Source organism: Amblyomma americanum, chromosome 8, assembly GCF_052857255.1.
Source record: "Amblyomma americanum isolate KBUSLIRL-KWMA chromosome 8, ASM5285725v1, whole genome shotgun sequence".
NCBI classification, from domain to species: domain Eukaryota; kingdom Metazoa; phylum Arthropoda; class Arachnida; order Ixodida; family Ixodidae; genus Amblyomma; species Amblyomma americanum.
In genome coordinates, this window is record NC_135504.1 from 12,557,696 (window position 1) to 12,846,053 (window position 288,358).

Sequence of the window (288,358 nt, forward strand, 5' to 3'; positions counted from 1 at the left end):
CCAAAATTTTCGTTTGTTAACTGGAAATATTAATTTGAGTAAATTTTCTCCGAGGAGAGAAAAAAAATGATGTTCAGAACCAGCCTCAGAGGTAGGTAATTGCGAACTGTGTCTTCGGCAAGTCCAGGATTCCTGAAGAAACTTTTGAATATCGAACTATTGTAAAGTACTGTTACGGAAATATCAAAAGCAACGGTCTGATCTTAACATGCTTAGAAAAAGCTTTCCTATAAAGTTCTTTTATCACTCGAATTGTGTAATTAAAACTGTCGCCATAATTTTTGACGAAATCAAAAACGTCAATAGCAAAAAAATCCATGCCTGCCAAGGGAAGATCTGCGGATATATTCATTGTTATAGTAAATCTCACACTATACGAAAATTGCGCCTATGAATTATTTCCCGTTCACAAGTGCTTTCCAGGATGAAACAGGAGCACCAAAATACGAACACGGATATAGAGAAGGAGACGAGCTTCCAAAAATCTTGAATGGAAAAAGAGCGTTTATAAAGCAGGTTCTATAGCCATACGCCAAGGCGCCGACCGAAATCATTGACGTGTTTATACACACGAATCAAAGAAATTTGATGGCGGTTTAGCATTGCTCAGCACGAAATATTGTGCGGAGCAGGTTTTTGCAGGCGACACTGTTCTTGCGGCTGAAGGAAGAATTGAAAGGAAATTTCACTTGACTGCCAACTAGCTCAAGCTGAGCCAGTCGCTTCCACGTGGAGACAGAAAAGAGTTGATAAAGACGTGAAAGATTAAAAGATGAGAGCCGCGTTGCAAAACCGCTTCCGCCGAAGTGACGGCGCCGGTTTTAAGAACAGATACCCCAGTCCCCATCCATTAAGGGGCAGGCCTACACCCCGTACCTGAAAGTGCGAATTAGTTGTCCACTGACCCTTTTCTTTCCTGAAAATCCATAGAGTACACAACGTTGTGAACGACAACGCCAATGAACACAGTGAACACCGCCGTCCTATTAGAATTAGAAAATTTCTTTCCGAGAAAAGCAGATGGCGCAGTAATTGTCTCAAATCTCGGTGCACACTCGAACCACGCCATAATGAATGGGAGGAAGGTAAGAGTTAAAGAAGAGAGATGGAGAGAGAAAGAGGTGCCGTAGTGGAGGGCTCCGGTATAAATTCAGCCACCTGTAGATCATTAACGTGCACTGACATCGCACAGCACACGGGGGCCTTTGCGTTTCGCCTTCATCGAAAAGCGGCCGCCGCGGTCGGGTTCAAACCCGGGAGCTCCGGATCAGTAGCCGAGCGCCCTAACCACTGAGCCACTGCGGCGCGGCCTATTGCTCCAACGCCGCGTTTCTTCCACAACGTTGTCAACGCAGACGCAACCCAACGCACTCCTCTCTGTCACTACCGGCACGTAGCGCAAAGCGCGATTGAAATGTCCACTGACCCAAAAAGCCAGTTAATCCAGTTTCTGTTCATTTCGTGACTTTTGCTCACAGGTGGAAGTTGAGTACTATGACGTTCAATGCACAGCGCGAGAGCATGACAGTTTAACACCAGGTGTGAACGGTGGCGGCCATAGCATAGCGCTCTCGTGGAGTGGCGATCGAAGTTGATCTGTTCGTGCAGCCGCAGGTTCGAATTCCCCTGGCGGCAATATTTATTCTACTTATGCAGGTATCTGAGAGGCTTCGTTCAAATCTCGCCACTTTCAGGATTGGTAGTGAAATACCTCTTTCGCACTGAAAGCCCTTTCACTCCGGCGAAGAACAACTGACGTATCACTAATGCAATCATTTTCTTATTTCTTGATATAAAAGGCTTCTGCATGTTCAAGCTCTGTTTGGTCACGGCTCTTCATTAACAGTTACTATCGGATACGCGAGGCTCGCAGGCGATACGATTCTTCACCGAGCACGCTTAGCAGAGATCTGGAAGATGGGAACCTTTTTTTTAAATGAGAATCCTTGAGCACACGCAGGTGCTGATTAAGACATCGTCTGGTTTGCCCAACGTGCAACTTGTGACAACGCAATCAGGAGCTCACATACGACTCCTTTTTACCTATCTACGGTTGGTGCTTTGCTACCGTAGAGCGTATACTCTTGCACTTTTTTTCCTCAAATGCGTGAACACAGGCCGGACAGCTGTCGTGGAGCAGAAAATATCATATCTACCCCGCACTTTTCGGCCACCTTCTTCTGGTTTGGGAGGTTTGGTGTACGTAACGTGCGACCTCCGGCGTTGAAAACTTTGAGCCTTGTGGAAAGCTGTTTTGTTTGCTGCCGTTGATCTTTTTCAGCAAGGACTGCGTCACAGCGAGAACGAGTGAAGTGAGGAAACATGCCTCCTGCAGCCAGGACACGTGTGACGTTAAGCTTTGCGTGCATTGTATGGTGACAGGACTTCGTCAGTGCCGACGGACTGAGAACTAGCGATTTGCTGCCAGAAAGACTGCCGGTGGCTTCGCATGCATTTTATAGGCCGCACAGTCGTCCCAGTTGTCTCGAAGTCAGGCTGCGCTTGGCTAATCGCCATCACCATTTCGACAAATTTTACTCAGTTGGGCACTTGAGGCCCTCGCGTCATAGCCAGTGTCCTTGAACAGCTCTTCAAGCTGCGGGGAAAAGTTCCCTCGGCACACGCCTTCACATTTTTGACACAACACTGAGTCTTGAGCATCACATTTCGAAAGAATTAGGAACACTGTTCAGACGAGTGACGCTGCCGACAAAACCTCCGCTCACAATCAAATTCTTTGCTGTTACCATTTTCTTTAAAACAGTAATTTGTTGAATTGTTTTCTTCCTGTCTGATGAAGGTGCGTTCGCGGTTCTAAGACACCAGAGATGTCGGCATTTATTAAGTAACTAGTAAGTTACAAAACGCTGCACGAATCGCTGAACCAAATGACACCATCCGAAACATTCTGCGGAAAACAGATGGCAGGACACGATTTTTTTAAGCAGCCCTCGATTATTTCCGACCCGTGGTGCCGAATACGCCGATGGCTTTTCGACCGAGCGAGCTGTATACGCTATGGCGTAAAGAGTACAGCAGGTTTTACTGTCTCCACCAGCGTGTGCACAATGAGTGAAGTGTGGGGCTGTAAACAACAACCAAAGGCACGTGGAAGCCTCCAAGCCATCCGAACGCTTTCTAACCTTGTCGCCTCCAGCGGCTGGTTAGTAGCAGTGTTGGTGGAAACGCGCTACAAGTAACGGCATTACAGGTAACGCGTTACTTTTTTCGGTATCTTAGTAACGGACTCGCTACCATTTCGGAACTGTAACGGGTAACGTACTCACGTAAACAGTTTTCGGTAGCGCGAGGTGTCACGTTACTAGTTACTTTTCATTGCGATTCCCCCCCCCCCCCCCCCCACCTCCGCCCCCTTTCTCCAGAAAAAAAAAGAGCAGAGCACCTATGATGACGTTGCAAATAAAGAAAATGTACACGTGCTCTCGACGACTCTTGTTGCATGCTAGAAAACAGCTGCCATAAAGAAAAAAGACAGAATACCCATAAAGCACGAATCACGTGCACGAACACGCATTCACACACTTGCTTTCACCTGCCTCCCCTTCCCAAACCACTCGCACACGCAACACTGTAAAGAGTGGAAGCATGCCGAGCATTTGGAACATCACATTTTTCAGAATTACTGTACATTTGTTGAGAGTTCAGCTATGTTTTCTTTGGTAAGTTAGAATTGATGATGAAGTGTCATTTTGTGTTTAATGTCACAGTCAGAAAGTGGCTTCACCATGTGTCAGAGATAGAAGCCATCACATGTAACACTACAGGCAACTTTAGGCCACTATGACGTTGCTAAGCACCTGCACATTTGGGCAAGGTATTCTCGTTAAATCGGGATTTCCGGTAAAATCGTTGTTTGGGCTTGAATGTTTATTCTAAATATGAGCTGTATCAAATTGTTGTCGTGAGCTCTTGCAGCGAAGACGCACTAATTAAAATTTATGGCCATGTAGTAACGGCAAAGTAACGTGTCGTACTTTTTTTTCGGTAACGGTAATGGTAACGCGTTACATTTTTTCGAGCTAACGTAGGGCGGTAACGCGTTCCTTTTTTTTAGCGTAACGAGGAGCGCATTTAGTTACTTTTTTTTCAGTAACGCCTACAACACTGGTAGGAATGAATTATAGCCTGCCACGTGCATCGAGTTTGCACTTTGGGGGCCTTCAGGATATGCTCTGAAGGGAGAGAGAAGTGCGTTGTATCCAGTCTGGAATGTAGTGAATATAGACTTGTAGCCCTGCTGTCCGCTTCGTGGAGTACGTGACGCATGGAATTCTACCCGTTGTCGCTTTACTGTCAATCAAAAAGCGGCTCTAGCTGTCCCAATTTCTTGCTCAACGGACATGTTCACAAGACCCTTCATGCGCACCTGTCCTTTAGTCACGCACGTAGTTGACCTACCTCGATTGAAGATACCGCAGCTGTCAAAACATCTGTCAAGATGGTTTACGTCCTCCACGTGTACGTATTATACAAGCAAAGCTTTTTTGTGAAAGAGCGCAGTTCTTCCATATTTGGCGCACCGGCTGCAGCTTTAGGTGAGTTTTAAGCTGCATTACTCTCAACGAAGCTATGATAAATTTTACGCTGTCGTACAAGCCATACGTAAAGCTGCATATCCTCTGGGACAGATCAGAACACGTCAGCATAAAGCTCACTTCACCAGTACGCATGGCAGCGTTTGGATTGATTGTGAGCAAGTGAAGGTGAAGGCATGAAATTAACTTGTGTTATACGCTGTACGATAAGTGGGTCTAGATGTATTTATTAAAATTACCATGAAATAATGACAGAGAGTAGATTGAGCCGAAGAAGGGCGACTCTCCCTCATTAGTAATGTACACTACTAAGCAGTGGAGTCTACCGCAGGGCTCATATTATGGATGCATTAGAAAGCTAAATCGTGTCAATATCTCGAGCATACAACACGCAGTGTCTGACTTTCAGTGTGGCCGTTTTTTTTTTTGCGCTATCTCCTCCTTACAATACTCCGCAATGATGGTCATTTACGTTGGGTGTGCCAGTCGCTCCCTTTCAGAATTCCTCCTATCCGATCAAATTGAGAAACAATTATCCTCCTATGTCACTAATAAAAGAATGCAGTTGGCTGATCTTGGCTCTTATGTCACTAATAACCGAATACAGTTTGCTGAGCTTGGCTAGCTGCAGCTGGCGCAGCACAAAAATAATACGAGAGAAATAGACGAAGCTTTTGTTGCGCAGGAAAAAAATTATCGTTACCAATTGGAATTTTTTGAAACGGGCGCCTGTGGACAAGAGATACTGTGGGGGAATTTTATTCGATGCAATTCTCCCAGAAGATTTCATCAAAAGACGATAAACTCAGTGATGGGCAGTTGGTAGGCTGTTGCAGCTTTACTAAGCATACGTCTGTTAGCTGCATGTAGCGGTGCCACAAAATGTATAGCGGAGCGCACATGTGGGAAAAAAGTGCCCTGCTTTGCCCAGAGAGGTGGTAACCCGAGGATCAAAAATAAACAACTGTAGAGCCAGATCTTAAACGTGATTTCCTTTCCTTTGTATCTATGCGCATCCGCTATTAGCCTGCACGGAGACGCATGTTTTTATACGCTCGTGTGCGACGTTTTAATTTTGGGACACCTGTACATATCGCGAATTTCGTACGCTACGGAGCACAATGCTATGCGACTTTATAAATAAAACCTGCTTTTATAATGCCATATATAGCTTAAATTTACAGCGCTCTGCAGTACAGTTAGTTCGACAGGAGAAGCCCAATCACTTGAGCGACGTGTGCTGTAAACAGACCTTCAAACATATTGAGCAACAAGTTAAATTTCAAAGCATCCGAAACTCCTAGTGGCTCGCACCTATTTTAGTTCGCGTGGAACAAGGATGATTGGCATTGCAATGACACAGTACACGCAGAGACCAGTAAATTAAAAGCGGCCGGGTATTGAACTGTTTGAGTGATGGCAACGTTGCGAGAGCAGAACATCTGCAGGTTCTCTACGGGGCGAATGCACGCCTAGGAACTTATACTTCTCTTCGCTAAGGCAGCGCTTTGCAACGTGAAAACAGTGCAGTCATCTCCAGGGTACGTCATTGAGGCACCTCTGACGTGCGCTGATTGAATACGACGGGTATTAAAAAGCCAGTGCGAAGCGCCGCACAAGTCACCTAAATGCGATGGTGAGCCATGGATTTCGTTTTCGAAGCGCTTTTTTCTTTTTGAGATGTGCCGCTTTTATATCTTTCTACGTGAATGATGTGTAAATCTTAATACTCTCATTTCAGAAGACGATTTCAGACGATTACAGAAGGCAGCAGATAGTAAGAACTGGAACCTTGAACGTCAGTCAACGATAAGATACGAATGAGGATAATGCGCGCTAGAGCGCATAGCTAAAAGTTTCGTCTTTAATAATGGTTTTTTTTATGGTTTATGTGATTTTAACGTCCCAAAGCGACTCACGCTATGAGAGACGCTCTTTGTTAACGGAGTATTAGCCATCTTGCCTGTTTCCTTCTCTTTTAGAGCGTTTTGCTTAGGAAATTATCACAATGACCGGGAACCTGAACACCGCAACCAGCCCAATCTGTGCCTATTCTTGTGAAGCGGTGCTCAGCATTGTGATCATACTGCTTTCAAATACATTTGGAAAATGCTACGAGGTTATCTTATATCATTCATAGAATGCTAAAAGCGCCTTGAGTTTGCTGAAACATGAATGGCGAAATAGTAATTGGTTATACATAGAATGTGTCGATGGTGTATTTTTAATATGCTAGACAATATCTACCAGCTCAATGATTTTTGTGGTTTACACCTAAGAAAATACCAGTAAAGCGAGGTTCCAGGCAGAAATACGCAACCTGGCCGCTATTATTAATTTAATGTGTCCTGGAAGCTAACAGATTAAAAGAAAGAGATGAAGAATAAAAAGAACATTGTTGAAGAACCTAGAAACGACGCTGTTCATTCAGAAAGTTTCTTTTTGAGCAACTTAGGAGATAAATCACCTCGAACGCACTGAGTTAAAGTGCAGCATAGCCCGAATAGTTCAGGATGAGAAAGCTATGGATCATAGAAGTGCTAAACCTTCCTTAGTGTAGCAATAATACTCCCAATGCTCTCCCTCCTGGGGGCGAGAAACCGACGCTGATCTGACGTAGAGAATTTCTTTTGTTTCTCGTAAGACTGTCTACAATGATAATGCCCGTCGCGTCTGCAGCCGAAAGTTGGAAGGCTAGCATAGAGGGCTAGGAGGAGGAGGAAAGGCAGGGAGGTTAACCAGACGAATAGCCGGTTTGCTACCCTGCACGGGGGGAAAGCGGTGAGGGGAGAAAAAGATGAAGGAGAAAAGACAGTTGCAGGAAATTAAAGTCACTATGCGAAGCCAGAGCGTTCAGTGAAGTCACAGCCTATCGTGCAGACCAGAAGTTCTCAAAAAGCGGAGCAGTGTCTTGGAGGCCTTAATCGCCGACGACCGCCGCGGCCAGTGGCCGAGAATCTTCATTTCTGTCAGTGGGCGTAGGTCGAGCTGCTCCAGTGCACGGCAGAGAGACTGTCTTTCGGCGCTGTAGGCAGGGCATTCACAAAGATTGCGGGCTATAGTCTCATCACATCCGCAGATGGCACAGTTGTGCTTGGTGAAAGCTACACTAGGCCACAGGCGACACAACAAAGTTGCTTTACGTCGTGGTAGGCCCGAGGGAAGCCGAAGCTTCAGATCTGGGTCCAAGGTTTTTAAACGCGAATGCGAGAATTGGCCTGAATTCCACGCGGCAAGCGTCGTGTCCCGCGCCAGTGAATTAAGCCTACCCGCTACACCGGCTCTCGAGATGGGGATGGACACACAGTCACTCTCATATCATTCTCATGAAGGGGTAATTTGGCGCCACCAACATGTAATAGAGCAGTGTAGAGAGGTGCTAGACGCCAAGTGACACCAGCGTACGTTGTAAAAGAAAAGCGATATAATGATACTGTTGCAAAATTCTAGAGCAAGAGGTGCAGGAGACCATAAGTTTACGTCTTCGGTATGACAATTAACTGACAGGAAACTTACGCTGAACTTCTCCGTGCCCTTCGCAGCCCCGTCACAGACAGTCTAGTGAGCGGAACAAGTAATTTTTGGTGCATCAGTAGACCTTTTTACGCGCCACCCGCCAACGTTTAGATTCATGAGTCTATGAGGTCTGTCGAAGTCACTCGTGGTGTGCTACAGATAACACGGCTACATCGAGAACACATTGGCAAATAATGTTAGCAGCCTCCACTAGGTCCCGCATTTCAGCACTATTTAGGCATGCAAATGAACAATTAGAGCACCGCCCGGGGCACTGCAGGCTGCTTGCACCGTTCAACGCTGAATCATCGTAGAAAATGTAATCGAATTCGGCAGAGCTTCACGAGACGTTATGGCGAGGTTGCGTTAGTTCCTCTTCCTCTCTTTAGTGTGGGCTCTTTTCGTTGAATATATCCAATTTGAAGAGTTTGCAAAAGCTGCAGTGGTAGACAGGAAACTACTTCTCTTGAAACTGATTATTGCAAATCGATCGAAAAGCCCTGTTACGTGGAGTAGACAATCCAATATGAAAGGACTCATTTCCTTTTTTTTTGCATGTATTCGTTCAAGCGATCTTCTCCAAGGTTACGCTGTAGTTTTTGTGCGACAGCCGAATTATATCTCAATATTATTACACCCATTATACAGCATAAGTGAACTGCCGAACGGCAGTGTTGCCTGGTGGCTTGCATTGCCAATGACGTGCGCTATCAAGCCGCTTTAACATCCATTTTATAAAATGAAAAACGAGTGCGGGTGGCGTGTGGTGATGGTCCGTTCTGCTACAGGAGGCCATGGCGAAGGAAAGAATAGCGATCACTGGCTTCTCGGCCCGCTTCGCACAGGTAGATGACTTAGAAGAATTCAAGGAGAAGCTCTACGCCGGTGTCGACTTTGTGACAGCCAACGAGACCCGCTGGCCTCGAGGTATGAGCTGCAGGTGGAATGCAGCAGGTACAAGGTTGCTCACTGACAATATTTATCCACCTCGTGCAGCATCTTGTAGATTGTCTCTCGGCTTAGTTCGTTTGCTTTTTTTCGGTTGGGGTGCATAGAGTTGACTAACATAGGCGCAGAATGCCGTTCTTTCTGAGCTCTCAGTATTCACTTCACAGGTGGCGGCTACAAATGGGATAGGAATCAAAGATCGAGCAATGAAAAGAGCTCTTACGAAACACTCTGCTGGAATTCTTTAACAACCAACGTAACACGTCAGCTGAATGCGAGACGCAGGATTACCGTGTTGGAGATCCACAAACTACTCTAGAAAAGCACCGCGGAGGCTCAGAATATTTCTATGCTTTAGCTGGCGCACAGCCATTCTTTCGAATTTAGACTGTGGAGGCCACCCACGGTGGGTACAGATGGCAAAAGTCACTTGTGCACTGATATTTTCTAAGCGCCTAATCAGTTAAGAAATGCAATTGATAATATCCGAGTGGCCGTAAGGGCAAAATATTTGATAACCCCTGATACTTGTAGCAGACAAATACCTGCACGGCACGCTCGAGCGTAGAACATAACTTGTGACTTGGGAACCGCTCGTGATTTTGGAGGGATCAGGTTGGTATTGGTGTTCATGGTGCTGGAAAGCTCACGGCTTTACAACGAATGGAGACAGAGAATATGACGTTGGCTTGCGTGGTGAGTTGAAGAAATACATGAAAAGTCTGTAGCCGTACTCCCTGCAGCTGTGCTGTCCAGAATCATACATTGCCTCCGTTTCACACCGCCGTTAAAATGTTCATTCATGCTATTACTCTGTGAACGGTTAGCAAAAGTGGCATGATGCACGATCTCGCATTCCTGAAGGATACATTCCAAGAGATCGAAGAGGAAGACTCGGTTTCGATCACCGAATAAAACTGCCGGTGTCTAATGGCGTAGAATGATGCTTTGTATAATGAAAGAGTAAATGATGTGGGCTGCTTCCACTGGTAACTGCTAGGTTTCAGCGTAGTGCGTAAGATAATGCATGACAGCGGTTGTCCATTAATTGATAGCAGGGGTGATGCGAAGAGGACCACAGTAGACAATTCTAGTGCTCTCATAAGTGTGGTCTCGGTAAGGTCGGGGTTTTAGGGGATGCCGGAGGGGGCTGGGGCGAGATAGTTTTTTGCATCGCTAGCATTCGCGCCTGAAGCGGACGTACCAACGAAGTCAGCGGTGTAACTGCAGAGGCCACTACCCTTAAACTCCGCGATCTCAAGGAAAATGGCATTAGCAGCTGTCGCTGCAAAGATGTCATTACGAAATACGGCTTCAGAGTTGGTAAGTCTCATGTGCTTATTCTGCTGCCTGCGACCGTTGCTCGCAGGCTACCTGGGTCTGCCTGAGCGCTTGGGAGTAATCCGTGACCTGTCCCTCTTCGACGCTCAGTTCTTCGGGGTGCACTCCAAGCAGGCGCACGTGATGGACCCCCAGATGCGGCTCCTGATGGAAACGTCGTACGAGGCTATGGTGGACGCTGGCTACGACCCGGAGACACTTAGGGGTCGGAAAATAGGCGTCTTCGTTGCGTGCGGCAACTCCGACTCAGACGAAGCGTTCTGCTCGAACACAGAAAAAATCGACGGCTTCAGCCTACTGGGCAGTTGCAGGGCAATGTTCTCCAACCGGCTATCTTACACATTTGACTTCCGTGGTAAGAAACCTGTATTTTGTGATCGCTAAAGCGCAAGCGCGGCCTCGCTTATTACAGTCGCACCAACCCAGAATGGTCGCAAATATAAAGAATGTTTGCTTACAATAATAATAATAATAATTTGTTTTTGGGGAAAGGAAATGGCGCAGTATCTGTCTCATGTATCGTTGGGCACCTGAACCGCGCCGTAAGGGAAGGGATTAAGGAGGGAGTGAAAGAAGAAAGGAAGAAAGGGGTGCCGTAGTGGAGGGCTCCGGAATAATTTCGACCACCTGGGGATCTTTAACGGGCACTGACATCGCACAGCACACGGGCGCCTTAGCGTTTTTCCTGCATAAAAACGCTTACACGAATAGACTTCAAGGGCACCGTCAAAGTGTGCATTCGGATACAATGTCTCAGATTGCGTGTAAGATACAACGAAGTAATGGAGGCGTGATGCTCGGTTATAGCGAACGAGGAGGCGCTGGAAACTCTCGGCCACAGTCGAAAACTCTCACTCCTGGAAAGCACGAAAACCGAACAGAGCGCCTCCAAGCCCACGTGACATCGCAGGGAAAGAACGAGGCGCCGGAAAAGAAATAACCGCCCGTAAATAACACCGATGACGTGAAAAATCAAAGACGGCTTCGCGATGTGTTTAAAAGGGAGAAGAAACGCGGGGAGCGCGAAACATAAATAGAATTTAAGTGAAGCTACTGAGCCCCGTTACGGATGTTGAAATGGCAGTGATTTAACAAGCTTAAATAGTGGTCACGTGGTGCGGCAGGTGGTACAGCTGGTCACGCACCATGCGGTGCCTGAATAGTCACCTGTCCGCCTTCGGCAGTGCAACCACGTGCAGTCAGCGCGTAGACTATGGTCAGAACCGCTGGTACAAGCGCCTTGATGCGGTGTAAGCGCAAGTGCGCTCCATGGGCCAAGAATGCCGCGACGCCATTATCAGACCACGTGCTTCGTGGCAACACGCAGCGGACGCAGATCTTTAATTGGTTTTTTGGTGAAAGGAAATGGCGCATTATCTGTCTCATATATCGTTGGACACCTGAACCGCGCCGTAAGGGAAGGGATAAAGGAGGGAGTGAAAGAAGAAAGCAAGAAAGAGGGGCCGTAGTGGAGGGCTCTGGAATAATTTCGACAACCTGGGGATCTTTAACGTGCACTGACATCGCACGTTAAAGATGCCCAGGTGGTCGAAATTATTCCGGAGCCCTCCACTACGGCACCTACTGGAATGAGTCCTGAGATGATTCCCCTTGCCCGGAAGATGGCGTTGACAACGCAGAGCCGTGCACCGCCAGAGTCATTGCACGCAAACAGACCCTGACTGCCAGGAATCTAATCAAGACAGTACCGTGAAAGCCGACCTATCGCAAGCTGTCGTGAACGCTTCATACGCGATTGGTTACTTAGTGGCCCTCAGAAAGATTGCTTTCAGGGCAACCTCTCTGCCTTTCAAATCTATAAACCCTCTCTCTCTCTCTCTCTCTCTCTCTCTCTCTCTCTCTCTCTCAGAGAGATTGTTTCACGACAAGGGTCTCGGTGAAGAGCACCAGACCACGTTGGAAACCTTGAACAGTGCCTCGATACGAAAGGCTTTGAAGACACATATGTGCGTACGATTAAAAAAAAAGCTGCGGCTTAACAACTGCTAAACATGGTTAGAGAGCGAAAGCTGTGGTGTATGGGGCAAGTAGACGCGGCTTGGCGTCCGTTAACGTTGAGTGCGTTCCGCACACCGGATAGGCTTCGCGCCCACCCTGCCTCCCTGGCAGGTGACAGTTAAATTAATGGTTCATTGTGAGAGGTTGGTCACCCAATGAACGCTGTGGCCTATTTTACCGCTGTGTACCGGCGAATCGAAATGTCAAAGCTCAAGGTCAAAGGTCAAGTGGTGCGACACCACCGTGGACCCTTTATGGCTAGAGCCTATAGCCGCGCTTGACCTCTGGCTCACTTGAAGGTCAACCGGCAATGCACGGCGAAATCGGCTTTACCTAGCGTAGTGAAGCTTTTCGCCTCACAATCGGTGGCGGTGTAGCATTGCTAAGCATGAAACTGTGCTAAAGCACGGTTCTTTGCAGGTTGGTTGCACCGCAATGTATCTCAAAGCAAGATTGAGGTGTCCACTGACCCTGGGAGGAAGTTATGCGCTTTACTTTGCTCAGAATCAGTGAAGTCTACACCTTCTGCTGGTTTTGAGAAGATTCGTTCGACGGAACGCTGGTTGTGTTCGATGCGACGCCCGGTCGCCCAGAGCCAAAGCTCCCAGCCGGGCAATGAGTGACGTGGTATGTCACGTGGCTGCCACACCACCACCGCTCCTCCACTCGAAGATCTATCCAATTGCGGCGCCAGTGACCTTGGATTGACTAGGCCAGTGAAGGTTTTGCTTTAAAATTAGCACTATATTTCAGAATTATTATTTGTTGGCGCGCTATTTCAAGTACACTCAGAGCGAACATCGGATACAACGAAAGCTGTCAGCTTGACCGTCAGGTTCGCTGTATGTGTGCTGGACTGTACACGGTTGATGATACAGCTTGAAAGAACATCTCGACAAAGCACGAAGACGCATACAATACACATGAGACGAAGTAACAAGCTCATGTTTGTTCTGTTTAACTACACTATCTCCTTGTGTCGTCTTTAGAGACATCTCGTCCTATTAGCTACTGCAAGCTCCTCTCAGGAACGAGCACCCAGCTAGAAAACATTAAACTAAAATAGACTAAAGAAGATCAAAGCAGAGTTCTTATGCTCAGCTTCATATTAAAGCCAGTGGCTGGACTTAGCTTGACGGAACAAAAGTCGAAAGGGCTTCATGTATTTCACTTTACAACACATTGTCGGGAACTTGAACTGAAGTAATTTTATCCTGAGAATAAATGATCGTCTATTACATTAAAAAGTTACCGTGACATAACGACAACACTCTTCTTTTTCTTTTTCTCTAGCAAATGTTCTCGTGGAAGGTCTTCTATAGTTTTTACAGTCCATTTTCGTTAACATACAGCCAGTTGTGTGCCAAACAGCAGTTGAGCGTACAACGCTACAAAAATTTTATCCTTACTTACTATTCTCCAGATATTTTTTGGCATTTGTAAACCTATCTTACCCCATAATTTTCGAAAGTATATCAGAGAACTCATGGCATCAAGGAATTACAAAGCGGTGCTACTATTACAGGTCCTAGCTTCACCCTGGACGCGGCTTGCTCATCTACGATAACGGCTCTCAGCCAGGCAGTGCTAGCCCTGCGCTCTGGAGAGTGCGAGGCGGCCATCGTGGCCGGTTGCACCATCTGCCTCCGGCCAGCCACGTCGATGGCCTTTATGCGCTTGGGAATGCTTTCACCTGACGGAAAGTGCAAGGCCTTCGATTCTCGATGTGAGTACGCAGCTTATGCCTGTTCATTTGTAGTTGCAACATTTGCTCAACCTATGAAACTCTAGTCGCTTAGTATCGCTTAAAGGGGTGCTGAAAAAAAAATTGATGTCCTTTTTTTGCATTGAAAGAGGACTGAGGCGACCAATCTTCCTAGAAGTGTTTTCCTCAATCTATGTAACTCGGAATCCCTTTACGCCATCAATGCCGCCTGCTTAAGATGGCTTAAAGGGGTTTAGGCAAAACATATTTGGATGTCCATTTTTTTAGCATTGAAAGAGGCCTACGGGCCTACAAATGATGGAAATGAGCTGAAAAAAAAACATTGCGCAGCGTTTATAATGAATTACAAACTATTGTGTACCGGCAATGGCGGTCTTGGTCGGTGTCTGCGCTGTCGTCACGGTCGACCGGCCAACCTACCCACCTCATTTCTGATGACGTTGCCTCGCCGGCATGCACTGGTTGTTGCTGTGAACAACCGATTAATTCGGTGAAATCAGAATAATTGGGGCAAGTGAACCTTGACGTCATTCGATGCAGATGGAAATGCCGAGCAGCTCAACCGGCAACGAAAAAAATCGTATTAATTTATGTTCCATTCAATATCTGCGAAATACTTGCTAAAGGGCATCTGCCTACGCCGATGAACCAGACCATATATTTTGTTTGCACTTGAACATTTTTTGTATGTGCCCATGCAGCTAATGAAGGCAGTGTACGACACTTACCCCGAGCTCCTAATATAGTCTCAGTCAATATGCATTCAGAAAATGATGATAGCAAAAGTTATAGCCCTGTTCATAAGCGGTTACAGAAACATTTTAGCTAACTATTGGCCTATATCTATTTTGCCGTTCTTTTCAAAGCCGTTGGAAAAACATCATTAACCCTAGGCTGTTCACTTTCCTCGACAGGAATTCCCTTATTACATCAGCTCAGTATGGCTTCAGCCCTGGTTTATCAACGGAGGTAGCTTTGTCACACCAAAAGGAATTAACAGTACGTAACATTGAGAATACACGGCTAACACTAGGTATTTTTATTGATTTCTCGAAAGCCTTCGACCGAATAGATAAACTGCTATGTTATAAAAACTGTTTTTATTTTTCTGGAATTCGAGGTATACCAGCTGATTTGTTAAGAAAATATTTATCAGCAAGGTATCAATCTGTTTGCGTTGATCGAAAATTATCAACTGCTTGCGATATCAAAGGTGTCGTTTCCAAAGGCAGTATCCTGGGGCCGCTCTTTTTCATTATACATGAAAATGACCTGGTAAACATTGAACACTTCGCTAATTATATTATGTATGCAGATGACACAAGTATCTTTTTGACAGGAACAGACGCTAGTGACCTAGTAAAACGTGGAAATCTTATTCTGAGTAAACTTAGTGCCTGGTCTCTCGGTAATTCATTACTAATAAATTGGTCTAAAAACAAAAACTGTCCTATTCTGTCCAAAATCTGTCCCATGAAACTTTGGTGAGATCCCCCACTTAAATGACTCTGTGATTGCAATCTCTGCTGCCGCTAAATCTCTGGGAGTAGTATTTAAGCAATCTGTGCTTTGAAATCATCACACTGACTACCTGCGCATTAAACTCTCGAAGGCTTTAGGTATGCTATGGAAGTGTTTGTTTTTTCTCCTGGTCCAGCGAAACCGTCTAATGTATATAGCCCTGTTTGAATCGCATTTGCGCCACTGCATTCTAATATGGATAAATAGCATCATGAAGGCAATTTATAACATAATAATAATGCAAAAAGAAGCTCTACGAGTGATTAATTAATGTGAATGACATTTGTGATTGCATTTCCTCTTGTGTACGAATATTCGAGAACGATTGTGTGATGTACAGGTAAATTACTAATCCAAATGGTTGCATCCAATTACAGAAAGACTTAAATAGGGCTGCTGCATGGTGCGATACATGGGACATGCAAATTAACCTAAACAAAGCAGTACCTATGTGCTTCACAAGAAAAAAAGACATTTCATGAATATGTTTACAATATTGATGACACAAATTTAAAATCATTCACTGAGCACAAATATCTAGGTGTTTACATAACAGCCAATCTCACATGGAATCGACATATTGATTTTATTGCAGCTAAAGCCTGCAGAGTTTTAGGGTTCATCCGCAGAAACACGCAACGGTTGCCTGCTGAAACAATATCACTATTATACAAGACGTCTGTCTGGTCTGTACTTGAATATGGGTGCACAGTGTGGAATCTATGGACAGTGAGTAACATTCGTAAATTAGAAAGAGTACAGAACATGGCAGCCCGCTTTGTCTTCAACAACTACTGAAAGAACTTCAGTGTAACAACGGCAAAAGACAGTCTTGGCTGGAACACGTTTGAAAAACGAAGTAAAATCGTTCGTCTGAAATTCTTTCACAATATCTTCCATTCCAAAACAGGTATAGAACCCAGCCGGTACATGCTGAGTCCCAATTACATTTCGTCGCGTACACAGCACAGGAACAAGGTGAAATAAATATACTGTAGAACAGAGTTCTTCAAAATGTCATTTTTTCCCCGAAGTACCAGGGAATAAAATCGACTTGATAGTGCTGTTGCAACTGTTGTATCAAATGACTCTTTTGTTTCTATGCTGAATTGATTCTATTGTTGCATATTTCTGATTGTTGGTGTAATTCCTGCATTTGCGCTCTTGCCTTGTATTTTCCTTCTCCCTCACTGTAATGCATACAGGCGCGGTGAGTACACTGATAAATTACTGAATAAAATAAAGTTTAAAGCAGCATCTCTACACTCCAAATCGTGAAATTACGAAACTTGTATGATTTAAGCTACTGTCAACACTTAAATCGTAAATATGCAAAGGCACATATACTTTGACTTTGATATGTGGCATTTTTTGCACCTTCCCAGCCACATCTCACGTATCAATTTGATTTGTCGTAATTAAATTTCAAACTACAAAGCGCGTACTACCAAATAATAGGTAGCAGCAGAGACAAAAAATCGAGCCAGAGCTGCATATTTGTAGGCTCCGCTCAAGGACTCGAAAACGCTGTTAACTTTGATACAAAAAAAAAGAATTGCAGCAGAGCCTTACACAGGCTCGAGTCTGCCATTGGGCCGGGCCGTAAAAACCCATTTTCTCCGGGTCTGGTCCGCAGCCAGGCCCGAAGTTGCGGGACGCGGCGGGGATCGCACCCGGAAGTAGACGGCAGTGTCAAGATTTTTTGTCCCTTAATGTCGTATTGCGTAGTCTTCAGGCGATCAATTTACAAAAGGAAACTACGAAGTGGGCAGACTAAACAAAATTATCGACGTCTATTTTGTTTAAAGGGGGGGCGGGGGGCGGCGTTGACTTCTGTTATAGCTGCGCTGTTCTCAAGCAAGGAAAGTTGCGGTTGTCGGCCGAACTGACTGAGTTGATAAAGTTGGCAACGCTATGCGCGCAGGTGATGGCTTTGTCAGAAGCGAAACCGTCGGTGCCTTTTTCCTTCAGCAAGTCTCACAAGCACGACGAATCTACACCAAGGTCATTCATGTCAAGGCCTCTGCGGATGGCTACAAGACTCAAGGTGACTGAATTACGCAAAATAACTTCCTAAAGCACCGTGTCACAGATTCAGTAACGGAAACAATCGTCGCCTGAATCAGGATTCCTACCAAGGTGACTGGCGGATCCGTATGGGTCGTACAGTTTTGAAGAAAACCGCTCACCTACTTATAATAATCGCCCGATTTGCATGATTTGTGCGTAATGTAAAACAATGAAGTGTGTCAGGTGTCTCGGAGAGGACATTCACATTTGCGGAAACCTTATGACAGCGACTGGGGACCTCACATTTTAAAGAAATTCTGCAATATATCAAGCTAAGTACATAAATTTTGCTGAATTTTATTTTTATATCACATCCAGTTGGTCAGTGTAAATAGCGAGTTCTTAGTCGCGGAGGAAACAATTCCTTATCAGTTTTCCGAACGAAGACAAATTTGTTCTCTAAAGCCGTGCAGATTTGCCTTGGTTTGTTCCATGCTAAACCTTGGCGCACTAGGAGCGCCAGAAGCTCGCTGTAAAACGGTAGAACCGCTTTTGATGCACGGCAATGACTACGGCAGATAGTTCCAACTACCCGTTCAAATGAACCACGGCGTGGACTTCCATTCAATTAGTCCCTTCACTTAAGATAAATATAATTTTCCTCGCTCGAAGTGGCGGGCCAAAATAATGCTACGATATGGCATCTAATATATAACTAATACATAACTCAATTTTCACTAGTCCTGTAACCTAGGCTCATTTAGTATGGGGAACCACAACAGATGCGAATATATATAAGGTACAAATGCAGTTTGTAATTCTGCATGTCACTTCACATCAATTTTTTCCCGTTAGGAAACGAGTGTTTAAAGGTGATTGTCTACATGGTTTGTATAGCTACATAAAATTTCTTGTTCATTTTGTATCGCTTTAAAAGTTTTTTTTTTTTCTCTCGAAGTGGTGAGTTTCTGTTTAGTCAAAAGAGCTACAACTGGGGCTAGTTGGAAATGCATCCTTGAAGGTATTGGTGAGCGCTACAAAAATACGGAAAGGGACGAACACACAAGACAAGCGCTTTCTAACAACTGTTTATTCTCTGAAGAAGCATGACTATTTACACATATTAACGCCAAATCATATGCTGAGGAGGGAAGAGCACACGACTCTGACAAGAGCGATATGAAGGAAAAATATATAATAATAAACTATCAACACGTGCCTTTACAGCAGCCGAAGATAACTATTCCTGAGGTAGTTTAATTCAGTTCTCCCTAGCATCACTGAAGGGGAGCTGACGCATTGGTTATCTGGAGCAACATGCATAGCGAAAGCTTCGATAAGCTTCATGCTTCTTCAGAGAATAAACAGTTGTTAGAAAGCGCTTGTCTTGTGTGTTCGTCCCTTTCCGTATTTTGGTAGCGCTCACCAATACCTTCAAGGGTTCTTTTTAGTGCAACAAATTGCGGTACCGCTGCCGCCGCCATTGTCAGTAACAGGGGTGCCGTTTTCGCCAAGCCGACGATTTTTGTTGGCTTTTTTGTCGCGTTCCTAGGACTACGATGTGGTGCTGAATAAATTTAATTGAATTTAAAAAGAATAGTGCAGGCGGTTCGAATTGGATGCAGTAGTCACTGCAACGCGTTACCGGGGTACGTACGCTACGGTTGTATCGAGCTTCCGTAGCGCCTCATGCGGTGAGTTTGGGTTTTCTGAAGAAAAAAGCACTGCTTTTGCACGTTCTGCAGGAGGCTTGGAGGAAATTACTTTTCTTCGTTTCCAAATGTGATTTTTCAATGCCATTTTCGGGGATTCTAAACAGCTAACTACGAGATTGCGCTATACTGAAAGGGAATGATTTTTACTTGCATGTTGCCACGTTTCTGAATTCCCTAATTCCGTGCATTCGAATCAGTTCCCTTTCTACATAGGTCTCTCATGTGAAACACAGCTCGCCCTTTTTTTTACGGTTTTTAATGGTATTCAGGTTGCAATGTTTGCTCTTAAGCTCTGTTTTTCAACTTCAGAATGGCATTACACAAGGTCCTTCATGGCAGCTTGCTGCTTTATGAGGCTCGGTATTTTTAATCTCCATGCATGTATCAGTAATTGGATCCGTGCTTGGTTAAGCAAGTGCGATTAGTTGGTCCTTGGCAATTGCAGTCATTGTTACTTTCGCGCATTCAGTCCTAGCTCCTCCAAAGTACTGTACTTAGTCACCTTATTTTCTTAATAATTAAAAACAATTTGCCAGTTTACATCTCTTCAGATGTCCCGCACTTAGCCAATGATTGTGTGATCTACTGCCGTTTAGCAGAATACACGGGAATATCAAACTTCAAAAAACTTTTTCACACGTGCACTGAATGTGTAACATTTCGCTTATATATCATACTCTCCACAAAATACTACTTCCATTAATAACCACTCAAACTATTTTGTGCCTTCATGCGTTATCAATAACTATAAAGTTTAGCTCTTCGGTTCTTACAAGCGCTTAGGCGTCCATATTTACGAGGACCTAAATTGGAGTGGCCAACTCGCCCGTATAACAAACTCTGCAAGCGATGTCCTTGGCTACCTGGTGCGCAACCAAACTTTATCTCCCAGGTTATTAAAGGGCAACTGAAAAGGTTTCAGAATTCGATGAGTTTAAATGGGCCGAATGTGTGAAACACGCAGGTGAAGCCTGAGAAATCGTTTTGCCTTAGCATTTGAAATGGCGATGTAATTGAGTAATCGCTGAATAAAGCGGCGTCAGTGTTGAGGCTACCCTGCAGTGCACAGCGACGAGCAGAGGACCCATTAATGACGTTACACACGAGAGCACTACGTTTCCAGTGTATAGACAGTTGTTTCATGAAGAAAACCAAAACCATTAAGGGTGGTTCTCACAAAGCATAGTTTCGCGGTATCAGACGACGCACAGCAGCATGCAGGCGAAGGCAGCGGACATCTGGAGTTTCGGCAGTAGTGACATCGCGAGTTTCCTCGCACTTCTCTAGCGCAGTGAGGAGAACCTTGAACATCGTCCCTATTTTAATCGACGAATACATCCCCATTTTAAATGTCAGTGCAAAAATAACTTGCACGCTATCCCTAGAAGATCCGCAGTGAATTAACTTCTCTTTACTTCTCTTAACTTGTCTTTCAAAATCTTTGGCCAGCCAATGAAGTTATTTACAGTACATCGCATTTTCCACATTCCATTTTCACAAAGTGCGCACGCCGCACGATGCAAGAAATGGCGCTTCTTGAACTTTTCTTCTACTGCAATGACGTACTGAACCAAGTGCCAAAAATAGTAAATTCTCATCCCTTCACTTCCGCCGCCTGGAAGCACATCCGGCAGTTTTAAGTATTGTTTGTAACTGCTTATTATGGATGACCTTTCTTACAGCCACTTTTATACCCAACCCTAACGTAATGGTCAGAGAACACGTAGGTGCTGTATTCATACATAATGTATTCATGTGTCATGTGTTCATGAATGTGAAAACTGTCACTTAGCCTTATTATCATTATCTTTATTATTATTATTAATGTTTCCAGTCGGGGTGTTAGAGGAAAGAAAAACAAGTATGAGTAGGTATAAAAACATACGCTGATTGTTGATTAAAATGTTTAACGTTGATAAAACAAAATATTGCGGGTGTATGGATAGAAGAATGGAAGATACAAATGTCCATTTGAAATTGGGTGGTGGATGTTTTTTTCACCATGCTCGCCTTTCTTACCATTGTTACCATTCAATAGAGCGCCATCTGTCTTTGAGAAGGCGCGATGATCAGAGTGGCACACATGCGTGTTAGAGTTAGCACAGAACTTTGCTTCTTTTTCGTTTTGATTTTTTTGACCCACTCTCATCTCGTATCTCCTGCTCCTAGTCGGCCATGCTGCTCGTGGGTGAGGGAACTACACTATATCTACTGTTCCAGGAGTCACCTATCCATCAGGGAGGGCACAGGAAGAGCTTCTTCGGGAAGTATACAGCGAAGCAAAGGTAGATCCTCTCGAAGTAGAGTATGTCGAGGCTCACGGAACAGGAACGAAGGCAGGAGACGTGCAGGAGATGGAAGCCATCACTAATGTCTTTTGTAAGGCCGGGCGTCAGGACCCTCTCAAGGTTGGAGCCGTCAAGAGCAACGTAGGGCACAACGAAGTTGCCTCTGGTAAGTTGGTGCGGCTGTAAGTTCTCGGGGTAGTTCAGTTCCGCAGCACACAACAGTGCTCAAAAAAGGAGCACCACAAACTAACAGAAGCAATGGACTTAATCATTACTTAAATATCGCAACTATAGAAGTCTGTCCTGCTGTTTGATAACTTCTGAAATTAATCCACTAAGGAAAGCCAGTGGTTACTAAACGTCACAGGACTGGTTTTGTAGTGACGTATATTTCGTAATTACTGCGAAAGCAATCAAACTCAGTCGGAAAAACGTGGTCAAGGGCACACCTGGGTGAAGGCCTTCAGGGTGAAAGCCTTTAGGTCAAAGGGCTTCAAGGTAAAGGCCTTTAGGATGAAGACCTTCATGATAAAAAAGTTTAACACGAAAGGACCTTAAGCGCGAACGGTAACTTTTGCTACTCCGTGATATTCCGCGCTCAACCATGCTGAACCGTCTGTAGTTTTTTTTACCTCATGATAGCTGCATTTTCATTTACAGCGTCCGCTTTTTTGTTAAAGTAATAAGGTTTGCTAGCGATAGTGCTACGCCTAATTTTGTCTTGAGCGTCGCCGTAAGCATAACTGCTGGCTGAAAGTCGTCGTCTGCCCACAGGGGTCAGCTCTATTGCAAAAGTGATCCTGGCCATGGAGACGGGCACCATCGCGGCCAATCTGCACTTCGAGAAACCAAATCCCGACATTCCAGCGCTACACGACGGTAGCGTCGAGATTGTGGCCAATCACACGCCTTTCAATGGTGGCCTGGTGGGCCTGAACAGCTTCGGTTTCGGTGGGTCCAGTGCCCATGTCATCCTGGAGTCGAACCCGGGACCTCACGTGGACAGCGCTCCGCGTGAAAAGCCTGAACTCCCGCGGCTCGTTTTTGTGTCCGGAAGAAGCGCGCAGTCGCTGGCGGTGAGCATATTAACTTGCAGAATCACCGGCACCCGATCCTTTCTGTTCACAGAGTGAATTGGGTAGAGGAGAGCCCTACTTACCTTACTTCATCACTTGCCTCTTTCCATTTTCGACTTCGCTCTTTGCTCCTTCTGTATGTCCCGTCCTCCCTTCCTCTTCTACAGGGCAAAAACCGGAACCTCCACGCCATTCTTCAACTTTGTTTCTCTGTGCTAAGGAAAAAGAACGCTTGATTTTCAGCAGGCTGCAAGTCATTGCGACGGCGAATTCTGGGCTTAGTCATGGAACGCCCGAACAGGTTTAAACAAGTTCAGTTTCTGTCGCAGGGAAATGTAGGCAAAATGCTGAAAATCAGCTTTTAAGGTTTTTTATAGCAAATTCATTAGTAGCACATCAAAAATATTTCAAGCGTAGGTTAGGCGAGCTATAAGACTCTTTGTTCGGGGACGAATGTCGTAGCCAGAATTGTAAGCATAAAGGATCAATAAGTATTTATGCGTTTAAGTTGGCAGGCATGATTACGCTGAAAAAAGAGCGACGATAGAATACATCTGCTTTCATTTGTCAGGTGTTTTGCAGCGCGGTTCTTTACATATCCGTCGCGGTGGCTCAGTGTTTACAGCATTCGGCTACAGAGCAGGAGTTCCTGGATTCAGACCCGGCCTCAGCGGCCGCGTTTCGATGGAGGCGAAAGGCAAAGGCGCCGTGTGTTGTGAGATGTCAGTGGCCGTTAAAGATTCCCAGATAGTTAAAATTATTCCGTAGCCGTCCACTATTACCCTTCTTTATCTCTTTCTTCTTTCACTCCCACCTTCCTTCCTTCTCTTACGGCATGGTTCGGGCGTCCACCGAGATGTTAGACAATTATTTCGAAGTTTTCTTTCTTCAAAAACTTTTTTTTGTTTCCAGAAATTGTTTCGAAAATTTTACAATCAGCACATATAATAAGAACTGCAATCTACTGTATTGTGCACCACAACTGATCCTGGTTATCATGAATTTATTACCTTTGACGTTTTGACGATTTCATTGGCAGAAAGTGGGAGGGTGCCACTTTCAGGCTTCATTCCTTGCTCTGCGTCGTGGAAAGGTCAAACACCACAAGCAACAGCAGCATCACTACGGGGTGTAGTTTTCTTCAGATCGTCGCCGTCCAGCTTACTATTTACAGAGTTGTTAATTGGGAGCCGGATACAACTGGATAGGGCAAAGCTACAAGAAGTGTATAATGCAAAATAGTCAGTTTTGCTGGCACCTCTTTTACAAAATAAAGACTAATTTTACTGAGTGAACTTTTTATTCCGAAACATTCCAATATGTCACCTAAAGTGGTCTTACCTAAGGTTTAGATGACAGGGCTTACCTAAGATACTCTGTTATCTCACCATGAGCAGTTCAAATTGTTAACAGTATCCGTTGGCTGAGGGCAGGTACTTAGCCGAAATGCACGCCACGGGAGTGAGAGACGTATGAAACTAATTTTAGGGTGGAAAGCATTTAGCATGTACTCTAATATCATGGATAGGTGCTGAACAGTATACCTCAAATAGAGATCGTGTATCAAGTTTTTCTTGTGAGTATTCGCCCAGAGGCAGATTATTTAACATTCAGTTGAGGAGAGTGCAGTTTGGTTTTTAAAGAGAAATTATAGTTGTGGTATGATTAAGGGAAAGGGAGAGAAGTGGGTGGGATTTGGAACGAGGTCAGTGGATTATGGAACTAATGTGAACAATTTATTGGTTGTATGAAATCATGAAGGAGAAATGGAAACAGAGAGGGCATGTAATGCAATGAAGAGATGATGGTTCATTAAGGAGAGAAGGTAAATTGTGAATTAGAGAAGGTAAATGTAGTAGTCGGCGGCAACCAAGTTGGCGGATGGGATTAATAAGATTGCAGGGCGTAAAGTATTATAACCGATGGCCGGATCTTGTCCATACAACGGTTAATTTGACGTCTATGCTAGATGGTAGGAAATACGGCTCCTTAGGGCAGATAGTGAGTGGAGAATCGGACCAGAAAGTAAAAAAGCTGGAAGATCAAGAATATTGTGGCGCGTATTTGGCAGGTACTCTGAGATCATGGATGGAAGTTTATCAATATCCCTCAAGAGAAAAGTGTCTACAGCTTTATCCTGCACCTGGTCACCTATGGGGAAGAAACGTGGAGAGTAAGGAAAAGGTTTAACTTAAATTGAGGACAAAGCAGCGAGCCGTGTAAAGAAAAATGATAGGTGTAACGTTAAGAGACCGGAAGCAGGCAGAGTTGGGGAGGGAACAAACGCGGGTTAACGACATCTTAGTCGAAATCAAGGGGAAGAAATAGGCTTGGGTAGGGCATGTAATACGAAGTCAAGGTAACTGATGGTCTTTATGGGTAAAGAACTGGATTCCAAGTGAAGACAAGCATAGCATAGGGCGGCAGAAAATTAGGTGGATGGATGCGATTGAATTTGCGGAGGTAAGGTGCCCGCGACTGGTGCAAGACAGGTTAATCAGAGATATATGGGAGATGCCTGTTTGCTACAGTGGGAGTAGTCGGGATGACGATGACGATTATCGTACGAGCCTTTCTCGTGAAGTGGATGCTGCTATCCTCATAATGGTGAACGCGGGGCGTATCACGTCCAGGGCATGTTCCTGCGTATTGTGATGTTTTTAGCCCTGCACAAGAATGACGCTGACCACTTAGGTATCCTTCCCGTGTTCTCTGCCGCTGCAGAGAACCCTGGATAGAATCGATGCCGAGGCGCCGTACCCAGACTCTGCGTACGCACTTCTCAACCGTGTCGGACAGCGCAGCGTCAAGCAGTTTCCGTACCGGGGATTCGCTGTGGTGCCGGTGGACAGCTCTGAAAGGAAGGTCATCAAGGTCGTAGAGCAGTCGCCCTCTGAGAAGCGCCCTGTGTGGTTCGTCTTCAGCGGCATGGGCTCTCAGTGGAAAGGAATGGCCTGCCAGATGATGCACTTCGAAGTGTTCGCTCGATCCATGGAGAAGTCTGCAGAATTGCTTAAGCAGTACGGCATAGACCTGATCGCATCGGTGTCCGGCCATAAAAGCGTCGATGAGAGCATCGGTTCCACGCTCGCTTCTGTAACAGCTATCCAGGTGAGTGGGGAATTATATTTTTAAATGGCTATGAAAAGATGTACGATACACCTAATGCTTCGTGCGAATATCTGCTGGTTTAAGACACGCGTCGATCCTGCTAGATTTAGAACAAGTTTGAATATTCTGGCGGAGCTGGTTCCGTGAAAAATAATTGCGAAAAAACTTGCTCTTTGGAACCATGCTCATTTTGTAGCATGTGTTTTGACCACCCAACGCTCCTTAGGAGAACATGAAGGCAATCATGAGGGCCAACCATCCTGGGCCTAGGAGAGCTGGTGATAGCGCCTAGTCCAGTTAAACACTTTTACTGGAGCTTGCAGCCAGTTTGGGATGGTGGCTGTGGTCTCTTGATGTGCACTGTATTGTCTGGGATTCTGCTAGGCAACCTGGCTCTTAAACACTGACGACAGACGAAGACCAGAGCAATAATATTACAGTTGTGTTCATTCCACAGGTATGATAGGTACGCGCCCGTTTGCCGGTCCCAGCAATAACGGTTTCGTGACTGCAGCTACGCCACCCGTAAAATGCAGAGATGAGTACCCCTGTGCAAGAGCCCAAGTGTCCAGATATAACTATACGCCTTTCCTATGCCAAGCAATGAAAAATGTGGGAGAATTCGTCTTTTTTCACATATGGGGTGCCCTCTGGATGATGAGAAAAGTTTGCCTTTTATACGAAAACTATTTGAAGGCAAAATCATGATGGCGCCTCAGGCGCAACAGGAATCCGCTAGGTGTGAACTGAAGATGGGAAGTGTGTTTGTGTGCTATAGTTCCTTTATATGCTCCCGAGGGAGCAGAGTTGCGCGATGAGGTTAGGTTAGGTTAGAACACACTCTCGAATCGAAGCCCACTGAATCGCCAAGCAACTAAAGCTCGCTTGAATTGGGAGTTGATCTTTTTTTTTTTGGTTGGCTTGGTTTGGATTCCCTTGGCGCGGCACACGAGGAGATAGCTGCAAAGCCGAGGCAAGCAAAACAAAAACCAAGTCAAATAAATCAAGAGATAGGAAGAGACAAGAAGAGGGAGCAGCTGAAAGAAAAACCGTTGAGGAAGGGCATGAGAGAAAGAAAACAAGAAAAGAAAGATACATCGGAGGAATGCCGTCAAGGAAAGAGAAAAATGGAAGAGGAGAATAAATACTGGCTAAAAGTAACGGCTTTGAGAAAATATGACGGCTATCGCCAAATATTTTAACTAAGTCGCAATCTAGTCAGGTAGTTTTCCTTCAAAAACAATGCTGGACTTTTCCATCAATTCCTGTGAATTAAAAAGGAAACAACATTTTTTTTTTCTCAACGAGCGTACATTGTGAGCTGACAAAATAAGCAAAGAAAATACCGAACTCCGTCGGCGCTGACCTGATCATGGCGTCTGACAAAAAACAAGCGGGGTTTCCCGCTGAAAATTGTATTTTTCCTTCAAAAGCTTGCGTGGAACTTTGCGCCACTCAGCTGTGTGGTGAAGTGTATACGAGAATTCTAGTGTAATTTAGCAGCTGTTGCCATCTATGGTTTGTAAATGCAGAAAACACAGATTGAATATTACCCGGCCCAAGTGAGCGTTTTTTTTTAACCAATCCAGTTTGAAATAAATCAGAGAGGCGCGTACTATCAAAACGGCCGTGCAGAAAAGACCGATTCTAAGTCTTGGACTCTCACTTAAGCGTCTCAGTTCGTTTCATGCATTCTGCCAAAAGGTGGCGCTGGTGGACATGCTTCGCGCCGTCGGTGTGCACCCAGACGGCATCATGGGACACTCGGCAGGGGAGACTGCCTGCGGCTACGCGGACGGCTGCTTCACCGCAGAACAGGCTGTGCTGTGTGCGTACTGGAGAGGCCAATGTGTCGATCTAGGCAGCCCGCCCAAAGGAGCCATGGCCGCTGTTGGTGAGTGCCGCACGGCCTGAGGCAGTTCAGTTTGACACGCTGTTCCAGATTTAAACTTTACTAGAATTATGCGGTGTGTTTAGAGCTGTGATTAAATAAATCGACAAGCTTTCTTTAATTACAGAGACGTAGTTAAGTCATAGAAAAGAAGCAAACAGACGTTAAAACCTGGAAAACCAGAAGGTGTTGTTCGGTTACCTTTTTTATTGACAAAGTGGTGTTTGCTAGACAGAAAAACTAGTTGTGGGGTGGTCCAGAAACAAAATCACCTCAAAGAAATTAGTAGAAAAAACCACTATGCCGCTGATTGATTTTCAACCCACATTCAGTAAGGCTTTGGGATTTATATTAAGGTGTAGATCGGAAATAAGGAAAACTGCGATTAATTTGATGGGTAACGAAAATCTTCCAGTGAACCTTTCTCGCAAAGTTTTTCTAATGAAATTTGTGGCTTGACGTGAAGAAACGCCGCAGTACTTATCAGAATTTTAGCATAATGAACGGGTATAACACAACGGTTCCTTTCGAATTTCATTCCCTCGTCTTTATTCCGTTTATTACGCTACGGATTCGTTCGCTACTCATCAGTGCACCAATCATAGCGATGGCTTCCGTAGTTGTCGGGCAGAGACGCACGCAAACGTTTGTGTGCGTCTCTGCCTTTTCGCCGTCTGCGTCTTGTTCGCGCATTTCTTTCTTCGAAGCGGTGGAGAACGTGTCCCGCCTCTTTAAGCGGGCCTTGATGATAAAGTAATCTTTGTAATGAATCAGGATTTGACCTCTAGCTGCTTTCAGCAAGGAATTATGGATGTGTACGCGCTGAAACTCCTGCCTCATGTGACACACCTCTTACGTGTGGAGCTTCGACTTACAAGACTGGGAAGTTACAGGCGACGGTTATAAATTGTCGTCCTTGCCCAGAAGTTTGGCATCGCTGCGCTTTTATCGCGCGTAAAGTCCAGATCGGCCCCACGCCTTATCACCCTCCCCAAAAGCAGTCGCTTAAAGAAGAAACAACGCTAGCCCTACGCCGCCGAAACGTTCTTTTCAAGCAAAGCACAATACGCAAGAGCTGCGTCACACCAGAGCCCCCTGCAGAGTGCCGCGGTATCGCATGCGAAATTACATGGTTAGGGCTGAAATTTCAGGCATGCATATCACAGTACACAGGTGCTTTACTAAAGTTCTCAAAAATCGAAAACTTTCTGAAACTACTAATTATGAGTATTAAAGAGCCACAGAAAGTGGTGTTTGAGCTTGGCTTTAAAATGCTTGCACTATGTAGAGTAGAGGCCACCGAGCGTCCGTGCCGCGTACGAGACCTCAAAAGCGAGCGGAAAATATACAATACATTTTTAAAAATTCCCGCTTTCGCACCTCGCGGCGACGCGCGGTGCCGGGTTTTCGCGCTTAAACCTGGCATACGACGTCACGTCGTGCAAATGACGTCAGCAGCCGGGAATTATCATTGGTTCACAGCGTCAAACTCTTTCAGACGTCACACGCTACCTTGGCCGCAGCCACTCCGCGCGCGCCGCAGCCGCTGGAGGTAGGGGAGGGGCCGAGTGAGTGGGGCTAATTGATGAGCGCCGCCGGTTTCGCATGCGAGAGGGGAAGGAAAGGCGCGAAGACGCGGAAGTTAAACATTTTGGCTGCCGGCTTTTCGGCCTCCCGAACTCTTTAATGACACCATCGATCCATTTTTTTGTGCGGACGCTAGCGCTTCCTGGGCACTTCTGTCCCCGATAGTTCGCCAAAAGTAACCGAGCAGCCGCGCAGGCGGTCGCAGCGGGCTCGCAGCCGACTGGCGGCGCTGCTGTCTCCAGCGCTGGCCGCCGCTCCCCGACTGCGACTGTGAACTGGGTAACGTATGCCTGGGCCCTCGCGCAGAATGATAGCGCTCTGAAGGATCCAAATCGCTCGCTGCACATCCTACTTCCGATCATTCAAGGAGAGAGGGCGAGGGTGGAGGCGCACTTCAGCGAGCTTAATCTTGCAACTGAGGAAAAGGGCCCAGTGCCGGAAGCAGCACCGCCGTCACGGCGCCTCGGTTGCTTTTCGCAAAAACGTTATATGAATAGGAGGGTCTGCATTCGAATGAGTGCGAACTTAAGAAATCCCCAAAACAAGAGTTATGCCGAACGTGCAAGCAATGTGTGCAAGGTGGCTCACACCAGACCCCCCCTCCCCAAAACAAGAGAACTAAATGGCAAAGAAATATAGCCTTCCTTCCGCAACAACCATCTGAATTGCACACGTTCATGTCGCGCGTTAATGCCCTCACGTTTAAAACATTGCTCGATAAAACAGGCGTATTGCTTCCGCTGTCGTTGAGTAGTAAGGTGCCCTGTTGCCCAGCCGAAAGGTGCGGGTTCGATCACGGCCGCGGCGGTTGCATTTCAATGGTGGCGAAATGCTTTAGACCCGTGTGCTGTGCGTTGTCAGTGCAATTTTAAAGAAACCCCAGGGGGTCGAAATTGTCCGTAGTCCTCCACTGCGCCGTCTCCCTTGCCCTGAATCGGTTTTGAACGTTAAACGCCGTCAACCACAGAACACAAACAATATATTCGCCCCCTCGTGAGGCAACCGCATTTTGTGCGGAAGCCCTTAATCGATAGAACATGCATTTACGGAAAGCTTGGAAACCATTTTCTATTGGGACGTCCTCTAACGCAGTACGAAAAAGATACGGCAAGAAATCGTCACCGCATTCGCAACGTTTCTGTCGAAAACGAAGGTGAAATTCGGTGCAAGATGATATGACCTGAGCCTGAACGGGCTGTGTAACGCAAGAACTGTAGCTACGCGTGGCATTGTGAATATTCTCTCTGTGCGTGAAAATTTTATTCATGGCGTCACACATGTGCGGTATTTTTACAGAACTCATCATTTTGCAACAGGCAACATTAGAAGACATGAAAACCTAATGCCCCATCTACGGCCACTGAAGGTACTGAAAAAGGCAATAAAATCAACGAACTCACTTAAAGGCGACTGGTCCCGCTTCGAAGTGCGTCCTAATTTTTGTTCACGTACGCAGTACCGCCGCACGCTTAACCCAACAAAGAGAGTACGGGACACGAGCGTACGTTAAGGCTCGTGCTTAAATAGCGTTTTGCGCATGTGCACTACGAAGCACGCTATATTTTAAATTATGATAATCACCTATGTCCGTGTAGGCTATAGCACAACTGGCTGGTAAACACTAGCTAGGTTGTCCTCAGTTTCCAGGGTGTCATCTAAGCCCGTTGGTGCGAGACAGCTGCCAACAAGATCAATTACGGCTGTACGAAGCAACGGATATAAAAAAGAGACTCCAGGTGCTCTTCGACTTTGTTATAATGAGCCTGAGCTGTAGTTATAAGCAGTAAATATAGACACTAATTTATCTTAGGGCTGACGTGGGAAGAAGCGGCTCAGCGCTGCCGCAAGGGCGTGGTGCCAGCCTGCCACAACGCCGTGGACTCGGTGACCGTGTCCGGCCCTGCCGACGTCGTAGCCGAGATTGTCGACGAGCTCAGGAAAGAAGGTGTCTTTGCCCGGATGGTGGACAGCAATAACGTGGCCTTCCACAGCGAGCACATTCAAAGCATCGGACCCGCGCTCCGAGAGGCCTTGGAGAAGGTGAGTAGGCTTTACGAAGACCGTGACTAAGTATAGGAGATATAGTTCTCCTCTTTATAGGTATAAATTGTATTGAGTTTCATCTGCTAACGTATCTTAGTTCACGAAACAGGAACCGACCTCGAAAACTTTAGGGCAACCCTTAGAGCTTCTACTTTGGGACCTATGCTGAGCAATATCCAAGGTATACTATCTGTTCACGCTAGACGGTACCAAACGCGTGTCAAAACCAATTAACAGTGACATAAACTAAGCGTTGCAATTTGGAAGGACCACTAATTGGTGCTGCAATTTATAAAACAAAACTAATCAATATGTTCATGATCGTAAATAAATGTGGTTCAGTTTTTCTTGGTTAAAAAAGTCATAAGATACGTTTCTAGTCGTAGTATTGTAGCTTGTTTCTCTCTGTCTTTGCATTTCCACTGATTTCCCTTTCTACTACAAACTGGCGGCCGACGACGCAAAATACCTCGCTTCTACTTCTCAGAGAGCAAGATAATGGTCGTTGTCCTGTGTGCCACGCCGCCCAAGGTTCCAGTCGAGAGCAGAATCAGTCTCGTGACCGACCTGCAAGCTCTGGGGCAAGAAAATTACGGCATAATTAATATCTCCAGAAAACGCGCTCGCACGGAGTTCCGAAACCTGAAATTATAGCTTCAATCATTGCTCTTAAGAATCCATGGATCACACGTGAAATCATTCATGCTAAACGGCGCATAAAATAGCTTGGTAGGGTTAACAATAATAGCCCAAAATTATCTACAACTTTGAAGTTAAAGTCTGCGGTAATGCAGTTCAAGCAAAAACTCAAGTATTCGAAACAATACTACTACACTGTCACTTTACCAGTCATCACCCCGCTTCTTTAATGCCTTATTTAAGCAAAGCAGTAGATAAGCGTACTTTTCCACTTGACGTTTTATAAAGAACTAGCATATTAAAATGAGCCCTGCTTCGCATTACCCATTGTTTCAATGCATTCTATTCGAGCAGGTGGTTCCGCAACCTAAGCGCCGAAGCAAGCGCTGGGTCAGCTCCTCGGTGCCTGCCAGCCGCTGGCACGAGCCCGCCTCCCAACTCTGCTCGGCCGAGTACTACGTCAACAACCTGGTGTCGCCCGTACTGTTCCGCGAGGCCCTTGAGCACGTGCCTAAGGATGCCGTAGTTATCGAGATAGCACCCCACTGTCTGTTTCAGGTAAGCCGTCACCTTTGACATTCAGGGAGCTGTTCACAAAGTGGGTTAGCAGAACTTGCTAAATTGCTCCTAATTTTTTCATACTCTTGACGGCAAAAAAAAAAAGGCCGCAATAGGTTTTGCACGCCCTCCCTTCCCTTACCCCATTCGAAGCTAAGTTCAAGAAAGGGAAGAATTTCTATTCACGGTATATATATATATATATATATATATATATATATATATATATATATATATATATATATATATATATATATATATATATATATATATATATATATATATATTTATATATATATATATATATATATATATATATACACCAAAAGTGATTTCTGGCAGCTGATTTGGTCAATATAGTATAAAATCACCAAAAATTGAAGAAACATAACAGGATTTAATTCACGACGTTTCGGCTGGAGGACCAGCCTTTTTCGAAAAAGGCTGGTCCTCCAGCCGAAACGTCGTGAATTAAATGCTGTTATGTTTCTTCGATTTTTGGTGATTTTATATATATATATATATATATATATATATATAGAAGAAGAAGACTTTATTTCCACCATGTGCAGTACACAGATGGAGGACGACGGAAAAAAAAGCCGTCAATAGGCGGCTTGACGAGTCCGTCGCCCCACTTAATGAGCAGCGTTTGGTCAACAGCAATCAATTCATACAGTCAAACAAAAGAAAATGAAAACACTTGATCAGTGCAGAACAGAAGCAAAACAGAGCAGTCCGAAAAATGAAATCCCAGGATAAGTAAAATCAGTTATTCATCCTCAGTAAACATAGAGCGAAGCTTAGCAGCGGAGCAAGTAAATAAATCAAAGTTAGTAGACAGATAATGGTTTAACAGTGATGGTAAAGAATAACATAGGCGTTCCATGCCAGAGTTCAAACGGGGTGCAACGATTTTCCAACATTCTCCATGTCTTGTAGCATAATATTGTTCATTCTTTTCTAAATATGCCAGAGTACCAAGGTTATGTATGTTATATCTTACTTCATATTTAAATCTAGTACTCAGACGGTAGAGATATAGTTTATGAGCCGTAATGACATGCGCTCTATGAAAAAAACCTGCAGTTGTTGCATTATAACCGGCGTTGTACACATGACGTAGGTATCGCTTCTGCATGACATAAATTTTTTGTAGGTTAGAGAATGTAGTCGTACCCCACACAAGTTGGCAATAGTTAACATGTGAATAAAAGAGTGAATTATAAACCAATAGTTTAAGTTTTGTAGAAAGAATGTATCTGAGACGACCAATTACTCCAGTTATCCGAGCTAAATTTGTCACTAGTAAGTTCACATGAGTTTCCCAGGACATGTGAGCAGTAAATGTCACACCAAGGCTTTTGAAATGGTCAACAATGTCAACAGGACGAGAGTTAAAAATAATATCGGCATGAGGAAGGAGTGGCTTATTCTTTGCCCGAAAGATAACGGCTTTTGTTTTGTGTTAATTGTCATAGAATTATAGGACGACCATTGTTGTAGTTGAACTATTGTGTCATTGCAACTAGAGATAAGTTGATCGATATTATTACCAGAGAAAAATATGCTAGTATCGTCTGCGTATATGATAAATTTGGCATCCTGGTTAATATTAACAATGTCATTTATATAAAGGTTAAAGAGCAAAGGCCCCAATATGCTACCTTGTGGGACACCACAAGCCAGTGGTAGGACTTGTGATCGAGAGTTATTAATTTGGACTACTTGTCGCCGGTGGGACAAATATGACCGTAGTAAATGTAACGCACATCCACGTACACCATAAATATCCAACTTATTCAATAAAACTTCATGATTGACCAAGTCAAAAGCCTTGGAGAAGTCAACAAATAAGCCAACCACGATTTTCTTGTTCTCAAATTGTGTTAAAATATATTCTTTTTGGTGAAGCAAGGCTAATTCAGTTGACATATTCTTCCGGAAACCAAATTGGTAAGGTGTTAATACATTGGAGGTTTCGATGAAATTCAAAACCCTGCAATGAATTATTTTCTCGAAAACCTTTGAAAAAATCGGCAATATAGATACAGGCCGATAATTGCCCAATTCGTTTCGATTCCCCTTTTTAAAGAGCACTACTACTTTGGCAACCTGCAACTTTACTGGGAATATAGACGTAGTTAAACACATATTAAAAATATTCATAAGAACTGGTGCAATTACATCTGCGACGTATTTGACGGGTTTTATTTGAATTTCATCGATATCCCTACTGCTGCTGTTGTTTAAACTTCTAATTGTTGAAATCACTTCCTGCACTGTGACTGGCTGTAAAAATAAAGTTCTATCATTCCTCCTGTTCATATATTGACATGCGTTGTGGGAACTACCTGGTGTACTCATATTTGTGAAAAAAGTGTTGAAAGCATCAGCCAGTTCCGCCCCTTGCAAGTTCTTGCCCTTAATAGTAAGTTTGGACAGGCAGCTCCTGCTATTACCACGGCGTAGTAACATATTTAGTTTGTCCCAAAGCAGTGCGCTCGGTGCATTTTTGACATCCACAAAAGATGAGAAGTAATCTTTGCGCGCAATGCACAATTTCTTGGTTAGTTTGTTTCGATATTGTTTGAAAATCGTCAAGTCATTAAGATTACGCGTGCGAAGAAATTTTCTGAACAGTCTGTGTTTTGTTCTCATTTGTTGGTAGAGTTCGTATGTTACCCATGGTTTCCGAATTTTCCTATTTCTTTGGCGCTTTTTTACTGGAAAGTGAACTTGGTAAAAACCTTTAAATATATCTAAAAATGCATCATAAGCATTGTCAGCATCGACCAAAGTCAGGACCTTTCGCCAGTCTACTTGAATCAATTCTTTTCTGAATGTATCGAGAGCCGCGTCAGTTACTGGCTGGTAAAGGTTTTCAGCAGGCGGATGTTTAAGAATGCTGGCAACATCTAGGCAAAAAAACACCGGAAGATGATCACTAATAGAACATGCTAATGCACCAGCTTTTACATCCGATAATACAAAATTTGTTATGAAGACATCCAATACTGACTGGCAATTAGTTGTTATTCTTGTTGGATTATTTATAACATTGTTAAACCCATTTGACAGCAAAATATTGGTAAAATTGGTACAAACAGGAGTATCAATACCCATATCAATGTTGTAATCACCTGCAGCTACCAACATGCACCTGCTTTCCACAACAAACGAAAGAAAGCTTTCATAAAATTCAAGAAATGTTGGAACATGCCCACTTGGCGGCCGATAACAAACCGAATACAGTACTTTATCCGCAAATAAAGATAAAACTTCGTAATCGGGAGTTACAATACTGAAAGCGTCTACTAGTTCGCAGTCCATTTGTTCTAAAGTTAGAACTGCAACACCACCACCGCGACCACAAGGTCGGTTGAGATAATGTGTATTATAGCCTTCCATTCTAAAAACATCACTCTCATTTTTGCTCCATGTTTCACTGAACATGACAACTGAAAAATTGAAAGAAAATTGGCTAAAGAATTCATCTAACAGAAGTGCTTTGTTTCGGACAGATCTGGCGTTTAAATGCACAGATTTTAACGCATGACGTCCCAAATGAGATACCACATTGTTCAAGTCATCTGGTGAATAGAAATCGTGTTCATCCATCTCTAGCTTCTCTGTTCAAGAATGATACTGGCTGGGCGCATCATTTGGGCAGAAGGCGGTCGAGGTCATCACGGCTTCTAATGTGAATTGCGTTTGCACCATCAGACATTCTCAAAAGAACCTTTCCATGCGTATGCCACACGTATTTAAAACCAGCTTCTTTGGCCCAGTTCTTTGTAGCTTGCAGCAGGTCTCTGTTGTGACGGGTCAAGTTTTCCTGGATGAAGATGCGTGGATGGCTATCATTTAGCTTGCTCTTTTTACTTAACCAAGATTCCGTTGTCGACTGCCTTGTGAAACGCACGATTATTCCGGGAATTTTGTCTTTCTGTGCGGGTAGCCTGTGTACCGAGGCAATGTCATGCTCGACCAAATGTGGCGTTTCCAGCTGGTCTGCAACTCCGTTTAGCACATTATGCAAGTTTTCACCTTGCACGAGAGGCACCCCATGGATTTCTAAATTAAGCTGCCTATTTCGGAATTCAAGTTCGTTCACTTCCCGCCGAAGCTGAGCCTGAGCAGATTGGTTCTCATCCTCCTTCATCTCCAGTTCCTGTACCTGCTTTCTAAGTACCTTAATTTCATTTTCCTGCACGAAAATAGTTTTTTTCAGTTCCTCAAAAATGGCAGACATGTGCGTAACAGACTCCTCCATAGTTTCTACTCGAGCGGCGAGGGAAGGTAGGCATTCTAGCTTTAGATTAATAGATCCAAGGATAGCTTTTATATCAATGTCAGTCTTGTTTTCATCAGTGTTGCTACCACCTTGTACCGAGCTCCGGCAATTTTGGCATCGCCATGTCTTCTTTGCAGCTTCGGATTTTCCTTTGAATGACTTTTCAGCTATTCCCGCGCATTTTCCAAAATGGTATTCGTGCACACACTCAGAACAAGCTACACGCCCCTCATATATATATATATATATATATATATATATATATATATATATATATATATATATATATATATATATATATATATATATATATATATATATATATATATATATATATATATATATATCTGCACTGTAAAAGTGTTGGAGAGAAAGAGGCGCTTATGTCGTGCATACTTCTTCGAGTGCCAGTTTTCTGCTCGTCGACTCTGCAAATACGAGGGCCAGTGAAAAAGCAACCCTGAAATTGCTAGCAAGGAGACAAAAGAGGCCAATAACTCTGGCTGCGTAATGCTATAAGCCAGGCTGGAGCGGTGTTTTCTCATCAAGCCGGCTGCATCGTGGCGTCGCCAGCAGTATACGCCGAGACATTCAATGTTCCCTACTTATGCGATTTCTAGCCGAGCATGCACTCTGCCTCGTTTTTTGGACCCTACTCCTTTGACCCCAAGTTGAGCACCAAGCGAAGGTAACAGTTCTATCGGCTCCCCTCGCACGCTTTCTTTAGGTTTAAGTTTTCCATCTCTCTCTTTTTTTTGTGCTCCATAAGGAGACAATCGGGACAAATAAATACATAATAGCGCTCCATAAAATGGATTGTCAGAGTTTTTTGCCCATTTCTATTTTTGTTAAAAGACGTGTTCATTATTGAGAAAAAAGGATTTTAACCGAAACATTGGAGAAATAGAACTCCTGATGTCTAGACGAACAAAAAATCCCGTGATCGGCGTTTTGGAGTGAATGGCTCTGTAGTCGTGCTAAAGAAATCCGCGCGCAGAAAGTGCCCGCAGTTCATTACAGTTTGCTTATGGAAGCGACATGTCACGGAAATGTCTCTACATTATATATTCTGCAGTTTCCAGCCTATAAATTGTCTGTTTTCAGGGCAAACAGCGTCTTTTTCAGTCGAACACGTAAGTTACCGCTTGAAACGAACTTCAGTTTGTCCTCAGAATTTCGATAGCATGTGTCAGCCTCCACCCTATTCATTCGACCTCACGCAGTCCATCCTGAGGCGTGCCCTGGGAACCGGCGCAACCTGTCTAGGCCTTATGAAGCGCGATGCTGACAACAAGAAATTCTTCCTCACCTCTCTTGGCCACCTGCACACTCTCGGTGTCCAGCTTGACCTGACCCCGCTGTACCCTGCGGTGCCATTCCCCGTGCCTCGCGGCACCCCCAGTATCGGTCACCTGGTCAGCTGGGACCACTCGCAGCGATGGACAGTGGCCAAATGGAACGACTTCGCTGCTTCGGGACATGTAAGACAGTGAACGTCCTCGGTAACGTTTCTGACAAGTGAGCATGCAGTTATAGCGCACGGTGCAACAATCAAGGAGGAATGCTCTTGAGGATCACCTGGATGACCACCTGATGTTTAGCCATTTTGTTGTCGCATGTACTGGGGAGTTGGTAGTGCTTCAGTTCTGCAGTAAATGATGCAAGCAAAGTCAGTAGTAGCGTAATAAGATGTATAAACTGAAAACTCGCATGTTCTGTGCCTATTGAGCGGCTTATTTTCCAGGCGTGAATCATAAGGGGCATGTGAGCAGGGGTGGAGAGGGAAAGCAGAAGTACTCTTGTCAGTGCGCCAGTGCGCCGTCTGTGGTACATGCGCTGCACTAAATAGCAGGAGGCCACGTGCGTGTAACTTCGGCATGTTGGCAATTATCCGGATGCAGACGTAGCTGCCAGCCTTATTTCTGCGCTTTTTTGCCAGCCCGTAATGCGTCATCACATGCTGTACATGCATAAATGAAACATTTTCGTCGTAGGCTAGCATTTTACAACGCAGGCGTTATACTGAACTGCAGTGAGATCGCGCTGGAACCTGAGTCTGTTCACGTTGCACTTCCATTCTAAGAGTTTGTGGTTAAACGGAGGTGAATTTAGAATGTGCTTCGACGAGAGCCGCTTATTAATACAGTTGGTCACCGATCCACTAGCGCCACCTTTCACTTTCGTTGTTTCCGAGAAGCTTGGAGCTCCTAAGTATAAGTCATAGTTTGCGGTAACTGACACTCGTCTACTAACTTAGGTTAACGCTCCAGCAATTTTCTTGTTACCTTCGCTTCCATTCGCGTCGAAAGGAAGGCTCGCGGACATTTAAGGAAATTCTTATCCAGCGAAACACCTTTGTGACCACACACACCATGGAAGAACCATGGTACTACTTTTGGCAGCATAGCTAGCAAGCGCCACTCTGAAATTAATATCTACCGCAACCTGCGACACAAGATGCAACAAGATGTTGTATGTGAACTTTGAAGCACCGAAGCCAAACGTGGTCTGTGACACTGTTTTTCTGGAGGGCTTAGGATTACCACCTGAGGTTCTATATCATGCACTGTCATAGCACAGCTCACACGTTAGTTCGCATTTCTCCTCTATCCAAATCCGGACAAGGACTTCGAGATTCAGTTACCAGACCTCAGCTTCTGCCGGCTAGCGCTAAAGACATTCAGTAAGGGCGGCGTGTTTCGAGCACACTAGATCAAGCGGCCCTAAGCATGACCGTGGACATCGCCAAATCTTTTCCACGGACTTGTATTTTCTATGAGCCAATAAAAGGCACAGTTACCCCTTCAAAGAGGCAGCAACGGTTCTGCTGCCTTGCATATGCGTATAAATATTGTGCAGTCGGCTGAGGACATCGTCACGGTGGACCTAGAGGCCAACGCTGGAGACGCCTACTTGGCCGGTCATTCTCACGGCGGACGAGTACTGTTCCCTGTGGCAGGCTACATGGTGATGGCCTGGAAGCACTTGGCCAAACGCTATGGCAGACCATTCTATCAGCTGCCAGTGTACTTCGAAGATGTCACCTTTCACAGGGCTACCATTTTGCCACAGAGGGGTAAGTCGGTTTACGACGTGTGCAGTAATGCTGCGCCTATGCAGAACTACCGCAGCGCATGCATAACAAGGTACGTGCGCCCTAGCAGAGATCACTGAAGGAGTGTTTAGGCACAGTTTTTCTCAATTTTTACCGAACATACTTATTCACGTTAAAAATTTCAAACTTGTGCAGTGTGGCCTGGCGTTCAGAGTGACGTTAGTGAAGCAAACAGAACAAGCTGAGGCGTCTACTAAGTAATGGTTAAATGTTGTTACGAAAGGACGTGCATTTCCTCGGGCGGCATGTATTACAGAAGCCGCCGCAGCGGAGTATGCCACATTCCTCAGCCATCACGATATCCGAATCCTTGTACGATAACCCTCTGTGCACGGCACCAAACTGCAACCGTGGCGTACTTCATCCAGAACTTGTCTGATGGTTAGGCCGACAACGTATGCCGAATATATGGACGCCAAACTTATGGAAAGGCCTATTAATATCTGTCATGTAAAAAATAACGCCCTAGACGATATTTTCCGGTGCTTCGCGCGAGACGGGGAAGATAAAATAGAGCATCTTATTTAGTCTAAATTTAATAATTGGTTTTGGGGGAAAGGAAATGGTGCAGTATCTGTCTCATATATCGTTGGACACCCGAACCGCGCCGTAAGGGAAGGGATAAAGGAGGGAGTGAAAGAAGAAAGGAAGAAAGAGGTACCGTAGTGGAGGGCTCCGGAATAATTTCGACCACCTGGAGATCTTTAACGTGCACTGACGTCGCACAGCACACGGGCGCCTTAGCGTTTTTCCACCATAAAAACGCAGCCGCCGCGGTCTCTGTAAACTTTTCAAGACGAGACCGCCACGGCCTTCATGGATGTGCTGACTTTTAAAGGCAACCATGCTGTTGTCAAAGCTCAGAAAGTGTAAGCCGGGATGAATTAGAGGATTGCAGTACTTGAAACTACGTTTGCCAGCATAGGAAGAAAATTGGAACATTCAATAGAAGAACTCATACGTTCATTCATATCTGCAGCGCTAAAGACGGGACAGAAGGAACACACACAAGTCACACAACAAAGCACTGTTGTGTGACTTGTGTGTGTGTAGATATGGAAGTTAATAACCAACTCGTCCAGCATGCTGTAATGAACTTATATATTCAATATCAAATGCGATGCTTTTGGTAGGCGACAATTAATGCCGCATCAATATGAAGGGGATTAACACGCAGGGGATTACAGCTTCTAATGCAGGTCAAGAAGTCTTGAACCTGTCAGCATCGAGTCGTCTGTAACTCATGGCTGGAACTGAAACGATAAGCAATTCGTTGCAAATATAACTGTGGCTAAAAATGGTTCGGTTGATCAACAATCCCGATTGAAAACACCTTGCTGTCCAGAAGTCGGTTTCGCATTGTATGTATGCAATCAATCTATGCAAAAAGCTTTCGATACAAATCTTTGCTAACGCCATATCCTCTCCTGTGCAGGCCCAGTGCGTTTCCTGGTAAATGTCATGCAAGCCTCGGGCGAGTTTGAGATCAGCGAAGGCGGAACGCTTGCGGTCAGCGGCCGCATCCGTACAGCCGGGGAAGGACAACAGGTTTTGGACAAAGATCCACAAGGCCCACCAGCCGAAACTGCAGTGAACAAACTGGACGCTGAGGACTTTTATGAGGAACTCAGACTCAGGGGATACGAGCGCCAGGGAAAGTTCCAAGCCGTCCTCGAAATTGATTTCGAAAGTAAGTGAATCCTTCGTGCCCTACGAATTGCTGTGTTTTTATCTTGCGTTGAAATTCGATGAACATGAAGTGATGAGAGCCAGGAAACAGACGGCATTCAAAGCCGGCTTTCTCGTACACTGGTCACCGCCCAGCCATTGGCACTTCATACTTCTCAAAGAGAGTTTCCCATATTAGTAATACAGTGCAGGGAACGGATTTTGTCATCAGATGCGTGCGTCCCTCGTTGTTTTCCCCTTTTTTGCTTTTCTCATAAGATCATCTCGCGCTCAACTTCAAACTACCGTCGAGACGTAGTAGAGGACAACGCTGCTCGCGCGTTCAGTGAGGGAAGCCGTTGCACACTGTGAGCAGTTAGAACCATTGTGAGTCCGATTCGCGACGTTGTTATGTAGAACACCAGTACCGCTGAATTCACTGAGCTCGGAAACTGCCCCAAACAGTTCTCGCGACCTGAGAGTTAGGGAAGGCAGTAGTAGATTTTGGAGAACCGACAGACTTCGTCGGCACTGTATGCAGCCTTAACCCCCTGGGTGACTTGAAAGTGGAAACCCTCTCTGGTATTTCGCCGCCGTGACAAGACCTCCTCCTGGCCCTTTCCCCGCAGGCGGGTCTGCCGCCCATAATATTTGGTTTTTGGTGGAAAGGAAATGGCGCAGTATCTGTCTCATATATAGTTGGACACCTGAACCGCGCCGTAAGGGAAGGGATAAAGGAGGGAGTGAAAGAAGAGAGGAACAAATAGGTCCGTAGTGGAGGGCTCCGGAATAATTTCGACCACCTGGGGATCTTTAACGTGCACTGACATCGCACAGCACACGGGCGCCTTAGCGTTTTTCCTCCATAAAAACGCAGCCGCCGCGGTCGGGTTCGAACCCGGGAACTCCGGATCAGTAGTCGAGCGCGCTAACCACTGAGCCACCGCGGCGGGACCTCTGCCGCCCATCCATTCCCGGTTTTCCGCGCCGTTCCCTGTGAAACAAATAGGAAAGGAAAGGGGAACGTAGTGAAGGGCCCCGGAAGAAAGCACTGTTTTCACTGCGTGGACGCGTAAATAGATTGCGGCTCTGTTTTGCTGTTTCCTCTCCATGTTTTCGTCAGTCTTTGACGCTCTCTGCTTTCATAGCGGCAGCCAAACGAATGACTGGTTCGACTGAATTTCTTCCTCAAAGCCGTGTCTTGTAACCAAGGGTGCTGGGTCAGTCAAGAACGTCTAATTCAAAGATTTTTTAAATATAACCATCGGTTCAGCTTGATACAAATTAGCGATAAGTTTTCATCATCCCCATAACTTCTTATTTTGATGTTCTGGCAGCGAATTTACATAAATTGTATTACCACCAGTGCTTAAGCCTTGGCTGTACCGTATTTTAAAAGTACGATGCAAAAAGAAGACATCAAATTTCCACACTTGCATTTGTTTATCATCTCACTAGCGCTCTCTATGTATATATGCAGAACATAAATAAAGGACAAACGCACAATGTGAAAATTTTAGGCTTGAAGGTATGACGTAAAAACATGTCTTGTTTTTTTTTTGGAAATATAGGAACAGTAGCTTTGTGTAAGGCGTTTCACGACGAGTTTAATTTTTCGGGGACGCTTAGAAACTCTGTTTAACCAACCTTCATTGAAGGCTAAATTATAAAACGTTTATCACACGCATTTCATGATAACAGCTTCATTTTGTGTCAACCATTTCTGGTCACTAAATGGGTTATATGATGCCAAGTTTTTCCCGTTACATTTCAGCTTATGCTAAGTTCCAACCAGATGCCAAGTAAAAGCTGGATTCTTCCTTGCTACTTCCCTATCAGGTTCTTGTGGCAGCATCAAGTGGGAGAACAACTGGGTGACGTTCATTGACAGTATGCTGCAGTTCTGTGTTCTACCCAGCCCTAGGAAAATATTCCTGATGCCAGTCAAGATCCAGTCATGTCGAATTGACCCTGAACTTCACGTTCGCTTAGCTCAAGATTACGGAGACGCAGGTGAGTGAGTGCCTTTGCGGAAACGGTAGAAGCAAGTTGGAGCAACGAAACGCACCGAAGCACTCCGCTCATGACTGAAACTAACGTAGTTGCTTTTGCAGTTACCTGTATATGAGCATACTGACAAACAGGCAGGCACATGCACACGCACATGTTTGTATGCGGCAAGAACATAGTGAGAATCTGAATTTCAAGGAAGAAAGTATTTACCTGGCTTACGGAACATCCAATATTGTACACATAAATTTTTCTTTGACAATTCACAGTTTATACATTGAGCGAAAAGACTAACACTTATTTTCTACGATGATATCAATGCAATACCACTGTAAGAACAACTAAAGGTAAATTTGTTGTGCACGGCTAATTTCTTGGACATATTTGTGATCATTGGTAGCCATTTTCAATTAAAAAAAACTTTCTAATGTCGAGGTACGAAGACCAACTGCATGACAAAAGGCTGTGTTTCCTTGTAGTGTTGCATTCTTTTGCAGCCGGCTGCTTATCTTGATTTTTCATGAAACCTTCCGAAACAAAAATAATTCGTTACAGCCGCAACGGATTCGATCATTTAGTCGAGTGAGATCCTGCAGAACCGGTGATTATTAAGATCACGATCAAGGGAAAAGACCACGCAAGGGCATTAGCTTCACCTACCACAAAAAAGGCAAGACATGGGATATTTCGCCAGTTTTAGAGGTTTGAAAGCCCAAGTGTCCTCTCAGAAATGAAGCATTGATTCAATGTTCTGTCAGTTATTTTTTTATTGATGTAAATTGTCTGACGGCCTGGCAATGTTCTCAATTTTTTATTTATCAGACGCTGTCTCACTGTGACTGCTAGGTATTTGTTCGCGTTTTCTCAACATCGTACCGTCTATAACCCATCGCTTTTTATACCCGCCGCAGCTTTGAACGTCAACAAGAGCTAATAGTGAGCTTCTTGTTTCTGCAGGTATACCAATGGCATGCGACAGATGCCTGAATACATGGCGCGCTGGAGGCATTGCCATCCACGGTGTCAAAACAAAAATGTCTCCGAAACGTATTCCGCAGCAAGCTCCTTGCCTCGAGGAATACAAGTTCGTTCCGTACATTGACGACGACACTGCCGAGAGCGAACGGGAAGCTACCGTGCAAGAGTACATTGATACGTGCAGCAGTGTTGTGGATCGCATTCTTACAGCCCATGGACAGAGCACGTCACAGATGTCAGAGCTTACGGAGAGTCAGTGCAAGGCTCAGGAAGGAGTGTATAGCCACTACCTAAAGCATCCTGCTGAGAATTATGTCATCCTGCAGGTTCTTGCCGACATCGAGAAGACTATGGAGAGCGATGCTTCGAATCTGACACTCGCTGTTCAATCGACGCTGGCCACCTACGGCAGTGACATAGACAATGACCTACTTTACACAGCCCTGTTCAAAGAAGATCCACTAAGAGCTCTCCTTGACGTGGTTGTGGAAAATACAAGTTCCAAGAGGATTTCGATACTGGAATTGGCAGCTGAAAGAAGTAACCTGCTTCTAGCGCCTTGGGTGTCTTCTCTGCTTCCTCTGTCCAATATCTTGCTCAAGATGGAGTACACTGTTGCACATCCACGTCATGAGAGAGTAGCGGCTGAGTTACTACCAGAAGGCATTAGTACCGTTGCGTGGGACTCGACCTCTTTCTCAAAGGCGCACCTACCTGAGGCTGACTTGATCGTCATTCGCGATGTTCCCAGCGAGAGAGACCGTCTTGAGGCTTTGGCTGAACTAGTATCAGCGCAGTGCAACGACCGCAGTTTTGCACTTATCCATCACAGAAGATCCCTGACTCCGGCCGAGATATTCTTGTCTACAGTAGGCGGAGTTACGCTGTCACACTACCCAAGTGAGACTATTCAGTCTGTATTCGAAGCTTTTGGCTTCTGCTTGATCGGACGCAAGTCTAACCGGTTGTCGACGCTGCTGCTATTGAGGAAGATAAACGTGGGAGTCCCAGCAGCGATGGGGGATGTGATTAGGGTACACAACTCGAACTTTGATTGGGTGGACACCATAAGGACTGCTGTTCTCAACTGCGAAAGCAGCCCTGATTGTCAGAACATTTGGCTGCTTGCTGATGACTCCTGTGCCAGCGGAATTTTGGGTTTGGTGAACTGCCTCCGAGAGGAAAGAGGTTCAAACTGTATTAGGCAAGTATTACACAGTGCTACTAGGACACTTCAGCTAATCGAAATTTAAGTCACAAGCATGGAAGCCGGGCACCACAGGATAAGTAAAGAGGATACAGGCGTTCCTTCATTAATTTATTTTTGATCACTGCGCGTTTGGCTGCACTGGAGGAAGCATGACGACTGAGTTCACTACATGACATGTCGGCCTGCATAAAAATATTACTAAGTGGGCGTTTATTATAGATTCTGAGGAGTACATGCAGGACATAACTGAAAAGGCTATGTTAAGGGTTCTTCAGGTACGCTTGGTTTCTCATTGAATTTGCTTCATTCAAAAGCTGCATAAGTCTTATGAGCCGGAAAGCGAGCTATGCGCGACATATGCAGGGATATACTGATCAATGTGGCTAAGACAAACGATGACACTAGGGGAACGTACTTTTACAAAGAGGGCACTATTTGAAGGCATTAGAAAAGCTTGCGTTGGGCTGCTCAAAGAATGGGTGCAATGAGCCGGCTGTTACAGCGCCGTAGTGGACAGTACGCCTCGACGAACAAAGACGGAAAGAAAAGGATACAAAGCTGCATTTGGAAACAACAGTTGTTTTTGGTAGGCAGGTTGTGTTATAAGTACAGGTTGTGTTAAGAGCACAATTATTGCAACATAACAATCTAGAGAAACAGGCTGGGCCAGTATCAAACTTTTAACCACAGACGAACCGAAAGAGAATGCAGTTACAAAAATAATAATAGCAACAACAACGAAGTGCACAAGAATGGTAAATTGGTATGAGAAGACTGATGATCCTGAACGTTCTGCTTGTTTTCTTGTTCTTTCCTGGTTTCTCGAGTTTTCGTGAGACATGGTTGGAGGTTTTAGTCTGGCCATAGCGAACATAATTCTAAAGCAGCGCAAACAACACAAGGACAAAGGAAGCGTAGAACACGAGCACTGCACTCTGTTTTCCTCTTCACTATTGTGCGGCATAGCGGACCAGTCTTTGCTCTGACTTTTTCATTCTTTTCTTTTGTTCGCGCAATTCGTGCGAAAAAATAGTAAGTATCCTTTCTGAGCATTTAGTCCAAGTCTTTGAACTATATTTCAGTGGACCACACTCATTGAATCAGGCTTTCTGCTCTTCCTTTACTTGCCTTGTGTCGTCGTCCTTCACAGATGCTTATATGATATGAGCCAGACTCATTCAAGCAGCCTGGCCGATTGCATGCTGGAAAGCGAAGAAGGCCGAAAGGTTTCGGAAAGGGACTTGGTCATGAACGTCTATCGGGATGGACAATGGGGATCATATAGGCACGTGACTACACAGACACGTGAGTGGATCGTTGGTATTTATGTATATTTGGCTTACGGCGTGATGGGTCCAAGAGATGTGTTCCGGATACCTAAAGCATACAAACGGAGTGAAGGTTTTCATGGTGCGAGTATGCGGGGGTAAAATTCACATATCTGGCGGGCCTTAAGTGTACCTTAAAGGTACACTTAAGTCAATATAATGTTGGCCCCTGTACGTGGGCAACCATGCTCTAACCGAAAACGAACTACCTTTTCTGAAAACACTGATATTGTTACCTAGAAAAAAAAATAAATACAGGTCCCAGCAATACCAGTTTATTTCGCCAAAAAGCTCCTGAGCGTCGACAAAGTTTTGGGAAGGGAGGAGCGAATATTCACAAAGGATCGCCACAATTTGTTTCGAAATGGCCATCGCGGATTACTTTTTGGCGTGTCAAGAGTTTGGCTCCTCTAACCTGCAATACTTAAATAAATTTTTATCAGTAATTCCGCCTTTCGTTCCCTCACATTACTGTGCCAGATAAATAATAATTGATTATTGCATACTTTAGTTTTAACGGTTCTCGATTGTTCGTTCTTGTTCTTTATCAGAACAGCGTGGATTATGCTGCGAAAAAAAAAACTTGGGACATTCAAGCTTAATTTACTAAATCCAAATTCGTGACGTATGATAACGGGGAAGAAAGTGCGAAGGGAAAGAGAAAAGAAGAGATAGCAGCTGCAGGTTGTTGTGAAGTAATAGTTTATTTAGACGATTGTGTTGAAATTTGTCTGGCAAACTTGGTCATGACACTGAAGAATTAAATTTATGTGGTGACAGGTAGATTAACCGAAATCAACGTGAGGTGTTTCATGCATCGCATTCACAACATAAAGAAAAAGCATGATGAAAAAGGGAAATGTACGGTCTATCGTTTAGTATATGCGTAGCCGTATGTGTCAATGTGATTTTGCTTCTAAGTAGGGCGTGCTTGTTCTGCTCAAGAGGAACAAAGTCATCTTAATGACTAGTGAACATGCGCTGGCATAATATTTTGTTAAAATAAATTGACTTTCGACCTGGAGACACGCAGCGTTCCTCATCTCTTGCTCATTGGGTGTCTATGCGTTCTGTTGTTCACACTGAATAGTTGTGTTTTCTTAAATTGATCGGCCTAACTGGCAGACGGTGTCATAAAAGCTGCTTTGAATTAAAAATAAATAAAACGTGCCGTTTCAACGACTGCTGCAGGTGGAGTTTCGAAGAGGATGACAGAATATGCCTTCCTTAACGTAGAGACTCGTGGGGACCTTCCCAGTCTACACTGGTACGAGTCTCCGCTCTGCTACGCGGCTTCAACTAGCGCGGTCGGCAGAGTCTTGTGCAGAGTGTACTATGCTCCGCTGAACTTCTGCGACGTCATGCTTGCCACAGGGAAGCTTCTTCCAGATGAGCTCCCAGGTGCGATTCCTCTATGAGATCGGCGTTCTGTGAATGATGTTCTACGACGAGGCGAAGCATTACATCTGCTTGAATAAGCCTGGTAAACTTCAAGATTGGCGCAAGCCTTGCCTTTTTCGGGGCAGTGTCCTCTTAGAGAGGCCGCTAGTGGTCAGACAGGCCTCTTATTCAGCTGACCGCCAAGTGTACACCAGGATGCAGGACCGGTCAAGCCTCCAGGAGGCTTTTTACCTGCCATCCTCGACATTATATCTGTATGGTGTAATGTTGGAATAAATATTTGAAAATAAAAAATATAAATGCATAATGGATTTGAGAAAATTTTAGGAGTACAGACAACAGCCTGCGAAAACTATTTGTTGCAAGCACCCTGAACTGACGGCCAATTTTTGAACGGCATTAAGCTATAATAACGAGACAAATGAGCCGAATACTATAAGCGCCAAGAACCCCGTTACCACCTGCACGTCTAGGTTAACAGTTATAAGGATTTTAAGAAAGGCTGCAGCTATGGGCAAAAAAGCGACCTTCCTGCGAAAATACTGATTTAGAAAAATTTATAATACCGCATCTAGGGAGCCTCTTTCCTTTTTTTTGAAGTTGAACAGACAGAACAGCATCCACCTCAGCAAAGGCAAAATTATACACTGCCTTAGCCTGCATGGCGCCTGGAGTGTGCAAAAGCCCGGTATCCCCAGAGTGCAGGAGGTATAGCGTTCAGCATGCGGCGTGTCGTAATCGCGCGTTATGCCTTAAAAATGATGTCCGCGTTTCATTCTCTTATTCCAGCGGCAGAGTTACGACAATAATCAAGACTATTATTAATGCTTTTGGGCCATAGTGGGAAAAAAGAACTGTAGGGAATACTTAGCTCCGCCTCAAGAATATGATGCGACAGCGTTAATGGGTTAATGCCTATATATATGCGGGATTAGTAATTCCCCATTTTATATTCGTAGATTTCCGGAAGTCCTGATACCACTCCTGGTGCTGTGGTGCAGCGGTTAAGTGACGCGACACTTCCCACCGATTGCAGGTGCTCTCACCGATGATGATTGAGAGACCCCGGTTGCTTTTCCCGGACAAACTCTGGCGACAGATAATTAATTTAACTGTCAGCTGTCACGGCAGGCAGTTTGCGCAGAATTCAGTAGCCAGGTGTTATGACATCACACAATCACCTGAACTAGGTGGTCCATCTGACAACTAAACGGCCCACCTAATTAATTGCTTCTCTGGGAAGCTACTGCCCAAGCCACCACCGACAATTACGACTACGCCGGGTTTTTCGCTGAACGAGATCCTTAACGCTGTCGCGTTAACAGTGTATAGCTTTGTCACTCTTAAACACACCGATAGCTTTTAAGGACGCGTTTTACGGTTATACGGCATCAGCGTCGTTGTAGGGGAAGCATTTCGCCGCGCTGATTGGTTATTATGTGGTGACGTCAGTCATGGCATCACTGCAACGCGCCACGTTGGTTGCTCAGCGTTCACTGATGTTACGCATGATGTTACGGCACGCGCCGCGGCAACGCAGCACGCGGAATGGTCCGGACATTCTGACACATGACTTACAGCATAGTCAAGTCCCATGGAGCTTCCCAGAGAATCAGGCAAATGACAAATGATAATGACAAAGAATAAACGATGCGGTAGTCACCGCCCCTTACGGCTGTCGCTGAATCTCTCGTTAGAGCGTGGTAATTGTCCTGTGTTTTCTCTCTTGTTTGATTACTCGAACAATATAGGGTTACACGACAGATGAGTGCTGAATGTGCTCAGCGCACCAGGGTTAAGCTGTAAGTTTTGAGCGGTGTGCAAAACGCGAAATCTTGCTCAAAACATTCGACATGCGCGATTCGCTGCAGGCGTAATGGCCACCCGAGACTGCGTCCTTGGCCGGGAGTTCTCAGGTCGTGACCCCGAGGGACGACGGGTCATGGGCTTGGTGCCTGGCGGGGCCATGGCGACAACAGTCGCTGTAGATCCAGATTTGCTGTGGGATGTTCCCGATGACTGGAGCCTAGAGGAGGCGTCAACGGTCCCCCTGGCCTACTCTACGGCCTACTATGCGCTTCTGTTACGGGGCAGCATGCGGCCAGGAGAGTCTCTTCTGGTTCACTGCGGATGCGGAGGCGTCGGACAGGCGGCCATCTCTGTCGCACTCTCAATGGGATGCACTGTCTTCGCTACCGCTGGTTAGTGTCCAGCAGAGAGCATTGCACATAATTTATGGATGTATTTCTTAGTGGACGTCAATGATTGTAAAGGGCAGCTTGTGTCTTAACTGAGGGCTTTCTCACCGCATGCGTTGTGAGCGGGAGGTGCTTGATAAGCTGTGACTAGCAGAAAAAAATGCAGTTTGTAGCTTCCACTGACAATTTCGGCCTTCGCACGGATAAAACATGTGACTGGGAAAACCAAACAGGCTTGATGGCTCAGAAGCTGGTCTGTTATCAACATGCGACATGGCGATTCGTGTTCCTGTTTATTACATTTAAAAAATTGTTCTTGTCCTTTAGTCGGTACGGCTGAACTGAAACTTCGTATTGCAACGACGATATTGGAAAGGGTACTACGCTTGCAAGCGTCTTTGACCCCACCATGAGCAAACGAAAAATACCTTGTGCTATGGCGCTCTTTGGCCGTGGATACTCTTGCACCATAAAAATGCACTATCATCATCACGCTTGCAAGCAAATGCCCATGCTGTCCTCGTCTTTGTTTCGTGTTATTTGAACGCAACGTTCTTCGTTCAAGAATATGACTGATCACCCGGCCCTCCAGTCCTTAGGGTTAAGGCCTGATGAAGCAAAAATAAGAATACTACATTAGGAAAAATGGATAGAAAGTGTTCTAGATAACTTAAGGCAAACGAAGAGCCTAACGGCTTAAAGGGGAAATAGGGCTGGAAAGTTAATGACGGAAAATACTACTAAAAAGCGGCACGAAATTATTAAAATGCAAATGTAGAAAGCGGATGACGCCAGGCGATAAATTTCAATCGTTAATCCTGAATGAAACGAGTTGCACTTGCATGCATAAATGTTGGTGAAGTACCTCCATGAATACATAATTAGGCATGAAATATGGTAGCAATTTACGCGAAACTGTCCCCCATTCCGATTCAGCTGCTACACGATGTTTCTAGGATTGGTTTGCCTATATTAGAAGGAGAACAGTCATCAGCTCTGCCGACAATTTTACTTCCTCGGAGTTAAGAACAAGAAAATTAATATTGGCTTTTATTTCGCTACCACTATCTACATGGTGGCCGGGTGCCAATGGTAAGAGCTGCCACTTGAAAAGCTTGATCCGGCCATGGACAAACAGAGCACCAAACAGAATAAGTGCGTAGTGCCAGGCGCAGTTTTTCGCCGACCATCAGAGCCACGTGTGGGCGATTACGCGAATTCAGTACTTACATTTGTAGATGAAGATTTTGGACGGCACGCGTACTAAGGAAATCCTACGAATGTAGTGATGTAGGGATGCGGCCATCTCGAAGGCTGCAGTTCAAACATGCACGCTAACCGCTACCATCAAAAGGTTAATTATTCTTCTCAGCTAATACGAAGATCGGTGTAAACAATTATACGCTCAATTCGCGTCCAAGGGGCCGCATCACCTAGATGCAAAAAATGCTTTCAGGGGCCGTGTTCTATAAGCTGGGAATTTTCCATTGTACAGTCTTTGTGAAAAGTATACAGCCCAAGGGGTCTACTTCTGAGCGATGCAGTTCGGCTCATCTTGCATACTCAGGCATCCTAATCTCACGAAGGTGGAAGGAGCTTAAGTTCTCAACTCTCCCATGCTTAGGGTTGTCAAAAGTGCTTAAGAGCTCTGCTACACGGCATGGGAGCAAACCCCTTGGGCTTTATATTTTTGTCAAAGAGGAGCGATTGCCGCGAAGAAAGACTACGGTCGTCCCGTATATGCACAAGGTGGCCCACAATAAAAAAAGTGGCTAATAGGCATGGCGTCCCTGTGGTGTTTTCGGCGCCACGCAAGCTAGCTGGGTTGTGCCCAAGGATCAGCGCGGAAGGCGCTCTACAAAGAGCATGCGTGATAAAGCATGCGGCACAATTTGTAAAATGCGCCACGGGCGTTGTGTATCTCAACCCGCTCAAGTGTGGTCGCGTGTATGTGGGCCAGACAGGACGCTGCGTGAATGAACGCGCAGGGGAGCGTCAGCGTTCAATTAGAAATAGAGAAGGAGCAAATTTGCCTGCTCATTGCATTGCATGCACGGGTTGTGAGCCACTGCTAAATAATATCAGAATTCTGGGCAGGAGTAATGACAAAGTTTCCCGTGAACTTCTAGAGGCATACCACATCAAGGCAAGAGGTGATAACTGTGTGAGTGACACCTCCGTTTTATTGTACAACGCGGAAAAGAATTTTCTGGAGCGGTTTTGATGGATTGTCGCGCAGGGTTGATTTGCCTTCTTTTCCTCTCCTTCCCCTCTTCGTAGGCACGTGTGCACACTGCCTATAAAAGCGGCACTGAATCTAATAAACACCAGTTGATAGTTTGCGCTCTTTCAGTCTCCCTCGTGCTTTTTTCCTGTGTGTGTCTTTTGTGCGCAATTCGTACCTACAACAGTATGCACCAACTCGCCCAACAAGAAGTTCTTCATAACTACTTTAGATTTCGCGTTGGTTTGATACTCTCTCGTTGGTCACTCAGATATACCCGCTGGTTTCAAGCGTCTGTGAGAAACAAACCAGCCATTGGGTGGTTGGTGAACAGACCTCACCACTGGCTGCATACATATCGCAACCAATGACAGCCTACGACAAGGTCGGGTCGCTAACCACCCAACGGTTTGGTCGCCTCCCACGGGCGCTCGAAAGCCGTGGTTATATGTCGGCGACCAATGACCGAGGACCAAATCAACGCGAAATAGACAATCTGAACTGATCACCTTATAGAATACGCCCCTGGTGCAGCCCATGGCGTTCATTTTTTTAATAGAGAGCCTAATGCTGTGCATCCTGTAAGATTGTTTTCTATATTTCAGTTCTGATATGTTTAGAGCAAGAGACAGTTTGAAAATTTAGCATTTTTTTAATTTCTCCATAATCTTGGAACTACTTCCCTGAATTTTTTTTATATCATAGTTGCAGCAATCATATTGCTACAGCAAGAAATTTCTGTTTGTTCTGTATTTTTCTTCCTCCATGACAGCAAGAAAAAGGAGTACGGTATTCACGGCTACTTTTTAAGGGCACTTCCTGGAACACGTGAATAGGTCCTGAAATTGTGGAAACACGCTTGTTAACCTTGGTACCGAAAAAAAACTCACTGCTTGCAAGCGAGGCTTGTTGCCTCCGCTTTCTTTCCCGGCGGTTTTCTATCGTCGATGTATATGAAGAATGAAAACATTGCTCTCAGATACTCAGAGAATATTTCAGAGGCCAAGCTTAAGAAGCCTGTGATACGGAATTTCTCGCCACTCTTTAGTTTGCACGCAAACAGTAAATGCATTTATTTCAAAATGAACTCAAAGGACAGCAAAAATTGAGAACAAAACACCCCAACACGAGAGTTCACTTTCTTCTATGATTTGCAAGAAATCACAACGCAGTAAAGCTACGATTAAGTAAAGGATTGCATGGGAATATTTTATGCTGATCATGAAAAACAAAAAAAATGTATCTGAGGCATTACATGCACACACTGCAAGTAAGAATGAAATGGCACACAGCTGCACAGCATTTCTTGGAAGAAAGTATTACTTTCACAGAGAATTATTTTGGAGCAACGTGTTGTATTTATTAAATCGTATGAGGCATCCCGCTTCAGTCATTGCAATTGAAGTCATGACATTGAATTGCCGCTATTGACTCATAAAGTACTTGGACTCTGAAGGGGAAAGAATGTTCGTTAAAATGAAGAAAAAGTTTGCAGTATAAAATGTTCCTAACACCCTGCTGTCATGCCCGCTAGGTTCCAAGGAACAGCGAGAGTTTCTGAAGAGTCGCTTCCCAGAGCTGCAGGAAAGAAACATCGCCAGCTCGCGAGACCTATCCTTCGAGGAACACGTGCGGAGAGAAACCGGAGGCAGAGGTAGGTCGGAATTCGACACCGTCATGACAGGTGACTCACGGAAAAAGACAATGATATTGATAGATACGTGCGCTGTGCAGCTGCATTCTTTTCCTTAAATCGTCTCTTTTAATACTGGCTCTTCAATGGGATCTGTTTCTTTCCATTCTAGGCAATCGTGAGTCTTAAAATTTGCAGCTTGCAATCCTTTCAGTTTGACGATCTGCTGCCGATAGTTGTCTCGATTGCCCCTTCCTGGCGCTCTGTCTCTCTGGGGAGATATTCTTGAGAAAAATGGCTGTTTGACCCCATCTAGTGCAGACAGTATGCGTTAAAGCTGCGCCTGTGTTCAAGAAGAGGGCTTAGCCGGGCTGGTTGGTGGATGTTTATGGAAACCGATTGAGCCGCCGCGGTGGCTCAGTGGTTATGGAGCTCGGCTGCTGACCCGAAAGACGCGGGTTCGATCCCGGCCGCGGCGGTCGAATTGCGATGGAGGCGAAATGCTAGAGGACCGTGTACCGTGCGATGTCAGTGCACGTTAACGAACCCTAGGTGGTCGAAATTTCCCAAGCACTTCACTACGGCGGCCCTCATAGCCCGAGTCTCTTTGGGACGTAAAACCTACATAAACCATAAACCATAAACGAAACCGATTGAATAGCGCCAACAGACACGAAGAAAGAGGACAGAGACACAAGCGCTGTCATCTGTGTCAACCTTCTGGCTACAGCTACCTGTCGGGCACTTCGTCACCCGTATCCTGCGCCAGGGCCTCTCACTTGAAATCATGATGAGGCTGATGTAAAGAGAAAACGCACAAACACCGGCAAAGTTCGCAGCTTTGCTGCTTTTTCCTTGTCAACAAGTATTTCCTTAGACTTATAAAACAAATTCTATCCCTCTCTGTTCCTTCATACCAGGAGTGGACATCGTGCTTAACTTCTTGTCTCAAGAGAAGTTCCAGGCTAGCCTGCGCTGTCTGGCGAAGCACGGCCGTTTCCTAGAGATCGGGAAGTTCGATTCGGCTAAGAACTTCCCGCAGGACACGTCCATTTTTCTCAAGAGCGCCATCCTTTGTGGTATCTCGCTGGACTCACTGCACGAAGATGTCCCTTTCGTTGCTGAAGACAAGCGTCGCTTGAGAGATCTCATCACTGAAGGCATCGCCTCCGGCGTGGTGCGACCGCTGGACGTAATCCACTTCAGACGGGACCAGGCGGAGGAGGCGTTCCGCTTTATGGCTTCTGGAAAGCACATCGGGAAAGTTGTCCTCCAGGTAGGTCATATTTTTGAGCAATAACGCCACAAATGCCTTCCAGTCTTATATTACGCGAAAGATGGAGTGAAAAATCCGGGCGAATAGAGGTAGGCAGCACAAACACTTCAAATCTTTTATTTGACACAATGCAATTTATCGCGTTCCAAACGTAGAAAGACTACGACGAAGACAATGAACATGAAACGACAATGCAACTGACAGGCCATAGTAAGTTTTTACCTGTGAAAGTGAGGTACCAAGTACATTGATAACAACCATTGTGATTGCTCAGCTTTGGAAATTTTATTATTTCCTCTGTATCGGACAATTCTCAAGAAACAGCATAAAGTTTGAAACGCGGTAAGTAATATTTTAATATTGCTTCTTGGGCTCTAATTGTTCTATAATCAACGATTAAAAAATGCAGGACGATTATGAGTGTGCAACGCGAATTCTTGAGCATTAGCTGTGACGTGACTCAAAAGAATATTTTACAGACATTCTCAGTGTTGTTCCTCACGAAGTCAGAGAATCGGAGGTGAATCCGAACTTACCCAAGACTGATACTCTGAAGTGAAGTTATTTGTGAAGGTTGCTTACAGCGTCATAGTTAATCTGTGCGTCTGTTTTGACACGCTGGTTAGATCGTAGTGACTTGAACACTACGACACCAGCGGGAAACAGAGGAATGAGCTAACAAGAGCTAAAGCTCTAGAACATATACACAATTTACACTTCACTTCTCAGGAGGATTTACAATTTTTGACACCACCTTTGTCAGAGAATACTGCTTACTGTCGTCTGCTGACGTAGCAATGACTATTTCTCACAGGTTCGACCGGAGGAAAGCAGTCGCTTGACATCCCCAAATATGGCGTTTGAAGTGGAGGCGGTAGCGAGGACCTACTTCTACGAGCATAAATCGTACGTCATCATCGGCGGCCTCGGCGGCTTCGGCCTCGAGCTCGCCGATTGGATGGTGAGCCGCGGCTGCCGTAAGCTGCTGCTCAGCTCTCGGTCGGGAGTGCGGACGGGCTACCAGAAGTTCTGCCTGCACCGGTGGCAGCAGACCGGAGCAAAAGTCCACGTGAGCACAGCCGACGCCTCTACGAAGGATGGAGCCCGTGAAATCATTAAGGATGCGTCGGCTATGGGGCCTGTCGGCGGAATCTTCAACGTTGCATTGGCAAGTGCAGGGAATGTTGATCACTATTAGGGATGTGATACAACGTACACTCTAACGCTGACAATATATCCCCCAATTAAACTCATTGTTAGACTAACGCTGAAACTGTAGATGTGGTGAAGACGGAATCAGAGTATGCTGGACACGTAATGAATAGGTTTGGTTTTTGGGAGTTTAACGTCCCAAAGCGACTCAGGCTATGAGAGACGCCATAGTGAAGGGATCCGGAAGTTTCGACCACCTGGGGTTCTTTAACGTGCAGCGACATCGCACAACACACGGGCCTCTAGAATTTCGCCTCCATCGAAATTCAACCGCCGCGGCCGGGATCGAACCCGCGTCTTTCGGGCCAGCAGCCGAGCGCCATAACCACTGAGTCACCGCGGCGGATAACGTAATGAATAGAGAACACATTTGATGGTCCATCAGTGTAAGCGAGTAGGTTCTAAGTGCAATCTGACGTTGCTGGGGTAGACTGGTGATTAGATGAGATGATGTTAGCGGGAGTAACGTGGCAGCGACTCTCAAGGATGGGGCTAATTGGGCGTCACTGCAGTAAAGCAGTTGTGCTGATAGTAGTGATTACATTCTAGAGTGCGGTTTCAAGGTTGCCCGTAGCGTTTCGGCCTGACAGGAGTAATATTTTTGACTTGATCTGATGGGCCCTCTCCGACAGAAGTGAAGGTGCGGAGAAAGGAATCAAGAAGCTACCTCAAGTCAGGTACTTTGTTCCACCTTCTTGCAAAATTCAGCGCGGCTGGGACATTCTAATATTGCGAGTAGGTTTAGCCTAAAGCGACCACCTTCAAGTCACCTCGGTCTGTATTTGAGCGTTCAAATTTTCTTGCTTCCGCTTACGATATAAATCTAGGAGTGCGAAGCCAGTCGCATTGCAAAAGGCAGCCCAGAAATCATTGACACAAGACTTTAAAAATCAAGCTACTACTAATGTTTGCGTGCATAAAGCTATTAGGGCTGACGTCGGTAGGTAAAAAAGTACTCTAATCTCGTCGCCTAAGCGAGAACAGTGCACATTTCACCAAGTACATTTTACTTAAATGATTCAGCACCTTAAATAGGTTTCAGAGGATAGTGATTTTCCGTAGGGTTGGTGTCAATCGTTGCAATATTCTCTTTGCTTGCCAACCTCAAGGTAGGTTAGTTGTAGGCCTCAGTATTCCGTTAAAAAAAACTAGAGAGGGAGGGTCGCACTTTTTTCTGGGTTTATAGTGGTGTCTGTACTTCACAAAGACAAGAATCACATTTGAAGAACCGAGACTCGAGAAGAATCGAGGGCAGAACCGAGAAGACTCGAGAAAGCGCCCCCTGTGAATGCGATTAAGAGGAATTACACCAGCTATCAAGAACCGTTTTGTGTGGTCGAATGCTAAAAAAGACACGTTTCTTTTTACGGCTTAGGGACACAATTTTTCGTATTTGGCTTTCACACCAAATTCAAGTCACCAGTTTTTTGCAATCAAAGGACCAGTTTTGATGAATAACATGTTGAACGCCAATCGGAAATACCAAAAGTGTTTTAGTGCCTATGTGACCAATGCTGCACCAGTAGCATATGTAATTAAAATTACTGTCTCTTATTCTAGGAAGCAGAGACATGTATTAAAAATAGCACCAATAAACCTACAAAGTTGATGTTTCTAGTATTATATCTTCCGAAGGAGGATGCTGGATTAAATAACCTTAATATAGGGTCATTGCGTTAAAAAATTCGATAGTTGTTTTGTGACAAATCGTTGCCTTCATGTTGTATACGTAACAAATTTCTTTGTATATTCCACGCGCGGTATTATGCACCCAACCTGCACATAATTTTGAGTGATTCACAGTACTCGCATTTAAATTACCAAACAGTAGAAACAGACACCTCTGGTTTCCTTGGTGAGCCAATTGCAATTCTATTGGCACATGACAAAGTGCAAGATTAAACCAAGTGGCATAAAAGTGATTTTACTAAAACGAGAATTACTGCCGCCGCGGTGGCTCTGTGGTTACGGCGCTCGGCTACTGACCCGAAAGACGCGGGTTCGATACCGGCTGCGTTGGTAGAATTTCTATGGAGGCGAAATACCAGATGCCTGTGTACTGTGCGATGTCAGTGCACGTTAAAGAACCCCAGGTGGTGTAAATTTCCAGACCCCTTCATTGCGGCGTCCCTCATAGCCTGAGTCGCTTTGGGACGTTAAGCCCCCATAAAGCATAAACTAAAACGAAAATCATTTCTGCCTTCAGGTGCTTCGTGACGCGCTGCTTGAGAACCAGACTGCGGAGTCGTTTGAAGCTGTATGTGGAATCAAAGTAGGCGGCACACGCCACCTGGACGAACTCTCACGAGAGGCCTGCCCTGAGCTAGACCACTTCGTTGCCTTCTCATCTTTCGTCTCAGGCCACGGGAACGTGGGACAGATCAACTACGGCTACGCAAACTCTGTCACGGAGCGGATATGTGAGCGCCGCTCAGCAGACGGACTCCCTGGTAAGTAAACATTATCACTTAGATATCTGGCCTGTATGCAAAAAGAAAAAAAATACAAGCCGCCTAAGCGCATCAGTAAATTATTTCATTTAAAAGAAAAAGGCGCTGCTTTTATTGAAAACGAAGCTTTCATAAGCTAAAAACACCAAAAAATGAAACGAAGGTGTCAGCCCCACCTTCATGTATTGCGACGAAACTTTGCTGCATCGACATATTTTAGGGGAACGAATACGAGTGGCTTGTCTCCACAGGCTTTCACTTAAAAACAGCAAACATCGAGTCCTCGAAGATGTAGACGTCACAGGAATAATTTTCTAAGCAATGTTTTCAGAATTTAATGAGCATATTGCTTCCAGAAAATATCAACACAATCAGAGACAGCCATACAATAAATTTTTTTCAAGACACCAAAGTTGGGAGCAGTAATCCTCGCAGGCACGTATCCAAGGAGGGAGGGGGGGGGGGGCCGAGGGGGCCCGGGCCCCACCCCAAATTCGCGCTCAACCACGCCCATCCCCCAGCAGTGTCCTTGATAGGCAACCCCCCCCCCCCCCCCCTCCCCGTGCTTTTCCCTATACAACTGCCATGGGCCCCTCCCTGAAAAAAATTCTGCCTACGTGCCTGCCTCAGAGTCCCTTTAGGAAGGTTAACGTTTAGAAAAATAGTCCTATTACGACATTCGCGGACAATAGCTTTTAAAGTATTTCAAATTTCTTTCCCATGCGGGATAAAAATAAAATAAAACTGGAAGCATTTGTCCCCTTTGTTATTGCTTCCTTATTCTTCGTTGAGTCATAATATGTGGTGCAAATATAGAGGGTGATATGCAGCACAAATACACTTTATGGCCCGAAAACTGCAATTGGTGGTAGTACTAAGTTATTTTTGTGATTGCGATTCATTGTTTCTTTTTTTTACTTTTTAAAATTTGTACGAAGTCGACTTCTCTTCTTTGTTTGCCGGTCACACTCAACTTCAGATACGAAGCTAAGCCTAAGAAGTCCGCGCGTAGCTTCTAATGCTCTTGCTAGGTTCGACCTCTGTGCTTTGCTGAGTGGCGAAAACGAGTGCGTGTTTACACTCAACTCACAGATTTTCGGCTGCTCTATGAGTGGTTATGAAACTGCCGGCCGCTTCATGACTATGACTATCACTGCTGTTTTTTCTGTTCAATGACTCTATGACGGGTGCTTTATTGCTACTTCATGAATGAACGAAAAGGTTGCTTTGCAATACACTGAGTGCTACGCGATGCGTTTAACCGTGTAACCCTGCGGAGACGTTCCCTGCGATGTGCTTTATCCAAATTATTAGTTGAGTTTGTACATGGAAGTCTGGTGACGTGAACGCCTGGAGAGCTAATTTCACCTTCAAGGAGAAGCAAGTTTGCGGTGCATACCTGGGTCTGACGATAAAATACCGTTTTTAAAGGCGCGCAAGGCTTGAGACAGAAGAATGGACACTGAGCAAACCCCGTTATGTAGCCATTCCTCTTACTTGTGTTGCGTATTGCTTGTAGTCCAAAAGATGGTTTGGTCGCCTCCCAAGTTGCCTAACTTGGATAGAGTGAAACTGAAGATCCATCCCCCAAACAAAATGAAATGGCACTTTAACTGCTTTAGTTTTATATGCTTGATTTTCTACTCATGCGCTTCAGATCGCTGCTGACGATGGCCATAATGAATCTTACCACATACTTCACTGGATAATTTGCCGCGTTCAAATCCATACGTTAGGCTAGATGAGGCTTTATTTGAAGGTAAGACGCTTTAGCACTGACGTTTAGGTTTAGATTTATAAGGGTTAAACGACCCAAAGTGACTCAGGCTATGGCGGACGCCGCAGTGAAGAACTCCGGAAATTTCGACCACCTGGGGTTCGTTAACGTGCACCGACATCGCACAGTACACGGGCCTCTATAATTTCGCCTCCATCGAAATTCCACTGCTGCGGCCGGGATCGAACCCGCATCTTTCGGGTCGGCAGCCGAGCGCCATAACCACTGAGCCAACGCGACGGCCTTTAGCACCGATGATTGCAATGAGTGAATTATGGTGTGTTGCAACCCGTACAGTCGGACAACATTATACTAAATTATTTCGGGCAGACTCTGGGCCTTCCTCTTTATGTTACATTGCAGTGCCCTGTTATAGAAATAGTTTTTTTTATTTCACTCAAAGCTCTGGCAGCTATTGTCTTCTATATATCCACGACAATCCGCTGCTAAGCCAAGGGCAGTTCCCAGCAATCTTTAAATGAACAGAAAACAATGCTGTGGAGTAGTAGCATTTCTCCCCCTTTGCTAAAAAGGTAGCCGGCCTAGTTATTAGCAACCTACCTGTCTTTTATTACCCGTGTTATAAAAAATGAACATAAAACCATCGCTCACTGTTTCTCCAGGCCTGGCCATTCAGTGGGGTGCTATTGGTGATGTTGGGGCATTCCACCGGGCGAAAGGTGCCGACGCAACTTTAGGCTGCTACGCTCCCCAGAGGATCACTAGCTGCCTCAGCGTGCTAGACCAATTCCTGAACAACGGGCAGCCCGTCGTCTCCAGCTTCGTGAGGACTGAGACGTCCTCAATAACACACGAGGCGAAAAGAAAGCCGGAAGAGGACATTGTCCAGACCGTTACGGACATCTTTGGTAAGTGGAGGTGACTTGCCAGTACAGCATGATCACTGCGTAGCAGACGCGCGTTTTGAGCAATCGTCCATGAAGCACGGATTAGCTTTATTTATCGGCTACTAGCATAGGTGAGGTTTTCATTGTTTGAGTTGATAAGCATGAAGAAAGTGTGCTCGGTGTACTAATCAGTGTTGGCTATGTCCGTCATTTGCCTCGTGCTTCGTCAATTCGCGTTGTTATTTTACACGGTGCCGTAGAACTATCTCAACTATACGTAACTTTAGAAGATTTTACCATACACTACATTCAAACGCCTGCAGAGAATCATTGCCGCCTGCCCCATGTTGTGTTCGACCAACTTCATCCAGTAAAAAGCCGTTAGTCCAGTTCACGACCGGCTTTATTACTTAATAAAGCCGGTCGTGGTCCAGTTCTTCCAGGACGTTACGACATGACACTCAAAAGTTCGTACAAATTCTTAAGTGTAAACTTCCGCGGTTCCCTGGTTTCTGGACAAATTGTTGCCTAGGTGCATTCGAATCATATGAGTAAGACCGACAGCAGGTGCTCTTCAGACGGTGGCATGTGGGGTCATGTGGACCGCGTGGTGGCAATAGAGTTAGGTACCGCAGAGTTATATTAGTAATTTACCTGCGAAAAATCTGTGCATTTATAATAGGAGTGCGTACCTGCAGGAGTGAAAGACCCGGCAAGCCTGGATCCGAACATGAGCCTCGGTGACCTCGGCATGGACTCCCTGATCGGCGTTCAAGTGCAGCAGACACTGCAGCGAGACTACGACGTCACCCTGTCCATGACAGAGATGCGTAAACTTACCCTCAACAAGCTTCGGAAGATAGGAGAAGGTGGTGCATGCAACAGAAAATGCTAAGTGTACGCGGTATGTTCTTAGAACACAGTGCTGCCCGCCCTATTTCGTCAACAATACATTAGAAGGGCAGAAATGGTGAAACACAACGAAATATTTTAGGAAGCCCACCGGCCACTCAGAAATAACACAGCATCCACCTCGTACTAGCCTTCGCAAACAACTTACCAAATATCAACAAAATTTTCAAGAAACACATTAACATCTTCAAATGGAGTGAACTACTCTCCGATATCGTCCGAGTGATCCCATTGATAACATTCATACAGCCAAAATATTTACAAAACTATGTAGCTTAATCTACAGTCAGTAGACCGACAGTTGCGTACCCTGAGGGAAAGTCGACCCCAGGGCAGTATGCACATGCTAACGACACTGGCTCAAAGCATACATTGAAAATTCAAACTCTTCATTCGAGAGAAAAATTGAATTGCGACTCTAAAAGCGTAGTATCCAGTGCGGCGAGTGCCAGAGCATGTACATAGGACAAATCGGCAATTCCATCCGAATTACATTTGTAATAACCACCTTGCGGACGCAAATTCACTTAATCTCCTCCCCACCTCTGAATATCATTGACAATGAGGTCATGAGTAGCCCTTCCGCACTTCAGAGGTCAAGAACCTACTCAAATACTTTCCTTTGAAGAACTATCTTCCGCATCGGCACTCGGAAAGCGAAAGCCATTTCCTAATAATCCCCTCATAACAACTTCTTACAGCCCCCTGATGGAGAATTCCAGGCTCAAGCCAATTTACGTGTTTGCTTTCCCCTGCCGTCTTGTTCTTTTAACTCCCCACTTCCGGTTTTTATATTTATTTACATATTTTCGCATGTTACCACCTTTCTTGGTCACGAACAAGGGTGACTGCATTGCATAAGCTTTTGTAAACCACCCGTTTTCATTTTAACTCCTTTTTACTTCACTACTGTGCAACCAAAACCTGCTCTCTTTCTTTTTCTCTTGTGTTTTCTTTCTTTTTCGTTTTTGACCATCTTTTTCTTTTCGTTACGATTTAAACCTGCGCCCACTGTCTACGCCTGAACTCCAGTCCCGATGAAGAGCACATTCTGGCCTCGTTTATGACTCAATAAATGTGTCTCTAAGAAACGTGGCCAACCTTTCTACATATATACTTTATATACGTATGCATAAGCACGCACACATATACATTTATGTGTGGGCGTGTGTGTTGTTCCAAGTGGTCAGCCCTCGTATGCAGCCTTCTAAGCTTGTGGGATATGATTTGTGAAAAAAATAAGTTATGAGAACACAGTTTCTCACAGGACCCAAAAGTGCACTAACGAAGAATAACTGAATCAAAAGTATTAAAGAAAGAATAATCGCTGGAATAAATCCCAACCATAAGGGAAAAAAAGGAATTTATAGCGAAAAATAAAAAGCAAAGAAATGTTTCAGTTAAAGTTGAAACAAGTGTAAATTGGCAAGCTACAGTAAGGACGAAAAAGGGCACGAGAGGTGGCAAAATGAAAGGTTTAAGAAAGCGAGAAGCAAAAAGCAAAGAATTATCAACATATAAAATATAGCACAGTACGAGTGTGTAAAAATAAAGAAATACGAGACGAAGTACAGTATTACAGCAAATAGCGTCTGCACAAATCTGGCCAAGGAATGTTAATTTCTTCGAATTGGATGACATGATGCAGATATCATCATTCAGAAACAGGATGGCTTGCGAAAGTGCCGTTGAAAGCGAAAGCTGCTGTTTTCGCTAAAGTATAGCTGCAGATGTCTCCTTCATTGCCTTTAACTTGGAACTTTAGCTGTCGCTGTAAACTTGGCTCGTAGGGCCAAACGTGGGTGTGTAGTCGAAAGGAGGTTGAGCTCTTTGAGCAATTTCTACGAGCCTGCAGACCAGTCATTGGTAGTTGCGACGTTTAGTGTTGAAGGCGGCGTCAGAGCTATACGGTGTTCGTGAAATGCGTGCTCGCGGAAATTTACAAGACAATTTTGATGTGTGCGGCGTGCCCTAACTTGCTCACAAAGAGAGACAAGTACTGGTTATATACTTTCGTTCAGTCAAAAAAGCAAAAGCTTAAGGTAGTTTGCAACAAATGTAGAGCTAAACAGCGTATTTAAGCTATTGGTTCCGTCAATTAATTCTGGTTCGGGTTTACTCCCAAGATGGCGAATGAAATATTGGTTCAGGTTTTGTTTTCCGTTCGGTTCAGATTCGGCCCGAAGGCCGCAACAAGCAGTCGAATGAGCGCTGCGCCACCTAAGCAGCTGCGTAACCTTAATGCGCACTGCTCATCAGTTGAGAAACCAGTCGAGGTACGTTCGCATATGGTGGATGCATAGTCTCTTATCACCATGTGACGCTGTGGCGCTGTCGCTCAAGACCAGACCCACGCCTTTGAATATACTCTATACAGAAATTTTGTGGCCACTTGAATAGCATAAAAAAATCGGGTTCTGCCACTCTATGCCGCTGCCACGGCCGCGCCATCTTGTGATGAGATGACGTGTTCCTCCTTTCCTCTCCTCAACGAAAATGCAGCTCACACAGCTTGATTTAACCGCTAATAGTCCGCGTGCAAACAAAATGCTGTTCGTTTTTAGCATCCGCGCTATGTTGCCGATGGCGCTAAATATAGTGACGTACCGCTTAAAATGGTGCCGCGTGCAACCAGAAACCGTGTGCAGCTCGGCTGCTCCGAAAGACCGGTGGCCCTTGCATCGCCAGCACTGGCTCACATGTTCCACTAATTGTGGAAAAACCGAGGAGCAAGCAGATCGCGGTGAACAGGAATTCACCGCTGAAAGTGACAGATATAGAGTTTTGTTGCATAGCCCAATATGCTTCCACTGGGCCCACTGATTGGACAAAACATCACCACCCATGATGGCGTCTCATGATTACCAGCGCTCCAGGCATTCGCTGCTTGTAAGCACGTGCGGTGCCGTCTACTTAGTGGTCAGCAGGGTAGTTAGCGACGCGCTGCATCATGTTTCTGGGCCTGACAGAAAAACGTGCCACCGGATGTTACAAAAATTTGCTTTCTCTTTTCGCGCCCTGCAGGTAACATAGGCAAGTTGTGCTGCGTGAACTGCACTTAAGTTCCAATGAATTATATTCCTCCGAAAACGAGGAAATGTCAAACCATGTGCATAGGATTTATGGACGGGGTCGCGCCACTTTGTGATTCAGACAGATCGCTAAGCCTTATCTTGGTCGAAGCGATCGCGGAATCCTGTAGGACGACTTGCTCAGTAGGCGCTAACCTTGTGATGCTATCGAGGACGAGAAGGGCTCTACCAACGTTGCCTCTGATGCACTTTCACGAGCACCGCTGGCTGTAGCAAGAAACGCAGGCATATCGAAGTAAACGACGTTTGGGGCCCCGAAGCATTCGTTTCTAGGGCACGATGGTAACGAAGCAGAACCTCCTCCCTGCCCAGTAGGATGGGAATCACTGCCGTAAGGTGTCACAGAAGCGCGAAGGAAGTGGCTTAGCCGATGCCGCAAGCGACCAGGAGGCCGACTGCTAAGAGCTCAGAGAGGGCGGCACGTTTGTGGTGGTTCGCCTAAAAGAGTCCGTCGCAACTTGGAACAAGTTGGCAGGAGAGTGTCCGTTCTACTGGGTCTCTCGGCTTCGCCTCGATCGGCTTCGCAATCGATCATCCTCTGCTGTCAAGCAGCTGGGTAGGTGTCCGAACCCTTTCAAGGGTTAACCCTTGTGGATCGGCACCCTGCAGGCCCCGCACCCGTGTACATCATTGACAGAAAAACGTGCTACCGGGTGTTACAAAAATTTGCTTTCTCTGATCGCACCCTGCAGGCTACATAGGCAACGTCGGCTTCGCGACAGTTGCGAGGTGCCCGTCGTAACCTCTCGGCACTCCCAGGAAAAAAGTGGAATGACGTCATCTTGGACATAGATGATGAGAATCCCGGAAGCCACAGTTTGATGGCGAGAACTGAAACCTAAATTTTTTTTAATGGTGGTGTTATTTCCCCCCACTGTGTTTTCCTTTATTTTTTTTTCTCGAGGGGGGGGCGGGGAGAGAAGATGTCGCAAACCGTGCACGTGTCGCGACTTTCCAGGACACGTCTGTATTTCTTCTCCCAACGGGGATGCGCGGTTAGTGCGTCAGTACTATCAACACCATGCATGTCATTTGCGCAGCTGCAGGTAGTGCTGGCAGGGTGACTGCGTGCAGCTGTGCCTGTGTATTTATTTTGCTGTTTGAATTTTGCACTAAAACGTCTCTTCTTTGTTTGTTCTACGCATGGAAAGCGGCGAGCCACCACAAAGGTTGAAAGCGGTCGTGCTTATTTAGAAAGAGGGATTCTCTCTCTTTCATACACGATCCACCAAAAAATGTGGGAATGATCCCGGAGCTGCCTGCAGCTGGTTGAGGAAAATCAAATGTGTGGTTGCTGAACAGCAGGAAGTACTTTCCATTTATGCTACGGCCCCGCTCATAACGTCGCGCTAGAATTGAAGCCAGCGAGCTTGGAATCCTTGCAGGCCAATACGATAACTAAGAGCCAGCATCTAGACCAAGGCCTAATCACGACGGTTAATTTTGAGGTGGCCGAACCAATCTTGGTGGATTTCAGGGCTGCCAATCGATGTGATTGGAGTGGCTAGCGGCAAGCACAGGCAACAACGACAAAAAGTGCTTTCACAAAGCTGGCAAAGTGAAGAATGTCACAACCTCGGACAATAACGAAGCTGGCGCTGATGCTTCCGACGTATCAAACGCGGAAGAAGCCTGGTCGTATCCTATCAAGTACAAATTTGTAGATGTGTGCGCAACGCTCATAGATTTCGTCCTCGAGAACGCTGGCCCAGGCGCGAAGCAGTTGCCACGAATGAAGAAACGAAAGAAATTGATGCGTCACCGCGGTGAGCTGCCGTCCGAAGATCACTGTGACGAAGAGAGTGCGACAGAAGGTGCGCACGAAGGCACGCGTCATTATTAAGGCGAAAGCCTTTAATGGCTTATCGCTGTCCCTACGTAGGTACGTCCGTCCGCAAAATCTCTCACACTGTGACGTCATCAATGGCATAATTGATATAACTCATATACTCTTAGCAACTACTAAGTGATTAGTGATTGGTAATTAGTCACTAATGTGTAATAAGTCATTAATGATCGATAAGATAAATAAATAAAGTAACGAAAAAAATAAATAAATAACACCGTAAAGAAATATAAATAAACATAAATAACTAAATAAAAATATAATTATATAAATTAAGAATAAAAATTAAAAATAAAAGCAAAGAAAAATAGGTCAAAGAAAAAATAAGTAAACAACTAAAATAAAAATCTAAAAATTTAAAAACGTCAAAAATGAAAGTTAAAAATAAATAAAAACTTGAAAGAACCAGCCAAAGTGGGCGCAGAAAAGCTTTCGCCTACCGCACTTTAGACCGCCAATATGCCCCCTAATTTTTTTTCACCAAACCATGGTTCAACTGCACCGAGCGAGCACGCGGTGTTAACGACGAAGTCCATTACCGGGAATTCGGGAGATCCCTTGGCGACCACAACATAGCGCTTGGCTCTGAACAGTAAAACATAGGGCATTGACATCATTCGTGACGTAAGAAAGAAAAGAAATCGCCAGTTGGCGGCAGAATAAGAGGGGATAGGCCGCTAGGCGAGGAGGTACTGCTGAGCGCTGTCCTGAATTCCGAATTCTTGGTAATGGTCAGGAATGCAGTCAAGTTGCATCGGAAGACGAAAATAACGCATTGATTGATTCTTTGCTACGCATTACCGGAAAACGTAAAACCAACGTCTTCGTAGCCTGTGTTAATTTGGTATTTTTGTCTGACGAATTATTAGAAGCCCTTGAGATGTGGGCCGACGATATCGAATGCGCAAGAGCATCAAAAAATGGAGTTTTGCTTGCAGTGCGGAACGGCTTACGACCTGGATTTTCCTTACTCTCATAGCTTAAATTATCAGCTGTGTCCGCTTCGATCACTGTAGTCTTAAACATGCGATTCCCCTCTCCCAAAATGGCATAGTATGATTTATAGCGTGCAGATGTAACTATGAGGAATGGTGTGAGAGGAATCTTTTTTATGAACAGCTTTGCCAACAGCCGTAGGGCTCTCCCACACAGGTTTTAAGGTTTGTACGTCTTAAGCAGCTGCAGCTCTAATTTGCTGCGCTTGAAAGCGTTAGTGTCCCCATGTCGGAAAAAATTGTCCGGCGGCAGCGCTAGCGCCAACGGCCGTTTGAAGCCTGGCAGCCGGAGCACGCAGATGGAATATGGCAGATTGATGAGGAGGAGGAGAGCCCCCCCCCTCTCGAAAATATCCAGAGACGCAACCTAGGTGGGCGACCTAGGTCGCCTGACCTTGCAGCGTCATCAGAACCTGCAACCGGGTAGTGAGTGAACTGACCACCGTGGCAGGTGTAGTTACAATAATGATCGGCCACAAGCCCCACGGGTGGCAGCACTTGCCATCGCAGGGTAGTGCCAAATCGCTTAACCGCTGCAACACTACGCGAGGAGTGGTATCAGATTTACCGCGAACCTATGAATATTGGTCCAGTGTCCTGTGCGTCCAGCCTTGTCCTGAGTAGGTTCTCCTCTTGTCCCTAGCCTTTTTTCGGCTCGTAAAAAATTTTTCCACATGTCTTACCAATTGGCCCACCATTCAGCCTTGCTATGAATATAAAGCTGAGAATTACTAATTCCGCTTATATGGGCATTAACCCATTAACACTATCGCGTCATAATGTCCCCCTTCGATTTTTTTTCTCCTTCCCGCCTAATCATCTCCCTCTTAAGCGCCTACTGTATGTGACCAAAAATGAAGCAGGCGTTATATTATTCAAAAGCATAAGTCATCTGAAAAAAATTCTAGCAGGCTTAGAATGATTATACGATATGGGGCCGTAACTTTAGAGGGCCAATTCAGAGCGTCGTCTGCCTGCCGCGGCGGGTGGATTCCAGTTGTTGTATTGAATCACTAAACTGACGTCAACAGCTGTCTTCGCATCAGATGCGATGCTTGGTGTACGTTTAGACGATGGCGTGGCCAAAACCCAGAGAAAATAAGTAGGGTGCGATGTCGATGAAGATGATAAATTCAGGCTTAACCTTGGCAGACTAAACTTCCCTAACGCAGTCTCTTTTCAGAAGAAGACTGCAAAAAATACTCGAGGTTATCTAGTAGAAGGGTTCCTCTGTGTTCAGCGCGGACACTTTTATTATAGGGGAGGCGATCGTGAAGACAAGAAATAGTTTTGGGTGCAATCCGACTGAAACAAACGCCACAGCCCTCAAATCGCGTGAGTCATTACGTGCGTGAAATTTTTCTTATGTTCTGCATTTAGAAATCGTGCACGTACTGCAATAGAGGGTATACATTTCGCGGTAGGAACTCAAGTCACATATGGTGCAGCTTTCGTACAACGCGTTCTGCAATGAATCAAACCTCTTTTTTTTTCTTACAACGCCAACAATGAGAATAGAGTTGGTATTGCTTTTGGTGCTAGAACACTTGTATTGCCTGAAATCACAACTCCCGAAGGGGAGCTTTAGTATCTAATTACAGAAGTTTCCTGGCTACGAAGCTCCAATTCTTTTTTTTTTCTCCCCCATCGAGCGAGTGTCCTCATGTTAAGCATTTGTAGGATTGGAGAGCAGCTACATTCCGAACGCATGACAAGCTACGCTGGTTTACAGTATTTTTTTTACTCTGAACCAACAAGGAAAATAGTTCTGATCACTTACCAACGGTCAAGATTCTCTCAATATTTCTTTTTATGGCTCTGGCAATACGGTGTGAAGATTTTGAGCTAATTAAAAGGCAGCGACCTCATCCTGATCACTGAGGCAAGCTGTGCTTCGTTGCGAGAGGTCGATATTACTGATATATTTCGTTGCACGTTGTTGATCCGGCGTATTAACGCGATAGCGTTCAGGCTCTCGCTCTGCAGAATATCCGGTGTAGGCGTCTTCGTCGTCGTTGGCGTTGTCAGCGAAAAATCCCCGAAGCAGCAACTTAGGTGGCCCGCCTAGGTCACGTGACCTTGTGGCGTTATCAGAACCGGCCCACTGTGGTAGGTGGCAGTAAATTAATGATTGCTCGCAAGAGGTTCCTCGGTAAGAGCGACCTGGGTCGCACAAACAACAACGGTGGCAGTACCTGCCATCGCAGGGCAGTGGGGCATCGGTTAAGCGCTGCCCCACTGCACCAGAAGTATTATTGGGACTCCGAGGGTTCTATGGGTGTAAAGTTGGGAATGACGAACTCCTAATTTATGGACATTATCCCATTAACACTTTCGCGTGTCGCCTCCAATTTCTTCCCCCAGGGTTCAATTTCGACACGATTTTTTCACTAGGCTGGCTGCGCCTGTTGACTGCGCCCATTGAAAAGTCCGCACTCGGTACATTAAATTGTTTTGGGGATTTAATAATACACTGGAGGAGAAGGGTGATTTTGAAAAATAAACTGCTTGATACTGAAACCGAATGAATACTTCGCCAAACCCCTATCATAAATTTCATCTCTATATCAGCGATCTATATGCTGGAAATTACAGGTATTAGTTCTCTGGCAATTTATTTCTCTTTAGTTTGAACTCTCTGTGTGCGCTTTGTGCGAAGTCTACGCATTGTTTCGGTCGACACTGCCACAGGAAGTGTACTGAAGCGTACGAGTCTTCGTCCGGTGCAACTACAGTGTCATTGCCCTGCGTCAACATGTTTCTCACCATCACTCGTCACTTTAAACCGGAAACAGAGGTCTTTTAGCGGAGCAGCAAAGTGTACGTGGGTGTCTGTAGTGTGATTGATGACCATGGAAGAATTTGGCAGCAGTATTTTTCTACTCCCTGGCAAGCGGAAGGTGCAGGGTTCGATCCCCAGTGCCGCCGGGTACCACCAGTGATGCGGTGGGCACAAGACTTCCCTTGGCCTGGTGTTTGCCTTATCTGGGATAAAATGCTCCAGAAGTGGGTCTTCGACCCCACCTTGAGTAAAAGTTGTGCAATGGCACTCCTTGGCCACAAATTCTATTGCGCCACAAGAATAAATTATCATCATTATTCTACTCGGCAAAAGCGAAACTGAGATTTAATGTTTGACCGGGGGCCATAATCCTTATGAGATACTTCGCAGAGCTGATGGCCAACTTATGTGTATCTTTGACCTGTAGTGTTTTTTAAATGCGTTAAAGCCCAAATCACCGCCATGTTGGCGCAAAATAAGTGAAAGGAAAAAAAAAGAACAGCGATCAAAGGTTATTTAATCATAACAATGATTACAGTTTCGGTTGGACCGACTGATCAACCTTGAGATATTCATTGCTCTCGATAAACACCCTTTAATGCCTGTGCTGAAGCTTTTGAACGTAACGAACTCCCATTATGCGAAAAAGAGTCAACTACTCAAATCTATCCTTCATTTGCAAATCAATGAATATCGAACAGCGTTGCAGACGGGATTGAATGAAAATAGAATTCATATCCAGCACTCCATTTAGCTCTGGGTTTTTATTTTGAAAAGGTACCAGTTGAAAACAAGGACTATTCATCGACAAACTATAACAAAACGCTTTTTCATCGTGTCGTAAAGACAGGTTTTTATTTAGTATTTCCTTATTTTTCTGTACTGCTGAAATATTTATTTATTAATATGCCGCTACGACAAGGGACAGCGCCATACTGCTGAAAAATTTCTCCAACTACAAATGTTTCTGTTTGTACTACAAGGTGACGTTCCAAAATACCATAAAAAAACAAGTTATGACGACAGAACATTTTCTGCTGTTTGTGTGTAGGTATGGCGAGTGCTTCAGAGATATTTGCTTGCATCGTGTTAATCTCTGGAGACCGGTTAGAAGTTAAGAGAAGAGACAGGAATTTGAAATATTGCAATTTGGTGAATTGACACGTGTGGGCGAGTTAAGATATATTTCTAGGGTTCAACTCGGCATGCTACATTTACGCAAAATTTCATTTGTAATTTACCTCTATAAAACAAGGCCTGCAACTTACCCAGTCACAAGAAATAGCCAAGAAGCGAACAGAGTTAGTAGTTCCGAGCACAGAACTATGCCTGGTTCTTAGGCCACAATCTATTAATGCCCAAGAGACATGCAGCAATTCGATTTCCTCCATTGCGGGCGCATGTAGTGTTTCTTTGGCACAAAATCGAATTCTTAATTTTTCCTCAAAATTAATTTCAAAACGTACACTGGTGTCTTTATTAAGTACACTGACTTCTTAACAAAAAAGTACAAGCACCTGATACATGCTCAAAGTTGGGGACAGGAAACATTGAGAAATATGCCGTATTTTCTCGATTCTAACGCGCCCTCAGTTGTAACGCGCACCCTTTCATCACGGCCAGAAAATAAATGCACTGTCTTTTATTGAAAACACGCGCCTTAATTTCATGCTTCTCGCAAAAAGAGCGGACGGCCCGTGACGACCGCGAAGACTGGGCGCACTGGAAGGACAATTCGGATGGGAGAGAGACAACCGCGCAAAGGTGCTAGTGAGCATCCGATACGTCGTGCAGCTACGTTCGGTTGGCTGGCTGATGCGTGGCCGATGGCAGCGAGGCGTTTGTGCCAGCCCAGGTTTTTTTTTCATAAAAAAAATCACCAATTAATCAGCCGCCGTTGCCGAACGCTGGCGCGAGGCTCACGAAAGCGAAACCGAAAACTAACTCGTCGGATTGCTCTGAAAAGAGCGGGCCGTCCGTTTTTATGTAACGCCTTCCGTTGCACGCACGTCATAGGTGCACGGAAAACTACGCAGCAGGCAATACAGGTTTGAATAGAGCTATTTTTACGATAGCTTGCAGCGCCGATCGTAGCCGGACGAGGCGTCCCTTCGTGAAGCTGTTCGAATTAACCGGCGCGAGGCGCGTTGCGCCCGAATTAGCGAGCGTCTAACGTTATAGACTAACTTGCGAGCCAGTCGTCACCACGCCGGCTGTTCTATATTATAATTGGTTTTGGGGGAAAGGAAATGGCGCAGTATCTGTCTCATATATCGTTGGACACCTGAACCGCGCCGTAAGGGAAGGGATAAAGGAGGGAGTGAAAGAAGAAAGGAAGAGAGAGGTGCCGTAGTGGAGGGCGCCGGCTGTTCTAATTATTCGGATTTCCGAAGTAACGAGCGTAGAATTAAAAACAATCCTGCTGTCGCAGCTACAAAACCATGTTCACTTTAATATGTCAGAATTTTAGGATTTCAGACTGCACCTGGTGCAAAAATCACCTGTGATCAATCCTGCCGTAAATTCGCCAAAAAGGGGTTATACTGCTTTAATCGCACTAAATAAAGGAAGGCCTAAAAAATTTTTAACGCCAATGTCAAAATTTTCTCCTTTGATTTTTACTTCTCTGTGGGAGGGGATGAATGGAGCGTTTGGTTTACTCGCTTTCGTGGGGTAGCAGCAGCAAACACATTTTAATGCGATAGGATTACTGGCGCCGTTTATGAAAAAATCTGGCGTCCGTCCGTCCGTTCTTGTCATGAAAAAGCAGGTGGCAATGAAATCAACTCGTATAAATCAATTAAATTGCCACGTGTACACCATGGCACAACGGATCGGCACAATGGTCGAGAGATAAACGCAGAATGAGCCTTACAGGAGCTCGGGCAAAAGCAACCTGTGTATGACAAGCCCCAACGTTGTCTGTGCTTGAAGCAGCCACCTGGCGGTGCAGTGACGGATCGCTTAACCACTGCGCCAGTAGAGGTGCGAGGACTCACCGCGACGTACGAATCTATCAAAGTGAAGCATTACTTGTGCAGGAAGGATATCTAACTCTATAGGATTGTACTGTGGCCAGCACATTAAGCTTCATAGAAGTTTTCTTGCACTAACGTGCAATTTGAAGTGTCAGAGATTGAGTGCCCATAATTACAGCAACAGCAAGCTTTTCATCTTCAGCATAGTGTTTAATAACAATTGTAACCTGCAAATCATGTGTTAGCAAAGAGCCCAATTAATTTTGTAAATAAATGTCACACATTTATAAAATCTCTGGTCTGAAATTCTGAGCGCCTTTTTTAAAACCCGAATGCGAAGTATACCATTGAAAATACACCAGAATAGACATTCTGGTAGCGCTACAAGCGTGAAAGCAGTAGTGTATTAGGAGCACACAGCATATATTTTCTTCAGTACCTGTAGCTGTATGCTGCGAAGTTGATTTATATATATTTTTATTGCGACCAAGAAAAACAACGGTGAACAATAGCTCCCTGAAAAAGTCAAGGAAATCACAGCTTTCTGTACTTTAACCAGGGTTGGATAACTATTAGTTTGAATCGAAGCTTTAGAAAAATTGACTGACGAAACCATCTCGAAATCAAGAGTTTAGAAAGTTTTTGTTTGAAACTATCTATATAAAAATGTAGCTTTACGCCTAAATGTACCCTGGTTAACATCCCGAAGCGACTCGAAACAGAAAGGCACAGAATGGTGGAATGCCCGAGATATCTGGGGCGCCAATCATTCTAGAGGAGAGTCAGGTATGCGAAGCAATAAAGTTGTTTGCGGCTGACGGAGTAAAACAGCACCTACGTCACTACGGACCTAAAAGCGATGCTCAGAACACTTCTGATTGCTTTGGAAAGCAATTTTGAAACCGGTGCCATCGGGATCCACAGCGCGCAAATAATGAAAAGAAACGCTTTCGGTAGAAAGCACGGGCAATCGCTCATAGCCGACATTTTGTGTCAGCCACGTGCCGGCGCGTATGAAGCATGAAAAGCAGCTTGACTGTACTGTTTCCAAAAAGTAGTAAATCATCGAATGTTATATGCCTTCGTTACTTGTGCTCACGCTACAAGATTGTGGCAACAGAGTGCAGTACGCAGCAGCATAGCTGCGTCTGAAAAATTCCATCTGTGCGTTTCGGTCATATTGCTCTCGGGTGATGGCACAATAACACCCTGCGCAAGACACATGCCATATTACCGTTGTAATGTACAGGTAGACGAGTCTATGTGGAAAGAAAAGCAGCTGTGTCAGGGAAAGGTGAGGATCGTGCAAAAGGTAAACAGCGCGCTGTCCAATGCGTGCAGAGGTACTTTTAAAGGACTCCAGTCGACAACTTCCGCTGGAGCAGTGAACGTTTGAAACCTAAAACTGCGACATAAAGTCGGTGATACTTATGCTCTACTAGCTTGGATTTCCAGTTGCCGATGGCTGCGGCTGAAGAGGACATAGTAATCAGCGGCCTCTCGGCCCGGTTCCCGCAAGCCGACAGTTTTGCTGAGTTTAAGGAAAAGCTGTACGCGGGAGCTGACTTCGTCACGGATGATGAGACCCGCTGGCCTCGAGGTATGTGCTCCATGGAAACAAGCCTAAATTCTACTGTTTTTATTTATTTAGATAAGTACAAATCTGTAAATTGGGCATTACTGCACGGCATTCGTCCACTTGCAACAAACTAAGAGTTGCAAAACCACTGTGAACAAATGCGAACACAAACGTACCAAGGTAACCATGTGGGCTAGTTGGTGTGTATCATACATAACTTCACCAGCGAAAGAACGGGAACACCAGGAGGAGAAGGACACAGGACAACGCTGGTCCAGCGTTGTCCTGTGTCCTTCTCCTCCTGGTGTTCCCGTTCTTTCGCTGGTGAAGTTATGTATGATACAAATGTACAGTCGCGAGTAAAAAAGATTAGCACTAGTGACGTGCCACAGGAGCGGAAGAGAGCAACGCTCGACGCTGCGGTTACGAACACGCCGATAACAAAAGTCCCAGGCGTGTTCGCAAATCCCGGCACCGCGCAAGCCTCGAGGGGCAATTTTCACCGCGCCGGTGACTTCATTGTGCTATTTTTTTTTTACTTGCGACTGTACCCATCAGCAATGGAGCTATACTTCCACTGCACTTCAGAAGTGGTGTACAACGACTGCAAATTATGCACTCCTAACTGTAGCATCTAACACTTTAACACGCATAAAAGGTAGATAAGAGAAACAGTCAATTGCTTATGGTACATGTTAAGATTATAGATAATTTAGTCCCTGTAAATGTGTTTTAAGAGATGCCGGAAAGATAACTTGTTTGTTTTAATGCGTACAAGTTGACCAATCGAGTATTTTTGTACGGATGAATTGTTCAATGTCGGCTTGGCCAATGCACGTACAAAGCAAGCAATATGCTTTTGTGGCTCGTGCAAGCAAACGTAGCCAGGTCTACAGGATGATCGTGCTTGCACCTGGGCCCGCTACCAACGTTACCTTCTGAGTAATCGGCTTCTGCCTTGCAAGGCTTTATTAAGTAGAAAAAACGCAGAAATCCCTCGCATTAGAACACATGAGCAAACGATTACAAGCAATTCAAAGAAAACTGTGCGATGTCAGTGCACGTTAAAGATCCCCAGGTGGTCGAAATTAATCCGGAGCCCTCCACTACGGCACCTATTTCTTCCTTTCTTCTTTCACTCCCTCCCTTATCCCTTCCCATACGGCGCGGTTCAGGTGTCCAACGATATATGAACCGCGCCGTATGGGAAGGGATAAGGGAGGGAGTGAAAGAAGAAAGGAAGAAATAGGTGCCGTAGTGGAGGGCTCCTACGCTTTCAGTTTCCGACTAGCAATATGTATACATTGTTTTCATCTTGGATCATGGATAGAGACATAAAAACCAGGAAAGAGGTCCAGCTGCTTAGCTATGCAAAGTGATAAGCTTTGTTTTCCAACTGTCCCCTACGTTTGTGCATTTTCCTGTGCATTGCAGTCGAAAACAGCGCTTTCTGTGGCACTGCTAGACAATTTCAGTGATCAATGCGCATTATTTTTGCTCCTTACAAAACTGTGCTATTGTTTTTTCAGCCTTATGTCTATGTGATACACAATGAAGCCCACGCTGCACTACAAACTGCTGTTTTAGGCTTAATTGACTGCACGATTATGCTGAGCTGGGCGACTTGAAGAGCATGCATCTTGGAAAATTCAGCGCGACAAAGGGACGAGCACAAGAGAAGAAAACACGCACCAGCGTTGTCTATAAACTGCTCCTTTATTAGGAAGGCAACAGAATGTATAGGAAGAATATATAGAATTCACTGGGCGTGCCTCTCGATCACGATGAGATGTTATGAAAGCGAAGCAAAAAGGTTAGAAGCAGAACGTATGGGAAATGCCGTAATCTTTTTTTTCAAATGATAAAAAACATATACCCACCGGCGGATGGAACTCTTGATATCCTCCTCACCGTGACATGCAAGGTAACCGACATATTTGGCTTTTGCCTTGTTGAACGAGAAGGCAAAAATGAAAATCTGGTCAGTCAAACTGTGGCTGCTGGAAAAACACTGAAATCTGCTAGAGTAATTGCTTTCCATACTTCGGTTTTTTTGGGGGTATAAAGAGAAAGGGTTTTTCTTTCTCACTTCTGTTTTTCTCTCGCGTAACATTTTGCCTTTGCTTGCAAATTGGTTCTTCCCGTTTATTCAAGTGAACTAGTTATTTATCAAAACGTGCTCACATTTTAACACTTTCCTTTTGCGTTAATATGGAAGGTTTCGCGTGCGGTTTTTCAGCCTTGGGACCTTCCCTTTAGTTTAAAACTCTCAAGAAAAAACATATAAACTTGAAATAAACGTCAAAAGAAGCCGCACCGAACGAGAGTTTATCGCAGGCAAAATAAATTGAAAATAAAAAAGAGGTAAACACTTAAACCAATTTAAAATATGCATTGGCATAAACGACGGGTGGGCAAAGGTGGTTTAGGGGGCTGAGAGGACTAATAGTTAGGAATAATAGTTAGAAAAGATACAAGGCGAGATCCAGCGTGCCCAGGAGTTTATAATTGGTTTTTGAGTAAAGGAAATGGCGCAGTATCTGTATCATATATCGTTGGACACCTGAACCGCGCCGTAGGGTAAGGGATAAAGGAGCGAGTGAAAGAAGAAAGTAAGAAAGAGGTGCCGTAGTGGAGGGCTCCGTAATAATTTCGACCACCTGGGGAACATCGCACAGCACACGGGCGCCCGTGTGCTTTGTCAGCTGGGAGAGGGACAAGTGACGGAGAATGGAGGGGACGAAAAGAGACAAGAAGGTGCTAGAGTGATCCGCGGTCCAGGTGGATTCCCACAGCCTGAGGACGGTTGTGTTCATGCGGGTGCTCCACGAAGGAATTAGGATAAGGCCGCGCGTCGACGCCAGAGAGGTGGCCTGGACTGCTAGCTCGTTGTGCCAGGCAACACACTGGGCCGGGACAGGAAAACGGGACGGGGAAGATGGTGGCCGGGATGCGCTTGACGCCTCAGATGTGGAAGTGCTTGGTGGAAAGAGAATGGACAGCAGGATGAGGGCAAAGACAATCACAGTAGACGTACAAGGGGAAAGGAGAGAGCACGCGCCAGGTGTAACAACAAGCCTGGTGAAAGGAACGCAGCAGCTTCTGCGCAGAAGGCGATAGAGGCTGTCTCAAAACGAAACCGGGCTAAGTTCCGCAGTGCGCCAGAAGACGAGAAAGCGACTTAGCCAGCGCCCGCAGGTTGGGAGGTATACGAATCGTCCGTGAAGATTTGAAGGCCGGGAAGGGAGGATTAAAGAGGAATTGAGATGGGAGAAGACAGGACCTCCCCTGTCGAAAAACCTCTTTTTATTTCGTTTGTGTTACATGTGATCTATATGTGACACTAATGTTTCTCGTGTGAGCTCACATGGGCAGCTTCTGTGTTGTTTGCGTGAAGAAATGTGCCTTTCATGAACACCCATGTGTTTCATACGAGCCCGTATGTGTCACAAATGCGTCTCGTATGAACTCATATGGGTAGCAAATCAGCTATATGTGTCAAGAAAGGTGCATTGAATGAATCCCTACTGTTCATACGAGTTATAACTGTCCCAAATATTATTGTGAACTCATGTGCGCTGCATACTTGTTCATGCGTGTCACGAATGTCTCGGAAGAACACACTTTTGCTGCCCACGACCTTTTGCTGCACTTTTGCTGCATACCTCAACTGACACGTAACACTTATGCGCACGCATGCGCTTCAATGTATCTAGTATGAATTTACAGTTAGCTCGTGCGAAAGAGGTAGGGGCTCATGAGTGCCTCGTAAGCAGTCACGCATTATTCGTGAAGCACCGAATGCAAGCGACGAACAAGTGATTTAGAAGTGCCAAACTAAAGCATAAAAGAAACATTAGACTTGTTTCACATAATGTTTTCTTGTTTCTCTGTCTGTGCCCTCTTTCGTGCTGTAAATACAAGCTACCCGAACTTTATGTCCTCCAGTTTTTATAATGTACTTCGATGCACGTTTATTTGGAAAGCAAACATGGCCTTCTCAGCGTTGCTGAGCAGTTGCAAAGCTACGTATTGAATAATTCGTGTCAGATCTTCGGATGAAAAAAAAAAAATACGTGCGCAATGAGGGCACGACCAAGAAAGGAGCTGGCGATGCGAAAATTATAATATCTACCAAGATGTATGAATGCTTATCACAGTGCTCATCAATACTGACAATATCAGTGAAAGTCCAGTCCTCTAGTCCGCTCCTTGAACCATGCAATTCACCACTTGACCTCAAATCGTGCTGGCTAGATACATCGGCAAGGTAATGGAAATGATGGCTTGAGTCTTTTCATACAAAAATAATGATTTCACTTCCACCTGCGGTCGTGGTTTAGAGGTTAGTGTACTCAGCTGTAGATCTGCAGGATGCTGTTTCGAATCGGCTTGGGGCGTCCCCCCCCCCCCTTCCAGTATATATACTTTTTTATGAGATAAGTTTATAGGTTTCGGAAATAAAAGGAAATTGAAATAAAATGAAAGCTGTTTTTGCAGATGGAAACATTTGGCTGAACTTCCACCCTGAATCCAAAATACGAATCAGCATGCTCGGTCTCTCACCCTTACCCGAACATAACATGGTCCGATTGAAGTAGTTCAGCGAAGGTCTTACAATTCGTCTTTAGCCGATGTTCAAACGTATCTCTTACTGTTCTTACATCTGAACGTAGTGTCTAAAAAATGTGAAAGGGTAATAAAACTTTCGCGGCAGACGCCTTAGCGTCGTGCTGCATTTAGTAAACGCCTTACAACACGAGTAATTAGATACGGTTACGCTAAAGCACTAACCCCGTATAGAACGAAAATAAATGTTTATAAACGTGGAATAATTACAGGAATCAAACGTCCCTGAGTTACGAAACGGCGCCGCACAAATTGGCTAGACTCTTTTCTGTACGCTATTGTTCACTTATTTTTTATATTTGTATCATATTATTAATTCCGTTGTTTGTTTTCTTTTGTTCGGCTGTGTTAGTGACACACCTGGTATGGACCGGCAAGTCCCGTAAAGTTTATTTGAAACGAACGTTTTCAAGAAGAAAATTCATTTACGAAAGGCACCCAGAGAGCCAGGCCCGCTGCATTCTCATGCACTTTTACACAGCGCATGACTGGATTTAAAATAACCATGATGACGAGTAAGCATCGAGCTAGATTTAACCCGAGTATGCAATGAGGTTCCATTTAACTGACAATGTTTTTCTTCCAGCTCAGACGGCAACACATTGCTCTTTTTTACATATTTTTTACCTGAACATGTTTCCTTTCTTAAGTTTGCCTTTAAGAACAAAACGCGACAGCGCTATGGGGCTGTCGCCGCTTATCGTCAGCCGCTATTGGCAGCCGCATGAAAGGGGGGGGGGGGGGGGGCGGAGGTTCCGTTCGTTGACGGAGCAGCTGGGTGTGACCTCAGCCGCTGGTGCTCCTGGGATTTTTCACCAGGAAAGATGCGACGGAGCCGTGGCTGCCTTAAACTATGGAGACGCCGGCAACGGTAACGACGCCGGCTTTTACGCCTAACGAGCTCCTTAACGCTTTCACGTCGCATATAGGATACAGAGCGCCAAAATGCGAACAATTTTAATCTCAGCCTGCATATCTACTTGAACTGCTAGCATACTTCGACTAACGCTCTACTACAACTTATTTATCAACGGAGGAGGCCCGCAAAAAAAAAAATTCGTGCAAAAGCTTGCCCTAACGCAAAACAGCCGAAAATTCATGTGTTCGTAATTCTGAATTCACAGATTAAAGCGTAGTTTTGAATTTTGAACTTGAATTCCTGCACGCGTCAGCGTGATAGCACATGGTTTTGTGGACCTTAAGCACCCTTATATATAAAGAAAATTAGCTGAAATCAACTAATATGCTAAGTATTTGTTAATGAATCTCAAAGTTTTTAAATTTTTCTGATCAAGAAGCCATTAATGATGAAGTCCTGGAAATTCTGAACTTTCATCTGACGTTTTTAATGGATGACAATTAAAGGTTAAAATACGCAGCGTTTATACGCGGGGTGCGTGCAGCGAGCGGAGGAAGGCATTCAAGCGTTCACTTCCTTCATTGGCTTTCGAAACCTGTAGTTCTGGACTAGCTAAGTTCGAGTCCCAGTGGCGCATGCTAGCTACCGGCTCTCCAACGCGCGCGTGTCCTCTCACCACTCCGCTTCGCTACTTCGAAATCACTGAAAAGCTTTGTCCGTTCAGCACTTGTCATAAAGCGGTGGCACTGTTTGGTCCAGGTGTCCTTCAGTCATAAAAATAATTCCGTCGTTATCACCTAAGGCTACACTCCGTAGACACCATGAACTTCAGCGTGTGTTCCTTAATATGAGTTAAAATGCCGCCGCGGTGGATTAGTTGTTATGACACTCGACTGCTGACCCGAAAGACGCCTGTTCGATCCTGCCCGCGCCGGTCGAATTTCGATGGAGGCGAAATTCTAGAGGCCCGTGTACTGTGCGATGTCAGTGCACGTTAAAGAACCCCAGGCGGTCGAAATTTCAGGAGCCCTTTACTACGGCGGCTCTCATAGCCTGAGTCGCTTTGGGGCGTTAAAGCCATATAAACCAAACCAAACCGATCCCGGCCGCGGCGGTCGAATTTCGATAGAGGCGAAATTCTGAAGGCCCGTGTATTGTGCGGTGTCAGTGCATGTTAGAGAACCCCAGGTGGTCGAAATTTTCGAAGCCCTTCACTACGGCATCTCTCATAGTCTGTGTCGCTTTGGGACGTTAAACCCCCTTAAACCAAACCAAACCGATCTCGGCCGTGGCGGTCGAATTTCGGTGGAATCAAAATTCTGAAGGCCCGTGTATTATGCGGTGTCAGTGCACGTTAAAGAACCCCGAGGTGGTCGAAATTTCCGGAGCCCTCCACTACGGCGTCTCTCATAGCCCGAGTCGCTTTGGGACGTTGAACCACCATAAATCATAAACATTAATATGCGTTAATATAAATTTCAGGTTACCTCGGCCTGCCGGAGCGCATGGGGAAGATACGCGACTTGTCTTTGTTCGACGCGGAGTTTTTCGGCGTTCCACCGAAGCAGGCGCACAGGATGGACCCCCAGATGCGCCTACTGCTGGAGACATCTTACGAGGCCATGGTGGACGCCGGCTACGACCCGAGTACGTGGCGGGGACGTGCAGTGGGCGTCTTCATCGGTTGTTACAGCTGCGAAGCGCAAGAGGCTTCCAGCTGCAACCCGGACAAGATTGACGGATATGACGTGATGAGCAGCTCGCAAGGCATGCTCGCCAACCGAATCTCTTACTCATTCGACTTGCACGGTACGTGCATTTTGAGTTCGATTTCCTGATCTTCGGCTTGGTTATTTAACTCCCTTGTTACACTAAAACAGTGAAAAACATGATTTCTAGGGTATAGTGCCTATTTCCAGACGACGTATAGTGTGCATGGCTCCGCCTATAAACCATGCATAACAGCGAACACTTCGACGCCGTTCCACAACGTGTACACAGGATTCAGAGCACTTCCTAACTTTTTGATTTAATGCCGATTCATTGATATGTGCGCGCTTTTACGGCGCTAGCCGTTGAGAAAACGCAGCGGACGCGCGTCTGTTCATACGGAGATATCCGGGACTTTGCAAGGCGACTTGTCATGAAGGGAAATCATTGAAGACTTTCCCAAGGAGACAGCGAGGAGGCGGAAAAGAGGATTGAAAATGCCCGAAAAAACAATAAACAAATGAAACTGTCATGAAGATGGCCACGAGGGTGGCTGAGCGGGGTGGCGACAATATTTTGGGTGAGCAGGCTGCAAAAAAAAGGAGTAAATGCTGCTACAGCTAAAAGGACAGGAACGACGAGGTGTGGAGAACACTGCGGGCAGTGTGCTTGGTTGCGCTGGTCTTTAGTATCCTTAAACTTTAAGATTAGAAGGCGGAGCCCCCCTCCCCTACTGTTCTCGTAGCATTCGCCTGCGTCTACAGTCAGGACAGAGTAGGAAGAGGCATTCGGAGTCGTGTTCTCGTGTCATCGAAACAACTCTTGAATGCCGAGGAAGAACTCACTCGCAAGCGCAAGCGCTCTGAAACAGGCAGTCTAAAGTGCTCGGCTGCTGGCCCGAAAAACGCGGGTTCGATCCCGGCTGCGGCGGTCGAATTTCGATGGAGGCGAAACTCTAGAGGCCTCTGTACTGTGCGATGCCAGTGCATGTTAAAGAACACCAGGTGGTCGACATTATCCGCGGTCCTTCACTACGGCGTCCCTCATAGCCTGAGTCGCTTTGGGACGTTAGACCCCCATAAACATAAACCTAAAACTATTTCTTAGAACGTTGCGCAGTGCACACGATTGCTTATCTGCAGATTCCCCTCGTTAGATTAGGGCCTTTCTTTCTATTCCGGTGCTCCTTTGGGGCAAGCCCTAGGGGATATGGCTTAAAACCAGTGTGTCATTATCTGCATAATTTTATCATTGCATCAGAAAGACTGCTTTTTAGTTATATATCACAATTTTTTTGCACAGAATTCAACTTTTAGTACCTAAAATGAGTCAATGTTCAATAATAGTTTCACTGTACAAGTCACCCTTGGCTAATTCACTTTATTTTTATAGGTTTATTTTTTATTTCCGGAAAAATTCTGGTGGGACACCTGAGCTAAAAGCTGCTTTTGTTAGCTTGACGAGTCCCAGGGCCCACCGTATTACAAGGCAGGGCAAGGCATACAAATATTGAAAAAAAATAAAGGAACATGAAAGTATAAATAATTAAACACAGAGCACAGATAGACGTGTAAAATATGGTTACAAGTAGAACGTGTATACAATTTTGTAGTAATGTAAAACTGAAAATGAAACATGCATATGGATGATTTTGAACACATTGAAAAACAATAAATAACATGAGTCCAACACGAGGTAGAGAAACAGTGCAAAAGAAAAGAACAAAGTCTATAGAACGTGGCTTCAATGATTGTGTGATGAAAAGAAATATAAAGAAAATTATTTGGAGCAATAGAAAAAAGTTATTCACCAGAACATCTATACGGATACAAAGTACTGTCGCAACTGGTTGAGGCTGCATTGGTAGTAAATTGCGAATGTATATTTAAAATTAACGGCAGGTTGTGCTTAATGAACTGTAGTTTGTAACTGGTGTGGAAACGAAGAATTTGCCATAAATCAGTGCTGCCTGTAAATATATCGTTGCTGCTAAGTTGAAGGAATGCGATAGTAGAAATAGATTGTATGAATCGGCCTGATGAAACATAGTATGAGTGCAACATGCAAACTTCATGCATATTTTGTATGGGGACGATATATTCCCAACTGTGGGTATGTGCCACTCATGCAGAGGACAACAGCCACGGCAGACAACTGAAACGCGACTGTTAACTATGAAACCAGACCTATGACGTGCAAACTAAACACAGGAAGCGACTGCAGGCGTTATTTCCAGAAGGGACAACGGCAAGCTGCCAATTAAGTCAGAACAGACCTGCAGCGTGACGTTTACGGCATTTTTAAGACATAAATATTTATCGCATAGGAAAGTACGCTTGCTACTTTCTGTAAACAACAGAGCTCACGCAGAAACATTTTTTATCGTAGAGTAGGACGTGCCGGCAACTCTGAGTGGTTGAGTGGTAGTAAATTCGCGGTTTATCAGCCGCATGCAGAGCATCACGCATGAAGAAATCTATCCACCAGCACAGCCTTTTGCAAAAGTCTTCAATGGGCTCGGTCAGCCAAAGGTGTGATTGAGCTCCAGACAGCGCTGGTACGCCCGTGCTATTTACTTTGTATTCTTCTTTTTGTCACACCTACAATAACAATAGTTTTCATACGAATACTGGTTTTTCAGGAAAGGAAATGGCGCAGTAACTGCCACGAATCTCTGCGGACCATGAGGCGCGCATTGTCCACACAGATATGTTAGACAGTTACTGCGCCATTTCGTTTCCTCAAAACCAAAAACCAGTTGAGGGAACAAGTAAAGATTCCCGGAAGGCATAGAACTAAAGGTGCATATGTCGTCGGTTCGAAGCCCTGTCACGAGCTGGCCTCCAACCTGCATAGCATATGTAAGCTATACGCAACGTGAAATGGAATGAGAACACGCAGAACAACCCGCCGCGGTGGCTCAGTGGTTAGGGCGCTCGACTACTGATCCGCAGTTCCCGGGTTCGAACCCGACCGCGGCGGCTGCGTTTTTATGGAGGAAAGACGCTAAGGCGCCCGTGTGCTGTGCGATGTCAGTGCACGTTAAAGATCCCCAGGTGGTCGAAATTATTCCGGAGCCCTCCACTACGGTACCTAATTCTTCCTTTCTTCTTTCACTCCCTCTCTTATCCCTTCCCTTACGGCGCGGTTCAGGTGTCCAACGATATATGAGACAGATACTGCGCCATTTCCTTTCCCAAAAAACCAATTATTATTATTATTATTATTACGCAGAACAATGTACTGCAAAAGATGTCATCACACGAATGTTGTCGGGAAAACTGCGCCACATTTAGGTGGGCTAGTGGGGAGTATATGCATTTATATATACTAACGAAATATATATGGCTGTCTGAAGTGGCGGTGCTCAGCTAGGTGTGTGCAACATACGGCAGGTTGTTGACGTCCCCAGAGTTTTCTTGTCATCGTTGGAATTTTCTGCACCCCCTGCGAGTGCACATACGCACACGCATGACACGCCGCCAAAATTTCTCGAAATGGGATTAGTAATGCTTTGGCCTTAATAACAACCCTAGGAATTGGAGGGCACACTTAATCTCTGCTAAGGGTGTGACGCGATAACGTTAATGGGTCCCTGCTCACATATGCGGAATTGGTCATTCTAGATTTCACATTCATAAGTCTCTGGGACTTCTCATACCACTTCAGGCGCTGTGGTTACGCGGTTAAGCGAAGTACCATTGCCCTGCGATGGAAGGCGCTGCCATCGGTGGGGCTTGTGCGACCCAGGTTGCTGTTTCTGTGCAACCTCTCGCGGCCAGTTTAACTGCCTCTGCGGGGAGTTTGCTCTCGGTTCGTTCGGTAGGTTGTCATGCGCCAGAAAGCCACGTGACCTAGGTGACGCACCTTGCACCTAGTTTGCTTCTCGGGGGATTTGTCGTGCACTGATCACTCCCGGTCAACGACGCTGTGACACGGGCTCCTTAGCGCTATCGCGTATACAAATTTTTATTTTTGTACGTTCGATATAATTTACGTACAGTGCCCGTGCCGATAATACGCAGCAATCGGTATACTTTTCACGTCTTTCCGTACGGTTTTTAAATACTTTGAGTTCGGTTTCTGTGCAACGTCCCTGTGATGCGCTTTACGTCAAACGCAGTCCTTAATTTGACCGATCTTTCCACGTATTTAGCGCGTTTAGTTTGTGGATATTCTTTACGTCGTGGGCAAAGTATTTTCTAAAACCCATGCGCATTTATATAGAGCGGAAGCCACTCGGAAAGATCTAATAATTTTGAAAATAGTTATTTGGAGATGTTAGAGAGCATGACTTAGCGAATGCAAAGCATGTACTCTTAAATGGACTCTCACAACGCGTAACATTTCGTCAGCATAGATGACATAGCCTCTACTTTAACTCCTTACGGCGCGTTTGTAATCTACAAGATGTGAAAAAATGAAACAGCTGTTGGTATAGGTAGCCGTTCAAGCAAACTGACGTGCCCGAGCATATAATTTTTTCCGCGAATACGTGCGGGCATGCTAAACCCCCATTCACTCGGGAAAAGTGATGATGGAGTCCTTTTCGGTCTTGACAACATGAGGTAGTATGGAGCGTAGGGAATGTTTTCAAAACCAATTTTACCGTCTATAAAGGCCACTTTTTCCTGCCCAGTAATCACCAACATAAATGGAAAGGTCATAGAGAAGGTATTTACTCACAAAATAACCTTAATGCTTTCCTTAATTCCGCGTTCAAGCAAGCAGTGTCCGTGTAATGTATTAACTGACTCTGAGCTCGCTCGGGCCATCTGTTTCACTTGCAGGGCCAAGCGTGGCAATAGACACGGCGTGTTCGTCCACGATGGCTGCCCTGAACCACGCCGTCGGCTCTATCCGCTCCGGAGAGTGCGAGGCGGCCATCGTGGGTGGAAGCACCATCTGCCTGAAGCCGACCACATCGCTCAATTTTCAACGCCTCGGAGTATTATCCCCCGATGGGAAGTGCATGTCCTTCGATGCTAGCAGTGAGTTGAGATTGGTTCCGTGTGTTGTGGTCATGTTGGTGTTTCTTTTCTTTTTTTTATTTTGGAGTACCAATCAATTGGACAGTAATACTTCGATTAATCTGTCGCTTAAGAAAATTACTTATAAAGCAGAAGAAAAAACAACCGTGCCGCTGGTGCGATCCGAACCCACGACCTCTGAATATCGCGTGCGGTGCTCTACCAACTCAGCAACGGCAACGGCTGTCCAATCTGCTGCTTTCGTGGGTATTTATGTTTTTGCGTGTAAACGAACCTTGAGAGTGTTCACCAGCGCCGCCCTTGTCTATTGCGGTGGACGTAGCACGCCGTGTAATACCGCGAGTGTGACGTTGAACGTCATCTAACGGCGAGGGCGGAAACTGTGCGAGAACCCTCTTATGCTACCTATGGCATCAAGACTGCCAGAACCGAGACCCTCGTTAAGCTATTAGCAGACAAGGTGAAATGAAATGAGGGACTCGTTTGACAAACATATAAAGGAAGCTAACAGTCACCGAAACCAAGGTGCATGGGGAATGTTTCTTTTTTTTAATATGTAGTGCCAATCAATTGTAGAATAATACTTAGATTAATCTATAGCTTAAAGAAAATTACTTATAAAGCAGCAGAAAAAAACAACCATGCCGCCGGTGGGATTCGAACTCACGACCTCCGAATATCGCGTCCGGTGCTCTACCAATATGCTTTCCTCCCGTCTGTCCTAGTGCTTCTCTGTGCCCCGCCAGGTGGTGGAGTTTGTTTTTCGAACACATTTAGAGGCATCGATGGATTTTTCGAACATAGTACGTCTGGTCTCTAAACCACGCTCAGAGCGTCACTAATGTCAGGCGATGACGAAGTAACTGTCCATGTCTACAACACTAACACATGCTCGTTCGTGGATATACTCCATTAAAAACAAGCCAACCACAACAGCAAGCTCGACAGACTGCCGGTGAGAGGTTTTACTCCGTCTCTAAAATCCGTAATCTAATCATGATTTCACTGGACCTTCTAAATCAACGATACTTAAGCAACTGACACTGGAAAAAACATAGCCACATGAGGTGAATGCAAAAACTGAAGATCCCTTTGCATCTCGTTTGACCGTATACTACGATGTATCTAGATGCACATGCATGAATCGCCGGCAGAGTTATCCTGTGCTCGATAGGAAATGAGAGAACCATGGACGAAGCAGTGCAGAGTAAAGGTGTCGCATTCAGAAAAGCAGACCGGCTGGAGCAGCGTATTTCAATCAGCATAGCTTGGGCCGTCTCTGACGCTCGGATGGAGGAAACACTGCGTTCGAATTTCGTACCACCATACATGAATGGAAATTTGTAATAACAGGCCAACCACTACTATGGAAGAGATCATCCTTTCTGTAGGTGAAGAGCTATAAAGAGGGGCTGGTCGACTTTAAGATCATTTGGCGGTATTTTGTGACGATTATTTACACGGTCGAAACTTTCTTCTACTCTGGCTTGCTACTGTCTGTGATGTCAGAATTGAGTGTGGGACGTCGTGATAAACAATTGGGGAAAAGGCTTAAAAATTTACCAAGAAAGGCGTTTTATAGAATACAGCCCGAGAAGGTGCACTGTTTTATTTTTATCTCCTGGTCAAGCTAAAAGCACAGCGGCTTATGATTGCGTTTTGACTTCTTGCAGGCAATGGATACGTTCGAAGCGAAACAGTGGGCGTGTTCTTTATTCAGCGAGCGTTGGAGGCCCGCCGAATATACGCTAAAATCACCCACGTCAAAGCTTTCTCCGACGGCTACAAGCATCAAGGTGAGTGTGCCGCTAAGAGAAGTTTTGCTGTTCGCGTTAGGTGAAACAGGGCATGCATGGTATGATGCACTGCAGATATGCGCTCCTGTTCCGGACACCCACTGGGTTCTTCACTACGTCTTCTTTTTTCCATGCTTTTATAAAGTGAAAAATAATGCTTTGGCGTATTTTCCTACTCAGGAGAGGTGTTTTTTCATTCGGAAATTCTTACTCTGGCAAAGAATGTTGTTTATACCTTGTGGCAGGCTTTTCAAGTTTTGCAAAAAAAAAAGAATGAGAGCTACGCTGTTCGATAAACGTCAAGCTCAGATTATATTGTTCATGACATACAGCGGCTATTTCAGCCTGGTTCAAGCAGCAAGCGGAAAGCAGATCATGTGAAGGTGGCTCAGTAGTTAGGGTGCTCGGCTACTGATCCGGAGTTCCCGGGTTCGAACCCGACCGCGGCGGCTGCGTTTTTATGGAGGAAAAACGCTAAGGCGCCCGTGTGCTGTGCGATGTCAGTGCACGTTAAAGATCCCCATGTGGTCGAAATTATTCCAGCGCCCTCCACTACGGCACCTATTCTTCCTTCCTTCTTTCACTCCCTCCTTTATCCCTTCCCTTACGGCGCGGTTCAGGTGTCCAACGGTATATGAGACAGATAATGCGCCATTTCCTTTCCCCAAAAAACCAATTTCAATTGTCAAAGAATGGCAAAGTAATTGCGAGGTCTTAGTTGGGAAGGGACAGTTCGAACATGCCTGGTTCACGCAGGAACTCCACTGAACCCCTCCACTGCGCCCCTTCAGGGTCCCTCTTCTCCGTCCTCCTCTCGGGCCTGCACGCCGCTCCGCTCGAAGCGCTGTTGTGTATCCACAATGGCGACTTCCTCGCGCAGTAGACATTTCTTAGAACCGCCCTTGGCTAGACCTGTTGTTATGTCCGCCTTCGCCCCTACGCCCGCCTTAAGCCCAACCGGTATCGCTCACTAGCTGGACAATTATTTTCTCGTACAAGGCAAATGCTATGTATGCTGGTATCAGGACACAGTGGGAAATTGCAGGCAAAGACAAAGTAATGAAAATAGTTGCATTCTGGAGGTATAAAAATATTAAGAAACACTTCCTCAAAGTCTTTACGCAGTGTTGATAATGCTGATTAGAAATTCTACTCCAGAATTTTGCTTGCGGAATACTATCATTTTAATGCTATATGTGGTTATGTTTTTTTTAAAGTGTGCGAGACAGCCATGATTGTGGTGATGACGGCTTGTTGCGGACCAGCAGCAAAATTGAAAAAGCATTCATTTCTGGCGCTTCGTTAAAATAGGACGCTTTGTATTCCCTCTTGCATACTATATAAATTTCAAAAGTTGAATACTGACAGTGAGACCTCTAAATATATATGAAAAAATATAGCTTAAGAAGATCTATATCATCAAAATAAACTAGTTCAAGTATAGCTCTACATATAGTGGTCGTCTGGAATAGTTTTTGGTCTTTGGGTGGATGAGTGAGAACACTCATAGTAAAGCAATCCAGGAGAACCATAAGATTTCCCCAAATTATAGAGATGTGCTCCCGCATGTGCGAATGTCTTAACAACCGCTTTTCCACAAAGGGAATATCCGAAAGTGGAAAGTGTTTGTTTTGGATTATGTGTGGCTAAAAATAGGTATTAGGATTCAGGAATATAGCTAAGACGCGATCCAGAAGTAAAATTTCATTGGTAAGGTCGGAAGCTTGCGAAAGTTGGTGTCGGTACCAGTGTGCGCTCATTAAATATCGCACAAAATATTGATCAAAATGCTGCAATGCGTCCCCAGAGATCGCGAGGCCTCTAAAACAGTCGTGAAGGTTTAAAATCTGACGGGAAATTCTTTTTTTTCCTGACTGCGAAAATTTTGTTTGAAGCTTAACACACACACACGCACGCACGCCCCCCCCCCCCACACACACACACACATATATATATATATATATATATATATATATATATATATATATATATATATATATATATATATATATATATATATATATATATATATATATATATATATATATATATATATATATATATATATATATATATGAAGCGAGCCAACAGTCACCGAAACCAAGGTGTATAGGGGAACGTTAATTTTTTTTTTAATGTGTTACTGTTATCAGTGGGATAATAATACTTAGGTTAATAAATCGCTTAAAGAAAATTTTCTTTAAGCGATTTATTAACCTAAGTATTATTATCCCACTGATAACAGTAACACATTAAAAAAAAAAATTAACGTTCCCCTATGCACCTTGGTTTCGGTGACTGTTGGCTCCCTTCATAAATTTGTCAAACGGGCCCCTCATTTCCTTTAACTTGTCTGCTAATAGCTTAACGAGGGTCTCGGTTCTGGCAGTCTTGATGCCATAGGTAGCGTAAGAGGGCTCTCGCACAGTTTCCGCCCTCGCCGTTAGATGACGTTCTACGTCACGCTCGCGGTTTTACAGGACGTGCTACGTCCGCCGCTATGGTCGAGGGTGGCGCTGGTGAACACTCTCAAGGCTCGCGTACACCCAGTAAACATAAACACCCACGAGAGCAGCAGATTGGACAGCCGTCGCCGTAGCTCAGTTGGTAAGAGCACCGGACGCGATATTCGGAGGTCGTGGGTTCGGATCCCACCGGCGGCATGGTTGTTTTTTCTGCTGCTTTATAAGTAATTTTCTTTAAGCGATTTATTAACCTAAGTATTATTATCCCACTAATAACAGTAACACATTAAAAAAAAAAATTAACGTTCCCCTATGCACCTTGGTTTCGGTGACTGTTGGCTCCCTTCATAAATTTGTCAAACGGGCCCCTCATTTCCTTTAACTTGTCTGCTATATATATATATATATATATATATATATATATATATATATATATATATATATATATATATATATATATATATATATATATATATATATATTGATACGGGAATAAAAGAAGAGGCGGAGAGCGAGCGCGAGCGGCGAGCGCGCGGCTCTAGCACGAGCGGGATAGAACGAGAAAGCTTGGCCGCAGCCGGTCGTGCTTCGCCGGCTCTCCTCCGTACTACTGCTATATTTCTCTGGGCGGGCCCGTGGCCACCCCGTGGCATCCCACACCGTAACATTTTGGTGGCAGCGGTGGGATCATGCCGCTCACCCGCTCCCAGAGTCAAGCACCCGACGTGCCAGACGACAGGAGTCCACCACCAGCCGATAGCGCCGACGACGCGGCGGCCGGCGCCGCTAGACCTAGGCGCTCGGAGAGGCTCGGCTCTTCGCAGCAGCCAGACGCCGGTGTTGAGCGCCTCCTGGATACAGTCACACAACGGATGGACGCATGGGAGGCCCGTCTGACTGCCCAGGCTGGGGAGATGGAAGCTCTCCGGCGCGAACTCCGTCGCCTGGTGCCAGCCGAGCCGAGCACAGGTCAGGTGCCTTTGGGCGTCCCCGCCGCCGCTGTTTACGGCTCTGCCGTCGCTGGGCCTGCGGTCGTGGCCGCCAATGGCGTGCTCGGCGCGGGTGCGTCCTCGCCGCAGTGTTCGTTGGACGTTGTGGAATTGCCCACATTTGACGGCACCATCTCGTGGGATGCTTACCGCATCCAGCTGGACGGTATTGCGGCGGCGAGAGGCTGGGACGACCAAATGAAGGCATGGATGCTCGTTGCAAAACTGAGGGGCCGCGCCACCGAGCTGCTGCAGAACGTGCCGCCCGACCAGCTGGGCTCTTACACTGTTCTGGCGGGCCTCCTCGCTGACCACTATGGTGCCTCAGGTCAACCCCGTGTGCAGTACCACCGCCTGCGAGCCCGCCGTCAAGAGCCCGGGGAGACGTACCGTCATCCGTCAATCATCCGCAGTGCAATGGCCTCGTGGAGCGTGTTAACCGTACCCTCACGGATATACTCGCATCCTACGTCGCTCCGTCCCACACAAACTGGGATCGTTTTGTTTCTGCTGTAGCTTTTGCAGTCAACACTGCAGCGCAAGAAACAACGCATGTGACGCCGTTCTCAGTCGTCTATGGCAGAACGCCCTCCATCCCTCTCGACGCGCAGTTGGGCCTTCCCCATCCTACTGCGTCACCAACTGAATCTGCTCAACGACTTCATTCCGCCCGCCTCGACGCCCAGCGCAACCTCCTCACGGCTCACGCGCGTGTGCAAGCGGCCAACGCGGCAGCACCACCACATCCCCCCTTCCGGCCCGGTGACTTGGTCCTCGTTCGCCGCACCATCCGTGCGACTGGCCGTGCCGCAAAGCTCTTGCCCCGATACCGCGGCCCTTACCGTGTCGTTGCCCGACTCAGCCCCGTGACATACCGCCTCGAAGACCTGCCAGAGCATCGACCATGCGGTGTGCACCACATTTTCCCAGAGCATGTTTCAAACATGAAGCGATATGTCTACGGCGCCTGCGGTGACTCCGACTTAGCTACCGGGTCCTCATCAGTGCCGTCGTCGCCTGCTGGCTCCATGCCTTCCCCACGCAATGCAGTCCCATAAACGCATCGCCGCTCAATATGCATAAAACTCCCTGAAGTTAGCCTAACCGGTGTGGGACCTTCTTCGGCGACTGCAGACACCTTCGCCCAGCTCACACACTTCGAATTCAACGAAGAGTGTGACGGTTTCCTATCTGCGAGCCCACATTGCATCGCCCCAGGAAACCCTGCATCAAAGCACGGCCTGACTCCCCCCCCCCCCCCCCCCCCCCCCCCCCGGTGGAAAGGTGATACGGGAATAAAAGAAGAGGCGGAGAGCGAGCGCGATCGGCGAGCGCGCGGCTCTAGCACGAGGGAGATAGAACGAGAAAGCTTCGTGGCATCCCACACCGTAACAATATATATATATTAAATTAAAGGAAACGCTGCTCGCTAGCGACGCTTACAACGAATATAGCATTGTTGTCTATTTAAGTAGAAATGGCAGTGTCACATTTCACATTTCTCGGCATTTACGAGGATGACATACGATTGCAGTGTAAGTTTTCCCTCAGAGGATCGACATCAAGCCCTATGCAGAAAATGCCCATGCTTGCTGCTTGTGCGTGCTGCGTAAAGGAAGCGGCGTCGGGAACTCTGACGTGCCATAATATTTCACGTGATCTACGTCCTAGACGCATCACGTGGTCTGGTAACGAATAGCCCCGTTTTTCTGTACACAACGCTGCGACATCTGTGCTTGGTTTGCGCATGGCAAAAAACTATAAGTCGAAACTTTTGTCTTCCAGTAGAAATTGTGGAGATGTATTTGGCGAAATCAGCTAAAAATCTTGCTCGCTCAGAGTGGTAGTCTAGCTTTGTCTCAGGACCTTAGTAGGGAAACCAACAGAAATCGTAAGGTTCTTTTGTTTTTGTTTTCTGTCTCCAGGATTCATTCACCCTTCTAGCGAGGCGCAAGAACAGCTTCTCAGGTGCGTCTACGCCGAGGCAAAGGTGGACCCACGCGATGTCGGCTACATCGAGGCCCACGGCACTGGAACCCCGGCTGGCGATGTCCCCGAGTTGTGCGCCATCAGCAAAGTGTTTCGTCGGTCGGGGCGGTACAAGCCGCTCAAGGTTGGAGCCGTCAAGAGCAACGTAGGACACGCCGAAGCTGCCTCCGGTAAAGGGAACTACTCACTGTACTCGTTGGTTGTTATTCACAAGATTTGGTGTATTGCCTCTGTACGAGGAACATTGTCATAGTCTTCATTCTATTGCGTATTTTACTTCCTTCAAATTGACTCATTGGATGAATGAATGAATGAATGAATGAATGAATGAATGAATGAATGAATGAATGAATGAATGAATGAATGAGGTAACCAATCGGTCAGCTCAGAACTCAGCATTTGACACGGCGGGATCCAGCCACGAATTTAGCGCGAACCGCAACGTGTTCTGAAAAATAGGCACACCAAGCTGCAATGCGGTACTTCTTCTGGTTAGCAGACCGCCGCGGTGGCTGAATGGTTATGGCGCTCGTCTGCCGGCCCGAATGACGCGGGTTCGATCCCGGGCGCGGTGGTCGAATTTCGATGGAGGCGAAACTCTAGAGGCCCGTGTGCTGCGCGATGTCAGTGAACGTTCAAGAACCCCAGGGGGTCGAAATTTCCGGAGCCCTTCACTACGGCGTCTCTCGTAACCTGAGTTGATTTGGGACGTTAAACCCCCCCTAAACAAACAAACATCTTCGGGTTAGCAGTGCAGGGAAGGTGGGTTAGACTGAGCTGCAAGTGAGGGTTCGCGAGATGCGTCATTTGTGTAGTCCACCAGGACAGTGTAATAAATTTAGCGAATTGCTAGTGTATGCGGAATTCCACACCATCAGTAATGCGTGCGCAGGCGAGCTGAGGAGAAAGTATCGCCATGAACCACCTGCCAAAAAAAAAAAGACGCAAATAGTTTTGAAAAGCATTTTCACAGCACTTTCATCACTGGGCCTGCAACTGCTCTCAGCTTGACGAAGGGCTGAGTCTTTAATATTTCTGCATTGTATTATTAACTCTTCTTGCAGGCCCTCTGAAACTTATTATCTAATCCCAACTATACCACCTAAAACAAGAAGTCACCCCAGCCTAAGCATCACCCCGTATTTTGCCCGCACGGACACTTTTAAGTACAGTTTCTTTCCGCGTGTGATCGAATGCTGGAATTGTTTACCTGGTTGTACGCGCTCTCTTCCCTTAAAACTGTTTTTAGAGGCTATTGAATAGTTTTACCTTTACTTGCATTTTTTTTCTACTCATATTGTCTCTGCTGTTTGCCGTTGTTGTGCTCTTTGCTTCTCTACATTGTTTTAACTACACCCACCCCTGCAATAGCCCTCTTGGGCTAGTACAAATAAATATGCAGTATGTACAAATAAATAAATAAATAAATAAATAAATAAATAAATAAATAAATAAATAAATAAATAAATAAATATATAAATAAAAGGGTGCCAAAAGAACAGCACGCGTCACTTACCATAAAAAAAAATTGCATTTTAGAAGTGCTGCTACTGCTCGTTCACAGAGAAGCATCTAATTCACAATAAAGTAAGGTAAAGAGATTTTTTTTTACCATAGCATCGACTACATCAATGTACGCCATCAGTGTGGAGAAGTGATCATCGTCAGAATTCGCCGACTCTATGCAGCTTAGCAATATTCGCTGCTTATCGCATGCTCCAAAAAAGGCATCGCTTCATTTTGAACAAGGTCGCCGCAGCAATTGCGAATCACCAATTTTTTCTTAAGGCCATGGTCAGTGGCCTGTGAACTTCTTCAGCTGTGCCCCTTGACCAGAAAGAATTCTGTCAACCTAAGAACTGCTTAATTAAAAGGTGCATTCCAGGCTACTCACAGTACGCCTTTTAGCTGGGAATTAGGATGTGCAGAGCTGCTTTGGGCTTAACCTAGGGAGCAGAATCTTATGCCAAATCCGACCCAAGTAAAATTTCATGATCCACGCGGCTCGGGAAAGCCCAGTAATGAGTATGAAAAGCGGAAGTGGAATCTTTGTCGCTATAATGTGGTGACCTAACAATGCAGGCCCAACCCATTTCGTCGTTAGTGTCCCTTTCAAGCTAGTGTAACAGTCTGTATGGACACACGGTGTGTGTCTTGAATAGAGAGGCTCAGCCGAATTCAATGCGATGCTTGTTCTGGCTTAAATAATTATATATTTACGACCTTCCGAAGCTTGCGATCAATTTGCGAAGAAGGAATGGCAAGCTCATTGTAAGGGTAGCTTAGTTCAGAGAAACATGGCGTATAAAAGCTTGGGTCACGCAATATATTCATTTGATTCGCTTTCTATCCCGAAAGGAACGATCAGTAATATTTGTTCCCCTAACGCGTAGGACTGCACGTCAGATACGTGTTGCGCAGGATGGCTGAAGTGTATAAGCATTTTGACAGAGCATTAAAGACATTGAATAAAACCGTATGGAATAAACAATGATTGGCCTCTCTACTTTATTCTAAGTCATCTGGAGTATATCGGCTAGTTTTCAGCCTCTGAATCCGGCCTAGTCGTATTATAAGCTCGTAGATATTCAATGCTGTTCTCTCTCTTCCCGCAGGCATCAGCTCTATTGCCAAGGTGATTTTGGCCATGGAGACAGGCACCATTGCCGGAAATCTGCACTTCAAAGAAGCGAACCCCAACATTCCACCTTTGCTCGAGAGAAGCATCGAAGTTGTGGACAAAAATACTCCTTTCCCTGGGGGTCCGGTTGGCATAAATTCATTCGGGTTGGGGGGCTGCAATGTCCACGTCATTCTTGAGCCAGGTCAAGAACCTCACGTGAACAATATTCCGCGTGATAAATGCGACGTTCCGAGGCTTGTTCTTGCAGCTGGACGGAGCGAAGAGTTACTAATGGTAAGTTTCTTCTTCCGAGTATCCAAGATCTGGTATGAAATGTTAACTTAAGTGCTCGTCACAAAATGATCATTTATTTCCTATTCGTAGAGAACATACGAGTTCTATTATATATGTAGAAATAAGTATCTATACATTTTTTCAAAATTCCGCGAGCCTCAAGGAGGTGACTGAATCAAATAGACATGGAATAAAAATATCCGTTACAAATAATACAAGAAAATTGTAAAACATGAAAAAAAAAGATATGCGCAGTTTCCGACCACTATTATTACTCAGGAGGTGAAATGACCAATATAAGCAATAAATGTGTATAGCAAACACCTATTAAATTAGAATGTTTACCATAAAATAAAAACAAGTACCCCCTAATTATTAACAACTAATTTTCGGGACGATTCCTAACTGAAAATGTTTTCGCACAATCTCAAGAATAAATAAGAAAATCGAATTCAGAGCATGACAGATCGAAAGTGTTCTGCACCGGGTGACAGGAACCAAGCAGAAATATTGGTTCTGACGCTTTGAACGAATTGAACTCCAGGATGCTACATGAGGTAGTGCACGAGGCAACGAATTTTCAGTGGGCTAACTGAACTCCCTCTTGTAGTGTTTCTGGCTTACAGTGTAGCCTCATTGCGCGAGATAAATGTCTGCCGCAACTTTTCATTGATTGAAGATTTATCACGATTTTCTTCCGTCGAGGAGACTGCACATAGGGTTGTTGAAAGTTTTCAAATAGCTAAGCCAATGCAGCAGTTGCCGTCTATATGTAAGCGTTTTGCATTTCTATGAAGCATTAAAGAGTTTTAAATATGTGTTAGTACAAAAAACTTGTGAAAAGTTGTATATTTGATTATTGCTTTATAGCGTGGATACTTCAGAAAGTACTGTGTGTTCCACCTGCGAGTGCCTAGTAACGGTGGGAGAGACCTAGTTTAACAACGTATTAGCTTGTTGCCAGTGTCCTTTAGCGCACATGATGGGGAAATTGAGATGTGCCGTGTGATTCCAGCGTACGCTCCTCCGGCTGGAAGAGGAGGGACCACTCCCAGACTCTGCCTACGCGCTTCTCAACCGGGTGGGCCAGCCTAGCGCCAAACACTTTCCCTACCGAGGCTTCGCTGTTATTCCTGTGGACGGCTCCAGCAAGGAAGTTGTCAAGGTCGTCGAACAGGCCTCATGTGAGAAGCGTCCTTTGTGGTTTGCTTTCACCGGCATGGGCTGCCACTGGAAGGCCATGGCACGGCAGATGATGCAATTCGACGTGTTCGCCCGCTCCCTGCGCAAGTCACATGACTGTCTTTCGCAGTACGGCGTTAACCTCATCGACAGTGTCACCAACGACAAGACAGAAAATCACAGCATGGCATCTGTGCAGGCCTCAATAGCAGCTGTTCAGGTATGTCCAGCATAGTTGGTAACCATCGAATAATGATAAGAAAAAGGTAAAATAAAGTAGGCTCCTTAACGAGACTAACTGCGTGTTGGGTTTCTTGAGATTATAGAGTCGCCCCTACGTACGCGAAAATTTTCAAAAGAGCTTTTTGCGTCACAGTAACAGCGCGATTAGCAGTGTGATTATGGCTTGTCAAGTGTTCAACTGAAAGCAAGAATTCGAGTTCCTAAACTAGGTGCCCACGAATCAGGCACTTAATTACGGTAAAATTGTTTGACACGATGAATGCTCGCATATCTCCGGGCGCAAAACCCCTAAACTATTCGGACAGGCAGTTGAGTTTTAAAGAAGAAGAATGGCTTGCTCTTAATCTGTGCGATTCTGAATTCTTTGAAACCGCAGTTTTTTTTGTTATTTCAGGCGAGCCTATTGCGCGCGCTACTACGAAGTTGCTTAAATATTCTCATCCAAATGAGCCCATTATCTGAGTTATTAGCCTTCATGAGAACGTTTGTTATTTTGAGGAAGAAGCAGGAAGTAAATTGTATCTGCATTCTTAATTCGAGTGCTGTAGAAATAAAACCAAAAATATTGTCGTTCCAAAACCTATAATTATGCTGGCGAGGAGCATATGGTAGTCACTACACCAAGTTCGAAGTTCATGCTTCCTGGCATGTCTGTGGTGAATAAACTACGGGAGTGCTAATTTTCCTCACGACAGCTATGAACCTCTTCGTAACTACGTATTTTTCGCAGCCAGGGCGACTTGCTATCTAGAGTTATAATATTATAGCTAGAAAACAAGTGTCACATGCAGTGGGATACTCTTTTAAAGGGATAGTAAAAAGAGAATTGAGGCACAGTCAACGTCGTCATAACAAAACGGTTTATAACGAAATATTGAATATTACAAAGTAGTGACAATTGCCCTTGGAAGCGCTGTCAGCACTGGCTATAAGGAAGCTACGGCTGCAGCGAAGTAATCGGTGGGCCCCTTAAACTTCGTTATAACGAGGTTAAACTGTAGCTGGTATATTCTGATCGTAACAAACAGCGTTTAGAAATAAGAACACCCAGGACAACTACATTTAGTAATTGTTCTTACAAAAAAATTCTCTCGTACTATCTGGGTGCGTTTGTATTTGTCCGACGCCAAGAAAAAACGCAGCTATGGCTGAGAAAATAGAATTTATATATAGCCCCGCCACTCGATTAAAATATAATTGGTTGGTTTTTTGGGGGGGAAAGGAAATCGCGCAGTATATGTCTCATATATCGTTGGACACCTGAACCGCGCCTTAAGTAAAGGGATAAAGGAGGAAGTGAAAGAAGAAAGGAAGAGGAGGTGCCGTAGTGGAGGGATCCGGAATAATTTCGACCACCTGGGCATCTTTAACGTGCACTGACATCGCACTCGATTAAAACCAGTGGCGTTTTCTCAAGTAAGGACTGGTGGCGCCCGTTTTGTTGATAATGGCGCTTTAGCACAGCCTCTAGAATTCCTGGCTAAAGGCTCTTTACGCGCGCAGTTTACTTTCGAAATCGGCCGGTGATGGTGACACCTGTAATTTTTAATCGTTTCTAGCTTATGAAAAGGCTCATTTATATTGAGAGTGGTGTTTTTGTTGTTAGAATAGTCAACAGAAACAGTACAAAATTACTTTTCCTCGGTGTCCCTAGAAGGTCCACAGGGAAGCCTATGTATTAATTAGTAGCGTCTAAGTGAACTGAGCAGGTTAAGCGAGAGTAAACTTTGATACTCTAAGTCTTCAGGCTTTGTTTTTGTTGGAGCCTTGAGTCTCATGCTAAATCTTCTAGTGACGGAACAATCTCTCTGCTGGCTGTCCAATTTTGTATTGATACCGCAACCTGCTAGCACAAACAAACATAAATGCGAGAAATCCCCGCTTTCTCCTTTCTGACTGGCAACAGGTGGCGCTAGTAGACACTCTTGGCGCGGTCGGCATACAGCCGGACGGATTGGTGGGCCATTCTGTAGGGGAAATTGGATGCGCCTATGCCGACGGCTGCTTGACGGCCGAACAGGCCGTTGTGTGTGCTTACTGGCGAGGACACTGCATTGACATGGGAAAGTTGCCTAAGGGAGCCATGGCCGCTACAGGTAAGTGTCCTGGTAAACGACGGTTTTTGAGAGCCATCACAAGATTTGCCTTTGTTGTAACTTATAACAAGAAAATTAGGGAGGGTACTTAAGATTAGTTTAGGGAAATTAATTTTTTTCGGCACAGCCGCCTTTTATTTACTTTTGACGGTGTATGTACGTACATAACCTCGTGTAGTAAATACCATGTTAAAAAAAAGCAGCGGGGTTGTTTGGCCGATGGGTTGCGTGCTCTCCTCGCAATCTGAAATTCCTTGTTTCGTTTCCCCGCACCTTTCGCATAACTTTTTTTCTCTGATACCATGGCGACATCATTTGATATTTTGGGACCACAGCTGCTGGTCAGCGCCAGCTAGCAACATAATGCCTCCTCAAGAATAGAAAAGCACAGTGGAAAGAATTTTGGTGCAAATTAAATGTGCAGTAAATAGTTACGTGCATATATTGGCTCACGTTGAATTGCACAGTCGTGAAAGGACACGCAACCGGTAGTAAGATGGGCACGAAAGATGTGGTGGCAGTGACAGGAGGCACATAGAATAGTTTATGTAGAAAGTGAAGCAAAACACTGGACATGCCACAGTGATCGCGCGGCCTATTGTGCAAACAGAAAAAGAAATGAACAGAATAGAATAAAAATGAAAATGTATAAAATAAAAATAACCTTCGCTTGCATTAAGTAGCTGGTCCTCCCCATTCCCCCGATTGAAAGAGGGATGCCAGTAGTATCGATCTATGTCTTCGCTCATGGGGCGTAACGTCCCAAAGTCCCAATGCGACGGAGGCTATGGGGACGTCATCGTAGAGCGCTCCGGATAATTTCAACCATCTGGCGTTCTGTTACGTGCATTGAGTCGCAGAGTACCCGTGTGGTGTGGTTGTGGAAACAGTATTACAGAAAAGAGACCGTATGAGCCCACTAAGGGGCCCTACAGACAAGCTGACATCCTCAGTCTCCTCAGTCCGGGACGTCATAGGACTATACCGCTGCTTGGCTGCTCCAATGAGGGGCCTGTGTAGAGGCCTCACTGCGCGGAATGAGAATCTAAGCAAGGTCACCTCCCAGTCCTCTCGGGTAGGGTTGGGTAGGGGGTGGGGAATGGCTGCGCTCTTCAGGCAGGCCCACAACATGTTGTAGATATCGGCTGTCTCCCCACAGTGCTTGCGCGTGTTTGTTTGGGGTGGGCGTAGAATTCGTCCTCCCGCCTTATCAAGGCCCTTGGCGGGGGGGGGGGGGGGTATCGGCGATAGTATTCCACGATTTCTCTGCACCGCAGGAGCGGCGGCTGTGAGGTCCAGTCCATAGGGCTCAAATAGGGCACCCGGGGAATGAGCGCTCGGCGGCTGCGTTTGAGGCCTCGTTCCCCAGCAGCACAGCTAATCGGCTCAATATTGAAATGTAATGGCAAAGGCCGGCCCTACAGGGCACCAGAGTCAAACCATCCATCTCCCATACTGGGCAGATTGCCTGTACTGCTTAGGTTCCCAAGTCCCTGGTGTCCATACCAAGCGTTTTGTGGTGGAGCCGGTGACAGTCATGCTCGTATGCCCAATTTTCCCTGGCGAGGGCTGATATCTCCCCTGCCATGTAGCGCACACAGGCTTTGCGGGTGTTAGTAACGATTACTTTCAAATTTTGAAGCGAGAGAGCTAATCCGATAGCGATCCACTTACCAGCCGGCCACCTACCTACCTACGTATTTTTGTATGTGTCTGTCTTTATATTCTCCGTAAATTGAGAGTTCGTCAGTCCGAAAGAATTAGCTCATAATGAAAATCAATAAAAGTTGTTTGTGCATGTCGTCAATCGTCCTTCATTTTCGGCTCGATTATCCAACGACTCCACGCGCTGATTGGCATTTGCGCCACAATCGGTGCATAGGTCTGCATGGTTCAATAGGTATCAAGCCTCTACAGCACCTGAAAGGCAACGCTGGCTGGATCGCCATCAACAGCACTATGCAGCCGCACGCGGGGGTGAGAGGGTGGCCTGACGGGTCTCTAGAGCCGATAAAAGGAGGACGAAAGATTTCCTAAAGAAGCCGAGACCGTTTTGAAGATAACAGTAGCATCTATGACTTGTCAGACATTTTTTTCTTTTGGCAGCCCTGCAAAAGATTTTATGGCTGGCACCTGTGACTTGGCGCAAAGATAGGCAGGGTATTTTCGTTATTTCTGTGAAAGTCACACCGATATAAAGTTATTTTTTTCACATAATGCATACCATTCCGAAAATTAGAAGTGCACAAGCCGCCTTCAAGCGCACGTCGTGTTGTATTGAGCGGGCGGTGAATCCTACGTCCAGGGCTAACATGGGAGGAGGCTGAAAGGCGCTGCCGGGATGGCGTAGTTCCGGCCTGCCACAACGCCCAATGCTCGGTGACGGTGTCCGGCCCTGCTCAATGCGTGGCCGATCTGGTGGAGGAGCTCAAGGCTGAAGGCGTGTTTGCCCGAGAGGTTGACACAATGAATGTGGCCTTCCACAGCGATCATATGCAGAGCGTTGCTCCTGCGTTTAAGGAAGCCTTGCAGAAGGTAAACAACTTTAAGGCAAACAACAATAAGGCAAACAACAATAATAATCTTTATTTGCCATCATACATTTAGATGGGAGGGCGGCTGTAAAAAGGCTGCTCCCAGGCAGCTTGACCAGCCCATAGCCCCTGCTTTTATTTTTTTATTTTGTGCAGAGCTTGTTCAGGCTGTACTATGCTATCCGCAGCGCTTTACCACAGGCACTGTGCTTGAGTAAAAGGATTTAAAATAAACGTGTCAGACCTTTAGGAATACGTGCTCAAAACGAAAACCTCCATCCCCCTTTCCTCATTGTTTAAAACGTTTGGCCTTGAATCATCATTTTCTGCAATCTAAACTTGCCCGCACAACGATATTGGCTTAGTATGCCTCTATCAGACGCTGGAGAGACGCATGTCCGTTGGCATAAGGGATGCACGATGTGGAGGCGACTTCTTGAATTTGATCGTTACCAGGAATTCGCTACACTCTCGAACCAGAGCCCAGCAGCCTATAGCGCTTCGATGATAGCCACCCTGTTATTCTTTTTTACTGCACGGATGACCTCAAAGCCCCATTTTTTAAAGTTCTAAGATATACACCACGTGGTGGCAACCAAAGAAACTTGAATCGCTTGGCCAGAATTTTCGGCAATATTTTAGAGCCGTGCTTGGCAGGCGAGAAATCGGTCAGTGCCGGTGTTCCGTGTTGTCAGCTGATTCTTCGTGTTTTTTTGTTTGTTTTTTGAATAGGTAGTATCGGAAGTAAAGCCGCGAAGCGAACGCTGGCTCAGCACATCAGTGCCGATTGACCACTGGCAAGAATCTCTAGCCAAAAACTGCTCGGTTGATTACCTCGTCAACAACCTTGTTGCTCCTGTGCTCTTCCACGAAGCTCTTCTGCAAGCACCAACGAACGCGATTTTAGTGGAGATCGGCCCCCACTGCCTTCTGCAGGTGAGTGTACAGTTTAGCTTTTCAGGTGCTCTGTTTATTCAGTTAATTACGCGAAAAAACGTTTGGACGAAGGAAGGAACGAACAAGACAAGACGGGCGCAGGTCCTTCGTTCCTACCCCAGTCCGTGCCTTTCGCGCCGCGTGCGTTAAGTTTAACAATGAAAAGACTGGCTTTCGAAGGAATACGTGTGAATAAATTGACACCCATGGATGTATGTCTTTATTGTTCGAATTGTTTTCGCCAGTGCTTCGAAGAAAAATACTTCGCTTTTAGTCGATGTTCTGCCGTGAGGAGTTGCACTTGTAGCCAGTTAAACTAGTGAAGATTTCTATAACTTGTTTCGTGACTTCTTAGCTGCTTCACTGCGAGGGATACAAGTGCCAAACAGCGCACTGACATGCTCTCCTTTAGTGATTCGAACGCGTGGTAAAACAAAATAATTTACTCTTTCATGCGTGTACGCAAGGATATGGCGTGCTGGAGAGGGCGTACTTGGGTTCATGAAGCCGGCTGCAATAAGATGAACTAACCATAATTTAAGTTGCTTTGCCGGTTTGGTAGTGTGATGGTCATACCCGCAAACGTTAATGTCACTCTTCACAGGTGGCTGTTCTAATTCAATAAGCACTTATCTCGAGGGCTGAGGGCTGCGCTGCCATAGCGCTGGCGTGAAAACTCGATTTATTTGCATAGTCCGGCAATGTATACGTGCAAACGTTAAACTTTAGTAAAAGTGGCTGGGTGTTTGCGGCTTCTTCTTGGTGACCTCGCCCTTAACACACGCATGTGCTATTGGCGGAAGACAATAAACTCTTCCTATATTATTAATGACGTTCGCCAGAGTGTGTGACCTTAAGCAGGAAAGTTCATATGAAGTGTTTTCGTCATGATATAGCAAAAAGAAACGCTGGTATCGATGGTATGACACGGACGGCTTGAAGCGTTTTAAGCTCAGTTGCTATTTCCGCTTTTAAATAGAACGAAATCGAGGCTATGCTCCTTTTCTGCTACTTCGGTAGGTTAATTACCGTTCAGATAGGCTTAAAACAGTCATTTGTTCTTCTCTTGCAAAAAAAAAAATGCTAACACATAACACTTACGAGAACCCAGGGATGCGTCATACCTTTAGGTCAGCTGACGAAGTGCCCAGGAGTCGAACATTTGCAAACCATTAGAAATGCCAGTCGGAGCGCTTTGGTGGATATGTTCAGGTTATATTCCAGGAATACCGACCAACTGGTGCCGTCTCTACTCATGTGCGTGAAGCCGGCAATCGCGCATAACTATATGCCTTCTCATTTTTTCCACACCTAACACACGGTTTCCATTCAGTAAAACACTTTTCTTTCGACCGCTTGCAGCCTATCCTACGGCACGCCCTCGGTCCTGACGCCAGCTCCCTGGGCCTGATGAAGCGCGGCGAGGATAATCTGACCTTCTTCCTCAATGCTTTGGGCAAGCTGCATACATTTGGAGTACGGGTGGACCTGTCCCCACTGTACCCCCCGGTACAATTCCCCGTGCCTCGGGGCACACCCACCATCGGGCACCTCGTCAGCTGGGACCATTCGCAGCGGTGGACCGTCGCAAAGTGGAGTGACTTCGCTGGCACGGGACAGGTACTAATGTGGCCCCCTTGAAAGCTTTCACCACTGACATGCAGCTTTCCACTGGAGACCCAAGTGCTTTAAGAGTTAAGCGCATCATCTACACAGTTGTGGTCAATGATTATCCAACAAAAAAAATCACATCAATACAAACAACGAATTGTTTTCCGCTTAAGCCTGTGCTTTCACTTGCGTTTAGTTTTTTTTTTAAGCAGGCGATGACGTTGTGTCCCGCCAAAGTTTCAGTTCAAATTTTCCTAAGACCTGTACTATCATTATCAGCACTTTTCTCTCTTGTCTGGAACACACTCCCTGTGCTGGAACTCAACAGAATACACTGAGCTGCCGTCTGCACCTGTTCGTTCTCTCCGTCAGGATACCGGACATTACAGATGAATTGGTCCCTCACGTGTCTTTCCCCAGATGATTATGTCGTCAGTGTAACGGGGTACACCTTTGCAGTTTTTCAATAAGAGCTGCATCATTCTTCGGAAAGCCGCAGGAGCAGGCCAGTTTTGTGGTGTCCGGTATCCGGACGGAGGGAACTACAGGCGTAGAAGGCTGCTAAGAGTAGACTTTATTAAGGCGAAAGCCTTTAAGCGCTCATACTAGCGGTGACGGTGTCCGTCCGGCTCATCTTGGCGCAGTTTCAGCTGCTACCCTCCCCCTCACCGGCGCGCATCCTCCTGGCACCCCCAGCTGCCGGCGGCGCATGCCAACGCCGAGAAGCCGTTGCGCATGCACATGTGTGCATAGCAACAGTGACGTCTGTCGCGCCGCTCGCCCCAGTGGCAGCTGTGGTGCACGGCGCACGCGCATTTGTGTCTACCAGCAGTATAGCAACAGGCAGCCGAGGTGACACAGTAATCAGGAGAGCTTTCGCCATGCACACTTTAGGCCCACAAAGTGTCCCCGTAGTTTATTCCAGAAGACGTTGCTGGTTCCAGAGAAGATAGAGAAGTACTGATGATGATAGTACATGCCGTAAGAAAAAACGAAACTGAAAGTTAGGCTTGATATAATAGCTCTCAATTTTCGCTCTCAGCGCAACACGAACGGGACACAAGACGAAGGACTAGTCTTGTGTCCCGTTCGTGTTGTGCTGAGAGCGAAAATGAACACTTAGCAACTCGCCCAAACTCTCGCCTTGCTCAATAGCTCTCAAGGCAGTTCATTCTGAGGCATGCCTGTTCTTCAGCAACATTTGGTATACCTTAGAACAAGCAAGGTGGCTCCCACTGGGAAGGGTCACACAAAAATTTTTTCATCATCAGCGCCTGAAAACATAACATTCACATCGAAGAGCATTTTTTTTTACTTGCGTTAATGATCGTGAATTGCTCTCATTTATCGTTTACAAAAACGTCTTTGATGCATCGTCGTCATTCTGACCACTCCCACTGCAGGCCAAACGCCTCCTACATATCACTCCAAATAGCCTGGGCCTGTGCCACCTGCGGCCACCGTATGCTAGCAAACTTCCTAATCTCATCCGCCTACCGGGCTTTTTCCCGCTCCTGCTGCGCTTCCATTCTTCTGTTATCTAGCCCGTTACCCTTTACGACCATTGACTATGTTGCTTTTGCATTACATGCTCTGCCCGCGCCCATCTCCTGTTCTTGATTTTAACTTGGATTGCATTAGTGTCGGGAACCAGAGATGGCACAGAGGTTGAGAACCCGTCTCGCATTTTAGCGGACAACGGTTCGAATCGCAGTGCCGCTCCATTCTCCATCGGACGAAACAAACATCGGCGCGTCGATGGAAGTGAATAACCAGGCATTGGGTGTGGCCTGATTCCGATGGCCAGAGCCGACAACGCACTACATCAGCAGAACTAGATTCTGCCACCATGGTCTAGTACTCGACCCCCACCGGCTAAATGAACACACCAGTTACCGCCACTGATGAAAGCTACTCCAAATGGCACTAACGTTCGCACTGCCTATATCGCTCTTTTATCCATCAGTTGCCTTCAGTTTGAAGTGGCGGCAAAAAGCTAGGCGAAATTGTGACAGAATGTTTTGATGAAAGTTGATCGTTTAAGCCTGTGATTCGAAACCCAAATTTAATTTGAACTCTGGTGCCCCACTTTCACGTTGCTCGGAGAACTACAAATAAGGCATCATTCATCCCAACTGCAGAAAAACTTTATTTTTAAAGATTGCGTAAAGTGGGACATGTGGTTGTTTCTTGCGCGCAACAGCCGCGGGACGGAAGTTTGCTTGACTGCGGTGATGTCATCCGCTCTAACACAGGACGCCTTTACTGACAGTTTTCAGAGGAAGTCGTCGAGGTAAACCTTGACACGAACGAGAGAGACGCCTACCTGGCTGGCCACCAGCTCGACGGCCGCGTGATCTACCCTGCGTCCGGTTACATGGTGCTGGTTTGGAAGTCCTTCGCTAAACGATGCGGAAAGCCTTTCGACCAGATGCCTGTGGTGTTCGAGAACTTGACTTTGCACCGGGCCACCATCTTGCCAAAGAGTGGTGAGCCTCCTTCCATGCAGACTCTTTCTTTCGCACCCGCTATTCCCGAAACAGCTGGGCCGCTTTGCTTACTGCACAGCTCCCAACACTACGGCCCTCAATGCCGTCCACACCAGTCGCGTGTTGCGTAACCAGCCACTGCGCTGCTTTCCATCACCAATTTATGAGTTTTGTACCTGTGAAATGAACTGAATCAAAGGTATTTTTTCTTCCCACTTTCTCCTGCTCAGTAACAAACGAATGTTTTTTTTCTTCACATCGTACTTGGAAGTTCACAATTGACCAATGCGTCCCCGCTATATTAAACCTAGTAGAGTTGGTCTACAAGGTTTTTAGCCTGAGCCTGAGGAAGCCACGTGATAGCGACTAAATAGCAGTACCCTACGCACAGTAGGGCAGCTCCTAGTAGTCACACTTGCAGAAGTCGCGAAAAGTAGAAACAGAAATATGCACACTTGGAGGAACCAAGGCAAGAGCGACACTTCTTACATAGTAGCGACGGTCATGGTCTTTGATACGCCTCGTCTAAAATCGAGCACCCGGAAGTCATCGTTCCGATTCATGTCAGCAATATACGAAGCTGCCGAGTCAGTTACGAAAGGTGTTAAAGGTATCGTCCTAAACGGCCCCCTGAGGCATCGAAGGGTCAACAAGCCGCTCACTACTCCCAAGGCGCCTATTTCATTCACCCGTACTTCGTGCTCCTCTTAGAGTTTGCAGTGACTCATCTGGGTGTTATAAAAGGCCATCTATAGAATCATAGTCTGCATAATACTTAGCCTGCTTTTAAATTCTCTATGCTTTGGAAGAAACCGATCTAATTCCCTGACATGCCAGTGTGAAGTAAATCTGTGTCACCACGTTTCTTTGTTGGCATGAACCAGCGGGATCCTCTTGACACCGCTGCTGCCAGATGGTGTAAAACTTTTCATTCTGTATTGTGTAAGCCGGTAGTGTGAGTATTTAGTGTTGTTTACTGAGTAGCTTAATAGTGTCGTGAATCCGCGTACAAGTATGTTCCCGAAGTTAGAAAACTGCTTGAGAGAGCTACGCGCGAGCATTAGTAGTTAACAACAAAATATCTTGGACTCAGGTACCGTGCGCTTTCTGGTGCTCATCATGCCGGCTTCTGGAGAGTTCGAGGTCAGCGAAGGCGGCTCGGTGGCGGCGAGCGGTCGCATCCGAATGGCCAAGGAAGGGGAGGAGGTACTCGACAATCGCCTACCATGTCCATCCAACGAAGCAGCAGTCTTGGAACTGAACAGTGAAGAAGTCTACAAGGAACAGGCACTGTCTGGCTGCGACTACCACGGAGTATTCCAAAGCATCCTTAGCGTCGACTTGGATAGTCAGTTGGCCGGCGCACTCTTTACCTCTAGTTTTTCGTCACTGTCCTTGCAATTTCACAAAGTAGCCAGATCGTCCAAAGTGCAAAGTGGCCTGTTAATGTACTCGTGTTGCCACCAAATCACACCTTTGGTTCAAAGTATTATCCACTGAACAATTCGGTTTTCGCGAGGACGATAGGTATTCAGACCGGGTAATGCATCTTACCAGGTCCTTAACTAACGTACTGCAAGAAAACTCGTGCTTGAAGGACGGGAATTTTTATAGCTCCTTGCTTGCAGCCATAGCAGGGTATATTTTCTGTGAGATAAATTGCTCGCAAAAGAGAGTTCCTTCTGTTTCCCTAAGCTAAATTATTAAACACAATGATAAATGCTATCGCAAGAGAAGTTAAGAATTATAGTAGGGGCACAGTTGTTTACATGGATACATATGAGACAGCCTAGTGAAGTGATCTATAAGATAAGACTCTTTTTCACCATTTGAGCGCCGGATACCATGAAAATAATAATAATAGAGAGGGATGACATTTCACAACCAATGGAAAATATTACCTTTGCAGGGTTTGGTATATTTTACATTTTTGTTATAGTGAGCAAAAAACTAAGGCTCAGAATTTACTACATCAGGACAAGGATACCAGGACAGGGTTTACTGTGCCCCAATAAAATCATGCAAAAAAGTTTATCGTTTTTTAGGTCTTAGTAGACGAATTTACGCACATTTCTTACGCACTGTATGGTAGCTTAACCCAACTATTTCCTTTCTGCATCATACAGGACCGCAATGCAAGCTTAAGTGGGAGGACAACTGGGTGGCCTTCATCGACGGTATGTTTCAGTTCTACAGTTTTCTTCAGCCACTGCGAACACTCAAGCTGCTTGCAAAGATCCAGTCGTGCCACATAGATCCAAGGCTCCATGCTCAGGTTGTTGAAGAGGCCGCAGAAAGAGGTTTGTACAGAAAAATTAATGTATCCTCACAAATTATCCACGCTACAATGGCAGAAGCTCGGCATAAGAAAAATGCAAAAAGCCATAAAGTCACAAATGCAAAGTATTAAAATGGTCAAGCGTTTCCGTCATAAGGTTTCAGTGAAGCTTATAAAGTACGCACTGAGAAAAATTTCAGTTTTGTGCGGACGTGAATAATGCATTGTAAGGCGATGACTCTGCACACAATTTGCAGTGGTGCATAAATTTTTAACTCAACATCAGTCATAAAATAAAATTGAAACATAAATCAAATGTTCTTAGATGATGCACTAATGAGGAAGTCACCGAATTCATCTATGAGTAAATCACACAAATCGAAGAAAACTGAAAATTACCGCATCTTCAGTCTTGTTTGTTGCAAGCTTCTTTTGCTGCAGTAAGCTAAATGCCAATTTAATGAGTAACTATGTACTCGAAAGATCAAAGAGCGCATATCTTGCGCCAATCGAATTTCGCATTATGTCCGATACTGACATTCAAAATGGCAAGATAAGTGACCTCTGTACACCTGCACATTGCTACGTCTTCTGATGTGCAGGAATACCCTCTATCTACGACGGCTGCCTGAATGCGGGCAGTGCTGGGGGAGTCGTTATTCGAGGCTACAAATCCTCCGTCGCCCCGCGTCGCAGTTCCCGCCAAACACCGTGCCTTGAAGAATACTGTTTCGTCCCGTACGTCGACAACGAGGCCGCAATTTTAAAACGTGAGGCCAGGTTACGAGAGTACGTCGACGTATGCAGTGCCATTGTCCGGTGCATCCTGCAGACAACTGGAGAGGAAATGAATGAGGTGTCGCGACTCCTAAAAGAATCTTGCGATGTACCCCAGGAAGTGTTCGACCAACACCTTAAAAGCAACGGAGAGAACAACGGACTCGTACGAGTTCTCACAGGCATCCAGACAAGAATCAACGTTTCTGGTTCACCTCTCGTGTCCGCCGTCGAGTGGGCGCTGACAACCCACAAGAATGACCTTGACAAAGACATCATTTACACAGCCCTTTTAGAAGAGGATCCCCTAAGACACCTGCTCGACGTAGCCGTGGAAAATACGAGCGGAAGAAAAATCCGTGTTCTCGAACTTGCACCGGAAGGAAGCAACTTCCTCTTAACACTTTCAGTGTCAGGAATGCTTCCGCTGTACGACATATCGCTTAAGACAGAGTACGCCGTTGCCTACCAGCGTCCACATGACCTTGCAACACAGCATTTACCTGAAGGTGTTGTGACGCTCTTGTGGGATCCGGCCTCAACCTCTGGGAACAAACTTCCTGAGGCCGATTTAGTGATTGCGCGAATGGTCCCCAGCGTCTCAAACTCTCTCGAAACCTTGGCTGAAGAACTGTCAGCACACTGCAAAGAGACTGGATTTGCACTGGTCTTTCTGCGCTCAGCCCTTACTCCTGCCGAAGTATTTTTGTCGAAAGTGGCCAATCTTTTGAGCAAAACTCATACAAAAGATGCCGTTATGTCAGTGCTTGGCTACCATGGCTTCCGCCTCGTGGCACTCAAGTCTAACAAGTGGTCTACGCTGCTTTTACTGAGGAAAATGACCACCGAGCCGAGAGTATCACAACAAGAAATGATGTTAACAGAAAACGCAAACTTCGATTGGGTTGAGACGCTGAAGGAGAAAGTTATAGAGTGCGTAGGGAAGCCTGCGGGGCATAACTTGTGGTTGGTAGCAAAGGACATTGGCGTCAGTGGTATCGTTGGTTTGATGAACTGCATCCGTCTGGAAATTGGTGCCAGCCGTATAAGGTAAGACCAATGAAGCTCGTTAGAATACTTGTTTTTAGCGCTTATGTTATAGCAGTCTAGGTGATTTTAAAGTGCCTACTGCACTAGACACCACTACTGGCATTAAATATAAACCGACAACAGTAGACCCCCTGCTTCTTTGGCACTTTTGTGCGCTGCTGGGCAACTTTTGGTGCTTCTGAAGGTTGACTGCATAAATATTAATTAGCCATCATAATTATTACTTATTAATGAATAAATGCCGATTAATTTTAAGTAAGCATACCTAAGAACTTATTAAGTAAAGGCAGCCACGTATTAGAAGCAACTACGTGAAGTTGTGCTCAAATGGTCCAAATGGCTTCTGCTTGGGGATTGAAATGAAATATCTAAAGCTGAATCCTATCCACGCTTTTGTGAAGAAAGTTGGCATGTTAATGCTTTTTCGAAAAGTAATTATGTCTTCTGTTCATCACTGTCAGATGCGTCTTCGACGCGAGCTTGAAGGAGTCGGACAAGGACACCGATTTCGCACTGAATGACGTCACATACAAATACTTGCTGGAGCGCGACCTTGTTATGAACGTTCAGCGTGATGGACAGTGGGGTTCTTTCAGGCATCTCACAATGCCTTCACGTAAGCTTTGCATCCTTTTCATTTTCAGCCCCACCAAGTGTTAAGCGTTCCTTGCCATGTGCTGTAACTATCGCCGTCACATCATGTGGACAAAATGATGCTTAAGCGAAAAACACGTTTTTTGGAGATATTGTTCACTATTATGAAAGAGAAACCATACATCAGGAACGAAATATATCCAACATCCACAAGAAAGCAATCAGTGCTGAAATGATAATTATCAACATTCAGCGATACAATCAAAAGTGAGTTTTCATACCTTTCCACGCAAAGGTGGAGCAGTTCTATTAGATGACCTATCCAGAAGGGCTGAGAAGACATTACGTAGCCACTGAAGAACCACCTTACCTCGATATTTCGGGCAACTTGACGGGAACACAAATAAGACAACGTGGGCATTGAGATGGTGATGTTTAGTACACCGGCGTGACTGCACTTGTATTTCTTTACTATATATTCACTGAGAACTCCACGGCTTTCACAGAAGATTACGCGCAGCATAAACTATCATATCTGCATGCTTGGAAATCAGGCACACGCTGTACAAAGTGCGTTACAGGCCCACTGTTTAGCGAGCCCTCGAGTGATAGCCCGAGCAGAGACAGACTATAATTAGTACGAGACAGGTTTCCTAGAACAAGAGGCACGCAAGCTGAGGGGTTAGGAGTTGAAGTATGACGCTGGATAAGCGCTCTGAAAGCAGTAACACATTCCAGGTATAAATTCGCACTCAAGGGGGTATAAGATGCACAGATCCAGCTGTTCTGCATGATAAATATCAGATATACTAGGAATTGAGAAAAAGTGATGTATGGGATGTAGCCGTGATAAAAAACAGCCAACTTTAGCAATTTAGGAAAACCGATTACGGCATGTAACGGTGTGCTTTGATGCCCTTAAAGGCATTTCATGTTGCCTTCGTGCCCCATCTAGCTTGGCACAAAACCTTTCTTGAGATGTGCTTCACTAATCATACGCGCACCGCAGGTACGGTCCGCAAAAGTGCCACCAGCCGCGCCTTCCTTAACGTCCAGACTCGCGGAGATCTCTCCAGCCTGCATTGGTACGAATCTCCGTTGCGCTACACAACCCCATCCAGCACTACGCGCAAACTACTATGCAATGTGTACTACGCCCCGCTGAACTTCCGTGACGTCATGCTCGCCACTGGCAAGCTTTCACCGGATGCCTTGCCCGGTAAGTGCGTTTAGTAATCGCCAGAAGGCTTACTATATTTTTGTGTAGCGGACTGAAGCTCCAAGAGCTTGGATTAGAATTGGCATCAGATACGGTGGAGTTCTTTTTGCCTAATGTCGGCAGCGTCCTAGATATCAAATAAAGTCATTTTTGTATGTCGCTTGGACATTTGAAGTGTCTAGCATGTCTTTTGAGTTTGGAAGCATTGATATAAGAAATAGTGTTGCCTAAATGTTTCCTACTAATTTAGCACACACGTGAGACTTCGCACCCACTGACTGCTTGTGCACGCCGTCCTAGGTTTTCTGTTTACTGTGAGTACCGTCCCATACCCGTTCTTGCTCATTTCTCAAAGATACCTGAGAAGACATTGTTTTGTTGATTACCTAATTTTTCTCTCGACATTATTTATACACAAAAAGGAATATGTACACCACTCCTGGCGTAGTTGTGCAGTTGTTAAGTGATGCGTCACTGCCCTACGATGGCAGGGGCTGGCACCGATGGTGTTTGTGAGATCCAGGTCGCTGTTACCGAGCAACCTCTCGCGACAAATGTTTAATTTCCCCGACACCTGCCACGGTGGGCACATTGCTCACAATCCAGTGAGCAGGTTGGGATGAGGTCACGATGTCACGATGTCACGTAACCTAGGTGCCACATCTAGGCTGCATCTCTGATTTTTGTGCAATATTCGCTCATCGTCAATGGTGCGGCGCCAACGATTATCGCTGTGTTGTTAAAACGAGATTTATTCGTGCGCGGCATCTAATACGCCTGACCAATCGGGCTTAAGAGCGTCATGGTTGCTTCTATAAAAAGAAAACGTGGTCTAGCTTCTTCTTCAAAGCTGTTGGAAGGCGTTCACTAAATATGATATGATATAGTGAAGCCACATGTAAGGCAATAAACTCCGCAGATACTAGCAATAACAGCATACCGCGTAAGGAAGCAGTGAATAGAGAATTGCTAATCACTAGTAAAATCACTAGTGAATTGATAACGACTAGTAAAAGGAAAAATTTTATTTGGAATATGGCAAAAAAAAGGCATGCTGGCATAATCACATGTCTGAAAGCGAACGATGTCCCAAAGGCTCCACAATTGCTCTTTCAAGTTCTTTCTACTGTGTTTTGACAATTTTGGTGTTGCTGTACTTTGGGTAAAATCCTTCGAACTTTCTTCAAAGGATGCGCTCTACTCTGGTGGCTTCGAGAAACTGAATCTACAAGACCCTTTGAAAGTTGCGGGCTCCGAGTATTAGTCTGTTATTTTGAGAGATCGTATCCCACATGTGAACTTTGCGTCGTCTGTCTACTTGGAATAACTTTTTTGTTCAGTGCCGCAAGAAAATATCTTCAATGGTGAAAGAGAGATGATTGATGATACAGAAAAGGTGCCCCTTTCAGAAGAATCGACTAAGCAACGATAATATTAAGCTATTCGTTACCTCCATACGGTATCACACATTCCTCAAACATTTCAGCCAAATACGGTCTTGAATCTTTTCTGCACCTTGCGAACTTTCCAAACTGCGCCATTTAATCAAAAAAGGGGCCATAAAGCTATTCACTTGTGCAAAAAATGCTCCAACATGAATGTTTTATTCCCGACAGAAACATTTTTAAGGCTTAGTTTAATTGTGCTTGATTTCATGTTGTACAAACAGGTAGGTGCATAACTGATCGTATACGAGAGCGGGCACCTTTCTTAGATATGGCTAGTGGGAAAAAAAAATGCGACCTCACAGCAAGAACTGCAAAAGAAGGTAAAATTATCTGAAGACTGAATTTACAGTGAGCCCTAAGACAGAGGACCTCTGCCGTATCAAAATTGTATTGTCACGAGGTGGTGACAATACAATGAATAAGCAGAGGAGTGTAAACTTCAAACGCTTTATTAGGCGGCCGTACTCCCACAAAGAAACGAACAGCTCAGCGGTGGCGATAGCGAGAAGCGTGCTCGGTGGTCGAGCAATAAAACCATCGGCGCTCTCGTCAGCGCTCAGTTTAAATCCGGCAAGGAACCCTCGAGATAAGGTACCAAAATAGACTAGAACAACCTGGAACAATGCGGACTCAGTTGCGAGTGCTTGTGCTCATTCCAGATGAATCTTATCGCATCTCGCGTCACAAACAAAATGATAAAGGCGTCTGCTAGTAGTTTTAGCATGAAAAAACAAAAAGTACGCAGTTGGTTCTCATATGAAGGGACTCTTCACCACATAAGTATAATGGGATATGTAAATTGGAGTGGCCACTCAAAAAAACCAATAAAATTTATTTTGTTCAATCCGCACAGCCAAAGACACAACAGCCTTAACGCAATATAATGTAAAATATTCGATAGTAAATAAGCATATAGCATGCAAAAGAAAAAAAACAGGCGTGCGTCGATCATCACCGCAATGCCGGCCTTGCGGCGGACCTAATTCAACGGCATTTATTGCAAATGTAAAATGAAAGCATTAGATGTTAATAACATTATTTCTTGACTATTCTTTTATCCACAGCCTCAGCGATGTTCGACAGAACTTATTTCTCACAAAATTTTATGAAAAGAAATAAGCTATTGTGTCGTAGTCCTTCAAAAGGAATCTTTTGAAAGAGCAATTGTCGACGCTCTCGCCATCTTACGCTCGCCGCCGCGTCAATATGTCAGTGCGCCTTTTGTCGTCATACTCCAGAAAAGTACTGTTGCTTTCCACGTGATTGCGTGCTTTTCCATTCACTTCATATAGGAGTGATGTTGGCATTCATAGGTTTTTATATGTTTCTTTCGATTTCATTCGCGTTTGCGTCCTAGTCATGTTTTCACACGTGCACACGTTTTTTTCATGTATAAAATACCCTAGATTGTTTCAACAAATATTCAGTGTTCAGTTACCGCCTTGTGTTGTGCTATGCCTCAGTCCAGTGTCTCTCATGGTTAACTGCCGCTACACTGGACGAGCATCCACGTTGGCGATGGAAACTGAGGCATTGCTTAGGCCGACCGTTGTTTTTGCTGATTGATAAATAACGGTTGCATTTTGTGAAGAGCTGCGATAGAAAACATCACTTGACATTAAGGACGCCAGGAGTCGTAAGCAAAATTGCGTGCTCTGCAAAAGTACGTGCCATTAAACTCATACTGGGGAATGTACTGGTTTAGTAACGTATTGCCCAATTTGTTTTCTTGCACAAACCCACAGGCGACGTCGCAGCGTGTGAGTGCCTGCTTGGCCTAGAGTTCTCGGGCCGCGACGCAAAGGGACGCCGGGTAATGGGCTTGGTACCCTCCGAGGGCATGGCTACAGCTGTGGCTGTGGATTCAGACTGGCTCTGGGAGGTTCCTGACATGTGGAGTCTGGAAGAGGCTTCCACGGTGCCGGTGGCTTACTCTACGGCCTACTACGCGCTCCTGGTACGAGGTAACATGCGACCTGGAGAGTCTCTCCTTGTCCACTCCGGCAGCGGTGGTGTCGGACAAGCGGCCATCTCCATCGCCCTCTCCATGGGGTGCACCGTATTCACCACCGTTGGTTGGTACCGATTCCTGAGCACAGTTCGCTGTTTATTACAGCGGTATGTATATGAGGATTCCTTTCTACTAGACGCTCTTACCATCGCTGTCGTAGGTGCTCGTTACTGAAACCTACTGCCCCCAGTAGACTAATAACGTGATTTCAGCCGTAAAGGCTGGGTAGTAAATATGCTCTCGGTGGAAGTAATTCATGCAGGACGGAATGTGCCATATTAACGGACCGGGGGGGGGGGGGGGGTGGAACAATAATATGTCCTGGGTTTATCTTACCGGGCAGGTTGGCTTTCCCTACCCGAACGAAGGAGTGAGCACCATCAGGGGTACGCCCAGGGTTCACACTGTCCGTGCAAGAGGTTGCCCTTGATTAACTGTGGGGCAGGCTCTGTCCGGAATTTCCCTTTGGTTCACATGGTCCAGGCTTTCCGGCAGGTGAACCTGCCGCATGAGTCGTGGACTAGGTGTTATCTAGAACTTGCCATAAATTTACATGATCCATGCTCGAGGGTCTTCCCCATTTTAACTCAGTCTTCAGGTTTGTATCATCAGGAGAAAAGCGGCATATTGTATTTTGTGCTTTCGGCTCGTAATGTACACAACTAAAACGAGGAACTGTTGAGGGAGCCCTGCCAAAAATGTGCTCTTGGTTTACGTGATGCAGGCAGAGGGGACTGGCCCATACTCATTCTAGAGTTGCCGCTATGGTAAGCTGGATGGTACAACTCTCGGTATGACTCGTTCGTCTAAGCTGGAAGGCAAATGTAGGCCGTTTTCTGGAGGTACTTTTTTTTTGGAGTACTTCCTTGTAGCCGGCTCGTGGTAACTTTTTATGTTCCACGAGAAGCGTAGGACGATTTTAGTATATACTGCCCGCCCAGCATTAGACCACTTGTTAAGAGTGGCCATTTCGCATAGAGACATGGGAGAGCGGCTGCTACGGTCGTTAAACTTGCCCATCGTCCGAAGTTGCGCGCTAACTTTCTTAATTACATACGGTGTTATTTCAATTTGTTTATCGCAATTTTGTGTGCCCATTATCAACTCGTTTCACAAGCCTTTCTGTACATTTACTGTTACGAAAAATTTCCTGTCTTCTTTCAATAGTATTATATAAACTAATGCGGCGCTGTTTACCCCCAGTTATACTCATTCAGCGATGCCAGCATATGGAAAATGAGCTTGCAACCGAGGTCACATTACATGCTTGCTGAACAAAGTTGGCCTCGTTTGAGTTTTGTACATTACGAGTCGAAAGCACAAAATACAACATGCCGCTTTTCTCCTGAGGCTACAAATCTTAAGACTGAGCCTCCAATATTTAAACCTTTTTTGGGGTATACTTGAAATGTGAACTAAGGAAACCTCAAGCCTGCACGCCTGTTCTCTTCACGAAATGTTTCTTGACATTTTATTTTGTGCACGCTTATTCATATGTAGCAGGAAAGATGAATCTCTTCGTGTCTTAGAACCTGTCAGATTAAAGGAATTGGAATACTTTTAAAGAGGAGAGCTGTACCAGTGTCACAATGCGAAAATACCCTCATCTGTCTTTAACCTCGGAGTCTGAAGCCTTCATCTCCCAGAAGCAGCATCCGTCACCCCAATCCCCCACCCAATCTAGGGAGCTGCCTACACACCTACCTCCCCCCGCGCTCACCTTCAACCTTGAGAAGAAGACCAAGCACCTACCTATACACACCGCAATGCCTCCACCCATTATAAGCCCACGCAGCAACGAACGCAAAAAGCGAACGCGAAATCGAGCTCTGAGACGCAGTGGGAAAGGCAGGTGCCCTCAAGAAACACAATTAATCAGGTACCTCCACACCCCATCCCCTTAGCTAGAGGGCTTCCCGACAAGTCATTGGTACCCTCTAACCAGCTCCGCACTCCTTCGTCCTCCAGAAAAATTCTGTCGCGTTTCTGAAGCCTCGGCTTCAGATAAGGAGAAAATATATTGTGGTTTGTTTTATGTGGTGTAACGTTCGAAAGTAACTGAGGCTATGACGGACGCCGTACTACAGGGCTCCGGATAATTTCGCCTACGCGGAACTCTTTAAAGTGCACTAGAATCCCACGGTACACGGGCCTCTAGGATTTCACTTGCATCGAAATGTGGACGTCGCGACCGGGAAAGAACCAATATCTTTCGGGTCAGCAGCCGAGCACCATAACAAGAGAGCCGCCGTGGTGGCTGGCCATTCAATAAAAAAAATTTAATAAAAGTAATCTTCAAGGGTTAATCCAACTGCTATCGCAGAATCGCGGAATTGCCTATCTGTGAGAGTTCACAAATTTCGCATCTGGAGAGAGTAAAAATCAGTTCCCTTTAAATGGTACCTTTCCAGCTGTAGGCCTTGTGCGATTATATTGAATTATTGTCTTATTTACGATGCTGAATAATGTATCCTTTGTACCGACGCCAAATGTGGTGTCCTGAAGACATCCCAGAATGCTCTGCCTCACAGGCAATTCTTCTTATTACTATTTTATGGTTTCAGTAATTCGTAGGTTGGAACGATTTTAGGTTGAATTACCGGTTGGAATTTTTTTCTTCCAGGAGACATTTTGATTTCAGGTTATGCCACTGATGTCAAAAAATTAGCGGGAAAGATGGCTTTTAAATGAACACATGGTGAAGGCAGTGTGCATTAAAAGAACTTCCCACTTACAGGTTTCACAACTAAAAGCTCAGATCTCATGGTAACAGACGAAGTGATATTTCGCAAAATGAAAAATTCGAAGCTCAGAGATTAATGGCTGTGCATCTTAATCAGCGAGAACTGATTAAGAATACCACCAGAAGGTTCTATAGTAGGACACAACTTAAATAAACAGAAGTCGCCAGCGCTGGAAAATGGTCCGCGGCGTACTGAATTACTCCGCTAGTCAGTCACCAAATTAAACAAAATGAGCTTTTTAATCTTTAACTTCATTTAACAGGCGAGGTATCAAAATTCAAGAGGTTATAACTTTTCTCTTCTCATTACCTTCTTGTTTAGGTGACAAGAGAAGTATTAAGAGCGGACTACTTTTATGTCTTGGAGTAATTCTGTGCTGCGGTCCAGAATGTGGGCGGAGCTTCATTGCAGACTTAAGTTGCATCCGAGTTTAGAATGGTAGAAGACCCCGGTAGAAGACCCCGGCTTAGGCCTATTTCCTGCACGCAGACTTCGGAGACAAGTGCTCACAGAGACAACACGGCGTGCTCCCCAAACCCCCGAAATCATAAGCATCAGTAGCGCGCGGTAAAGCTGCCCCAGCAGCTCCGGTTACGGACTCGTTTGGAGCATTCCGTGCCCGTGATGGGATCGCCTGCCCCCGTTCTGACTCACGAAGGCCCACGCAATAAGCGACAACCGAAAGATGTCACCACAGTGCTCCGACTTATTTTTATCGCGGCAAGCGTGCGCCTACAACGCCTGTGAATTTCTGCGAGCGACTTGCGGCGAACGCAATTACCAGGTGCGCTGTCAGGCACCCATATAGGAAAACGGCGGTCAATAGACGGCACTATGCGCGGCGCAACGCACTCGCAGCTGCAGCGTTCCGCTAAATCTTTCCCATGGCCCTGTCTCACTCTCCCCTTCCGAGGTCTCACGCCTGCTGCAGCCAAAAACTTGGCGCATGCGTGGTTTGAGCTTAGCATGGACCTGAAACCAGGCGCCCAGTGAGCCCGCCAGTAGCGCTCGGTGTAACAAATGTATAATAGCTTTCGTTGAAGAAAAAAAGCACCGCTCAAGGGTACGCGCTCTGTGTTCTCAAAAAGCGTCCGCAATTGGCGACATGAGCCATCTTCATTTTTGAATGACACCAAGCATCGATTAGTGCACCATTCGAGGACGTTGAATGTCGCTCCTAATGGTTGTCTTGGTTTTCAACCAGAATATTTTGAAAACTTGATTTTAATGGGTGTACCTAAAATTTACATCTGAGCAGAACACTCTTTAAAAATACTCTCGTATTGGGTCTTTTCCCGATGCCGTAGGCACTGAAGAGAAGCGGGAATATCTCAAGCGTCGATTTCCTCAGCTTGGAGATCGGAACATCGCAAGGTCGAGGGACCTGTCCTTCGAAGATCATGTGCTCCGAGAAACCAACGGCTGGGGTGAGATCGCAATCACAGCTAGATTTTTATACCACAAGCAATGTGCAGGTTAACGGCACACTCGCCTTTTGCGCGTCATTCAGTAAGAGTAAACAAGTTGCATTCCTTTCTTCTTAAAAACACAGCCACCATTTTCTTGGTTCGGTTTCGGATGGCACCCTTTAATATCAGTATGCTTTCTTTCTCGGCTCCTTATTGGAGGAATGTCACCCTTATCAAAATGAAGAAAGTGCCACCAAGCGCCGAAGAGTAGGAATTGGTTAAATTAAACAAATATTGTGGACCCGTTAAAGTGATACGACGTTGAAGGTGGCCACTTTTTAACGTCATTTTGAGGCCACTTGTTAACGTTATTCCGACTTTTAAATTAACAAAAGTCTCCAATAGCTAAACGTGCAAGGCAAGTTCTGGACTCCATTAGTCCAGTGCTTCAAAGTCTTGTGTACAAAAGAGTTTGCATGAAACTATTATGATGAGCGCAGAAGCACGGCTACTTTTCAAAATCCACCGAAATGGGCGGTGGCTGCTTCAATGGAAACTGTGGAAGTTGTTTCCGTGGTTTAATTAATATGACCGCCCAGTGTCGTTGGTCACGCCGTATAGACAGGTCAGACCAAACGTTTTCTTTCTATCTGTCACCCCTGTTTCAATTCCCTCGTATCCCTTCCTTGTGCCGAGTAGAAAATATGGAAGTATGGCTGGATAAACTTTTTCCCTCTCTTGTGTTCTCTCTCTTCAGGCGTGAATCTCGTGCTCAACTCTCTATCCGAAGAGAAGCTCCAAGCCAGCGTGCGCTGCCTTGCGAAGCACGGCCGCTTTCTGGAGATCGGCAAGTTCGACCTCTATGAGGACTCCTCCTTGGGAATGTCCGTGTTCCTCAAGGGCATCTCCTTCCACGGCATCCTCCTTGAAACTCTGCACGGCAACGATTCCTTCACTGCTGAAGACAAATTGCGCGTCCGAGAACTTGTGCGAGACGGCATTGCCTCTGGTGTAGTGCGGCCGCTAGCCATAAAGCGCTACGCAAGGGACCAGGCCGAAGAAGCCTTCCGCTACATGGCCTCTGGAAAGCACATAGGGAAAATTGTGCTCCAGGTAAGTCGTGCTATATGCCGTTTTCGTCACTGAAAATCCGCGTTGCTATTCGGTCTTTTTCACTATTTGCAAAGAAACTTTATATTAGTGCCTTTATAATAGTGCATGGTGTAAAAATCACGGCCAGCGTCCGCAATAACTATGCTGCACTGGAACAGTTCAGTAGAACAGAGTGTTTTCGACGATTTTTGATCTTGGCTTTCACCAAGTGAGCGCCCACGGTAAACTTGGGAATAACCGCTGTCGTTATGCTTTGAGTAATGCTTCGAGATTATTTTGTCTTGATTTCCTTGCAATAAACTCTATCAACAAAGCAGCGGCCAGTGCGCAACAATGCCTAATTTTTAGTGGCGGAAACAAAAAAAAAACAAGATTTAAATATGGGGCATATCGAATGGTGGTTTTGAGATTATTGGCTGAAAGTTGGCTGAAAGTGCGAATTGTTTGCGATCAGTTTCAGAATAGGAATGCGTGTACATGTTTGGGTCAAGGAATTACACAATAACATAATTAATGTGCAGTGAAATGCACCTGGATGCGGCGACAGCGCTGCGATGCACATTCGGGCGATACACATACGATACACATTCGGGCGACCCTTCTTTCCAGTCTGGAACGTGTCCCTCGCCGTTTTCTCAACGCCGGCGGCATTCCCCCCCCCCCCCCCCCCTTCCCTCGCATTTTCCCACTGGCTTAGGCCTTTTCCCTCCTGGCCGGCGCCGCTGTCCCTCTTGCGGGGTGTGCTTAGCCAGTTGAATGCTTGTTCGCGTGAGAACAAAGATGACGGCCCGACTGTTACCTTTCAGAGCCTAATGACCCTTGGTCCCGGACACTCGATGATTCCTAGCTCCATACAGTCTCTTGTTCGAGCACCTCCGGAGTCTCACAAAGGGAAGATGTCGCCGGAGAGAGCGGCCCTCCGTACACGCGCAGCGCACTCTCACATTATATTGTGAACTGTGCTTACTCGGTCACATTATCCTCGAAAATAGTGACGTTCATTTCGCCCAGGTTCGGCCAGAAGAGAGCCGGCGAAAGACATGCCCGACCCCACCAGTAACTGTGGAGGCCGTAGTGCGCACCTGCTTCTACGAAGACAAGTCGTACATCATCGCTGGAGGACTGGGAGGCTTCGGTCTGGAGCTCGCCGACTGGATGTTGAGCCGTGGCTGCCGAAAGCTCCTTCTCAGCTCCCGATCGGGAGTACGGACGGCATACCAACACCTGTGTCTTCGTCGGTGGCAACACGCTGGGGCCAACGTGGTGGCGACCAGTGCGGACGTCTCCACAGAAGAAGGTGCTCGTCAGATCATCGAAGAAGCGGCCGTTATGGGACCCATTGGCGGAATCTTCAACCTCGCTATGGCAAGTCAACAAATTCCCTTCACATTGTGCTTTTTGCTATGTAGACGACGCGTAGGGACAGGAGTCAACACTCTTACTTTGCAATGGGAGACTTGCATGGAGCTCGTCACCTCTATCTGCTGTTTTTATTTATTGCAAGTACTGCTCACTTCAAAACGTTTAGGGCTACCATGAAATCTCACCTCGAAGGAAGCTATGTATTTGATGAGTTTGCATCTACTTATCCGTGTTTGTGTCATAAATCGTCCCAGAAACTTAATAATTTTTGGAATTCTTCGGTTTTATGGGGTTTATCATCCCAAAGCGACTCAGGCTATGAGGAACGCCGTAGTGAAGAGCTCCGGAAATTTCGACCACCTGGGGTTCTTGAACGTGCACTGACATCGCAGAGTACACGAGTCTTTAGAATTGAGCCTCCATCGAAATTGGACCACCCCGACCGGGATCGGACCCGCGTCTTTTGGGTCAGCAGCCGGATGCCATAATTGAGCCACATTTTCATTTTTCACTTTGCGATGCTTAGGGGCTCGATAGGTGTTCAAGTCGAACATGCTGTCGGGCTAGTCAATAAATTACTGCTGTCGCGGTAAAGTTGCGCGAAAAAAAAAAAAGCACCTTCACTCACGAGACAGGGTACCGGACGAGAGCAAATTTCTGTAGCGCGTCTCGTGTGTGTTTTGTAGCGATAGCTACATTACGGTAGAATTTCGAGTCTTCAGCGTGGCGGCGCCGCCACGCTGTCACGTGGTTGGTCACGTGGTGTAGAGCAGCTGCCGGCGGCGTGGCGCCGTGGCTAATCACGTGGTTCGTCACGTGGTTGGTCACGTGACCAAGTTCCACTCTCCCAGCTGTAGCTATCGCGTCACTCCAGGTTTAACCAGAGCTAAATGACCACCAATTTTTTTTCCTTACCTCGAATGCTCCTTGCAAGATTTAAATTGAGCGCAGCCAAGAACTGCAACCCTACTGTTCGGTGACCGCCTAGCCCGCTTGTTGCTACGCCTTCACCGAATCATTCAGCTCAGTGGGCACAGGTCTGCCCCTATAAACAGCTTCGTTTGAAAGCCTTTTTGCTGTCCTCCTGCTCTCCGGACTGCCGTCGCCACTACGCGACAATATGAACCTGTCTAATTGCATTGCGGATCACTTGCTCGTAACGCGTGTGAGTTCTTGTTTGTCTTAACGGTAATTTTAACTACTCAGGAAACACGGACACTTACAGACAAGGGTATTCTGCTCGTTAAATATCTCATAATTTATCACTTCATGTCATATTGCTCTTCGTGATCACATGACAAAACAGCGCACACGCCTGATTTCCATATTTCTGGAGGCCATAGAAAAAAGAATGGTTTGTACCGATTAACCACACTTCCTGCGTTATTTTATAATGTTCGGTGCCTCGTAGCACGCGATGTCAGCCGCAGAAGCTACAACCCTTTGTCTAAATTTTATTTGATTGTGTTTGTTTAGGGATCATCTCTGAAGCGAACACTGAGGCGTTCAGCGTGGAGCTGTTCTTGGCTCTTTCCCATTGCGCTGATCGTTTACTTGCGATTTACTTGCAATTAATGACAGAACTGATAGAAATCTGCTCACTGTGTGAGCAAATTTTGCTTCGCTTGCCCTCATTGCGCATCTAAGAGGTTTCTTTACATGTTCATGCTTGTTTTACATTTTCATTGTTATTTGCACTGCTCCCTCCCCCAGTCCCCTCGTACACACACACATGTGATTCACAATGAACTAATCACGCGCGCATCCTGTCCATATTTATTATTGTGTAAACAGTTTTTGTGTACATTACCCCTCTCCCCTATCCTCTCTTCCGGTCTCCTCACCTCTTTCATTTCATTTCTCAATTCCGCGTGCTGTCCTTTATTTCCGCTGCCCCAGCTCAGGCGCTCCATAATCGATGGCAGATGCCGGGTCTAGCAAAAATCTTTTCCTTCCTTTTGATTATTATTTTAATAAACCACTTCTATTACTACTACTACTATACACACATAAAAATGGAAACTAAAATGCGTAGAATATGATTTCGCCATAAATGTCCAGCCCCGCCGCGGTGGCTCAGTGGTTAGGGCGCTCGACTACTGATCCGAAGTTCCCGGGTTCGAACCCGACCGTGGCGGCTGCGTTTTTATGGAGGAAAAACGCTAAGGCGCCCGTGTGCTGTGCGATGTCAGTGCACGTTAAAGATCCCCAGGTGGTCGAAATTATTCCGGAGCCCTCCACTAGGGCACCTCTCTCTTCCTTTCTTCTTTCACTCCCTCCTTTACCCTTCCCTTACGGCGCGGTTCAGGTGTCCAACGATATATGAGACAGATACTGCGCCATTTCCTTTCCCCCCAAAACCAATTATTATTATTATTATTATAAATGTCCACACTGCATCTCTTTACAGGTTGAGTTGAGTTGAGGTGTTGAATGCTACAGGTGGGGTTAGCCTTGCTTTATCTGCCGGCAATTGCTCCACCGTAGCGTCCCTTCTTTGTTAATAAAGTCCTAAAGCCTGTCGCATCAACCCCGCTATGCGCACAGTCTCTTATAATAGCACACATTCTTTCCCGCAGTCACCATCTATTCCACACAATCACTCCACACAGTCCACATCACAGTCCACTCCAGAAGTCACCATCTATGCACATATTCAGTCACATTAGAACATAGGCCATTGCAGTGCCACAATCCATACACACATTCACTCACAGTATAATGTAGTCCACTCCGGAAGACGCCATCTACGCACACATTCAATCACAGTAGGCCATAGTCCGTTCCTGTTGCCTTTACAGGTTCTCAGTGACGCCCTTTTAGAAAACCAGACGGCCGAGTCCTTCGAACATGTGTGCAAACCGAAGGCTGCCGGCAGCCAGCTATTGGACGAGCTTTCGCGCAGTCTCTGCCCCGACCTCGACCACTTCGTCGTCTTCTCTTCCGTGGCCTGCGGTCGGGGCAACGTCGGACAGAGCAACTACGCCTACGCCAACTCAGCCATGGAGCGAATCTGCGAACGGCGTGCCGCCGATGGCCTCCCCGGTGAGCTGCCCCTCTCGAGAGGGTCTCGCCAAAACGGGGCGATTGCTTTGGCCCCAAACACGAGCAGTGGACGTGCATTGGTTACGCAACAGGTTGGCGTAGCGTTCAGGCCTGCTACCTTGAAAGGGTAGAGTAATTATCTCGACCTGCACACTGTCCACAAATATCTATTCGGCATCACTTAAGTCAGAACGGCGAAAACATTTAGTTGAAATGATTGACTTCCTTTGATAAGAACTTCCATTATCCTTCGCTGACTCCTCATGCGCTTCGTTTGGAGTAATAAAGCCGAGCACTGCGGTTAACAAACAGTGGTTCAGTGGCACTGGTATTCACAGATTATCTTGCCTCTCACTTCGCACCACAGCGTTCTTCATGAAAAATATATTTGGGGGCTACAGGTGCAAGCACGGAAATAAGTTCGTCACTTCGTTCATCAATGTGCTGGTGCAATTCTGCTCCTTATGCACTTTCAACGAGACCGTGCAGAACCTAAATCTTGTCAGCTTCTATTACTTTAGAGAAAGATAATCAAGCTATAAAAATTCTTGAGCTTTAAGAGGACAGGCAATTCAAATAGAAAAGAACGGAGGAATTTATTAGGCGAGATTTAATTGGATATTCCAAGATTTTTAGAGACTTCTTAAGCCTCTCTTATTTTCATAGTGCTATTCTGACGCCAGCAACACACTTCAAAAAGAGCACTTCAAAAAGAGAAACTTAGTTCCACGGCGTGAGAAAGAGAACAATTGAGGATGCATTTGAAAGCAAAACATAATAAAAAAAAACAAGAAGAGAGTTGCGTCTATATTTCAAACGACAGAAAATCTTAAAAATTGTCAGTCATACGAAAGTCCTGTTTCTGCTCGTTTAGAGTGCCTAAAATTAAAGAGAAATGTGGCAAAACTCATGAAAAAAACGCAAAAGAACGGCTGCTCTCCCGTGCGGTGATGTAGGGGCATTCTCATATTGAGCTACAATTTTGCTCGGACAGAAACACATTTCTGAGCCAAGCATTTACCTAGAGCATGTTTTGTCCTTCAAGGGTTGGCGATTCAGTGGGGTCCGATCGCCGAAGTAGGCGTGCTGCATCGGAGAAAGGGCGCCGACTCTGAAGTCGCCGGCTGTGCGCCACAGGTGATCAGCTCCTGCATGAACGTGCTGGACCAATTCCTGAGCCTGAAGCAGCCCGTCCTGTCATGCCTTGTGAAGGCCGACCATTCAACTAAGTCTGAAGAGGAAACGACAAACACAAGAGATCTTGCGAAGACAGTCGCGAGGATCTTTGGTAAGCGGCTACGTGCACATTTTAAAACTGACAACTTTCGTGCTTCTTGAGTAAGAAGGCGTACCAGGTAGGCTTCAGTTAAGCCGTGAAACCGTGTGTGCTGCTTAGACTTTTGGACGTAAACACGCCAAAGCTTTTTTGCAACTTCCACACAAATCAATTCCCACACATCGCCAGCGAAATGCACTGGTTCTAACAAGGCTGTCTTTTTCGTCCCATTTTCATTCCTCTATTCATCTTCTTATTTTCTCAAGCTCATCAGAGTAGCATGAACAACCAATTCTCTAATCAGGGAGACAATACAATCGATGTTCGTTCAGCAATGACCGTTCTTAGATACTAATCTTGCGCTAAGCTCTGCACTTAGGTCACATAAACTTGTCCTGAATTTCTGACAATGGACAGAAAAAACGTGGTCATTGAAGTCGATGGAAAAAAATTGACACTCGGTCATAAAATGCCACACGACAAATCTGCGATAGGAGGGTGGCGACAACCAGTCAACGATTTCATTGGAAGTGATGCAAAAAAACCAAATCGCGTTCTGTCGCCTACGGGCCCCTTCCTCGCACTCCTCCTGCGTAACTCTGGGAGCAACCGCTAGTTAAGGTCCGCCCCGCCAGGTGCACTGATGTAGTGGGTGCACAGACGCTTTAAGTCAGTGATTTTGGCGAAATGGGGCGGCATGCTGACACAATAATACTGTAAAAAACCTGCCTTGTATTGCCACAATGACCAAATGCTATCTTACGGCCAGCGCGCACACATTCCGACTTCACATTCGGCTCACCCTATAAATAAAGCGTGGGATGTTCATCGACGCTGATCACTTGTCATTCAACACCTATCGCAATCAGTTAGCATTCTACGAAAGCAGAAAAATGAGGTTAATTGCCAGTCGGCGCATTTTAGACATCTACAAAGCCAACTTATATAATACCCATTCCTTTACCAGCTGAAGCGATCATTACAGGGAGGAGTCCCCATTCGTGATAAAGTATAGAGGTATTTCTGTGGTCTCTGAAAATTGCCACTTGGAGGCCACGAATAGGTTGTGGTATATTATACTGAAAGTCATCATCAGAATCATAATCACCTTGACTACACCCACTGCAGGGCAAAGGCCTCTCCCATGCCTCTCCAATTAAACCCGTCCTTTGCGAAATAGTGAACATACTCCTCCATTTCTCGTTCATTAGATTCGGAAAGAGTCCGAAAAAGAGCCGTAAAACTACCTTGACTTGTTCCCTCCTTCCCGTACAAATAAAGATCGACACTGCCGAGGCATACTGGACAGCCCAAAGAGCAGGCACCACAAAAGAAGAGGAGAAAAAATTACACCTGTAGCCTAAACAAGTTCCAATTTTACAGGCACGTCAGCACTCGTGCAAGACACAGTGTAACGCTTCTGTAATGTGCAGAGAGGGAACAACCCGTTACTGCAGCGTGCACTGATTTGACTCTAAGTGACAATGAATCAGACAAAAATAGAACAAATCATTACACAATGTCACAGATTCTGGTATTCAGATCTCCGGAAGTGAAAATATCTAGCGGCCGCCTAGACAATTCTCAGCTTGGATTAGTGACAGCAATGGGATCTCGCCGGGCTCCCGAAGCACGATCTATCACGGCTAGACATGCTGTACACAAAGAATCAAAATTCATTAGTCGCGAGGTTTCACGTTTTGCGGTTCTCTATGAGTGGTCAATTGGGGTCATGTGGCCTCGATGAAGTCATCAGAAAACTGACCAAGCAGGAGATTTCGTTAAGCAGAAGCTGGAAATTTTCTGTGAGACGACAGAATAATTGCAATTGCATTAAACCGAGCCTAGAATGATTCCTTCCCGCAAGCCTGACCCCTGACAGAACAAGGTTATGTCACACGAGCGACTGTTGGTGCAAAAAAAGTATTGTTGCCAACTGAAATAAACTTTTTCCATCTGATGCCACATGCTCCATCGCAAAGGGTTTTTTGAATGAACTGCCACTTCTAGCTAGTTTCGTGCTGGCTTTGATATGTGGGGGCGCGTGGACTTGAGGAATACAAAAAGTTCTATTTACTGAGCCGTTGGGCATGGTGGTATATATTTTTGCTGTGAAGTAGAACACGATTGACTCAGCGTTTTTCCACAGTGGATTAACAAAACGAAACATGATACCTTTGAGGACCTGTTAACACCATTTTATGCTCTGGAAGGTAATCCTCTGGCCCCTTTGCATTTCCTTCTGCGATCTTCATACATTTTCTGGAAAAATTGTTTGATAACAAAGCAAAGCGAAACCATGCAGCTTCTTTTGGATTTGGAATGGTAGGAAATTTCTAAAAATAATCTAAAAGAACGCATCCCGGCCGGTTGAACTTTTGCAAAACGGGCTTAAAGCAAAAAAAAAAAGAAAAGGTAGCCCGAAAAAGCAATTTTGCAAAAGAGAAAATAAAAATTGAAAATATATATAAAAAAATGCTAAGCTTGCGTACAGAGATTTCTTGCCAAACTGATCAATTGCACTCATTTTGTTATTTAATAAGATAATGCAGACCGCGGGCTTAGGATTTTTTGTTGGGTTATCTTATCGAGGTTTTTAAAATATTCATAAGGTGTGCTGAAGCTGAATACGTTCTCCCCTACTCAACCCCCCCCCCTCCTTCGTGCCCTGGTTACGTTTGTAGGTGTTGGTATTGACTGGTGTGTATTCTAGAATGAATATGAGAGCTCAGGTATTTTTTCCTGGGTTTATGGATTGCGATATTTATACCTCAGGTTAATGTTGGTCACCGTTCGTTTATGGTAATATTTACGTGTGTTTATTTATCTTATTTTGTTGTTTTATTTATTTGAAGTATCCTCAGGGTATAAAAACATTATAGAGGGGAGGGGTGAGAAAAAGTCAAAGGCACAGAGTAATAACACCACACAAACAACGTAATACCACAATACCAGAAAGTGCGATTGACAATAACAGCAAAGAACAAAAAAAGAAAAAAAGAAAAAGACAACATGCAGTATGAACCTCAAGAGGAATCATTTTGCGTGGTGGTTAGTATAGTCTAAGGATGTTGCACCTTGGGCTGTGGTAGCGTCGCGAATTACAGCATCTTGAATTGTGACCCTCGACAGGCGGAAAGGAGCCGTCTGCCTTCAAGCCGAACGTGAGCCTTGGAGAACTGGGCATGGACTCACTGATGGCCATCGAAGTGAAGCAGACCTTGGAACGAGACTACGACATCGCCCTGTCTGTGTCGGAGATCCGGCAGCTTACCTTCGACCAGCTGCGAGAGATTGGTGGCGGCAGCGGCGAGAGTGTAGCACCCACTGACGTCAAACCCGCTTAGAAGGAGAAAGTCTCACGACTGACACGCTTAGAGAGCCACATCTAAAGGACGCGAAGACAGGTTTGAACTTTGAAATATATAGACTTTTTTTTTCAACACAGAGCAGAAAAGTTTATTTTTTTTTATTTCCAAGCAGGTCTACAAGAACTGCAGGAGAGACACTAGAAGTAGGACACTTGGCGATTTCTCTGTGCCTTTCTTGTCCAGCGTGGTGCAGGGATACACCATTACTATCACAGGGACTTAAAAGTGCCGTCAAGGAAATATTTCAATGCGCTAAAGAACATTAAACTGTTTATAATTTGAAAATTTTTTTATGCAATATACATACCAGCCCCCCCCCCCCCCCCCCCCCCCTGCGCAAGGAAATAATTTCCTGCACAAAGCCGGCAGGATCTGCATGTGCAATCGGAGCATAAAATCAATGTGCATGTACTGCGTAAGTATCACAAGCATTGTAATAAAGTAGGCGACGCGAACTTTAAGCCACGTCCTGAGATACTTAAAAAAAAGAAATTTACAGACTGTCTTTTCGGTCTTTTCGTTGAGAGTGGATGCAAGCATGAAATGTTATGAAGAAAAGGTATAACGCGTTTTAAGAGAGCTCACAGATGCTGATAGCCACGCTCAAGCCTTGGAGAGCGGCCCACATCAACCGCTTTTCATTCCTACGCTCTCGTTGGCGAGCAACAGCGCGTTCAGCTTTCTTTGCTGCTTTTTGTTGCAAAAGCATTACTAGCCTGATTACGAGAAAAGCCGGCGGTGTGCGTGTGCACTCGCAGGCGGTAGAAAAAAATCCCAGCGATGGCAAGAAAAATAGGGTGATGTCATCAAGCGGCCGTATGACGCACACAGCAAACACAGCACCGCCATTTCAGGCACTCCTATACAGAAAAAAGGTTGGTACCCTGCGAATGAGACACGAAACGAGAAAAGGAACAAAAACGACAACACAGGTGCAGACTTCCAACTGTTTATTGGAGACCGAAATGCATACGCTATATAAGGCATGAACCTAGACGCACAACCATCGCTGTCATTCACAAAAGACCTGATTAAAATCTAGGCAACATTAATCACATTTTACGTTGCACAAGGACCGATAAATCACACAGCACTCGGTTTATCGGTCCTTCTGCAACGTAAAATGTGATCAATGTTGTCTAGATCTTAATCAGGTCTTTCATTGTCCATATCGCTCATTGTATTTGTAATATTTTGAGAGAAAGAAATCATGTGAGCACTTTGTTCTCCTTTCCTTTTCTTATTTTTGTGTTTTTTCGCAGCTATTTTTCACAGACCGGAACATCAGCCCAAAAAATGACGAATCTAACCGTTTCCAGTAGATTGCGCCGGGTCCCAGATTATTGAGATAGTGCCACCAGTTATTGCAGCCTCAGTGACGTTTCTTGAGGCTTCTAACGCAACACGCCATATCGCTAATGTACGGTGAAAAAGGTGCCCCGATTACTGCCTTTGGAGAAGAGATAATTACACAGGAACTGAAAATACAGAAGGTGTTTCTGAAGCGATTCCTGCAAGAGCGCTTGCTTAGCACTACTGTTCTCTTGGAGTTCTGCTATCATTTGCATGCCTCAATTCTTGCTCAGGTACCCTCGGGTTGGTGACGACCCACTCGCTTACAAAACAAAATATAGCCAGCGGCTGACACATTCAGTACGAATGAAAAAGACTGAAACTTTACCTCTTAATTTTATCCGACGACACGCGCCGGTCTTCAACACAGCGGAAACCGCGTGCTTTCGCCCCTTTTGCAGTTACGCGCGCACTGTTCTCTCTCTGACGTATGTAGAGCTCTCACCCTCTATTCCTCTTTGCTTCTCGCCACCTGTCCGCACTTTGATCGCATTTAGGGAGTGCTGTACCGCGGGTCACATGAGCAGCGTTTAAATGCACAAACCTTCCATCCGACGCAGCTGTAGTGTTTCCGTGCCTTGCGCACATCCTACCCGTATCCTGTTAGGTTGTTTCGGTGGCATAAAACTGAATTGTTGTTTTCACTCCACGCGCTGAAAAGGTTGGTAGTGGCGGCGCTAATAACAAGAAAAAAAAACGAGAATGTACAAGCATTGATACGTCATCTCAGGACGATAAACACTCTTCATGTTGTATGCGACTCTTTTGGATAAATAACCGAATCAGCAATAAACGTTTGTGAGCATAAATTTCTTCGTTCCTTAAAATGAAAACTTAGAAGGCTTAAAGTTTCCAGTTGTTAAGGTGCAGGGAGATCAGCCTCAGCTAGGGTTACTGCCGGCTGTTTATCTTGTTTGGCAATCAGGACTGTGTACCCATGTGTCTACTTTTTTCAGAATGTTCCCTATTGTCAGTATGGTTAAACAAGGTACTTAGTTCTTTCAGAAACAAATCAGGGAGATTTTTGTCTAGACGGCATTTCATTCCACCTCCTCTTGGTACAGTGCTGGCTGTTATGTTCTGCAGTGCTGCGTGGCAGTCTTCTACCGTAATGTCATCACTGAGATGTGCGTTTTCCTATTAGGGTATACTTTGTAGCTTAGTCTTGATGCGGTGTTTATATATATATAAGCTGTTCAGAGTTGCAAATACTGCCAGGAAAATGACAGGGGAAGAAGGTGGAACAGTTATGCGGGGCTTACCACGGGTTGAAGAAATGCTAGTGTGCTGGAGAACAACAACGCGAACAATAACAAGGACAGAAAAGTTTAAAACATCGGTGGCCTTCAGCTTTCTCCTGTTTCAAGCACTGGTTATGAGAAAACTGATAGGATTGTGCTGGTGCCTCAAAAACCACTTCTCTGATAACCTAGTACCCACCGCGGTGGCTCAGTGGTTACAGCGTTCGGCTACTGATCCGGAGTACACGGATTCGAACCCGAGCGCGGCGGCCGCATTTCGATGGAGGCGAAACGCAAAGGCGCCCGTGTGCTGTGCAATGTCAGTGCACGTCAAAGATCCCCAGGTGGTCGAAATTAATCCGCAACCCTCCACTATGGCACCTCTTTCTTCCTTTCTTCTTTCACTCTCTCCTTCCTCCTTTCCCTTACGGCGCGGTTCAAGTGTCCGCCGATACGTGAGACAGACAATGCGCCATTTCATTTCCCCTGAAAGCAACTTTCAATTTTTTTCAATTTTCTAATAACCTGCCGCATTGTAAAACATCAGAGAAAGCAGTCTATGTGGACCTAAGGACGGCGGGACAGCTGGCGCGAAGCGCGCTGTCGATAAAATTCCATAAAGAGGAGTAATAACAAGAAAAATGATGTAGCAGTGGTTGTTGGGTTAACGCCCCGAAGCTGCATGTGTGCCGTGCAAAACGCCGTAATGAGGGCCCTGGTAAAGTTCGACCAGCCGAGATTCTTTACGGTAAATGACGCCTGAAAGAGCGCAGTCATTCCTGCATCTCGCCCTCGTCAAAATGCTACGGCATGGTCAGGATTGTACACCGTGACCCAAAGCTCACAAGCGCAGCTTGCACCACAGTCACTGAGCCATACTGCGTAGTATTAGGATGAACGTTCCGATGCGCATCGGCAGCTGCGAACTAATTACACAGCCTAACTGATGCGCTGAGAAATTTGCAGGTGTGCTGAGGAGTTTGCGTTGCTTTGGCGATCTTTATATGGGTCTAGCAAGGAGATAGGCCTCTTTTCACAGGTTGGTTCATCGCTTTTAGTGCAGCATCTGAAAAACTGAGCTATGCACCTGTGGAATTCATCAACACTTGTGGCTCATCTACGGGAATAAAATGCGCTTTCAACGACCTCAGCGTGGTGTGCGTCAGTGAAACATCAGGGACACTTGTTGATAGACGACCTCCGTCTCTGCAGATATACTGCGCAGTGCTTTATTTGCTCCACCAGCGACGGAAAGCTGTTTATTGTGCAGCTGAACCGTCACCTACTCATGGATGGGTTCCCGCATCCGGTCTAGCATGTACCGCACGCAGATTCGCAAGTCTAGCATGTACCGCACGCCAAGCTATCAGCGCTCGCGTTCGCATCTGCAGCACAGAAGGCACGATAAACGAGCTGAGTGGGCAGTTCGGCAGCTGTGCATCCAAAGCCCAAGTCTAACTAACCAGCATAGTCAGTTTTCCGACTGAGTCACCTAATGTACACAGCCTCGGCGACGGAACTCTGTTCATCCTACTCTTGGACAATCACCACTTGATTGTCTAGTGCACCACTTCTGACCGGTATTCAAGGTATTTGTGAAATATTACCATAACTTTCATCAAAAAATATCAATGCAAAATTATAGCGGTACTTTAGACAATAAAAACTTGGGGGACGTATTGAAAGCTGTGCATGTCCTTTTAGTTAGTACTTCATTCGCAGTAGCAGCGTTTAATAAGAAATTAATGTGCAGTAGATTCAGTCGCAAAACGTCGTAAGGAAATGTCACGTCAGCAATATGCCTTCCGCGCCCGTAGAATCTAATGATCTTTTGGGAATTCGCGATTATTTCCTCTTCCAGACGCCCCTATGGGGATTTTAGCCTTTCCTGTGGGCGTTGAGCTTCCAGTACACATATGCTTTCCGCACTCTAAGTTAAAGTAACCTCTATCGACTTGTTATGGAGCGGTGTTGGCGGGCACTTTTGCAAGCAAAGGCATCGTGGAGTAAGCGGTGAGCACAAGAGAACTGCAACAAGGATAAAAATCTTTCCTGTATTTGCGTCAGTATCACACGCACAAGAAAAAATCGCGATAGGATCAGAATGTTATTTAAAACCTCAAAATACGTTCCGACATTCCGGATTTCCCCGAGGAATGAATCGCAGACCTCGATGGGGCCACCACGGTGTTCAAGCTGGCTCTCAAAAATATAGAAGAATGAAAAAAAGAGAATTTTTTTTTCTTGAAAGGCAGCTACTTCCATACGATTACATCTATCGTTTATGCAATGAGATATTAAGTGGCTAGGAATAGTTTTTGAAGAGTATTTTATAGCAAGCCACCCTGCATGCACAAGGGGGGTGGTTACCAAAATATTCACACCTCAATACCAAAATACTTTTTTTCTACTCAAATTTTTGATAAAAGCATAAAATTCTGTTTGAGAAAAACTGCAAAAAGTTCTTTTCTGCTAGATATCTGTGTGAGAAATTGAGTGCCGCCAGAATTTTATATTTCTGCGCTCTTCTCTGATTGGTGACCATGTTTCACTCTTTCTGTCCAAAGTTAAATAGAAAAATGACTTTAACGAATCTATAGGCACTCGAATTAAATTCCAGTGAAATATCGCTGCACGTCGTCTTCCAGTAGGAACAGGTAACTCCTTGGATAGCAGTGATATCAAAACAGGTGTCGCCGCAGCAATGGAAGTGTTTATTTCTGAACTTAGTTTTTTTTACACGGTCATCAGAATGCGTAACAATTATGGGAAACACCTGCGGCCAAATCTGTTAAGAACTTTTTATCTTGTTGCATGGTTGATTCAAAGCAGCGTTTCCATTTTAAGAGTTTATTTCCAGTTGGCTAAGAAAATTGCAAAGCGCCTGAGTGAACACACACCTTTCCAATTGTATAAAAGAAGAATTCTCAAGAAAAGAATGAATTTCTCGACAGAAAAAAAATCTGATTTAGTATTGAAAAATACAATGCACCATATTGCCGTTAGAGGAATGCAATGAAACGTACTGAATATTTTCTCTGCATTCTCTTAGCAGCATCCTGAACAATATACAAAGCGCATGGATGGCAACTGTTATGCTCATAATGGGAAGAAAAATTGTTTCGCCAGAAGATTTTATGTGCCTTTGATAGGAATCAATGCAGGGGAGATTTCACAAACGTGGTGAACGCATGAACAACCTTTTTTTAGAAGGTTTGCGTGCATTGCTCAATGAGGCATACTTTCAGTAAGCTATACCAAATAATAACCCGTCTCGCGAAAAAAAAAATATAGAGATCTTGCAGTATCACTGCTTAACTTGTTCACAAATATTCTTAGGCGTCGAATAAATTAGAGGCGTGCATTGAGAAAAAAAAACCACTCATGAGCAATGACCTCATGAGGTCTGGCTTATATGCCAGACAATGCGCTGGCCATTGGAACATTTTCGGTGGCGTGTTAATATCCTGTATCTGCACTTTCAAAGGTGTCACTTTTTTTGCAAAGGCGCCACTTTTAAACAGCTGGTGTTCGTTTTATGATAAACGCATTAATATACAGAAGGTCAATACTAATTCCGAAAGGTAAACTTACAAGATTTCAGATTATTTCAAAAATTTTGAATTTAAGAAAAGAGAAGAGAAAGCAAAAAATAGGGTTCTTTATATATACAGAAAAACATATGCAGCTCAGTATTAATGCCTATCTACATTATTCACTATGCAGTGTGTCTCCGGCATTGCCCATGAACTTATTTACTCCTATCAAAATGACCCTCACCAGATTTTGAATTAGTTTTTCTAACTCGATAGCGATTAAAACAGACAGTGTTCTTTACTAAATTAGTGTTTTTAAATATATATTTACGTAGTGGTGGCGGCAGTTCGGCGCCCAAAAGTCAGCGAAAAGGGCTTCTGAGAGAAACTCGCAAGGCGAAAGCTTCATGCGGCAAATTAGCAATGAAACGCGTTGTCGTTGTCGGCGACCAGGAAAAATAGTCCAGAAAACGCCGTAATGACGTCATCAAGAAGCAGAAAGATTCTTCCGAATGTGCGGGGAACTGAACCAAAGGCCTTCAGATTGCAAAGTGAGCACGCAACAGTATGCCACAAAACTGCGGTGCTCCTTGGAGTATAAAGGTTCTCGTTGTTCTGCACAGTTGCGCAAGTTACGTTTAATAATTGAAAAAATTGCCTCACACTTGGGGTTTATTCGCTCAAGCATTAGATCCGCAGTCGAAGAAGGAAGCCTGTTTATTGCCCACACTGTAATGAACGTTGCAGTGACGCTGCAAAAGCAGTTTAATCAATTGTGGAAAAAATTCTCAATGACTCCAACCGGCTCTCTTGCTTACATTGCCCGAAGCATGCCCAGAGATGTGCTACATTACGCGAACGGAGCAGGTCTTTACATGTTATTGGTAAAGATGGCTCAAAGGAGGAAACTTAGGCAATAATTTTATAATATTTACAGATAGCTATGTTATACTGGGCAGACGTGGTTGCTCAAAAAAGCGTTCAGAAAAGCGGGGCTGAGAGGATTCCGCTTATGCAAATAAGAAAAGTAGTGCCTTGAAAAAAAAGAGAACTAACTTAGTCGGCAATGGTCATCTGTGTACATTCAACGGCATCAAAAGCACACAGAAAAAACTGCCCTCCTGCAGTGGTATGTTAAACACTTTCAACCAACCAATGAATGCAGTGGCTTTGACAGTACGTGCATCATGGGGCTTCGGACGTGCCGTTTAATGGATATTAAAATTATTTCCGGTGACATACGTATGCGCAAACAACGGTTCTGTGGCTGTCTGATCCTCTCAACTTTCTCAACGATGAAACGGCGCTTAGCACCGACCGGTCTTCATTTTACGGCTGCAAATTCAATGCCGAGCTAGTAAACAGCTGGAGTTGTTTTCAAAGCATAGATAGCAACGTAAAGTTTTCATTGTATTAACTGTACAATTGCCTCCTCACCTACAGATGGCTGTGAAAGAAGAAGACGTCGTCATAACCGGTTTCTCAGCTCGATTTCCCCAAGCTGACAGCTTGGCAGAGTTCAAGGAAAAGCTCTACGCTGGTATTGACTTCGTCACAGACGATGAAATGCGCTGGCCTCGGGGTATGTGTGCCACCGCAACTGGACTGCGTTCTATAACTCAAGCGCAGCTCTAGAACTGCATAAAAAAAGAAGGCAGGTCAACGTTGAATACCAACAAGCGACTCATTTCCTAAACGAGGGCGGCTTTATAGAATACAGTTACTAAAGTTTCAATGGCAACCTTAGCTCCCTGACTAACCACTGATAATATGAATAACAAATCTCACCTCAGAGTTTAGAAGACAGTGCACAGTTTGTATTAGCGTAGAGGTAAAAAATGCGCCCTTAAATGTTCGCCGCAAGCAGTCAGTTGGCACACAACAAGAAAACTGATTCAAATAATTCTTAAAGGAAACAATTTCATTAGGTTTGAAATAATCACGTTAGTGAATATTGCAAGACCGTTGTAGTTTACGCTTCGATGGCTGTAATTGTCAAGTCTGTGTTCCTTGCGCTACTGAACTGGTTCCTATAACGGAACAGATTTGTACAACTTCAATACCCTCTTGACAATATATCCACCATATCTGTGCCGGATTTAACGCCTATTCACACGGTGCACGGACTGCACAGAGTGCTCGTCCAGTTGCTTTGCTCACTGGAGGCCGCGAGCCTTTGCTTTCTCTGCGGGGCACAGAAAATATTAGAATAAATAAGCCTATGTAGAGTTTAAATAGGTTTGAAGGTGATAACAAGGCTCCATCTGCGTACATACGTATATTTCAGGCCATTTGGGCCTGCCAGAGCGCATGGGCAAGATTCGTGACCTGTCCCTGTTCGACGCGGAGTTCTTCGGCGTGCCCCCAAGACAGGCGCACTCGATGGACCCCCAAATGCGCCTTCTGATGGAGACATCCTACGAGGCCATTGTGGACTCCGGCTACGACCCAGCGACGCTGCGCGGCCGTAGGGTCGGCGTTTTCATAGGTTGCAACAACTGCGAATCACACGAGGCTTTCAGCTTCGACGCAGACAACAATGATGGATACGGCTTGGTTGGCAGCTCGCTATCCATGCTCGCCAGTCGAATAACTCACTCATTCGACTTCCAAGGTGCGTTTCTGCTCAGTGCTAATTTCTTATCTTCGGTGCAACAATTCACTTCTCTTGTCACCTTAACTGGGTCGAAAGCTATGTTCTGCTAGTGAATGGCAGTCAGTGGCCTCGAGACAACGCGAACTGCGCATGTGACAACAAATCATCTGATGCCATGAATACTTCATTAGGAAAGTAAACGCGAAAAAAAGACCACCACAAAAGAAAGATAACTGATACGCTTGTGTTGCGCGTTTCTCATTGTCATCTTTTTTCGCGGTTCTTTCCAAGGCCTAACCAAATTCAACTATCTGAACTCGTAATCTTGATGTTTATTAAATACATGCCACTCGTGTAAAAAGGGGTGGACGAAAATGAAGACATTAGTTACAAACGCGAACACTTCAAAAACAGTAACTCCTACGTGCGCGCTATATTCTCGCACTTACAATGTGGCTTTAGATCATTTGCTGTGCGAGTAAATATTGCGCGGGTTACTTTGTCGTTAGTATGATCGTCGTCATATACGTCGGACATTGGAACTTAAAGGATCAGCATTTTCGGTGTGCCTAATTATACTGATACCCAGGTGCATCTCGCTCACAAGCCTAACAGCTCAGTGAACAGCTTCCGGAGCTAGGTTGCAACGGAAGTGACAGTTCGGTCTTCACCTAGGTAGCCAACTCGGGAACTGTACTCGGTGACAGCTTTGTTTTGGCAATGAGGAGAAAGCTAAAGGGGCGAAGCGTCTGTAACAGATGATTCCGATAGTAGTTCGGCAGCAGGCTGGCTACCTAGCTTATCGCTTGTTGCACGGCTGTTTTGCACAATCGCCGATTTAGCTGGCGCTATGTATGTAAGCTTCTTGCAACAAGACGTCCCCCCGTAAAATATTGTTGCCATTAAAGTAAATGTTTTTCCGTGACCTTTAACTTTGAGCATGACTGGTTATGGTAAAAATAAGCCAATAATAAGCAGTATTATAAATATATCCTGCTGTAAGAGGAACACATTATTCTACTTCTGGAGACTACAAACGGTTGGCAGCATAAAAAGAGAGGGTGTGTTTCGGGTCTGCAGCATAGCTGTATTTCTGAAAAGGAAAAAAACGTAAAAAAGGAAAGAAAGAACGGCAACGAAATGAGTTTGTCACGTGTCCATCGACTGTAGTCACAAGGGGACAGAGGGTGTACACTTAAAGCTTAAAGTTTATAGTCGGGAACTCAACCGCGATTTCTTTAAGAACTTCAAGAGTGCTTTCAGGGGGTCCATATACACTCCAACCTTTCCGAATCAGACCCTCAAGTAGTCTGCATGGATTCCGTATATTCCGTATTAATCACGTTTGGTCTATGCCGACCCTAAATGAATTTCTATATCATCAATGTCGACGTCATATGAGAACATAGAAATTTTCATTCGCAAAGTTTCAAGCGAAGTGTCGTTCATTGTGTCCTGGTACCCCACCTTCAGGGTTGAGTATGGCTGTAGACTCGGGATGCTCATCCACCATGGCTGCCCTGAACCAGGCTGTGCTTTCCATTCGTTACGGACTGTGCGAAGCGGCGGTCGTGGGCGGAAGCGCGCTCTGCCTGAAACCGGCTTCATCATTAGGCTTCCTGCGTCTGGGAATGTTGTCTCCGGAAGGGAAGTGCATGACCTTCGACTCCCGCGGTGAGTTCAGATCCTAGGTGCGGTTTTGTAACTGTATGGGTAATCATCGTAGTTTTTAATTGCAAATATAGCATGAACTTATTGATTGCGGCCGCACCATTCTAGACGCTTGATAAACGACACTAAGTACTGAAGGAGATATAGCTCGTGCTCGTTCATTCAATGAGCTCGTTTATTCAACTATTCATCTAGATCGTCGAACACGTTTATCGTTTAAGATACAAAAAATATATTGCAGAATTCAGACGCTGCGTAAGGAATCAGATACTCAAAAAATATTCACAAATCACTCAGTATGAATAAGCAAGAAAACACTAGGTGCAAAAGAAACGTATGTGTTGGACCTAGCTGCTGCTCAATAATCACACTTTTTATCCAGTTACAAAAACTTCTTGTCCAAATAAACAAAAGGCTAATTCTAAACACTGCTGCTGACCAAAGAATGTGAAAAAAGAAATAACCTTAGTTAGATCAATTCGCCTTCAAAAATTCGCGTCAGTGGAGATGTGTGGTTCGGAACTGAACAGCATAATACAAAATTTTGTTAATGGCATCACTGCAGGCTCTCCTGACTTCCGTTACTTAGTGCTCGAATATTAAAAAGTGCAAAACTGATCGTGCCTGAGCTAGCTGGTACATAGCTTGAGTGGCTTCAGCACGGGAATAGACACAAACACATGAAAAACAAAGCCCAACGCGGACACTATCAACAACTCTATTGACGGTAAAGGCAACCGTATATAGGGGCGACATAACATTTTCTTCTTTGTGTTCTTCCTTAGATATGATGAAGCACAACTTCTGCGTGTATGCACTGTACAAGAATTTATTTTTCTTTGCTTGTCAGATTGACTGAAGGTGTACTGTTCGCAGGCCATGGTCTATCGCCAGTGCCTTAATAATCTCGCTCGACAGCTTGTCTGTGCACCTTCCAAAAACGTGATCTGCCTGAATTTGATTCCGCATTTATGGTTACGTTGACGATGGGCAAGGTTGCTAGATAGGGCCCTTTGAAAAAAAATAGCCCCAAAAATCGGCATAAAAGTCCTGTGTTTTACCCCGAACAAGGGCTACTCGATGTGCCGCCAAGTCAACGGAAGCAACGTTCGCCACGCTTGATCGAAAAAACACGAGAAGTGATTCTGAGCCTGCCAAGAGACACCAGCCGCGGGGGCTCAGTGGTTAGGGTGCTAGGCTACTGATCCGGAGTTCCCGGGTTCGAACACGACCGCGGCGGCTGCGTTTTTATGGAGTAAAAACGATAAGGCGTCCGTGTGCTGTACGATGTCAGTGCAAGTTGAAGATCCCCAGGTGGTCGAAATTATTCCGGAGCCCTTCACTACGGCACCTCTTTCTTCCTTTCTTCTTTCACTCCCTCCTTTCACTCCCTCCTTTATCCCTTCCCTTACGGCGCGGTTCAGGTGTCCAACGATATGTGCCATTTCCTTTCCCCAAAAACCAATTATTATTATTATTAGCCTGCCAAGATGGCGCTATCTACAAGATACCGTTCTCTTGTGAACAATACTACATTAGCTAAACTGGCCGATGTATTAATGATAGAATCCGAGAAGACGTGGCATCACTCAAAGGAGCTTTCCGATGCAAAGCACTACTTCAGGAGGTGAAACCGGCTCACCGGTTTGTGTGAAGCTTGACCTAGAGGGTGATCGTGACCAAACTGTAAATAAATAACCAAACAAAATAAATATTGCCGCAACTCGCGCTAACAGATGACCGTCACTGGCCACTGCACGAGAGCACTATGCTCACGATAAACCCTGTAAAGCCTCATGCTGAACTGCAACACACTCTCGCACTTTACATTGCATATCGGCTTCTTCATCAATTAATAATACTATAAAACTAATATTCGCGCTTTGAGATATGTGGAGACCGTGACAGTGAGATATGCGCTGCGTGGTTTCGCGTGGACAACGTTGTGGCAGAAACACTGCACTAGAGCAATACGCTTTGTTTCAGAAGCGAGGCACTGGAGCATTCAACGCCGGCGTACATTGGGTAAATTGGCATTGATGATGAAAAAGTTGAAGGCGCGCATAACTGGCTCCCTGGATCAGTGGACATCTCCATCGCGTTTTCAGGTATACGTGGCGGTGGTGTACACCCGCAAAAAAAAGAGAGCTTTCGCACAATGTTCATGCTTAGCAATGCTAGACCACCGGAAAATTTTTCTTCAAGATGGGACTCTACTGCTAACGAATTAAAACATAAACGCGAGAAATATCGCAGTAGATAGGAGGGCCCTTAAAGAAACGGCAACATCTCAACCGCCGAAGGTAGTCGGTTCGAAATCGTCGCAGCAATAAGTATACACTGGTTTCTTTTTTTTTTTAAGCTCATGTGATTGGCCTTTAAAGCGTCGAAATCCCCAAAAGAGGAGACAGTCAGTTTGCGAAACTGGCGTGGTATTTCAAAACAATTTGTTTATAAATGCATTCACTTCCTATGGTAGTATTAGAGGTAACGAGCATGACGTCAGCGCTGAGCAGGTGACTCCACCGGCGACCAATGGCAAAGAGGCTAAAGTACAAACTCCCGAAATGCTCTTGACAATTCGAGACCCCAGACAGTGCAATGTACTATTTTATTCTAGTCTGCACTTAACGCGAGATGTAACGTAGAATATGATCGTTTGTCATCGTGTTACAGCAAATGGCTATGTCCGAAGCGAAACGGTCGGCGTGTTCTTTGTTCAACGAACATCGGAAGCTCGTCGAATCTACGCCAAGATCACCCACATCAAGTCACTTTCCGACGGATACACAAGTGAAGGTGGGTTAACCAAAGTAGTGACGCTTAGTTGACTGCGTTTGCGGAAAATGACAAGTATCAACAGGTGCCTTTGGTTTGATGAATACTGTAGCGTTTGTACTATAAGGATAGAACGAGTAAAACAGCACATGTCACATGTACTTGTGTTACGCGCGCTACATTATTGGTGATGACTAAGTTGTGCAAACTTCTACCCTTGTAAATGATATTGTGTTGCATGCTTTCGCTGTCTACGCCTCGAGGTTTTGTAAGAGAAGCTCTTTTTACGTTCCTGTAGTGTAAATCAGTGTTAAACATGTCATGCTTTCAGGTCCCGATCTCAGCACAGTCAGGCCAACATGAGAAAGCACAGCCGCGCCGAGTCGGACACCGAACGTGGCGTCCAGGCATGATGCGGAATTTTCCGAATATTTCCGCCTGAATATCATGAAGTTCGAAGCGCACTAAGACTCATAGTGACGCGTACGGAAGCACGCTGTGCGGACTTTCGAACGTTGTGAAATCATGGCGAGGACTGCCATAACTGTGCCGAGGAATTACGTAGCGCTGTGTGCGTTAGAGTGTTCTCATCGCTTGCAAGCCGTGGAGCTGATCATTGTGAAAGCAACTTAGGTGTCCAAGTTCTGTTTGTGTTCTCCCCCCTTTAGGGCTAATTATCTCCTTCCAAATCTCAGTGCTGTCATGCTCATAGCCGATGACAGACTGACGTAGCGATAAATGTTTCTGTGGTTCCAGGAAACAGCATATAGTGAGAAGCGAGCGCTGGAGTTAGTTCAAGAAACAAAAATGTACTCTTTGATAGAAATATGGTCACGTTTCTTCATTGAAGTGTGACCTATAGAGCGCAGAAAGGTGGCGGCGGGAAGTGAGGAGAAATGAAGTGGAAAGCGCCGCGCGGAAGAGAGTTGCACTACTTTGAAACATCAGGAGGCTTTAGCGGCCACTGACATTGGTGCTATGCGCGGTTGTCCGTATCGTGCGCGCCTTTAATGTGAGTATGCATTATGCATCTCCATTTCAGCTATAGCCGTCAGTTTGCGAAGTCGTCATCATCAGCGTCTTAACTAGCCGACTGTGCGCCAAAGAGATCTCCCGCATCCCTCCATTTTACATCGCTCTGTGCCATTTGCATCTACTTTATTTCCGCAAATTTATCAATTTCATCCGCGCTTGATTTTCTCTTTGAATAAAATGTAGCGCGAAAGAGACGAGCACGGGAGGAAGACACCACAAACACGAATGCTACTAACAACTGTTTGTGGTGTCTCCCTCCCGTGCTGGTCTCTTTTGCGCTACATTTTATTCAGGTATGTGTCCCTAACTAGCCCAGCAACAAGTTTTATTGAACTGACTTTCTGACGCCCCTTGCAACGCTTGCCCTTCTCTTCGAGTCCAGTTCGCTGCCCTAAGGAAGCGATGGACCTGTTGGTTAACGGAGTATTTGCATGTGTTCATGGGCGAAAACAGAGGTACGGGATCATTTGATAAGCAGCTGCAGAGCGGCCCTTGAGTGGGTATGAAAATTTCAACAGGGCGTAAGCAGCCAGGGGTATGTCAAAAAGGATGAGTATGTGCAGACGTTTAGTCGATATGTAGGTCTGGTTAAGTTGCAACTTTTCATTATGTTTAAAAGTTTCATGTTCAGTGGTGCGCTATCGAGCGAGATACGTGCTCCGTGACTCGTGATGCTTCCCTGGCTTGAAAGCGCGTTACAAACATGCTTCTTTCATGTTCCAGGGATCACGTTTCCTTCTAAGGAGGCACAGGAACGCCTGCTGAGGGACGTCTACGAAGAGGCCCATGTGGATCCGCGGAAGGTTGACTACGTCGAAGCACACGGCACCGGAACCCAAGTGGGCGACAGCCAGGAGCTGTGCTCGATCAGCAACGTTTTCTGCCAGCCAGGGCGAGAAAAGCCGCTCAAGGTTGGAGCCGTCAAGAGCAACGTTGGACACGGGGAGCCGGCTTGTGGTGAAAAATTTACAACGCTATATATCGTTTACGTGCGCAGGATTACCCATGGAGTGCTTCACGGGACCATGGAGCCCAATCTACGGCACATTGTAAATGCTTCACGCCGCACTTTCCACATCGGTCTCGGCAAAGTCTCGCACATTTTGTAATAAGGGAGTAATTACTCATTGGCATCCACCTAAGCGCAGCCATGCGGCTACATAGGTAAAGCTCCGGTGAAGCGATGGTCCCGGGTTCGAACCCAAGACCAGGGTGAATTTTGTAGCGATAGCTACATTACGGTAGCATTTCGAGCATTCAGCGCGGCGGCGCCGCCACGCTGTCACGTGGTTGGTCGTGTGGTGCGGAGCAGTTTCCGGTGGCGTGGCTGATCACGTGGTTCGTCACGTGGTTGGTCATGTGACCAAGTTCCACTCGGCCAGCTGTAGCTATCGCGTCCGTCCAGGTTTAACCAGAGCAAAACCAGCGCCAATTTTTCTTTGTAGCCGTATGGTTGCGCTTGGGTGAATGACAATGAGTAATAACTCCCCTATTACAAACCTACTCCACCTTGGGGGATTCCCCTAAACATTTTACCAACACTCTGGCACATTTTGTGTGCTATTAATCTGGTTTGTTTACTGGCCTTGTCGACGCGTTTATTTTCCATGCCCACTTTTTCACAATTCTGTGCAAAACGAGCTGCCTCCCATACAGTATAGAGCTTACTAGCTCGGCTCTGGCACTAAACTAGCGTGATATTCCATATCCCTGCCATTAGACCACGTGTGAGGAGGTAATTGACGCAGGACTGGGCCAGTTTCATTGATTAGCCATTCAAATGCTAGAACTCGGGAGGAACGTTTTGCTGCTTCGGAAGGCACACAATTGCTCGCGTTTTATTAAACGGGCTGTGAAACACCTTCCGAGAAGAGAACATCAACTCGCTCTATCACTACACTGTGTTGTCATGAACACCTGAGCACAATATTGCACTTGTACATGCAGCAAATAACTCATAATCAAGAGCGAAAGTTCGTGAGCCTTTTCGCGACTTTTTCATGCTTGCACACTCCTCGGTCAGATTGGTTAGATTGGTGGGCCAAGAAAACGGCGTAGCTCCTGCGACTCAGGAAGCTCCTCCCCGGTAGTGCGGATGGCTGAAGCACGCAGACCTTTCAGCGTAGAAAAATTGACGAGAGGAGCAGAAAAGATGTGAAGATGCTCAAATAAAATTTTCAATTCAAATTTTGACTGCAGATAACTCGTCTAAGTGATGGAATCCGCAGGGGAAAAAAATTAGCTATGCACCAACTCATCCAGAGAAAAGTCTTTAGAAAACCGAGCTTAGGCAGAGTGCGTCAAAAAAATTCTTTGCAGAGGATATTCCTTAAGGGGCGTCCTCATAGGTATACCGCAACTTTATTAGGCCGCTTTTCAGATCCCCTTTGAGTGCGGTAAGACACAGCGTGCGCGGTATATTTTACGTTAATCTGGTCCTGCTTCGGTATGGCCTTCTAAGCTGTGAGAAATCCCAGGTGACGCGGGTCCGCGCTGCTTCTGCCGCGCTGCCTGCTCAACGCACTCGGTCCTGTTCAAACAGACCACTGTGCTTACGCAGACGCTTCTCAAAGCCGGAGCCGGCTCAGCAAGCTTACTGTAGACTATCGTCTTCTGCTTAGTCGCATACATATGACGCGTCAGAATCCAAGACACTCGAAGCTGTTGTTTAAATTGGGTGATGTATTCAGTCAAAGGAACAGCAGTTACACATATAATGCAGTATTGCCCTCAATATTTTATATCAAAGCTGTGTACGTTGACTAAAACATGCGATCTTCTTCAAACTCATTTATACATGTCGAATTAAAATGCTTTCCTGCGCCAGACTATGCAAAACTCCGAACACGTCAGCCAGGCTTTCGCCATATTGGTGCAAACTATCAATGGTGTCGGCACTGTTATTGTTCACTCTTTTTGCCTTCACGTCGCAGGCATCAGCTCACTCGCCAAGGTAATCCTCGCCATGGAGACCGGCGTCATTGCAGCAAACCTCCACTTCAGAGAACCAAATCCGAACATTGCATGTTTGCGGGACGGCAGCGTTAAAGTAGTGGCCGAACTTACTCCTTTCCTAGGCGGTCCGGTAGGCATAAATTCGTTCGGCCTGGGTGGCAGCTCTGTCCACGTCATTCTTGAGCCGAGGGAAGGACCACACGTGGAAGGTATCGCGCGGAATCAGGCTCACCTACCAAGGTTGGTTCTAGTGGCTGGACGGAGCCAAGGTTCTCTGATGGTGAGTCTACTTTTGTGCCTGTTAGATATTTTTGCAATATCCTACCCTTCTAGTGCTGCTTTGAAAATCTGTTTGTTGCGTGCATTGTTGCACTCCCTGTCTTAAGACGCGGATTATTCCGGGCAGCAATGTTCTCGCCCACAGTCGTGAAACAGAGTCATTACCTTCTTTAACGACGTTAACTCTACTCGTAAATATCCGGTAATTTGCCCGGAAGATTTTGTGAACCGACGTCTACGCGCTGCAGATTTTTTTCAGGCAAGAGCACAGTATTATGGGAACAGGAGACACTGCTCGCTCAAGAAATCCATCGAGAGTAACGAGCTGGTGGTTATAAATATCAAGTTAGTAAACCTACATCCCTTTTGTGCGAAATAACTTCTTAACGCAGTACCAACCAAGAATCTTGTGTGAAGCCAGGGAATAATTCAGATAAGGTTGGGTTAGTTCGAAGGAGCGCCGCGTATGCTTCTGCCAATGGCAGGAAGCCAGGGTAAGTTCAGGCAGCTTCGCATCAGCTGTAGCCAATGGGTAGGTGACATTGAGAGTGACCTTAGCAAAAACCTAGCGTAGCAACAACCCATGCAGAAGTAACAAATTTTGCCGTAACTGGGTTTCGAACCCGCGGCTTCGCGAACAGATCAACTTCGCTGGCCACCGCGCGAAGGCACTGTGCTATCGTCCCATCTTGACAGGTAAGCTTAATGTGGACACCAAGAGGCCTTGAAAAGCGCGATGTTATATAACGGGAACCAGTCAGCTTTGTTGTTCATAGAAAACTTGTAGTATTAGATGTGAACAGGAATGATAGCGTGTACAAGTTCCTTTTTTCGGGTAACCAGTTTGTCGACAGGCAGCAAATATGCCACGATGTTTGACCATTCTACGTTAAGAATCAAGTAGACCGATAAGTTCCCTGTACCTTTTCGTGGTATAACCTGATATGAAAATGCATCTGTTCGTAAAGGCCACGCGGTTGTTCTGTGGGGTGTTTCTAAGCAGATGATGACTGTTCCGCAAAGGTGCTTGACAGGATACTGCAGGAAAAATCTGTTGCGCTTTTGAGCAGCATGTGGACTGCACGACGTAATAATAAATAGCGAGCGTGGTCCACAGATGGAACAGCCTAGTAGGTGAATGTGCGGTCAAACTGACTGGCTCTTCTGTCGGGCGCTGTTACATGGTTGCTCTCATCAGATGGGTGGTTAAGAACACATCATTTCTAGAGGACGCCTTATATATTACAAATGCTCATCAACCTGTAAATACAGTTGTCAAAAGGGCTTCTATCACCTACATGCTAGATATTTTTCTTTAGTAGCAATTATATTGTATAAACAGTAGTTACGCTAATGGGCTTATCATAAATTGCAATCTTAAAACCCTTATGCTGAAAAATTTAAAATTGGTTTTTGGAGAAATGAAATGGAGCAATGTCTTTCTCACACATCGGCGGACACCTGAACCGCGTCGTAAGGGAAGGGATAAAGAAGACAGTGAAAGAAGAATGGAATGAAGAGATGCCGTAGTGGAGGGCTCCGGAATAATTTCGACCACCTGGGACCATCTTTAACGTACACTGCCATCGCACAGCACACGGGCGCCTTAGCGTTTTGCCTCCATAAAAACGCAGCCGCCGCGGTCGGGTTCGAACCCGGGAACTCCGGATCAGTAGCCGAGCGCCCTAACCACTGAGCCACCGCGGCGGGTCCTTATGTTTATGATGTGTCGGTTTTATGTCAATATAAAGAGATGATCAGTTGCTTTTTCACTGCGTTCATAGGCGAATACATGAGCAAGTGCAGATGTGTGCGGCCTACCTCTCCCACATGCAATGGGCCCATTCGCTTTTATGCCAAAGCAGTTTCTTTTTTCTCTTTTGTTGCATCATTTGAAAACTCAGATTAAGGTGACGACGTTAATTCTAGCGCACGCTGGATCGCCTAGAAGAGGAGGGACCTCACGCAGACTCCGCCTATGCACTCCTAAACCGAGTCGGACAGCCAAGCGTGAAACATTTCCCGTACCGGGGTTTCGCGCTGGTTTCTGTGGACGGGTCCAGCAATGAAGTTGTCAAGGTCGCTGAGCGTGTCACATCCGAAAAGCGCCCCCTATGGTTCGTCTTCACCGGCATGGGCTGCCAGTGGACAGCGATGGCTCGGCAGATGATGCAGTTGGAAGTCTTTGCCCGATCTATACGCAAGTCCCACGAAGTTCTGAGGGCGTTCGGAATCGATCTCATCGACATCATGACCAAGGACAATGGTTCGGGGCACTGCATGGCGTCGGTGCAGGCCTCCATTATAGCTGCTCAGGTTCGTTCAGCCAAAATCCTCAGAATGCTGTTCTAGAACCTGCGACTGTGGCGATAGGTATCATTGCTGCCTTTCCCACTTGGTCCGTGTACGTATGCCCTAGTAGCATGAGAAAACCAGTGCAAACTACAAAGCGGAGTGCCCGATTGGCCCCGAAAGTTTCATGCAGCTCAAAAAATAATCCCTACTGAATGACGAGTTGAAATGAGAGTTAATTTAGGAAGTAGGGAAACAAAATGTTAAGTTGTTTCTCTCGCTTCTGTCTTTTTGTTTTATCTTGCTATTCGTCTACTGCTCATCGTGATGACAAAAAAAAAACGATATGCAGTCAGAAAATCTGCTGCGGATAGCTAGGGTTTGTACATATCTCCTGGACAGTCCTATATTACTGAATGATGAGGAGGACCTAAACCCAACAAGATGAAGGTGAAAGGCCTCAGTTCGCTAGCCAGCTTTTCGAGGAAAGGTCTTTTAGTCTTCTGGGCCTTGTTTTCTATCTACTACGCAATGATGGACACGAGTGCCTTGTCGAAACGCTGGAAAGGGATGAGACTGCCGTCTCGCCTATTGTTAATTCTGTGCTGTGAAGAACTTTGTCCACCCACCTCTCTGAGTGTCATCAATAATTTGCTCTGGACCACTGTTAGATGATAGCGCCTTTGTTTTTTAGGTCTTTTTTTTCAATACTTCGGCACATGGACGAACGAATCCAAAGCACAGTTTTAGTTTTAATGTACAGGTAGGAATGAGAATACGAATACGAGTGAGAACACCTTGACAGCAGGCAATCAAAGACTTCAAACAGGGCGTGAATGCGAATTGCTCCGCTAAATACATCCTTACTCTTCGCAATCTCTGAAATTAATGTCGCATAAGAAAATACGTTTTTTATCATACTCTAAGGTTATGGTGCTCATTCGTGCAACTTGCGCCTGTACATTGCAATTGGGCTTTTAATTCGGGAAACAGGTGGCGCTTGTCGACACGCTCGCCGCTGTCGGCATTCATCCGGACGGCATGGTGGGCCACTCAGTTGGGGAAATCGGGTGCGCCTATGCCGATGGCTGCTTGACTCATGAACAGGCCGTGCTGTGCGCATACTGGCGAGGACGCAGCATTGACACGGGACAATTGCCCAGTGGAGCCATGGCTGCCCTCGGTGAGCGCAGCGGCTTCTGACCATATTTAATTGTGAAATGAATCAAGACCCTTTTCAGCGCCGAGTGACAGGAGAAATTAGTGTGAATGAATAGTCCATGATAATACCAAACGAATATTCGAATGCGACTGAAATCTACGTAATTCTAGGGAAGCGATTCCACGCAACTGAAGAGCAGTTATTTTTGCTCATTAAGAAGACACAAATGCTGAATGAAATTTAAAAATTAATTCTATAATAGAGCCGCTTGCTGTCAACGGCAAGACAAAAATGCTGATGAAAGAATGGATTCAACGCACATTTCTGCTAAGGATATGTTGTTTTGGTTGAACTTGGAGAGTCGGAAACTGTGGAGTACTGATGAAAGCAGAAGTCCAAAGGACGCGGTAGTAAAAGCCAAGAGAATTGATCGAAACCACCTCCCCCTATAACGAGAAAAAAAATACGGGCTAGTACTGAGCTCTCTATGGTGTTAAATAAATGTTACTTCACTTTTGCTGCTTTTACAACCACTTCCCCTCCCCAATAGATGGTTATAGAGCGGGGTATGGGTGTCGGTAGCATGTGTGAAAGAATTTTTACACATTGCAGCCATCTTGACATTAGAGGTTCCCTCTGTTTCGCCAATTGGCTGGACGCATTTGTGTACCTAAAAAGCACTCCGTGCTGTAAGGTTCGACGGCGTTATATTTACAAGAGCAAGGAACTTCACACCTCAGCGCTGCAGAGCAGACCCTAACTGTGTCTACAGCAGAATCATTCCTCAGTAGTCATCTGACGTTGGGGATATTTTAGAGCGACCAAAGAGGAAGAAATATAGCAAGATAGTGAATATAAAACAACTGCTACGTTAGAAGCGTATCTTTAAATGATATTCAGCTGGATTTGATCAACAAAGAGGGATCTGATTTTTGCGCACAGTTTTCAATCCTAGGACTCGGCGATCCACGCATCGCATTCTCATGATGGATATTGATCGATAAGAATGCTAGGACTAGGCATAGGACAAGCAGTTTTGTTAATGTAAACCCATTCAATGGGAAGTTAAGCCGACATGGCATATCGTTTTATCGTATCTGAACATATAAGCTATACATCCCAGGTCTCCTGTTCTCATAGCCGCGATTCTTGTTTTACCATCTACAAGCCCGCCTCCGAAAGCTCCCTATAATTGCACAGCACTTCCGGAGCAACAGGGGAAGACGAACTCTTCGAATCGCTCTACGCGCTTATGGTTTGTCGCTTTCGTCAAATGTGAGGAACACGAGTATAAATAAAGTAATGACCTTTCTTCTGAGCGGGCTTAACATTTGCTGTATTTCTGTGGAGGCCTATGAACTTTGCGAAATCTAAACAAACCCTCAGTGACCTCGCCATGCTACTGACGGTTTATTTGTTCGGGTCGCTTCAGGAGCCCGTTTGAACGCGTGCACTAAAATTAAAGGCAATCTACTCTTCCTATTCTGTTTTGTGCAAGTCATGCTGCAAGGCGCGCTCATTGGTGCACATCTCGCCCTCACAACTGTGGTGCTTGCTATGTCCAGGGCTGTCGTGGGAAGAGGCTGCAAAGCGGTGCCCAGATGGCGTGGTCCCAGCGTGCCACAACGCGGCGGACTCGGTGACCGTGTCCGGCCCTAAGCATGCCGTAGCCGCGCTGGTCGAAGAGCTTTGTGCCGAAGGCGCTTTTGTCCGCGAGGTCGACAGCGCGAACGTGGCCTTCCACAGCCAGCACATGAAGCTTGTCGCACCCGCATTCCTGGACGCCGTGCAGAAGGTGAAGCACGCTGATATATAGGAAATTAGATGAAGGTTTTTTCTTTTTACAGCCTCTGCAATTAATCGTTTATTATTTACAGATAGCTTCTTCTTCGAGAGATAATGACACGATACCTCGCAATAATCAGACATTTGAATCGTTGTCATGCGTTGCATGTTTTTCGATCTGTTGTTGTGGCTGTGTGTGTGTAATCTGTGTGTCGCCGTCTGCAAGCGCTGTGATTCCATGATGTCCGACAAAAAGCAACTAGCCGAACAACATACCCTACCTTTCACTCCTTAAATACGACCATTTTCCGATTGTATACCTGAATTTTATGACCGCTTTACACAATGTGACCGTCTTCACAGCTGCTGCTTAAACTGATATTAGTTTACCTTTAACACCAGTTTAAATGTTCTCTTTTCAAATTCCAACAAAACGGAACGCATGGCTTCATCTCAGATATTTTTACTGGCAGGTTATGACCGGAAATGATGTGTTTTGCTACGTACCAGAGAATTGCAACCTTTCGCTTCCCCTCTCATCACTGAGGAGCTGGAACTGACAACCAAATTTTTTTCAACGGAGTACATCCAAGCACAAACAGGAATTTAAGAACCGTAGCAGTTAATGGGCAGTGAGGTGCACCAAACCACAGCCGCCCATATAGTGACGCCAGCGGCCGAAGCAACCATTTTCGCGTGGCTCGACGCTGCTTAAGACGACGTCACTTATTTACTATATGCTGTGGCACAGAAGGCGGGTTATTGGAGCCACTACCTCGATAGATAAATTATCGAACGCAGCCGCCAATGCCAGGGCAAGCAGCGACTACGAAAATACCAAAACTTGCACGCTAAAACAGGTTTCAAAGGGCTGAAAATATACATGTGAGAGTTTGCTACGGCGATAAGTATAGACAACTCTGATTGGAAAAGAAAAGACGGAGTGCGGGCTAGCACAGGCGGAACCGCCAGTTGCAGGAGGGCCGTGGTGGTGCCACTCAATCGTTAGATTGTTGAACCGTTCGTCCTTGCATGCTCGGTCAGAGGCTCGAGTGTCAAAGACGCAGCGAGTTCCAGCACTGTCTCTTTGTTAGCCCCCTCACTGATTAGTGACATGATTGTCAAGGGGCATGCCTAAATGACCACATAGTGCGGAAATTTGCAAAATCTTAGAGCATCGCCTGGTAATTTGTGCGCTGAAAAATCATTGAATTCGATGCTTACATGCCCTTAAAAGAACGGTACGGAGCAAGGATTCGCTCGTCTCCATCTCTGTCAGAGAGAAATAGTAAACATGAGCTTCTAAAAAGCGCAATATGAACAAAGTGGCAGAAAAGCCTTAGTCCCTTGGACGTCTTCAAAGATTGAACAAAACACGTTTGAACATCTTTTGTTGAAAGTGAGCACAAGAAAGATGCTAGGCGCTACAAGAAAAAAACAATTTAAGGAACAAATAATTACACCACGGTTTCAGAATGCGATAGCATGAAAACCGGAGGTCCGCTCGGCCTGCTCTCCTGGTCCCTCATGGCTGCTCAAAGCATATGCTTAACATTTGCATATGCTGAGTCTGAGCCATGCTAACCTGATACCTGCTATGTTTAGGCACGTCTGCACGCAACCAAACGCAAGTGCCAACTGAAGCCTAGACTTCCACCGGGCTCGGCCATGTCACTTCACAAATGCCCCTGCACCAGCACACCAGCAATCTCGTCGATATAACATGAACTCCTAACGTCACTCACCTCGTCGACTAACAGCGGATTTATTGACAGGCGTCGTAATAGCCGCCAAGATTTTTCTCCGATGAGGCTTTTGTGCTACTGCATTAAAAGGAACCAAAGAGGGGCACTAATGCTACATTCTTCCGCTAGGAGAGCACCGCAAATCTCTCTTCTCTTTTCAGTTATGTTGCTGTACAGTCACATATCCACATGCAGCAGGAATAGTGGGTTCTTTATGGTACTAACAAGCCCTTTCGCTCCCTTCGTCGTCTGCAGCCACTTGCATCTTTCCACTTCTGGAATTATCAGAAGGTGTGGCAGTAAGTTTGTGGAGGCACGCATAGTTTTGCACAAAGTCCTTTCGTAGAGAAACGGCTACTGTTTACGTCCAAAGGAAACTTCACCAATTTCTTCCCTCTTACTGTCATTGTCCGGGTTTAGCGTTGCTTGCTTCATTCAATTCTGAGGTCACCTGAGACCCTAAGCCATGACACCTAGCAAAATCCTCTGACTAGAATCGAGTCCAATCATTACACGTTTTTTTTTTTTTGCAGATAGTACCGGTGCCGAAGCCACGTAGCAAACGCTGGGTCACTTCTTCGGTGCCGGAGAGCCTTTGGCATGAACCCGCAGCCCAGCACTGCTCGGCGGACTTCCTCGTTGAGAACCTTGTGGCTCCTGTCCTCTTCTACGAGGCCCTCTCGCATGTGCCCAAGAACGCCATTCTCGTAGAGATTGGACCACACTGCATATTACAGGTCGGTACGTTTATGAGCCCTGAAAGTGCGGAAGCTGTTATACAGGGGGTCTTGATACGGAGAACCGCTGGAACACAGGACATGGCTGGGAGTCTAATTCGATATGGTGCTGGCAAGGAACTCTTTTTCTGGAACGCGCTGCAGCTTATACAGACTCAACGTATATGTGCAGCGGAAATGACACAAAAGAGAGAAATCTTTAAACAATTATGAGAATCGAATGGATACTGAAGGGAGTGCTGAAGCATACCTAAAACCTCCACGCAGGAAAGCGTCCACAAATTCAGCAACTCAGCAGACACCACTGGGAAAAGAAGGCACCGCTACATACCGTGTATAGAATGCAAAGTTTCTCAGATCATTGGGGGAATCCCCCAAGGTGGTGTAGATTTGTAATAAGTTAGTAACTACTCATTGGTATCCACCCAAACAAAGCCAAACGGCTACAATGGAAAGCTATGAAGTTTTCTGAGAAACTTCGCAGTTAAAGACAAATTCTTCCTGGTCCGTGGCTGAAACCCGGGACCATCGCTTCACCGGAGCAGTCGCTCTACAAACTTAGCTAACCTTAACGGCAAGCATATGGTTGGAGAAAGCGAATTGGTCAATAACTCGAATTGGGTCAATGAGAGTTAGTAATTGCTCCCTTTTTAGAATGCAAAGTGTGCCCAAATACAATAATCTGTCCGCTTTACTATTGCGGCTCTTCAAAAAATGTGTCGTTGGGTAATATTTCCGTGCGCTTAGAGTTCGGGGCTCCCTGTGGTTGTAGATCGGAAGCAATGGAAAAAAATGTAGGGCGGGAATTTTCGAGGAAATTTGCGATTAGTATCTGCATGCAGGCGGTGTCTTCGTGACAGGTGACGTTTCATTCGACAGAAAAAAAAGACTGTCAGCTTTTGTTTAAAACGGCACATAAATGGGACTGCAGAAAGGCTGATTTTAGCGAGCTTAGAAGAAATATAAGGAGAATCATTAGCCACGCCGTCAGCTTCGTGTGCGTGAACACGAGACACTCGATCGAGACATCGGCACAATCCACGAACCCTTGGAGCCTATATGTCGCAGCCGTGCCTTGTAGACGCCTTTCACGGGTGCTAATTCAAGAGTACCTGTCTGTAGACCTGAACTTTTTCTTTTGCACCTCTCAAGAAAAGTTCAGGTTTATGCAGTATTAGTGACGCAAAAATTTTCTTGATACCCCACACATGACAGTTGTTTCACCTAAGACGTTCTGCAATTTTTAAATATTGGCTTTTGGGTTTAGGAGAGGGCTTTATTTGGCACAGTAATGTCAGCAATGCAGTGCATCAGAATACAGCTAAGACATGCTAACAGTAGGCTGGCTAACTAATACTGCGTAGTCAAGTTTTAACAACTATTACTGTTGGACTGCTTATACATTGAGACGCGTGTAGCCTACCGTAAGTAATATGCATCTCAGTTGGCGGAATTTCGAAAACACGGTTACCCTTGGCGCGGCGGCCCAACCAATGTTTGCTACTTCGCGCCAAAATACATGCCCGTTCGAGGAGCTTGCACAGAAAGCAACCCCTCCAGTGCACATAACTCATCGAGTCTCGAAACAGCCAAAATTTGTTGGGCCATAGTGCCGAGGCTACTGGGTTTTCAGAGTTTAAAAAAATGGTGTGGATATTACTGATGGCGGGCTGCACGCCTCTCAACATATAATGAGACTAACAGTAATAGTTAAAAATGTACTACCGCATCTTAATCAAGCGGCCTGCTAGATAGGACGTTTTAGCTGTATTATGCGCTACAGCGCTGACAGTGGTATGCCTAAAAGTCGCTCTTTTATCTCAGAAAGGACATTTTAAAAATTGCTAAAACGTCTGAGGTGAAACACCCGGCATACGCATGCATGTAACCATTAGCAACAACTTCGGTTTCCGCTTTGCCGTTCAGTGCACGGTTAAGTCCCGTACAACCGTTGTTACTGGTCTCGACCACGCCACCTTAAGTTCAACAGCTTAACACCACAGCCTTACTCGGAAATGGGTGTGCACCTGTTTGCATAAAAAGCTTGCGCAAACGAACCGGTTTTGACATAACGATGCGTCGATGGATGACGTTTGTTGTGCGCAATCGGGCTCGCCCTGCACATCCCTTTTGTATTTTTTTCGCTATCTGCCACTAAGAAGAGACTTTCATTTAGAATTTACTAGATTTATATTTGAAATTCTGGAGTCCACATTATTAAGAAGACATGTTGATTTAAAGCTGACGCCTTTGAGCGTCATTGTACAATTTGTTTGAATGCGCAATTCTTTTTATTTCTGCGACACTGGGGGCCTCTAATTTCTGATGTCTATACGCTATCATTAGGAGGTTTCAAATTGAGCTAGTGGGTAGTTAACATGGGCATACATAATTGCGCTTTTGAAATTACTTGGAGCAACACAGGAAAGACACAAACACTGGTGCGCATGCTATCACTAGATATCATCTTATTAATGCTTCTTTATGTATGCCATCATTTAACAAGTTTCGCCACTATTTTTTCGACCATTCGCAGCCTATTTTGCGTCGCGCCCTCGGCACCGACGCCAGCCCCTTGGGACTGATGAATCGTGACGACGACAACCTCTCGTTCTTCCTCAAATCACTGGGCAAGCTTCACACTCTTGGTATACAGCTGCACCTATCACCCCTATATCCACCGGTACCGTTCCCGGTACCACGCGGCACGCCCAGCATCGGCCACCTCGTCAGCTGGGACCATTCGCAGCGATGGACCGTAGCTAAATGGAACGAGTTCGCTGGATCGAAACAGGTACGCCTAATTAGAACCTAATGAGAACAACGTCATCTGCCACTTCTCAGCTGAATATCGCCAGAGATGAACGCGCCATGAAATTTGAAATGCGGAGTTAATTGCATGCTAAGGATCGTAGATCCAGAAAGCTACCGGTACCCATTCTTGGGACCTGTCTGATCTGTATATGTATCTAGTACATCAGAATGTAATAAGTTGCATTCTGATTGGACATGGCGGTTAATATCAGCTTCTTTCATTCGTCCCAGCGAAACTTGAGAGAGGTGAGGCAAGTTTTCGTTTCTCGCAATTAGTTGCAACGTGCCGTCATTAGGGGACACTGCCTTCATAATAGATGTCGTGAGGAAAAAAAAACTTTTATCAGCTGTCTTCTTAACAATATTACCTAGTAGCTTTATTTTTTGGCTCTTGAGTGGCCGCTGGTTAGGTGTGGTGTAAAGAGGAACAAGCTTCCGTTGACTATAAAGAAGAATATTACTTTCGGAGACGCATTATGTTTTACTTCGAGGCCTCTTTTTTGAAGCCCTCAAATTGGCCATAATAACAAATAGATAAAAACGTTAAGAATTAAAGCATGGCGTAGGCTTCGACGCTAGCATGATTCGAGCCCTTCAAGAAATGTATGCCCGAATAATTACTTTTTCTATCATTCGAAGCAGCTTTTGCAACAAAACCTCACCAACAGTTTCCATTAATTAAACATTCCACCGCTTAAAGGAACAAAACGTTAAAGCACCAGGCAGAACCTGTGCACTGTAAAATCTTTTGTTGTTTTTGATAAGTATTTTTTTTCGAGCCACGAAATCGCCTTTCCGACGGATTTCAGATATGGTCCTTATTACTAACTTTGCGCAGATAGCTTTAGACGCTTCCAAAAACCTGGACGCGGCGTCGCAATGCAATATAGGCAATGCATTATAGGCGGACGTAGTTAGCGATGCATGCATTTCCTGCGTTTCGTTTGTGGAGGCGCTCAGACCTTGCTGTGTCTCGGTATTGTGCGTGAACCGGCCAACCACCTGAAAATTAAACGTTTCAAAATGTGCTGTTTTCCATTAAACATGTGCGACATTGAGCTTTAAATTGCATTTTCTGGTCACTCTATAGAGCGTAAGTGCAATGAAAGTTCAGAACAATCTGACAGGCGGCTATTTCTTTCTTTTCCCCGTATTCAAGTGGACCCGCCATTGAGTGATGTTATTATCTCCAGCTTTCAGAGGATGTAGTCGACATAAATGTGGACTCGAACGACGGAGATGCCTACCTTGCCGGTCACCAGCTCGATGGCCGTGTGATATTTCCCGCAGCCGGTTACATGGTGTTGGCGTGGAAGTCCCTGACTAAACGAAGCGGCAAACCATTCCACAAAGTGCCAGTGGTTTTTGAAGACATCAATTTCCATAGGACTACCATCTTGCCAAAATCTGGTGCGTCTCTAATAATACAGTATGCTGGGCGAGTTGATTTTTAACTTCCATATCTACAGCGCTAAAGACGGGGCAGAAGGAACACACTCTGTTGTGTGACTCGTGTGTTCCTTCTGTCCCGTCTTTAGCGCTGTAGATATAGAAGTCTCTAATAAGTGCTGTTTGCAACGCTTCAGAATATGTCATTTGAACATGTGTTTGGACGGTTTCATAGAGTGATTGCTCGTTCCATCAGCGTGTTTGCCGACTGCGATGCACAAAATCAAAGGGCTTAGTCACAATATACAAGGGGTCATGGTATCTGTCATTGGTTTTAGATGTGATAACTATCCTTTGATATGAGCGGCAAGAAAGAAACAATACAGAGAGGTGCTGTTTAGACATCCCTCGTAGAAGTGTTCAGGTTCGGCCAGCAAAAGTCCTTTCAGAAAGGTCTGACATTTTAAATAAACCAGCGCATTCAACTGCTAAGGCGGTTACGTTCGCATTTATAAATCATTAGAGCCATATGCGCCGCGAAAGAAAACAAAATTGAAGCCATAGTACTGTCTCTCTCTCTCTCACTCTCAAGTAAGGGGACTTTTTCGTTCATGTTGGTGTTATCTTGTGCGGTAGGACCTGCTCATTTGATCACATCATTTCCAAAGCATTTCAGGCAGATCATGGCGTAATCGTTTCGTTGCAGGTACTGTGCGATTCAAGGTGCAGGTCATGTCAGCATCTGGTGATTTCGAGGTCAGCGAGGGGTGCACCCTTGTGGCGAGCGGTCGCATCCGAGTCGCCGAAGAGGGAGAGGAAATCCTCGGCAAGAGCACACCAGGCCCTCTTGTCGAGGCGGTGCCGTGCGAGCTTGACACCGAGGAGATTTACAAAGACCTCAGACTCCGTGGCTACGGGTACAGCGGCAGCTTCAAGAGCATTCTGAAGGCCGACTTGCACAGTTAGTTTTTCATGGTAGTCTGCCCTCGTTCCTGCTTCCAAATTCTTTCAAGGACTAGGTTCTGTGCACACAGTGTGAGGAGGCTCAAGGTACACAACGTGCACTTGGGGCTAGGTTCTGCCTACTTGAGAACATGATCGGAAGACAACGGGTTGAAATATGACGGAGCAGGCGCACGACATAGAGAGCCATGATCTCGATTTATTTTTTCTCATCGTGTTATTATCTCACCGCATACGTCCTGCCACCGGATCACTGCGTGCATGCGCACGCACATCGATGTATTTTGAAATATTTGGTGTGTTTAAAATGCAGCTGTGTTTTGTTCAGCAGGGCAGGTGTATTTTATCTTGGCCAGCTCCTTACCCAGAAGGTTTCATCTACCGGCTTTTCAGCAGGCTAAGCTCTCAAGTTATGGTATCTTACTTCTTCAAGCAATTAAATAATTAGGCCTATTTTGGGTGCTAACAGTTCTTGATGAATGAGCCGCCATTCTGCTATAATATATGCTCGGCGTGGGAGGTTATCTAGCCGAACAATGAAACCGGATCACACGATAGCTAGTGAGCGCCTTCTTGATGGGTACCTCTAAATGAGCTCTACGCGAGAAGAAAACAGCCTGCTATGCAGAAAATTAAAGATTTATTGCACTTTTAACGGAGGTTACATAATCGCACGTGAAGTCAAGCGTCTCATGTGGTCTTATGAGGCTTGGCATGACTTGCTCGAGGCCCATTCATAAATTTCAGTTATTCACATTCACATAAGTCATCCTCGAAGCTATCAAAGGTCAGTTCACATCTATTCCAGACAACTAAAGATATTGCAGTTTTGTATCATGCATGTTATCATTTGCAAAGCTTAAGCGGCAATTGCTTCCTATTCAGAGAAATATAAGTGTGATTTTGTGTTGGATAAGTCAAGTGAGCTAAAATGCAGTTTATTACGTTTGCTGCTTTGGATAACCAAATACGCGCCGAACTCATGCACTGCATTTTGCCTAAGAAGAAGCAAGGTGCGTGTAGAATGTGATTGCTGTAAAATCTCTTGAAATGTTTATCGGTGAGTTTCTCACTTCTGCAGTTATCATTAGAACATGGTTTACTGTCAGCATTTACCAGAGTACTGTAAACAGGTTTCTTGAAATCCGTAGAAGCGTATATACGAACATTTTAATATTGACATATGTAAGAAGGTTAGTGATGTTAGTAAGCGAAAATTTTGATAAAGGTTTATTTAAGTATTGTATATATACAAGCCTGCTCGAACTTCAAGGCAGCGTCAGTTTCCCTCAGGGCGTAATAACGGATTACCAGGAATATTTCCTTCAAGTAACAAGAGAAGCGACAGGAGATGCCTTGCATTCTTTAAACATTGATGTTTGGTTTCTGGATTCATAGCGTGCTTTACTCTAAGCGACAGAGTGTGAAACTGCTGTCTGCACCGTCCGTTATTCAGAACCCCATGGCAAGCTTATGTGGACGGACAACTGGGTGACCTTCATTGACAGCATGCTTCAATTCTGCGCCTTTAATGACCCACTGCGAGCTTTCAGGCAATTCGCAAGACTGGAATCTTGCCGCATCGATCCTCAGTTCCACGCTCAGGTCGAACAGGACGTCGGATTAAAAGGTTAGTAGTGGGAAACCATTGTTTCTTCATTGTCTCCACCTCCATTGTATCCACCTCCAGAAAAGAAAATTAATCTATTATGGCATCATACATTCACTTTTTAACGCGTGCTTCTCATCATAGTTGCTCCCAACGCGTAAAAACAAGGAACTCGAACGGCTTACCTATCAGCCTTTGCTGGAATAGAAAGAAGACAGTAACGATGTATATCTGGATAGCATTTTAAGGATAGCTTTCTTAGATCATAGAATGTCTTTAAGGACGTAAGATCAGAAGTAACACCAGGTGCTAATTTGGCACTCAGTATTTACTGATCATCACTTGTGGTGCAATGCTTGTTTACTCTAGTTTTCTATCTCCTACTTTTGTGCTGAATGATAAATGTTTTAAAAATAGACCAGTCCAAAAATGGCTCTCTCAAGTTAAACTGTTAAGCCCACAAGTGAAGGGAACAAGAGATGTTCTGTATGACCTACATGACGGAAGCCAACAGCCACCGAAACCAAGAAGCGTAAGGGATGTCTTTTTTTAATTGGTAGTTTTTAATCAACGGGAGATTAATGAAAGCAGAACAACCACATGCCACCGGTAGGATCCTAATTCACAATTCTCTTGCTTTTATTAATCTCCCGTTGATTAAAAACTACAATAAAAAAAGACATGCCCTAAGCTCTGGTTCCGGTGTCTGCTGGCTTCCGCCATGTCTCGCAAGTTAAGTGCGTTCTGACAACAAATTCTATATCATGATTGCAATACAACAATCTATATCTATGTATATTTGTACAATCCGTCTTTATGTATACCTATACAATCCGCCTTTTTCTGTTGTGCAGGGATACCCGTTCTGTACGACAGATGCTTGAATACCTGCAGCGCCGGCGGGGTTGCTTTTCGAGGTATCCATGCTGACATCGTAGCACGAGGTGGAGTAAAACAAACGCCCTGCCTAGAAGAGTACCGCTTCATTCCTTACGTAGACGACGAAACAATCATACAAGAACGGGAGGCTCGCCTGAAAGAATATGTGTGTGTTTGCAGCACTATCGCTCGGCGTATCTTAGTGGCAAGCGCTGACGAAATGCATCACATCCCTGGGCTACTCAATGATTCTTATGAGTCAACTGAGGAAATGCTCAACCAATACCGTAAGAGCACTCGTGGGAACAACGGTCTTCTGCGTGTTCTCTTAGCCATTCAGACGAAGGTCAACGATTCCTCTTCATCTCTTGCCTCTGCCGTGCAGTGGGCACTGACCACCCATAAGAATGACCTTGATCAAGACATCCTCCACACAGCCCTTCTAGAAGAGGATCCTTTAAGGCCGCTTCTCGACGTTGCTGTAGAAAACACGGCAGGAAAGAAGATCCGTGTTCTTGAAATGGCGTTCACAGGAAGCAAATTTCTCTTAACTCCGTGGGTATCTAAACTTCTACCGCTGTCGAACATGTTGCTGAAGATTGAGTACGCCGTGGCACATCCGTGTCCAAATGAACTGAAGCCACAACGGCTGCCAGAAGACATCGTGAGGCATTTGTGGGATCCAACATCAAACTCTGTGAAGGAACTGCCAGATGCCCAGCTGGTCGTGGTCCGTGTTCCTCTCACTTCCCCAGTGCGTCTTGAAGTTGTGGCTGAGAAGCTGTCTAGGCACTGTAAAGAACACGCATTTGCGCTTCTTTTGCTTCCTACAGCCTTGCCTCCGGCAGGAGTGTTCTTGTCGAAGGTGGGAAATATTGAAACCACAATTCACACAAAGGAGAAAGCCATGTCAGTTCTTCGAACCTGTGGGTTTCGGTCAGTCGGAGTGAAGTCGAACAAATGGTCCACTCTGCTGTTACTGAGAAAAATGAGCGCGCTGGCGGATACCACAAAGCAAGAAATGATTGCAGTGGAGAACACGACATTCGGCTGGGTCGAGACGCTAAAAGCCAAATTGATCGAGGGAAAAAGCAAGCCCGAAGGCCTGAACTTGTCTTTGATTGGAAAGGATAGCGGAATCAGTGGTGTCGTTGGTTTGGTGAATTGCCTACGACAGGAGGCAACTACAGGCCATGTCAGGTAAGGCTCATAACACTTCTGATATGCTTAAGTTTTCCTACCTTTATATCAGCAACCAAAATAAGTATTATAAAGAATTCAACTTCGACCTTGGTATTGTTTTGAGAAGATAAAAAAAACTTGATACCAGTGTCTGATGAAATTCCATTTTTCAATTCACACTAATTTTTAACACCTGCACATGAGTATTACATAATATTGTTAAAATGTTTTTCCTCGTTATGACGAATAACGTGTATCCTGCTGTTCAGAAATAAGTCTCGTTTTCGAAGCTACTGAATAGCTGCGTTGAGTGCAGTGTACAAATTGCTGTCGCCTCGATGGTGAGCAGTGCAATAACCTATGACTGCTTATTATTCGCATCTTGCTTAAGGTACCGGGAAATGTACAAGAGCCGTATTATAAGTAGGACTGGAAATTCTTCTCTTTAGAGCCAGGTGCATCTTCGACGCGAGCCTGAGCAAGTCGGAAGAGGCTACTGACGCAGCGCTGAGCGACCAGGAGTACAGACGTGTCCTGGAGCGAAACCTCTTGGTGAACGTGCAACGCAACGGGCACTGGGGTTCTTTTCGGCACCTGACGATTGGTTCACGTGAGTGGGGTGTGGTTTCCGTCTTTTGATAGCACCAAGCTATTTATAGCTACGTTTTGAACATATCTTAGTAGAAAGAAGTACCGCATAGCAACAGGTGGAGCCGCGCAGTGCTTAGGCAAAAAAAAAGGCTGTTCTGATACACTTAGGTCCAGGAAGCAATAGAAACTTAGGAACAAAACACCAGCTACGTCCGACAGCAGGAAAAGAAGCGATCATGGGCTTGCAGATAGAAGTGTCCACGCACGCACACAATAGTTACTGTAACTAAGTCTCATGCAAGGTTGCCCGTCTTTAATAAAACGGCATTACGGCCGTCTTACAGGTGTTAAAGCAAACTACAATACCTGAATAGAAGGGCGGTGCTTAAGGTAGATTTTCCGAAGCTCCGCGTGAATAGTGAAGGTGCATATGATATAGCAAAGAGAATTTTAGCGTCTTCGTCGGTACAGTTGACACGTATGTTCAGCCTGTAAGCTATGTTTACTAACGGAAACTCTTGGGTGTTTCAGTAATCTTGTAATTCTATGGAGCCCTACCCATGGAGTCCAAGTCATCTGTAGCAATATCTTGTGCACGCGCGCATCTGCTGTAAAAAAAAACGAACTGAAATCCCCGCGCATGGATGTCGCTGTGCAAAAACACACAAGCCAGCTGCTTTGTTCAGTAAGTGCAGATTACTGAAAGAAGGAAACATGTAAGAGGTGCTGCGCCAAGGAAAATTTTATGCAGGGGCAATAGATAAATGTATAAAAGGAATAACACAATGCAGGAAAGGTGTGCTTGTCAGAAAGCCTACCAGACTGCTGCAGGTGACCGTGATAAATTTTTATGCGGAACACACTGGCTTGCAGAGAACCCGCGCACGCTGCCCAAATAAACGCAATTGCCAGAAAGGTCCCAGAAAAACAATGAGGTCGATTTCTCTGGGAAAACCAAAATGTTATAGAAAATAAACTAGAACCGGCACATGCTTCATGATATGATGACGACATTCATTGCAATTCAATAGCACAAGGATAGCTTGGCCGAACAGTGTCGTGAATAATGTGTGCGGCCTGGACGAGCTAGGTACAGAGACCCATTTCCTTCTGCATTTCGATAAAATGGACTCAGAGCTTTACTAAGCAATAAAGAAGGAACGACAGACACAAACCATTGTTATTCTGAGATAGCATGACATGTCGAACTCCGCTCGATTCCTTCGTTATTGTGTGACTGTGCCGAGATAGGCACTAGGTTCAAAACACATGGATGCGTCTCGCCCGCAGCGACACCCTGATACGGGAACGGAGTGAAATCCTAAATACAATGTAATAAGAATGTTGCCGTTCCTTTTCTTCCTACTGTACGCCGGCCAGAGAGATTTCATGGGATTTTTTTTTAAGATTATGCTTTTACTAAGGGGAAAGTTGGCTGTTACCTGACGGAACTGTGGACCAAACCCCGTACCTCTATCGTAGGAGACGGATGCAGAGACGGCCGCAGCTTTTTTCTTCTTAGGTATCTAGGCCACTGCGACTGTGAGAAGTTAACAGCAGAACTATAGAACTCGAACGGATGTTCCGAGGAACCAGTGGTTTATGCTACCGTGGTTCTCATTCATATACTTTTCGCCCCAATCAGCTGGGCACAAAAGTGGCCCTCAGCTGAGAAGCATTTCGGACTGGCTCAACGCAGGTGGCGCACCAAAGAGGCTCACGGGGTACGCCTTTCTCAACGTGCCGATTCAAGGCGATCTCACACGCCTTCAGTGGTACGAATCTCCGCTGCGTTACGGCTTGCCTTCCAGTAGTTCCGGGAAAGTGCTGTGCAGCGTGTATTACGCCGCGGTGAACTTTCGTGACGTCATGATTGCCACCGGGAAGCTTCCTTCCGGTGCTCTGCCCGGTGAGTATGTTCTGTGCGACGCGAAGGCTTAATATTTTAGTATGCGGTATGTTGTGAAGGAGGACAGCTGACTAGACTGCTCGTACCTTAATTATAATTAGGCTTCGATTCTGCATGGTTTTCAATGAAACTGCGTGATCACCGCCTTATAGACAGCTAGGTAAAAACTACGTCGGTGCATTGAACGGTGTCTTGAATACCGATATGGGCTTTTATGGCCAAAGTCACCGCTATAAGCGATCCACTAGTACGACATGGGAGCCGCGTGGAATAATGCTTCCTCGATCAGCGTTGCACGATCTGTGCTGCAAAATAAAGGACATAAATTTAGATGCCTCTCTCGATCTGGTATGATAAAGCGGTTAGGAATAGGCAGCGGAAGTAATTTGTACAAGAAGAGGGAGCACAAGTTTTACTCTAATGACAAGAAAATATTTGCTGCAGCAAAATAAATGGCCTAAGCGCGTGAAATATACGTGTCCAAATTTCAAGACTAGCACTCTTTGTGAGCTCCAAGTCTAAACAAGTGTGAAAAATAATTAAATTCCTCAGAAACAGAACCAAATTTTAAAGCAACTTATTCCACCGAGACGACTCAAGGGTAACGTAAGCATCAGCTTTCGCGAAACCGATTTCAACATTAACTCCTCGGTGTATAACATAAGCCTTATACTTCATTCGTCGAAAAATTACTCACATTTGTCTTCCTTTCTTCCGAAAAAGAGTTACGTCAACATAGGTTTATTGCACAAATAGCTTTGCAGAAAATGGCATTAACAAAGTAAGAAGGGTAATTGAAATTGTAATAAAAGCTTATGGTTCTGTTGCCTTTAGTGGCTGTTAGCTCTTTCTGCCTTTTAGATACCCCAGTTCGTTGTTAGGGAGCAAGAAACTCCATGTTGGAGCATCATATGCAGTGAGAACGTTGTGAAAAACGGTTGTTTCAGAAAGTGCGCCAATCTAGTGATAAGATTGTTATGCAAGACGGATAAATATGACACAGTATAATTCTTTTCTAAATCTCTATTTTCAGATTCATTATTCGAAACAATTAATTATTAAAGAATGTAATCAAAGGACCGCAGTTTGCACCAGCCCGCAGCTGCGTCTGATCGTGATGCTCTTTAACTAACAAGAAGTAATTGGAAACTGCTTTAGCTTAAGTGGGCAATAAATGGCTTCTAAATTATATTATGGAGACTACAGCAAGTTCTTCCAAAGAAATTTGCAATAATATATTGCCCAGTTACCGCTCGGCAGTCATGAATAGTTTTCGTGTGAGAAGCTGGACAAAACAAGGAAAATCAATTTGTCTTTAATTTCAGCGCGCTTTCAAATGTATTTGATAGTGACAGATCCGTAACATTGTACAGTTCAAGGTACAAGCTATGAATATGTCTTAAAATTGGAAGTAGTGGTCGAGGAATGTGACTTTAACAAAGTGAAAGGTGGGCAAAATGCAGTCGCTTTAGCGTCGTGGTAATATTTTTACCCAAGGAATGACTATTGGACAACTCTCTGCCCGCAACGCGTAGACGCTGTGGCAACTTCAGAGTGCCTGCTTGGCCTAGAGTTCTCGGGCCGCGAACCTCAAGGACGCCGTGTCATGGGATTGGTGCCGTCTCAGGGCATGGCTACATCCGTTGTTGTGGATCCAGAGCTGCTGTGGGAGGTTCCCGATGCCTGGTCATTAGAGGAAGCGTCAACGGTCCCCCTGGCATACTCCACTGCCTACTACACGCTCCTGGTACGAGGGAACATGCAACCTGGAGAATCACTCCTTATCCAGAGCGGCAGTGGAGACGTCGGCCAGGCGGCCATCTCTATCGCTCTCTCTATGGGATGCACCGTGTTTACAACCGTTGGTAAGTACGAACAGTGAGCAGTGTTGTTTATGTCAACGATAGCCATATAAAGATCCCGTCTTTTCGCGGTTTCACCGTTGTTGGCTAGATGGACGTCTTCCACACCAGCTCGTATGTCAAGAACGGAGGAGGAGCTCATTATATGATCACTTTGTTCTTTGCCGAAATTTGGTCTTCAATTAGAGAATCGTAAACGTGCAGAAATAAGCGTTTTTCCACCAGGTGGAAATGTAGAATCCTTCCGTTGTGCTTAAGTCCGCGCTCGAATTAGCTGCGCTCTCCATACACAATGGATTGTTATTTATTTTGTGTTTTCTACTTGTTTGTGACTGGGTCGTGGAGAATGTCATGGTCTGTTCAGGCTTGCGCTTTATTACCGCTTCATTTCGGTAACCACCTCGGAGCCCTAGTGGACGGTACCTACAGGAGTCCTTCTGACAAAGATGATGGTGGGTGGAGAGTAAGGGTAGCCAGGCTTGGTCATGGGCTTGTTGGCATAGGATCTTATTGACGAGCGTAGATATTTAGGAATAATACAAAGGTAGCCGTAGGTAAAGGTGCCCTGAAGAATGCTCGGTCGATTTTCTGGTTTGGTTTGGTCTATGGGGTTTAACGTTATAAAGCGACTCAGGCTATGGGGACGCCTTAGTGAAGGGCTCCGAAAATTTTGTCCACCTGGGGTTCTTCAGCGTGCACTGACATCGCACAGTACGCGGGCCTCTAGAATTTCGACTCCATCAAAATTCGACCGCCACGGCCGGGATAGAACCCGCGTCTTTCGGGTCACCTGCCGAGCGCCATAGCTACTGAGCCACTGTGACGCCTGTGTCGATTTTCTGTTCTCAAGAAAAATCAGTGTAAGCGTTTATATTTGCTTTTGTTATATTTGTTCCGCAGAAAAAGAAAGGTTTTTTTTTCTAGAATATCCGACTCTGAAGTTGAAGCATTTTTTTCATGCTACTGTAAAGATTCGGAATGTTGCGGCTGAACAAAAAAATCAGGAATTTGTATATAGGAGCGAACAGCTGTGGAGCCCATGCTCAGGGGGTCGCTCTCCAAATAATATCTAGATATCCTCGCAGGCTGCTTTCGAAAATGGTTCACGTTGTGGAGTGCTGAGGAAGCAAACAATTGACATGTTTAATTTGATGTAAAATTTTTGAATTTCATCGCCTAATGCAAGAGTTACAACTGAGGAACTACACAATGCTAACCGTTTTTACAATCCTCTACAGGCTCTCAAGAGGAAAGAGAATTTCTCAGGCAACGCTTTCAACAGCTCAAGGTTGAGAACATATCAAGCTCCCGGGACTTGTCTTTTGAGGAACTTGTGCTCCGCGAAACCAACGGTAGAGGTAAGGCTGTTGTTGTGACACCACTTAGACGCAAGCAATTTAAAACATTGAAAACTGCGTTGGCATTCAGCCTAAATACAGCAAGAGGATCTAAATCGAGCAAGCCTTAATAGAAAATTAATCGTTTTCTGACCACCAGCGCGAAATTCGACAAGGGACTGCACGAAAATACAAAACGTGCTCTGACTAAAACTGAAAATTTATTGGAACGGAACGCGAATATAAGCGGGAAAATATATTCGCGTTGCTTTTCAATAAACTTTCAGTTGTTAGCGCACGTATGGTCTATCCTTCTGTTCCTTGTCGAATTTCGCGCTGGTCGTCAGAATGAACACCAATCAGCTCTCCCAGTTTAGCACGTTTCTATAACAATCGCCACTGAAAGCGCATTTACCTCAAGATAAAACGTCTATAGGTGATGAGATTCAAGAACAAAGGTTAGTCGGATGTTCACCACACTTTCAAATGATTTTGCTAGGCAGCTGGTGAGTGCAATTGGCCGGTAACTACCAGGACTTGATGATGGTTTGCCAGGCTTCAAGAAAGGCACTATAATGGCTTTCTTCCATGCGTCAGGTATTTTCCCTGAAATCCAGATTTTGTTGAAGAATTCTAGAAGTGCCTCAACGGCGGCCTCAGGGAGATGTGCATGCATGGTGTAGTGTATACTATCTGGGCCTGCTGCTGTCTGTTGGCCTGCTGCGGTGCGTACCATGGATGGGGAGTTGATCGCGGGTGTGCGCAAGGCTGATCCAAAAACTATGAAAATGGGGTGTGACATGCATATGGAATACTCATATTTTAGGGACAGACTTTCGCTTTAATTTTGGTGCTCGTCGCAGATACAGCTCGCGCGGTAAAACTAGGTGGGATGCTCCAAAGTGCCCATCAACAACTTGGAATTGAGCATGTGATCAATGAGCGGTGAATTCTCATTTCATTTTTTTTTCTTTGAAGCCACGGGGTCACGTAAAACTGTAGCTGTTTTTTGTGCGATGTATAGGTGCTACTGAACTTAAATTGTAAAAAACTGCATCACGACCTGCTGTGGTAGCTGGTAGAGCGCACGTGACACGTCCAGCTGACAACTGCTATTGCTTTGATGTTGGTCATGAGAGGGCCGGGGAAAACGGCGTAACTTTTCCCTTACTTGAATCGATTATACTTTAAGATCTCATCACCTCTTTCTACTTTGCACTCGCAACAGGAGTAGACCTCGTGCTCAACTCTATGTGCGAAGAAAAGGTGCAGGTCAGCGTGCGGTGCCTGGCACTTCATGGCCGCTTCCTGGAGATCGGCAAGTTCCACCTGTCCAAGGATCCCTCGTTGGGAAAGTCCGCGCTCGTCAGAGGCATCTCATTCCACAGCATCGTTCCTGAAAGGCTACACAGCAGCTGTCTGTCCACTGAGAAGGACAAGCGTCGTGTCCGAGCACTCGTCCGAGAGGGGATCACCGCTGGTGCTGTGCGGCCACTTGTCGCAAAACGATTCGCCCGAGACCAAGCCGAAGAAGCCTTCCGCTTCGTGGCTTCCGGCAAGCATGTGGGAAAAGTTTTGCTTGAAGTAAGCTGCATTTATGTTTTATTTAGACGAAATACATGGCGGTATTTGCCCTTTTTGTTTTTCAGATCTTAAATGAAATTTCACCTTGTGTGTTTATTCTGATATAGAAATCAAAACCGTACAGACTAAGAATACTTCTCATGCCTCCAATCCTTCAATCTGAAATGGGAATTTTCGCTTAGACCTAGTTGCAGCCGATGGAAGAGAGGTGTCTCTGAACTGCTGAATTAATGATTTGCCGCCGCGCATCTGATTTATAATTATGAACTTGTTATAAACACTGCAAGCAGTAGAATGAGTTTGAGATGTTGGAAACAGGCAGAGGAAATGGTAGGTCAGCAAAAATCACGGAAATCAGATTACATGTTATTTTGGACTGCAATCTTTAAGTTCTTGGTGCGAGGATGCGCACCGCCCAGATGTCACCTAAAGAACGACAGCTTTTCTACGCATAAGGAACCTTCCCTACATTCTCGCTGTTGGGCTGTGGTGCAAGTTATAATTTTTGGATATTCGTGCGTCACCAATGACGATTTAATTGCAGAGAGTTTAGAAGCACATTGCGTTATTACACATAAGACTAGCTAAAATAGGGATGAAAATAAAGCTTAGACAAACAAAAATTATATACCTAATAATGAAAGAAACTCCAAGAAAGCATGCCTCCAGCAAGATTGAAGAGAACATGATGAATGGAGAATTTGTTATTTAATATTGAAAAAAACTCTAAGAAAATATGCCTCCAGCAATGCTGAAGAGAGCATGGTGGATGAAGAATTGAATATTTTTTCGTCTGTATGATTCGGCTTATTTAGTATTAACGGGAAGAAGGAAGAAGCAAACGCAGCTGTACGGCAAATAATCACAGCTCGAACATATCAGCGTGCTTCGTTCTGGAAGAAAAATAGGGCAGGGGTTTGAAGTAAATGCTTTTGTCTGTACCACTGTCGCCATTCATTACAGTTATCTTTGAAAACCTTTCAAAGAAAATATTTTGACGCGAAGCTCCCTACAATGCATCCATAAACTTTCCTACAGCTGGCACAAAAATTGACGGTAGTATTATCGAAACCTTGCAGGAAACGCATCTTGTGGCGTAGCACGAGCCGGAGGTAATTAAGGGAAGTCGCTGTCGAAGCATACACTATCACACACCGGTTTACTGTAATCTAATTGGTTTTAGAGGAATGATTTTTGGAACGCTTTCTTTGCTACCTTTCACACATGTCCAAGACAATTACATCTTGTGCCACCTGTCGGTCGACTGGACCAACCACCGCCTTACACAAGTGACTCAGTTGTACTTGTCTGAAATAATAATAATAATAATAATAATAATAATATTAATAATAATAATAATAATAATAATAATAATAATAATAATAATAATAATAATAATAATAATAATAATAATAATAATAATAATTGGTTTTGGGGGAAAGGAAATGGTGCAGTATTTGTCTCATGTATCATTGGACACCTGAACCGCGACGTAAGAGAAGGAATAAAGGAGGCAGTGAACGAAGAAAGGAAGAAATATGCGCCGTATTGGAAGGCACCGGAAAAATTTCGACCACCTGGGTATCTTTAACGTGCACTGACATCGCACAGCACACGGGCGCCTTAGCGTTTTGCCTCCATAAAAACGCAGCCGCCGCGGTTGGTTTCGAACCCGGGAACTCCGGACCAGTAGCCGAGCGCCCTAACCACTGAGCCACCGCGGCGGGTCTTGTCTGAAGGCGGCAAAGTCAAATTCAAGTATAGTCGCTGACAGGGTACTCGATGCTAGCGACTCCTGTTGTACGCAGATTCGGCCGGAAGAGAGCACACGCATGACGTGTCTCGCTTCTCCTCTCACTGTGGAGGCTGTGGCACGCACCTACTTCTACAAGCACAAGTCGTACGTCATCGTTGGAGGGCTGGGAGGCGTCGGCTTGGAGCTCGCCGGCTGGATGGTGAGACGCGGATGCCGAAGGCTCCTCCTCACCTCCAGATCTGGAGTGCAGAACGGATACCAGAAGCTGTGCCTTCGTCGGTGGGAGAGGACTGGGGCTGTGGTCCTTGTGGTCAAAGCGGATGTCACGGCTGACGATGCAGCTCGTCAGATAATCAGAACGGCCTCGGTCATGGGGCCCGTTGGTGGTATCTTCAACCTCGCTATGGTGAGCTAAAAAATACGTTTTACTAATTGCAATGTCCAAGACAACACGAGTAAATAGTAGAGGAGGCTAACAATTCGTGACCGATGTTACCCTCCAGGTAAAACCTCATTCAGCGATATATTTAATTCTGCCCTACGTGACTTTAACACCAAGATAGTAAATTTTCTATCTTATAACGATAGATGTACAACCCACGATCTTCGAGTTTTTCCCGTAGGGTGTCCTGGTGCGAAATTCCACTGCTGCCTAGAGCGCCTGCCGAGAACTCCAGATCGAAAAGGAACGGAGGCCGGTCGAATGACACGAACTCGGCACTATGACTGCCGCGTGCAAAGTCGGCGAGCAGAAAAAAACACCTCTTTTAAAACTGAAAATTCATCTCGCCGGCACCATGCCCACCGAAGCGACCAGGATCTGGATGTAAACTTAAGTTCCCCAACACCCCTTATATTGCGGGAGTGTTTCAGTGCTCCATGTGCTCATGTAGAACCAGCAGTATGGCGAATGTTGCGGTTTAGTCTACCTACAAATATCTAGTGTTCGCTTTCTCCTGAACGTATTGCGCGATATCGTCAGTGATTACAAGCTGCGTTAGGCAATAATAGTAAGAATCTGTCTGGACAGTTACCTACAGCTACCCCTACAGAGCATCCTACTTATCAGTTTCGAGGTCCCAAGCTGTAGTCTTTTCTATTGATTTCATCCATGGAAATGGATAAATTCTACCCATTAGGCCGCTCTTCCTATCGGTTGCTGCAAATGCTGAGGACTAGTGGAATACGATTTCCCGCCATCCCTCAAGCGGTTACTACGTGCCAAACATCTGCGCCTGCTCTCGCGTTTGGCTCGAAATAAAATTTCGCCTCTGTATAAATACCGCCCGCGCCTGTTACGTTCCAAAGCGTCAAGGACTAAATGCTGCAGTTTGCCTCGTATAAGATGCTTCAAACGAGAACGATGCTCACCAGACTGCACCTAGCCCTTAGGCGGCGCAGTCTGGCGAGTGGAGGGTTGATTTCAAGCAGATATGCTATAACGCGTGCTTGTTTGCGAAATGAAAACGCCCCTCAAGAACCCATGATAACGTTCATGTTCTACAATATATAGATAAAAAATTATTGATACGTTAATTCGCATACACGATATGAATTCATAAAATATAGAACAAAATCCATTTGAATTATCGTCCTCATATGCGAGTACAATAGTCAAGCTTATTTCGTCTGAGAAAGTGTCATAGCCCTGTTTTTCGCTGAACTCTACGAAACGCCTTACTGTAGGGTGTTGACTGCTTCACCTTATGTCTGACGTCACTGTCAAATTTAAGGTTCTGGAGCAGAATTCCTACGTTTCTACGCTATCAAGAAGACGTACACGAAAATTTGAGCTAGTTAATTGGTTCATGTTCGCAACATTTAGCAGCGCTGCTACAAGGGACAGGGAACAAGAAAAGAGCTTGTACTTCCGTGTCTTCTTGTTACCTGTTACCTGTTGCAGCGCTGCTAAAAGTTTCGAAGAAGAAAGCTGAGCTCGTTTTAAACCTATAGGTTCTCGAAACCACTTTTATCATATATTTTTATTACTGCTTTTGAAGGTAAATTTTTGGCCTAATATATTGCTTATTAGATATTTTGTGCACTATTCGAATTGCCACTTTTATTATTTTAGTTTATTACCACAATATATGGCCTACCTCTAGTTTACTGTGTTTTAGAGGAATCGCCAAGGTACAGTAGATATGTAATAAGCGAGCAATTACACATTAGCACCCACCCAAGCGCAGCCACATGGTTACAAAGCAAAGATACACAGCTTTCGCAGGGCCCTGGCGTTGAAGCAAAATTTGTTCCATTCCTGGGTTCGATACCTGGATCACCCCTTATACGGGAAAGTCGCTTTACCGTCCTAGGTAACCACAAACGCTGCCAGGTAGCAGGGCGAGGCCTAATTGACCATGAACTCGAAACAGGAGCTGTGTGAGTTTTATATATTTTATGGGAATCCGCCAAGGTCGACTAAATTTGTAATAAGACAGCAATTGCTCCTCAATATCCACCCAAGCGCTGGAATACGGCTACAAAGCACATTATTCTGACATCGCTTGTGCTTCGAGTTGACCAATTCGCCCTCGCCCTGCCGCCTGTGTTACCCTTCCTCGTAAGCTAAGTTTGCAAAGCGAGTGCCCCAAGTAGTCTCTGGTTAGTACTCCGGACAAGGACGAAATGGGCGGCTACTCAAAGGCTTCTGTATATGTTGCACAGCTTTTTTTGTAGACGTATGGCAGGACCTGGGTTGATGTCAGTGATGAATTGCAGCCTTATTGTTTATTCCTGATGCCCATATACCTGGTTGACACTATATGAAAATTGTCAAGTCCAGTTTACACTTTGCGCTTTACTGTGTCGTCATTGCGTATTTACCTCTATTAGCGGAATTCACTTTACAATGGGATAAGGAAGTATTTAGGTAAGTTTTTGGCCTGATAACAAACATATTTTCCTTTTTAATGCCTTTGCTTTAACCTAATGCGTTTCTTCCACGTCATCCAGAAATTATCCATCCATGAAAAGGAAAGAAGACCTTTCAGTCAAAGCTCTCAATCTTCACTCTGCATCCAGGTTCTGAGCATAGCGTTCTTTGAACACCAGACTGCTGAGTCGTTCGAGCGTGTGTGCAAGCCCAAAGCGGACGGCACCCGGATGCTGGATGAGCTGTCACGCAAGCTCTGTCCTGAGCTAGACCATTTCGTCGTCTTCTCCTCTTTGTCGTGCGGCCGTGGCGTCGTCGGACAGACCAACTACGGCTACGCCAATTCTGTGATGGAGCGCATCTGTGAACAACGAGTCGCCGACGGCTTACCTGGTGAGGATGCCCTCTCAGAAACGTCATGTGCTATTGAAGCCGTAGTTTTTGGTCAGCTAAAAAGGCCGGTTGTGCATAGATCAAAACATGCCGCCATTGACGTCACCATCGTTCATATAACTGACCTCTCACGTTACCCAGTGGGTTGGGCTCGGTGTCAGCGACACTGAGTTTCTCGAAATAGGTGTCACGATCAAAGACCTCGGACATAATTCTTGTTCTGGGGATCTTTGACCAAAGCGCGTTCATCAAAAGTTCTCTCTCAAAGATTTTCGATCGTCACCCAAGCTCGAGACCACTCTACCTGAGGCTTGATTGCCCGAATATTTTGGCATCCAGCATCCGCGGCCATCCCAAAGTGGACAAGCAAGGCGTGCTGCTGGAGCCGGTCGTGGGCTGTTCATCATCTCCTCTCAGAGACTTGTCCAACTACCTACACTGTTGTTTTGCCGACGCTGGTTGGAATAATCCACACTTAAGCACGAAATTTTGAAGCTTTTTTTTAACTTTTTTCGCGAGAAACAGTGAAACCAGGTGAGGTTTTCATCTCATTCGATTTTGTCGACCAGTTCACCGGCGTTCCTGAGCCCCTGGCAGTGGGTGCACTCGAAGCGGAATCAACTTGGCGAAAGGAGGTACATTAGCACAGACGAGGTTTGCTAATACCTAGAGTTAGCCTAGAGGGCACGCACTTCTATATTAAAGGATTATTGTTGAAAGTTTTTCTAGCACAGCAAATGGAGCGGTAGTCTCTGTGACAGCTACGAACTTGACGATGGAGGCGAGTGAGCTGAGACCGCTTTAGTTGTTCATGAATGGATCCGATGTACTCCCCTGGTACGATACGTGGATGCTTACTTTGTCATCCCGAAAAAATCCTTCGTGGAATATTTCTCACATAATTGAGGTTTATTGAGTCGTCCATCAATTTCACCTTGTAATGGGAAACAAGCAAATGCTTCCTTTTTATCTTCGTGAAGTATAACAGTCACTGACCAAGCCAAAGAACAAAAATATTGACGTTTCGAGACCGGCACAGGCTCCTTGTTCACATGGGTGTCAAAGGACAAGGAGTCCAAACATAAATGCTCAGGATATGACGTAACGATTGCATTCACATCGTGGCATCGTCCTTTCCTTCCGGTTCATGGTATCAGGCGTCGTTTGGATGAATGATGACTCAAGCAAAAGGCGTGTCGTCGAATTCCACTCTGTGGATATGGTTGCAGCGTTCTTCCAGTCAATATCATAGGTTTTTTGTGTGCGTTCTCTGGAATCGCATTGGAAGTTGATTTGTAGTTTTCGACACCACGCTGATGCTCTCAATCTTATGGAGAATTTTCCTGTTTCGCCTATGTAGACTTCGTTACAATAACCGCACGGGAATCGGTAGACAACGCCGGGAAAGCGGTTATCTGGCAGGGGGTACTTGACTTTCAGCAGAATGTTTGGAAGTTTGCTGGACAGCACGTGTCCAAGCGTGGGTCATACTCGCGAAAATACGGGACACGTCTTCGCTTTCACCGCGTATATACGAAATGTCAGCACGGTCGCTGAAAACCTTATGATTGGTAGAGCTCGATTGCAGGATTTGCTTTTGTATCTTTTCCACAAATTGGTTGGGATAGCCATTAGAACAAATTTCTCGCCATACCATTTGAAGTTCTGCTTGCAAATCGTCCTTCTCTATGCAGATTCGCGACGCGTGAGTCACCAACGACGACACAAGCAATCTTTTGTGGGCAACCGGTGATTCGAATTAATGTCTAAGTACTCTCCTGTGTGCGTTGGTTTCCGGCTCACATGGAAGTAGAGTCCACTGCCCTTGCGTTGTACCAAGACGTCGAAGAACGGGAGGCTACCGTGTTCTTCATATTCGACCGTTAACTGTAGTATTGGCTCGAATGCATTTAGTGGTTGCAGCAACCGGAAGACGTCTCGAATTTCAAAACATTGAATTTCAGGCATAGAATACCAGTACGCCAGTATCATTGGCACTGAGGCCAACTCTATGGAAGCGACATCTTTTAGAGTCCTGGCGCATACAAAACACCCCCGGAAATGTAAACTGATCATAAGACTGCTTTTTATAAGCTTACTATCGCGATGGAAATAAGCGCGAACAGCGCGTAGCCTACGCGCTCGGCTGTTCGAATTTCTATTGATGGCACTTTTTATCTGGGTGGTAAAAAAAGGCGTTAGAGTCGTCCTAGAAAGCGTCACGGACTACTCTAGCCTCTTTTTTTTTCTATCACAGAAGTAAAAGCGTGATGAAAAGAAATGCGAACAGCAGCGCGCCCAGCCGCCGCTGTCTTCGCTTTTCTTTCCATCACCCCTTTACATACATGGCCTTCGATGATGCCATGAAGCCCGCCCCTAGCAGTCTCGTAGTCTCGTGAACACGCATTCTTCACGCCCTCACTGCCGAGACTCACCCCGCCCCGACACCTTCTCCCGAACTGTAGCAGCGGACAAAAAGTTTAAAAGTGCCAAGGTTTCTTGTCCAGAACAGTCAACCTTGAGGAAGGCACAGAGACTTCGGTCCACGATCATTTCTCTCTAATTCACCTCCCCACAAGGCCAATCTCTGCTTAGATGTCCGAGTTCTCAAAATTAAGAGCCTCATTCCACAGATGAATAATTTCACACGAACAAATTTTTTCGCTATGTCTTGTTTTCTTCTTCCAGGCCTCGCTATTCAATGGGGCCCCATTGGCGATGTAGGCGTCCTGCACGAGCTGCTGGGCGGTGATGTGGAATTTGATGGCTGCGCGCCGCAAAGAATCAGCTCTTGCTTGGAAGTGCTAGATCATCTACTCAACCAGAGCCAGCCAGTTGTGTCAAGCCTGGTCAAGGCGGAACACTCCGCGAAGCATGGACAGAAGGGGTCCAAAACAAGGGATCTTGCGCAGACCGTCGCACACATCTTTGGTAAGCGACCACCTGCATTTTCACAACGGCGAATTCGTGTGCTTTCGCAATCCGCAGCAGTCCGAGTTCAAGTGCGTCTGAACTATTTTGGACGGAATCATTGTACCGGGTGTTTCAGCGAACACTTTCAAAAATTTTCAGAAGTAGGCTTTTTGGGGTAAATAATATGGCTTTTGCGGCATAGTATTACCAGTGTTGGCGAACACCAGAAAACCAATGAAACATATTAAGCAGTAAGTTGGTTAACTAATTTCAAATAATTAACTTTTCAACTAAGAGTTATGCGCCTGGTTGCAATCAGATATTTGTAGCCGGTCCTCAGTAATAGCCATATCAGTTTTTATAATTCCGAAAACTTAATTATCTTTGCCGCTGTGGCTCGACAAAATTTGGCTTATTCGACTAGTTACGTGCTCTGGAGGGGTTGCCTTGCCTGCATGCTTTAGAAAGCGCATGTAGTTTCGCACGACGCAGCCAAATTTTGGCAAGCCACAGCGGCGAAGGTAATCGCGTTTTTGAAATTCTGAAAACTGATGCGGCTATTGCTAACGGTCGGCTATAAATTTCCAATTGCCACAAGGCACCTAACTCTACTAGTTAAAAAGTTAATTGTTAAAAATTAGTTAACTAGCTTACTACTTAAGTCAATTCACTGGCATTGTGGTGTCCGCCAACACTTGTAATATTATACCGCAAAAGTCATATTTTTACCCCGCAATCCTATTTTTAGAAATTTTCGAAAGTGTTCACTGAACCACAAAGTATAAAGCAGTATCTGTCCAACCCAACGCAATTTTAAACGGTGTATGGTCATCAGTGTTTAGTAGTAGCAGTTTTTATATACCATCCAGCGTTTCAAAACCTCAGCACTTGAAGCAAAACGTGAACGAGAGATTATCCTTGGCTGGACGAATGATTCTTCAATTAAATTTATTCATTTGGAGAGTGTTTCCAATGCCCGTTCTTCTAATGCCCCCGTCATTTTAGCACGCGAAAATGCACAATGCCGTTGCACATCTGCTCTGCTGTAGGCGTCAAGGAGCCGTCGAACATTAACCCAAATCTGAGCCTCAGCGAACTCGGCATGGACTCCCTAATGGGCGTCGCGGTGCGGCGCGCATTGGAGCAAGAACATGGCTTCACCTTGTCCGTGCTGGAAATCCGGCGGCTTACCTTCGCTCGACTACGGGAGATGAGCAGAGTCGAAAGCGTGGCAGGAAGCGACAGCACGGCTGCATGACCAGTGTTTCGCGGTGAGTGCCACATTATAAATTTTCAACTGAGAGCATTTGCGGGATAAGCGGTATACTCTCACCTAACGTCGCGAAACTTGTACGGGATCTGTCGGAAAACGGAATTCGCCCTAGGTGTGCCTTTTATCCTCCAAAAGGCCCATTTAGGGAGAATAAAGGATTCGGTTGGCGTTTTTCACCGCCGGTGAGTGGCAACAGTGGGTGGACAAAACATTAATAAAAGTGCCCGAAAAGCTTTCAACGTTCACGCAATCAAACGTAATGTGACATGTTATACTAAAGGCGTGAACCTTTTTGAACACCACGTTTTTCACACGTGCCGCTTAATACACTTTTTTCGTACGACCTCCCGGCAAATCCTCCATACCCTCTGAGTGACATTTCCACCCTTTTATCCCTGTACGTAGAGCATAGCGCCACTATATTCGTGGTGGCACTCAGAGCCCAGTCAAAAAATTTATTAATTTCTTAATAAAAGAGCAACCTAGCCCACCAAAAACTATATAGAAAATGTTGAAATTCAGATTGACTTTCGTGGGAGTTCCACAACTGCTGCAGTATATACAAGCACGATAGGGTATGTCTTTTGCAGCAAAGCCGCTATGCCATCAACAAAAAAATTCAAATATGGAGTGAGAATGCTCTCTCTTTCAACACACTGCAATAAATTCTGACACTTATGGTTATGCGAGCATTATTTTTTGCACTATTTCACAGGTAACTGGCGAAGACCGAGCAGGGCCAGCACCGTTTATGACTTCATCCTGTTTTGCTGAAGCGTGACAGCGAGCATCCATCATCAAATAATCTCCTCCAGCGCTAAAGCATACTCGTCAAGGAGCAGTCGTGGTAGTAAATAAAAACATGGAAGCAAAAGAGCATCGCCTGCGATTGTAAACGCCAAAGTGCTATACAACTATGGAATTTTCAACTGACTTCAATTTACGCTGTTTCCTCTGATGTACAAAAATGCAGGGCAAATTTACCTGACCAAAAAGCTGTTTCTCTACACCCTCACTAGTTCATCGCACTCAATTTAGAAAAGAATTTTTCTCGTTATAAAAGGTTTTCACTTAAAAAGATGTTACCCCTGCGAAACAGTAGCCAGGGTATGCACAAAACAAATGAACGAAAAAAATACAGATATAGCACCCCTATAAAACAGCACGCAATATATGCAGAACAAAAAACAATCCTTCAATAATGAAAAACATACTTTGAACAACAAACTGCGAAGAAGATGATGACCCAGACAAACCAGATGACTCGTGAAAACGAAGAAGATGGCTCTGCTCGTCAGCCGTATTGCTATCGCCACTTGTGTCTGTGCCCGACCTGGTTGCCCTCGGATTGTTCTCGCCGCTGCTCCCTTCCTCCCAGCTCTTTTAAATAAACCCCCGACTTACAAAACATACGGAATAAATGCAGAAATAGGAGCGTACAAAAAAAAATGGCGGCACGGTTACCACTGAGTAACGCGAGAATCAGCGACAGCTCTTAACGTATATACACTTTACGATACATCGGGGTAGAGAATTGAGAGCAACTAGATACCTGTCTAGTTCTAGAATCCTCATTTTAGTTTTACTACTCGCATGTCGGCGAGCTCTCATCTGCAGACTGCCGCTGTGGGCACACGGCACTATCGAAGATCCTCTACTTACGCGACCCGTTTTGCAGCAGCTGGCGCAAAGGCACTTTGCTATATTGTTCCGTTTTCCACGATACTCTCCCTACGTGTTCCACAGTAACCACCCTTAAGCGTCGTTCCCTTCGTAACTACCTTCTTACACCTCCTTCCAGAATAACAACCCATCGGGCTGTTGCCGTGGCAACCACCCTCCGCCTTCCTACGCTCTCGCCTTGCTCTTCCCCTTCAACGGTAATCTTCTTCGTCCTCCTCCTTCCAGGCTCACTTCCCTCCGGGTGGTTAAGAGCCAGGCACCCTCCGCTTGGGGGTGACGCTCGAGCCATACCTTACGCCTTCCACGGAAACCGTCCTCCGGTTGGGGATTCCTTCGTGTCTCGCCGCACCCTCTCCTTCTGCGTTAACCACGTTTCGGACTTTTCACGTGCTAAAAATCCTCCAGTTACACCTTCCTACGCTCTCGCCACACCTTCCTCTTTCCACGGTAACCCTATTCCTTCTTCCAAGGCAACTTCCCTCTGGCTTGTTTCAGCGGCAACAGCCAACCGGTTACATCTTTTTACGCACTCTCCATAACCTTTTTCCTTATACCCTTTCTGTTCGCGATTCCTCCGCTTCACGACACCCTCCTTCTTCCACGACAGCCACCTTCTGTATGGTTTAATCGGTAACCACTCGCCATTGCGCATTCCACCACTCAGGTCATACCCCGCTATTTCTATGGTAACCACCCTCTGAGTGGTTGTCATGGCCCCGAACCCACAGGTTGCGCCAAAGTTCATGACATACTGCTACTGTTACTATTGGTACTACGACGCGAAACGCAGGACCAGGCGCTTACCAGCTGTCGCTGAAGAAATTACGGGCCTTCCTAATCACATTCTTCAGGAACATGCGACACTATTCAGGTTGCCGGCCGTGGTTTCTACAATGAGTATCTCATGTTCTTCTTGGGATCTTCCCGCCAAAGCCCAAATGGTAGTAGGGTAAACTTCCCTTGTATTTTATGCAGTCATCACCTAGAATCTTAACCTGACCTCCATTGGACTATCACAAGGATTGTGTGATTAAACTCAGCAGTCATGCAGGCATTGCGGATTGACGGTGTAGAAGAACCTTATGTAAATATACTGAAAGTTGTCTATAAAGGCTGCACAACTACCGTAGTTCTCCATGAGCACAACAATAAAAAAGGATGGTAGGTTGCCAGGCAGGGAGGAACTATCGCCAATACTATTAACCCCCTGTTTACACGAGATATTCACAGGCGTGGATTGGCAACAGTTAGGGATGACAGTGTATGTAGAACATCTTGGTAAGCTGCGATTCGCTGATGACATTGCCCTGTTGAGTCACTCAGGAGGTGAACTTCAATGATCAGTGAGTTCGATAGGGAGGGCAGAACGGTGGGTCTAAACAATATTTTAGAGAAAAGCAAAGTAAGGTTCAACAGCCTCTAAAGAAAAGAGCAGTATACAAGTGGTAGAGAGGTGCTAGAAGTGGTACGAGAATACGTCTTTTCAGGGCAGATAGCGAGCGCAGATCCGGAACCCGATGCCGTCGAGCCAAAGTTCAGTGCTCCGGAAGAACTGTCTTATATACGATGTGTTTCGTGATATGCTGGAAGTGGTGCGGAAGAAAAATCTATTTCGAAAGGCGTCGACGCACTGAAACGTGGCGGAAGTGTAATGTCACGCATATCCTAAGCTGCGTGGCTTCAGCGTTGCCAAAACAATCTATCTCTTCTCCCTTCTTAAAAGGAAGGCAGGTTTCTGTTTTTGACAGGGAATCAGTTTGAAAAAAAAAAGCTTTAGAAGCACTCTCGTCTGTCCTGCATGTGGCCCAAAAGTTATCAGTGAAGACTACGGTGTGCAGGCAAAGCTCTTTGCAAGAGACTAAACCTTGATAAATTGGAGGAAAATTGCAAACAAACTAACGCCACCTTCTTGTAAGTCATGTTCACCGCAAAAACAAACTGGAGTACGCCTATGGATGATTGTACGAGAAATCGGCATATGGCAAATATCACTTGCCCTCTTCCTGAAAAGAAATCTAAATCATTTAACTTTTGATGACCCTTTTTAGATCTCAAATTTTGAAAAAGTGTTCGATATCTTAGAAGATAATTTTAAGAAATGTTTTTTTGGGTTCGTCATTTGACGTCAAAAAATTATACTACCCTTGGCCTAAAAATATAATTCCTGCTATGCGTGCAAATGGATGAGGAGGAGGAAAGGCAGCGAAGTTAACCGGAAGAATAACCAGTTTGCTACCCTGCATGAGGGAAAGAGATGAGAGGATAAAAAATGAAGGAGAAAAGTCATTAGCAGGAAATTGAAGTCCCTACGCGAAGTCACAGCGTCCGGTACACTCACAGCCTATCGCACAGGCCAGAAGTTCTCAAGAAGCGTAGCAGTGCCTTGGAGGCCTTCACCGCCGACACTTGCCGCGGCCAGTGGCCGAGAATTTTCACTTCCGTCAGTGGGCGCGGATCTAGACGCTCCAGTGCTCCAGTACACGGCAGAGAGACTGCCTTTCGGAGCTCTAGGTAGGGCATTCACAAAGAATGCGGGCTATAGAGCGGAATAGTGAATTAATAGCTGCGGCTGAATTACATCTCAAAATGCAGCACGGTTGTCCATGGACGGTTTCCTTGAATTGCTTTAATTTTATTTGAATTCAACTTGCACTGAATTTAATGTCAAGGTTTTCACTCAAAAGCACGGGGCTCGTATTGCCTCATGCAGAACTCCTGTGCATATGTATTTCTAGCCCACTGTGACAGAGTCGGTTTTGGCCGCCTCTGTCAGAGACACAAGTCAAGAAAAATGGCATCGGCTAAGCCTAACATGAACAATTCAATGAAACGCTGTCCCCACGGTGGCTGTCACGCTGCTATTTGACGCCTGCATAACGGCCACTGCTTTCAAGATCCGGCCAAGATCCGCTGCCAGCCACCTTCGCACCGAAGGTATTCGAAGAGAGGAGCGACGAATGATGCCGACCCGTAATAAATTTAGTGTGTGAGGCTTAAACGGAGATCAAGAGTCTTAACTACACCGACGGAAAGTGGCTGCAACACCACAGGACAAGCACAGCCATACGGCTACAAAGGAAAGCTATATAGCTTTCTGAGAAACTTTGCAGTTGATGAAAAATTCGTCCTGGTCCGTGGTTCGAGCCCCGGACCAGCGCTCCACCTGAGCAGTCGCTCTACCAACTGAGCTAACCGGGACGGCAAGCTTATGGTAGGGTGAGAGCGAATTGATCAATAACTCGAAGTGGGAACTCCGTAAGTTACCCGTATGGCTGCGCTCGGGTGGATGTCAATGAGTAATTACTTCCTTAATATAAGAGTCTTGTTTAGTCTGCTCAGGATTCTATGGCAATTACGACCTGTTCAATGACCTTTGTAAAGGTGCTTTTTTGCTCAAGATTCCCCTCAACAGTTGATATTATGGCCACTTGTAGATTTTTTGCGAGTTTGATCCGTCTTGACAGGAAACGTTTAGCCAGACAAACAAACGTGAACCGTGGAGGTTACGAGAGAGAAATATGCGCGGCACAGGCATGCATGCGCAAAGAGTGCCGTTATATTCGTATGATAGGTGATCTACTGCAAAACTGCGCAGCGAGCTTGTTAAAAGCCCATTTTTGGTGTAAATGCCCTTGGAAGCACTGATGATCGTTCCACGTGTAGGTCTTCCTCCTACAGTTGCTGTACAGGAAACGATGAAGCGGTCACTGACAGAATAACTGTGCTGAAGGGCGAAAAACATGTTTTCCCTCGCGCGAAAAATTGCACGTGATTTCAACGAGTAAAAGAAGATGGTTACCAGTCTGTAACGTAAATAATCCGGCTTTAGCTCGCTGGTGGTCGTGAAAAAATCAAGACAAGATAAAGTTGATAAATTAGAGCGCTTGCCGTCCCTAACCATCAGTAACCTGCTGCGCTCCAGTATCAGAAAGTTGGCCAAAGGTTCCGGAGGTGCTGAACACGTATATGGTAGGTGCATAACTCCAGGTGCGTTCCCGGTTGCGCATATTTATCAGTGATCGCTCGGCTGTGGGCTTACGGACGCCGATAACGGCACAGAGCCGAAGATAGGGCTAAGAACAGGGAAGCTGGTAAAATAGAATAACAGGAAAAACAATTCTGCGCCAGGTGGCGTCCGCCAACACAGCGTTTCAGATTGGACGTTCTGACAGTCCCTCTATAAAACCCTTCGTTGCAAGGCCATTACGTGCTGACGGCCTCAGATTAGGGAAGACCGGGGTCAATAATTACGCAAGCAGTTTGATTCTACGCATGTGAAGTGCGTCTTCATCTTGGCTTTGGCCTTGCTATTTGCGTGTGTTTGAGTCCAAGAACGGTAGCCTCATAGAAACTTGACGCTTGGTTCAAGCTTGTTTCCTGAACAAGGTTACTAGAAATATTGAGCCAAGAAATTGAGAAATTGAGCACAACATTTTTATTCAGTGCGCGATGTTTTAGCAGTGCTCCTACTATGTAATACAAACATGTGCCTTCGATGCACCGTGGTGCTTTTTTGCAGAGAAGGCGCGCGACAAACTGGCTATGGACAATGTTTCAGTAATCACTGTCTCTTCAAAGTATAGTTGTTGATGGCTGCTCTCAGAGATATCTACGGCCACAGCACGGTGGATCAGCTCACAGCTTGGTACTTAGAATCACACGGTATTGGAACACAATTAAGTGACAGCGAAGCATTTCGCATGATCATCAGCGTGTTCCGTCAGGCAGGGTGTGAGTAGCTTCTGAAGGATGGCGTCGTCAAGATCAAAGTTAAAAAAGGGAAACTGCTTCTTATAAAAAAACTAAAAATCCTGCGACAATTAGTTGTAATACGTGTTCGTAGTGCGACTGCCTTGGAATCTTTTCATGTCCTTGCAAAAAAGGGGCGTCACCTCCGGTCTCCTAATGTAACTTCCTTCCAGCCACTGGTAATGCTCTGGGCTTGTGACATCTCTTCCGTCTAGCCAATGGGCGAATTTTATGACCTACTACCCGCTTTGGTCCCACAGGGTATCTAATGATATCGCATTTATAATTGCTGTGTCTGTGGTCACCGTGAATAGTTGTCAGCGTGAAATGCTTTGCAGGATCGGCGTAGTGCACTCCACAGAAAGCCCAGATGTTCCTTGTCGCACTCTTAAAATCTGAATCAGACAGCTTCCACAAGTGTCTTGGGTGGTGTCCATCGTCTTTTTTTTCGCGGCCCTTTCGGCATGTTCGCCCAAATCTTCCGTATTCTACATTGCGCGGGCGCGTTGCGCCCTTTTGATCGAATTTTGATCGAATTTTGATCGAATCGTTGGTTAACTGCGCGTCAACCTAGCCTGCGGAACGAAGATGCGTGAAAGCAGTGCCGGTGACAATATTCAGCAATGGCTTAAATTGACTTTAAAATAGACAAAAATTATATCCGCAGATGCGCTGTTTATTGTCGTTCCTTCAACGGACTCTAGTACATCTTCGGACCGGAAGAGGAAGTCGAACAGAATCGCCGATGTGATGGCTTGACATATAAAAAAAAAATCAGCGGTGGTTTAGCTCCCGTTAAACCTGAAGTGACGCGATAGGTACAGCTTGCCAAGTGGAACTTGCTTAGTTGAATTGCAAAGTCAGTCTTTCGCCGCTCCGTTTCGCTGGGAGCAGCAACAGCTGCTCCGCACCACATGGCTGGTCACGTGACCAACCACGTGACGAACCACGCGATCAGCCACGGCGCCGCGCCGCCGGCAGCTGCCCCGCACCACGTGACCAACCACGTGACAGCGTGGCAGCGAATCCACAGGGTGGCGGCGCCGCCTCTCTGAAGGCTCGAAATGCTACCGTAATGTAGCTATCGGTACAAAACCGACCAACAAAGAATGATCTACGTGTTTCACAAATACTCGTTACGTTAAAAATAGACAAAGAGCGTGGTGACTTTACACGATGATAGCTGTGGTTAGGATCACTAAAAGAAGCTCCGAGCCAGTTGCGCAGGCTTTTGTCGGTTTTCTGTGTGGTGGCAGTAGAGCACAATCTACAAGTTAAAATTATTCGCAGAGTTCACGTGCTTTTAGCCTCTCCGGAAGACAAGCTTTGGCCTGCTGAGGCCCCTTTACTATTCTCTGACACCCACGGAACATAACGTTACAACAAGAAGGAAATGGAATTTTACCGGTTTAGAGGCTGTCTCCTAGATGGCGGCTTATGATCGACGGTCTTTCCACAAAAACACGTGTTTAGGACGGTTCAGGTGAAACTGCGCCCGCGGATCCTTGCGAATGCGCACGCGTTAGCATGTATGCTCAGAAAGGTTTAAGCATCGAAATGCGCAGTAACTATCTCCCCTCCTAGTGGACAGCGGAGCGGCACCGTCTAGGAGAGATGAAAGACAAAGTGGGAGGAAAAAGTTGAAGGAGGAACGCAGAAAAAGAGGCCCTGTTGTGGAGGCCTGCGGAATAATGTCGACCGGTTGTTGTTTACCGCACACTGCACTCTATGGGTGCCTTGTGTTTTGCTTGCTAGCGACCCATTAGACTTGTTCGCATTATGAAGCACAGAAAGGTGGAGGAATGGCGGTAAGCGAAGGCTATTTGTGCGAAGGCGAGCGGTGCAGGCGGGGCCAGCTTGTGATTCGAGCATGTGTGACGATGTATCTCATCTTCGCAGTGCACCAGAAATCACACAGATTCCTTCCTTTGAATGCAGAGTAGTGTCATGTCGATAGATTGCTAATGCTTATCCTACGAGCTCAGAAAGATTGTTTTAAGACTGAGCACAATCAGCATGACAACATGAACGACATTTCCTGAGGAATATTGGAATTGTTTTGCCAAGTCTGGCTAAGCTGCGGTTTAACTCCTAGCTACACGGAGAACTCTTGCTTTGGCAATGCCTGGTCACCGCACTTCAACTTAAAAAGGAGTGCTATACTGAGGCGAATTTCTTGACATTTGCCACGAAGAGTGGGTGAGCCGACTGCCGAATAGTGTCTTCGGTGTCTTGATATGAAATAGACTCAACGGAAATAAAAGTAAGCGAAAAAGTCGCTTAGGTTGTACGGTTGCCTTGCATGCTAAGAAAGCGGAGTGAAATTTCGGTAAAAGACTGCCTAACCACCCCTAAACGTGCTATTCAAGATCAATAAAATGTGAAAACGTATTCAAGGTGCTATAATAGTAATGTGAAGTGTAAACATGACCACTAGCCAGAAAACACTAATGCGGCCTTTTCAACATCTCGTTGTATTCAGGCTATCCAAGCTCCTAGTATGCCCTGCGTTTGATGTTGGTTGACTACTACACATCTCACTTCCCGAGATGATCCTGGCGACATCCGCATCAGACAACCTTATCCGAACGTTCCATGCTTGCACGATGGCAGCATAGAACTAATGGATAAGCAGACTCATTTCACAGTGCTCCAGTCGCGGTAAATTTGATTGATTTGGGAGGTGAAAGCGTCCACATTATTCTGGAACGCAGGCGAGGACTAAACGTGTGCTATATTTTGCGTGGTAAGGGCTGCCATGCGACGCCGCTTGAGGCGGCCGTATGAAGCATTCATTCATAGTGAGTCTATTTCATCATTCATTACTACAATTGTTTGTACATTTATAAGCTTCTAGGCCTGAGACGACGTTATTTATTTCATAAAAATTTCACCCGTTCGCTGTTTCTAAGCCCCTGCTATGAGAATAGCAGTGCTGTTCTCACTATCGTCCTGCGTACAGTCGTTAAACGTTTCCGCTCTGCGTTAAAATGACGATAGCTTCGACTAACAGAATACGTTTTTAGGTTTGTTTTCGATATATCACGCGTTAAATGAAAATATTTCTCAGGGAACCGCATGTTGTGCGAACTTATAAGACACTGCTCGCTCAAGGAAATCATTTCGCGTATTGGAATCACTTGCTATAAAATTCGAGGCCATGCATAAGCCCACCGTTTCTTTGTAATTTTTACTGCTGCTGCATGTGGACCATTGTTACATGGTGCAGCGTGGACTAAATGTAGAAATCGATGTGTAGGAAAGCATAACTGATGCGCACAGAGAAGGGTTCTAGAGACTGATACTTGTAGACTAGGCTCGCAGGCGAATCTGAAATTGCAAAGAGTACTCATGCCACTGAAAAAAAAAATTGTATAATTTGGATCAGGACGTCAATGTAGAATTCAGCTAAATCCAGTACATTTCGTTCACACTGTGCAGAAAGGATATGACCACATAAAATGAGCACAAATTATGGACCACAACATACATTTTATCCTGACATGCATACCATTTCATCAGGCTCGTTTGCAAATAACCTATAATTCAATTCTTATCACAGATATATTTGCCTAATTTGCTGTTCTCATTATTCATTTTATGACGCCTGCCTGCCTGCCTGCCTGCCTGCCTGCCTGCCTGCCTGCCTGCCTGCCTGCCTGCCTGCCTGCCTGCCTGCATGCCTGCCTCCCCGCCCGCCCGCCCGCCCGTCCGTCCGTCCGTCCGTCGGTCGGTCGGTCGGTCGGTCGGTCGGTCGGTCGGTCGGTCGGTCGGTCGGTCGGTCGGTCGGTCGGTCGGTCGGTCGGTCGGTCGGTCGGCCCGTCCGTCCGTCCGTCCGTCCGTCCGTCTGTCTGTGTCTGTCTGCCCATCCGTCCGTCCGTCTGCCTGTGTTTGTCTGTCTGTGTGTCTATACTGCACATCAAACACTAAGCTTTTTATACGTCTCGTAGAAACGCCCCATCCCCCCTCCCCGAAAAACAGACACATAGCTTTCTGTTGAAAGAATACGGCCAAGAAATCGTCTAACATTTTAAGAGACGCATAATGTTCTACTATAAAAATGCGACATCCTCTTTGTGTATTTGAAAACCACCTATTAAACAAAGAGAACACAAACGGCTTGAAGTTTTAAGAGTCTATGCTCACCACATGTTCCACGCTCGCGGAAAGACAGTTTTATTATTGTATAAAGTTTTTAAGACCGAATCATTATTGTCCTTGTCATTCTAGCCATTTCAGCACGAAATCTCAGCTTTATGTCGTTTCATGAATCATTCGCTTGACATTGAGAAGGAAGAACTGATAGCACTGGAGAGACTACCTGGCCAATCCTCCACCGTTGGTATATGCCATTAAGCCTGAGGACATCATCATCTTCATCCTGGCTACTTGGCGGTGCCGCTGTACTTTTGTACGTCCAAACTTATTTGTTGTTTCCGAAAATCGATAGTTTATTAGGATCGTAATGGCAATTTGTCGAGGAGGGCATTTGAAATGTAGCCGGTACCACTAATCTCAGGAAAATAGATCCAGACGTTTAAAAAAAAATTCAACACCCGTGTGCACAATTGTAAAGGAGGTGACCCCAAGGGTTTAGCTTCTCATATTGATGTCCTTTATTGTATGCGTTTTTTAACTATATTCTCGTTCTCCTTCATGAGATAGCAATGATATTAAGATGTTAGTAAAGTTTCAACCATGATATTCAGACTGATAGTAGGCATTGCCAGTTTTTATTTTACTAAACATAAGTGATAAAGCGTTCGTTTGTATTGTTGTTCTCCGGCAACCCTTCTCCATCCAGCAGAAAGAAACAAAATAAACCACATGGATTTTTGTGCATAAGCAACGCATAAGAATCTTTTAAGTTTTGAACAGACGTGAACCGAAGCGCGTCATGTCCGTCGCCATGCTAAAAACTTCATGGAAAAGTTTTGTATACTCCACAAACAAATCACTTACGTCAATAAAAAACTGAGAGGAGGTTCGTAAATTAAAAAGCAGCTGCCCCCCTTTTACACCTTCTTTTCTGACAACCACTAATTTCAAATCAAGCATGCAGCAGCAAGAAAGTATCTCCGTATTTTGAAACTTTTTCAAAATCCCTCGTTCTTTGCAACACATAAAATAATTCAACAGTACAAAGTATCGGGGCTAGTAGGCTTTTGCTGTTTTGTTGCACTAAATCAACAAGACACGAAATAATTTGTTGAATACAGAAATAAATCAGCAGAAGAGAGATTTGCAACAAGCGGTCGCGCAAGTGAACCGTTTGTTAGCCGAATCACACCTCCAGAAAAGTAAGAGAGTTCAGTCTGCCGGAAAAAAGGCAACACTTGGTCCTAGTGAAATTCATAACGAAATTCGGGTGCATATTTTTGAGCCCGCTGTATATGAAAGTATGAAATTGTTAATAAAATATGGCTTTTAGTAAATGCACCTGGGGCTTCGAAAGAAGCCATTATTTTACCGTTCCTGATAACTGGAGGTATGCTAATCCCTCCTGGTAATTATAGACCCATAGATCTAACGAGCTGCCTCGGGAAAGCTTTCGGAAGTGTCCTCAATATCAGATTAGTCTTTATCCTTGAGCCGTGTGAACTTCGTTACGTTCAGCAACGTGGTTTTAAAATAGCATGCTAAACAGCAGACAATCCCTTGCGCCTTTAAAATACTTTCCGAGGAGTGTTCTTAAACATACAGCACTGCCTTGTTGTCGTACAGCAGGAATCGGACATATACGAAATAAACTAGAGGTTCGCGATTCTCGGCGACCAAGCTGATGTAGGAATCCGTTGCAGGATGATGAACCGCCTTCCTGTCGAGCCTTTCTTTTTATGTAAGCCAAGGCAAGCAACTTTCTTGAGTAGAATGGGGTACCTCAGGCGTGCATTTAGGCACATTTTTGTCGTCAATATTAATTGCATAGTCAAAATAATTCAAAATCGATTATGTATTCCGTACACGTTGATAATCCACAGTAGGTGGGTATACTCAATTTGTACACTCAGTCTAACGCTACTCGAGACAACAAGCGTAAAATAGAAGTCATAAGTTGGAAAGAACCGGTACATAATCAGAGCAGAGTAATAAATAAGGAACAATCAGACCATGGTGAGAGGGGTAAATGTGTGCTCAATGCAACGACGCAATGCACGCAAGAATTGTAAGAATAATCATTTAGTGTGTATTTTGGTCTGTGCCGTGTGGTCGAGTCTGAGAAAGATATATACACTTAGACACACTGATGTAATAGCTTGTATGAAACAGTTGATGCAAAAATATCAACCTTGCGTTCTAAGCTCTACTGTAGAGGGTCGGTAGGCCTGAGATAACTCGATAAAAATGTCTTATCAACAGATAAAACCTATCGTTGCATGCTATGTAGCGTTATTTGCTTAACAGCTGCAACACACAGCCCAAAACCTATAACAGAATATCTCACGTTCGCGAATGTCTAGCGCAAATCATGTCTTTGGCTATTTTTAAGATTAATATGTACAACATATACAAGTACCTCTATAAAATTAAAGGTCCAGAAATTTTCAACTTTTAACAGCCAATGTTTTTTACAAACAGTTTGGACTGCCCTCAGGCATAAACCTTACGGCGATTTTTCTCTTCTTTCCTGTTAGGCGCTACGGCACCTGAAAAATTTTGTCGACCACTCAATCGGCGTAACCTGTTTTTCTTTCTTTCATACTGCTATGAGGTTGGTGCCATAAAGTGAGCAGCTGGCTAACAGAGCAAGAGACGAAGTGCTCTTCCGCCGTTTTTACAGACGTTCAAACTGCATTCTGTCCAGCATATTGCTACGTCTAGCCCCCCATAACTCTCTGCTTCCAACCACATGTCTCTACTCCGAACAGCTCTGTAGTGACTCGCCAAAGTGGCGTTTCAATGTACGGGTTTCTATGAAAAGCCTCTACGGCGTCTACATCCTGTCACTACTATTTGGCATCCGACTGGCGTAGGCGGCGGATCTGGAAAATGCATTTATTATTTTTTTTCGTACTCGTAACGCTGAAAAGAGGTCAAATATTTCTTTATGAACAACTGTAAAATATACTTGAGTAGATGCTCAACCCACTACGGGAAATAATAACGACCGGATGTGTGATTCATGCTGCATGGAAAAACAACTGATATTTTAAAGGTAAAGCAATAGAATGATAAGAGCCTGTTTAACGCACGCAGCAAAAACGAGCCATTCCGAACAAATATTTTTTGTGTTTTCGAATGCCAGAAGTCTGTGACCAACTAGAGAAAGTTTAGTAGAAATGCAGCTAGAACGCTCGACTTGGGGTGGAAAATAAACGTATTTCTCTTGCAGTTTCTTCCATGTACAATTCGTAGGTTCAGTGCTGAGAATAAAGTTACCCGTTAACTTGCGCCAGTACTTAAGATTGCAAAAAATCACGGTAAGTGAAAATGCAAGGCAATTATAATTCAAATCACATCGTTTCTGTTTCCTGTTTCACGCAAGAGGCAAAGCAGCTTAAAGGACAACAGCAGAAGAATTCGATGATATTAAAGGGCTCAAATTTGTGAAACTTGGTTGCAACCTAGGCTAAGTCCTTTTCGGCTAGTATTTGAAATGGTGACGCAATCGCTGAATAAATCACGACGGACTTCAAGCTCCTCCACAACGCACTCCGCCAAGAGGGGGGGGGGGGGGATGAACTCGTCTACGATACCGGTCTGTTAAAGAAAAACTCGTCCCAGTTTGAGGTTCGAACCCGGGACCACCGTTTCACCGAAGCAGTCACTCTGCCAAGTGAGTTAACCGGGACGGCAAGCTTATGTTACGGCGAGATCGAATTAATCAATAACTCAAAGTTGGAACAGTGCTGGTAATATTTTTAGGAGAATCCCGCAAGGTAGAGTAGATTTGTAATAAAGGAGTAATTACTCATTTGCATTCACCCAAGCGCAGTCATAATTAAGGCTACAAATGAAAGCTATACAGCAAACACAGAAACTTCGTAGTTAAAGAAAATATGTGTCCAAGGCATGAACGCTTGCTTTGTAGGAGTAAAACCACTGCTATCGAAGGCAAAGCCCAAAGAGCGTTGTTTGGCAGCATCAAACATTGCACGGTAGGGTTTGGATGTTTAACGGCCGCGAAAATTTGAGATATCACCGCCCGTGACATCAGCACGAACTTCTCCACAATCTCTGGTACTGACATGAGAAGCCTGATATTTACAGATCGATTACGGCATCATTTTAAATGTTACCGCAAAATAACTTGGAACGCCTTCCCTACAGCATATCGATATTTGAATACCGCGGAATTCTCAAAAAGTGGGGCAGTTGCACTTTAATTGGACTACTACTATTTTATCGTCTACAGGACGTTTGCGTATACTGAGTTCCACGTTTGTAAAATATCTCCTGTACAGATTATTCAGGTATACGAAATCCCGCTTACAGGACCTCGAATCTGCAGGCGTGCAGCTAAATTATTGATGTTTATAGGCAGTCTGAAAATACATCGACACGATGATGTGTGTATTTCAACAGAAAAGAGGCAACGCTGACCAAACAAGCTAACTACCCGACCAGAAGAGATTTCGCCAAACCTCATATTTCTTGAAGATATATTCACTAAGAAATTAGGGAAAGCTTGAACACTGCTGAAAACAGCACTAAACAGAAATAACCAAGAGATGAAATCTCAATTACACGCAAGTAAGCGTATGCAATCGAGAAAATTAGCTTGCGAGCTTTTTTGTAGCATTTTTTTTTTGGCATTGAATCCTTGTACTTTCTTGTTCATAAAATTTACGGGATCTAAAGCTCCTTTTTATTCATTTAAAACAGCGCGCGCTATTTTCCAGTAATATAGATGCATGCGGGTGCCGCACAACAGCGCATGACCGAACCATTTCTTGCGAAAGGCGGCACGTGGTCGCAGCGATGGCGACTTGATATGGGTCGCGAAAGCAGCGTGCCGGAGAACTCCGGCGGGAGCGCAGCTGGGACACCATCACGTGTTCGGCGGCCCCCACGAGCCATAGAAATGTACAATCGGGGACAAAAGTCCCTGGACCAAGTATTTCGTTAACGAAACCCTTCACTGCTGGGTGGCGGCTGGAGACCCCACTTGTGGAAGTGAAAGTCAAAATTTTGTTCTTTCAGCTCCACGACCCGCCGCGGTGGCTCAGTGGTTAGGGCGCTCGACTACTGATCCGGAGTTCCCGGGTTCGAACCCGACCGCGGCGGATGCGTTTTTATGGAGGAAAAACGCTAAGGCGCCCGTGTGCTGTGCGATGTCAGTGCACGTTAAAGATCCCCAGGTGGTCGAAATTATTCCGGAGCCCTCCACTACGGCACCTCTTCTTCCTTTCTTCTTTTACTCCCTCCTTTATCCCTTCCCTTACGGCGCGGTTCAGGTGTCCAACGATATATGAGACAGATACTGCGCCATTTCCTTTCCTCAAAAGCCAATAATTATTATTATTACTCAACGAGTATGTTATCCAGCCGGCGGCTTAATAACAGATGAGTGATTTTTGTTTACGGGATTCGCTATACAGAGACTTTTAACAGAGAAATTAACCGGTATCTTTTATGCTGACTCTGGATGTGTCATTCGCCGGGCGAGACCATGGCTCACTGACATCGTTCTCTGAAAGGCGAGGCCTTGACAGTCAAGGTCTTCATTTTTGTCCAAAAGAACACACCTACCGCCTTAAGGAAATTCAAAAAGTACATTCCTTTCACAAGAATGCTGTACTTCATTTTTCAGTGAGTCCACTAAAACACTACAATGCGTTAGAAGAAAATAGTTACAGCACCCGAAAGCAGTTCCTTGGAGCACTGTAAAACTTTGTAATGTGCATCTTTATTGTATATGAACAGCGATCCTTTTTTTCTGGGCACAAAACTCTCTACCACTTTATCCTACAGGAATTTCATATAAAGCCGGAATGAATACTTTCGTAAAAACACCTCGATACGCTTCCAAAAAGAGTTTCAAAAGAAGCGTTCAAAGCGGTACACACCGTGCCGAAAAGGAATAAAAAGTGACGTGCAGTTCACTGCTGTGGTAAATCTCCAAGCCTCTAATTCGCATGTTGGAACATGTAAGTAATAGCTGTAGTAGTATTCAGACCAGCAGTTACAGTAGGATTAGTAACGGCAGTAGTGATACTGGAGATGGTGGCAGGAGCCATAGTGGCAGTTGTAATAAAGGTGCCTCCTTGGTGACGAATACGCAGAGAATTGTTAGTGGCTTTTGTAACTTGTTCACTGTACAGTGCGCCGCTGTGTAAACATGAAAAAGATTGCGGGCTAAAAGCTAGGGAGGACGATGCAATGGATTATGAAAATGATAGATTACGTCAGTAATCTATCATTTCCTCACAAATTCGGGCAGCCGAAAAGCCGGACTAGCCCATTACCGTAGTGATACTCTGAATCGCTTCTGACGAAGGAACATAGTGTTTGAACCTGACGCTGGTTAGAGCGTACGAGTCTTGAGTCGAACTCTTCACTGGGGAGTGAAACACGAACCACCTTTGCAGGCTGAGTTGTTCCAAACTGGGTTTGCCCCCGAAGAGGCGCAGCGGGGTTTGCGGAGCCTCCTCCAAGCACACACCTTTGAAGAAGCCGGGCGCCGGGTCGGGGGTGGCTTGTACCCATTTTTACCGGTGGGTGTCCGGCGGTGGGTTACTGATAGATTACTGACGTAATCTGACGTAATCTATCAGAAAGAACACAATAATCAATACCTAGTTCGAGAACTTTAACTAGTGCCTCATAGCGATCACTCAGAGCATCATTAACGGATCATGTTGCCGTATGGCTTGAGTTGACATCTTAGCCTGCAGATCAAATTCTGCGGATAGTGGCTCTTCTGCCCATAAAAAATGCAACAAATATTCTATAACACGATAATATTTGAAGATAACTAACAGAGGCAATGAAACATAAGCGGCTGCACTGGCGTAAGGATCGGTCGTCCCGAAGGCGATACAAAACAGCGGCTTTTAGTAGATCAACCCCATAGAATGCGAGGAATGTATAGTAGAATTGACGATGGAAGGTGTTTTGCGCTCCGAGGCTACGAGGGACGCCGTAGTGGAGAGCCCCAGCTTAATATCGTCTACCTATGGGCCTTTAACTTGCGTTGATGTCCCATAACACGCGGACGTTTCTGCCTTGATTCTACTCCGAAAACCGAACCCGCCGTAGACCCAGCGGAATGCCGCAACCATAGTGGCACTCAGGGAACTAATACGACGAATACGCGAAGGCTAAAATGATTACTGGAGCCTACACGAGGTGCTCTGTAAGAATATTTCCATGCACTTCGGTAGTTGTGTACGAAATGCAACAGTATAGGTTAAGCTCGGTGCTTTTCAACCATTTGCGCTGCGCCGTATTGATTGTCTCGGCAGAAGAAAACTATTTGTTGTCCTCCCCGAGAGTCAGCGGCGATCCAGTCGACGGTTTATTGCTTCCGGCGCAGTATTTTCAGCACGCAGAGCTCAGCCTAACAGTGCTGTTGGAGCGTACGGGAAAATCAAGGCATAAAAGGCGCCTTCGGCCAGTTCATAGAACAGTTCGGCAGCTGTTCAGCGAGCACACCGTTCTAAGCGACGATCTCTTTTTCCATATTTTTCTTTCCTCGAGTTTTGATTGCCTCGGAGACAGAAATACAGTCGTCAGGCGCCCGGACAGCCGCCACTTCTGGGGCTGGTTCATCACTTCTGGCCACTCTGCAAGGTACATGTAAATGTATAGGGAAAGTTACATAGAAGTGGCAACGTGAAAACATTGTGGCACATGGCGGGAATCAGCATTCACAGGTTATGTGTGTGGATAGGGGCGGTAAATTTTTTTCGAAATTTAGAAAAAACTGCCCCCCCCCCCCCCCCCTTTATAACCATGCTTATGGCTCCGAATATGAAGCCACCGTTTTTTTTCGACCTCACCATGTCCCCGTCAATATGTCACCTTTCTCATTGTTTGCCTTCCCGAGATAGTAATTAAAACTCATCATTACTGATACTTACCACAACATGTACACATTACAATCATGTTCATGAGCAACTACTGATTTGACGCAGTCAGCCAATTACTCTACCTTTAAGATTTATTGACTTGGATTGCCACTGATCATACAGAATATCGCTTCGGATTTTTTTAATTTCGTTTCGAATTCGTGCTTATGGTTTCTTTTCTTAGGAAGTGTTTTTCGTGATATTGTGTGTTGTTATTGTTTTGATTTAAATATTCTATCATTTTTGACGATGGCGCCTCATTTCATGTTCCAAACTAAACATTTGGACAGATTTCCGTGTGCTTAGGAACGACTTAGAGCAAATTGTGGGGTATTTTCTCCAATCCCCAGTTTTTAATTTAAACGGGTTAAATTCAAATTCATAAACAATATAAATTTAAACAGGCTTCTTCTTTACCCCTGAAGCCGCCTCCGAAACGCCGCGACCTTTTCAAGTAAAAAGTTTACTGCTCGAGGTAATGTACGAACAGCTTACTATTTCATGCTTTCGGCTCACCACATATGCGATGCGAATCCTCTAGGTCTAAAATAAATAAAGCCCATAACGAGGTTTTTATCTTGGTGATGCGTAAAGGGTATCAGTGCACTAAGGAAAATCTGAGCACAGACAATTCGAATGCGGCTTCGAGAAGGAACATCGCTATGCTGGTTGGGAGAATGGTCATCTCGCTAGCAAATTGAGTAAATATAACTATTTGAGAACCAGTCTTCAAGTGCGCGGGTTGCTTCCAAGCTATTCCGGGTGAGAACGAATTTATCTCGTTCGGCACTATTTGTGAAAAAAGCAAATGGGTACAGTGATCAGAAAAAGAAATATGCAACATTTAGAAAACATTTAATCTACTTCATGCGAATCGCAGAAACATAAAAAAAAGCTAAGGGCATCGCCATGTTTCTAGATTTATTTGAAATTGTCTATGACATCCGGGCTTTTACCATGGCCTAGACTGCCGATCGCGATGCCGTACATCGTTCCTCCGGTTATCTCTTTAAACGTACAGGTGCCTGAAAAAAATTCTGACCAGCGAAATCAAAATGTTTTTCTTTTCTCTTTTCAACAAAAAAATGTGACTGTCTACTGCCCCACTCTGCTGCTGTATACACTGTAACGGGGCGGAGTATTTTTCAAGCCGCAAATGTACGGCTTTTCTCTCCACCTCCTTCCACTTCTTTGTGGAGAATAAAACTTGTATGTAAGTATGTAAAAATATGCATTGATACCTCCATGGCTTTCGCACCCACCCACAAACTGAAAATGTAGTCAGCACTTCGATCAGCTACCTCGACAGTGCAACCTTTAATAGAAAAACGGTGGTTTGAGCTAGTTGGCATTCTTTCATAATTATGCAATAGCGTTCCCCGGTCAGCACCGAGTCTAAGAGCAATTCTTGTAGTCGGGATGCGTCAGCACTAATTGAAAAGAACAGCTGAGGCCGTCACTTTCCCACAGTAAGTTGAAGTGGGTCCTTATGAGATGTAAACGGATGAGCATTGAGGGCGCAGGCTAGAACACAGAACAGAGTGCATGTGACATGTTCTTCAGCATGAAATTCGCGTATATTCCTGCACATACAAAAACGCTTGAAAACCGGAGATAAGCGCACGCGTTCTTCGAAGGTAATAGGAAGAGTCATTCCGTTCTGCGCGTCGCCTAAGACGCGGAGAAAGGTGTAGCCGAGAATTTATGGATGAAGGAGGGTTATGAAGATCAATGCTGTCCTTACACGAAGTCAAGAGAACTCGAGTCAGGTTACCCTTTGACTCGACTTCTCGGTTCGTCGTTCGCAACGCCCTACAGAAAGACCCAAAACCGCACGAGTGAACACCGTTGTGCACAGACGAGGTATGTGGCCTTCTTGATTTGTGTTTCTGCAGCGCCTATTTCACTTTTGATTTTCATTATTTGAGCCTGCGGTAGAGCAAACGAGGCATTAGAAAGGCAAGCTGCAACTCACTCGCAGTGCCACATCATGAAGGAAACGAGTAGGTTAAAAATGTAGTGTCTTTCGATTTTTTTGTGGCTTTCGCCCTTTCTGATTAAATTTAAATGAGGAATGTTCGAAACGATCTAGTTCTCGCCAACACCCCTTGTATGAACGGCTCCATCAGCCGAACTGCTTGATGCCTTTATGAGCAACTAAGACTACATTATAACAAGTTACGTCAAGACCTTGAAGGACGCGTAGCGTTCCATTGCCAATAAGAGTAAAACCTGATGCCATTTCTGATCGAACGTATTTATACACTTTATACACATCCTACAGTGCAGAACGCACCATAACAGTTTATTTAGCGGCTCTTTGCTCAGCGCAGATTAGCACAAGTACCAGTGTTTTGCGTCAATCGCACAGACATACAGGGAGGCTAAAAATACTTAGTAGGCATCGCTCCGAGAACACCCAGCATGATTATTATACTAGGACATGCATTGTAAGAGCGAACCTGAGGTGTGGGGTGTCTGCGATTGAGTCAAGAAGTTTTATTTTTCTGTCTTAATGCTATTTAAAGCACGAAATCGGCTCGGCTTTAAAAGCTAAATTTTGTCGACATTTTTGCTGCGCTTTTTCTTAGGCAGCTTTTAGTGCCGGTTTTTGGCAGCGCTGGCGCCATGCCTCTGCGCGGGCGACGCGGTTTGCTGTAAAGACAACCATGAGTCTATATGGCACAGCCGGTATCACGGGACTGCCTAAGTGTTAGCCGATGTTTGTCTCGTATCAAGCTTTTTTCGCCAAATTCTTATATACCCTATCCCGACACGCAGAGAGCGCCACATAGTCGTTTCAGATTGTTTGGCGGCGTCTTGTGTACGCGTGCTGCACCCAATAACAATAAAGGTTGCCCGGCGTGAGGGCCCTCCTTGATTGATTTGCCACCCGATCGCTTTAAAGCCTTACGCTTTGTGATGCGATCAAGCATGAGCTCCCATTCCAGCCAAAGCCGACAAAAGCACCGTGAAATACATGCAGTGGATGGTGGGTGTACAGTTCCAGACTTCCAGATTGTCCATCCTCTTCCGCGATTAAGTGGCAGAGATAGTTCTTTATCCCGTTTCTTCTGCTCGATATGGGAATCACTTTCAAGCCCTCCTGTACTATATAGCGACCGGTATCATTTAGCATCTGTGAATTCCCGGCGCACATATTCCTCGTGGCTCAAGGAAACCTGAATGGCACTGTCTTCAAGCGTCAGGGGAACGGGTGTTGGTTTCGATCATTACTCATAACTGCTCTTATGCTGTGAGCACCACAGAAAATCGCTCAAAGGATCATCGCTGTAAGATAAACAACTGTAAAGTGGTGTGATCAGTATCATCCCACACCCCTAAACGTTCGCGACTACTCGAAGCTGGTTTGTGGCTTTCATGCCACAAGGCCGAGTTATGTGCAATAGCATCGAAAAAAAGTTTGCATCTCGTTAGAGAATAGCGTACCAAATAGTTCGCTTCATGTAGCTGTCAATAATGAAGCAATGCTATTTGAAAACACACGTGTAAGCTACGCAATAAATTAGACCACCCAGTCACAACAAACGAACTGTTCTAAAAGAACTGCTATCTACTCTCGCTGGAAATATGTTTCAGACAAGAGTGTCGGACTGCCAGCAAGCTAAGCAACTTGAGTGCAGTTTTATAAGACGAAATTTGAAATCAATCAAAGGAAAAAGTTGTATTTTGAAAGGGTGTCCAACAGCACTGCGGGAATGTTGGGTAACACAAAACTTCACACCGTCATTTAATTCCACTATCTATTCTCAATGCCATAGCATTAGCACCTGTCCATGCCTTTACCGGAAGATCTCACTCCCGGTGCAATGACGTCACTTCCCGGCCGCCAGTGGGAATGTTGTTGTTGTTGTTGTTGAAAACTTTTATTGCCCAACAGAGAAAGACCACACCGCCTGGGCCGCTCTGTCTCACCCCCCTTTACAGGGGAGAGGACTTAGGAGCGGCCCAGCCGCACGGGATGGTCGCATTCGATGCTGGCCGGGTTGGTTTCGCCGGCGGCCTCTTCTGCCAGTTGGACGGCGGTGATTTGGAGCTCAGGGTCCGAGCTCCGCAACAAGGTTTCCCAGGCTTCCCTACTGCTAATGTTTTGCGCCCTACCTGGGGAGTAAGCGCACTCCCAAATTATATGGTCGAGGGTTCCTCTCGCCCCACACTTTTTACATTTATCGTCCTCGCAGTCCGATCGGATATGTTTGTTTAGTACTGGGTTTGGGTATACTCCAGTCTGCAGGCGTCTCCACGCCGTCGCCTGACTCCTATTTAACGACGTTTTTGGTGGGGGAAAACACCTCCGGCATTGCTTGTAGTGTTCTGTAATCTCTTGATACGAGAATAATCGCCCTTCTCTATCATGTTCGGCCTGAGCCGACCCATCCTGTACAGCACGGAGGTAGAGATCTCGAGCTGCACTGTGGACCGCCTCGTTACCGCTGACAGATTCGTGCGCCGGGGTCCAGATGATGTTGATCGTCCTATCAATCACTCCTTGTGTTAAAATTTTGGTGGTGAGGGGGTTTATCCTCCCTCTGCTGAAATTTTGGATTGCGGTCTTACTGTCGCTAATAATATATCTAGCTTTGGTGCCAGCGCAAGCGATCGCTATAGCGGATTCCTCCGCTATCTCGGTTTCTTTCCCTAGTATGGTGGCCGCCGTGATGAGGGTGCCCTCCCCATCTACCGCCACTATGGTCATGTATCGACTGTGTCTGTCCCCTGCCGCATCTACGTAGGCGACTTCATTTCGGGGTTTACCCCAATATATTCTTTCTATCGCTTCCGCCCTTTTCTGTCTCCTTTCCTTATTAAACTCAGGGTGCATATTCTTGGGTAGGGGAGGGATTCTTAGGTGCGCCCTGATTTCCCTGTCAATGTCGACCCTTTCCTTTTGCCCCCTGTCTGTGGCCATTCCAAGATTACTTAGCGTAGCTCTTTCCACTCGCGTCGTGCTGAGTCTTTCAAGTTGCGAGGTTTTAACCGCGTCCGCGATTTCTGCAATCGTATTATGCAGTCCTAGGACCAGTAGCTTCTCCGTCGATGTACAGATTGGGAACCCTAGGGCCTTTTTTACGCATTTCCTGATGAGCGCGTCTATCATGCTCCTCTCATCTGCCTTTAGGTTCAGATATGGCGTGGCGTATCCCACTCTACTAATGATGAAGGCCTGTACCAATCTTAGGAGGTTTTTTTCCTTGAGGCCGCCTCCCTTACTTGAGACCCTCCTGATGAGGTTTAATGTCTTGGTCGCGTGGTTTTCTAATTTGTTAATTGTGGTCGTGTTCCTCCCGTGTGTTTGTAAGTGGAGGCCCAATATTCGTATTGTCTCTACCTTTGGTATTTCCCTTCCTTCCACGTACACCTGTGGGTCAGAGGGAGGTTTGTTCCTGAGTGCCTTGTCATTATACACGAAGACTTCAGATTTTTCAGGCGAACATTTAAGTCCTCTGTCCTCCGCGTACTTTGAGATGACGTCTGCTGCCGCCTGCAGCGTTTGATTGATCTCTGCGTCGCTCCCTCTGTTGATCCAGAGGTTGATGTCGTCCGCGTACAGGCTGCAGTTTAAGTTGTAGTTCCCAATTTTTCGCAATTCCTTCGGGAGCCCTCTCATGGCCATGTTGAGAAGAGTGGGTGACAGTACCGATCCCTGAGGTGTTCCCCTGTTACCCAGCCTGATCACGCCGGAATGTATTTCCTGGAAAGTTATAACCGCCGTGCGGTCCGTTAAAGAATTTCTGATATAACGATAGGTTTTTAGCCCTATTCCTGCCTGCTGGAGCCCCTCCAGAATGGCTTCGTGTTTGACGTTGTCGAAGGCCTTTTTTAGGTCTAGTCCCATAATGACTTTCGCGTCTTTGGTTCTGGAATGAATTATGTCTTGCTGCAGCCGCAGCATGACGTCCTGTGTGCTCAGATGGGGCCTGAAGCCATACATCTCATCTGGCCATTTCTCTGTTTCCTTCATATAACTTGAAATTCTGGTCTGAATGATGTGTTCCATTAACTTTCCGACACATGACGTGAGTGATATAGGCCGGAGGTTTTCCAGCTGCGGTTGTTTCCCGGGTTTTGGAATCAGGATCACGGTAGCCTCTTTCCACAGCGGTGGGATCTCCCCAAGCTTTTTCCCAGCAATCCTGCATGTAGCTGGTAAGGGCCTCTATCGAGGTGTCATCTAAGTTCCTGAGCATCTTATTCGTGACTCCATCTGGCCCTGGAGCCGACTTGGTTTTGAGTTTCGCTATCTCCGCCCTTACTTCAGCTCTCGTGATGGGCGCGTCTAACTTCTCATTTGGAATCCCGTGGTAGTCGGGTAGCTCTCTAATTTCCGTGTCGCCTATGTATGTCTCGACGAGTTTTTTCATGAATATGTCGTCGTCCTGTTCTTCGCATGCGTGTCTAACTTTAGCCATTTTGACTCGTGCTTGTGGTTTGGACGTGTCAGGGTCTAATAAATGTCTTAGGATATTCCACGTCTGGGGGAGATTCATATTCATTTCCATGTCACTACATTTGTTAGTCCAATTTTGTTCACACAGCTTAAAGGCGTAATCTTCTATTTCTTTGTTATGACGCGCCAGCCTTCTTCTGAGGTTTTTGTTGTTTCTACCTTGCCTTTTAAGTCGACGTTCCATGCCCTGTTTGGCCTCCCACATGTGTAAGAGTCGGGCATCCGCTATTTCCGGATCTTTTTCTCCTTCTAGCGTCTTAGTTGTTTTCCTGGTGTCTTTCTTTACCGCTTCGCACCAGTCCTCTATATTTCCTATCTTTGTTATGTCTCTGTTCCCCCTAATCTCTCTAAATCAGTCCCAGTCTGTGATTTTCGTCCAGAAACACTTTTTTCCTTTGACTTTACTCCTGATTTCAACCGTGGTTTCCACTATTGAGTGGTCGCTCCCCAGATTGAGTTCCGTATTTATCCATTGCGTCGTTTCTACATTTTTAATCAGGGTCAGGTCCGGTGAGGTATCGGCGGTAATGCTGTTCCCCGCCCGCGTGGGGTGTAACGGATCAGTCAGCAATGTTATCCCCAGGTTATGCGTGTCCTCCCACAACTGTCTCCCCTTTGCGTCTTCCTTAGTGTACCCCACTCCGGGTGATGGGCGTTAAAATCCCCTACTATAATTAGCGGCTGGTTCCCCGCTATTTTAAGTGCCTTGTTCATTATCGCCCTGAAGCGGACCTTCTGTTGTCGCGGTGGGCTGTAAATAATGAGTAGGGAAGTGTTTGATTCCTCCTTTTTACCTGTTAGAATTGGTTGGTTTGGTTTTTTTGGGGAAAGGAAATGGCGCAGTATCTGTCTCATATATCGTTGGACACCTGAACCGCGCCGTATGGGAAGGGATATGGGAGGGAGTGAAAGAAGAAAGGAAGAAATAGGTGCCGTAGTGGAGGGCTCCGTTTTTTTTTTATGGAGGAAAAACGCTATGGCGCCCGTGTGCTGTGCGATGTCAGTGCACGTTAAAGATCCCCAGAATTTCTACAAAGACGTTTTCTATTACGTTGTCTTCTAAATCGTGTTCGATCGTTGCTACGTTTCTCTGCACCAGTGTTGTAACTCTCGATTTGTCCCCTTTCCCACTGTGGAAGGCGCGATACCCTTGTAATTTGGCCGGGCCACCGGTCTCCTGCAACGCTATAGCAAGGGGGGGGCTGATTCGCGGAGCGACAGCGTGCTCTGCAATACCGGTCGCTTGCGCCGATACCCGCGACAGTTCCACTGCCAAATTTGGATGTCATTGGGCGGTCTGTCCATTATTCAACTTTGTCATGTTCTCCTCAAGTAGAGTCACTCTCGCATTTAGGTTGGCGGTTTCCCCCTTTAATTGCTGGAGCGCCTCCGTCATGAGGTGAAAGTGATTTTGCATCTGTATCTGCATTTGTTGAATCTGATTGGCTAAGTCCTCAAGTTTACTGTCTCTTTCCTTAGCAAAATTCTTAAGACTTCTCTCCAGTTTCGCATTTAATTTCTCTAGCTTTTCATCCACTCTCAGGTCTGAGTAGTTTTCCTCCCTGACTTTGCGTTTAGATGGGGGTGGAGAGTAACCCTCGACCATCATATTAATCTCCGCACCCTTGCTGTCGGCTTGAGCGCTAAGAGGGTCGCCTTCGATTTTGTTGGGTGCCGCTATTTTAGATCCTCCTGCTTTTCCGCCCTGGGTAGCCGTGTTTGCGAAGCTCACGCCTTTGCTCTCACCATTATGGGTTGTTGATGCGCCTCGGGCTCGACTGGGGGTCCTGGCTCTCGAGCTCGACAGTCCCCTGGATTGGCTCCTTCCCCTGGATTGGTTCCTCCCTCTGGAAGAGCTTCGTCCCCTGGAGACTGTCCGCTGCTCCTCTCTTAGTCTAGGGAAGGAACTCGTCCTGGGCTTGTATCCTTCCTTCTCCTCGTCTGGTCTGGCCCTTGGGCGGCTCTGGTGTTCCTTGGGTTTTTGCGATGCGGTTGGTTGCTCCCCCCGTGTCCGCTTCTTCCTTCGTCTTCTTTTCCCAGTGTCTCTTTTTGATTTCGTACGGTGTACGATGGATCAGCTTGCATTTGCTGTCCCCCAGCATGTGATCTTTCCCGCAGAGTTGGCACTTCAGCTTGCAGGTGTGGGCCTCTGGTGGATTTTCCTGTCCGCAACCACGGCATTTGATGTTTGCCGGGTTTGGACACACGTCGATTCTATGGCCTAGTCTTCCGCATGCCTTGCATACTTCGTATTTCTTCTTATACAGGTAGCATCTGTGCGGGGCTCCCCCAAGGATGACTGTCCTCGGTACTCTCTCCTCCTTGAAGAGTATTAATATAGTCGTGGAATCTTTCCCGAGTCTTCTTACCCCGATAACCTCCGGGTTTGCCTTGTGCCGTAGCATCTGCATGATCTCCTCTTGGGTGAAAATCCTATCCACCCCGTGCACCACTCCCTTGCCGCAGCCGTCCGGAGCGGCCACGTAGGCGAAGACTGGCACCTGTTCTTCCTCCCCTAGCTTGATTAGGTTTATGCTCACGTATTTCATCTTCCTTTCCCCACTTGTCGTAGCGATGAGGATGGAATGTTGTTTCGTGTAGGGTATCACGATGTCTTCCTCTTCCGTTTCTTGAATATTTACGCCCGCCGACGCCTTGATCATTCTTGTTAAGTATGCAGGTCTATGTTGAAGGAGTCTATCTAGTCCACCTTTGGGTCGGAGAATAATCTTGTCCGCTCCCTCCGGTATTTGTGCCTCCTGTTTCTCTACTGAAAATGCTGCCAGTTTTCTTCCGGCCTGCCGGAGCCTGAACTGGTCGGCCTCGTTTTCCCTCCTGCTCTTCTCGAGCGGGACAACCTTCTTCCCTCTGCACTGGAACCACTGTCCCGGCGCCGTGAACTCCCGCGGGTCCCCTTCGTCACCTTCAACCACCTCCATGATGGCTGCCCTCGTTTCAAATTTCCCGCGCGCTTCGTGCCGCGCGCCGTGGCGCTGCTGTTCCTCACGCTAGGGGCGCCGCTGCGCCGCTGCTGCTCCCTCGGCTCCCCCGCCGGGGCTCCGACCATGTATCGCCCGGGTTAGGCTTAGCTCGCTTCGCCTCAAAAATCCTGGATTATTCGAAAAATCGGATTCACTTGGTGGAAAACTTGGTATCCTCGTATTCCCGGCGAGTTCCGACATCCGATTCTTCACTCGTTTTCAGTCGATGGGCAGGATTTCTCCCGATAACAGCGTCAAAGCATGGAGCTGTGCTGAGGCACGTCTGATCATGCCCACCGAGAGAGGGCGCCCCCCGCCAGTGGGAATATCTCCGTCTGGTGACGTCACTTTCACCCAGCGAATGGGAATGCTCCGCTCCGATGAACTTACTCCCCTCCAAAGAGTGGGCAAATTTTATAACTGACAACGCATGTTGGTCCCATTGGTATATTAATACTGTGGCTTTCGTATTTGCAGTGTCAAGTAGCGCAGCTCTGTCAATACAAAACCCTTGTGTATTTCACCTCCTCACGCCCGTTTAAAATGAAAAAAAAAATACTTTGGACAAAGAATTTTTTATTTTACCGCAGTACAACGAGCAGCAGGCTTAAACCATTTTAGATCGTATAAAATCACAGTGTGGCACTAGCTATTATTAGGTACCCTAGGTGTGCTCGTGTGCTTACCACGTTTACCGATGTAGATGGCTGCGGAGGCGGAGGACATCGTGGTCACCGGCTTCTCGGCCCGATTTCCTCAAGCGGACAGCTTGGCTGAGTTCAAGGAAAAGCTGTACGCCGGTTTCGACTTCGTCACAGATGACGAGATCCGCTGGCCTCGAGGTATGTGCTTCACCCACATTCACACACTCTCTACAATTTATTTTCTTCGAAGGTTTCGGAATTATCCCTGTTTAGTATTGCGTCTTGCTCCGAAGTGAATTTTTTTAAGTGACCACAATTTATAAGAAAAGCACAGGTTGATGACGGGCCACAATGCACGGTGCTCAGTGCTCCTGCTGTCATTTATCTGATTGGCGGATGCCTCCCGCAAGTTTGGCTCTAGGGGGCAGCCAGTAAGAGACGAGATAAACAATGGTGAATTTCGCATGGGGTTCGAATATAATAAGACGTTCCCACCAAATGAATTCAGGTCACCTGGGTCTGCCGGCGCGCATGGGCAAGATTCGTGACCTGTCCCTGTTCGACGCCGAATTCTTCGGTGTGCCACCCAAGCAAGCACACCTCATGGACCCCCAGATGCGGTTCCTGCTGGAGACATGTTACGAGGCCATTGTGGATTCGGGCTACGATCCCCAGGCCCTTCGTGGACGTAGGGTGGGGGTGTTCGTAGGCACCTCAAACAGCGAATCACACGAGGCTTTCAGCTTTGACGTAGACAAGATTGATGGATACGGCGCGACAGGCAGCTTGCAATCGATGTTCGCCAACCGAATCGCTCACTCATTCGACTTCCAAGGTACGTTGCGGTTCAGCGCTAATTCATTGTGTTACTCTCTGGAAAATGATTTGCCTTTTTTCTTCGCTATAGCGTAACCTAGCCACAGCTAGCTAATCGCTACGATCTCGATAAGCGTTCCACTGGTGGTCCCTTGAGGGACAAGTTAAAGGCATTAATACTTGATGCACGTGAACGTTAACGAGCAAAATAATGAGAACGCTCGTAAAAAACGGATGACTGGTTATAGTTACTTGCGGCCCTTTTGCACTTACTGAAGGTGATTTAAAGGAATAGCTGTGAGTCATCGTTCCCGTGGTCGTCGTGACAGAAATTTGTTTAAAATAAAAACCGGAAGTCCCTCATATAGACCAATTGCACTGTTGCCCAAGTTGTGCCAAGTCATGCATCTCTGAGATATGTCCACAATAAAGTGTTATCTCTGCTCATATAGCCTGACTGGAGAGTAAAGTATAAAGAGCGCCGGGGAAAGAGTTAAAGCATTATTTTTGCCTGAACTTGTTCGCCCAAATATAGGTCGGTAATGATAAGATATATCTTAATTATGTGAGCGGAAACCGACACAAGATGGCGAGCAGTCGTACAAGGATGATAGCGGGTAAGGAAACCTGACGCCAGAGGAGCCTTTGATGTTTTCATGCATGCGAACCTGTTGTGGCAGTCACCGAGTTAAATAATGAGTGATACATGTTGCAAGAATAACTGCCCCGGCGGGTTAATAAGTCTGGGAGACAGCTGTGTCTACAGACACGATCTTGGATATGAGAGATGTGTCGCGCTAGGGTTCTGAGAGAACACCCCGAAGCCGTCCTATGTAAAAGCAACATGCAGAAGAAGGAGTCGCGGAACGAACTAGTGTCACGTTTGTTTCACGCGAAGCCTATTACGTGATATTTGAGCACGGATAACCGCCACAGACGCCGCAACGGTTTTATCTAGGTGAGCAGGTAGCACGGTATTTTTTTAGGAAGTAGAGGAAATTTTTCGTCATGCCGGAAGATACTTACCATTCTGGTGTGCACTTGAATCGACTACAGTAGTTTTTATTTAATTATTCGTGTTAAAAATTTCTGTACTCTATATCGGGGCGCAGTGATTTATTTCGAGGGCTTCAGCACCGTTCCGGAAAATAATGGCATGTCTGCGCCATCCATCATCATCATCAGCCTGACTACGCCCACTGCAGGGCAAAGGCCTCTCCCAAGTCTCTCCAAATAACCCTGGCTCTTGCCAGCTGCGGCCACCGTAAGCCCGCAATCTTCCTAATTTCATCCGACCACGTAACTTTCTGCCACCCCCTGCTACTCGCGCCTTCTCTTAGAATCCACTCCGCTAACCTTAAGGATCAGCGGCTACCTTGTGCAGTACCTTCCAAAGATCATAAGTGTTTAGAATATGCAGGAAATACATGAGGAGCAAAGTTGACCGAAACTATTGAACAAGCACGTAGGAGCAGCCGCAAAGAGGCAAAAATAATTTCGGCGCAGTCACCTAAGCAAAGCACATGTAGTGCCTGATGGCATAAGGAGACGTGTAATCTGCATCTGCTGGTAGCGATTCCAAACTACCTGTTTGCAAGCCATCGCCACAATAAATTTTTCACAGTACGATACGGAGTGTGGAAAGCTATTGTAATAAGGAGTGTGATAAGGAATGTGGAAAGCAAAGACTTTTTCAGTCATATTCTGTTTGTTTTTTTCACCAAACATCAAACAGTGCTTGGGGATTACGGAGTTTCCCAGTACAGCAGTCATACTTTGAAGTAATCTTGTTTGAAAAGAGCGCATACAGCCGTCACAGTAAACCTATACGCCCTATAGACGCGCTGGTTAGAGCATACGAATTTGAACTTGAGCCCCATGTGAACACGACAGCGCGAAACACCTTTGCAGGCTTAACCATTCGAAATGGGGTTTGCCCCGAAAAGGCGCAGATGGTTTGCGGGCCTTTCCAAGCCCACACCGCTAAGAAAGCCGGGCTCAAGGGTGGAGGACGCTTGTAGCCATAGTTGTCCAGCGGTCGAATTCTTATGCGTCACACAACGAATACGGCCTTCATATGCAGTTTGCTAAGAACCATGCTGAAAACGCATGTAATTTTTAAAATCGTCATACCCAATGTTGAAATCGGGATGGTGTTGCTTAGAGATGGCTACCTTACTTTCAGGATTCAGCATGGCAATAGACACGGGATGTTCTTCGACTATGAGCGCCTTGCACCAGGCCACACAGGCTGTCCGTTCTGGACTCTGCGAAGCAGCTGTCGTCGGCGGAACCTCGATCTGCCTTAAAGCTGCGGCATCGCTAGGCTTTCTTCGATTGGGAATGTTGTCTCCGGATGGAAAGTGCAGGACCTTCGATTCCTGTGGTAAGTAACATCTTCTAGGGGCATCAATACGGCGAGGCATTTCATTATCGATACGCGTAACAAAGCATGGTCGGTGACTTGGACAGCCAAAAGAAATAGCCGGATCTAGCAATTTATAACCAGAAAACTAAATTATTGCTCAGCAGTCTCGATCCGCAGTTTGCAAGTGGTAGCGAGGCACGGCGAATGACAAGTAAATACGCCTACTTAGAGTATACTCAGCGAAATAACTAAAAGAATAAAATTGGGCTTGAGCGCATTCGGCATGTACGCTCAGGTTATGAATGACAATTTATCAATATCCCTGAAGCCAAAAGTATATAGAAACTATCTTAGGGGTACTTACATATGGGGCAGAAAAGTGCAGGCTAATCCGAAGGGTACAACTTAAATTGAGTGCAACCAAGGGAGCTAGAGAAAGGAAAATGATAAGTGTAACGTTATGAGACGGGAAGAGGGCAGAGTGGGTGAGGGAACAATGACATACTCGCGGATGAATGACATACTAGTCGAAATCAGGCAGACAAAATGGGCAAGGGCAGGACATGTAATGCGAAGAGAAAATGACCGGTGGTCGTTCAGGGTCATGGACTAGATTTTATGGGACGATAAGCGAAGCAGGGGGCGGCAGAAAGTTTGGTGGGTGGATGAGATCAACAAATTTGCGGCGATAAGTTTGCCGCGGTAGGCACAGCCCAGAGTTAATTGTACACATATGGGTGAAGCCTTCGTCCTGCTGAGGCTCTGTGCAGTCTGGCTGGTTACGATAATGAAACTACGCCTACTTTTGGCCTTGTAGCGTTTCTGACCGCATTATGAACGGTTCTTTAAGCCAACGCATAGGCTGGTCATGGCCGCCGATTAGTCTTATTCAGCAAGACTGTTCAGTTTTCTACCTCAACTTGTCGCTGCGGCTTTAATATTTCATACTTCCTGTAAAAAATCAAATACTGAATAAAAATATTACATTCCAGAAATGATTTCGAAGAAAATTTTATCTGAAAATAAATTTACTCGCCCCGCCCAATCGCTCTTCCGTAGTAATATTTTTAGAAGAAAAACGGGTTTAAAAATACGTCGGGTAGGTCAGAAATAGTCGTTTTAATGAGAGGCTATAAGGAATCATCCAGGACGTAATGAACCATTCACAGTTTCACCCTGTTTCATCAAGTACATATTTTGACACGGGTAGTCGCAATTGGATGTCTGAGAAAGAAATAAACACTAGAATTTATTGCAACCCACCGTCGAAGCTAAGTTTCGAAAGTGTAAGACTGTGGATTTATCTGAGAGACACTTTGAAGTCACTGTTTGGTGGCTGAGATTAAAGCTTCATCTGGAACATGTAAATCAGCGTTCTAATTCTGAAACCTGTTCGCAGGGTTAAAAGAGCCTGTGAGTGACAGGCGCAATTTCTTATAGCACGATCAGTTTTACAGCACTGCTGTTAAGCGCCCGATCTTTGGGTTTCGCGGCTCTTTAGTCTGCGTAACCTGTAGGAGCATGAGGAGGGAGCGTATCATAAGAGCGGTGTGAAATGAAGCACTCCAAAGATGAATGAGGTCCGAACAGAGGAAGAGTAGTTCGTGGAGGCCAACAGGTGCATCCTGTAAGAGAATGAGGAGGAATGACAAAGGAGGAGAGCATGGAGTGAGTTAAAGCGCTCTGAAGGAGGTCAGTGGTGAGAACAGATAAAAGAGGTTCGTGGGGCGCAGCGGCACTTCCAAGCTGCATTCCTGCTTCAAGATCACGTGACTTCTCGGCACATCGACTGGTGGAACTATGCGCGCCCAAGCTGGACGCTTCTTCAAAAGCAGATTAAGGCAATATAGTTTAGTTTGGTTCATAGGGGTTGAACGTCCCAAAGCGACTCAGGCTATGAGGGACGCCGTAGTGAAGGGCTCCGGAAATTTCGAACACCTGGGGTTCTTTAACGTGCACTGACATCGCACAGCGCACGGGACTCTAGAATATCGCCTCCATCGAAATTCGACCTCCGCGGCCGGGATCGAACCCGCGTCTTTCGGGCCAGCAGCCGAGCGCCGTAACCACTCAGCCACCGCGGCGGCATTAAGGCAATATACTTGCGCAAAAAAGGGAAGAAGAAAAAGAGATGGACTTCAAGCCGAGTCATTGAAAATTTTTAAAATTCAGTTTTCGTAGCCATAATTACATCTCGCTGCTGTAGAAACGTGAACATGTGCCGAAAACTCAGATAATCAATTTATACTAAGAGGAACCATTGCATCTAGAGTTCCTCAGTTTTCCTTTGAGAGTTTACATCTCATGACCGTGGCATGGAAATTGTGTTTTTTCAGACTTTCTTCCTGGGGTAGGATAGAAACATATGTGGAGTTGCGGAAGAAGTCCCGTCGGGGTCATGTGTTCACCTTTTGTAGAGCAAAGGCCTTGCTTCAGGACCAAAGCTGCAAAAGCCGGGCCATCGCTGAAACCTTGACCTTGACCTTGAATAAGCAATTATTGCCGCCATTAGGTTTCGGACCCACGGCGGTGCGAACAGATCAGATTAGCCGGCCCCCCTGTATGAGATTATTATACTGAAAAAACAGCGCACACAATACAGGGACGAAGAAAGGAAACGACAACACGAGCGCTGGCTGTTGTCGTTTTGAGCGCTGCCTGTCGTCGTTTCCTTTCTTCCTCCCTGTATTGTGTGCGCTGTTTTTTCAGAATGAGTACATACCAACTCGCCCAGTCTTCTACTTTGAGATCACTATGCTATTGCCAAAGTTTTTTCTTTATTGCATGGAAATCATTACCGCTGAGGCTTTACGTGCACGTATAATATTCCGCAATGCAGACACGCATCCTCATGTCTTCGCACACTGCACTTAACATGCACATTAAAATTGCTGCACATGCGTCAAGATCCGGCAATCATTCAGGCGGTCGGTCCTGCGCAGCACAAATCCCCCGCACCAAGGCGCACTGTTCACTGAACAGAGGTTAACGAGGTTGCTCTGCGTGTCGATCCATCAAGCTGGTCTTCCAGGGGCTATAAAGTTAAATTAGCAATAACAGACCACACGGAATGCTGGAGGACAGGCATGGACGTTAAAGTGTACGGGGATTGAGCTACCGCCGTATCCTACCGCCGCAGCCGATCACGCCTGTTGTTGTTGCCTCCGAAGCGATAGCGCATACCCACGGTGGGTGATTGGCTAGGGTTTGGTGCAGATCCAAACGGGAGAAAAATTCATGCAGACTTATCTCAAGCGGCTCATAAATAAAACTTGAGGGACCTGGAAAAACGAATAAGGAATTTTGAGAGATTTTGAGGAGATTCGAATGAAAATCGAGGAAACAAAGTGGAGAGGCTTCAAATACAACACACTCTCGCGCTGCTCATGATTGCACATCGTCGTCTTCATCAGTTCAGCCTCGATCAGAACTTAACATGAGTCTAATAACACGGCCTCAAATGCCGACAACTCAGTAAGCGAAATTAGGAGGCAATCAGACTAAACACATGCATTCGCATGTCTACTGCTTTTAACTACATTAATACGCTACCATTTTTTTTTCATACCTTCGTCGATTTCTGTATTTAAACTTTTTATATGTGCCTTATATCGTCCTTTCGCATTCTAGCTAACGCCTGCGCATCAAAGTAGTGCCTCAGGATGAATCAAAATTACTATGACTTCAACACAAGCAAAGACTCGAGAAGACATGGAATGGATTGCTGGATGAATTTTTATAACCTTAGGCCCCTCAGTGGGCACTGTCTAAAACTGCTTTGCAGCAAATGGCGAAAAAAAGCGCAGTGAATATTTGAATGTTGTTGTGTTGCAGCAAATGGGTACGCCCGAAGTGAAGCCATAGGGGTGTTTTTCCTTCAACGAGAAACCGAAGCTCGTCGCATCTACGCCAAGGTCAAACACATCAAAGCTTATTCCGATGGTCACAGGAGCGAAGGTGGGTGTACCAGTGGAAACGATATTTTGTACAGAGGATAAGGGAATATTCACGGTATAGATGGATACATTACTCTTACATATACCCTCGTTATATGATCATCTGAAATTCTCTAAATTAGTTTTCTGTTAAATTTTCAAATAAAAAATATTGCTTCGAAATTCCAATCTCACGCTGATATACACACTCCCTGCGTAACTTTAATGAACGGCACACGAGTCAAAGAGGAAGGAGTGCATTCTGGGAGCAAAATTTAACAGCATTGTTTACTGCTTCTTGGCAAAAGGAGGACATCTTTTATAGCCGTTGGTAAGGGAGTCTGTAATAAAATTGTGCAGCTGCAGAGCGGCAGATCCGGCGTGTACCTGAGTGGAAAGGACACAGCTTTGACTGACAACTGAATTCTTTTTAGGACTAGCTGAATACATAAAATATATTTTTCGCATAAATAAAAAGATAGTCACGTATACATTTAATGTTTTCTCACTCAGCATGCCATATAAAGACTCTGTTAGTATCATCGCAATGCTTCACGTGGGCAGAGAAATTTTTAAAATAGATAAATAATTATATTCTCAAAAGTTGGTAAGCAGTTTCTGTAGTGTTGCTTAGGCGGTCACAAAGGATGATAGAATGAAGGCTGCATGGTGAGAGGCAGAGTCGAGGCAAGTTGCCATAGGTGAGAATAGAATCTGTCAAGACAACCATACTGCAAGGCAATTCTGTGCGAATTGTTATCATTATAATTTTGTCAAGTGCCACGGTAGCACTCTCTGAAGTGCTCCAGGGACGTAAAAGCTGGCTTTTACGTAAATTTTGCATTTATTGGTTACTTTTCTTGTTGGCGATTTTTCTGCAGGTATATACTCTCGAATGACACCCTATTTTGAAAAGAGCAAGGGTCATCAGAGGAAGTCTTCGGATTACTATTCACACGTTGCGAAACACTTTAGTGCCTGTTAAAAAAAGGACAAAGAATGTGTGCTTCCGCTTCTGGATAGGATAAACATCTTATCCATCGTGTTTTGAGGCAAAACAACTACATCTTATACAGGCATACGGACCGTCGTACACGTGAGTTGTTCGAGGCGTATATTATGAGGAAAAAAACAGTGGTATGCGTTAACGATCCTTCCGCTCTACTTGGTGACTGTGAGATGTGGTTACTGGATGCGAGGTTGTGACGACTACGAATTGATAGCCCTGAGCACGTGCTGTTGCGATAATTGTTTGCTTTGGGTGCCTAAAGATTTAAGGTGCTCTAAACTAAACATTCTTTTCTCGATTCCTTTCTGCGCTTCGCTCCCTTCAAAGCACCTGACAAGTGAATCTTTGTGCGGTGTTTCAGGAATAACCTTCCCGTCACACCAGGCTCTGGCTCGGTTGCTCAGGGACACCTACAGCGAAGCCGGAGTGGATCCCTGCAAAGTGGGCTATGTTGAGGCACACGGCACAGGAACCCAAGTGGGCGACAGCCAGGAGTTGCTCTCCATCAGCAACGTCTTCTGTCAGCCGCAGCGCGAAAAGCCCCTCAAAGTTGGAGCCGTCAAGAGTAACGTGGGACACGCGGAGCCTGCTTCTGGTAAAACACAGCTGGCCTCCATTGCGCGGAAGTCTATTGAAGTACAAATGCGGTGCGCCGCCATTCTGTGCCAGGCTGCACGATGTGTTTAGCGAAGAGGAAGCGTACATGCTGCTCGCTTTATTTATAACCTCTTTCTGTCGCAACCATTCCTTAGCCACTTTCGGCATGGTATGGTCCCCAAATGCGCACCCTCTGTAAAGCTGTTACCGTCCCTTCTTTTAAAGCACTTATAACCGCCACACACTCGCTCACACAGCGTCTCTGAAGGATGGACCCCAGGCCGAGGGATCCACTCCTGTGGCAGATTTTATGATGCGTGCTTGTCGTACTCAGTCTCTTGAAAAGGCGATATACGTGTTTATAGAAATTCTCAGCCGTTTTTTTTTTATCTTATAGAACCCTTCCGCCACCTGTCGGTCTTATCAGCTAAATGTACTCGTAAGGCACGCTGCCGTTTCTGATTCACTCTTCGGTGATCAGCCGTCAACTCAGCGCAGCATTCCAGTACTGTGTTATAGCACTCAACAAAAAAAATGTATTTATTGTGGTGCCGTCGATACTGCCCTTCATTTGCAGCGGTAGGTAATAATGATCCACGCCGTACTTCAAAGCAGCAACCTGTTTCGAGTTCACCTCAACCAGGGGTACTTACGCAAGTAGAGATTAAGCGTAACGTCGCTAATTTGTAACTGAGGAAGCGGAAGAAATGGCGGTGGAATGCGAAAGTTGTGCGTTGTGAGAAAAAGCAGTGTGGAGGGGGAGATCGCTGCGGCTTGCGATTGGAGCATATCATAAGCGCTTAGGAACAGGGGGAGGAAGCGTACCATAGAGTTTGGTTGCAGCAGGGTTGGGTCATGTTCATCAGTTTGTCATGGTAATTGCAGAAGCTCTCGTGGTACGTTTTAGTGCTGAGCCCGGTGACCGTTGCCGTGTCACAAGCACCGGTTCGGTGTACTCGTAAAATCTATTACATACACCTGGCTATCTGTGTCAGCGTCTCACTGGTGATGTCTTCAGACCACAAATGATCACATTGAAACCGAATGCAACATTTTTTCAATCCTACTCCAATTGAAGAAACCAGCTGAAGTAGACATCTTTACAGTACAGTTATTGGCGTATTAGAGCTTGAAGCACGCGAGACAATTGTTTGAATATGTTACCTGCTTTCACTGATAGAGGTTAGTATAAATATGTTTGCCACAAGATTAATGCAAGTGTTTCCTATGCACTTTCCGCATGTCCACTTAAATCTGCAAGCATATTCAGAGGGTTTTAAAGATGCCTTATTTTAACTCATCACATTGAAATTATACGGGGTGTCGCAAACACTCCGGCCAGGATTTAACACGTGTATACGAGTTATCTATGGTGTTAGCATGACCCGCTTTTAATTCCACGTGCCACAATGATGCAGGCATCGCCTCTCTCGCGAAGGTGATCCTTGCCATGGAGACTGGAATCATTGCTGGGAACCTTCACTTCAATGAACCCAATCCTAAAATTGCTTGCTTGCACGATGGCAGCATTGAAGTAGTGGACAAGGAAACGGCTCTCCCCTGCGGCCCGGTCGGCTTGAATTCCTTTGGATTGGGGGGTACCAGCATCCACGTCATTCTTGAGTCGAACCAAGGACCACATGTTGACAGTATTCCGCGTGAAAAACCCGAGCTTCCGAGGCTGGTTATTGTGGCTGGACGCAGCGAAGATTCACTGGCGGTGAGTGCAATTCTTTGTTCTCTGTGAGAGTTATTCGTGACGCAGCCTTGTAGCTTAGAAGCGAACCTTTCTTTTTCTTTCCATGTGCATTACTTCGATGGCTGAGTCGAAACACTAATTAGAACAGATAGCAACTAAGGCCTCGCCTACGACAGCGCTGTGGTTAAACAATACCGCTTTCTGCTTTGATGACAACACTCCTCATTAACCAAGCAAAACGCACTCTATTGCCTTCTGCTTGTTGCCAACTGTGCGTTATGGGCTGCGCGGGCTTCTTGGGATTGGCATAACGCTGGGAGGCACTGCATGGTGCAGGAATTCACAAAATATGCCAGGCCTGTAATAATAGACCTCTATGTGAGGAAAATGCCGGTCCTTCATTAAACGGTAAACCCAGCCCTGCTATAGCTAAGGCAGCACTTATCTCGGCTGTTATGAGGAAAGGTAGCAGTCCGCTCACGAAAACAAATACTGCATGCCCATAAGCAGTTCAAGAAGGTCTGGAATGCATAAACCGAAGCAGGAGCACTCGTTTAATCGTAACTCGCTGGTTATATGAAGTAAGAACGTGAAACACGTAATGCCGGAGTTTTCGGTGGTAGACAATGTAGTTGCCAAAAAGAAAAAGGTGTCCACATATTTAATACAGTCTCCTATATGAATTGAGAGGTACCAGAATGTTCCTTGGAACCTCGATTAAACTTGCTTTGAGACGGACATGCCTGTCTGAGTAAACGTGGGCAGGGGTAGCCCCCGTAGAGAGTTACTAAAGAGAGGGGGACGTTTAACGCAAAGTTCGAGTCCTGATCCTCAAGAAAGGGGGGGGGGGGGGGGACGAATGGCTGAAGGGGCACCTATGTGCGGAATTCGGGGTGAGAAAGCCCCCCCTATCTTGCCTTGTGAAGGGGAAACCCCAGTTGACCAAAGTGAACCCGAGCCCTAAATCCAACAGGCAGCGCTCTGGCTTTCGACTTCAAGCGCGCTTTCGTCTAGACATGTCTCTGAAAACGCTTTTTAGTTGATTAGGATATTTTAGTGCGCTAGATAGAGCCTGCAGACGCCGTTGTTCCTGATGTGATGGCAAGCAATGCGTCGTATTGTGACGCGTTTATCTTGAACATTGTTCCATATTACAGCATTCACTTGTGCATTACTAGGTGATATATTTTCTATATTTACTGCCTTATATTGAAATGTGCTAGTTCTCAATCCCTAGAAATTTGTGTGTTGGTACAAATAAAAGACATAAATATGATATTGTTCTATATTTACACGACAGAGAGATTAAAAATACTTAAGTAGGCACCTTGTGTGAAGTCCCGGAGCGCCCTTTAACGAGGGCCCATATTTGTGTCCTCGCAAGTGAGCTTCTTGCTTCTGTCCTCCAGCCTACATGACGTCGAAATTAAGATGTGGACTTCCATTCCAGCGTACGCTCGACCAGCTAGAAGAGGAGGGACCTTACCCAGACGCGGCGTACGCCCTCCTAAACCGAATTGGGCAGCCCAGCGTCAAGCAGTTCCCGTACAGGGGATTCGCTGTGATTCCTGTGGACGGCTCCGGCAAGGAAGTTGTCAAGGTCGTGGAGCGTGCCCCATTCGAGAAGCGCCCTCTGTGGTTCGTCTTCACCGGCATGGGCTGCCAGTGGAAAGGCATGGCGCGTCGGATGATGCAGTTTGAGCCGTTCGCCCGTTCCATGCGCAAGTCGCACGAGGTTCTAACGATGCTCGGCGTGGACGTCATCGACGTAGCGACCAACGACAACGACGTGTTCCAATCCATGGCTTCGATTCAGGCCTCCGTCGTGGCTGTGCAGGTGCGTTCTGCCCGACTACTCGTCCGGCGGACCTGAAACGCCTGTGTGCAGTAATGTGTAGGAGTAATGTGGCTTTTTTGTTCACGGCAAGTGTTATGTATTTAGTGCAGGTGCCGTCCCGTCTTGCTCCTGTAATCATAAGTTTCCTCACCTTGCGATAAGTGCTGTTCTAAAATTGAATGCGTAAAAAGCTCACATTTGGGCAAGTAGGTAAGCATTCATGGCGGGGGAATAGCCCAATAAAGGCGGGACAAAGGCAAGACAAGTTCAAAACAGCACTTGTCTTGCCTTTGTCACACCTTTGTAGCGCTGTTCACTCATCATGTTCTAAAATCTCTCCCTCGAAAACATATAGACCAATAAGTATGCTTTTGTTCGGCCGACTGCACGACAGATAAAGCATGGGAAAAGAAAGGCGGGAGCTAAACAGTACCCTGAACTTGGGGAAAGTGAATAGAGCATTTAAATGGGAGGGACCGATGAGCGCTGTGTATAAGCAAATTTCGAGTAACGCGTCAGAAAGTACTGAATTTCCGTTCGGAACAGTGCACACTTAGCACGCATTCACGACGCCTTCAAAAAATGTCGGGGCTTTAACGCTGTTGAACTGTGTAGCCGTGCGAAAGCATGTGTTTAGCCTGGTTGGCTCACGGTGTTGCTTTACTGAGTCGGCGGCACGTGAGACGATGTTATACTCAGGTTGAGCTCTGATCGAGGTTAAGCTGATCTGATCTGTTCGCGCCGCAGTCGGAAGTTGATGAAGACGACGGTGTGCAATGCACAAGGCGGAAGTGTGTTGGAGTTTTTTTAAGCGAAATATATTGCCCCAGGGAATCAGTGATGGGTCAAGGTGTGATGAAAGATGTAGTAGTGATTAAATGAATGGAAAAAAAGGTTAGCTGATTTGATGAAGTCCAGTAAAGAACGATGGCACGGTCCCTGCGTCCAGGCAATGTATGAAGCAGGGTTGCTTGGTGAAAGACCCGCCACCTTCAGGTGCCGGATCCCTGTAGGCTTGAGAGCTGGGCAGTCACACAGTAAGTGATTAATGTCGGCCTCAATGTCCTCGTGTTTACATATCGGACACCCTGGTCGAGGAAACAAATCCCGGTACTGACGCCACTTCCAAATGAAGGCAGGTGTGAGGGCAACCCCGACCCAGATCCTCGTAAGCGCAACCTCCTCTGCACGGGTAAGACCGCGGGGGAGGGTTACCGCACACGGAGGGATGAGAGTGTTGGAGATTAACACGAGAAGTGTTCGGCTGCGTCGATAGCATAGTGCCCTCGTGCAGTGGCCAGCGAAGCTAATCTGTTCGCGCCGCCGCGGCATGGCTTCGACGTCACAGATATTTCTTTGATTTATTGTATTTATTGATTTCACTTTGCGCAAACCGGCAAATATCGCAAGATTTTGATCGGAGTTTAGCCAATTGAAGGAATATTCGTGTAAAAACTTGGTTTCTTTAGCAGTTATATTGCATGTAGGTTTCACCTCCAGATTCATTTTGACCTTCTGTTCGGCCGACAGGTGGCTCTCGTCGACACGCTTCGAGCTGTGGGGATTCAGCCAGATGGCATGGTGGGCCATTCTGTAGGGGAAATCGGCTGCGCTTACGCGGATGGCTGCCTGACAAGTGAACAGGCCGTGCTGTGTGCGTACCGGAGAGGGCGCTGCATTGACTTGGCAAACTTGCCTGATGGAGCCATGGCCGCTGTCGGTAAGTTCCGCGGTAACTCACGCCTCTTTGACGAGGCAGGGCTCAACTGCGAAATTCCCCAAGCAGAGACTCACCTGGGGCGACACATATGCGGCTGAATGCAATTTAAGTTTACTGGAGTTAATCGGAAACTGTTCATGCAGTTCGAGGTAATTTCAGTAAAGTGAACGAAAGGTTTTCGACTTTTCAAAAGCTGTGAAATGCAATTTCTTTACTTCGGGCGCTTGAGAATTTAAGTAAAAAAAAAAGTTAGTCAGATGTGATAAGCCATTGTGGATTCCGGGTGATGCATTCGATCGCGTTGAATTGGAACATCATAAAGAATGGCGTAAGTCTTAGAGCAAGCCTGAAGGAGGCGACGGGGTGGGGTTACCTGGTGCGTACGGAGGCCGAAATCAGCGTAATATATAAACCTAGAAACAGAAGAAAAGAGTTCCGGGATTCATTGCCGCCCTTGTGAGGCATGGTTGGTTTGCAAGAGTGTCCTTTACAGGGCTGATCTCGAGAACTCGGCCCTTGGCTAAAATAAGAGAAGCTATGGGCGGTCCTCTCCTGTTAGCATACATGGTCCTTTCTTGGAGTCGTTTATTGATGCTTTCGGAAAGGTTCTGCAAAACATTAAAGAAAGATGGCAAGTTGTAATTTTCTTTTTTGAAACATACGCTAATGCGAGCGTTTGAATTGCAAGACACTGTTTACTACCCGAATTCTGAGTGGACGACTGAGGCACCGCTTGTTCAGGGCTGACGTGGGAAGAGGCGGCGAAGCGCTGTCGAGATGGCGTGGTGCCTGCTTGCCACAACGCCGAGGATTCGGTTACCGTGTCCGGCCCTAAGCACGCCGTGACCGAGCTGGTCGAAGGGCTCAGGGCCGAAGGCGTGTTCGCACGAGAGGTTGACAGCGCGAACGTTGCCTTTCATAGCCAGGACATGAAGATTATCGCTCCGGCCTTCCTGGATGCCGTGCATAAGGTGAGAAATCAAATGACGTATTATCCTGCATGTCATAATATTTTAACGGAGGTACCTATTTATGGCACACAAGCCAAGGTATCACCCCTGGTAGCAACCGGAAATTAGGTCCTAACAAAACAGGCGCTGGAGCATATAAATAATTTCAGTTGTGCTCACGGGAGGCAGCACCAACGTGAAATAGAGTCTGCCCGTTCGTATTTACGTGTCATTGAGCATTGTTTATCCAAAACGCCCTATACATTTCATATAATGATTAAAAAGAAACAATACGAAAATTATGTACTTTCTAAAAAAAGCTCCTTCCACCTCAAAGGCAACCTTTGTGTGTGTGGTTTTACTTGCGCCAAGGTGGATTCTTGCCAAGTTTCAAAGATGCTTAACCAACTTGCCCAGCAACATGCCTTACTGAGTCATTCCACCTCAAAGGCAACAATTCGTTACGCATGTCCCAGATGTTTATATACGTCCTCAGCTACCGATTACATTGTGTAGCTGCTCTCACCCTTATTTGGTGCAGCTGTGTCGGTCGCCTCTGGTCAGAGTGGCACTGCCTTCAATATCGGTAATCCATGGCCACATTGAGCCTTAAAAGTACATATAAAAGAGCATAGCGATTTTTTGAGAGGGATGTTATTTTGTTGCTATGTCGCGGTTAATCGAACCCTTGAAAGGTCATGTTTTGTTCAATTAACCCTCTTGTCTGGGTGAGTTGGTTCATTTCTAACAAAGAATGTACTTGCGCAAAGAACACAGGACACAACAAAGTAAAACATACGACATACGATTTCATAATCTGCAAGATTATGAAATCTTTGTTGTGTCCTGTGTTCTTTGCACAAGTACATTCTTTGTTAGACATGTTTTGTTCATGGGAGGCACGAAAGATAGACCACTTTTTTGGCTTCACGGCGGAACACCAGCTGTTTTTTGTGAGTGAAGCACACTTTATTAGTCCTATTCATTATTTCATTTCTGTTCGCTTTTTCCTGAGTGCAGTATTTGTGTATTCTTTCGTTTTCCGCGCCTACTGGGACAAATCCTGTGCCTTGTCTCATGAACATTAAATAAAATTAAACCTATTCATTTGAATTCAAGATAATATATTTTTGTTGTCCAGGTAGTTCCAGTGCCGAAGCAACGCAGCAGACGATGGGTCAGTTCCTGCATGCCGGAGAGCAGGTGGCATGAGCCTGTATGTCTAAACTGCTCGGGAGAGTACCTCGTCCATAATCTCGTTGATCCCGTGCTTTTCCACGAGGCCATCTCGCACGCGCCCGAGAACGCCATCTTCGTAGAGATCGGACCCCACTGCCTGTTGCAAGTAAGCATTAAGCTAAGCCTTAATTCTCAGAAGTTGGACACTGAGCATAGAATGATTTAAACACTAGGCATGATAGGAAAGGGCACCAGACCACTGTACTGAAACACGCAGCAGCTAGTGCTTTGAAAGCGCACGTGAATAGCGTAATTCAGCGAATAGAACAAAAACATCAATGCGAGGGGAAAAAAGAAGTGAAACCAGAATATAACACCACCAATAATGAACCCTAACGAGTGAACAGATATTGAAGAAACAAAGGAAATCGCGAATATCACTGGGACGGTAATAGCAATTCCTTGCAGAGTATAACAACACAGATCATACTGATACAACCTCACGCCCGCTGCACTAAAGTCGGTCTTTATAGAATTACTGACTAGACAGGGCTTCGTTTAGTTGGAACATTTCATGGGAGCTGTCTTCTTTATTTCTCAGTCTATTCTTGCGTCCTTTGCACTTTGAAGTCCATAGCTTAATCTTGCGCATACGATCATTTCTCAAGCACACAAATAGTCACTGATTAGATTTCTTTTTATTTTAGTATCTCACTTGCCGAATACAAGTGCACTATATTGAGGAAGTCCGGGCAGACTCGAGCTCAGCTTGGGCACGAGCTCTTGAAAGCAAGGATCTTATACACTCGACTGGAGCGGCGCATCTGTATGATTTGTCGCAAATAGATCCCGCGCCAGACCGGCATCCTATTTATTCTGCCCTTGCGCACCTGTGTGAAGGAATTGAAGCCCTTTGTTCGCCGTTGAGCACTCTGTACTAATTCATAAGTTGAAGTCTCGCCTGCTCTTTAAGCCAAAGTAGAAGCCTGGGCGAGTTGGTAGGTACTCGTTCTAAAACAGCGCAGACAAGACAAGGACCACGTGTTGTCGTGTTGCGCGTGTCCTTCCGACGTCCTTGTCTTGTTTGTGCTGCTTTAGTATGTTTTTTTTAAGTTTGGGCAGTCGAAAGCCATCGCTTAGTATAACTCCGCAATGCATTTGCCTTTTGCTTGACCATTCGCAGCTTTGATTGAGATTATTAATTAGCGCCATTTGTCCGCCTTCATTAACAAACACCGCCGACCTCAATAGGAATATTATGATTGGTAGTTTAAAAAAAAGAGTGTGGTTAGATTGTACGCGAAGATGTTGTTACTGATGGCCGACAGTAGTTACGAGTTAAAACACCTGAATTTGCAAAATGCAACCAGCTTTAGCACCGCTATAGCAATAGCAAATCGCATCCGCCTCGTATGCCGGAGGTGCGGGGTTCGATCCCCAGTGCCGCCGGGTACCCACCGGTGATACAATAGGTACAAGCTTTCCCCTGGTCTGGTGCTCGGCTTGTTTAGGGTGAAATGCTTGGGAAATGGGTCTTTGACCCCACCTTGAGAAAAAGAAAATACCTTGTGCCATGGCGCTCTTTGGCCATAGATGCCCTTGCACCATAAAAATTCATAATCATCATCAGCAATAGCAAATCGATGAGATGTACCAAACATATGCAGTTCTTGTGGTATGAATGGATTGATAGTGTATGCATGGTATGAACGTCCCTTTTACACTGGGTGGCGTGGAGTGCCACCAAACACAGAGTTCTTGATTTGCAACCCAGCCTTTTTTTTACCCTCAATCACTACAACCCCAATTCTCCTTTCTCTTGAGAAATTTAAATTGTTTTCAGGATATATCGATTTTGGCGCGTAACTTTTCTTCCTTCCCTGCTTTTAAATTGTCAATTATCCAAACGTCCTTTATCGAAGTCTGCGGCAGACAGTGTCAAATTATCCAACCGTTCTTTACTGAAGACTGCCATAGACAGACTCACATCACCTTCGTTATCGATAAACCAAAGTGCCTCAGGGATGTTTATCTGGCCGACATCGACAGTGGCACGGGTACTTCGACGTTCCGGCAAAATATTTTGCATTGTCTCTTCATGCTTAGCACACATTGCACATAAATTTTCCTACCCGGTGTTTGTTCTTGTATCTGCACCTTCCAAAGCATCCTGATTGTGGTCCGAAAATTGAGCACTCTTTCTTTAATTATCAACTGATTGCTTTCTAATTTCGCTTTTTTTCTTTTTCTGCATGCAATAATTGTCAGCTATTTCCGAATGAGTTTGCCATAATCTCACAGAAAAACACTTTGGCCCTCCCTTCAACGCTCTTCATAATGCCGACCCAGTATCCTGCATACTTACTGTCAAAATCAACTAGTTTTCTATCTACACCATATGTTGAGATATTTTGATACGAATGCGTAATTTGTTTTATGTTTCGCGCAATACAGCACGTGATGACAGCCAACGCAAGCTAAAAGCATTTATCTGGAGTTTCTAAGCTGGCGGAGGCGTCGCATTACTGATGGCCGCCACCAGGTGAACACTGCATGTAGGGCGTCGGCAGTCCACCAGACAAACTGCCATTTCTTCAACTACTCGTAGCCTATTCTGCGGCGCGCTCTTGGCCCGAACGCCACGTGCCTGGGCCTGATGAAGCGGGACGAGGACAACCTCAGGTTCTTTCTGAAGTCGCTCGGAAAGCTGCACACAGTGGGTGTACAGCTGGACCTATCACAACTCTATCCGACGGTGCCATTCCCCGTGCCCAGGGGCACGCCCAGCATCGGCCACCTTGTCAGCTGGGATCATTCGCAGCGATGGACCGTCGCCAAATGGAACCAGTTCGGCGGCTCTAGACAGGTAGGGCTGGGAACCAACTGCGTGAGTTTTCGTCGCAACTACACCATCAGGCAGTGAGCATTTAAAAGCTGGCTGCATTGTTAGGTCAGTGAAGGGTTAATGGACAATGAACGCCAATGAAAAAATGTTCACTTCAATCTGGAAAATGACGCCTAATGTATAAGATCGGCCTGCAGTGTAGAAGCATCGCCCCCGTTCCGAACGGGTGCTGTACCATTCTTGATGCTATATGCGGCAACCATTGCATTCGTTATTTATTTTATCATATAAAAGCATCACCGTGCTTTGTAGCAAACTGTCCATACTCTACATTTATTGATAGTCTTCCACCCTCATTAAACTCTGACTTAGAACACGCTTTCAAAGGAACACTTGGTATGCCCACTTGTCTAAATTATCGCCTTTATTCCAGATAGCTGTGGTTGCCAGTTTTATTCCAGATAGCTGTGGTTGCCGCCCATTGACTGCCTGTCCCAAAACCACTAAAGTTTGTAATGCTTTTAGATTTCACTGTTCGCGCACCCGATGATAAGCTTCTTTGCCTTGCAGCGACGCTCAGAGCTTTGTCTAGGTGATCATATTGCGTAAATGGGAGTATTGTGTAGACCGCCTGCATTATGAACGTGTGTAAATCTTTTTTGGTCCCCAGTTCATTTTAGTCTTCCTTTGAAATTGACCGGTGACTTGCTTGGTGTAGTTCATTCAGCACACCGTACGAGCAAAAACCGTGATTTCCCAGAAGTTTGAGAACAAGTAGAACCCTCTCTTTCCTCTTTCACTCACCTGATTTTAAGCGTACCGGAATTTGGCATAACTGCCCGCTCTCAAACGCGGCACCCCTCATATGTGCAGGTTACTGATGAAGTCGTCGAGATAAACATGGTCTCTAACGAGGCAGACGCCTACCTGTCTGGTCACCAGCTCGACGGGCGTGTGATCTTTCCCGCGGCCGGCTACATGGTCCTGGCCTGGAAGTCCCTGACCAAGAGTACCGGCAAGCCATATCACCAGGTGGCTGTGGTGTTCGAGGATGTCAGCTTTCACAGGGCCACTATCTTGCCAAAGACAGGTGGGTTACCCAGAAACGCTCTCTAAGGCCCTTAGCAGCTTGCGTTTTCAACAAGTGTTTTCAACACTCCTACGGATGGTTCGTTCATGTAGTAAGACTGCTGTAAAGAGGCGCCTAATATCATAGAAAGTGATGTATTAACTGCATTGAGGTTTTGTGCCTTTGAGTACCGTATACTGCGACTGGGAAAAAAATGCTAATTTATAAACCCGCTACGGGTAGTTGCTTGAGTAAGTTCCGGCGTGTTTCAGTGAAATTAGCCTTGGGAAGACACGCGTTTTACATAAGCACCTTCCATTTATCAGTGATCTGTATTCTTGTACATTTGTAAAAATTATAGCCATGACCGCCGTGAAACAGGGTGTGAATTGAAACCAAATCCCTCTCTTGATCTGCTGACAAACAGCCAATATCCTCGCCCTTGTTAGTTACCCCATGCGCGCGCCAACACTGCAAGTAGGCCGAAATATAATCACTGGTGTATCATCTGGACCGATGGATCACTTGCTTTTGAGGCGCCTCCGTTCAGCGGCTCACCTTATAAGTTAAGACGAAGGAAATCATCTAGCTTCCTTTCATACACCTCGGTTGGCAATTTTTTAATTTGCAGTTGCGAGCGAACGCCTCCCAAGAAGTCTGTTTGGGTTGTCAGAACCACAGTGATATTGGTGAATCTGAATCGCTGTCATACGCTCCACTCCGCAAGTAGATCGAGCTACTATTCTTGTTTTCGGCACCATTACTTGCTTTATTTGATTTCGTGGGCTGTCCAAAGGGCGCATTTGCTCTGTTGCCGTCATGCTCTGTAGTCCTGATAGCACAATATAACTGCAGTGCACTACCACGCATGCGCCAGGTGTAACTGGATGCACGTCAGGGGTAAAATGGGTCGCATAATGTCACCGAAGACAGCAAATTGTGCCTTACGAAGGCAAATAGCTGTAGCGAGCAACATACGTCATCATCAATCGTAATTCAGGCAGGAGAAAGCACGACGAGCTTCAAAGCTATGCCAGTAGGCTGCAATAAAAGCTGTTCACTAAAATTTGTTTGATGACTCTCTATTTGTTCTAAGGCTTCTCACCACAGGAGTAAACAGAATGCTTTAGTGGACAGCGTCGACCAGCCCTTTAAATAAGGCAACACAGAAAAAAGGTTTATTTCCTTAAAATTCGCCCTGGCCGCAATGTAAACTCATCAGTGAGGATACATTGACCAGTTATAACCGCTAGCAGAAGGGCAAACCTTCAAACGTTGATGGGTCTTGATGATGAAATATAGCGCACACTAGTAAACGCAGAATGGCGCTTGTTCGCTATTAGGCAGACATAATGCTTTCCTTTTGGGCATATACCAGAGAGACTCGCGATTTAAGGCGAAATAGAGGTGCAGCCTGCTTAAATCGAGAATGGAAATGCCTCGCCTCGTGACTGACGAATAATGACGGACGAATGTATGTTGATTGGGTACCATGAGGATAAGGATATTAAATCTATCTCAGCAAAACACACCACAATGAATTGAATGGATTTACTAGAAGCAGTTTGGTGGCAGAAAAAACGCCGGAGTATCATAGCAGCGGCCATCTTTATCGATGAACGTCCTTTACTTCAGAGCCATCTGGGCCGTAGGCCCAGGCACTAAGCCCAGACACTTATGACCTACGCCCCATGTTACGTATGAAATGGCACCCATAAGGCCAACTATGCTGAAAGTACTGCCGCTTTGGGCCTAAAAGCAACTTCGAGAGAACTTTGAAGAATAGAGAAGCGAGAAACATAAGTTCTATGACCGACCTAAAACAAGAGTAAATATCTCGGCACAGGCATGGCATGTAGAAACATTTCGCAGTAAACTGAAAGCTGGCTTCTTTACATAAATGTTAAGTAGAGACAAAAGAAATAAAACTTATTTTCTCTTGATAGCTTCTACCCTCATAGAATGTCGGAAACACAATAACTTTTTGCAGACGTTTCTGAGGGGAACCGCGAAAGGTTTTCCGGCTCACGTGGTAACGTTGCGGTGCAGGTACGGTGCGCTTCTCGGTGCACGTCATGCCAGTTTCCGGGGAATTCGAGATCAGCGAGGGTGGCTCTCTGGTGGCGAGTGGTCGCATACGCGTCGCCAGGGAAGGCGAGAAGGTCGTCGAAGAGGATCTGTCAAGCCCGTCAGCCGAGACCTCAGTCTACGAGCTTGACGCCGAGGACATCTACAAAGACCTACGACTTCGTGGCTACGGCTACACCGAAGGCTTCCGAAGCGTGCTGAGGGCCAGCTTGCACGGTTGGTCTTTCGGGGTACTCTGCTCCGTTGTGCGTTCTCAGTGCCCTCTCACAAGCACGAAATACAGTGCTAGTTTTATGAAGTGGTCTAAGCTACTGTAGGACTACATGTAGTAGGGCTGGTAAAAAAAGCAGTAAGAAAGCAGTTTAAAAAACGATTAAGTATGCTTATGTCCCTTTCCTAACAATTCTTTTTTCGATATGATTTCTGACTCCGAAGGAAAATATTATGGACGTGGTAAAGAACAGCGCAGCGACGACGGACAAGTACGAAAAAGGAAGACGGACAAGCGCTGACTAACAACTGAGGTTTATTGTAAAAAACAGAGGTATTAATACACTCCAAAAAACAACCAGGGTGGAGTGTATTAACACCTTTTTTTTTCAATAAACCTTAGTTGTTAGTCAGCGCATGTCCGTCTTCCTTTTTCGTACGTGTCCGTCGTCGCTGCGTTTTTTTTTACCACGTCCATGATGCACCAACTCGCTCATTTGTCGATTCTTCTGAAGTAAATTATCTTGCTGAATGGCAATATTTGGCAAAATAATGCTCACGATGACAATATCTATCCCGCCAATTTTTTGCGACCAAAATTGTTCTCAAACAAGCGATTGCTTCGCTCATCTATCCCCTCAAAAATTCAGACAGAAATCTCTTCACTTATATACATACTGTGGACCGTGCTTGCGCACAGGCAACGCAGATTTCTAGAATAAAAAAATAATCATTTTTTGTCTTTTTTTGTTTTAGGGTTATTAAGCCGTAATTGGCCAATCTTGCATAACACAGGCAAGCATTAATGTCGGCCTTCGTGTTGACTCACTCAAATGTTTGAAGGTAATGCAATTACAGATATTTCTCCTTTTAACAAACTCGAAAATGAAACAGTGCAGTTTAGCCTTCACGCACGCTAATGTTAAAACAGCAGTGTTCACAATGAACCACGTGAAATGTTTCTATGCTGAGTTTCTTCACTTCTGTCCATGAGAGTAAGGCGTGTTTTACTGCTAGAACTACTCTGCTAACCTCTGCAAACTAATCATTCAATTTTGTTTTTTCTGCACATGCGCGATAAGATAGGAATAACATTACTGGGTACATTTTATATTAATAACAATCTATTATTTTGCACTTATCGTCTAAAGTACAATGTTTAAGCAGCGACAGAAAAGCGAGCAGTGAGTATATAATTATGGAAGCAGTGTGTATTTAAACCCTCGATGGCGTAGCTGGTGCGTTGGGTGTATGAGCGACTGATGTATTCAATGAAGCGTGAAGCAATCGGTTGTCATTATGTACGATTACAAAGTTACAAGGAGCTCTTCTCTCAGAATGGAATACGCGGATAAAAAAATCTTGTACCCATTATATATAAAATATTGGTTTGCACATCTTTGTGCGTGGATTATGCACTTAGACGTAGTAAAAATTAACTCTGTGCATTCTGTCCCACTCAGAACCATGTGGCACACTCTTGTGGGCAGAGAACTGGGTGACCTTCATCGACGGCATGCTTCAATTCTGCGCCTTTGTTGACCCACTCCGAGCGTTCAGGATGCCCGCAAGAATTCAGTGGTGCCTCATCGATCCCAGGCTGCACGGTGAGGTCGTCCAGAAGGTCGGAGACAGAGGTGAGCACTGCTAAAGCCACCTTCATTACTGTTCTTTTCGTTGTGTGTGATCATTTATTGAAGTTCTTCACGATGGTTGCAGCATAAAGGTTAAAACGAAGATATAGACAGGAAAAAGCAAACGGACGTGTACGAAGCTGCAATTTCGCCAAAGTCTGTTTGATAATTCCTTTCTGTACCCTCGGTTCAACTGTTCTGCTGCAACCACTGCGATGTATGAGCGAAAAAGTTCATTTTAAATAAAACTCTAGGCGGCCCAAAAACGATAAACCAGGGTAGTCCAAAGGAAAGCTGTTTCCTCGAACATAATTTTGTATCTTCTTAGCGAAAGCCGCATAGTCAATTGCCATCTTCTTTACACGCTATTATTTTCTTTTGTGCAGGCGTACGTGTTGTTTATGATAGCTGCCTCAAAACCTGCCATGCCGGAGGGGTTGCCTTTCGAGGTCTCAAAGCGACGATCGCTCCGCGGCGCGGCGTGCAGCAGACCCCTTACCTATATGAGTACCTGTTCATACCGTACTTCGACGATGAAGCACTTATTCAAGAACGACATGCTTGCCTACAGGAATACGTTCGAGTGTGTAGCGCCGTTGTCCGCCGAATCCTTGAGGCAAGCAGTGAGGAAATGAGTGAAGCTTCAAGACTAATAAATGATTCCAAAGATATATCCGAAAAATTGCTCAACCAATACCTCAGTAACGCTCCGGAGAAATACGGTCTGTTGCGTGTTCTCACAGCTATCGAGGCGAAAGTCAAATGCCCCGGATTCTCTCTCGTCTCCGCGGTGCAATGGGCACTGACCAGCCACAAGGAGGACCTTTACGAAGACATCCTTAACACAGCGCTTTTGAAGGAGGATCCCTTGAGGCCCGTTCTCGACGTCGTCGTGGAAAATACGGGCGGTAAGAAAATCCTTGTTCTAGAACTGGCGTTCGAAGAAAGCCATTTGCTCGTAACGCCATCTGTGTCGAAGCTGCTGCCGCTGACTAACCTGTTGCTCAAGATTGAGTGCGCCGTCGCCCACCCTTGTCCAGATGACGTCACGTCGCAGGAATTACCGGAAGGCACCAAGATGTATTCATGGGATCTGGCGTCAAACTCTGTGAATCGGCTCCCTGATGCCCAGCTGATTGTGGCTCGTATTCTCCCCCAATTATCAGGGGGTCTGGAAGCCTTGGCTGAGCAGCTGGCAACTCTTTGCAAAGAGCAGACATATGTGCTTCTTTTTCTGCGCACAGCATTGACTCCGGTAGAAGTATTCTTGTCAAAAGTTGGCCACGTATCGGCCACAGTTCATACAGCAGAGACGGTAACATCAGTCCTCACAAGCTGCGGATTTCGGCTGGTTGGATTCAAATCTAACAAGTGGTCCACGCTGCTTCTGCTAAGAAAAATGGGTGCCCCCGCAGAAACCACAAAGCAGGAAATTATTGCAGTCGACAACACGACATTCGATTGGATCGAGACACTAAAGCACAAGATTACTGAGGTTAAAAACAAACCGGCCGGACACAACTTGTGGTTGGTTCCAAAGGACACCGGCACCAGTGGCGTTGTTGGTTTGATGAACTGCTTCCGAGAAGAGACTGGAGCTAGCCGTTTAAGGTAAGCCTCAGGGTGCGTTTTGATGTGAATGAGATTGATGCTTTTATTATACCTGCCAAGGAAACTATCAGCATGGGTGCAGTTGCGAAAACCCCTGTTGCAGTAAGAAGAGCCGAAATATTTGTAAGCTACCCTGATGAATAAATCGTTGCGCTTCTCCCACCTTCCCTTGTTTACTGACTCAATCGCTTGAATATTATTTTTCCTATCCTTGTTCTTTTCTTTGAACTACTTAATACTGACGGCATGATCCTCAGTGCATCAAATGTAGTGTGTTGCCTTGTCGAACAATCGAATATGCTGTCGCAACATAATGTTAGCCTTACAGTAAATCGCAGACCACATCACTTTTTGCTGACGAATATCGTGATTGTCCAATAGCCCTGTGTCTAACTGAACCTCTGGTTTCTCTTCTTCCTTATCAGGTGTGTTTTCGACGCAAACCTTAAGAAGTCGGTGAAGGATACTGAGCCAAAAATTACAGACCCGCCGTACAAAGACCTCTTGGAGTGCGACCTCATGGTGAATGTGAGACGCGACGGACGCTGGGGCTCCTTTAAGCACCTGACGATGTTTTCAAGTAAGTTTAGTATTGCACTCCCTGGTCACTCTTAGTTCTTTTATTGTCTGCTACGTACTCAGCATAGCGTAGACAAATGAAGTACAAAGAGCGCTAGGAGGTGCGGATCACAGCTCAGGGCTTAGACATAAAAGCTTTCATGCTTTAACAACACTTCCAGCTCTTACACATTCTAACGCACAAAGCGATCAGCAACTGTGGGCCCAACGGCAAAAGAGAAGCGAAGATTCAGTTTCTTGATTACGACATATGCTTTATAAACAGCGTGATAGTTTTTAGACTTTACAGATCTTTATTTTAAAAACTGTGAGAGTTACATTCGTGCCGTCCGTGTACATAGACTTTATAACAAGGAGGATCATTGTTTACGTGATTGAGCTATACAATGAGACGTAAGTAACTCGCAATAACTAATAAACATTTGTAGCGATAGCTACATTACGGTAGCATTTCCACCCTTCAGCGTGGCGGCGCCGCCACGCTGTCACGTGGTAGGTCACGTGGTGGGGAGCAGCTGCCGGTGGCTCGCCGCGTGGCTGATCACGTGGTTCGTCAGGTGGTTGGCCACGTGACCACTCGGCCAGCTGTAGCTATCGCGTCACTCCAGGTTTAACCGAAGCTATACCACCGCCAATTTTTTTTATTCTTTATTTCATGGGTCGAGGTTTTTATAATTGAAGGATGCCACCATCGCAGGTGAGCACTGTTTTTGCATTTTATTTATTGGTAATGCGGTTCGAAATATCGAAAGTTACAATTATCCATTGAAAAGCTTGCTGAGCTCGCTTTCTCGCGTTTCACATTTTTAGGATGGTATCGCTCACATTTATTATACAGCAAATGCAGTCGTCTTATAAGTATTTTATGGCGTAGAAGCAGTTGCCGTGATTGCAGCGGCATTATTACGCGTGGCGACAACATATGATAAATATGCGACACGGGAAAGCAAATCGAAAGTTTCAAACCGTAATTTTGAAGTTCAGAGTTTCGGGCCACACAGCCGATAAAGAAAATTTAAAACTACAGGCTTACCTTGCACGTTGACGGTTTTTTAATTTCCCTGTATATACTTCTGATAAAATAAAAACAAAAAAGTGATTAGGAAATTTTAGTTAATCGTGAAATAAGCAGCTTTATCACGTTCTAAATGCCCGCCTTGCTGCAATAGCCGCCTCCACGACTGCACCGACGTATCTCTCACACGTAATAAAATAAATGTGTGTGGACATTAGAAAAGTACTTTGCATTTGAACAACAACTCGTTATTTTCAACATGTCACTAGCATTGTTGCCTGTCAGTCGTAAAAATCATTACGGTTGTCGTAAAGTTACCTGGCGCTTGGGTGCTAATACAAGATACTAATATCAAACGCTGGGGTGCTGCTTGTGCTTTATTTTCTGAGGATTTCTTCAGGATCCATTAAAAGCACATTAAGAAAAGGTTGAATTTGTCCTTTATCAATATGGCCCCGTGTTCAAACCACAAAAAAGAAAAAATGACTCCCGCCGAAAACGAAGCTTTTTTAAGTTAGAAAAGACCACTAAACAAAATACAGGTCTCACCATGAGCGGTCGGTTTGTGACGTAATATGCATGAGTGGGCATTAGTTATTGTATATGCAGGGACGCTACACATTACTCACTTGAAAACGGTGGCAAATTGCCCTTTTCGCCAACCACGTCGTGAGTTTGAATCCACTGGCGGACATAATTTTGTGCCATTTTCGCTGCAATAAATGCGACTTTTCCTGCGTTACAAACGTCAACATACCAAGAAACAGCCAGATAATTTAAATTTGCTGACAACAATGCTTGCATTTATGGACGCGTAGCACGTTGTGTAGTATGGCTCAAGCAATATTAATCAGCATTAACTTCCTCTCTCTACTCAATGGCTGTACTACTGGTATTCTCGTCTTCTACGTCTAGCAATGGCGCATGTGCAAGCTTATAAAGCATAAGCGCTAGTAAAAGGAGAAAAAGACGATCTTCAAAAATAAAGTTCACTATGCGTGCCAAGTTTACTGAGGTAAAGAAGAAGAAGGAGAGGTTCACTATGCGGATACCCGCATATGTTGAACACCATCCTTAATCGTGGTCACTCGCATAAGCCTCCATTGAAATTACAAGTTGACGGAAAAGAATTATCCGGTGCAGAACTAGCTGATGCTTTTAACATTTTTTTCACTAGTATCGCTTCTGCTCCCTCTATATCCTCTCATGCTAGCAAATACGTTTCCACTTATATTAACAACACAGTGTACCTTCAACCAGTAACAGTGGATGAGATCATGTCCGTTATACAAGCCTTAAAGAACTCTAGCAGTTGTGACATCGATGGTCTTCAGGTACGCCCAATCAAACATGCAATTGATATTATTGCTCCCATCCTCACCCACATTTTTATTATGTGTTTAGAATCAGCAACTTTCCCAGCGAGAATGCAGTGCGCAAAAGTTACTGTTCTGTACAAAAAAGGAGATTGTAATGAGCTGGGAAATTACAGGCCGATATCTATTTTACCGATCTTTTCAAAGCTGTTTAAAAAAGTCTTGCATTCGAGGATGGCAAATTTCATTGAAAAAGATAATCTGTTAACACCACACCAGTTCGGTTTCCGTAAAAACAAATCAATTGAATTAGCGTTGCTAGAGCAGAAAGAATATATATTAACGGCGTTTGAAAACAAAGCAATAGTTGTTGGCATTTTTGTGGACTTTTCTAAAGCCTTCGATTTAGCTAACCATAACATTTTGCTGGAAAAATTAAGTAAGTATGGAATACGAGGACAGGCACTAGCTCTTATGAAATCCTACCTATCCAATAGAACTCAAGTTGTGAAAATAGGTGCCTTTACATCGAAAGCTAAAGCTGTTAGTTGTGGAGTGCCGCAGGGAAGTATTTTAGGACCTGTACTTTTTAATCTCTATATGAATGATATCGTCACTATTAACCCTAAAGCAAAATTTATTATTTATGCAGATGACACTAGCATTTTTATTTTTTTGCTGGGAATGATATTAATCTTCTTGTTGAACAATGTAACAGTACAATGAAATCCTTAGAGGAATGGTCAAGAGTAAATGCAATGAAGGTAAATGAAAGCAAAACAAAAGCGATTATATTCAGGCCGAAAAACAAGCACATACCTCAGCATCAAGATATTATAATAAACTCACGATGCATCGCTTTAGTCGAGAATTTCAAATGTCTGGGTGTCACCTTTTCCGCAAATATGTCCTGGGATAATCACGTCAAGCATGTTCTAAGCAAAATAAGTCAAATAACTGGTGTAATAGGTCGTTTAAGGTATATCCTTCCCACACGCATCAAACGTTTGCTTTATCATTCACTCTTTCAGTCACACTTGAACTATTGTCAATTAGTATGGGGAAACACAACATCCACTAATATAGAACACATCCACCTGTTACAGAAAAAGTATCTCCGACACACATGTAATGCTTCTTATACTGCTTCCACCTAAACTTTTTTTAGCAACTTTGGTGTAATTCCAGCTCACAATCTCTATAGATATCGCTTAAGCCATGTATATAAACAAGAAATCCACAGGAATATCAACAATATACGTAACCTATCCCAATTACAAGACAGAACTCCAAGTTACCTTACAAGACACTTCGAGGATTGGTCAGTACCAATGTCACGTTCAAGTTACGGGAAACAGTGCCTTAAGCATACAATAGCAACGCTTTTGAATTATTATAATTCTGTCCGTTTTGACCTCTTCACGGCAACCTACAAGGACCTCCGGCAGATGTATTTGGTTTCTAGGTAATGTTATCTAGCCTTGCTGTTGCTTTCGTTTGGATTTGTAGAAGTGAGTTCCGCTGTTGTTTTCTGTTCTTTTTGTTTTCTGTTGTTTTCGTTTACGAGTACTAGGACTGTATCATATTAAATATGTATGTATATGTTTGCATATCAAGAATATGTTACGTGTTGCCGCCACTCTGCCAAAATAAGGGATTGTGGACCCGTCAAGCTGTCCAAGGACAGCTTTTTTTTCTACAATCCCCCCATCTGTATTTGATGGCAAATAAAGATTTCATGTGCGAACTTCTTGTAAACGAGAATGAGGCTGCAGAAAGCAATGTCGCGTTAATACAATTCTGCAAAGTACACACTCACAATACTATTTAAACGCTTGTGGCATGAAGTTCACAAACATACATGATGCCGGTTTATCTGAGAAACACTACAAACACCTCAGAAACTGAAGATTACATAAATATGTTCGAAAATCTGCTGTTTTGCTATCTCAGGTTTAGGTCGAGCGGTACATAACTTGACGCAAGGGTAACAATCGAAGTATGGTTCATTGTATGTGCATGCGCTCACTGCAGACGGCGCCCCTAAGAGGTCGACGGAGTACGCCTACCTCAATGTCCAGACTCGCGGTGACCTGTCCAGCCTTCGGTGGTGCGAGTCTCCACTTCGCTACGCCTCGCCTGCCAGCAGCTCCGGGAAACTCATGTGCAGCGTGTACTGTGCTCCGCTGAACTTCCGCGATGTCATGCTTGCCACGGGGAAGCTGCCACCGGATGCACTACCCGGTGAGTACTTCTAGTAATGCTAGCGAAGAGTATTGACTTGCTATGTGGAGAAAGGAAAGTACTGAAAAAACCTTAGACAAGGCGTGTTTTGTTTCAAGCGAAAAAAAATTTTCGCCTACACAATAAATCAGACCGCACGGGGACGATTTCATAATTTTCAAGCGCAAAATACTAAAGGACCCGCCGCGGTGCCTCAGTGGTTAGGGCGCTCGACTATTGATCCGGAGTTCCCGGGTTCGAACCCGACCGCGGCGGCTGCGTTTTTATGGAGGAAAAACGCTAAGACGCTCGTGTGCTGTGGGATGTCAGTGCACGTTAAAAATCCCCAGGTGGTCGAAATTATTACGGAGCCCTCCACTACAGCGCCTCTTTCTTCCTTTTTTCTTTCACTTCCTCCTTTATCGCTTTTCTTATGGCGCGGTTTAGGTGTCCAACGATATATGAGAGAGATACTGCGCCACTTTCTTTCCCCTAAAAACCAATTAATATTATTAAAATACTAAAGGTTAAATTTTTGCTGGGTTGTTCAAGACTTCGTATGAAGTGTGATATTTCATGAAAACAGGAACTTCGAAATGGCGCTCCTTATCATGTAAAGAGCAAGGATTGTGTGCATTTCAAGATCAGAATGAATTGCCGACGCTGTGAAGTTAAATCTCTTGAGGACGCTTGAACGGATATTACATTTCGCGTACAAATTCACGTTATCAGTAGCACCGGAAGGAAGCCTTCAAAGTCCTTCAGTACACATTTAGGAACAAAGTTTTAGCACTCTATACAAATTCTCGACTTGACAAATTTAACACAAGATAACTGTTGCGCGATTTGTCACGAGAAATTAATGCGCAAGTTTTCTCTCCCCTGGCGGCCGAGTGCGCACAGTGCCAAGATGTCGCTGCAGATGCCGTTGGTTCGAATCTGATGGTTGCTGGTTTTTAACTGCATTGAAAAATAACTTTTCCTCATAATCACCAATAGCCAATCTGCACTGCAGGATAAAATGTCTGTGTCTTGTCTCCTCAATCCTTGTCCTGTGTTTCTTCCCTGTGTTGCCACCAGAAACTTTCTAATCTCGTTCGCTTACCTGACCGTCTCTCACCACCTGCTACGTTTGCCTCTTCTTGGATTCTACTCTTTTACCTTAATGGACAATCGGTTACGTCGCCTTCACTTTACATGCCCTGACAAGCCCCATTTTGTCTGCTTCATTTTGAGTAGCATATATTTACCTCATGTGTTCTCCTGGCTCACTTTGTTCTTTTTTGCTTCTGATATTAACCATCTCTCGTTTTCTTTTCTACAGATCCCTGCGTTGTGCTCAATATACGTTGAGCCCCTGTGACTATCCAAGTTAATTTGAGTCCATTAGGTTAGCAATCTGTAAAATATAGAAGTTATGTATTCTTACCTCTGGAGGGATATTGCTAAACTGTTTTCATTCCCTGACAGCGCCTTCCGAATGCATTCTACCCCAATCTTATTTTCTCCGTTTTTTCATACGATGTGCCTGTTTGCTATTTCCTAGTCATGGATTAATTTTTTCATCGTGTCTTCTTTTCCTGTCTTAGCAACTAGTACCAAGAGAGAGAAAGACAGACGGAAAGGCAGGGAGGTTAACTAGGCAGCGCTCGGTATGCTACCCTACACGTGGGAAGGGGAACGGAGGGAGAGATGGAAAAGGGAGAGAACAAAGAGATATGATCCCAAGGTTTCCAGTTCAGCTTATGTGTTAATTGGTACACTGATCCCACAATCAGGCAGAGCATTGGAACACTGCTCTCGAGTGGGTATGGCTTGTGCGAAAGGTTCTAGGAGTACAGAAATTGCATGATTCTCTTACACATTCGCACAGAACTATTCAACAATATTTGTTGTGACGCAGCCATGGCATTCAATAACTTTCTCTGCTGCTGTTTTCCTGATGCAAATGTAAATATATTGGTGCCTTGTGTTAACTAAAGGTTCTTAAGCGCTCAGTTGCTACAAAAAGACTCTCTGATCACACATGAATATTGTGCTTCGTAATGTTCGATTTAGATGGCCAGGAAGACGACTAGTTAAAACTGAAGAGTACACCTAAATTGCTGGAATGGGGACGTTTAGGTCCCAAGGTATTAAGTATATTCCGTAGTTAATTATTGGCTGATATCCCTCTACCCACAACGCGTAGATTCCGTGGCAACATCTGAATGCCTTCTTGGCCTGGAGTTCTCTGGTCGTGACTCTCGAGGACGCCGCGTCATGGGCTTAGTGCCCGCCCAGGGCATGGCCACTGCCCTTGTGGTGGATCCTGACTGGCTCTGGGAGGTTCCATATAACTGGAGCCTCGAAGAAGCATCAACTGTTCCAGTAGCCTACTCCACTGCCTACTATGCTCTTCTGGTTCGAGGTAGCATGCGACAAGGGGAGTCGCTCCTAGTGCACTCCGGAAGCGGAGGCGTCGGACAGGCGGCCATCTCTATCGCCCTCTCTATGGGATGCACCGTCTTTACCACTGTTGGTGAGCACTCCACAAATATTTGAGTTCACTGTTTAAACAATAACAGGCACGTGAGCGCCATTCTCAAGTAAGCAGTACAGTCGTAGTAGAATAGTGTAAGAGATTCACCAGTCTAGTGAGGTGAAAAGATGCCCTCTTTCTTTTATAACGGCCTCATGAGCAAGTGCACATTGCATTTAACGTAAACAACACGAAATATCGATGTGCTTCGGCGAACGAAGACTTTGACGCCCTCTGTGTACACTGTAAACAAGGATACACCTATATGGGAGTAAAAAGAGAGTAAGCTGCCCTATAGCGCACTTCCTTTCATAAAAGAGAGTGGTCTACATGACATCTTACTTCCTTTTCTACTCCTTTCTGTCTAGAGTGTATCGTGAAATTATTCATTTCTATCGCCTAATACATAAGCAGGAAACCAGGTACACCTCTGCATGATAAATGTTTTAAAACCCCTCCTGTCTTTCGTTTCTGCAACCCTATAGGTTCTGAAGAGAAGCGGGAGTTCCTCAAGCGTCGCTTTCCACAGCTCAGAGATTGCAACATCGCAAGCTCCCGGAGCACGTCCTTCGAAAAACTCGTGCTGCGAGAAACCGACGGCAGGGGTACGAGTGATGTGGCACTTACCTTTTTTAGTATATGAAATGTTGAATATTATCACGACTCTGGCCTCCTGCCTAAAGTACGATCGAAATCAGGGACTCTTCACTTAAAAAAACTCTGACATGATCTCAGAAAAACACAATACCTTCATTAAAGAGCAGTGTTCGGTCTTTTACCTTCCTTTAGAAGACTTGTACTTAATCGCAGAAGTTTGTAGTTCCAGACTCTTCAAACAAAATTGAATTCACGGTCAACACGAAATTAGTTTACCACTGTCGATGAGCTTCTGTGCTCTGATGACAAATACGCCATTTCTCCTAAAAGCCAGGTACTGCGGTCGTAGAAAAGGGCTAAGAAATACAGACAGGTTTTGTCGCCACCGGTCGTACCTCTAAGTGCACTTCTTTGACATCAGTTGAGATCTGCTTTTCGTGCTTTTCGTGCCTAACTATAAGGTGACGTTTTTGCCCCAACGCTGGTTACACTGTGGTGACGGAAGAAAAAAATAAGCGGAAGAAACCTAAATGAATGAAATGTACTGATTTGGGTGACACATTAATGAAGTCGGTTTCAATCAGAACAGCCCCAAAACACATTCGCACTCTGACAGCAATGTTCGCAGCATTGAAATCTATTTTTGTTTGTGTCGAACTAACACGTGCTGACGACATAAAAAAAAATGAACTCGCGGTGAGGTATACCAGACTGTCCTTTGAACAACCTCGATGCTAGCGATCAGTAAAAAATGGTTTTAAATTCCGCTCCATTAGTTTTTATTTCAACCTATTGAGTTTGCTTTTTCATGCAGAACTTCAGCTACTCGTTCGTGAGATGTACTGATTCCGTCCCCTTTCTCGTATTACTCGCCACAGGCGTAGATGTCGTGCTCAACTCCCTGTCCGAAGACAAGCTCCAGGCCAGCGTGCGCTGTCTGGCAGTTGACGGCCGCTTCCTTGAGATAGGAAAGTTCGACCTGTCCAAAGACTCCTCCTTGGGAATGTCCGTGTTCCTCAAGGGCATCTCGTTCCACGGCATCCTCCTCGAAAGACTGCACGGCAACGAGCCCGCCACGGCGGAAGACAAGCGCCGCGTTCGGGACCTTGTGCGAGAGGGCATCCTCTCTGGCGCCGTGCGGCCGCTGGAAGTAAACCGTTTCCGATGGGACCAAGCGGAGGAGGCATTCCGTTTCATGGCGTCCGGAAAGCATATTGGAAAAGTTGTGCTTGAGGTAAGGCCTGTTTGTTTTATTTGTTTTTAATGAAAATACGTGTTGTTCTGGCCTTCGCCAAAAAGCCTTATGTGAACCGTTGCAAGTAGTTATATTAACTACTGTTCCGATCTACAATTATGCTCCACAGGAATTTCATATTTACTTTTTACTTGTAACTAATATTGTAGGCCTCAGACTTTAGAGAAAGAAGCCTAAGTTATAGTGTTTGGTATAACAAGAAAACAGATATGTATTGAGACGGTATTATGATGGCAGTCCTGAATCTAGGGTTGCCTTCGGTGAAGACAGCGAAACCAGGAAGGTGGTTTCATTTGGCGGTAATTCTTGGAAATAGGACGGCTTGTATGTTTATCGAGACGGCGCACACACTGTTCATTTATGGTCGATGTGTGTGGGAATGTTTCAGGCTACTGTTAGAATATATCCGCCAAATGGATAGAGATACCAAATTTCGCGGAACGTAGATAATATTTGCTGAATATTATAAGGTCATTCGGCCACTGCCTTCCTTCTTATATTTGTCAATACAACGAAGATGCCTGTTTAAAATTGTCAACCCAGCCGCTCATTAATGAATATTTAAAATATAAGACACTGCCATTAGAAACAGGGCACAGCGTCATTGCGCGCTTTGCAATTTATATTCCAGAAGCATTTAATCGAGAGATATTGAAAGTGTCAATTGAAATCTTGCCTAAAAAATCTTTTAGCCCAAACTAGTAAACACGTCATTACCACTATTAACCGCGTTTTGTATCTGCGTGTTCTAAAAAGGGCACGCCGTCATTTCAAGTCCTAGGCGGTCCTGACGAAGGAGCAGTTTAATTTTAACCCCAAAACTGTCTTGCAGAATTACCTAGAGAAATATGTGAAATTGAGTGGGATCAAAAGTTTTCTTCAGCATAACGTAACAAAACTAACTTTTTCATCTTGGGATTAAAGAGCCCAAATAACCTATCCTTGCAATAGAGTTGTTAGCGACAAAGTCGACGTGTACCCTTCCATTGAACTGAGCAGTAACGTGAAGTTTGAAGTTCTCGATGCAGTTAACCAACGAGAAGGGAGCAAATGTAAGAAAACATGCGTTTTAGTGGTTACAACGATAATATATGTGCATATTATTATGCTCGGTGCTGTTTAGCTTCCTCGGGCTTCATTACAGCGCTCTCATTGCCACTAAACATTGTGGTGGGGCTTACGAAATTGAGTTGAGCTACCAATAATGCTAAACAGCCCAACTTAGTGCTAATAGCCCTGAAATATTGCAGACGCGAAGATCGTAAATTTAGATGAGAAACTACCTCGAGCGGAGTACCGGCCTTCATAGTGGGTCTAATGTTTTGGCCACTCAGGTGGAGATGTAGTCGATCACAGTAAAGTATTTGGTTCGGGTAGGAACGAAATCGTATCTGCGAAACATTTATGCATTTACACCAAAACTTTAGAGTTGGAATAAGTGGCATCTGCGGGCAGCATTATCAAACGCCTCAATAAAATAATGAAACATACAATGAAAACCTCATCTACTACGAGAGTAACTGGAAGTCGTTAATACAGGTACAAGCAGAAATTTGTTTCGTAAAAAAAACTTCCAGCGAGCATCCAGGAGAGTCGCGAGATATATTACTAAAATATTGCTCCTATTATTACACAGCGAAACATCGTCAACAAAGGGAGTGATTAATGATAAATGAAATGAACGTCACACCGTTCATAAACAGAGCGTACGACTAATATTCCAAGATTCTAGGTGTTCAGAAACGCTGGAATGTTTAATTTTTATTTATTGTTGTTTTACTTTAGCGATAACTTCTCACAGATATTAAATGATTTTACTGCAGTGAAACCTTCATCGTCCTAGAAAACAACGATGGAGCCAAAAAGTTACCTGCTGACTATGCTGACGGTATGGTTAAACATTCACAGCAGCGGAACGTTGAGGAGAATGCGTATTCTCACTTTAGCCACCTAGAAAACTTGGACTAGTGAGGCTCGTCATGAACTGAATGCCATTTCTCACTCATGACGAATCCAGCATGTCTTGTGTTTTCTAGCACTATGTATGCGGTTTAATGCAAGTAGGACTCGTCTAATGCGTTTTTCTTGTTTGCGAAGAGACGGTAGCACGGTTATGATGAAAAATAGCCCGAAAGGAACTCGAGGGACTCAAAAGGAAACGCTTGTCTGCGTCGTTCTCTTTCCGTCCATCGTGTTCTTTTTGCGCTATTTTTCATCATGAACGCTATCCAACTCGCCCGACTTTCGGCGTTGCTTAATGGTAGCACGGGTTGTCAATGACCATTTTGGTACCCTTTTCAAAAACAATGTGTATGGGTTAGGAATCCAAGCTGTTTACTGCAGTTTGCACCTTTACCCATTAAATTGGGCGCAGAATTTACAATTGGAGAACACGCAGTGAAATGGCCGACGTCTACCCGCGCAGGTTCGCAAAGAAGAGAGCACACGCCAAGCGTGTCCCGCATCGCCTCTCACCGTGGAGGCAGTGGCACGGACATACTTCTACGAGCACAAGGCATACGTCATCGTTGGAGGGCTCGGTGGAGTAGGCCTAGCGCTCGCCGATTGGATGGTGGGTCGTGGCTGCCGCCAGCTGTTGCTGAACTCCCGAAGCGGAGTCCGGACTGGATACCAGAAGCTCTGCCTCCGTCGGTGGAAGCAGGCTGGGGTTAGGGTCCTCGTGACCAAGGCGGACGTCTCGAGGGAGGAAGGAGCTCGACAGATCATCGAAGAAGCCATGGCCATGGGGCCCGTCGGAGGCGTCTTCAACCTAGCCATGGCAAGTGATATAATGTCTAAGACTATCCCAATGTCTGTAAAGCCTGAAGAAGCAGTTAACGCGGAACGCCATGTGGTAAGATGACCCATGAAGGAATTTATTCCGGGACACCTAAGGCTTTAGAGAGCATGTACACTTGCTGAATGAATCGGATGTTTTCCAGAGTCTGGGTGTTTGAGCGAAGTCTATATTTTCGTTTTTTTTTTCTGTTACATTCAGCATATCGACTCAAGCCTACAAGGTTCCCTCACTCCAAGGGTTTTACTAATCAGTTGTGTTCATAACACGCGTTACAAAATTAGTTCAGCGGGGCTGTTTTCGTCCAAACACGACCTCGGCCAGTGAACAGCAAGCACTGAGGCTATAGGTGCACGAACCATACCGAAATTTTTAGTTCCTTTTTTTCATAATCAACACACCGTCGGAAATGCAGAAATAGCTGCAATAATTAGCTCTTACTACTTGGCTTGCGCAAACGTTAAATAGCGCCCCAATCATATTATGCTAAATTCAGCAAGTATTTCATAAGTGTCGTTAGAAACATCACTTATTGTCTACTTATATTCACAAACCGAATTTCACCCATTTATAAACTGCACCCACTCCTGCTTTCGTCCTTAGCGCGGACAAGGAGCAAAGCTGGACTTCGTATTTTAGCGACCAACACCAAATAAAAAAGATACTCTGCAGCGCCGAAGTCAGCCTATAGTAGAACGTAAATCAGATTTTAAGATTAAAAACTGAAATGTTGTGCCTGTTGCAGAAAATATGTATTGCATAAAATAACCAAGGAACATTTGCAATGTCTAAATCTTCATTAAGCGAAGAAATTAAGACGTTTACTTTGACAAATGATTGCTATAAGAAGCAAAGAATATTTCCTTTTCCATATATTGTTTTCGTCATCACGGAATATAACTAGATAGTACCTCTTCCGTGGCTGTGATAGCCTGCTATCAAACAAACCGACGCGTATTTTATCCAACGCAAAAGAGAGCGTTTCGCGCTACGCCTCACAGTGTTGTTACACTACAACTAAAGCTTCTGGACCCGCCGTTCTCCGTTCGAGCAACAAACAACGAGTCGAGTTTCTTCGCGGACCTGAAGAATTCTTGGAAGATGGCTTTACATCTTTTTCACCGCTACATTTAGTGACCGGGTATCAGAATCAACTTAGAGTCCTTAGTACGCTCAAATTATTATGTCTGCATGTATTCGATGGCAAATTAGTGTTCGAGAACTATATTGAGGACATCTAATGAGCTTATTTTGTGTGACATATTGGGAAGAAAGAAATCCAGTAAATGTTGACGATTGAGTTCATCAGCGTTGTACATTTATTTCTTCAAGCCCTTTAGCTTTGAGTCTTGGAGATTGAAACAAGTAGTTTGATAACAGATCATTTGGCAACCTCTTGATTTATTTGACTAGTCCAATTTATTCCACCATATATGGTTGGAAATCTTGAGCAAAAAGCTACTCCATGCAGCTTGACGAGGCGCAATAGAGCGTAACAAGGTACAGCAGTGCAAATGCGTTGATTAACGGCAATATGATAAAAATAAACTATCCTGACACGTTTCAGAAGTAGTGTATTAAAAAAAATAAAACTTGCTCTTTACGCATGTAATACTAGGACAATGTTATCACCAAGATATTCCATATGCAGTATTAATGCAAGACAACAAGCACTATTAACAGTTTCAAAAGGCAAGTTATACACGTTATCAAGCAACACGTACATGAAAACGTCTCATACGTGCCGTGATAGGAAAAGATGAAGTGAACCACCTTACCTAAGAAAACCACTCAATACAGGTCAATTATTAAACTAAAAATAAAGCACTATGCAATCAAAAAACGCTTTTCAAGAACAGATACTTAGACTTGTGTTGAGTTTTCCTTTTCTTTCTCCTCTCCCTTTTTTCTAATGTTTATCACGTGCTAAAAAATTGTCTCTACTGGTTCAAATATAAATCAATTCTTCTTTTAAAATTCGATGTAGCGCTATTAGAAAGATCACAGAGAGAGAAAGGCCGACACAACAAAGAATGAGTGACCAACTAGCACACCACAAAGTTCCGCTCATTCTCTTGCTTTAGGGAAACCTGTTTCTCATACTGCCGCCATGACCCATCTAGGTATTTCGTGGCCATGCAACAAACAAAACATAGAAGCACCGAAATTCCATTCGAAGCTTCTTAGTTATGAAAGCAATGCATCTGCATGCAGGTTCTTTCTGATGCGCTGCTAGAAAACCAGACCTCGGAGTCCTTCGAGCGTGTGTGCAAACCGAAGGTGGACGGCACAAAGCGACTGGACGAACTGTCCCGTATTCTCTGCCCCTACCTCGACCATTTCGTCGTCTTTTCATCCGCCGTCAGTGGTCGAGGAAATGCCGGACAGAGCAACTACGGCTACGCCAACTCCGTCATGGAACGCATCTGCGAACAGCGGGTTGCCGAGGGCCTGCCCGGTGAGTGGTCCCTCTCGAGCTCGTCCCGCCATAACTGTGCTCTTCATTACGAAAGACAGCAAGCCAGCAAACTATGTACAACTACTAATGGATAGTAGCTTTCCTTTGGAAGCCGCTCATGTGGGGAGCAAGAAATCCTCAATAAGGTAGGGTGTCTGCAGGGAAGCACAATCTGTCCATGCTATTCACTGCATATTTATAGGAGGTATTCAGAGACGTTTATTAGGAATACTTGGGGATAAATGTAAATAGGGAACACCTTGCCGACTGCATTCCTTGGTAAGTAACTGAGGGGACGAATTGTAAAGCGCGACCATGACTTGGACAAGCACACAAGCGTCCCGCAAACTTTTGATCGCGATGGCACATCTTTATAAAGCATGTCATGCAGAAAACTCGACGTGCCGACTCGGACAGGTGGCTTATATAGCGTGATTGATGTTTCTTGCATAGCGCGATCCCTCCGAACAAACTGCGTTGCGCTCCGCAGATATCACTCCGCGTCCTCCCTGCCTTCCCCCAGCTCTTCCTCTTTCTCCTTCTCTGCCCACTCCTTTGTAGCAGCATAGTTGTCAGATGCATGTTATGCTTCGCCTGTCCTCATTTCTGATTTCACTCTGCTATCGTTCTGTGCTGTCGAGTTTCTTCTCGCACAGTACCGAGCCTGCGCCAAATTCAAGGAACGCCGAGGAATCTTAGGAGGGAGAGTCACCAGCTGGCGCTGGAAACTGACCATTAACTTGGACGTTAGGCGGCATATTCGGACGTTTTTTTATATCATTACACTTCATTCATTTCCTCCTGTAACTCTCCAGGTAATTTTGTGAGGGGTGACAGGTTAACATGCTTCGAATTCCTCGAGACTGTTGGGTAACAGAAACTGCGGAACAGAAGGCAAAACAAAGCAAGAGCAAAAGAGAACGAAATATACCAGTATGCACAAATAAATCAAAAAAATCTTATGCGAAAATTACCGTCACAATGTCATGAATAACAAATTATTATGCCTAGTGTCTACCAAAACAACCAGAAGGGAATAAAAAGCATAAATATAGGAAAAAAGGAAGAACTCAATTTCGTTAGTAGTGGATGGCGTGCAAGCTAAACTCAATTTCTAGTTTTTCCAGGAACATTTTTCTATTTTTGCACCTGGCTATGCTTACAGATAATAAATTCCAGTATACTACTGCGTAAAGAAAAAATGAGTATCTCATTGCTAGGGGGCGGCGGGAATGCGTATCAGAGACTGGCAGCAATTGAAACTTCACTGCAACGAGAAAACCGACATTTGGGGGGGGGGGGGGGAGGGGGGGGGGAGGGGGGGGGGAAGTGCGCAAAGTCAACTCCAGTCCTCAAGACTTCCCGTTCGCGCCAAAGCTTGCACAAGGCACCCCTCTTGCTACAAATTCGTGCCGTGCGCAAACTCAACGGTCTAACTGGGGAGAAAGGGACTATGGGCGGACGAACCGCAGCATTACACTACGCGAAAAACGCGCGAGAAGACCTCGAGTGCAATAGTGAGTGAATTATTGAAGCACAGGATATAGTCTAAGGCCAGAGCAGTCCGTGCCTAAGCGGATATACTTTTGCGTGAGAAAAAGGCTTCGTGGAGCCGAAGCGACCGGCAGCTGAAACGATGCTGAAACATGTATTGCGAACTTCAATACGTGTCGAATGTGAGTTGCTGTAAAGGTCGGCGTTAAGCAAGTATACTTAGTTTCAAATCATTGGCCTTATATTACGAGCTTGTGTCAAGGTGTGTAAGTATCGGCGACACTTAACAAAACGATGAGGGCTGCCGCGGTGGCTGAGTGGTTATGGCGCTCGGCTGTTGGCCCGAAAGACGCGGGTTCGATCCCGGCCGTGGCGGTCGAATTTCGATGGAGGCGAAATTCTGGAGGCCCGTGTACTGTGCGATGTCAGTGCACGTTAAAGATCCCCAGGTGGTCGAAATTCCCGGAGCCCTTCACTACGGCGTCTCTCATAGCCTGAGTTGCTTTGGGACGTTAAACCCCCATAAACCAACCTAAACCAAACCAAAACGATGAGGGGCAAACTGTCGATTCCACGTCGCCGCCACCTGTCACTAACAAAAAACAAAGTGAACCACTCCCTTTTGTAGTTGATCTCAACCGGCCGTAATGTGGAGCACCCAGGTTCTAAAAATAAGCCCACGTTATCCGCAAAAAAATGAAACCAACGATTTGTGGTTGTGATCTGCCGGCGTACGGTTTATACCATTCGGCAATTCTTTTTTGGACAGAAACGCTTTTTAGACGGCTGTTCTTGTGCTTTAAGGCTTACCCAAGCTTCCTGCAAAAGCATATGGCAGCAAAATCATCATACTTTGCTCTAAACATCAATACGTTTGATAAAACTGCCAGCGGTAACCCTAGCCATAAGAGAGTAATTACCCATTGGCATCCTCTTAAGCGCAGCCTTACGGTTACAAAGGAAAGGTATACTGCTTTCACCGAAACTTCGAAGTTAAAGAAAAATTCGTCCTGGTCCGGAGTTCGAACCGGGGACAACCGCTTCATCAGAGCAGTCGCTCTACCAACTGAGCTGACAGGGACGGCAAGCTTGTGCTAGGACAAGAGCGAATTCATTAATAACTAGGAGTATGAAAAATGTTGATCAAATGTTCAGGGGAATTCCCAATACGTTTCATTTGACATGGCAACATTCGAATAACCCGCGCAATGTGCATGCTTCCTATATAAGGCCTTTATTTCCGTCGCTATTATGTGTGATAAGAGCTGTCGGACACTATCCCACTCTAAATTACGCAAAAAAAATCAGGCTTCGTTTTGCATTTTCTCTTTAAATGCCTGCTCCCGGAGGCTAACTGTTGCAACCTTTCGTACAGGTCCAACAGTTAGACCGTTTGCAGTTAGTCCGAAAGGGACCAACGGTTAGACAATTTGCAGTTAGTTTCCATAAGAACCAATGGTTGTGGCAAATCAGTTTGTCCCCCAAAATACTTACCTCTCACCCAATTTAGTCCCTTTTTTCTTATAGTGTAAGAGATTTCCTTCGAGGTGTTGTTAGCACTTACTGTTTAGATGAAATCTGTACACTACTATTCGTGCTTTTTTAACAGCAGGGAGTATTCGATCTATCCACTCACCTACAGCATGTTTTATATTTCAAGGCCTGGCGATCCAGTGGGGCGCCATCGGAGATGTGGGCACGCTGCAAGAAACATTGGGTGGCGATGTGGTGATCGCTGGCTGCACATCACAAAGAATCAGCTCGTGCATGAACGCGTTGGACCAATTCATGAGCCAGAGCCGTCCAGTCGTGTCAAGCTTTGTGAAAGCGGATCACTCCAGTGCATATGGAGAGCAAGGATCCAAGAAAAGTCTTGTGCAGACTATCGCACAGATATTTGGTAAGCGGCCACCTGTGAGTAATAAAACGGACTGACTGTCAACTTGTTCTTGCTCTATTTACGAAGTCTGGTTTAAGAACATCTCATATTTTCTGAAGTGATGAGCTCGTGCCCTTTCAAAATTACCGTCCTCAACGTGCCAATGGCATAGAGTGGAGAAGTACAGATATCTGGAAAATTCGAAATTTCAGCATATATTACAAACATCAGTCATTAGCACATAGCCGGCCATCAACGCTTAATATGTACAAAAACACTGGCACTGTAAGGCCGACACAAATGCAGAAGTACTTTGTGCAAATATGAACAGTGCTGTATTTTACCTACTGTCCTTTCTTATTTTGTTATTCTCCCTTCTAGTACAAACTTTTGAACATGATGCTTTGCTACCTTGTCCAAAAATTTGTGTTTTCATGTCATTATGATGAAGACAATGTGAAGGACCATTTTTAACTATCAAACAAAATTGTCTTTGTGTTTTTGAAATTCATGCTTTGCGTTGAGGTGTACATGAAGAACACACCATGAGCTAGTTTGTTGTTCATCATAATCAAAACAGCGCAAACTTCACGAAGGACGTCGTCCCTTTCTCCTTCCTTCGTGAAGTCTGCGCTGTTTTCAATTTGTTTCGGTGGACATTGCTGTAATGATATATCTACGATATGTACATAATTATTTTTTCTCCTCATCATTTCCAAGTAACCGACTCCTTGGTCTAGTCAAGCTGCTTACTCAGCTATTAGCCAAAGACACACCACATTGTTTGGTAAATTAAAGATTAAACGAGTGAAGAAAATGATGCTTCGAGTTCATCAGCTTGCAATGATTGGCGCATAGGGTACCATCGAGATGTGCTTCAACGCAACTGAGGAACATCACTTCATTAGACGGTTTTTGAAATGTAACTCTTCATGTCAGACAGCTGAAGAATAATTGAATTTTTTAATAAATAATTCTCCCTTACGGTTGACGAATAGGTTTCTTACTGAAGTAATCCTTGAATTTCTTCTGAGTGTACGCGTTAAGTTTCTGTAACAATTTCTAGAGTCCCGAAGAGGTTGTGCTGCGTTAAACTGCAATGTAGCGCTTGCGCTCATGGTTGTCTGCAGGTGTAAAGGAAGCGTCGACCTTGAACCCCAACATGAGTCTTAAGGAACTCGGCATGGACTCCTTGATGGGCGTCGAAGTGCAACAGACCTTTGAGCGGGACTACGACCTCACCCTGTCCATTTCGGAGATCCAGCAGCTTACCTTCACGAGACTTCTCGAGATTAGTGAAACCAATGCCCAGATTGCTGCTCGAACTGAGGCCACAGCTGCGTAACAGCGAATTAGACTTGTGTGGTACATTAGAGATGCACGCAATGAACTATTCATTGGCTGTGACGAAGGATACCAGCCTAACATAACGAGATGTTCTTGAGGTCTGTCGAAATAAAACGTTTGCCCTGGATGTCTTCGATGGCCGGTATAAAAGTGATTAATCACCATTGTGGTTTCTCGTCGGGGTACTTCATCGCTGATCCGTACTATCTGTTGCTAGAGAAGAAGCGATTACAGGGTCAATAATATATGGCTTTGAACGCTCACTGGGCACCTTGCAATATTTTACATTGAATCCATTACCTTTTGCGCAGCGACTTTTCTATCTCAACTTAGTGTAAAACGAAGGTTTTCTATTTTGTTCGTACTGGAAATACGACACATCTCCAAAGCGATATGACCAAGCGCGCCGAGCTAACAGCCGAAAATTTCTGGTAGGAGTACAGGAACGCAGGAGAATTCAGAGTGGCACAGCTACCGACCAGCCTAAAAAAATGAAATTCTTTCACTCAAATAACACAGCTATTGTCACTTTTACAACGCAGGCCTTTTCATGTTTACCATAGCAAAAGAGACTGTAGAGGCTTGATTTCAGAAAAAGGCTAATTAAATTTGTAATGAACACTTCTTGGGATTCTACAAGTACTTAAAATTCTTACCGATACTATAAACGTTGATAAGAATAGGAAACCGGTTTATCTGTATTCCGCCAAAACTTTTACAGGTTGTTGACGAAGATGTTGGTCTCCGATGTGAACTTAATTCAGGAGAACTTCATGCAATTACCAGGAGCGGAGCGGTGGAGAGGCTTCAAAAATGCAGCACATGCTTCGCTAAAGCAAGACCACCAAGTGGCCGAGCTGCAAGATGACAACATCAAAAAATGATCCATCGCTGCTACCTTTACGCGTACACATGAGATAAACAACGTTCACTGAAGCCAGCCTCAAAATTTCCGACTGACAGGAGAAGGTTTCACTCCTACAGCAGAGTAATAATAATAATAATAATAATAATAATAATAATAATAATAATTGGTTTTTGGGGAAGTAAATGGCGCAGTATCTGTCTCATATACCGGCGGACACCTGAACCGCGCCGTAAAGAAAGGAATACAGGAGGGAGTGAAAGAAGGAAGGACGAAAGAGGTGCCCGTAGTGGAGGGCTCCGGAATAATTTCGACCACCTGGGGATCTTTAACGTGCACTAACATCGCACAGCACACAGAGTAGGCTGGACACGATTCATTTTTCACAAATAAATTCATCTCTAAAGAGCGCCTACCGCCGTCCTCGGCCCGTCAGCACAAACTTTGCCGTCGATTTCGGAGCCTCTTGTGAAATTCGTGTTTATAGAGCAATTGTAGTATTGTGCTAACCCATGACAAATGTTTGGTTAACAAAACATGTTCCTGCACAGTGCCTACCACAACGTAGAAGCTCACGTTTAAGCTCTCTCTCTCTCCCCCTCTCTCTCTCATGTTTACTCACTGAGATTCACTCTGGCAGCACTACACGCAGTCAAGGAACAGCTTGAAACTTCACTGAAATCCCGACCCGCAGCTTCGGTGCGTCTGCCGCTCTGCGGCTTGTCGACCCCTACGCTGCAGCACCCCCCGTGTCGCCACGGTCGGTGCGTGTACTACAGTGCCAACATTACATGTACGCGCTCTGCGTCGTGGCGGGCGGAGAGCGTGAACAGCGAAAAACACTCTTTCACCGTGCGACAAACATAGAATAATACAGCCGAAAACGGTAAAGCCGTGTGCAAAAAAAATTAGTGTGCCTTTATGAAAACTTCCACTTTGCTTCAGCATTATTTTCATCTAGGCTTTCTTCATCTGGCCTCCAGCCTGACCTTTGAATTAGAAAGAACTTTTTATCATTTCAACTGTCTTGCAAGGTACCCCCCATCCTGTCAAAAGTGTGTAGCACAGGAGTGTGCTTCTGAATCTCACCGTGTGGTTTCGTAAAAGAACAAAAGATCTCTACTGTTCTAGGTGTTTCGGGAAGCCCAACACTAATTTTTAAAATACGCATTTTGAGGGGCAATAAGGCTTTTGCGCCATAGTAATTCTAGTGTCAAGTTGTGCCATCCAGTGCAGTACGTGTCACGTGACTTTCCCTGCCGATCTCGCACATCGAGCTCGCCGCTGCTCGCAGCTCTCCCGGTGCCAGCCGCGGTGGCCGAGGCGTGGCAGATAAGGTCACGTGGCACATGCACCCCGGAGTGACGAAAAGATACTCGACGATGTAGATGGTGCTTTCACAATAAAAAAATGTACTTCTAACCTCGCCCTACTCAAACGACCACTGCTATTTCTAACGAACACATTTTTCGCGTTCTCCCCGGCTATGTCCCATTGCTTTCGAAGCAGCCTATAGCCACGTCGAACAACTGTAGGTTCGGCGAATCGCGACTGCCCGAGCAGCTGCGTTAAGATCGTTTGGTTGGGGTATCCCACCTCTAATTTTTTTAAATATTTTTTTCCACTTGCAGAAAAGAGAGGAATGAGTCCCCCTGGGGAAACGAGTAAATAATAGCTAGTGGTCGTTGAATCATTTGCAATGAATACTTGTCGAATCAGTTCCAATGAATACATTGTTCTCACTTCGAGTTATTGAACAATTCGCTCTCGCCCTACCATAAGCTGCCGTCCCTGCTAGCTCAGTTGGTAGAGCGACTGCTCCGATGAGGCGGTGGTCCCGCGGGCTCGAACCCCGGACCAGGACGAAGTGTTCTTTACCTGCGAAGTTTCTGAGAAAGCTGTACAGCCTTCCTTTCTAGCCGTATTGCTGCGTATGTGAATTGAGTTTTTTTTTTGAGGACGTACTGGAGCATCAGTCCCAGATTTAAAACCGGATCGCCAACGTTGAGGGCGCGAGTATATAGCACCATTGTTTCTAAACGCCACCCTTATTCTATTATTAGCGAAAGGAGAGTAGTGCACCAGCGCATTTTTAAAATGCCACTTCTAGGATCTGTGAGAAAGGCGATGTGCATCTGAGAAAGCAAACAACTGAAGCCTTCGTCAGAACATCAGCTGATAAATTCTCTTGGAGTCATTACCAAAAATTAGAAAGCGAGGAAGCAAAATTTAATAAGGCTCCTTTGTGTTATTTATTTCTCCTCCACAGTGTAGGGCAGGCAACCGGAACACCCTTCTGATTAACATCCCTGCCTTCCCACCTCCTCTTTATTTCTCTCTCTCTCAAACATAATAGGTTCTGAAAAGAAGCGGGAATTTCTCAAGCGACGCTTTGAGCAGTTGAAGGATCGGAATGTTTTGCTCTCGCGGGACATGTCCTTCGAGATAATTGTGCTTGAAGAGACCAAAAGCAGAGGTGAGCGCGCTTTTGCAGTAGGAGACGATACGTGCAACTCTCGGAACTCTGCCTTCGCTTCTGCCACGACTTTATCAGGATTAGTGCACGCTCTTTGTTACCGTCGCGGGTATCGCTCGGTGCTTCCAGCAGGAGGCCGAATAATGGCTACGTCATCGCCGGTAGCGTCCCTGTGGGTGCATCGCGTGAGGTCTTGGGTTTTCCCGCCTTATGACGAACTGAGGACCCGCGGGCTGATGCGTGGACCTCTGAGAGAGCGGAGCCAACACCGCGGGTAGTTTTGATCTCTTGAACCTTGTAAATACATTGCGTTACGCCTGTATGCTAATGAGTAGGCGTGTCATTAGAAAAGAAGAGAAAAATTTACTAATAAAATACAGAATAAAAAGCACAATCCTTTCGCATTTAAAGCACGTAAGCAGTCTTAAATGTCATCCGTAATATTTTTTTTATTACAGCTCGAAGAACGCCGAACGATATCAGCAGGCCGGTGACATCGTTTCATGACATTCATTGCAACTGACAGCACGTGCGTCAGCCTTTCTCAAATTAACCGATGTTCTTATATTTTAACGCTTGGAAATTAAAAAAAACAGAGAGAAGCTCAAAGCAATCCGGCAAACGAAAACTAGGACAAGGTTCCGTTGATTTTTTTGCAGACCTGCTTATAGCGTGCGGCAAGCCCCGCCCGAATAAAAGCCTTTTTTTTTTGGCACTTTTGTTTTAACCTCTCACCGCAACATTTCCGGGCCCATTCTGAAGCTGCAGGGACTTGTAGTCCTTTAAATGTGCCACAGGTGTTGTTTGAAGGTGTTCGGACAAAACATTTCAAATGGAAGCAAACGATATGATTTGTTTCAAGGGCATAACGATTTGCCTTCTAACGAGTTTCTTGTGCAAGCGCTGAGTGGAACATGACTTCGTACATTTTTGATGTCCGAGGAGCCACTCCAACTTTCCACCTGCATCAGATGACGTCAAAGTGTACTTGTCTATATTAGTGTGACCTCAACGAACCCAGTTGTTCACGGGAACAACAAGAGCTTATCAGTGACGCCAACATCATCAGGAATGTGGCAGTCCAAGTTTGAGGGTGGACTGTGAGGTCAAAGGTCACTTCAGCTTTGGCGCCGACCAAGACAAAAACTACCAGCACAAAAACGTTTCTAATTAACTATTAACGCCTGCGAACTGGTGTTTTGGGCTCATTTGCATAATCGCTACGTCCTTAGGCCTCGTTTTGAAGGCGAATAAATAGACACCTTAAAACTGCGCACCTAAAGCCCTTTAAAAAATTCCCAGTGATTTAAGAGCTGCGCTGCCTAACGAAGACTAGGGGTACACACGGACAACAAGCCCCGGTCAACGAACTGCTTTTAAGAGGAAGCAGACGTGTTACAAGAGCCGGAACAAAGTAAAACGATGCTGACACTGGTTATCGCACTAACAATTACCTCCAGGGTCCTTCCCGGTGTGAGCTCAGATTGGCTTTTGATCTCAGCACGCTACCTCTGTTGCCAAGCTAGTGTCGCAAAATTTAAATTTTAAATGCTTTTCAATGAGCAATTGACTTCAACTAGGTAATGGAAACAATATCAATGTTGCGTGACGGATATCACTTGGGGATTTCTACAAATAGAAGGGGCGGTCACTCTGAGCTCTCAGCAAATTCGTGTAATGCTCCAGCCAACCGGCAAACCACTTTCCTCAGCTGCCGCAAACACAGAGGGCAGGATGTATCGGGAACAGCTGCCAACGCTCCGCAGAGCTCGGAATCAAACGCTCTGCGAATATTCCTCTTAAACCCCAAACGCACCAAATAAATTTACTTCCAAAGAGCTCGTCCTAATTTTGAATGTGTACGATTACTTGAAGGGGCACGAGCCATACGAGAGCAGCAGTTCAACAACCGCTCACAGCAACAAGGCTAAACCACTAGCACGTTTCTTGTTAAAGTTCGCCGTATTGCTCTCAGTTTCAATTTCTGTACGTCGCTTAATCGAATCATCAAGGACCGTGTTCTTTGGAGGCGTATGCGCCAGAAGAGTGCGGAAACAGATATAAGCAAAAAACATTTAACGTTTGAGGAAGTCGAAGCGTTACCAAACCCTATACCTAAGCCGTTGAAAACCATGCTGGAAGAATCGTGTCAGACTAGGTGCCCTTGCTTAAGCAACAGGCTCTCCAGCGTACGTCGTTTAAAGCTTCCAGCATAGGCAAAGCGACTGATAAAAAACGTACACTACTTTAAGGCCCAGAAGGCCAACTGACTGTAGCACATCAAGCGGCTGGGAGAAAAACTGGGAACAACTCCCCGTTTCGGTTTCAGGCGCGCAGTTCGGATGCTAGCAATCGCCGCGTTTTGATGGTGCATTATTTCAATTCTAATTGGTCTCCCGCTGTTTTCTATATTGTCTGGTCGAGAACAATGAAAATAAATTAGATTTCCAGTGCTCTTGACCGGCAATTAAGGCAGATGCGCGACAGCCTTTCTCTAACAGTGGCATTGCAGAATAAACGTCAGGTGTCTTGTGGAGTGCAATTTATTTTCTTTCGTATAAACACAAAAACAAACCGATACACTTGGTGTCGTCATTTTGGACAACATTAACCTCGTTGCGGGTTTCTTGTGCGTTAACTGTTATGGCATCACAACAGACAGCAGTGGTTGTTCCCACAGTACACCGTGAGCTTAATAAGTTTAATTACGAGCAGGTGTTATATTGATAAATATTACACCAAAACTGCGAGAACAGACGAAACGCATGAAAGCCGCGAAGCGATGAAGTAAAGAACACGAACAACATGACAAACCTCGCATGCGGAACATCGATGCACCACATATAATACTACAATATGAAGACATCTCTCATTGATTTTCAAATTTTCCTCCATTCCCCGACGTTGTTATTTGCACCCTAAATGCTAGATGTAGAGCCGACTGCGAGTTTAGTTCGACAAAATTATTTGATACCGGGGTGGCCACAGCACGGACTCCCAGCCAGACGCTCACAGAATGCCTCCTGAGAGGACTGACAAAAGGCTGCGGGCGGCAGACAATGGAGTTCAGCAGTTCATTTTTCACATTAATTGCAGTTTTCGCCATAAGTGAATATACACAAAACCATTTGTAAGCCCCTCCTTAAGTAATGCCTTCGGGCCTTTAAGGACGAAATAAATGAAATGAAATGAAATGATCCTTCTGGGTACAGCGCCACGCGTTGGATGTGGGCGGCAGCGAATGTTAGTGTCGGGCGGTCAGGCCGCAGCCGTCTTGCTAGGAGCTGGTGGTCGTCACCAGAGTAAACTTTCAGCCTAGAAGGTCATAACGAAATTTTGCCGAACCAAAAAACGGAGTAAGGGCTTCTCTTTCCAGTTGGGAACAAACCTTTTCAGCAACTGAAAATGGGCACGACAAGGATACCGATTGGCCTATGGACGCCTCCGATCACAAAGAAAACACCTGAGACGACACCACGCAGGTGAGCATCACACTCTAGTTTCCGCTCGATCGACGGATCAAAATCTGCAAGAACTTGTGTTGGTATGCTTTTATGCTGCAAGTTTGTTTACTAAATTCATATCTTCTTTCCTTACTATCACTATAGGGAGCATGACTTTCATTAGAGATTTGCAACCGTTTTTTAGCTCTGCCTCGTAAGCTTTCAAAGTTTCGAAAACTCGGTTCTGCTCGCCACTGTAGCACAACTTTTCCGCTGTGCCGGCTCATCACGCAAGGCTCCTAAACGTCCGCTAGAAAGTCGAGTACTGCAGAGTAGGTCAACCCCTTTGTATTCAACATGTTTCCTTTGTTTTGTGATATAACGCCACAAAGTCTCGGTCTTAATTTCTACAATCTCCCTCTTTAAAATAAGTTTGAAGGATTTCGCTGAAGCACTCGGTATATGCACAAAGCGTAAAGAACAGCATTAAGATGTATGCAAAGCTACGTTGCGCCAAGAGTGTGCACACGTTGCGATTAAGCCATGGCATCCCATTAAGCCCATTCTGTCTTTCGTGAATTGACTGAGTATGTAATTTTCTAGACGTCGTGAACGCGGTTTAGGAGCGCTTTATTACATGTGGAAAAGTTCTAATCTTAACAGCTTCGAGCTCTCTGGTTTGATCTTCTTTACTGTACTAGATTTTTGATGTATAGTGCTCTAAAGAGCATTAAGAGCTACTGCGTGAATGCTTGAATATAGTCGATGTGCTACACACGAGTTCGTATTGTTATGTGTGTCGTGTATTCCAGTTTACGATATTTCAGTATACTACTATAAATGGATTGTTTTTTGTTATTAAATGTACACTCCTAGTCAAAATATACAGCGCAAGGGGTCTGCTTGCGAGGCTCGAGTTGTCAATCCTCCCAAGCTCTGGGTTGCTAGACATTCTAGGGAAAACCGCTAAGCATCATAGAAGTGAACCCCTTGGGCTGCACATTTATCACGGGGACTGTACATTACGTTCTTTCTTTGTCGCTGCTGCAACGCAACTCACAAAGAAGGCCCTTGTGGTTTCAGTATATACTTTGTGAATAAATTTCACAATTATCAATGTTATCATTTGTTAGGGCTTAAAAAATTCAGAGCATGTAGACGCGTGAAAAGGCGCCTTCGTGATGATTGACGGGTTCTCTGAACAGTTCGCAAACATTCCTGCAGGCACCCAGTCGAAAAACGCAAAAGCAAATTTTGTGCCCTCAGAAAAAAGTATTTGTAATGTTCGTGGCCATGAGCTTGTATTAACAATATAAATTTTTGTAGTAGCAAGAAAATTTTCTGTTGTTACTACAGAAAAGCACTGCCTAAGTACACGCTACACTAAAGTACTATAGGAAAAATACATTACTACAGAAAAATGCTACAAAAAACAGACAAATTTGTCATTACGAAAGAACGACAAAAACATGTCGTATGTTTATTTTTGACAGTATTCTGTCGCTTTTAACGACTGAGGAGCTATAGCAGTGCACACAATTTAGCCCCGTGTGTTCGTTTAGCGCAGAGAACACCATAACATTTCGCAAAAACTTGAGAAGATAAAGCAGCGCCAGGACAAAGCAAGCTCTCATTATTGCCTTCCAACCGAGCCATCGAAAACGACGTGCCTTTGTGGACGCACTCACACCATATGTGCTGAAACGCTCGTTCGCAGCTGTTCTGCAATTGTTCTGTGTGGTCGGTTCCGTTAAACGTTGTTTATGTTTTTGTTCTTTGCAGGCTCTCTATTATTCTCCTCATTTGTTCAACATTATTTTATGTTCTGAATAGAGCTGACCATTGGAAGTGCGTAGGTATTGCTCAACTGTAAATGCTATCTGAAACCACTGACGGCTACACCATATACACAGCCGTACTTATACATCACTCACTGGTACTCACCTGCCAATAAACCAATAGTGCAAAGAATTGCCAAATATACCACTAGCGAATGGAATGAAACCCCCCAAAATTGAATGGTATCTAAGGCTATTAATTGGTCTAGTTAGTTTACGGATGTCGACATGGTAAACAGACAAGAACCAGAAAGATTCGGAAGGACACACGCTAGGCTAGCAACGTCAAGTAAATATGCTAAAAAGGTTTTTTTCTTCTCTAGAATTCAAGGAATGTTTTTCTGTAATTGTTGCGCCCTGTGACGTGTGTTTGTGTTTATGCCAGAAATATTGCTTTCTATTTTTGAGGTTCGTTCTTGCGATGTTCTTTCTTTTATGTATCTTATCACAATGTTGTGTCATGACAATACACCTGCATTTTTTATTATTTTGTACTATCCTCCCCCTCTCCCCCTCTCCCACTGTAATGTTCTTTATGGCGCTGTAGGTAAAGTGATAAATAAATAAAAATAAACTGTTATTTTATTACGGGACGGGCATGGCATCACTGCAGGCAGAAACTGACGATCCCTGGGTAGTGTGGTGCGTGTAACGTGCATTCCGAGCTTATTTTAAGTTCATTTTGCATTATCTCTCACACGAGATTGCCTTCAACTATGTACAGTCGTCCACACGCTTGCCTAGAGAGCGCAAGCCGTGAGCATTGCTCTGCTTTAATCTCAATCGCCACTGCCAGATGCGCCCGATACAGCTTTTAAAATAAGGCAGTGGCTTAGCTCGGCTATGCCAGGATATATGTAGCGAAAGCAAGTGTGAAACTCCCCTGTTGGCTTTGTTCACATATTCCACAACGTATGAAGCACAGGCATAAACGTGCAGTATGTCCTGCAGGTCCATGTTTGATTTCAGCACCGAGGCTATCCAAGGTTTGAAGGGGTCGTATCACTCTCACGCCTATACTCTAGGCTAACGGCACGTTTTTCTTCGGTTTCTTGAGCCCGCCGCTGAAGTCTCTTGGTCGCATTCCATCGTTCATCACGGGCCGTCTTCAGTGAAGCAGGACTCGGGTCTCTCTTCCGGCTGCTGTCGCTGCTGCTAGCGGTCGAGAAACGTGCCTGTCTCGTGGCGGCATATTCACGGCGGCGTTTAGCCAGTCGTTCGGCGCGCTGTTCGTCTGTTTCCTGGGCAATTCGTTTCCTCTTCATCTCGTTCCGCTGTAGATTCCAGGCCTCCTCCAGCTTATCAGAATTGTCACTGTCCATACTGTCGCCTCAACTGTGGTTGCGGCGCACGCCAGCTCTCCTTTTCAATCCTGTGAAACGTGACAGCTGCGTCGCGCATGCGACGCAGCTGTCACATGTCACGCGACGCAGCTGTCGAAGCGAGCGGATGCAAGCGCAACGACGAGGAACGCGGTGCCACGTCCTACCAAACGGCGACGGCGTCGAGCGGCGCGGTGTGACGTCATGCCAGATGGCGCGGCGAGCGCGCGAAGCACAGTAACCTTCCGCAGCGAGGCGCGCGTTGTGACGTCACGTGCCTCCATGGAGTACCGCCACGGCGAAATCGCGAGTTTGCGGCCAATAAAGCATTCGCTTTAAAAAATGAGAAGTGCTTTCCTTTACAGCGGAAAGTAAGGCTTCCGACGGACTACGAGCACTACTTAAGGGCGAGGTCGACGGCGCGAACTCTGCACAGTACCCTCGGTCACAACTTCGTAAGCCAAAACCGTGACACGGCGCACACTTTGTAGATTCCACAATAGCGGCATATGAGCCTCTCCATCAATCCTGGGCGCCGGAGAGCACTCCACACTCATACTTGTTCGTCGGGCTGGTACTCGACTCGTAGGTGTCGTTTGTAGCGGAGTTCATCGGCCCCCTGTTTCCACCTCATGTGCGTACGGGCGGGTTGGCGTGCTTCCCCCGCGTGTTTCGTTAATTCCTCACCCAGCGAAGACAGCATACATCAATCGCAGGAACGTCACTCGCGCGGAACAGAGACCGAAGGAAACTTTTTAAATTGATACAAGTGGTCGAGTGGGATCACGGTCGTGTTTTCATTGTCTCTTTCTTCAACCTTAGAATGTTAGTTCCCGCTTTTTAGGTAAACAGATGGAAAATTCTTGGTGCAGCGAAGTATGCCGAATAAATCATCAATTCTGGGAAGTGTATAATGTTGTTTCTAGTTATAGTCATAAATTTCGTCTAATCTACGCAAAATCGCAGTCTCACATTCTTCTTCTACACCACATGGTTATAAAAACTGCCATGTCAGCACTTCAGTAGACGTGGTTTTAATAATCAAAAAAAGTTTCCCCGGTTCACGATGGCTAACCGTTTCGACATCAAGAGTGCGCAAACCCAGAGGCAATGGGCTCCTGCGGTGTTGTTGTTCGTTTTTTAGCGTTGGCTAATCTGCGCCACCTCTGAGCAAGCTTGAGAAAGGATTTTGCAAGAGTAAAAATATAAATGTAAAAAATGTATGGCAAAGCTCGGCAAGCCGACTCTTTCGTCTTTATTAACGTCACAACCAATTGAAATGGAAAAAGAATCACATTAAAAGTATGTCTTCGAATGTTACCGACAGTGTTTGGTAAGGTTAGCTTTGTTAGTTAGCTTTGGCTACCGCGGTAACTGTGTCATGTAGAGTTCTCACTGTAGAAACACCGATGCTGGCGTCTGCAGAGGTCTGCGAGGGCGGAACGTAATGCCGGCACAAGCGGAGCAGATTGGCGGAAATTTCGGCAAAAATATTATAAAACTGTTGCTTGCCGTAAGTGAATGCGTCACAAAGAGGTAATGACCTCTAAATCGCTTTAAATTTTTAGTTTCGGGTATTTACACTGTTCTTAACAGCACGGCCGGCAAGAATGTTTCGCATTATTCGCGACTCCATGCATCTTTGTGTGTTTGTATGCGACAGTATGAGTGTGTCGATGATTCGCCTTGTGTTATAGCCTTTGCGAAAAGAAGGCAAATCTTAGTACCATAATGGCGACGTATAACTTTTGTTCGCTGGTGCGACCAACTGTGCCCGGCTTAAATGATAGCGGCTTACAGCTGGCATTGAAGGATCTCTCCAAGGCAGCTGTCTACATACAAATTAGAGCACAAGAGGATTTTACCAGAGAAAGCAAACTCTCGCAGCTTGGCAGGTGTTTTCTCTTCTATATAAGGCGAAAAGTGAAAGCCACAAAGAGTTGGCAGCTCTTTTTCATTATAACTTTCTTAGCGTCCAGAGATGCACAAATAACTCCCATAAAGAGAAGGTAACGACCAAAGTCTTTTGACGGTGCACCCTTTCTATTATTTTGGTTTAGCGATATAGTTAAAGGTAGTTGGAGACAGGTGCGCTCATCTTGGTTTTGTTTTTGTTGTACTTATAAAATTTTACTACTTTTGTGATAGCTGGACGAGGTTTTGTGGAAACACATAAAATTCTCTCTATCATCGCCCCCCCCCCCCCCCCCCCTCATGTTCAGTATTAAGATATTTCACAGATTGCGTATGGCGCCTTGTTGGTGATACCGTAGCCAAGATATGTGTTGACTGACTTTTGACTGGCAAATGGCTGGGAACAAGGAAGATATTGTGATTACGGGCTTCTCAGCCCGGTTTTCTCAAGCTGACGACTTTTCCGAGTTCAAGAGAAAGTTGTACGCTGGAGTCGACTTCATCACGGACGATGAAACGCGCTGGCCTAAAGGTTTGTGCTCCAACTAAACCGGTTCGAGTTTATTATTTACGTCCAGATTTACGTAATCTGTAGTGAAAAAAATTAACTTAAACGTCTTGCGTCCATTGCACTACAAACGTGCTAAACAAATTCATATGTTTCTTGTAACTTCATCATCGCGGTGCTCCCAGAGCTACCATTCTGCTAGCAACAGCAATGTAACATTTGTATTACAAAGTGGGCGCAACGATTGAGCTGTCTAGAAATATGCCCACGCATCTTAGCCCCCTCTACACAAAGGCGGAGCTGGATGAATAACATGGATAAGAGCACTGCAAGCAATCGTCGCTTTGTTGAGGGCACCCCAAGCAGCACAGTTAATCGGCCCAATACTGCAAACGTATCGGTGATGGCCGGTCTTACAAACGACCAGAGTGAAACCATCCATTTGCAATATTGGACCGATTACCTGTGCTGCTTGCGATCTAATCAGGCACCCGGCTTGCAGGTTAAATTATACCTTCCTTCTTCAAAAGAGCAGCCACATGTAACTCACGGTAACTCTTACCCATGTGTTCTCCTCACACGTGCGTCCCTGGAGCCTGTGGCTGACCTAGGCGATTGACAGCATTTCCCTTTAGGCTGTGAAAGCCGTTCCTGGTTAGGAGGCGATGTGACAGCGCCAACAAAGACAGATAAGCCATGTATCCTAGGCACAGTCCGTCATGCAGCCATTGCTATCGCAGATCAGTTTACCGTTAAGGCAAAGCAACATGTAGAGCTCTCTTCGAGATAAATTTCGTCTATATTGCCATCGTGACTTGTGCTTACCGAAAGGTCCCACAGCCTCCTGGATCCCAAGGACAATGTGTTCCAAGATAACCTCAGCTAAGGAGCAAGTGAGGCAGAGTAGGGGAGCTCTCGTGAATGCATCATGCGAGGCCGTATCGGCTGAGGTGACCAGTTCGGCGTATACACTCGTGGACTCTGAATGTGGTGTAAGAATAGACGATGACAGTTATTTCCTTCCTTGGTAAAAGCGTGAAGTGTTATGAGACGTATTTTTTACTACTTTCCTAGCTTACTAGAAATTGCGCTCATCTCCCACCCTTCATAATTACTTATTAGTGCGAAAGTTGGTAAAAACAATAAAGAGCAAATAAAAGCAGTCACGAGAGAAAGCAAGTTCTTACTGGCCTATATTCTGGCTGCGCAAAACACATATGTAGATTATATCCGCACGCAATGCTGGACGCTAGTCATACACCTACATGTAAACTTCATTTTTAGGCTTTCATGAGACAGGAGGAAACTTCCGCAAAAATACCGAAAATCGAATTATCGGCACGACCAAAAAAAAGATATAATAAAATATCCCACAGTAGCAAAACCTTTTTCTTGAAAAAATCTCGAATTGTTATTGCTTCTTGGGTGAACTTATGTGTTAATATCTTGTACAGTTCAACCAAATGGCCCACTACCGCACGCCGTCAGAAAAACCAGCACATATGTCCTCTAGGACACCCTGAGCATCAACTGTCTCCCATATATGCGCAAACACACAGCAGAAAAGAAAGTACACCCTGCGTATAAGCACATGGCCTAATGTAAGAAGAGAAAAGGTTCCGAGATAAAATGAAGAACTCTGAGAGCATGTTCTACCATGCCCATGCTACGAAAAGAAAGAAAGCTATGGAGCGTAGCTCGAACACAAAAGCGTGCAACTCTATTCTCTTGGCCACTTATTACAGTGTTCAATAAGGCGCCTTTAAATTTCGTGTTAGAACCAGCGGCACTTATGCTCTAGCGGTGAGACTACTCTGAATCGCTCAGCTACCGTCATCATCGCCCCATCTCCGCCGATCCGTCCAGAAGTGAACTTTGCATCCTGTCTGAATTAACGTAAGTTTAGCCAGGTCACTCATAGTTACCGAGAGCTTCACGCTATATTATAGTAGACAAATTTGAGAGAACCTAGAGGGTACAGAGGGGGGGGGGGGGGGGGGGGGGGGGGGGGGGGGGCGAATAATCCACTTTCTCAAATTAACGGGTGTGGAATTAAGCCGGTTTTTCTGTGCTTTGAAACGAATGATTTGAAAATCGGTCTTCCACAAACTGTCAGCATCCCTGGCATTTTTAAATCTATCCGTATTTATTCTCAGGTCACTTGGGCCTTCCGGAGCGAATGGGAACGATCCGTGACCTGTCCCTCTTCGACGCCCAGTTCTTCGGGGTGCACCCTAAGCAGGCACAAGTAATGGATCCCCAAATGAGGCTCCTACTGGAGACTTCATACGAGGCCATCGTGGATGCGGGCTACGACCCGGCTACTCTGCGCGGCCGTAGAATCGCTGTGTTCGTCGGCTGCTGTGACTCCGAGTCGCACGAGGCATTCAACTTGGACACGGACAAGATCGACGGATACGCCTTGATCGGCAGTTCGCGGACGATGTTCTCTAACCGTCTCTCTTACGCATTCGACTTCCGTGGTAGGTTTCTTCGCCGTTTTGATTTTTATATGTTCGTTTTCAATCATTTGCTGTTCTTCGTTATGAAACAACAGCGCGAATAAGGACGGGGACGCAAGTGGAGACGACACAACGAGCGTCCTTGCTTTCGTCCCAATCCTTATTCGCGCTGTTTTTTTCATAATGGACCGATACCAAGTCGCCATCTCGCTCTTCTTCTGCTTTTCTTCTTCTTCTTCTTCTTCACCCCAGGTATATGGCACATACCCACGCGGGGGGATTGGCAAAGGTGCTTTTCTTTCTGCTCCTTCTTTCTTTCTTTCTTTCTTTCTGCTTTCTTTCTTTTATGCTTCTTTATTTCTTTCTTTCTGCTTCTTTCTTTTCTTTTCTTTTTTCTCTGCTTTTCTTTTGTGCTGCGTATTTCTTATCGCAAGCTATTGCGAATCGTAGCATTTCCGAGGTGTTGCAATCAACTCACGACCTAAGAAGCTTTATGCAAAGTGATGAACACACCTTTTTTTTAATCGGAAGCGTGTTTTGAGCGAGTTAGTCAGTAATTTTTGTGGGCTGAATAGAATCAGGTACACGACCCACAAACGACAGCAGTCCACGTCGTTAGTTAGCCACAAGTCCAGGACGCTCCTTTGTCGCATCCCTGTTAGTTTTGTGCCACGCATTCTACTAGTATGGACACATACATCTTTGCACGCAAACGCAGATAAGTCGTTGAGAGTCGCACGTTCTCCTCTAAGCAAACTTACTTAATATCTAGTGGCTGGTTTGTGCGTTCTACTTTACAGATTGTACACATTGCTTTCGTTGCTTTCATTACGGCTATTTAGCAGAAGGTGACATCAAAAGGCAGCGAATGTAGTGAAATCAGAGGGCAACAGTTAGAAAACTGGCGCATCAAGAAAGCGCTTTATATCTGTGCGTATTCATATGCTGTTCGAGGGCAAATACTTTCATTCTGTCTGCACATGTGGCGTGCAATGCGTTCTCCTCAACATGTAGGAAATATTCTTTGAAATGTTGAAATGATTATGGCGGTAAGATTCAATAGGCAATTTTGTAAGCTTTCAAAGAGGCAAGAGGTCTGTGTTAACTATCTAACCCTCAGGACCAAGCTTTACGGTAGACACGGGTTGCTCGTCTACAATGACAGCCTTGAACGAGGCTGTGCAGGCTCTCCGCTCCGGACAGTGCAACGGAGCAATTGTTGGTGGAAGCATGCTCAGCCTGAAGGCTTCTACGTCGTTAAACTTTCTGCGTCTGGGAATGCTGTCGCCAGACGGCAAATGCAAGTCCTTCGATTCGCGCGGTGAGTTCACCCCACATTTTCACTTTCGCTAGTACAAAAACGTCGTCATTGCTGCGTTTGACGATAAATAAAATGTGAAGGCGTTCTGTTGTACCTAAGCAAGACTTGATGTATGAAGGTCTCTTCCATTGACAGTAATACCCTAAGCAGTGAAGACCAACGTTTTAGAAACGGTCGCCGGTGCTCTGCCAACAGACACCACACACGCCTTCGAGAATGCAGATATTACTAACAAATTCTCCTATTCACTTCCTTTTTTTTACGCGAGATGATTCGTAACATTTAAGGTTACAATAAATGGAATACTGCGCAGAGTGCAACTTGCAAAGGCTCCTAGAAATTGTTTGAAAAGCTCATGTTTTCAATGCGTTTTCAGCTAATAGGGTTAGAAAACAATGTTATAGCGCTTTAAATCTAACACAGAATGCAGAAAGATACAACCGTGATTTCGTTAACGTATAAACACAAAGACAAGCAAGGCCAGCTTATAAAGCAGTATCGACGGCCGGCGGACTGTTTGCGTTACTTTAGCAAGGGTAAAGGGGTTGAAAAAAGAAATTTCCGTTTGAAAAATACAGCCACAGCATTCAAGCGGCCTTATAGTTTAGAAACGTGGCCTCATTAGGATTTCGTCAGCTGATATAACTAAAGCTCAGATGAATGAATATTGGAATAAAAATTTAACTATTGCTGTATTTATTAAACAAAATAACAGAGCATGGTAAGAAAATTTAGAGAATGCAGCCCAGCGCCAAAAGCTGCCTGCTATTCCAGTGCACAACAGTGCTTTTCTAAAATGCGGTCATTATTGCCTTTATGCTTGCCTGCTAATAGCAGTGTTGACCATCAGTTTCTCGCTAAATTAAATGAATATTCTTGAATATATTCAGGTAGTTTTTCTCGCACAATCTTAGCTACCTGTTGAAACGACACTGCAAGGCACTGCATACTAGCCACATTAGAGACAGCTCTGAGAAGAAGACGGAAGCAGGCGAGTTTTTTCCACGGCATGGTACGTTACATTTCCTTCCGAAAAGAGAATACTATGTTTCCACCAAAAAGAAGCGATCCACTGGAAGTTTTGCCAAGAGCAAATCCAGCAGTCTAGCGGACTTTGTCGCTATCCTTTAGTGTCCGTTTCAAACACCTCACTTTGGTTTTAACGACTGTTACTCAGCTGATTTGGCTCGTTTAACAGATGGTTGGAGGAATCGCAGTCATGTATACCAGAGAGAAAGTAGCCTGTCGCCAAAAACATAAATTCCGGTTACTGTATTTAGGAGCCCGCGAACACTCTGCGTTCCCTGCAGGTGCGAACCGGAGGTACATTAAATAAGGAACCGAATTAAGATAATACTCTCGGAATATCTGCTAGCAATCGCCCCAGAAAGGATTGCTGTCTTCTAACATTCGGTTGCTGTCTTCTAAGAAGCTAACACAGGAAAAACGCGTGGGGGGGAATTGTTTCGCTGCGATGCAGGCGACGGTTACGTGCGAAGCGAAACTGTCGGTGCGTTTTTTCTTCAATGGGCAGCGGAAGCTCGTCGAATTTACGCCAAGGTCACTCACATAAAAGCTTCCTCCGATGGATACAAGTGCCAAGGTAATCTTATCCCTAAGAGAATTCGCTGCTGCTTCCTGTAAAAGAAAACACAGGTCAGTATAAGCGTCGCGAAACTGCTTTAGAATGCAGTGTTTTAGGAAGCTAGAGCGTCTTGACCTTCTTATCTGCAAGAAGTCAGAATGTGTTACATTGGATTCAAATACTGCAGCGCACTTGTAGTTGGAAAAAACTTAAACCTGTAGTCATCAAGTGCAAATGCATCTGAAATTGTTTCGTTGTGAGAAGGAGTCGTAAGTTTGATAAAACTATCGATTCACCCTATCGTCGACTGAACGAAAGTACTGGCATTCTAGCCACATAAGCCTTTAGTCAGTTTTAGTAACAGTGCAACCATTTTGTTTCGTTTGGGGCAGGACATCAGTGAATAGATGTGACGATGTAAGATTTCGTATTGATTGTCTAGTGTTTCTCGATGCTATCTCTGGCGCGCCATTTTAAATGTGCTTTGATTTAGCATGGATATTATGGGTCTATGCGTTTGAGCGTGACTAGTTTTTTAATTTAAATACTGACACGATGATATATCGAAAAAAAAACCACATTATGTATTCACTCCGTTTTTACCTTTCCTCGGCACTGGTCTGTAGAAGGGTGATACTATTGTGCAAGCACCCGATGGACTTTTATGTTACCGCTCCTAATAAAGGACTATGAAATGAGCCTCTCAGACACGGAGGCGCAATTAATCACTTGCAGTTCCTTCGATATTGCTTCTATGATCATCCAGACAGCCTACCACAGTTTCCTTTCTTCTCGCTTTTTAGCGTACAATAGTCAGTTTACAATGCAATTCCGTTGTCCTGAGTGCGCTTTATATTTTTCCATGATGCTATACCAACTAGCTCAAATGTCGATTCTACTTCATTATAATTCAAGTTTGCACCCCATGCTCTGCATTGTTTAACTGAGAGCAGCACTTCTAACAACGTCTTCCGCGCGATTCCCCAGGAGTCATGTTCCCGTCAAGCCAGGCTCAAGAACGGCTGCTGAGGGAAACATACGACGAGGCAATGTTGGACCCCCGTCAAGTGGCATATGTAGAGGCACACGGAACAGGAACTAAAGTTGGCGACACCCAAGAGCTCAGTGCCGTCAGCACAGTGTTCTGTCAGCCGGGGCGCAATAAGCCTCTATTGCTTGGCGCCGTCAAAAGCAACGTGGGACACGGAGAAGCTGCCTCAGGTAAAGAGAAGAGCGCTTGCAACTCCGCGCGCTTGAATCGCCTCTTGAGGCACTATCTTCAAACTAACTGCACAGTTCTAATTTTACAGAAAATCATTCGACAGAGGTCTGCCTGTTTGAGAAATAAATTGAATTTGAATGAAAAAAGAACGCCAACCAACGATGAAATAACAAATTTCAGAGCCTACTCGGTTTCTTAGTCACGTGTGTTTAGGTATGCTTGCGGGCGAGATGCAGCTTGCTTTCACACAGAAGTCTTCCTTCGCTTCAATAATTCAACTCATTAAACAACCATCCATTCTACATAGTTATCTCCTAAGCACGTCATTAGTTAATTACCGAATTATTGTATTGTTTCCGCCAAACGCTGAGCCTAATGATGCATAGCTTGCCACACAGCCACGTCGTGGTTAGTAGATCAGAATAAATGAACCGTTATTGTATCGAATAATATTTGAGATGCTTCCTCTGCCCAGGATATCTGAACAAGTTGCTTTGAGGGCGCACAAGTGCACAAGTGCCCAGACGCACAAGTGCGTTTCAGCCTTCTTTGTCATGATGGGAGAAGGGGAAAATTCGAAACGCATTTAATTTAAGCCTTCACTTGTAGGTGATTGAAAATATTTTCACTTGAAGGCATATTGCACGAATTGGCAATGGCGGCACCCTAGGCATGAAAAGCACCCCACATGGTCACCATCATCCTTTCGCAGGTCTCAGCTCTATAGCCAAAGTGATCCTGGCCATGGAGACAGGTGTCATCGCCGGCAACCTCCACTTCACCGAAGCCATCACTACCACTGAAACTTTGCATGGTGGCAGCATTGAGGTAGTAGACAAGGAGACTCCTTTCCCAGGTGGTCCGGTCGGCATAAACTCCTTTGGCTTAGGCGGCAGCAATGTTCACGTCATTCTTGAGTCGAGTCAAGGACTGCACGTGGAAGACATTTCGCGCGACAAGGGAAACCTTCCTAGGCTAGTACTCATGGCTGGACGGACAAAGGAGTCACTGGTGGTGAGTTTATCCCTTAAATAGAGTATTTCAGGCTGCCTCACTGTGAGCTCTACTACAGCCATTTGCTAGCTCTGAGGGGCGGCCATTGGCCGTAGCTTCCGCCCATCTGTTGTGGAGGAACTCAGGGGAGCGGCGGACCGCCCTCCCCCCCCCCCCTCCGACAGCCTTAGAAGTCTCAACCCCCCCCCCCCCCACCCCATTCGGGTACAAATAAAAGCAGCATATGCCCCTCAGCTGCTGGCATATCACCGTGGGTCATGTACAAGGGTAGTGACTATGGATTCACCGGACTAACTGCAACTTCGCGACAGTCGGTCGACGTTATTGGCTGGAGGACCTCCTATAAGGGGCGTAAGCGGCACTTTGCCAGAAAGTGTTTTTATCGAAGACTTTTTTAATAAAGAAAGTTCAAAAATTGGGTGCCCCCATCACACTATACGCCAGCATTATCAATGACACAACAATAATCGAATTTTACCTCACAGCTACAAACCACGAACTCACCACTATGGGCATGTTGTTTCTGGAATATTTGATAACAATCAGGCGCTTAGTCTCCAATGTGCCTGCTCATGCGCCGACTCATTCGCCTTTTCGCATCATGCAATGACGCATATAGATATAAAACGTTGCCCCCCCCCTCTCCACTTAAAAAAAAAACCACACCGCCAGTTGTTTTGCAGAGCTCTGGACACGCTCATAAAAAGATTTCCTTGCACTGCAAAAATTTTCAAAGAGCAGATTTGCGTCGCACACACTGCTCGGGAGATAACCATATGATCTGATGCTGTATGGCATTCCTCAAGGGCCAAGCTTGGCTAACAGATCGAACCCGACATCGTAAGCATCCTGGCCTTGAACACGCACGCTTTTTAGACAGTGGTGCCGAGCAGGAGCTGCTGTTAAAAAAAAAAACCTTCCGCTCAATATCCGCGAAATTCTTCGAACACGTCGAGTTCAAGCCCACACAGGGTACTGACAGCCAGAATTTGCGAGGCTGCCCCCGGTCGAGGTGAAAATTTCCATGTGTGGCATTCGTATATGTCCGCCATACATATCCGGATGTCGTCACCATCCTTTATAAAAATAAAATAACCCTCATTTCAAGAAGGGATTTTCTGGTAAATTTAATCAGAAATCGGCTTCACACTCAGGCGAAGGCAAGGCTTAGCGAAAAGTTCGCTATGTGCTCGCCATCATGGTGGAACTACACAGCGATTTATAGTGTGCACAGTGGTTTCCGGAAGTCCAGGACAGTAAATTGGCCGCGTGTATCGTACTTCCACACAACACTGCCAGGAATACGGGACAACGCTTCTAGTTCCCTTGGCTGCCACCAAGTAGCGCATGGCTTTGAACCCTACCCTACAGTGGAGAGCAGCGGGGCTGATTTATCCAAGGCATTGGGGTTTAAGGACAGTGAAGGGAAAGTAGAATTTAAGCGGGCAGAACTAACCAAGCGAAGGTTATCTGATTGGTGGCTAAAATCAAGACAAGCGTAAAATTTCATAAGTCATGGCTAGGTGGCTTGAGCCACCGCCCGATTTAAAGGCTTCAGCCTTATCCATCCATCCTCCATCCATCAGACATGGCGCGTCGACATCGCCCGCGATTCAAGAAAGAATGGCCGAGCGGCGACCGAAAAGAGCGTGATAGGCAGCTAGGCTTAGAGTCACTGGCTGGGCATTGTCCTGAATTCGTGGTAAAGCTGGAAATACTTGAGATTTCTTGCAGGTGTTGTCTCTTGATGTGCTAACATGTCAGACGCTGCGTATGATACAGTTATGACTGCACTATAAATTAGTCTGTGCTGCTTGTTATCACCTTAAACGTAGCGCACTCTCGACCGCATGGAAGCGGAGGGGCCATACCCCGACTCGGCGTACGCGCTCCTGAACCTGGTCGGACAACCCAGCGTGAAGCAGTTCCCACACCGTGGCTTTGCCGTCGTGCACACTGACGACTCCGGGCCGAATCTTGTCAAGGTCGTTGAGCAGGCTCCGCTCAAGGAGCGACCTCTGTGGTTCGTCTTTTCTGGCATGGGCTGCCAGTGGAAAGGCATGGCCCGCCAGATGATGCAGTTTGACGCCTTTGCTCGATCCGTGCACAAGTCGCAGGAGTTTCTGAAGGAGTTCTGTGTTGACCTCATCGACCTGCTGACCAACGACAAATGCGCCCGCTATTCAATGGCTTCGGTGCAGGCATCCATAACAGCTGTGCAGGTGGGTTGAGCTTGCACACTTGGTGTATCGTTTTTAGACACTTTTCAGTTACTTTAAACTCGATAGAGATTTCGCAGGCAGCTTTATTACGAGTTATAACGCTTCTGTGTTCTTTACTTGCTTTCAGCACAGCATACGAGTTGAACAAAGAAATATAATGTTCATGGTGCTGTTCTACATAATTTTCCACTTAAAAAGAAGAGCATCGTAGACGCATGCGCAGGTAAATTTAGCAAGCGAAATGAGGACTTTCCCTGTTCGGTAGCGACCGCGGCCGTTGCGCAGGGTGCACGTAAGAAATATTGCACATTCCACGGATGCCTGTGAGCTAACAAAGTCTTTTTTCTGAATTTCCAAGTTTATTTTTCTTAAGACACCCTGCAGCCTTACATGCGCAGGAAATCCCATTTCGGCACTTTGCAAATATTTACCAATTATTTATTTGATAATAGGACAACGCATCTCGATTCTGAAGGGTGCATTGCTACCGAATGATGCAAGGAACGTTTCTCCTCGTCTCCGACTTTCACGACAGGTGGCACTCATTGATACGCTTGGTGCCATGGGAATTCAGCCGGACGGTATGCTGGGCCACTCGCTGGGAGAGGTCGGCTGCGCCTACGCCGACGGCTGCTTGACGGCCCAACAGGCCGTACTTTCTGCATACTGGCGAGGACGGTGCATCGATATGGAAGACCTTCCCAAGGGAGCTATGGCGGCAGTAGGCAAGTAAAATAAATAAATAATTGGTTTTGGGGGAAAGGAAATGGCGCAGTATCTGTCTCATATAACGTTGGACACCTGAACCGCGCCGTAAGGGAAAGGATAAGGGAGGGAGTGAAAGACGAAAGGAAGAAAGGGGTGCCGTAGTGGAGGGCTCCGGAATAATTTCGACCACCTGGGGATCTTTAACGTGCACTGACATCGCACAGCAAGTAGCGCGCTGATCGAGATTATTATTCTAAGCTTGCTTTCACGCAGCTTCTTAAGACAAATCGGCAGAAAGGCAAAACTTGGTTTTTGTTTTGAGGGATCCAAAAAATGTGGCTTACATTGAGGGGATCCCAGATGAAAGAAATGTCCGAACTTCAACTGCGTCTCAAGGTGCTGCGTCTGTGAGCGCCTTGGGCGTACTTGTCTAGCAGCAGGGTTTCAAGTACTCATCCGCCATCCTGCTAAGCTGCAGTATGCTGCACGCTAAAGTATTTCACTTGACCAAGTGCAAGGAGGTTGTGGAAGTTTTCTGCCTAGTCCTAGCGCTGTACGCAGGTGCTATTGTCGTATTTAACGAATAATGACTCTCAGAGCCCGTGGCAAAGCAGGCCCTCGGACGTGAGTGAAATGTTTTGTAATAATTTAGGAGTCTTTGAACGGGGTCGCACCAAGTTCCTATGCATTCGGTTATGAATGAATGGACCCGGTTTATACCCCTCAAGGTACGAAGCTACCTGCTTTACTAGATGTGTGGTGTAAATCTACGATGTGAAATGTTCACATTTTTCATACGAAGACATGTTTATGATCTGCTTGCGCTGATGTATGTACCAGAGCAAGTGATTTGCTAATCAGTGCGAACCTCCGTCGTCACGTCAGCCTGTACCGCAGCAGTAAACTGAGAGAAATGTAGACCGAACTCTTTATTTTGTTAGGTGTGCGCCTTTGTGACACTAGATTTATATTTGTGAAGTTTGACTTCGTAGATTTCTAACTTGGCGACAAGCTGCTGATTCAGACGCATTAAATACTTGCACATGCATTTTGTGAAAAGGAAAGTCCCTCGGGCGAAAGTCTATGACAGTTGTATCTGGTTAGTACACGTCTGTGAAAAAAAAAAACAGAAACCGAGACGCCTAGCGAGCACAAAAGAAAAAGCTTGAAATCGATTTCATAGCAAAGCAGAGTCCCATGGCAAGGATAATTATAAAGCTGCACTCATGACACTCCATGTGGGCAGATCGGGTTTGAGAAAAAAACAAATGAGAGATATCTTTGTTCAAATAATTAAAAAAGTGAACATGGGCAGGGCAAGTATTGCGAAGAAAAGATGACTTATTATGCGAAAACTTAAATTAATAGCTTGCGACACAAACTAAATGTAGCAAGGCGTGACAGACAGGGAATGGAACTGAAGAAATTGGAAAATTGGCAAGGTTTAGACTGCCGCATCGAGTGTAGAACCGGACTAAATTGAATAAATTGGAGAGCCATTTGTCCTGGAGTAGATATTGCCGAGTTCATGGCGATGGTGACTTTTTCGAAAATAAGAAAGCGCATGAAGCTTTTTATTTTTATTTTTATTATTTTATTTTTAACGAAGTTAATTTGTTTCGATAACCGCACTGTGTGCCCATTGGAATGAATACTACGCGAAATAAAGGTCGCTTAAGGCCGCAGCTTTTTGCATTCTATGTTGTAGCGCTTCGAGAGTCGGAACTCCGAAGTGATGCACTAAGCATTCTGATATGACGGCTCTATCCAGGACTAACGTGGAAAGAGGCTGAAAGGCGCTGTCGTAATGGGGTGGTACCGGCGTGTCACAACGCTCAGGATTCAGTGACAGTGTCCGGTCCCGCTGACGCCGTGGTCGAGTTGGTCGCAGAGCTCAAAGCCGAAGGTGTGTTCGCGCGGGAGGTTGACAGCATGGACGTGGCCTTCCACAGCGATCACATGCAGAGCATCGCTCCGGCGTTCCAGGAAGCCTTGCAGAAGGTGAACCTGCTTATCTTTAGTCTGGTGTTTGGTGTTTAAGGTCTCAAAGCGACTCAGGCTATGAGGGACGCCGTAGTGAAGTGCTCTGGAAATTTCGACCACCTGGGGTTCTTTAACGTGCACTGACATCGCACAGTACACGGGCCTCTAGAATTTCGCCTCCATCGAAATTTGACCCCCGCGGCCGGGATCGAACCCGCGTCTTTCGGGCCATCAGACGAGCGCCATAGCCACTGAGCCACCGCGGCGGCTTTAAGGCCTAGAAGTCGCATGTTGGCAATAGCAACCGCGTGATGCAATGCCCAGCATCCGTATAGACCACGTGGGGCTTTTTAACGTGCATTTACAGAACACAACGCGCGAGCATTTACAATTCGCCTCCATCAAAATGCGGCCGTAGCTTTGGTATAAGGAACTCGTCCTGAAAGACGCTTTGCAAAAATAGCTTTTGTTTACAAATCTTTGCATGCCAGGTAAAAGCATTGTTTATTCCATTTGTAGGTCTTGTACATGTCGCCCGAATACCATTGTACTGTCGTTGTCGAGTCGACGACAAAATTTTCATTTTTAGGTTCCTAAAGAACTCTGCACGCTTTCTTATTTACCGGACATTGATCTCAATCTCTTTCTTTATTCGCAAATTTCATGACCAAGATCAACATTACTTCATCAGGATTTATCTGTTTGGGAGACTTCAACACTCCTGGCATCCACTGGCCATCGTTGTCTGCATTTGGTCGTGACATTACAATTTGTAAAGAACTAATAAACATTTCCTTATTGTTTGGACTAACTCAGGTTGTTTCTAGTGCTACTAGGCTGAATTCCATCCTCGACTTAGTTTTTCTAAACTCTACTTTGGCCCAAAATGACTTCTCTTGTGAAGTAATTGATGGGCTCTCAGATCATAAAGGCGTGTTAGTTTCACTCTCTTGTCCAGTCTCCAAATCACCCTATTTGTTTACTACTTTTCCTGACTTCACTCGTGCTGACGACCATTCCATTATTGAGGTTTTAGCTGATCGTTTCGATACATTCTCTGCTTTCTCAGCAAGCCACGACGTAAATTTTCTTACTAATTACTTTGAATGTCTTGTCAAGGATTGTGTCCAACGCTTTGTTCCTATTAAAACTAAGAAAAGAAATTCTAATGTTCCTTGGATGACTCGAGACATTTTGCATTTATCTCGTCGCCTTTGTAGGCTAAGGCGTTCGAGAAGAAGCAACGATCCCATAACCTTAGACAGATTTCACAAGGCAAAAAAAGAACTTAATCTTAAGTTGCGCATGGCCAAGGATTTCTTTTTTCGTGTCCACCTGCGCGATCTGTTAAGAACTAACCCCCGAAAATTTTGGTCATCCATCTTACCTCGTGACACTTCATCCACTTCGTTCAGATTAGATAATGACGTCATCAGTGAGCCTGCTGTAATATCTGATGCTTTCAACAAATATTTTAACTCGGTGTTCGTTCCGGATAACAACGTCATTCCGCCACTCACTAATATAATTTCTTCTCCAGCAATCAGTGATACTGTCATAAACACTGATGGCATCCTAAATCTTGTTTTAAACCTCGACGTTAAGAAATGTACCGGCCCGGATGGAATACATAATGCGTTCCTGGTTCGTTACTCCATGTGGTCATCGAAATATCTGACCATCATATTCAACAAGTCCTTATCATCCGCTACAGTTCCTTCTTCTTGGAAATTAGCCAAAGTGCTCCCTCTTTTCAAATCTGGTGATAGACAGTGCTTGTCGAACTACAGACCGATTTCATTGACATCACAGTCATGCAAAATGTTGGAACACATCATTCATAAACACATCATGCTTTTTCTTGAATCCAATAATTTGCTATCTAACTTTCAGCATGGGTTTAGGCGCGGTTTTAGTACGGTAACACAATTAACAGAATTTGCTCATGATATATTACATAACCTCGATGTCGGTAACCAAGTTGATGCCATTTTTATAGACTTCTCGAAAGCATTCGATACTGTTCTACATTCCAAGCTTCTTGCTAAACTAAATGCTATACTAAACAATCCTCACTTGGTTGATTGGATTTCTAGCTTTCTCTCATCTCGTTCCCAGTTCGTATCCTATAATTCTTCTCATTCTACTGCTGTTGATGTAACGTCAGGTGTGCCTCAAGGCTCCGTCCTTGGACCACTACTCTTTTTAATATATATCAATGACTTGCCACATAACATTTCTTCTAACATTCGTCTTTACGCTGATGACTGCGTTTTATACGAAGTAATTAATGGCCCTAATGATCATCGCCACCTCCAAGAGTCATTTGCTATGTTTTGTAGTTGGTGTAGTACCTGGCAAATGAGAATTAATTTCGACAAAACCGTCCTCATGTCTTTTTGTAACAAATCTTCCGTTTCCCATTTTAGTTACTCTTTCAATGGCCGTGTGGTGGATAGGGTCTCGCAGTACAAATATCTTGGTGTCATATTCACGCATAACATGTCTTGGTCTAAACACATTGATTACGTATGTAATAAAGCACTAAAAAAACTAGGTTATCTACGACGCACGCTACCCAATTCACCAAAAGACACAAAGCTACTGTTGTATAAATCTCTAATCCGCCCTGTTCTTGATTACGCAGCTGTAGTGTGGAACCCGTACAAGCAATTCGAAATTAACATGTTAGAAGCAGTCCAGAAGAAAGCTGTGCGTTTTATATGTCATCGTTATGATCGCGATTTCTCACCCTCTTCTACACTTCTCTCATTGAATTTAACCACGCTGTCTGTCCGTCGCCACACTGAATCATTAAAATTCTTACATTGTGTCGTCAATTCCTCAGTAAGGCTGTCAGCTAACCACTACATTAACTTTGCGCCATTATCATCTACAAGAAGTCATCACGAGCTTAATTTGATACCGTATTTTGCGCATGCTAATTTGTTCAAATTCAGTTTTTTTCCCCGCTCAATAGAAGCCTGGAATTCTCTACCCGGGTCCATTCGTTCTTGTCCATTTCAAAACTTTGTAACTGCCGTTGAAGACGCATAATAGCTGTGTATTCTTACCCTGTCGTTAACAGTTTCCTTTCTTGTTTGATATTTCATTTGTGATTTTAACTTTTTGTAGTGCTTACTTTGTACATTTTGCTGCATTTTGTTTCCTTGCATTTTTTGTGTGTTTTCCCACTCCTGCCATAGCGCATAATTGCGCTGCAGTATGTATAAATAAATAAATAAATAAATAGATGAAACTCTGTGTTCCCACACTATCTGATCACAAGTAGAGTAGGTGTATTATTTCTATTTCTTTCTTGCTTCAAAGCCGATATTTGTCAATCTTGACTAGATCGCTCGAGTAACTTGCTAAGGCAACACCACGCACTGGAAAAAAAGCACGATGGGCACAGGATGAAGGCGCGAAGTAGGCTGAAAAAAAAACAGTCACTCGCATGCTATACATTTATTTACACTTCTATCGCTATACTCAAGTGCCACCAAACGGAATGTAGCAGTGTGTCACTTGATCTTGTCGCGTTAGTCAGAGTTGACAGCATAACTTGGTCCTCTCGGGCAGGTAGTTCTTCAGCCCAAGCGCCGCAGCCAGTGCTGGGTGAGCACTTCAGTCCCTCAGGACCAATGGCATGAGCCAATCGCCCAAACCTGCTCGGTGGAGTACCACGTCAACAACCTGCTTTCGCCCGTGCTTTTCTACGAGGCCCTCCTTCACGTACCAAAGGAAGCCATCCTCGTTGAGATCGCGCCTCACTGTCTTTTGCAGGTGAGAATCCACTAAAAAAAAATTTAATATAGGAGACAATATACCAGAAGTTTTTTTTTTTTTTTCAGACCAAATGCTGTCCATTTAAGTGTGTGAGAATGGCGCAGAATCTCACAAGGCGGAAAACAACAGCGACGCGACTCAGATTTCATAGTAAAAGGTAGGTCGAAAAGAACAAAGAGCAAAGAAAGAAGCAAGACACGACGCTCGTGTCGCGTCTTGATTCTTTCTTTGGTCCTTGTTCTTTTCGACCTACCTTTCCCCCTTGAATCAAACTCAACTCGCCAAACGATCCACCTTACTACCTTACTGCTGTAGGCTTAAGCCTTAGGAGCGAGGGAACGAGCAGTTGATTTGGATATAGACAAGAATAGAATAGCCACGGCCCCGTGCCACGGCCCGGCGCCTTCTCTATTTTCTTTCTCGTGCGGGCACGCTTTGGCCGTGCTCTATGCGCCGCCAAAGGAAGGCGCTAAACTGCGATACACATTTGGCTGTATCCAAGTTAAAAAGGGATTTTATTCAAAGAAATGACCGTTTTTAGCCGGTAAAGTGTACGCTACTCACATTTAAAAAATAATGTAGACCAAATTTTCAATCAGTATTATTAACCTTCATTTAGGCGCGCCTGTTAGTTGCGACTTTTCCAAACTTTCCCCGGGAAGGTAATTGCGAATACTTTAAACATTTGGTTTTCATTGGTCACTCTTTTAAAACGAGGTTACCTTTTTGTCTTTCAACTGATCGCAGCCCATCTTGCGGCGTGCCCTGGGCTCCAGCGCCACCTTTCTTGGTCTGATGAAGCGCGACGCGGACAACCCGACCTTCTTCCTCAGCTCACTGGGCAAGCTGCACACTCTGGGAGTCCAGCTGGACCTGACCCCTCTGTACCCACCAGTGCCATTCCCCGTGCCTCGCGGCACACCCTCCATCGGACACCTGGTCAGCTGGGACCACTCCCAGCGATGGACCGTGGCCCAATGGAACGAGTTTCCTTGCTCGCGAAAAGTGAGGCAGACACGCCATCGAAAGCTTACATTCCTCATATGAGCTATCTGCGTAGCATTCAAGCGTTCATAGTGACAACTACATCACGACGTCAGCTATAATACTGGCAGTGATTATAACTGGAAAAAGCAGAGTTAGCCTCAAACGGAAACGCGAATTGTATTGCTCGTACAATTGGTACTGCTGGCTCCTACTCACATCACTTTATTTTTATTTCTAAACAAACTATAATTACTAAACACCAAAGTTAAAGACTGAAAACTGATGTATCAGTGCGCTTCATTCTTCGTTCCAGTGATCTTTTTGCGTCATACATAGTCACTTCACCTGAAATCGTCTTTCTTCCTCTATCTCTCTCATTGGGAACACAAAAAGCTCGATGGCCATTGTCAACCAGTTATTTACGGTTTTAATTTCTCCAATCGCATAGGTTTTTACCTGAACTAGAAATAAATCCGGGCATCGCCTCTAATGAACACAGCTAATAACAAGTGCACATCACAGTGACGAACGGAATATCGAGACACCCAATTAGTAATACATATTCCGGCGCGAAAGATTTGATCCCAAAATTGATTAGTGGGATAGCCTGACCAGATCATGGCGCAAGATATGAGTTGCTTGACAGCATGGTGAGAGTTTCTGTTTTCCTAACTGTGGAACTTGTTCGACTGTTGATGATTATAATATTGATTTGAAGGGCAACACTCCACAATTTACTGCTGGTATCTTCCTTAAAAATAATATACTGGTATAATTCAACTTATTTCAAGGGATGCCTTCGACTTGAAGCACTATCTACCAGTTAACATACTAATCTTAAGTATTTTATTAACGAAGGCAATGAACGAGGACTATTACGCTTAAAAGTATAGAAACAATTAGTTACTGCGTTCACAATGCGCCTGATATGCATCTAGCTCGGCTATCATAACGTATCCTTCGCCTTTTTACGTGCCACCTTCCCAAAACCCAGCTGTGTGACGAGGTCACCGAGGTTAACTTGGAGTCGAACCAAAAAGACGCCTATTTGGCCGGACACCAGCTGGACGGGAATGTACTGTTCTCGATGGCCGGCTGCATGGTGCTGGTCTGGAAGTCCCTATCGAAAC

The 288,358-nt window shown here is 45.4% G+C and overlaps 5 protein-coding genes across 5 annotated transcripts in view; all 5 read left to right on the forward strand.

Annotated features, from left to right (window-relative positions):
• Positions 1-8,866: 8,866 nt before the first annotated feature.
• LOC144100047 (fatty acid synthase-like) lies at positions 8,867-64,113 on the forward strand. Its single transcript, XM_077633096.1, has 24 exons — positions 8,867-8,999; positions 10,390-10,716; positions 13,906-14,106; positions 17,552-17,674; positions 21,573-21,806; positions 22,415-22,716; positions 25,441-25,827; positions 27,532-27,721; positions 31,116-31,345; positions 32,342-32,545; positions 38,066-38,323; positions 39,702-39,918; positions 41,393-41,647; positions 43,465-43,638; positions 44,593-45,817; positions 46,974-47,128; positions 48,343-48,552; positions 50,424-50,753; positions 54,509-54,628; positions 55,528-55,883; positions 56,698-57,051; positions 59,302-59,545; positions 61,946-62,191; positions 62,869-64,113. The coding sequence occupies exons 1-24, from the start codon at positions 8,867-8,869 to the stop codon at positions 63,063-63,065; spliced, it is 6,672 nt and encodes a 2,223-aa protein (XP_077489222.1). The 3' UTR covers positions 63,066-64,113.
• Positions 64,114-76,102: 11,989 nt separating this feature from the next.
• Positions 76,103-133,768, forward strand: LOC144100923 (fatty acid synthase-like). Its single transcript, XM_077633846.1, has 24 exons — positions 76,103-76,375; positions 83,325-83,651; positions 88,343-88,543; positions 90,217-90,339; positions 95,719-95,952; positions 98,398-98,699; positions 99,715-100,101; positions 102,031-102,220; positions 104,526-104,755; positions 105,487-105,690; positions 107,053-107,310; positions 109,574-109,790; positions 110,884-111,138; positions 111,917-112,090; positions 112,671-113,895; positions 114,357-114,511; positions 115,499-115,708; positions 118,902-119,231; positions 123,219-123,338; positions 124,078-124,433; positions 125,445-125,798; positions 128,597-128,840; positions 129,886-130,128; positions 133,249-133,768. Exons 1-24 carry the CDS (start codon positions 76,237-76,239, stop codon positions 133,461-133,463), a joined length of 6,693 nt encoding a protein of 2,230 aa, XP_077489972.1. The 5' UTR covers positions 76,103-76,236; the 3' UTR covers positions 133,464-133,768.
• A 3,590-nt stretch (positions 133,769-137,358) lies between these two features.
• On the forward strand, positions 137,359-183,980 carry LOC144100924 (fatty acid synthase-like). Its single transcript, XM_077633847.1, has 25 exons — positions 137,359-137,670; positions 141,061-141,199; positions 141,905-142,231; positions 143,687-143,887; positions 146,561-146,683; positions 148,421-148,654; positions 150,631-150,932; positions 152,861-153,247; positions 154,217-154,406; positions 155,951-156,180; positions 158,449-158,652; positions 161,189-161,446; positions 162,660-162,876; positions 163,562-163,816; positions 165,275-165,448; positions 166,282-167,506; positions 167,938-168,098; positions 169,779-169,988; positions 171,524-171,853; positions 173,089-173,208; positions 174,416-174,771; positions 176,580-176,933; positions 179,552-179,795; positions 182,484-182,726; positions 183,758-183,980. The coding sequence occupies exons 2-25, from the start codon at positions 141,061-141,063 to the stop codon at positions 183,964-183,966; spliced, it is 6,693 nt and encodes a 2,230-aa protein (XP_077489973.1). The 5' UTR covers positions 137,359-137,670; the 3' UTR covers positions 183,967-183,980.
• An 18,029-nt stretch (positions 183,981-202,009) lies between these two features.
• LOC144100925 (fatty acid synthase-like) lies at positions 202,010-257,690 on the forward strand. The gene is made up of 25 exons (XM_077633848.1): positions 202,010-202,149; positions 212,581-212,719; positions 213,030-213,356; positions 215,523-215,723; positions 219,540-219,662; positions 221,011-221,244; positions 222,665-222,966; positions 224,396-224,782; positions 226,313-226,502; positions 227,244-227,473; positions 228,594-228,797; positions 231,240-231,497; positions 232,350-232,566; positions 234,595-234,849; positions 236,307-236,480; positions 236,864-238,088; positions 238,514-238,668; positions 243,033-243,242; positions 245,413-245,742; positions 246,228-246,347; positions 247,218-247,573; positions 250,020-250,373; positions 252,606-252,849; positions 256,004-256,243; positions 257,353-257,690. The coding sequence occupies exons 2-25, from the start codon at positions 212,581-212,583 to the stop codon at positions 257,565-257,567; spliced, it is 6,690 nt and encodes a 2,229-aa protein (XP_077489974.1). The 5' UTR covers positions 202,010-202,149; the 3' UTR covers positions 257,568-257,690.
• A 12,080-nt stretch (positions 257,691-269,770) lies between these two features.
• The window catches only part of LOC144102152 (fatty acid synthase-like), a 43,300-nt gene continuing 24,712 nt past the window's right edge, over positions 269,771-288,358 (forward strand). Inside the window, exons 1-12 of the mRNA XM_077635468.1 lie at positions 269,771-269,959; positions 272,092-272,418; positions 273,518-273,718; positions 275,199-275,321; positions 276,291-276,524; positions 277,238-277,539; positions 279,375-279,761; positions 280,297-280,486; positions 282,241-282,470; positions 286,035-286,238; positions 286,989-287,246; positions 288,223-288,358. The exon at positions 288,223-288,358 is cut by the window's right edge and continues 81 nt beyond it. Of these exons, the coding sequence (XP_077491594.1) occupies positions 269,821-269,959; positions 272,092-272,418; positions 273,518-273,718; positions 275,199-275,321; positions 276,291-276,524; positions 277,238-277,539; positions 279,375-279,761; positions 280,297-280,486; positions 282,241-282,470; positions 286,035-286,238; positions 286,989-287,246; positions 288,223-288,358 (2,731 nt within the window). The 5' untranslated portion in view covers positions 269,771-269,820. The remainder of the gene's footprint in view (positions 269,960-272,091; positions 272,419-273,517; positions 273,719-275,198; positions 275,322-276,290; positions 276,525-277,237; positions 277,540-279,374; positions 279,762-280,296; positions 280,487-282,240; positions 282,471-286,034; positions 286,239-286,988; positions 287,247-288,222) is intronic.

What these genes read in the sequence shown, in the direction of transcription:
- LOC144100047 (XM_077633096.1), top strand. Translation starts at nt 8,867, where the DNA reads ATGGCGAAGGAAAGAATAGCGATCACTGGCTTCTCGGCCCGCTTCGCA. An exon ending in ACTTCGCTGCTTCGGGACAT is followed by an intron (nt 38,324 to 39,701) that starts GTAAGACAGTGA and finishes AATATTGTGCAG; the next exon opens with TCGGCTGAGGACATCGTCAC. An exon ending in GAGAGAAACCGGAGGCAGAG is followed by an intron (nt 54,629 to 55,527) that starts GTAGGTCGGAAT and finishes CCTTCATACCAG; the next exon opens with GAGTGGACATCGTGCTTAAC.
- LOC144100923 (XM_077633846.1), top strand. Translation starts at nt 76,237, where the DNA reads ATGGCTGCGGCTGAAGAGGACATAGTAATCAGCGGCCTCTCGGCCCGG. An exon ending in CACCATCTTGCCAAAGAGTG is followed by an intron (nt 109,791 to 110,883) that starts GTGAGCCTCCTT and finishes TCTTGGACTCAG; the next exon opens with GTACCGTGCGCTTTCTGGTG. An exon ending in TGCCGCCGATGGCCTCCCCG is followed by an intron (nt 128,841 to 129,885) that starts GTGAGCTGCCCC and finishes TTGTCCTTCAAG; the next exon opens with GGTTGGCGATTCAGTGGGGT.
- LOC144100924 (XM_077633847.1), top strand. Translation starts at nt 141,061, where the DNA reads ATGGCTGTGAAAGAAGAAGACGTCGTCATAACCGGTTTCTCAGCTCGA. An exon ending in ACAGGACGTCGGATTAAAAG is followed by an intron (nt 165,449 to 166,281) that starts GTTAGTAGTGGG and finishes TCTGTTGTGCAG; the next exon opens with GGATACCCGTTCTGTACGAC. An exon ending in AGTCGCCGACGGCTTACCTG is followed by an intron (nt 179,796 to 182,483) that starts GTGAGGATGCCC and finishes TTCTTCTTCCAG; the next exon opens with GCCTCGCTATTCAATGGGGC.
- LOC144100925 (XM_077633848.1), top strand. Translation starts at nt 212,581, where the DNA reads ATGGCTGCGGAGGCGGAGGACATCGTGGTCACCGGCTTCTCGGCCCGA. An exon ending in TCCTGGATGCCGTGCATAAG is followed by an intron (nt 227,474 to 228,593) that starts GTGAGAAATCAA and finishes TTTGTTGTCCAG; the next exon opens with GTAGTTCCAGTGCCGAAGCA. An exon ending in GGTTGCCGAGGGCCTGCCCG is followed by an intron (nt 252,850 to 256,003) that starts GTGAGTGGTCCC and finishes TTATATTTCAAG; the next exon opens with GCCTGGCGATCCAGTGGGGC.